Genomic DNA, 281,260 nt, shown 5'->3' with positions numbered 1-281,260 from the left:
TTTATAAGCCTAGCAAGCATAAAGGAATAAAATTATTCTGGCAAAACTGAAAAAATAGCAAATTTTAACTATAATCTTATATGCTTACATATAGACTTATAATCATATCATCTTAAATATATACATATTTATTTTGCTGTTTGATATAACAATGTTGATGTATTAGATGACCAAGTATTTATTATTTTCAAAGACAACTGTGAAACACAAATGTTGCTGTCCAGGATGATTCTTAACAGAGGAAGGAGAGGTAGAGAATATATATATAAACAGTACATGAAGTTGTAAGCAAAAGGAAAATATAAATTTGTACTGGGATGACCATAAGAATGCTAGAATGTAGTTGAACACAGTTGCTCCTCCAGATTCACAGGTTCTATATTTGGCCATCAAACCAACTGTGGATTGAAAATACTAAGAAAAAAGATTGTACCTGTAGAGACCATGTATTTACTTTTAAAAATATTATTTACTAAACAATACAGCATAACTTTTTACATAGATATTAGGTATTATGAAGCACCTTTTAAAAAGCCAATGGGTATTGGGGCCGGCGCTGTGGTGTAGTGGGTTAACGCCCTGGCCTGAAGCGCTGGCATCCCATATAGACACTGGTTCAAGACCCAGCTGCTCCACTTCCAATCCAGCTCTTTGCTATGGCCTGGGAAAGCACTAGAAGATGATCCAAGTCCTTGGGCCCCTGCACCCATGTGGGTGACCCAGAGGAGGCTCAGGGCTCCTGGCTTCAGATCTGCACAACTCCTGCCGTTGCGGCCAATTAGGGAGTGAACCAGCAGATGGAAGACCTCTCTCTCTTTCTCTCTCTCTTCTGCCTCTCCTCTGTGTAACTCTGACTTGCAAATAAATAAATCTTAAAAAAAAAAAAAAAAAGCCAATGGGTAACATGTATTATGAAAAAACTGACTCAACCATATTTGGCAGCAAAATAAACTGACATTTTCATTTCATTTTTCTAAGAGCTTTTTGGATACACTTGTGTAAATAACCTAGAATGGAAATGTATAGGCAAAAGTACACTGTTTATACACAAATATTACTCAATTTGATGTAAGAGATCTGAGCACCTGTGGATTTGGTTATGTGCAGAAGGCCCTCCAGGAGACCTAGGCATAACTGTATTGTAATTTGTGACATCTGTTCAGTAATATTTTATGAGAAAATTGATTTTAAAGATCATAATTTGAGGGGAAGAAGACATGACGATGGCACAATGATACATGTGAAGGTTTATGGGCAGGGAGAGCAAACAATGAAGACATTGAGCAAGTCCTCTTCAGAATTACAGCATTTCCAAGACTCCACGTGGTTCTGTCTGACATTTATTATTCTGTCTCCGTTACTCATTCCTCCACCTACCATAGACATACATTAGATAAAATTCCTGTATTCAAAATGCTCAAAATTAATGTTGGTAGAATTTTTAAGTGACTTAAAGAGAAACTAAATCAATATCAATCTTAAAATGTAGTTATTGTTATGAACAGATATTACATATACATCAATATTAATTTTAAAAATTCAAAATCCTAAAGAACTGCATGACTTCTTTATATACAAATGACAACCTAGAGAGAGAAAATATTCTGTGCTTTGAATTATTATCAGGATACCTAGACCCAAAATTTATAATCCAGTTTTTGTAACATACTTAAAATTAACAGTCCTCACTCTTGGACTAAGATACTTAACACTCTGGTTATGCGAGCATGTTTTCTGTTAATACATTTAAAAAGTCTTGACTGCTCAATATTACAAAGGTCTATTTAGCTTTCCCTGTAAACATAGGCCATTTAAAATTATTTATAAAAATCCTTGGAAATGAGTCTATTAAAATGAATAAAGTTTACTACTTTGAAATGCTTCACAAAACAAAAATCTTGTCTTAAAAATACTCACGTATTTTTACTACAGGCACATAACACAGATTACTTAATTTAGTACCACAGATGACAGACACAAATTATATTTCGTGCCTGGAGTTAAATTGCTAAAGTTAACTTTATGATGCTTTAAAAGCATGGTTATGGTGCCAGCATTGTGGCATAACGGTTTAAGCTGCCTGTGATGCTAGCATCCCACATGGGCCATGGTTTGACTCTCTGCTAATGTGCCTGGGAAAGCAGCAGGACATGGACCAAGAGCTTGGGTACCTGCACCATGTGGGAGATCTAGAAGAAGCTCCTGGCTCTGTCGAGGCCCAGCCCCAGCTGCTGCAGCCATTTGGAGAGTAAACCAGCAGGTGGGAAGGTATTTCTCAGTCTCTCCTTCTCTCTTCTCTCCCTCTGTAATTCAACCTTTCTAAAAAAAAAAAAAAAAAAAAAAAAAAAAAAAAAAAAAAAAAGAATAAACTACCCTTAACATTGTTCTGGTAACGTTAAAAAAAAAAAGCATGGTTACTTTTGACCATCCTTGAATTGCAATATACAAACACACACTCCAATATTAGATTTTTTTTTTTCTACAGGCAGAGTGGACAGTGAGAGAGAGAGAGAGAAAGGTCTTCCTTTTTGCCGTTGGTTCACCCTCCAATGGCCGCCGTGGCTGGTGCGCTGTGGCCAGCGCACCACACTGATCCGATGGCAGGAGCCAGGTGCTTCTCCTGGTCTCCCATGGGGTGCAGGGCCCAAGCACTTGGGCCATCCTCCACTGCACTCCCGGGCCACAGCAGAGAGCTGGCCTGGAAGAGGGGCAACCGGGACAGAATCCGGCGCCCCGACCGGGACTAGAACCCGTTGTGCCGGTGCCACTAGGTGGAGGATTAGCCTAGTGAGCCGTGGCGCCGGCTCTCCAATATTAGATTTGATCAAATAATATTACATGGGTACTATGACTTTCATAGGGGATAACAATCCAGCTTGGTTTGGACTCTGAAAAATCAAGATTTACAATTAATGTTTTAAACTTTCAAGCTTATTTCTCTGTATTCGGTCTAGCAATTGTGAGACTGCCAAATGCCTGTGTACTACACATGTTTACAATGTTAGAATTAGAGAAATAAGGTAACAAATATTAGAAACATACAATTTCCATTTTTTAAATTTTCAATAGTCCCAAGGTACATAAAACTATGAAACTCCTCCATTTTTTCCTTCTGTATGTTTTTGAGAACTCGATACATGGATGAGTATTTGAATAAAGTAAATAAAAAGACTTTTTCATAGCTTGCTATCTCAGAAATGATGAATTAGAATCTCAAATGGTCAGAGCTGAGCTGCGGCTATGAACAAAACGCTGTTTAGAACTGTGGAGGGAATCCTCTTTTAGCAGAGATCACCGGGGAAGAATTCCAGGGCTGAAGAGGCTTCGTCCGAGTCTTGGAAGGCAGTACAAGCTCCCAGGCGGAGCGTGCGAAGAGGAGAAGCAGCAATGAAGGAATTCCAGGCAAAGGGAAAAACACAAGATACGGAAACCACAAATGGCATATTGTGTGTTCAAAGAACACAACTTTATTTACCTTGTAACTAGCAGGGAATTCCTTAGTAAGTTAGATATTCACAATGTGTCTTGGTTTCCTCACCCTTACAAAGAAACACTAGTATCCGTGTTGCACAGTCATTGTGAGGATTAAATAAGAGACTGCATTCAAACATTGAGCACTTGGAAGCAGCAGCAGGCACACAGCAAGCACTCCGGAGGTAAAGCGTGGGGAGTCTGAGGAGTGGGGACTGGACACGCGGGGGCCACTTCTGAGGCTGCACACAGCCTGGAAGGGGCAGGGCTGTGTGCGCAGTGCCGTGGAAGTCGGACTGCTTCCTGCAGGCCATAGAGACTTTGAGCCAGGTCCTCACTGCGTTTTTAGAAACACAGTTCTGGCAACGGCTTGCACAAAGGATTCATTTCCATTTTATACTCTCCCTGACCTGTCATAAGGTGCATTAGTGTACTCTAATCCACCGCAGTGTTATTTAGAGCAGATCTGAAATGTTACAAGTTTCCACTTGTATTTTTTCTTCAAGTCTCATTTCAGTTCTGTTTGTGAATCTCCGAGATCCCATTATAGCATTTCCTTAAGTCTTTCTTCCACACTGGTATCTCCTAGACTATATGTTCTGAGAAAACATTACTTTTCCTCCAGAGAACAATTCGATGGCCTTAACCTATTCGTTTTTATTTGCTACATCTGGTTTGATGCAACGGAACCTGGGCTAAGTTACTGTTAAATATTTGATTGTGTTATCCGTCACTGCAGGCAGAGCCACTCCTGTGTGAAAGAATTTCCATACACGTGTAATTAGCATTCCCCAACAAAATCAGTGCAATACTTCCATTCATTCATTCCATTCATTCAGTTCTAACTCGCAAACTGTTTGCCTTTTTCCTTTCTTGGTAGTGACAAGTAAATGTCAATAAATTAAAACAAATTCCACATTGTACACTACTGAGTTTCAAGGCACTTTTACCATGCTTCTCCTCATCTAGTTATTTTAACCTTTACTTGTATTTTTCTGTTATCATTAACATTTTTTGTGGGTTAGCTCTTGAATTTCATACAGCTCTCTTCAGTTACAAAGGTGTTGTTTTAACAGGAACTTTTCCAAGGCCCGAGTGATATCGCATGGGTGTCCAATTCATTTGGGTCTGTGGGCAATGATCTGTGAAGGTTTCCAAGAGTGCTTTGAGCAAAAGTTAAAAGATCCGGGGAAGGGAAAGGAGTGACTAATATATTCACGGAAAAAATTCCCTTGCACATTCTTGGTTTCTGAAGACATTTCCTAAGTGACAACAGACTTCAAGTAGGCATTGTCTAGTTTAGGTTCTAAAAGTGTTTAAAGCCAATGCGCTCCCCTGCAGTGGGTATGCCGGGGGTTTCCCAATAAACCACTTTTGTGGACAAGTTGGGGAAATGGCATTTAATGTATAGCATTTTAAAGCATCAAGTCACCAAGGCTGAAAAGGTAGGGAAGAGGATCAAGTTCTACCTCGTCTTCAAAAGTACATCTGAACATCTGGAAAAGCCACATGGGAAAAGATTTCATCGAAAAGTAAGATAAAAGCATTGCCACATTCTAGTGGCCTCCAGCAGGCTGATACCTCTGTGATGTGACCTCCTCCTTATCTGTTTCCTACAAAAGCTGTATCAAAAGGAGTGGTAGCATTAGAGGTTCTAAGATTTTCCTTTTTTAAAAATATGAGATTAACTGGGCCAAGTTCAAATGCTTTCATTAAAGGCACAGTAAAGTGAGGCTTCAGGGACACTTAGCCTATCACAAAATTTATTGTTGTACACTGAGAGGGGGAAAAGCAAACCTACATATCAGCTCTCTATACCCAAGAAAATCTGCATATGGTTAATTCCTCCAATTCAAAGATCATGTAGCCACTCTGTACGGCCATGGCTGCCTAATTTTACCACTCTACTCCTACTGAGAAACACCACTCTCAGAGTGCTTGCTTGGTGTCCAACATCAAGTCCTGAAGCTCCATTAACTCCAAAGGTAGTTAGGATTACGGTCATTCCCACTGTAGACAGGACAATGGGCTCACAAGGGTTGAGTGACTTTGCAAAGGATTTAAGCCTGAAGCGTGGAGCTCCATTCTCACCTAGGAAAGGTGGCTTCTAGGTCTATGCTTTCTTTACAAGGGCACAAGTGTACAACCACAACTGGAGAAAATCAAGTTCTGCTAGCTATTTGCAGGACAAAGATAAGTCAGTTTCAAAGGGGAAAAGGAAATGCATACATATGTAAATTATATTTTCTTTTACATGCCTTCACTCAAGGTCTCAAATTTTTAGTGAAATATCTTAGGACTTGAGATACTACAGAGATACTCTTGACACCCCTACTGCTAGTAATTGGTGGTTCTCAGAAGAGAAACAATTTCCCATCTTCACGTTTCAGATCTTCTCTTCTGTCAGTATGTACTATAACATAATGCATTTCAGCAATATCTTTTAGCTTTTTAATAGTTACTTCCAATTATAATTATTTTTAGATTTTTTTTTCTTATGGAAGTGCCATACATGAGTTTAGTTACAGTCATTGGATGGTAAAATAAGAAGATACAGCACTGGTTGAATATAGATACTATTGGTACATAATGCTTTTATATCAACACACTTCTTTTTCAGTTAGACTTCCTTATTAATTACCTAGAATGCCTATGAAGTCCAATAATCTCTTTTTTGGTATCACCAGTGTTCACTCACATTGCTCAGGTCAAAGCCCTAGGTTTCTCCCTTTCCTAACAGTCCAGTTTAGACTTTGTACTTGCACCCTGTAAAATGCATCAACCACCTAACTTTTCCATTGTCCCTATCTTTATTCACATACTCTTTTGCTTGGGTTCCCAGTTCCTTTGCCCACCAGCCTTGCCCATTTACAATTCCTTGTTTATATCCAGCAAAAGGGAAAATTTTGAAACCTAGGTCAGATTGTCATTCTTCTGTATAAGGTGCCCAGTCGTTCCCAACCTTTCTTAAACTCAAAAGCTTAGCCTATCGGATGCCTGCGATCTGAGCCCGGGTTTGTCTCCCAGGTCACTTCCCGTCACCTTTCTCCCTCGTAACTGGAAACAGCACACACCCTCTGCTCCCCTTCTCCTCAGATGCATATGCTCTGTCCTATCTCACAGCCTTCATATGCTTGTGCTCATGCCTGAAGAGCGTTCCCCTACCCTGTCCCACTATGGCTCCTTCCCATCCTTTAGACCTGCCATCTAATTCAACTGCTTTTATAATTGCTTTCTGTGGTAGGCCTTCCATCCCTCCTCAAATACTCCCCAGCACATCACTGTCTCTTTTTCCCAGCCTGCAAATAGTATTTCATTTATTTCTCCCTATCTAACAAATACTTAATGACTTTTATTGAATGAATTAATAACATTTGGGAAAGAACATGGAAACATTTTTTTCACTTGGCCCCAAACCTTTGGTACTGTCCACAGTTCCTTCCAATGTGCTGTAATATAAGGTCATGTATTCATGAATACAGTAATTATAACCCTATGTCAAACGCTATTCTAAGCATTCACATTTATTAAAACAGCTATTTTCAAAACAAAGCCATGAAATGCATAGTACTATTTCCCTCATTTTATAAGCAGAGAAACTAAGGCATAAACAGGCTAAGAACATTGCTCAGAGTTACTGCAGTAGTAGGACCCAGAATCAAATCTAAGTCCGTGGCTGCATGGTCAAGTTCTCAATCACAAGACAATGCTGCCTTCAGACAAGCATGGAGTATTACCAGGAAAAAACCCAGATTGTTCCAAGTTCTGAGGCTAACATTAGATAAAGAACCATGAAAATGTATTTGAAAAGACGCCATCTACTACTGAAATATTCTAATCAGGGAATATTTTATAATAACCCCAACTCATCAAATATCTCTTAAGAATGAGAAGTGTTTGATTCTCCAAGTTTGTGGAATAGTTACCCGCTCACTCACATTGCCATTCATCACTACTGTCATTCCACTGTCATGTGCCATTCCAGCATTAAATTATCCATCTGAAATCTATTAAGTACATTCTTTATTTAAAAAAAGTCACAACTTTACTTGGATCTGATGCAGATTTGATTTGAATGCAGGCCTCCTGGACATCTGTGGGAGCTCTGACTGAAGAATTACACCATCTTCTGCATTTTCAGGTTCAGCATAAACTTTGAGGTGAATTAGTACCTTAGAGAAACAAACGGAAGCATCATTCATGTTAGTGAGCAAGAATATCTCAATTCAAACAATATTTAAAGTAATTTTTACAAATCCTTATGTCACCAAGTTTTGAAAAGGTCTCAATTTTAGATAAAATATATCTTGCAATGATCATGCTAGATTTGTTAAAATGATAGAAAAATCATTACAACTCAAGAGAAAATGGAACTATAATCTCCAAGCATTTGGTAAATTTCATATTTTCAAGGGAACATTCCCATTTTCCATTCTTTTTGACAAATATGTGGAGTCTGAGAAAAATTAAGGATCCCTACCTTTATGTCATTTACATTCTAATATGTGCTAATAGATAACAAATACATATAATAAATATACACATAACATTGTTTTTCTAGTCTCAAAGGTATTAAATTTATTTAGAAATAGAAAATTAGATATTTATCATTCATGATGAATACCACTGGAAAATTTTCTTGATACTCTGCTAATAGCTAAAGATCACAGTTCAGCTTGTCTTCTGCACAATTTATTTTAATACCAAACCTTATGGTTTTTCTATTTTATTTATTTATTTATTTATTTATTTTATTTTTTGACAGGCAGAGTGGACAGTGAGAGAGAGACAGAGAGAAAGGTCTTCCTTTTGCTGTTGGTTCACCCTTCAATGGCCGTCGCGGCTGGCGCACTGCGGCCGGTGCACCGCGCTGATCAGGTACTTATCCTGGTCTCCCATGGGGTGCAGGGCCCAAGCACTTGGGCCATCCTCCACTGCACTCCCTGGCCACAGCAGAGAGCTGGCCTGGAAGAGGGGCAACTGGGACAGAATCCGGCGCCCTGACCAGGACTAGAACCCGGTGTGCCGGCGCCAGTAGGTGGAGGATTAGCCTAGTGAGCCGTGGCGCCGGCCTAAACCTTATGGTTTTTCACCACCATACAAGCTTCTAGGAATTGTAATGCCTTCCTTGTAACTTGCTTGTCCATATGTTTTTCCCAAATTTAAATTTTTTTGTAAAGATTTGAAATGCAGAATATATATATATATATGAGAGAGAGAGAGAGAGAGAAATCCTCCATCTATTGGTTCACTCCCCAAATAGTCAAAGGGACCAGAGTTGGGCAGATCCTAAGCCAGGAGCTTTCTTTGGACCTCCCATGTGGGTGCAGGGTCCCAAGCACTTGGGCCATTTTCTTCTACTTTCCCAGGCACATTAGCAGGAAGCTGGATCAGAAGTGGAGGTTTCAAATCAGTGGCCATATGGGATGACTGTGCCACAGAGATAGCTTTACACACTACACCACAGTGTGGGCCCCTTTCCTGATCTTTTAATAGTTCTCACTATAAAAGTAAATCATCAGTTCAGGTCTCTAAGGATAGTTACAGTTTTAAATAATTTTTAATATTAGTTTTCCTTTCAACAGCAATTAAAGAATTTACCCTATTTTTTAATTATTAGATTTGCAGAAAATAAAATCTCATCTTTCATGTGTTTGGAAGTTCAATTTTTTTTTTTTTTGGCAGGCAGAGTTAGATAGTGAGTGAGAGAGATAGAGAGAAAGGTCTTCCTTTCCATTGGTTCACCCCCAAAATGGCTGCTACTGATCCAAAGCCGCGCCGATCCGAAGCCAGGAGCCAAGTGTCTCCTCCTGGTCTCCCATGGGGTGCAGGGCCCAAGCACTTGGGCCATCCTCCACTGCCTTCCTGGGATACAGCAGAAAGCTGGACTGGAAGAGGAGCAACTGGGACAGAATCCGGCGCCCCAACTGGGACTAGACCCTGGTGTGCCAGTGCTGTAGGCGGAGGATTAGCCAAGTGAGCGGTGGCACCGGCCGTAAGTTCGATTCTTTGACAATACAATGAAACACTGCATTTTTACTTACCAGGCTGGACCTTTAGTCTATTCATCTTCTCTCAGTTCTACAAATCTGCAGCCGGTATTTAAATTGATTATTTATGTAAAATTATCAGAAAATGATAAAATAATCTAGTTAGAACTACCCAGCAAGATCCCCAGGTTAAACAACCTCAGATCTGTATTCTTAAATATTTGCAAAACTTCAAAGCCTACTATCAACATTCACTGCAGTGGCCCAGGAAATGTTGAGTCAGTGCGTCTGCCATCGTCCTGAGATCGTTTACATAAATGTTTGTGCATACTTTTGCATTTTTATAGACAAGACCTAACATTTTCCCCATATTTCAAGAGACTCCATGAGCCTCAAAAGTTAGTTTACTGAATAGAATATACTACCCAAGACATGTTGAGACCATTTGTGTTCAATGCTTAATTTTTCTTTTTTAGAATCTCCCTCTTTGCTCCCCTGTACTCCAACCATGCTACTCTATGTGCAATTTCCTCATGTCCGTATGTTACTAAGTTCACAAAGCTTTCTCTGGCTTTCCCAGCTATGGAGAGATAGAGGCCTCTTCTCTTAACCTCTCTTCCTATGCAGATGGCTGTTTGCTCCACAGGCAGCATTCCTTTGTCTTCCTACTCCCACCCACTGGTAACTCCTACTCTTCCTTTGTGACCTAGCACATCACTCCTCCAAAAAGACTTCTGTGACTCACCCTGTATCCCAACTCTGGGTTATTTGATGTACTTGTATATACTCCCAGAGTACCTACGGCATAACTCCTGTATCAGCAATTGTAAACTTGCATTATCACTGCTGAAATATTTGTCTCATCCATTAGCATTTGTGGCCACTGAGGCTAAGTCTTATTAATAAAGATTTCTGGTGCCTATCACAGTTCCTGATCCTGAAAAAAGTCATTTACTGAGTGAATAATCAACAGAGGGATAAAAGAATACTGCTTCAACCCTAAGAAGTTAAAGAGCCTTGAGTTACTAAATTTCAGATAGTCACTAGTACGTCAATTTATAATCGATATAGAAAGGAAATGATCCAAACTTTAAATTGAAAATGGATGGATTTGTGAAAAATCCTCCTAGTCCACAGGTCAGTTAAAAATGAAAATATATTTCTAAGGTAGCAAGAACCCAACCAAGCATTTGCCAATTCAAGCAGGATTGTGTGAGTTAGGAAACAGAAAACAGTTGTTACCTAGGATCCATTTGACAAAAAATTGTTTCATTAGGATTTGTGAGACTTTCTTCTATTATTATTACTTTTTTCAAAGTATCCCAAGTAATTACCAATAGTTACTAATTCATCTACAGCTATGCACATGCAAGTGTAATATTCCTCTATCTCAACCCCAATGTTTTCCAAGTTTAACTGGTGAAATAGCAATCAAAGAGCATTACACACAAGCATATGAAATACACATGCAAACAACACACAGTACACTCCACAGATATAACAAACTTTACTTTTATGCGTTGTTTCCTAAACATGTTTTACCTTTTCAAAAATATTGCCTTATACTTAGTTAGATGGTACAGTTAGATTAGATGGTACAGTTCTAAATAATCATATTACAGATGATTCAAAATTTTCCTCCTGCTCCTGAGTGTAGAGTGAAACTGCATTTACCAAAAAATCCTCAGCTAAGACTGCCCCCTAGAGGCAAACTCCTCACACTGTGTGAGAAAAGAGCCAAGTTGTTGGAGCTAGTGTTAATAGAGAGAGCTGGATCCATTAATATTCATGACAAATTATCTACTTTACAGTAACTTTATGATGAACTTCTTTCCAGCCAAGAATATAGTAAGGAAGATACCTTCTAGGTATTCTGATAGGAGAAAATGCAGACTGGAATGATGTTTAAAGAGTATATGTAAATTCTAGTGAATTCAACATTTAGAAATCATGCTTAGAATTGTGGTTCAACACTTAAACACAGTTCAAATGTGAGTAATTGTACCCATGAAGAGTAACTCAATTAAATTTCAAGAAAATAGTATTTCGAAATGCACAGTCTATATTTTTTATGAAAAGGCAACATGTCCAATACTTACTTGTCATGGCTGAAATGGATCTTAGAAAGCAATTTAAAGTTCCCGTTGCTGTTCCACTGAATAGAACCATCAGATAAGGATGACAAGATTTGAGGTTTCCAATTGTTTTTGAGTTTTTCCACAAACACCTTTTCTGATTTGCTGTTGTCAACATCTAAAATAATCACAAGATAGTGATGAAAAGACACAGGACCTGGAGAACTCTAGGTTAAAATTATTTATATTGGTGTCGCATGAAAAAACTCTGAAATTATTGGCTGATAGGAGGTCAAGGGTATCAAAAAGTAAACTGTATTAATGAGATGACTTGACACTATGACCTACTTCTCAGAATTTACCACTGTTATTTCAAACGGTCGTAAAAAATAGCATTAAAAGTTTGTCCTACCAGGAGAAGCACCTGGCTCCTGCCATCGGATCAGCCCGGTGCGCCGGCCACAGCGCGCTGGCCGCAGCGGCCATTGGAAGGTGAACCAACGGCACAGGAAGACCTTTCTGTCTCTCTCTGTCCACTCTGTCAAAAAAAAAAAAAAAAAAAAGTTTATCCTAACACAAAAATTTGTGAAATCCATGCACATGAGGATCTTCAAAGAGGTCATGGAAAACACATGTGCCAAACTATGTGTGGATCTCAAAATCTTCTGCTCCAACATAATCTTTTAGTTGCATTTCTCTGCAAACGTTATTTGAAGTAGCCTCCTGCTCTCCTTGGAGACGAAGGGAAAACTGCTCCATCCCTGGCTCTGTCACTTTCCCACTCCATGTTCTGAGCCAATTATTGTCCCTGAGTTTTGGTTTGACTATAAAATAGGAACTGCAGCCATAGACCCCTCACTTAACTTCTGCAAAGACCAAATGAGATGAGCAAGGACTCAGTGTTTGACACTCACTATGCTTACTAAGCCCTATGTCCCTTATTCTCATGGAAGGCATTCAGTGAGCACACATTTCATGTCTACTCCCTCCCTGCCTCCTCAGGCTACAGGCCTCGCATTCACCCTTCATTTCCATTATCATCAGGATGCAGGCACTATCCCTCTTCCAGCAACATTTTCCCACCATAACCCACGTCTTCCAGTGTCAATGATCTTCCTAATTAATGCTTCTAGGTTCTTTTTCTTAAACCGATACCTTGCACCTATCCACCTCAAACCTGTACTTGTTCTCCCACCCCCAACATACACATTCTCCTTGTTCTTTCTTTAGAAGCAACAGCTCCAGAGTTAAAATAAGACCATCTGGGTTCCTGCATAGGTTTGCTACTGAACAAAAAATGTTCCTCTAGCCTGCTTACATAACCTTTATAAAGGTCAATTTTCTCACTTCCATATAGTGATTCCCAGAATTAATTAATGAGATGATGTGTTAAAAGGCATGTGTAAAGTGTAAGGTGAGTATTATAAACTATCATTTTAATGGATTTCTATTGCTTTTAAGGCGAAGTTCAATCATTTGAGAAAGACATTTCTGGCATCTGGCACCACCTACCTTTCAAATGGAGTTTGGAGAAAAGAACTTCCTTGGGAAGAATGCAATCAATCTGCACCATTCTTCTTCCAAATTTTTTCAGCTGTGTGCTTTTGCTCACAGCACATTTCCTTCCTCCAAGTTTGAATAAGTCTCCCTTCCAGGAGTCCATCCCCTGTATGAATTCCAGGACGCATTTACTCAATTCACGACTGGTGAGCGCTTGGTTATTATGTTTTGCTATACAAGTATAGTTTTCTTGGCTTACGATTTTATTCCTTAATATTTTTTCTCCATTGTAAGCCTCATTAAGAGAGGGATGTGTATCTGTTTTACTCCATTTATTAGCATATAAGAAATTCCACAAAAATGCCTGGATTACTTAACCTGCACCAAGTACCAGTCTAGCCAAGATAACACCAATAAATTATCAACTCAAAGAGAATGTTTTAACAGAAACCTAAACACAAAAGATTCTTCAAAATTTTACATTATTAAAGATGTGTATACACACACACACACACACACACTCAGGTATTGTAAGAGGATATCACAAGCAAACATCAATATTTGAAAATTAGGGTTTCAAATGCCTCTTACCTCATGTGTTTTAACTATGAACCCTGGGCTTAAAGTAGATTTTTGTCTCCTATTCATTTACTGAGAACAGTGAAAATTTGTAAAGACAGCCAGGAAATAGTTGTGTAATTGCTTTTTTTGTAGTATTTGGGAGGCATGTGTTCTAAATTTAGTTCTTCCATAGAATCCACATGATATTTAATAATCTGTTGACGTAGATTCGTTCTGAGAGGAGGAGCGTAATGGGGGCAAGAGGCACGGAGTCACCACACAGACCCTGGGGAGCCAGGTGAAAGCAGGCCTGAGGCAAGCAGCCTGCAGACTCATTTATTTCAGTTGTTACAGCAGCTTATATAACCAAGGCAGCCAATCTGGTCAAGGGGCGATCTAGGCCCTAACCAATCACACCCTGTTCCCAGGCAGTTTCTGTTGCCAGTGGCCATCTTGGCATGGCCTTCTCATTCCACAATAATCTTATATCCCAGTATCAGCCACTTATTTATCTCAGCCTTTCAAGTTATTCCAACTAAATATAATTTCTGTTGTTTCAACATTCTCTACATAGGACAAAAAGGTTCCCTGTGGAAGAGAGGCTAAAAAAATAGAAAATGAATTTTAATTAGAAATTATAATGCTATCATAATCATAGCAATAAAAGGATTAATACAAATACATGAATATAATATTGATTAAAATTAATTACATTCATATTCAAATATATGGCAACAGATGACATTAGAAAAATCTTATAAAAATTTTGATCCAGCTGTATTTTGCTATAAAATACAGCAATCTCTTTCATTTTGGAGTAGCATTGAAAAGAGATTTCAGTTTTCTGAAGGTCCAATGATGATCTGTCCATGTGAGATGACCTTCCTTTTACAAGATGATCTAATGAAAGTAGTTAAAAGGACAAGTGTCAAGTGCCGTGTGTTCCACCCCTGAAATTCATATGTGTGTCTGAAGATTTATAACACAGGTGTGGCTACTGAAAAACATTCTAAGACTTTTAAATCCAAGAGTTTAACAGCTAAGTAGATCTCATTTGTGATAAAAGCACTGGGGCCGGAGTTCACTTTCCCTCACTCATTAGCCATGTGTCTTCAGGCACATTGGTGCATTTCACACTCAGTCTCTGGCTTCCTCACCTGTACGATGTGTATAACAGAATCTGTATTATGTGGTTGTTCTGAGGATTATAGAGTCTATGCATTCTTAGGTCTCAACACAAGGTCAGACACAGAACCATTATTATGTGTATGTTACTTTATTTCAAAAATTAAGTAGCATGCATCGAGAGGCTGTTATCTTTCTGCTACAGGATGTTCCTAGGAAAACTCACTAAACGTAATCACAAGGAACAAGCATCTACCCAGCGCCGCAGGTTTCCAAGGCCGTGGTGGAGCCATATAGCTCCATCCTGACCACCCACAGGACCCTGGAACATTCAGACTGTGCCTTCATAGTGGACAACAAAGCCATCTACGACATCTGTCAGTGCAACCTGGACATCGAGCGTCCCACGTACACCAACCTCAACCGCCTGATCGGGCAGGTTGTGTCGTCCATCACGGCCTCCCTGAGATTCAACGGGGCCCTGAACGTGGACTTGACAGAGTTCCAGATCAACCTGGTGCCGTACCCCCGCATCCACTTCCCGCTGGCCACCTCCGCCCCGGTCATCTCGGCGGAGAAGGCCTACCACGAGCAGCTGTCTGTGGCCGAGATCACCAACGCCTGCTTCGAGCCGGCCAATCAGATGGTGAAGTGCGACCCTCGCCATGGCAAGTACATGGCCTGCTGCATGCTGTACAGGGGCGACGTGGTCCCGAAGGACGTCAACGCAGCCATCGCCACCATCGAGACCAAGCGCACCATCCAGTTTGTGGACTGGTGCCCGACTGGCTTTAAGGTGGGCATCAACTACCAGCCCCCCACCGTGGTGCCCAGGGGTGACCTGGCCAAGGTGTAGCGGGCCGTGTGCATGCTGAGCAACACCACGGCCATCGCCGAGGCCTGGGCCCGCCTGGACCACAAGTTCGACCTCATGTACGCCAAGCGGGCCTTCGTGCACTGGTACGTGGGCGAAGGCATGGAGGAAGGGGTTCTCCGAGGCCCGCGAGGACCTGGCTGCCCTGGAGAAGGATTATGAGGAGGTGGGCGTGGACTCCGTGGAGGTGGAGGCGGAGGCCGAGGACGGGGAGGAGTACTGAGGTCTTCCAGGGAGCAGCCAAGCTGAGATGGCGGTTTACAATTAAGGTTTCTGTATAAACTGAAAAACAAAAAAAAAAAAAAAAAAAAAAAAAAAAAAGCTGATAGTTGGAAAAGTGTGTGCTTTGACAAAATACACCTGGATCCTATTCCTATTTCCACCACCTACTATCTGTTCCTGGGCAATTTATAATCTTATAGAAACTACATTTTCTAATCTGTATAAAAGAAATAAGCATGAGAACTTTGCATGGTTATCAATAGGCTTAGAGAGTGTGCATGTAAAACAGTAAGTACATAGGGGTTCCTTAAAACCTAACTGTAATTCTCACAGTGAGCACAATGAACAGACTGTCTACATTGTGATTATCATGTCATTTCGAGCACCAAGCACAGCACAAGTTGTGTCAGTGAGAATTAAAGAGCGCTACTCCTTTTCAGACACGCCAAAGAGATTTTAAAATAATTCATCACAATACTCCCTAACAGAAAGGAGAAATACTATTTCCTCAGTCTGCTTGATTTATATATGGTGCTATAGTTCTGAAAACAGGCAGAGGCCCCCTGGTGGTATGTTCAAGTATTGTTCAGACAGAGGTTCAAGGTTCGGCATAACCATTTTTTAGTTATAAACCCCAGGATCTTTCCAAGATCCAGTTGCCTTCTCTATAAAAATGGAACTAATTGTCGTGCAACTGTCAGTAGACTCCAACTGTAAGGTTGTTGAAAGAAAAACAATGAGACTATTCATCTTTCACGCATTAAGTTGCTGTCCAGTACTGAAGCTAGAAAAGCACCGGCGAGTAAAAGAGCCTTTTCATCCTTCAAATCCAGCAAGAAATTCACTCATTAAGCAGAGACTTCCTGAACGGGGATTAGGACCCAGAGGTGACTTTGCTGTCCACCTCAACAGACCAGCTGAAGACAGTGGTCACAGACTTGAGTGGATAACGACAAACTCTGATCCTGTCTGCCTTCTCCCTGTGCCTCTATTTCCTCCTACCCAATGCAGGTCAAACCCACAGAATGGCACTTAGCATTTAGAAGGCGCCCTTACACTCAGGTATTATCAAAAAGCAGAGTTTTCTAGTTATTTTAACCTTCATTTGCCTCCTAAATTGTTTTTAAGTATCTTGAAAGGAGATAGCACAGAATACGATTTTCATAGCAACCACAAGAATACCTTGTAAACTCTACCTTTGAAAGAAACATGTTAACTATTAGAATACCTTCTAATTTAGATGTTTTAAAAAAATCACATCAACAGTAGCAAACATCTTTAGCTATCATATCTGGGCCACTTGGAAAGAAACTGGCAGCCTGACACGGCAGGAGACGGAAGTCTGAGATGGAGGCTGCTTAGGGCAATCTTTATTAGAACTTCAATCATTGCTCAAGAAAAGATCAATCACAATAAGGCAATGAAAAAATACCAAATATTATCCAGAGATTGCTTTTTCCAAGCTTATACAAAGTTCCATGGTAAAACTTATCAAACTGATAGAATTTCTCAGTCACTACAGATCAGTACAATTCAAGGAAGAGATTTTCTTTGTGTGCCAGGAACTAAAAGTCAATAGGCCAACAAGAAGAACACAGTCTAAAGAGAGATAACAGGGGTAGGACCTGGGTTTTCTACAAAAATAGTTTTCTACTATCTAAAATGAAATTTCATTAGACACCCCGTGCTGTTAACAATGTTGAAGAAACATGTCACAGACACTCCTTATTTCACTGGTATTAAATAAAAATTTCAAATCTTTCTGTATCTTTTAGTAAAATTGTGCTTCATAAGCCTGGAAGTGTAATGGGAAAAGAGTAAGACAGGGAAAACTTCCAGGGCTTGAGGCTTGTGCTGCACGATTCTCAAAGGTGAGGAGGAGGAGCGGCACGGGTTTGGTGAGAGGAAGGGGACAAGTTCAGCCTCAGCAAGGGTGCCGCATCTGTGGGAAATGGCAGAGGGATAACCAAGAAACTTAGATCGTTGTCTGAATTTCTAAGGAGAAAGCCTCAGCATTTACTTAGGTCACCACCTGCACTGATAATTCACAAAGAAATGGCAGGGATTGCCCAAATGAACTACAGATGCAAAGACTAAAATTAAACCCAAGTAGATAAAGAATCAAATGCCTGCAAGAGAGACTGAATTGGAGTGCCTCGGGGGCTAAGAGGATAAACAGTGTTTGGCTTATAGGAAGGACTCACTCACTATTTATTGAATTAATGAAATCAGTAAACAATGAAGAATTAATGAACTTAAACAAAATGATATTTGTCACAATATAGGTTTTTCTTTGTATTTACTGACCTTCTTATTAAAACCAGAGAAAGACTATTATTTGGCTCTTTGATTTGATATGAAAAAATATAAAATGTTTTCCTCTTCATTTTTAATATCCAAGATGTGGAGAATTTAAGGAGAACCTACAAAGTTGGTGAGCCATATTCCATAGCTTATGTTCACTGTGAATCCTTTACCTGTTATTTTTCCAATGCTATCCATCCTCGTGAACCTGAACCTACCAAACGAGAAATGCTTTGCTAAGCATGAATTTAGTAAAATGTTTTATAATTATACTCAACATATAAGAAAGGCATAGTGAAAACTTCAAACTTCAAATGTACATGTGGCCTGTACTGAAGCTGTTTTTAATTAAATAGTAAATTATTATGTGACATTAAGTTAATATTTTTTCTGTCTAGAACTTATTTTCTACATATATGTTCTTACATTTTTAAAAATTTTAGGAAGAGAAAAAAAATAAATGAGAGTATCAGAGCGAGAATCACCTGCTGTTCACTCCCCAGATGACTGTCACAGCCAGAGGTCAAAACTGACCTCTGGAGCCAGGAACTCCATCCAGGTCTCCTGCGAGGAGGGCAGGAACCCCAATTACTCACGCTATTACCACTGCTTCCTAGGGTCTACGTTCTCAGGAAACGAGAGCCAGGAGCCAGAGCCGAGTCCTGAATCTCGACACTCTGCTATGTGACACAGGCATCTTAATTGCTACACCAAATGCTGCCCCAGGTAGATGTTGAGCAGCTGTGAGAACTAGCTATGCATAAATTTTGTCCAATTATAACTACATTACAACAAAAACCACAGATTTTTCTCTTTCAAAAGAAAATCTTATCTTAGGTTGCCTTTCCTATCCCTTACACTGGTAGATACCATTTTAATATATTTCAAGTCTCTTTTTAGAGCACTAGACACAATAATAGCTAACAATTCTGTTCTCTGGCTGGTGCTGTAGTGGGTAAAGCCACTGCCCTGCATTGCCTGCATCCCGTATGGGCGCTGGTTTGAGTCCCAGCTGCTCTTTTGATCCAGCTCTCTGCAGTGGCCGGGGAAAGCAGTGGAAAACGGCTCCAGTCCTTGGGCCCAAACCTGAAGAAGCTCCAGGCTCCAGATCAGTGCAGCTCCTGCGGTTGTGGCCATTTGGGGAGTGAACCAGCAGATGGCAGGCCTTTTTTCTCTGCCTCTGCCTCTCTTTAATTCTGCCTTTCAAATAAAATAAATCTTTAATAACAAAAAACCAAAGACAAAGAAATCTGTTATCAGTCACTTCAGTTCAAAGAGGATCACCCTCCAGAAAAAGCTGGGGTCCCTGCTTAGCTTTGTTCTCCAACATTCTGTACCACACAGACTGCCCCGAGTATCAGCCTGTCCCAGCAGTTACTACACATCAGCAAGTGCTCCTCCTTCACCAGGGCCTTAACCTAACGCATTAGGACTACAGGAAAAGAGCCTTTTGAAGAAACTGCTATACTGGTTTTTCACCGGGAAAAGAAAATGGGAAGAAGGGATGCTTTAATTACCTTATCTTTTTCTTGCTATTTGAATAATTCTATACTCCATGTGTGCATTTATTGTGACTTACTGAGTATTTGTGTAGGGGTTATTAAAATGGAACTTGAAAGCCCTCTCATCTGCCCCCTTTGATTCCGTCCTCTTCCAATATGCCTGTTCCCACGATGTGGAGGACAGACCTGCAACTAGGACGGCCCCCACAGCGGAAGACCTGTGCAGTTTCCCACATTTCGGTGGGCTGATCAGAGAGGAAGCGGGGAAGCTTCAATAGCATGACAGATTGCTGTATTTGTAATAGATCCACATGAACCTCTGTTTAAAACTCTTTTTAAAGATTTATTTCCTTGAGAGGCAGAGTTACAGAGAGGGAGGAGGAGAGACAGAGAAGTCTTCCAACTGCTGGTTCATTCCCAAAATGGCTGCAATGGTCGGAGCCAGGCCACTTCAAAGCCAGGAGCCAGGAGCTTCTGACCAGTACTCAACATGGGTACAGGGGCCAAGTACTTGGGCCATTCTCCAGTGCTTTGCCAGGCCATTAGCAAAAAGCTGGATCAGAAGTAGAGCAGCCGGGACCCGAACTGGTGCCCATATGGGATGCTGGTGCTGCAGGCAGAGGGCTAACCCAGTACTCCACAGCCCTAGTCCCCTACATGAATTTCTTAAATGTGACAATTCATTGATACTTTAATGTTATCCAAAGTTCTATGGAAAACACACACACACACACACACACACACACACACCTCATTACCAGAATTAAGAAAAAGAGAATTCATTGTAATTTTAAAAGAAGTGGTGGCGAGAAAATAAAGCCGCAAAGTTGGCCCTTCCATTTAGCTGCTAAGTCCAATTGGTTTACTAAGTCAAATATATAGTTGGCAAAGGTAACTATGTACATTCATGTACCATCAGTTTGCAGTCATTCATACTTGGCTACTTTCAAAAAGAACAGAACTGCCAGATCATCTACAAATGACATAATAAAGACATTAGCAATGAACTAAAGATTGATATACCCATTTCAACTTCAACATCCAGTCTGAACTATTTTTATGAAATTCGACTGTCTAAATTCAAAAAAGAATTTAAAGTTCCAGTTTTCAAATTATTCCACTCACAACTCATTAGTTTGCATAATTTATGAAGAATTAATAAATATTGATACTACTACCTGTTTTGAAAGAGAGCTCATTCCATTTAAAAGAAACACTTCAACTCGTTGCTGTTTTAATGTTGCTTGTAGATTCCACCTTAAGGAAAAATTAGTGTAAATTCAAATAAGAGTCAATGAAACACAAATGACATTGAACTACACAAGATTCTTCAGTAGGAGAAAACATTAAAATATTTTCCAGACTAAACAGCAGCTTCTTAAACTCTAGAATGACAAAATCGATTACAAATCCACAGCTTTTAGATAATCTAGATTGAATGTAAAATCCCCAGTTTACCTACCAATTCATACAAGTACACATTCAAGTGGCAAAAATGAAAAATCTTACTCTTCCTTAGTTTACAATTATCCCTAAATTTTGTAATTTATATAAATTATAACTAAACTTATTCCGCTGATGTGACTTGAGAACCATTATATATGTATTAGTGTAAAATTCAAATTATCCAGTGATAAAATTTTTTATATCTTATGATTATAAAATATAGTTGACACATACATGTTCTGAAGAGTTCTGAAGTGACTTTTCACCTTTTTACCCATATTTTATGGACTATAAAACAATGTGATAGTATTTTCCTCTAATATATCATTGATTTCTCAAGCTTTTGTGGGTCTGCAAGAATGCTTTTGACTATCTGATTATTCTGCTTAAGAATGTTTTACTGGGGGCCAGCACTGTGGTGCAGCGGGTTAACACCTGGCCTGAAGCGCCAGCATCCCATAAGGGTGCTGGTTCTAGTCCCCACTGCTCCTCTTCTGATCCAGCTCTCTGCTGTGGCCTGAGAAAGCAGTGGAAGAAGGCCCAAGTCCTGCACCCGCATGAGACCCAGAAAAACTCCTAGCTCCTGGCTTCAGATCGGTGCAGCTCCAGCTGCTGTGGCCGTTTGGGGAGTGAACCAGCGGATGGAACACCTCTCTCTGTCTCTACCTCTCTGTAATTCTGTCTTTCAAATAAAATAAATCTGAAAGAATTCTTTATTAAACATTAATAACTACATCAGACACATTAACTTAGAAGTTGGACTTTTGTGTATGTCTTTCCTAAAAAGCAGTTTTTCAATATGGAATGTAGTATTTATTGGCACATAAAATGACATTACTTTAGAAGTGTATACTAAAAGAGTAATTATTTTTTTTGACAGGCAGAGTGGACAGTGAGAGAGACAGACAGAGAGAAAGGTCTTCCTTTGCCATTGATTCACTCCGCAATGGCCGCTGCGGTCAGTGCACCGTGCTGATCAGTAGCCAGGTGTTTCTCCTGGTCTCCCATGCAGTTGCAGGGTCCAAGCACTTGGGCCATCCTCCACTGCACTCCCGGGCCACAGCAGAGAGCTGGACTGGAAGAGGAGAAACTGGGACAGGATCCAGCTCCCCAATTGGGACTAAAACCCTGGGTGCCGGCACCGCAGGTGGAGGATTAGCCTATTGAGCCATAGTGCCGAACGAAAGAGTAATTATTTTAAAACAGAAAAATAGTCATCCCTATGAAAAACTTAAATGAGTTTGATGAACTTATGTAAAATATTTCATAAAATGCTAATTTTAAATACTAAAAATAAACTCTAGGAACTATGAAGTTCCTACTTATGATGTGACACTTCATTACAAATTGACACTTGGCTCAATTTTTTTTTCTTGAACCAAAAAGAGATGCCTTACTTTTTGGAGGAAAATCAATATATTGATTTTTTAACAAATAAAATTCAGGGCTTGCTCCCTTCGTAAATGCATCCCAATCAATAAAAACCACCATTGTTTGTTCATTACTTACTATGTAACGGAAAGTTTATGGTTGCTTTTCTATTTGAGATACAAAAAAGAATCATTGATAAATAAGCTAATTTATAAAAGCTAATCCTAAAATATTCCAAATTGATTTAAAACACACTTCAGCAGTATCAGTTTCTACACATAAATGTCACTTATTTATTACTTTATTAGTCTATCTTGAGGATGACTTAAGAAAAGCAGGGAAATTTGAGATTATGTGTAACTAGAAACAAACAAGAGCCTAGGGTGATTACTGATGCCATAAACAAGAGTGTCAATTTAAGTCAACAACAGGAGTCACTGTGCACTTACTCCTCATGTAGGATCTCTGTCCTTAATGTGCTGTACATTGTGATTTAGTACTCAAACAGTATTTTTCACTTTGTGTTTCTATGTGGGTGCAAACTGTTGAAATCTTTACTTAATATATGCTAAACTGATCTTCTGTATATAAAGAGAATTGAAAATGAATCATGATGTGAATGGAAGGGGAGAGGGAGTGGGAAAGGGGAGGGGAAGCCATTGTAATCCATAAGCTGTACTTTGGAAATTTATATTCATTAAATAAAAGTTAAAAAAAAAAGAAAAGAAGCAGTGTTCCTGGGCTCAGGGAAGATGTCGAGACTCAAAGTCACAGGAAAAACCACTGCCTACACCCACTAAGAGGTCAGCAACAGAACCTGGCAGTGATGTTGAACAGCAATTATTTTCCAGACCTTTGTGATGACACACTTGCAAAAAGTAATCTGAGTGTAGAATGTTTCACTGCCAGTCATTTTAGACCCCGAGTTCATTTACAGGTCATGAAAATGTTAGCAGTTGAAGCAAAAGAGATACAACTATTGGGTCAAAGAAACTTTATATTCTGACAGAAGTTGACTTGAACCCTCAGGAGAAAAATGCACACTCATTCTTCCCTATCCGTGGGTTCCACACTGGTGGAGTCAACCAATCAGAGACAAAAAATATTTGCAAAAATTACGTCTGTACTGAATAAGTATGAACTTTTTTTCCTCATCACTATTCTCTAAATAATACAGTATAACATGGCATTTACATTATATGAGGTATTATAAGTAATTAGATTTTTTAAAATACACAGGAAGAGGTGTATTCGGTTTATTTTTATTTACTTGAAAGGCAGAGGGACAGAGCAAACAGACATCTGCTTGTTCACTTCCCAAATGACCACCACAGCCAGGGCTGAGATGGAAGCCTGGAGCCAGGGACTCCACCCTCTCCTCCCATTTAAGTAGCAGGGACCCAAGTACTTGAGGCATCACCTGCCACCTCCAAGGGTACACAGTGCAGGAAACTGAATCCAAATCAAAGGCGAGACTCCATCCCAGGCATTCCAATATGGGATGCTGGCATCCCCCGCAGTGGCTTACCTCTGCCACAGAATTCACCCCTGCATTTTGGTTTCCAACCACTATGGCATTTTATGTAAGGGATTTGAGGATTTATAGACCTTTTATCCCAAGAGAAGTTCTAGAACCACTCGCACATAAATATCAAGGAAATGCTGTATTTATCAAAAATCTTACCGAAAGAAACTTGAAATGCTTTGGTATACCATGTCTTCTATCAAATTCTGATCTCTCCCCAATTGATTATCCCCATACCTATTGTAAGTAATGCAAACAGATGTCATTTACAAGCAAATATTGGTGCAATACTTATTAATTTTCTTAGGTAATAAATGTGAAATCTAGTGATATTTCCTTTCAATTTATCCCTTTTTCTAAAAAGGACAGACTCAATGAAATCACCTCTGCCCATTAATTATTTCCAACAGGGAGAACACTCAAAAATATCCGACCTTAACAACATCTTGTAACCAGAACAGCAGAATAATTGATTTCTCCCTCTAGAAAGTCAAATGTATTTAGTTCAATTCAACGTGTATATTTCAAGCTTCAAAACTAAACTCTCAGGCATTCTTTAAGTGGTGTGTATATATCATTCAATTCATGTCTTTTCAATTTAGATGAACAGATCTTCCAATTGAATGTCAAGGAAGCAAACGATGGCCGAATAATGTTCTCCACCTAACAATAATGGAAACATTAGGACTAACAGATAGCAAAATAACTTATTTCTAGAAACTGCTTTAAATATAAAGGAGGTTAGAAAGGAGATGAATTATCAGGCAATCAGACAAAATTACATTGCTTGTGATAATCTACTAAGCCTCAATAGATGGAAATATACAACACCTACACACTGCTACTTTCAAATAATTTCTCACATTTTTTTTAACTTTTATTTAATGAATATAAATTTCCAAAGCACAGCTTATGGATTACAATGGCTTCCCCCCATAATGTCCCTCCCACCCGCAACCCTCCCCTTTCCCACTCCCTCTCCCCTTCCGTTCACATCATGATTCATTTTTGATTCTCTTTATATACAGAAGATTAGTTTAGCATATATTAAGTAAAGATTTCAACAGTTTGCTCCCACACAGAAACATAAAGTGAAAAATACTGTTTGAGTACTAGTTATAGCATTAAATCTCAATGTACAGCACACTAAGGACAAAGATCCTACATGAAGAGTAAGTGCACAGTGACTCCTGTTGTTGACTTTACAAATTGACACTCTTGTTTATGGCATCAGTAATCACCCTAGGCTCTTGTCATGAGTTGCCAAGGCTATGGAAGCCCCCTGAGTTCACTGACTCTGATCATATTTAGACAAGGCCATGGTCAAAGTGGAAGTTCTCTCCTCCCTTCAGAGAAAGGTACCTCCTTCTTTGATGACCCGTTCTTTCCACTGGGATCTCACTCATGGAGATCTTTCATTTAGGTTTTTTTTTTTCCCCCAGAGTGTCTTGGCTTTCCATGCCTGAAATTCTCTCATGGGCATTTCAGCCGGATCCGCATGCCTTAAGGGCTGATTCTGAGGCCAGAGTGCTGTTTAGGACATCTGCCATTCTATGGGTCTGCTGTGTATCTCACTTCCCATGTTGGATCATTCTCTCCCTTTTTTATTCTATCAGCTAGTATTTGCAGACACTATTCTTGTTTATGTGATCCCTTTGGTTCTTAGTCCTATCATTATGATCAATTGTGAACAGAAATTGATCACTGGGACTAGTGAGATGGCATTGGTACATGCCACCTCGATGGGATTGAATTCGAATCCCCTGGTATGTTTCTAACTCTACCATTTGGGGAAGTCAGCTTGAGCATGTCCCAAATTGTACATCTCCTCCCTCTCTTATTCCCACTCTTATATTTAACAGGGATCGCTTTTCAGTTACGTTTCAGCACTTAAGAAGAATTGTGTATTGATTACAGTATTCAACCAAAAGTATTAAGTAGAACAAACAAAAAAAAATACTAAGAGGGATAACATATTAAGTTGCTCATCAACAGTCAGGGTGAGGGCTGATCAAGTCACCGTTTCTTCTAGTGTTCATTTCACTTTAACAGGTTTCCTTTTTGGTGCTCAGTTAGTTGTCGCCTATCAAGGAGAACAAGTGGTATTTGTCCCTTTGGGATTGGCTTATTTCACTCAGCATAATGTTTTCCAAATTCCTAACAGGGATCACTTTTCAGTTAAAATTTAAACACCTAAGAATAATTGTGTGTTAATTACAGAGTTCAACCAATGGTACTAGAACAAAAAAAATACTAAAATGGATAAAGTATTACATTGTACATCAACCGTCAGGACAAGAGCTGATCAAGTCACTGTTTCTCATAGTGTCCATTTCACTTCAACAGGTTTCCTTTTTGGTGTTCAGTCAGTTGTCACCGATCAGGGAGAACATATGATATTTGTCCCTTTGGGACTGGCTTAATTCACTCAGCATGATGTTTTCCAAATTCCTCCATCTTGTTGCAAATGACCGGGTTTCGCTGTTTTTGACTGCTGTATAGTATTCTATAGAGTACATGTCCCATAATTTCTTTATCCAGTCTACTGTTGATGGGCATTTGGGTTGGTTCCAGGTTTTAGCTATTGTGAATTGAGCTGCAATAAACATTAATGTGCAGACAGCTTTTTTGTTTGCCAATTTCATTTCCTTTGGTAAATTCCAAGGAGTGGGATGGCTGGGTTGAATGGTAGGGTTATCACACCAGTTATGAAATATACTTGAAGACACTGTTGATTAAATTAAAGTTGAAGAAAATACTCAATGATCATTTCAACTCAAGTTATTTTCAATATATATATAGTCATTGAAAGACCTTGTGTAGCTTTCTTAAGTATCTGGAGTTTCTCCAGACTTAAGACATTTTACAGTCAAAATATAAAAGGGGAAAATGAATACCTCTGTTTATAAACATATAATCAAACATAACATTTGTTATTTACTTATATGCATACATTTAATATACTATTGAAAATGCTATTTGTATCCTAAACTCCCAAGATCGATTTTAACGCTTTCCAGTGCTGTAAGTTCTTCCTACAAAATGGTCTCTGGTTCATATTAAGCAGGTGTTCACCTCAAATAAAACAAACCCAGTTAAAAAGAAACACCTCATCATTAAATCCACAGCCTCTTCCACAAAACTGAGGCTTAAACCTTGCGCATTTTTCCAAGCAATCCTGTGAGAAGACTCCATCCTCCAGCTAGCTTGTCATACTAACCGCTCCACCAACCTTGTAAGTATAAAGGAGAATTTTCAAGGTTGATGTACTGTAATGGCCAAGCCACAGTGGAAAGACAAGAGGGCTCCCAGGTAACGCTCCTCAAGCGCAACTCCCTCCCAACCCCACACACCCCGCTCCAATGCGATTCTGTGGGTGACAGCAGAGAAAAGGTAAAACCAGCTGTTCTGGGTCCTCCCGCGTTGTAAGTCGTCCAAAGGAGCCAGCTTTCTACCGACAGAGGGGCGCAAACAGACCCCGAAGGAAAGGACAGAAGCTCAATGTGTGGTTGGATTAGGGGAAAGGAGGGAAAAGCAGAGACCGAGCAGACACAGCGCCAGGGACGCACAGGTGCGAGGCCTGGAAGCAGACGCCACGGTGCTCTGCCACCTGCCCAGACTCCACGCCAACCCGAGAAGTGAGGAGGTGGTGTGGGGCGCGGCCACCGCCGCCAGGGAGCCCACCTCCGGGCCCGCTCCAGCTGCTCCTGCGGGTGCCCTTGGAGCCGGCGACGCCCCTCCCTGGGCTGGATTAACTAATGGTCTCCATGGAGGCTGGAAACCAGGGGCAGCAGAGGAGTGGAGGGCGAGTCCCGAACCTTGTGTAGCCCGTGGAGAATTGCACCCTGGAGGGAAGAAGCGAGGAAGAGAGGAGGGTGATGAAAGGGAATCCGAGGGGTAACACCGGCACCTCCTGAAAAACAGAAGTCACAGAAGCCGACTAGGACTGGAGCCTAGTTTGGAGCTAAGTTTCTCCACGTAGCTCTGTATGAAGCCCCAGTCTTTGACTGTTAACGGGCTTGGGGTGTGTGTGTGCAGCAGCATTCGACAGCGGCGGCCGAATGCTTAATCTGAGTTCCTCAGTGACCTTCCCCAAACTCACCCTCTCCTGGTTCTTCCATCTGCGCCCTCTGCGAGCTCCAGCTTAACAACTGACTCTGCCTCCGCGCCCTTCTTCAAGCTGGGCTGTTGATTTCATGCACTTTCCCCACATGCAGGATTCCCAATCACTCCGTTTGATGGCGTTCCTCCCGAAGTTCTCAGAGCAGTATTCACAGCTCCCACAGTGGGCACGTCCAACCCGGCTGCTCCCCACAGAGTCGCTTTCCCCGAAATAAATCCACGATCTATCCACTCCCAGCAGGGCCCAAAATCCGCCAACGCAGCACCCTCAGGGGGTTTACCTCACCCTTTAAGGCCCATTTGTCCTCAAGCCCTTTGATTCTCACACGTTTCACACTTCTGTCAGGATGACTACCTCTTCTCTGTTCCCGCTTGTACCAGGCTCCAATGGAAATCTGGAGATGTATACCACGTTTAAGAGTTTGAACCTCTGTTCAGATGCTAGGACTCCATACCCTTGGTGTGCGTCTCTCTGATTGTGAAGAGCAAGCTTGGTTGGGTACAAACACCTGACAGTGTGTGCTTCCAATAAACTGTGATTTGGATTCCATCTCCTTGTTTGATACCCCAGTCTCTCCTGCACAGCCAGGGTGCCCTTTCTGAAATACACGCAGGATACAACACATGCTTACAGAGTGAAGCCTAAATGTGCTGTCTTCAATACGCCACTCACCAAATTTATTTTGCAGCTTGCTCTCTCTGTCCCCTCCTTGGCGCCCTGACTTATACCCTCAATGAAGTAAACAGGCCATAAGCATTAACACTTGTTTTCCATTGGAACTTCATTTATATTGTAACATAAAACTTGTTACCTATTCCTGGCATGGGTAAGGAGTTAAATGATAGAAAGACTATGCCTTAGTTCAAGCAAGGTTATGGATGTGAGACATGTATATTTGTTTTAAATATTCCTGGGAGTCCCGCATATCTTTTTAGCATTTACAAAATGGAAGGTATCGTCCACGTTGATTTTATATCTTAGCTATTGTGAGCTGGGCTGCTGTAAACTTAAAGAGTGCAGGTATCTCTTCCACACACTGATTTCATTTCCTTTGGATATACTCCCCGGGATGGGATAGCTGGGTCATATCCATCAGCTGATGACTGGATAAAGAAAATGTAGTATATATACATACTGGCATATTACTCAGTCATGAAAGGAATGAAATCCTGACATTTGCAGCAAAACTGATACAGCTGGATATCATTGAGCTAAGTGAAATAAGCCAGAGTCAGAGAGACAAATACCACGTTTCCTCGTATTTGCGGAAGTTAGCATATAAAGAGTATAATGCAAACTGTTATGAAACATGTTGTCTAGGGGTCTTATTTATGTATCTGTCATAAAAGGAAACCCATGTATCCACCTGCTGTTTTGATGGGCATGTCTACAGGCCACCTCCCTGGCTGAATGGTGACAAATAAAGGGCTTCTCAAAAACATCATCGAAAATCTGTGTTGTAGAAAAAAAAAAAAAAACTATGCACGGATTTCAGAAATATTGTTTGCACTCAAGTAGATTTCTTTTAATTCTATTTCCCACACACATTTTGAAATTTCCTCATATGCAAGTAAGCACGCTATCTACCTCCTTCTTAACCTTCAATTTCCACTTATTCATTCAGATTACTAATTGATTTTATACCACGGGCTAAGCGCTGAAGATCTTGCAGCTTAAGTGACTGGCTTTTGCCCTCAGGAGGCTGCCATGGCAGTGAGGGCCACTGAGTGTTGCATATTCTAATTGCTCACACGTCTTTGTTCCTGTTACCACCTAAATCCAAGCCCTTCCGTTTTCCTCTAATTACCTGGCTTTTCCTACAATGTGACATTTCTTAACAACATATAGTATTATTTTTCTAGCATGTTCATTTATACATTATTAAACAATAGTTTTTGAAACAGATCTTTTATGAAACAGTATTTAAGCATCCAAATTAACCAAATTAGTTTACTAAGTGAACAGGATATAATCCGTTTAATGAAGTGTTATTGGCTACACTGCAGAAGCAAAGATTAAAATGTGGATTTATCTATACCCATTGGTATGGGCTAAAATGCAAATGTCCTGTTGAGAACTGGGACTTAACAAAAAGGATATTTCACGTCTAGGGTGGGAGTCTGTATGAAGTGATTCAGAGCCACCACGGTCCGTCATGTTTCCAGCTTTTCTGCTTGTGAAGGAGTATGCTAGGGCAAGGGGGACTTAGTTCTAAAACACCAACCATTTCACAGACTTACTTAACGAATTCAGTTCAGTAAAACATTTACTGAGAAATCTTGAAGGAAGTATCCCAGACACAGAGACAGGAAAGGAAAGACAGCATCCTCCTCTTTGCTTGCAAAGATTTTATATCCAGAGGGAAAGATGCATTATTCATTATCCTTCCACTTTGACATGTCAGAAAAAGAAATTGAGAGGGGAGGATGACAGAGCTCTGTGAGCTCACACAGATGAGCAACGACTCTGGCTGCTGCGAGCACAATGCTCTAACCCCTAAGACAGGCAACATTCTAGGATGGCATGCGAGATCCCCAGTCCCTGTGTGTCTCCACTTCGTATAGTCCTCCTCCCTTACAGGGAGCATGGAGCCTTTGAGTATGACTGGACAGTCGCTCCATATCCGTGTCTCTCCTTCTCACAGAGCCTTAGCACATTCTGTTCCCTTTGCTTGGGAATGCTGTACTGGTTGACTCACACTCGTACCTCAGATCTCTGCCTATACATCACTCACGTCAGAGGCCCCACCTGATTTCCCCACCTGATCTAATTGGACGTTCTCAAGTCAGCTTCTACTCTTCCGTTCTTTTCTAAATTTCTTTTTATAAAAGGGAAACAAAGTTCACATATACACAGTTTTAAGAGCATAATCACACTTCCCATCCTACCCCCCTCTTTCCCACTCTCCCTTCTTCTTTTTAATTTTTACAATGATATTCATCGAATTTTCTTTAAAAGCACAGCATACATTCTACTATTTACATAGGTAAATTCCTATTTTCTATTTTATTTAAATCCATAGGTGTATTAAAGTATACATTGAATATTATTCCTATCCCAACACTTTGATCCAACTCTATAATTTATTTATGCTATTTTGTTAGCTCATTGTTTACTTTTCCTTTGTAAATTCAAGTAATATATTTTCTTGTTTTTATCCTTTCTTTATGAGGTCTAGCATCCTACATATACCGTTTTTTGTTTGATTTCATTTAAAACTATATTCTATAGATTGTCCCACACTGACAAATATTTTTCATTCTTTTTTCACAGTTACATAGTATTGTGTGCATTAGGACAGTTTATTGAACTCTTGTTGGTACAGTCTTTTCTGTTATAATTATGCTGCAATTACTAATCTTTCATAGATGCCACCTTGTGTTTGTGCAGTGATTGTCCAGGATGTACTTCCTAGATGGTTTGGTCAAATCAAAATGCACCTCTAAGGTTAGTATATATTGCTATGTGTTCCTTAGGATGTCTGTGATTCCGTATTATCACACATTATCTGTAGTATCATTCATTACCAATGAACCATGCAAATGCTGTCTTCCCAAAGCCTTACAAAGTGAACGTGTCATTAAACTTCTGAATTTCTACCAGTTTAATAGGTGAGGAATTGTATTTCAGTGCAAAATCAATGTGAAATGTCTTTATTCATGCTGGGCTCAGTTATCCTTTTTGTAAAAGGATCCAATAGTGTCCTTTTTCTTTGAACCAGCAGTACCTAGCCCACTTTTCTATTGGTTGTCAGTTTTTTTTTTTTTCCTTTTGTGATTCTTCAGGAACTCTTTAGACACTGGGAAAGCAGCCTATGTCAGTGGTATATTGCCATTATTAAATATTTGGTTTTACATTCTTCTTTTGCCATTTTTTTGTGTGCTGTACAGTTTGTTTATAATTTTCTTGTTAAATTTATTGTCTCATTTGTATTTCCAGACATTGAGTCAGAATTCAAATAGCCTTCCACACTTTAGGGTAATAATGAATTTCTACCCCATTTTGTTTAAGATTGCCTACCTTGTTTTGTTTTTTTCCTTAAACATTTAAATCTCTGATTTGCTTAGCTTTTCCTATCAGTGAATGTATGAGTCTAAATTTCTCTTTGTCCAAGTGACTATCAGTTATCCTAGCACCATTTAAATCCATCTGAGGACTTCAGAGTCACCTTTATCATTCTAGTTCCAGTATCTCTTTCTGGTCTTTCTTGTATGTTTGAATTTTTAATGCCTTGTTTTCTAATTAGACTTTAATTGGCATGAGGTGACTGTGTCAATTTGGTTTTGCTAGTGTTCCTAGAATTTAGAATACTGCCTGGCAATATTTGTTATATTTGGTGAGTGTTTGTAAAATTCTAGGAAAATGTTTACCTTTTACCACGCAAATAAATTTAAATATTATGTAATATTTTAAATTAATAAATATTTTAGAGATACCAGAAATAAAAATGGGCAATAGACAATAAAGAACATTATGTACTTCTGTATGAGGTACATAATATTTTCTCTGAAGCAATATGCTAATATTTTGTAATGGAAACCATTTAATTCAATCTATATGCTAATAGGAATCAAAGAATATGGAAGCATTACATGTAAAAGAGTTACATTCAGCACAAATAAGCTAAATTGATTGTTATGCACAGTAGACACTAGGGCTTTGCATGTGCAATATTTCCTTTACCTAATTCTAAGTAACACTGAAGGTTCAAAATACTTAGTAAGTTGCAATATTTCTGGGAAGCATGATTTGTTAAAGATTTATCTATTTATTTGAAACTGAAAGTTACATACAGAGAGAAGGAGAGGCAGAGAGAGAGGTCCTTCATCTACTGGTTCACTCTCCAACTGGCCACAATGGGCAGAGCAGCACCAATCCAAAGCCAGGAGCCAAGAGCTTCTTCCAGGTGTTCCCACATGGGTGCAGGGACCCAAGGACTTGGGGCATCTTCTACTGCTTTCCCAGGCCACAGCAGAGAGCTGGATCGGAAGTGGAGTAGCTGGAACTCAAACTAGCACCCATATGGGATGCCGGCACTGCAGGCGGTGGCTTTATCTGCTATGCCACAGTGCCGGCCCCAAGATTAATTCTTTTTTAAAGATTTATTTATTTATTTGAAAGGCAGAGTTACAGAGAGGCAGAGAAAGAGAGAGAGAGGGAGGGAGGGAGGGAGGGAGGCAGAGAGGGAGGCAGGGAAAGAGAGATCTTCCATCCACTGGTTCACTCTCCAGATGGCCCAACGGCTGGAGCTGTGCTGATCCAAAGCCAGGAGACTCCTCCAGGTCTCCCAAGAGGGCACAAGGGCCCAAGGACCTGGGCCATCCTCTACTGTTTTCCCAGGCCATAGGAGAGAGCTGGATTAGAAGTGCAGCAGCTGGGACACTAACTGGTGCCCATGTGGGAACTGCAGGTGGCTGCTTTATCCGTTATGCCACAGCGCTGGGCCTCCAAGATTCATTTTTAAAAATTACTTCGGGGGGGGCAGAGCCAAGATGGCAGAATAGTGAGGGCGCACACCGATAGTCCGGGAAATTTTAGTTTAATAAAAGTGGAGTTATGGTAGCCTCAGAAAAAGGATCAGGAAAAAATTGCAGAGGAAACTCTTCCGGATCTAGTGGCTGTGACTCAGAGGACCTACTGGGAGAGCAAGGTCGCCCACCGCGTGGAAGCCAAGCCACGGGAGCCGCAGGGTCTGCGCACCAGTGAGGGAAGGGAAGTGGATGTCACACAGACACCAGCGGGAAGAGCAGGGATGCCCAGGGCTCCGAGTCCACACGTCGACGCTGGAAGGGGAGGTGAGTTCAGTAACCGGAGACATTGGTGGGGAAATGGTGGACAGAATCTAGAGGGAAGTGGGCTTTGAGGCTGGAAAGTTCACCAGACTGACTATAGGAGAGAAGGAAAAAAAAAGAAAAAAAAATGGTGTGGGGGGGTACTGATACAAACAGAATAGGAATTATCGGACTTAGAAGACAGAGCACAGGAAAACATACAGTCAAACCAAAGAAAAGAAGAGGAAATTAGAAATCTAAAAAAGATTGTTGGTAATCTACAGGATACTATTAAAAAAACCCAATATTCAAGTTCTAGGAGTTCCTGAAGGCATGGAGAGAGAGAAAGGATTAGAAGGCCTTTTTAGTGAGATACTAGCAGAGAACTTTCCGGGTTTGGAAAGGACAGAGACATCCTAGTACAGGAAGCTCAGGGATATGGCAAAAGCAGTATTGAGAGGCAAGTTTATAGCAATAGGTGCCTATATCAAGAAGTTGGAAAGGTACCAAATAAATGAGCTTTCAGCGCATCTCAAGGACCTAGAAAAACTGCAGCAAACCAGACCCAAATTTAGTAGGAGAAGAGAAATAATTAAAATCAGAGAAGAAATTAACAGGATTGAATCCAAAAAAAAATTACAAAAAATCAGCCAAGCGAAGAGCTGTTTTTTTGAAAAAATAAACAAAATTGACACCCCGTTGACCCAACTAACTAAAAAAAAAGAAGAGAAAAGACCCAAATCAATAAAATCAGAGATGAAAAAGGAAACGTATCAACAGACACCACAGAAATAAAAAGAATCATCAGAAATTACTACAAGGACTTGTATGCCAGCAAACAGGAAAATCTATCAGAAAAGCCATTGTAATCCATATTCTGTACTTTGGAAATTTATATTCATTAAATAAAAGTTAAAAAAAATGGATAGATTCCTGGACACATGCAATCTACCTAAATTGAACCATGAAGACATAGAAAACCTAAATAGACCCATAACTGAGACATAAATTGAAACAGTAATAAAGGCCCTCCCAACAAAGAAAAGCCCAGGACCAGATGGATTCACTGCTGACTGCTACCAGACATTTAAGGAAGAACTCACTCCAATTCTTCTCAAACGATTCAGAACAATCGAAAAAGAGGGAATCCTCCCAAATTCTTTCTATGAAGCTAGCATCACCTTAATCCCCAAGCCAGGAAAAGATGCAGCATTAAAGAAAATTACAGACCAATATCCCTGATGAACATAGACGCAAAAATCCTCAATAAAATTCTCGCCAATAGAATACAACAACACGTCAGAGAAATCATCCACCCAGACCAAGTGGGATTTATCCCTGGTATGCAGGGACGGTTCAACATTCGCAAATCAATAAATGTGATTCACCACATTAACAGACTGCAGAAGAAAAACCATATGATTATCTCAATAGATGCAGAGAAAGCATTCGATAAAATTCAACACCCTTTCATGATGAAAACTCTAAGCAAATTGGGTATAGAAGGAACATTCCTCAATATAATCAAAGCAATTTATGAAAAACCCACGGCCAGCAACCTATTGAATGGGGAAAAGTTGGAAGCATTTCCACTGAGATCTGGCACCAGACAGGGATGTCCACTCTCACCACTACTTTTGAACATAGTTCTGGAAGTTTTAGCCAGAGCCATCAGACAAGAAAAAGAAATTAAAGGAATACAAATTGAGAAGGAAGAAGTCAAACTATCCCTCTTTGCAGACGATATGATTCTTTACTTCAAGGATCCAAAGAACTCTACTAAGAGACTAATGGAACTCATAGAGGAGTTTGGCAAAGTGGCAGGATATAAAATCAATGCACAAAAATCGACAGCCTTTGTATACACAAGCAATGCCACGGCTGAGAAAGAACTGCTAAGATCAATCCCATTCACAATAGCTACAAAAACAATCAAATTCCTTGGAATAAATTTAACCAAGGACGTTAAAGATCTCTACGATGAAAATTACAAAATCTTAAAGAAAGAAATAGAAGAGGATATCAAAAAATGGAAAAATCTTCCATGCTCATGGATTGGAAGAATCAACATCATCAAAATGTCCACTCTCCCAAAAGCAATTTATAGATTCAATGCAATCCCAATCAAGATACCAAAGACATTCTTCTCTGATCTAAAATAAATGATTCTGAAATTCATATGGAGGCACAAGAGACCTCAAATAGCTAAAGCAATCTTATACAACAAAAACAAAGCCGGAGGCATCACAATACCAGATTTCAGGACATACTACAGGGCAGTTGTAATCAAAACAGCATGGTACTGCTACAGAAACAGATGGATAGACCAATGGAACAGAATTGAAACACCAGAAATCAACCCAAACATCTACAGCCAACTTATATTTGATCAAGGATCTAAAACCAATTCCTAGAGCAAGGACAGTCTATTCAATAAATGGTGCTGGGAAAACTGGATTTCCACGTGCAGAAGCATGAAGGAAGACCCCTACCTTACACCTTACACAAAAATCCACTCAACATGGATTAAAGACTTAAATCTACGACCTGACACCATCAAGTTATTAGAGAACATTGGAGAAACCCTTCAAGATATTGGCACAGGCAAAGAGTTTCTGGAAAAGACCCGGGAGGCACAGGCAGTCAAAGCCAAATCAACTATTGGGATTGCATCAAATTGAGAAGTTTCTGTACTGCAAAAGAAACAGTCAGGAGAGTGAAGAGACAACTGACAGAATGGGAAAAAATATTTGCAAACTATGCAACAGATAAAGGATTATTAACCAGAATCTACAAAGAGATCAAGAAACTCCACAAAAACAAAACAAACAATCCACTTAAGAGATGGGCCAAGGACCTCAATAGACATTTTTCAAAAGAGGAAATCCAAATGGCCAACAGGCACATGAAAAAATGTTCAAGGTCACTAGCAATCAGGGAAATGCAAATCAAAACCACAATGAGGTTTCACCTCACCCCGGTTAGAATGGCTCACATGCAGAAATCTACCAACAACAGATGCTGGCGAGGATGTGGGGAAAAAGGGACACTAACCCACTGTTGGTGGGAATGCAAACTGGTCAAGCCACTATGGAAGTCAGTCTGGAGATTCCTCAGAAACCTGAAGATAACCCTACCATTCAACCCAGCCATCCCACTCCTTGGAATTTACCCAAAGGAATTTAAATTGGCAAACAAAAAAGCGGTCTGCACCCTAATGTTTATTGCAGCTCAATTCACAATAGCCAAGACCTGGATCCAACCTAAATGCCCATCAACGGTAGACTGGATAAAGAAAGTATGGGATATGTACTCTTTAGAATACTATACTGCAGTAAGAAACAATGAAATCCAGTCATTTGCAACAAAATGGAGGAATCTGGAACACATCATGCTGAGTGAAATAAGCCAGTCCCAAAGGGACAAATATCATATGTTCTCCCTGATCGGTGACAACTGACTGAACACCAAAAAGGAAACCTGTTGAAGTGAAATGGACACTATGAGAAACGGTGACTTGATCAGCATAGCCCTGACTGTTAATGAACAACTTAATACATTATCCCTCTTAGTATTTTTTTGTCTATTCTACTTAATACTACTGTTTTAATTCTGTAATTAATACACAGCTATTCTTAAGTGTTAAAATTTAACTGAAATGTGATCCCTGTTAAATATGAGTGGGAATAAGAGAGGGAAGAGATGTACAATTTGGGACATGCTCAAGCTGACTTGCCCCAAATGGTAGAGTTAGAAACATACCAGGGGATTCCAATTCAATCCCATCAAGGTGGCATGTACCAATGCCATCTCACTATTCCAAGTGATCAATTTCAGTTCACAATTGATCATAATGAAAGGACTAAGAGTCAAAGGGAGCACATAAACAAATCTAGTACCTGCTAATACTAACCGATAGAATAAATAAAGGAGAGAGCGATCCAGCATGGGAAGCAAGATACACAGCAGACTCATAGAAAGGCAGATGTCCTAAATAGCACTCTGGCCTCAGAATCAGCCCTAAAGCCATTCGGATCTGGCTGAAAAGCCCATGAGAGTATTTCAGGCATGGAAAGCCAAGACACTCTGGCAAAAAAATAAAAAATAAAAAAACCTAAATGAAAGATCTCTGTGAGTGAGATCCCAGTGGAAAGAACAGGTCTTCAAAGAAGGAGGTACCTTTCTCTGAAGGGAGGAGAGAACTTCCACTTTGACTATGACCTTGTCTAAACAAGATAAGAGTCGGAGAACTCAAGGGGCTTCCATAGCCTTGGAAACTCATGACTGGTGCATAGGGAGATTACTGATGCCATAAACAGGAGTGTCAATTTGTAAAGTCAACAACAGGAGTCACTGTGCACTTACTCTTCATGTAGGATCTCTGTCCTTAATGTGCTGTACATTGAGATTTAATGCTATAACTAGTACTCAAACAGTATTTTTCACTTTATGTTTCTGTGTGGGTGCATTCTGTTGAAATCTTTACTTAATGTATGCTAAACTGATCTTCTGTATATATAGAAAATTGAAAATGAATCTTGATATGAATGGAAGGGGAGAGAGAGCGGGAAAGGGGAGGGTTGCGTGTGGGAGGGAAGTCATCGGGGGGGGGGGGGAGCCAATGTAGTCCATAAGCTCTACTTTGGAAATCTACATTCATTAAATAAAAGTTAAAAAAAATTACTTCATGGGGCCAGCACTGTGGCATAGTAGGCCAACCTTCCACCTGTGGGGTCAGCAGCCCACATGGGCACCGGTTCAAATCCTGGCTGTTCCACCTCTGATCCAGCTCTTGCTATGGCCTGGGAAAGTAGTGAAGATGGCCCAAGTCTCTTCAGCCCCTGCACCTGCATGGGAGACCCAGAAGAAGCCCTATATCTATGTATCCTATAGATATATAGGAAATATATAGGATATATATATAGATAAGCCATATATATACATATGTATATATAAAATCTATATTCATAGATGAATGTTACATAGGACTTGAGTGAGACTGAGGTCAGCAACAACTATATACCTGCTCTTAGAAATACAAACATCAGGGGGCTGGCATTGTGGTGTAGCAGGCGGAGCAATCATCTGGATTGCCAGCATCCCATGTGGGCACCTGTTCCAGTCCCAGCTGTTCCTTTTCTAACCTGGCTCCCTGCTAATGTGCTTGGAGAGCAGTGGAGGATGACCCAAGTGCTTGGGCCTTTGCACCCATGTGAGAGACCTGGATGAAACTCTTGGCTCCTGGCTTCTGCCTGGCCCAGCCCCAAACACTGTGGTCATTTGGGGAGAGCACCAGCAGATCGAGGATCTGTCTCTCTCTCTGTCTCTCCCTCTCTCTATAACTCTGCCTTTCAAATACATAAAAATAAATTTAAAAATTAAAAAACATTGTTCTCATAGATAATGTTAATGTGATCAGAAGAATATTTATTATAATAATGTTAATAGTTTGAGGACACTTGATTTTAAAATAGAAACAGCACCTGGGAATAAGTCACTTACTCAAGCATGAGCCCAGCCTATCAAGGCCCAGCACCTGCTTTTCAGTCCAGATTTGCTGTTCTCTCATTGATCTTTGACATCATTTGAGACCCACAATCACACTAAGAAATGCACTGTCTCTATTTGACTGAAGAGGGAACTCAGACACTTATATACTACAGTTAGCAAAGAATTTGGAGAGATCACAGGAGGTATTAATTGCAAATGTCAATAATCTACTATATTTAAAAAGTACAGCATTCCCTTGTAAAATTTTATTTCATTCTTCACTGGCAAAGCAGCAGCATTAACAGCATTAACATTCAAGTTAAATAGTGTGTAAATACATCTTAAAATCAGATGTCCATTATGTTCTACTTAATATGACTGGTTTAATTCTGTAATTAATACACAGTTATTCTTAAGTGTTAAAAATTAACTGAAATGTGATCCCTGTTAAACATAAGAGTGGGAATAAGAGAGGGAAGAGATGTATAATTTGGGACATGCTCAAGCTGACTTGCCCCAAATGATAGAGTTAAAAACATACCAGGGATTCCAATTCAATCCCATCAAGGTGGCATGTACCAATGCCATCTCACTAGTCCAAGTGATCAATTTCAGTTCACAATTGATCATAATGAAAGGACTAAGAGTCAAAGGGAGCACATAAACAAGTCTAGTACCTGCTAACACTAACCGATGGAATAAATAAAGGGGAGAGTGATCCAACATGGGAAGTGAGATACTCAGCAGACTCATAGAATGGCAGATGTCCTAAATAGCACTCTGGCCTCAGAATCAGCCCTAAAGCCATTCGGATCTGGCTGAAAAGCCCATGAGAGTATTTCAGGCATGGAAAGCCAAGACACTCTGGCAAAAGATCTCTGCGAGTGAGATCCCAGGGGAAAGAACAGGTCTTCAAAGAAGGAGGTACCTTTCTCTGAAGGGAGGAGAGAACTTCCACTTTGACTATGACCTTGTCTAAACAAGATAAGAGTCGGAGAACTCAGAGGGCTTCCATAGCCTTGGAAACTCATGACTGGTGCATAGGGAGATTACTGATGCCATAGACAGGAGTGTCAATTGGTAAAGTCAACAACAGGAGTCACTGTACACTTACTCCTCATGTAGGATCTCTGTCCTTAATGTGCTGTGTATTGAGATTTAATGCTATAACGAGTACTCAAACAATATATTTCACTTTGTGTTTCTATGGGGGTGCAAACTGTTGAAATCTTTACTTAATGTATACTAAACTGATCCTCTGTAAAAAAAAAAAAAAAAAATTCTCAACTCCCAACTTGACTCTCACTGGGATTAAACATGACAATAGGTCTGATCTGATTTCATCATCATTTAAAAAAAATCATCTATTATTTTTCACTTTATGTTTCTGTGTGGGAGCAAACTGTTGAAATCCTTACTTAATGTATACTAAGCTGATCTTCTGTATATTAAGATAATCGAAAATGAATCTTGATGTGAATGGAAGGGGAGAGGGAGTGGGAAAGGGGAGGGTAGTGGGTGGGAGGGACGGTATGTGGGGGAAGCCATTGTAATCCATAAATCGTACTTTGGAAATTTATATTCATTAAATAAAAGTTTAAAAAAAAATCAGATGTCCATTAGTCAGCAACTCACCGTTAAACAGTAACAACATCTTCAATGACAGTTAAAATAGTATAAAAAATAAAACCTCAAGATCTCCCTCCTTTAAATGGTAACTGAAGTTATATTTCCCCATCCTTGTTGTTGGAAAAAGTATTAATGTGTGAGTAGCATTTAAAAAACACATTGGACTTCAAATTGTTAAATCTATCAAATGCAAACTCTTTAAGATGAAAGATTCTGTGATACTTTACTGTGGATTAAAAAAAGGATAGGACTGAGTTTAAAAAAACTTGGAACTTAATCAAACTGAATTCACTGTATTATTACAATGAATTCATCAGTGTAAGTCACACAGTTTCTCTGGTTATCTGGCATATATGTAAGATGAAGGGAATCTGCAATAATATTGCCAATATCCATTCAGATTTTCAATAATCCAAACTCCTGTAATTCTACAATCTGTCTCTAAGCATTCTTTTTGGCTATCTCAATGCTAATTTTAACTAATTATATTTACCATACTAATTAGTAGAGAATAAATAATATCTTAACTTGGATAGTTATGGAAGACTTTGCAAATGAGATAACTATTGAATGAATGAAATTGAAGGAATTCTGAAAAATAACCTAACAGAATATTTCAGATCTGTGCCATGTTGCAATTAAATGTATAAAAGCAGTTTAGCTGAACAGCTGAGGATCAGTTGATTCTTTAAAATAGAGCAAAACAATAAAACTAATTTTGCCACTGAAGTTGTATTTGGTACCAACTGTTGAACAGTCATATCCCAACATCCTTCCTAATACATTGTAGTTAAACAATATTAATCTGCCAAGTGCCTAAATAGTGATGAAAGTGAATTATATTTGACATTATGCAGTCGTTTAGGGTCCTTGGAATGTAGGAGTGTTAATTCCACTGGCATGTACAGTCAATAGGTTCCTGGAGAGTGTACATAATCTCAGTGCCATTTCCTGAGCAATATAGAGGCACAGAAATGTTTCGCACTCCATTTTCACGACAACACTTGCAAAATCTGAGGTGACTTTCCATATTGATGTTATATATGGTAGCTGATGGGCATTTTCCATCACAAGAAGCAATATTGATCTGTAGGGAGAGACAAAGAAGAGAATGTCTTAAATTTTAAAAGCACCCTTTATGGTTGGATTCCGCAAGGCGTCTGAGGGAAGCAAGGCTTTTTCTTCCTCATCACTTCATGTTAGAAAGTTGTGGAAAGTAACAAATGGAAACTTAACTCCAGAGAGAAGTTCACTGGCAATGCCCAACCTAGCAATGCTGATACAACTTAAGGCTTGAAATGTGCACACATAGATAGATGGAATAAATGAACCATAACCTAAAGAAGCTGTTGTCCCCTGTGTTATTCCATGGCTCAAGTAGACTATGGAATTGAAAGGTCATATTAAAGGAGGCGAGTGAGAATTAGAACTATTTTTGCTCAGTAACATTACACAGTTAAGACAATATGTGTTCAAATATAATTTGATCCAATTTCCATCTCTCTGGATTGCAGTTTTCATTCAGAATTGGTTGTTGTACATGCTAAGAATAATTATACTTCTTCACAAATGGAATATTTTAAGACTGGAATGTAGGAATCACTTCAAAGTTAAATATTGTATTTGTTGACATTTTGTTGGCTTATAAAAGTGTTAGTACTGGAACACATATACTTCTGGAAAGATGCATGCTTTGATGTGACAAATGAAATTTTTCTACTTACAGAACTTTGGCTTACACAATCCTGTTTCCTTATGATTGATTTAATGATCACTTTCTGGCATATTTTTTCTTCTCGTTTGCCTGATAAAATATAGAATATTTACTCATCAAAAGGCCTAATTTAAATTGTTAGTTAATTCAAATACATGAATGTGTTTAAATTTTACAACTGATATAGTTATATAAAATTCAGTATTAAAAGATTTTTCAAATTTCAGTCATATATTTTACATATAATATTTACTTGTACTTTCAAAATAGGCTCTATTTCCTAGCATTATACTTATTTGTTCTTACTTTTTATATTTTGTCTTACAATATTATCATAATCACATAAAAAAATCTCCACACCTATATTGTGACATCAATTTGTGTATGGTATATATACATGTGTAAAACAATTTTTGGACTGAGTCACAATAGATGTAACTAAATATATATATAATGAATATATAAAAATACATACATATCAATTTGAAATGAAAACTGATATCAAAAACTGTATTATCTTATTGGATATTGATCTAAATTAGTACAAAAATGTAACTGAATTGCTTACCAACCATATTCAACTGTACAGGTGAAATAGATTTGATTTGATAGCTCTGACATAATCTTTTATAAAAATTAAAAATAAGAACACTTTGCATTCAGCAGTGACATATTAATATGTGTCTTTGTGACAAATTTCCACTTAGTAATTGCACTCCAGAATATACTGAGCCCATTTGCTGTTGTGTGATAACAGTTGTAACTCCTGAATTAGAATGCGAAAGATCAAGTATTTAACCTCACTTTGTATTAATTTTCTTTGTCACTTTAGGAAAATCACAAAATTATTCTCATGAAGTTTCCTTTTTTGCAAATAAGTAGATTATATCACCAATTTTTAAGTGAGTTTAGCCATAAAATCCTTGGTTAAAATAAATGCATATACAAAATCCTAACATGTAAAGTAACTAAAAGTTATGCTACTCTGGTTGAAGGTGGGATGGGTAGCTTAGATTGTCTAAACTTAAATTTTGTCAAGGTCACCCATAACCTCCAAACTGCTGAATTCAAAGGCCATCCCAGGTCTCATCCTAGGGTACCTCACGACAGCATTTGCTCCAGTCTATCACTCTGTCTATTTTAAAACTTATTTCACCTCCTCGGTCTCCTCTGCTGCTTCATTCTTTCTTTCCCATTCAATCATAGCTTAGCTCAAAACAGTGTTCTTGGTGGAGTTCAGGCTGTTTTGTGCCTCTATGGTGCTTCCAACAATTAGCCTGTCTTCTCTCATAAAAGTTTAAGGAAAAGGAATAGTCAAAAAGGAAATTATCTTTACCACCATCGGCACCTCATGCTATTCTACCACTTTCCTCTCTTCACTCCATGTGCTACTGGGGCATGTTGCTATTTCCTCCACTTTCAACACTCTCCACTACTCCAGTGGCTCCCCAGGCTCTTCTCAAATGACACCTCATCATGGACATGTTACCTAGTCCCCCACCTAAATTAACCACCCAGCTCCTCTTGCTTTCATTTGGTACTATTTTTCTTCACAGGGTTCACCACTATCTGACGTTGCTAGTATGCATTTATGTGGCTATTGTTTCTTCTTCCACTTGATAATAAGCACTGTATCATGCAGATATTATCCCCCCCCTTTTTAGCTTTTATCTTTCTTCTTTTTAGAAATTGATTTAAGCTATACAAGTTTCATGTATTTCACAGACACAGATTTAGGAACATGGTGATACTTCCCAGACACTCTTATACTCCCAGTGCCTAAAAGGGTGTCTGTATATATATGCACCCAATAAAAACCTGCTTGATAAGCCACTGGTACAATGAATAAAACTGAGACAGCATCAATTCATTGTTAGTTAGCTGTATTTGTTTGTGCCAAGAGGCACTTCCTTCTCATTCCTGAGAGACTTTGCTACAATATGTTTGGTTTAGCACAACACAACCATCACAATCTCCCCAACATAGCATGGTCTCCCAAAAGAAAGACCACAGTCACGGGTTTTCCAACAATAGATCTGTGTCTATGAACTATTGGTAATCTCTTCTCTTCATACGACTACTAATCATGATAACAAAACAGAAACTATCCTGGACCTTACACATCAGATGAGAGGAATCAAAATGGCTTATTGTTATTCTTCCACATGAAAAAGCATGGCAGAGATAAAAGAGATTGGACACAGACGTTGTACAGTCATCCATTACTGACTAGTGAGATTAACTTCCTCAATCTTCATTTTCTCATCTATGGCAAAAACCATGTCTACTTCCTAGAACTGTTTGGGGGATTACCTGTGGCCTGACTACGATAGTACTAAAAGAGCATCACTGTGTGGCAGGAGGTAAGTGATAGTTCATATAATCAGAGGTCCAATAATTAAAAATGCATATGGAGTATTATACTAACCACAAAGTACCAGCAATATAATTGTAATGGCCTGAATTATGTCTTCCAAAATTCCTATAGGTCCTAGAAGGTGACATTATTTGGACACAGGTTTGTACAGGGGAAACCAAGTGAAACTGAGATCTGTAGAGAGGCCATAATCCAACATGACTGGTGTCCTTATAAAAAGGGGAAATGTAGACAGAAACACGTATAAAGGGATAGATAACATGCAAACTTGAAGAGGGCCACCTACAAGCTACAGAGAAAGACCTTTTCCTCACTGCCCTCAGAAGGAACTAATCCTGCCCTAAAGCTTGTTTTTGGACTCCTAGCCTGCAGAACTGTAACACAATGAGCTTCTGGTATTTAAAAAACTCATTTGGTAGTCCCTTGTTCAAACAACCCAGCAAGCCAATGCAATTACAAATTAGTCATCAGGCCACCATCCATTGGGCCTTTTGCGCTTGTTGTAGGTATGTGAGTGTTGTATTTGGCTTTTCACACATCAAATTAACAGAAACTCAGACTTGTGATCAGCAGAGCTTATCTCTGCCCTCTCCTAAAATTTATTCTGGGTATGTTCTAGAATACCATGGATAGGTAAGAGGCAGGTTTTGAAATTATGCAAGACCACTTACAAGTGGTATAACTTGGATCTGTTACTTAACTTCTCTACACTGAAAATTAGGATATTTTTCAGAACCTACTTCACTGGACTTTTGTGAGGAATAAATAATATGTAGAAAATTAAGGAGATTTTCTGATCTATAAGCTTTTATTATGTTCAATTGTGTATTAACATGTTGTGTCTATATTTAATAAATTTTTAAATATGCTATTCAATATGACTTACAGCTCTAAGTAAATAAGACTACTCTTACAGATTTATTTGATTTACCCTAGTATCAAAGAAGTTTTAAAATCTCATTTGAGAAGTATATTTTGTATCTAAACTTATACCACGGCATTATTAACCTAAACTGTGTTATACTTCTTTTCCTGAAAGTTCACTAAATAAATTTTAAATTACTGTTGATGACAATTTTCCTAAAATTTCTTTTTTATAGTGACATAACTTCATAAACACTTTAAAAAGAAAAATGGTTACATGAATATCCCTCTATTCTGCTTCAGTCCTTAAAATCATCCTTAATCACTATGAAATGAACCTTTTAATTTATGCTAGTACAAAGAATATTATCATATGAATGTAATTATCAGAACTTTAATTGTCAGGATAATTATGAGAACCATCATATACTGGATTTAAATATAATCCACTAAAACAGTATTTTCTAAATGTTTAGCGCAGAAGCATAGGCTTGTTAAATTGAATGGAAAATACTGCATTTTCTAGGTCCTTATTGGAGTCATCATGCCATTTCAAGACACTTAACTTTATGTGCTTTAGCATGTCCTAAACAATGTTGACCATAGGGCACTTCTAAACTTAAAACACATTAAAATCTCATCAAATATCTTTTGAGAGATACCATAATAAGGAAATTTCCAATATTTAAGTTAAAATTGATCTGAATTAAAAGCACTTTACTCACACTCCAGAAGATAAAGTTAAAGTATGAAGTTATCAACTACATAACACAAAAAGATTCAAAAATGCATTTATAAAATTTGTTTACATCCATGCATCACAGGAATTGACTTTTAGAAGGAAAACTGTAATCACCATGAGGAATTAAGTCTAATCTATCAAGTTAATGCATGTAATGTGTTCTCACTTACAGATCTTGCAACAGCCTTTGTTATAAAGCTTTACAATTCCTTCATTCTAGAAAGAGAGGAGAGGAAAGTTTTAAAAATACATGTTAATCCATTTCCTCTTGGACTACAAATAGAAAACTAACCTTCCTCATATTTTTATCAGATATCACAAAGTCTTTGTAGGAAACTGACTGGATTTATTTCTAATAAATATTTGTTTTAAAATTAAAAATAAGTACTTAAAATTACATTATTTCTATATCAACAATATGAAAAATTATGAAAAGATTACTCAACCTAAAAGAACACATTTAAAATACCATGAAATATTTTCCCCAAAACAAAATACTAACAATTATTCTAAATAGACACTATTATATTATTTTTTCTATGATTTGAAATGATCTAAAATACCCTATTTAGGTTGAGATTCTCAACATAATGTAATGTCAAAAGGCCATGTCTTTTGCTTTAATATTTTATTAATGAAAACATCCCTGGAGGCCGGTGCCATGGCGCACTAGGTTAATCCTCTGCCTGCAGCGCCGGCATCCCATGTGGGCGCCTAGTTCTAGTCCCAGTTGTTCCTCTTCCAGTCCAGCTCTCTGCTGTGGCCTGGGATGGCAGTGGAGGATGGCCCAAGTGCTTGGGCCCCTGTACCCGCATGGGAGACCAGGAAGAAGCTCCTGGCTCCTGGCTTTGGATTGGCTCAGTGCCAGCCGTAGCGGCCATTTGTGGGGTGAACCAACGGAAGGAAGACCTTTCTCTCTGTCTCGCTCACTGTCTTTAAACTCTACCTGTCAAATAAATTTTAAAAAAAATTCCTGAACTCAAGATGGTTCTGGTCTAAGGCTAAATTAATACAATTTTATTGAATAGCTTTTGAAATTCTTTTTTCCTTTATTTTATTTATTTGAAAGGCAGAGTTAGAGAGAGAGAGGGAGAAAAGCAGGGAGGGAGGCAGGGAGGGAGGAGAAAGAGAGAGAGAGAAAAAAAATATTTTCTGTCTACTGGTTCACTTCCCAAATGTCTGGAGTGGCTAGGGGCTGGACCAGGCCAAAGTCAAGAGCCAGGAGCTTCATCCTGGTCTCCCACGTGGGTGCAGGAGCCCAAGTGCTTAGGCCATCTTCTGCTGCTTTTCCAGGTACATTAGAGGGAGTTGGATAGGAAGTAGAGCAGCTGGGAATTGAATGGGTACCCATATGAGATGCTGGCATAGCAGGCAGCAGCTTTACCTACTATGCTATAACACCAGCCCCAGGCTTTTGAAATGCTTAAGATAACCGCTAATTGCTTTTAGTAATTTGTTAGTTATAATTCAAATAAAAGAATAATTTACTCCATAAAGCTGAGTCTTTTTTTTTTTTTTTTTTTTTTTTTTTACAGGCAGACTGGACAGTGAGAGAGAGAGACAGAGAGAAAGGTCTTCCTTTTTCCTTTAGTTCACCCCCCCCCCCAAATGGCCACTGCGGCTGGCGCACCGTGCTGATCTGAAGCCAGGAGCCAGGAGCCTTCTCCTGGTCTCCCACGTGGGTGCAGGGCCCAAGGACCTGGGCCAACCTCCACTGCACTCCCGGGCCAGAGCTGGACTGGAAGAGGAACAACCAGGACAGAATCCGGCGCCCCGACCAGGAATAGAACCCAGGGTGCCAGCGCTGCAGGCAGAGGATTAGCCGTGGCGCCGGCTAAAGCTGAGTCTTTGAAATAATTTGATGCCTACATTTCCTACCAGAGTTGAAATTCTATGACTTTACTACATGTTATAACTATATAGATAGCCATCATCATTAAAAGGGCACATCTTGAAAACAAATGAATGAACTATGCTCTCTACACAACTGAATAAAACTCACTGTCCATTAGATTATTATTGCCTAAATAATTAAAATATGAAGAATCTTAGAAATAAAAATTACATCACCATAAAAAATCTACCAGTAGATTCTTTCCTGAGAGTAGGAACTTAGTTGACCAAAACTAAAGGACTGGTAATGCTGTAGACTTGTGCTGAGTTCCCCAGTGGCCTGTCTCAGAGAAGCCATAGCAAATGCTACTATGCTGGCATGCATTAAAAGGTGAATGACATCATAAATATGGCTACTGGTCTAAGAAAGAAAACTGGCCAAACTCTGCTTAACTTATTAATCCGTATAAAGAGGGGGAGGGCTAGGTCTACTGACCAAATGATTTTTCAATAATCTTTGGATCTTTATATAAAAACCCAGATAGAGCAAAGTATCTGTTTAGAGAGAGTCAAATGTGGAACACATGTATAACTCAAAATAACAAACTGAGGATTTATAATAGAGCTTTTAATTACACATGCAAATGAAACATTCACCTAATAAATAAATGACCTTGGAAAACATATTTATGTGTATTTCCTAAATTATATTTAAGTTGCATGTTTTTAGGTATAACCAAGTACAAACCATTTTGCATTCAGTCTCATTAAAAGGGGGGCAGACCATACTGTAGTTCAGAATCATTGCCCCTTCACCAGTCTTAACACATTCATATGTGGTACAATTATAGTGCCAGGTACTCCCTTCCTAAAAATAAAAGAGAAAGGTTACTGTTTCTGCATATCAAAATTGGTTGTATTTCTTAAGTGGAATATTTTCTGTCCTATCTAAGAAATCAAAAGTCAAATCAAGATGCATAGAGCTCATTTTAATATAAAATGTTCCAATTAAAATTATTCCCAAATTTATCTAAAATGATTAAAAATGCATATAGATGTATTGCGTGTTCTTATATGTTAGGTTTCACACTAGAACTGAGATGTTGATGTGAAATAAAGCAACAGAGATGAAAGAAGAAGATAGGAATCTGTTTCCACTTACAAAATTGGTTATGTAATTTGGCCATATGTCAAAGGTCTTGTTCCAATATTTCCTCACTAATTATAAATAACAAATCATCTTACTGATGGACATCCTCTATTGAGATTTTTTATTCTTCCCTGTATTACCTTATCATCAGAAAAATTTTTTACAATATTTGGATGGTGGTCTTACTGACTTATGGTTCTAATTTTGTATATCTTGTAGCTATTTTAAGATCTGTTACTATTCTTTCTTAAAATGTTTAAATATAATAACTGATTTCTTCCTGATTTCAGAATTCCTATTTAAAAATAAAGCCAGCTGAAGTAATTATTACATAATTATTGGGCAGAGATTGTTGATATATATTTTTGTCTTATAATCCATATTTTGAAATAACTCTGGTTTGAAGAGTCTTTGCAGTCAAGTGAAGAATCTCATGAACCTGACTATATTGTTTTTCTTAGACTCTATCTTAATTTATGAACAGTATTGGTTATGCTATGAACCTCAGTTGAAAAAGATTTATATATCCAGTTGTAAAAGAAGGTAAAATGCCCAAATCAGAAAATATAGTATGGCAATATCTAATTTATCTGAAAGAAAAATTAGCTCTTTCTTTGAAAAATTAATTGCTATTTTCCTGTGAAATGACTAGAAATCAGAATTTCCCAAAGCTATTCTTCATATTTGGGGAAAAGGGTAAAGGTATGATAATCATAAAAAAGAAGGTAAACATATTTCTTTACTATAGAAAGTAACAGATAATTTAAAATGTAATAAATGCAACTCTCTCATATATGGAAAATGTATTGTATCTGAGCATGTTTATTGTATGTAAGGAAGGTATGTGTGTGCATGATACATTTTCCAAACTTATTGACTCAAGAGTCTTTTTCGGAAAGTATCACAGAGAGCTACCCTCCAAGGACCACATTTTGAGGAATAAAAGTTTAATACCTCATATATAACTGATGTTCCATTTTCCATTTGAAATTTGCAGGATACATTTTTGCAGGTACCACAACAATCATAATCACTTGTGGATGGGGTATATACCTGGTGCTGCATTTAATGAAAATACATGGAATTAGCCACAGAATATTACCAATATATTTAGTGAATTCGTTCTGGAGGTGCTTCCCACCATAACTATACACCTCTCTGAATAGCTGTGTGCATTTCTAAGGTTGAATTCGAGGAGCTTCCAATAATAATCGACTTTATATAGCTTTGCTGGAAGTAAAGAAGCTGTTAACCTTTGTATCTTAGAGCCAAGATTCATCAAGCAAATGTAACAACCCCAGGGCAATCAGGTTGGCAAGCTGCAGATAATAAAACTCTTAAAGCTCAAGGTCACACACAGTGAAGTATAAGCATGCTGTACATAGATAGATTACAAAATAATAGACTACTGGAAACTATTTAAGTATATGTTTTTAATTCATTGAGTATTTACTACTTCATTTTTTATAGCTGCCATTTTTTTAGTTTCATTAATTCTCAGCAAAATGACTTATAACATCTTATACTTACAACATCACATTCTTTTGAACAATTCACCATTGTAAAATTCAAAGTGTGAAAGCCTGTAAGGTTATCTTTTTCTTCCAGACACTCTATTGTATAACAGAAGTCTCCTTCCAAATACTTTATCATAGATTGTCCAGGATTTAACACCGATACGTCTTGAAACACACACACATCATCCTTTTCTAAGAAAAGAAGTAAGCAAGAAAATAGTCAATGAGAAAATATGATACTGATATTTTGATCAATGGATCTTATATTTAAGTTTATATTGTCACTGTGATGTGCCAAGTTTTCAAAACCAATGAGGATCATCACCTTAATATATCAGTAGTAACCCAAGAGTTTACTTAACAATGACTGTAACACATTTATTCCTTAGCAAATCGATCTATAATCTGACCTTCCACCAAAAAAAAAAAAAAATCTGTAATCTGACCTTCCACCAAAAGTTATATTTGGAAGCAGGTTCCAGATGACGAGATCTCAAGCAAGGGCAATCTACCTGCTGCTCCCTCTTCAAGAGGAAACACATAGCCACCGTTAGGGGTGGAAGTGGGTGGAAGCAAAGACTAATTCTATAGTCCAAGGCCTCTTCGTGAAAAGACTGGGTGACATTTTATGGTTTTTAATGATTGTCTTGAGGGAAATGTTTCAGTTTTCGGTGTTGTAAAATCAACTTTCATGTGAGTCATATTTCACGAGAGGGGTAGCAGGCCTCAGGGCTGGCCTGTTTCCACACAGGAAGTCAGAATAGCTGGGCAGTGACGAAGAACTCAGCGCGGAAGCTCCTGTGCATCCCCAACACTGAACTTCACCTTCTTTCCTTTAAAAATACACAAACTTCAATCTGTTTGAACAGAAATTCTATTTTCTACTAGCCTACTAATACTTAAGATGAAGATGTGTAACTTTGCAGAAAAATAAAATTAATTCTTTATTATATTAACACAAATCATAACAAAACAACAGGCAAAAATATGCTCACGCTTTCAGGCATAATGTTTTTTTTAAATTAAATACAGATATGTTAAAACAGTCAGTATTATCTTTAAAAAAATCTGTGAATCCACTTAAAAAATATTTTTTTGACCAATTATCAAATTTCATAGAACAGTTGAAGATATCACAAAATGGCAAATTGAAAAATAATTGTTATTTTTTAAACACAAATACTGCTGAATGGCTTAATATGTATAATATATATCTCGAATAAAATAATTTTACATTTATTAATAATGAATAATATATACTAATAATATTATTTATCATTTAAAAGTTACAAAACAAACACATAGTTACCACAGAGATACTGTACACATCCACAGTCACTCTGAAAGGTATGGTCTATTGCAGTAAATTCTCCCTATTAGAAAGATATTGTTATTATTATTATATAACTAGTGATAGAGCTTATTCTAATTGTAAAAAAATGCACTTTATAACATCTAATAAGTTCCTTGCCACACAGGTAGACATAGCAAGTGCTTACTAAATATTTCCTGGTGAATAAGTTTGTATTAACCCTGTTGTCATTTAATCAGTAGTCTGCAGAAAACATTCAAATAAATAATGTGGCCACACATCACTCAATTCCTCTACATTTCAACTTCGTTAACTATTAAGTGAGAGAAGGTGCAGAAGGTGATTGCCAGGTCATCCTAACGTAAAAATCATACTGTCTGGACTCTGAGCTCCTAGCAGGCAATTGGAGATAAGAAAACACTTGCTGATCCTGCAAACTTTGCTTGGGAGAAGTGTTCTTGCTCTGCTCTACAGAGGTGGTCCAGGGCTCCGATGTCTGCACCCAAACCAGGGTGCCATCACAGTGCCAGAGCAGAAGGATTTGGCACGGGGGTCAGCAGCAAAGACTCTAGAACAGGGCTGCTTTTGTGTCAGTTCTGGCTCTGCCATTTATTGGTTGTGTGAACTAACGCTTATTACTTAACCAGTTTGTGCCTCACTTCCCTCATGTATAAAGAGGATAATGACATCGCCTTCCCCTTAGGATTGTTGAGAGAAATAAATGGGTCAACAGAAGTAAAGAGCTGACACAGAGAAAGTGCTGGATAAATGAAACCAAGCTTCCAGCCCCTTAATGTCTTTGATGTAGACTTCATCAGACTCCAGTCTCCCTCCCTCGATGTGCAGGTCCTCTTATCTTCTCACCACAAGTCACCCCTTACTAAAGATTAACTCACAAAGTCAAGGGGGTGATACTGAGGTCCTGCTCACCTTAGAACACCCCAGGTCACAAGATTCAGAATTCACCTCTATAGTTAACATCATCAATTCTAGACTCCATTTCGAGTCACTTCGTAGGAACTCTAGGCCTACAAAGGAATAACCGTCCTAGACCTCAGTGGGACTGGAGCTCACTTTGCCATCACGGAATTTTCAGAACATGCCTCCTATTTCTGACCAGACAAGAGAAGGGCAGCAGCACTGTGGACCAGCAGGAGACCTGAACATGAGCTGGACACATACTGCTCAACTGCAGTTTTAATCTGTGATTGACAACCCTTAAACCTTTGGGGAGTTCAGGGATTGAGCAATAGCTGCCTAACTCCTTGCTTTGTACATTGCAAAACAAACTACTTTCTTCCACCCCTCTGGGGTCAGTGATTGGCTTGCCTTGTGTTGGGCAGGCATGGGGTTCTATAATATCACCATAATCTGTTAATAAACTGTTGTCATGGTGATGCCCAAATTTAGCCCCTGGAATGGTATAGAATCCTCATGTGAGTGCAAGATCAAGGTTAAAGTTGCCAGAACTTTACTTTAAACAACTGTTCCTGAGTACATTTAATTTTCTTTTGATATCAGTAATATAATGAATTTGATTATTTTTTTAAAGATTTATTTATTTATTTGAAAGGCAGAGTTACACAGAGAGAGGAGGGACAGAGAGAGAGAGAGAGAGAGAGAGAGAGAGGTCTTCTGTCTGATGGTTCACTCCCAAACTGGCCGCAACGTCCAGCGCTGCGCCGATCTGAAGCCAGGAGCCAGGAGCTTCCTCTGGGTCTCCCATGCAGGTGCAGGGGCCCAAGAACTTGGGCCATCTTCTACTGCTTTCCCAGGCCACAGCAGAGAGCTGGATAGGAAGTGGAGCAGCTGGGTCTTGAACCGGCGCCCATATGGGATGCCGGCACTTCAGGCCAGGGCATTAACCTGCTGCGCCACAGCGTCAGCCCCAGAATTTGATTATTGATACAAAGAAATGCTTCAAATAAATTCAAGGTAACATATAAGAGGTGCTTTTTCTGTAAAGTAATAATATCTGTTTTCTTAGTGCCTTATAAGCTGTAGCTTCATAAAGACAACTCATATGATGTTCTATGTCTTTGGTCAATTCCAACTGAACTGGAAATCAAATGTTCAAATAATGGAGTAAAAAAAACAATAATAAATCATATTTTCCAAGTGCTACTTCAAAGATGGATTATTATTAGGTTTTTATCAACTCTTTTAGGTCACTTACTCAATGATTTTGTAACGGTAATGATTTTGTATATTTTATTTATTTACTTATTTATTTGATAGGCAGAGTTAGACAGAGAGAGAGAGAAAGGTCTTCCTTCCATTGGTTCACCCCCAAAATGGCCGCTACAGCCGGCTTGCTGCACTGGTCCAAAGCCAGGAGACAGGTGCTTCCTCCTGCAGGTGCAGGGCCCAAGCACTTGGGCCATCCTCCACTGCCTCCCTGGGCCACAGCAGAGGGCTGGACTGGAAGAGGAGCAACCGGGACAGAATCCGGCGCCCCAACCGGGACTAGAACCTGGGGTGCCGGCGCCGCAGGCGGAGGATTAGCCTAGTGAGCCATGTGCCGGCCAATGGTAATGATTTTGTAACCACAATGCTCCCCTTTCCTCTCATCTTTAGACTTAAATATTCTATTTTCCCCTTACAGATTGAGGTTTTTCCACATATTTAGTTACCCTTTTAATCTCCTGAATGCCCAATTTCATCTAGAAGAATTATTTCCTTGATTATTCTACAATACTTAGTAATCTGTCAAATATGATGGCATTTTTACTCCCAAGTAAGTAACCCTCTCTTTTAAGATGAGTAGTGAAATCACCTTATGCATTTTACATTTTCTGACTATTATAAATGGTGGTATTATGAACATTTGGGTACAGGTTTTTGTTTGAATATGTTTTCATTACTTTTTTAAAAAAAATTATTTATTTTTGAAAGGTAGAGCCACAGAGAGGCAGAGGCAGAGAGCGGTCTCTCATTTGCTGGGTCACTCCCCAGAGGGCCGCAACGGCCAGAGCTAGGCCGATCTGAAGCCAAGGGCCAGGAGCCCCTTCCAGTCTCCTATGTGAGTACAGGGACCCAAAGACTTGGGCCATCCTCCACTGCCTTACCAGGCCACATCAGAGAGCTGGATGGGAAGCAGAGCAGCAGGGACTTGAACCAGCGCCCACATGGGATTCTGGAACCGCGGGCAGCACCCTACCCATCATGACATAGTGCTGGCTCCTCATTAATTTTTTACAAAATATTTATTTATTTGAAATGCAGGGTTACAGCGAGAGAGGAAGAGAGAAAGAGAGAGATCTTTAATCTTCTGGTTCACTCCCCAAATGGCTACAATGGCCACCGCTGGGCCAGGCTGAAGCCAGGAACCTCATCCAGGTCTCCCACGTGGATGTACGGGCCCAAGCACATGGGCCATCTTCCACTGCTTTCCCAGGCACAGGAGGGAGCAGCCAGGACTTTAACTGGCACCCATTAGGATGCTGGCACTACAGGTGGTGACCTAACCCACTGCCCTGCAACGGCAGCCCTTATGTTTTCATTTCTTGTGGGTATTTACCTGGGTCATATGGTAACTTTATGTTTACCCTTTGTGTAACAGCCAGGTTGTTTTCCGAAGCAACCACACCATTTTACATCACCATCAGCAATATGTAGGGGTTCTAATTTTCCACATCTTTGCCAACATGTTTTATTATCTTTAGTGGGGTGGAAGTGGTATCTCATTATAGTTTTGATTTGCTTTTAACTGATGGTTAGTGATATTAAGAATCTTTATATGCAATTGATCATCTGTGTATCTTATTTGAATACATTTCTGGATACATTTGTACATTCATACAATGGAATATTGTCCAACATTAAAAAGGAATGTAGTAGTGACACATGCTACAACATGGATGAACCTTGAAAACACTGTTAAATGAAAGGAATCAGACACAAAAGAGCACATGTGGGGTAGGTGTGGTGGCACAGCGAGTTAGGCTGCTGCTTGTGCTACCCACATCCCATACTGGAGTGCTAGTTGAGTCCCCGCGATACCACTTCTAATCCAACTTCCTGCAAGCATTCCTGAGAAGACAGTAGACGATGGTCCAAGTACTTGGGTCCCTGCCACCCCGAGGGAGACCCAGATGGAGCTCCTGGCTGTTGCTGGCATTTGGGTAGTGAACCAGCAAGTTCTGTATCTCTTTCTTTCTCCTCTTCTTTTGTCACTTTTTCTTTCAAATAATTAAATAAAATTCTTAAAAAATAACACACATTATGTAGTTTCATTTATATGAAATGTCCAGAATGAACAAATCTTTAGAGACAGAAAGTAGATTAGCGATTTCTGAAGGCTGGAGACTTTCCACAGAAATGAAGAGTAACTCTTAATAGGTAAGGGCTTTCATTCAGGCATTATGGTATCCTAAAATTGGTTGTGTTGATGGTGGCACAATTCTGTAAATAAACTAAAAACCACTGAATTGTGCACATTAAAAGGCTGAATTATATATTTGAATCCTCTCTCGATGAAAGTGTTATTTCTTAAATAAAACTGCAAATAGTTTAGTATACATTCTTTACATTGAAGCATAGTTGTTACCTATGTGAACAAATAATTTGACTTTTAAAATTATATAACCTCGGACATTAAAATAAACACTTAAACATCATTCAAAATGAGCACTCACACACACAAGGGATGAGGTTCATTGCCCATATAAAACCATGAATGTTAAAACTGAATCAATGGGGTGGGCGCTGTGGCATAGTGGGCTAAGCCTCTGCCTGCATACGGGAGCCGGTTCAAGTCCTGGCTGCTCCACTTACCATCCAGCTCTCTGCTGTGGCCTGGGAAAGCAGTGGAAGGCAGCCCAGTGCTTAAGCCCCCACCCCAACATGGGAAACCCAGAAGAAGCTAACAACCTAGCTCTGGCCATTGCGTCCATTTGGGGAGTGCACCAGCGGATACAAGACCTTTCTTTCTGTCTGTCTGTCTCTCTCTCTGTGTGCATGTGTGTGTCTGTAACTCTACCTCTCAAATAAATAAATAAATCTCACAAAAAAAAACACAACTAAACCATTATGTATGGGGAATTTTTGTATATTAATTTTGGATGTTCAACCATATTGAAGCTACTGTTGTGTACCTAGTACTGTGCTAATAAAAGCACCAAATATTCACTGGGAACAATGAGTAATGTCAACTTTGGATTCATAACTGATATTCAGATGTTGAAACTTGATCTGGGAGGGTCAGCACTGTGGTGTAGTGGTAAAGCCACCATGTGCAATGCTAGCATCTCATATGGGTGACAGTTTGTGTCCTGGCTGTTCCACTTCTGATCCAGCTCTCTGCTAATGGTTTGAGAAAAGCAGCAGAAAATAGGCCAAGTACTTAGGGTCCTGCTACCCCTTTGGGAGACCTGGAAAGAGCTCCTGGCTCCTGGATTGTGCCTGGCCCACCCCTGGCATGTTGTGGCCATCTGGGGAGTGAACCAGCAGATGGAAGATATTCTCGCTCTCTCTCACTCCCTCTCCCTCTGTAACTATTTCAAAAAAGTAAATCTTAAAAAAAGAAAACAAATAAGTTGATGTGGAAATAAGCTAGAGAGGCCAGCACCTAGCACAAATGTTCAGAGGAGAAGTGGACAATGGAAGAAATCCAAAAGAAAAAAGCATGGTGCTGGACAGGAGGGGTTGCATTTGGTATAATACTTAGGGAGGTCATGTGGGATGTTCATATCCCATACTGGAGTGCGAGGGTTCAAACCCTGGTTCTGCTGCCAGTCCAGGCTTCTTATTACTGTATACCCTGGGAAGCAGCAGAGGGCACAAGTGTTTGGGCCCCTCTATCCATACTCAGATGGAGTTCTTGGTTCCCGGCTTTGGCCTGGCCCAGTCCTTGTGACTGTAGGCATTTGAGGAGCAGATGAAAGTGTCTCTCTCTCCTCTCTCCTCTCTCCTCTCTCCTCTCTCCTCTCTCCTCTCTCCATCTCTCTCCCTTCCTCCCCATTTCCCTCCATCTATCTATCCTTATCAAATAAATAAATAATGAAAATTTAGAAGTCAGAATAAAGTAACAACCAGACCAAGGTTAGTGAAGGAACAAAGGTTTCAACACAAAGAAGCTTCTAATGGTCAGAACATAGGAAACATAAAATCCCATAGGAGAAAGAGCCAGATTTTGATTATGTTGGAAGTTACTGAAATATCCCCAAGACGCTTTGTTACCTCTTGCTGGTCAGCACAGGACCTCTGAATGAAAATGGCTACAACTGGAATCCCAGGGACCTTGCTCTGAGTTTTCCTGTGGTGATCAGACTGTCCAAAGACCCACCGGTGCACTTGAATTATGGTGTACAAGGCTTATAGCCTGAAAGTGTTGTGTTTTTAGATCTCTCTCGCTCATCATCTCTCTCTGTCTTTGTCGCTGTCTGTCTCTCTCTCTCTCTGTCTCTATCTCTCTCACACACACACTCACACACACTTCCCTTTTTAAATATGCAACAACCTTGGTCTGGTTGTTACTTAATTCTGATTTCTAATTTTTCATTATTTATTTACTTGAGAAGGATAGGTAGATGGAGGTAAATAGGGAGGGAGGGAGAGAGATGGAGAGAGGAGAGAGAGAAAGCGAGAGAGAGCTAGAGAGAGACTTTCAACTGCTCCTGAAATGTCTACAATAGCAAGGACTGGGCCAGGCCAAAGCTGGGAACCAAGAACTTCATCTGAGTTACGGATAAGTTTTAAATATTTGCCATCCTGAAATTCAGTCTCTCCAGTTACATAAACCTCCCTGTCCTCATTCATGAATGGCTGTATCAGTCTGTTTGCTGACCTCCTGCCCATACTGTGCTATGCAGGAATATCCATGTCTTTTCCCTCAAGCACCATTTTGATCTTAAGTCACACCTAAGGTAGAACACTTTCCATCTCCTGTTTTATTAAATTTGAACTGAGGGGCTGGCACTGTGACGTAAGAGGCTAAGCTTCCACCTGTGGTGCTGGCATCCAGTGGACACTGGTTCGTGTCTTGGTTGCCCCACTTCCAATCCAGCTCTCTGCTAGGGCCTGGAAAAGCAGTGGAAGATGGTCCAAATGCTTGGGCCCCTGCAACTGCGTGGGAGATCCAGAAGAAGCTCCTGGCTCTTGCTCCTGGATTTGGATGGGTTCAGCTCCAGCTGTTGCGGCCATTTGAGGAGTGAACAAGGTAGATGGAAGACCTTCTTTCTGACTCTTCCTCTTTCTGACTCTCCCTCTCTTTGTCTGTAGCTCTACCTCTCAAATAAGTAAGTAAAATCTTTATAAAAAAATCTGACCTAAACTCCTCAGGGTAGAGTTGTACTTCTGTATATGTCAGCACAATGAATGCATATATTTGGTCTTCAACAAATGTTGATTGAATGAGTAACTAAAAAAAAAGTGAATAAGATACATCCATATTCCTTGGCCTTGCCACTAATGCCTCCCAGATATGCCAATTTGGGTGAATTTTCATTTCTCATTGTTCCTCCTCCAATTAGCTCTCTCTCAAGGCAAGACAGAGGTCATTCTTCTTCAGCATACTCCTGGATTCACCTATCACCCCTGCATGGACTAGTCCTACTGCTTTCATTCATTATTCTTAGCCTTGTGATCACTTTCTTCTGAACTTTTCTTGATGGTCACCAATGATAGAAAATTCTCTATGATGAACTCCACCTTGTGGCTAAATTTCTGATTATTTTATTTATTTGATAGTAATATAATAACATACACAATAGTTAATGAACCCTTTCTATATGCCATGTGACATCTAAGTATTTAATTTATATTAACTTATTTAATTCCCATGGTTGTTTTTTTTTTTTTTAATTGTGTGTTACAGATGAGGAAAGTGAGACACAACCAAAGAGAGGAGATGCCAGCAATAGCTACAGGCTACAGGCAATGTCATATTTACTTTCATTTTGGCTTCATTTTGGTGTCTTGGTTACACTTTGTAGGGGAAATGTAAGTTTTAAGGCAGAGTAGAAAAAAATGAATGAACACACACACACATACACACACATACACACACATATACATATCAACCCTTGATTTGAATCTTAAATATCTCAATTAATCATTTACTCTCTTGGATCTTAATTTTGATACCTACAAAATGAGCTAATAGAATCCTACTTTGTGAACCATCACTGAGATAATACAGTAAATATGTAAACTGAGAAAGACTTGAGAAATATAGTGTCATAATTCTATGTTTATATAAATCTGTAGGTAGTACATGTACAAAATAACCAAATGAGACAGTTTTTATGAAAGTTATCCGTAAATCTTGAATGCATTGTATAAATCATAGATGATAATTCATCAATGGAACAAATGTTGGATCTGTGCTTGTTAAAATAAAACCGTGGGGCAGGTATTTGGCATAGTGAGTATGGCACTGCTTGGGATGCTTGCATCCCATACTAGAGTGCTGGGGTTTCAGTCCAAGTCCATGTTCAAGTCTAGCTTCCTGTTAATATGCATGTTGGGTACTTAAGGTCCTGCCAACACTGTGGGAGACCTGAATCGAATTCCTGACTCTTGGCTTCAGCTTGGCCCCACCCGTGACTATTGTGGTTATCTGGTGACTGTACCAGTGAATCAAAGACACCTCTGTCTCTTATCAATGAAAAAAAATTAATTAATTAACTAAAAGAAGAGTATCCATTCTGTTACTTTAAAAATCATGTTATTATTCCCCAAAATACAGTGTTGACCTGGAGAATAGAATCTCTGATAACATACACTGCCTGAGGAGGAAATGAAAAGGTCTTCGTGAAACAAAGAATTTCTTCTCAGAAAAACAGTCAGGAATATATATTCCTTCACAAGCTTTGCGGACATATCATGATGATAAATAGCTAAAGTAAACAAAGACTTGGAAAGCACCAGGGGATGTATCCTAAGATTCAAGAAAAGACACCAGGAGGCTGGCATTGTGGCACAGCAGGTTAAGCTACCACTTGGGCCCCAGCATGCATATCAGAGTGCTGATTTCTAATCCACCTCCCTGCTAATGTGCCTGGGAAAGTAGAGCAACACGGCCCGACTGCTTAGACCCCTGGCCATCTATGTGGGAGCCAAGTAGAGTTCAGGGGCCCTGGCTTCAGCCTGGTCTTGGTCCAATGCCAGCTGTTGTGGGCAGCTGGAGAATGAAGCAACAGATGGACCATCAGTCAGTCTCTCTCTCTCTCTCTCTCTCTCTGCCCTTCAAATAAATAAATAAATCCTGAAAACATAAGTAGAGGCACTAGTGCCTTATTATTTCTAGAAATTAAATCCGACATTCCTATAAGCTCCCATGTTCATCAATCACTCTCAGAAAGGTACAGCAGTTTCATGCTTATAGTCCCTCCTCCTTGAAAACAGATACATTATCAGTGTACTTTCTTAAAGAATCATTAGATGTGCTCATATTCTTAAAATTTTACCTATGAAATACATGAAATCTGTTCTCTTTATAGTAACAAAAATTTTTTTAAAAAGAGAAAATGAAAAAGAATCATTAGAAACATCATTCAGTACTAGAATAATAGTTTAAACATTTTTTCTTCACTTAAAGAATACTGAGCCTCAGTAGTAGTAGAAGACTAGTAGATTCAGTCATCAGTTTATAAAAAGACATATTATACTGGTATAATTTAATGCGAAAAAGGCCATTAACTCCAAGAAGGATTCAGAAATGAGGGAGAAAAGTGAGAATAGACAGATTTGAGTAATATGACAAGTCAGTTAAAATGTGTTCTTACCACTTCACAGGTTGGCACAAGAAGCTTTTCACAGTTACATTCTAAAAGGCAAAAATCAACATATTTACATTGATCAAAGTACATTAATTTAGGACGATAAAACTTTGAAATGTGAAATTCATTACCACAATGCCACACTGGACAGCATTGACCAGAAATATTTTCTTTCACAAGAGTCATATCTTCTGCACAGTTGAGTAGTGGTGTGGGACAAAGATTTGGTTCACACACTAAAAAGAAAAAGTACATGGTTAATTTTATATAATTGCCCTTTCTCACTACCTGTCATTTAGTAACTGTCATTACTGATGCAGTGTATGGATTAAATCTCCCAAGTGTTGTCTCTCCCACCACCCAGTTTTCATATGTAGGTGAGGACAGAAGCAAGGACTCACAGCAGGTAGAACGGAAGTGTTAGTACATCTCATGGAGCGAACCTAACAGAAAGGTCTGATGTAACATGCACAGGGCTTTTTAGACCCTGAGCACATGTAAACACTGTAGATTAGCTAAAATGCACTTACCACAGTAATACTGAGGACAACAGAAGTGTGTGGTGTTAAGATCCACTGTGAGAAATTCTCCATCAGAACATTGTGCAATAGGTTCAACACAAGATTCACAAACTAGTGGTGAAACAAAAAGCCAAAAGTCACAGCTGAGCTAAAAACAAATGAATTATTAGCTCAGACTACTATATACAAATAAAATAAAATATGGTATGTTTAATAAAATAGAAAATAAAAAATAACATTTATCTCTTTATTTGGTCATAAAACATAACACTGCCCAAATATATAAATTGATGTTTTCCAAGAACAGTGATAGAATATCACCTTACCAGAAACATAAGGCATTCAGATTTCTAGTATAAGTTGTTCTTATTTGGATCCAAATACCATTGATTTATTTAAGTGTTCTTAATTTATTACTCTTGATTATTCTAATTTACACTATAACAATGCAATAGGCTCTGGCTCTTGTGACTGTTCAAAGTCCCCTTTGACTATCTATCAAAGTTGACAATAGCTATCAGGATGACCTTGAGGAAATGTCCCCCACATACACACACAGTCTCACAGCCTGGTGATACAGGTGTCTCACTCTCCCTAGGACACTGCTGTGGGATGACTCACTTTAGACTACTTAGACTCTCTTCCCATGGAATTTGAATCATAAATAGGGGGACACCAGGACAAGACCTAGGTGGAGCTGGCTCAGTCCTTCGTGATCTCGACCCAGAGCACCCGGTTTCCTTCCTTCCCAGGGCTACCTTGTTCTGCATTATCTTGATCCCATGTTCCATATCAAAATATCTTTCAATAATTGGTTGTGCTTAAGTTAGACAAAATTGATCAGGTTTTTTGTTTGTTTGTTTTGTTGCTGTTGTTGTTATTTATTTATTTTGCCTTATGCAGCCAAGGAGATGTGTTTTGATTTTCATTGGAACAACTGAAGCCTACATTCATCATCAAATAATCTTTGAAATAATAATCATTTGAAGGGGGAAAATAGTGTATTTGTACAATGCATTAGATAGAATATTTAGCTCCAGCTACATCCCTGTCACTCTTTGTTGCATTCTCTTTCAAGATCATCATAGCTCTCCCACAATATTCAAGAGATGAAGTTTTAAGGAGGGCCTATGATATCTTGATATTATAGTTATCAATTATTCAAAAAATAGTGCTAACTTTTTCTACAAAAATATTTTAGGTACTGGCCTGATTACAGGAAAAAATCTTTGACTTTTGGTCTTGGTTATGTTTGGGAAGATATATTTATGAGGGGACTTTAAAAACGTCATTGAAAAATGGAATTAAAAGATATCATGAATTTTCTACCAGTTTTTAAAAAATATTTATTTATTTATTTGAATGGCAGAGATACATAGAGAAAAGGAGAGAGCAAGAGAGAGCTCTTCCATCTGCTGGTTCACTTCACGAATGGCCACAATGGCCAGGGCTGGGCCGGGCTGAAGCCAGGAGCCAAGAGTTTCTTCCAGGTCTCACATGGGGGTGCAGAGACCCGAGCACTTGTGTCATCATCCACTGCTTTACCAGGCGCATCAGCAGTGATCGGAATCAGAAGTGGAGCAGCCAGGACTCGAACTGGCACCCATATGGGATGCCGGCACCACAGGTAGAGGCTTGACCTTCTATGCCACAGTGCTGGCCCCTTGATCAGTTTTTTGAAGCCAGCTCATATATACAGTTTTTCCTGATACAGGAGAGTACTAATTGTAATAAGTCTAGTCATTTAAATTGTACATTTGTTTTTACAATCCTTACTCAGCTGAATGCTTATGAGGATAACATCAGAATATTGGTAACCATCAGTACCATGAAATTCATCAAATAATGAGATTTTCTTGACATTGTTCCTCTTCTTCCAGGAAATTATCTCTACAATACTCACTACAGAAAGGGTAAAAACAGCAAGGTTCTTCCCTTTGAACTTGAATCATGAATTGATCTTCTCTGCATCCTGGTGTTGAAATATTGGGGCATTTGAAGGGGTCACATTCTGCAGAAATACAAAGACACATGAAACTTCCAAGAGTGAGATGATAAATTTAATGACATAGTGTTTAGTTCTATTTCAATTTAGTGTCAAGAACTTAAAGATCTTCATGTTAGTGGAAATATATAATAAACAGCAACTCCACAATCTTTCGCAATTAAGCTATTACCTTGGAGACACAAAGAAGAATCTATTCCACTATTCTGAATGAGCAATAAACTTCACTTTTTTGTCCCAGATGATTTACTTACCACATTTGTACTGTGGGCAGCATGAAAGAGGGCTGTGTCCTATAATCAATTTTTGACTGTCGGTACATGTTGGAATGGTAGTTTCACACAAAGTCATGTCACACCCTAGAAATAAGAAACAGAAGGGTTAAAACATTAGTTAACCTAGCTAAAATCTTGTGCTGCTTACTCGAAGTAAGGGCCTGACTATTACTATGTGAGTGTAAGTTTCTATGTGGCAATTACATCCGTTTAGCACAAGAAATAATTTAGATGCAAAAAGCCACAAGCTTTCAGGTTTCTTTTAATGTCTTTCACTCCTGATGGCCAAAGTAAAAGACTTCCAGATCCAAGGTGCTGTGATACGGTGGGTTAAGCCACCACTCGCAATACAGACAGCACATATGAAGTGCCAGTTCATATCCTGGAAGCTCCAGTTCTGATCGAGCTCCCTGCACACGCCCAGGAAAGCAGTGGAAGAAGGCCGCTGGGTCCCCGCTACCCATGTGGGAGATGTTCAGGTCGGATGGAGTTCCAGACTCCTGGCTTCAGCATGGCCTAGCCTGGCACTTGTGGCTGTTTGACAAGTGAACTAGAGGATGGCTCTCTCTCTTCTTGCCTCTCCTTCTCTGGGTAACTCTTCCTTTCAGATAAATGTTTTTTCAAAATTATTTTAAAAAAGAGTTTTGCAGATCCATTCTCTTGTCATATATGGTTGAATACTATGAATTGCTAATAGTCAGAGTTTTGCATATATATTTACAACTCAACAAAACCATAATGATGCAAAGCTTGCTTTGGAAAACAATGACATTTGTAGTAATACTTCATTGCTACTTCAACTCAGTTTTTTATATCAAGCATCATACATGGCTTATTTTTTTCACAAAAGATATCAACATATTTTGTGGAATTAACTGCCTATACACTTCTGCATACTTACCACAAACTTCCTTTGAACAACAAGTCAACTTATCAGTGATCTTCATGACGACTTCAGCTTCTCGTTGACACACTGGTGAGGGCTCCTCATCACAGTCGGGTTCTATGGGAATAATGCTTCCATTCTCCAAACACTTGTACAGGGCGCACTCGTCAACACCCCCATTCCAAATCTCCCCAGCAGTACGGGGTTGGCCCTCACGATCAGTGCATGCTGAAAAAGATGAACAGTTATAACACTCATAACCTGGATACTAACATAAATTAAGCCATGAGGTTTTGACTTCAGGCCACGACAAGGCCCAGCAACACGGATGACACGTCACCAAACCATCCTTGCCCAGATTCCCCTTCCCGCCCTCAGCTTCTAGCTTATGTTTCGATCAATGAAAGTTTTTACGTAGTCCTCTGGAAATAATTTTCTCTTCCACAACTCTGTAAATTTGTGTGTACTATTCTATAAATAAGATAATCTATTAATTTCTTTTTAGATATTTTATGTCTTATTGATCTAATTTATTTAGCTTGAACAAATTTCAGACATATAAATTTAACTTAGATTTAAAATATTAACTGGATTCCAAACTTTTGTATATAGCTTTAAAGAGGCCCTGATGCAGACTCCATACTGAAAAGGGTAGCTACAAGAGTTATGGATTCCAGGATTTGGATTCTAAGCCTTGTGGTTGCTTAAAAGCCTCTGTAACAGACACTGTGCTGGACAGGGGAGCTGCAAAGGTGTTCCAAGGAATCAGGGAGTTTTTAACAAAAACTCCAACATTAGAAATTCCTGAGCAAGCCATTCGTAAGAAGATCCTCTTCAGATCAGTTTCAGTTTAAATAAAAGGGACCTTAGCAGGTGCTGTTGAACACGACTACTTCTGTGAAATTAGGATTAAACTTCTACCTCTTAAGTCTTCACAGTTGAATGCGAAAGACATTCTTGACTGTTCCTATAGCCAATCAGAAACCTTAGCACTGACTTCTTGGAGTAACTAACTACGCAGGGACACAGACCTTGGCAATGACTGAGACTGCTCCAACCCACAAAGCAAATTTGTTAGACAGGATAGACAGAGACTTACAGACCCTGGATAGGCAGGGCCTGCGCTACACCCCTCATGAACAGGAAGCAGTTACAGAAGAGATGATTTGACGCCATCAACTCCCCTTAGGATTAAGGGGATGGAGTCTCTGAAGGGGGAATGAGTTAGGCAGGTGTACTCTAGTAGGCCAGGCCTACGAGATGAGCCCCTGGAAAATCCAGATGCCGAATGGTTTACTGATGGCAGCAGCTATATGAAGGAAGGAGTTAGAAAGGCAGGCTATGCCGTAGTGGATCTTACTCAGACAATAGAAGCCCAAACACTACCACACAATACTTCAGCCCAAAAGGCGGAGTTTATTGCATTGACTAGGCCTTTACAACTGGGAAAAGGTTAGCGAGTTAATATATATATATATATATAGATCTGTATATATATATTATATATATATTATATATATATAAAGCCCTAGTCAATGCAATACGCAGCAATCTGGAAAGAGAGTGGGCTTACTGACTGCAAAGAATTCCCCTGTTAAATATGGAAGAGAGATACTGGCTCTACTTCAGGCAGTACTGGAGCCTTTAGCAGTGGCCGTCATCCACTGCAAGGGACATCAGAAGGGAGATAATTATATTAACCAGGGAAATTCGTTAGATGGTGGGTGGTGGATGCTAAATCATATAATTATGCTACCAATGGCCACTCAATGGAAAATTATAAAGGAGATACACAACTCTACCCACTTGGGAAGAGATGCCTTAGTACAACTGGTCTCCCAAGCTTTTGGAGGAAAGGGACTAAATACGGTCATAAAGGAAGTGACTCGCTCTTGGCCACTATGTTTACAGAAAAACCCTCACCACGTAAGGCCACCTCCCCTGTTGACTCCTGTGCAGAGGAGGGAAGATAAACAGGTGAAGATTGGCAGGTTGATTTTACCAATATGCTCCCAACAAGCAATTATAGGTACCTTCTAGTCTTTATTGATACTTTTGCAGGATGGATGGAGGCCTTTCTGACCCGAACAGAGAAAGCACTCAAGGTGTTTAAAGCCTTGTTGAAAGACCCCCATGGTCACTCCAGAGTGACAATGGATCTTCATTTATATCTAAAATAACCCAGCAGAACCTAGCAGCTTCTGAGAATAATGATGACACGGAATATGGCAGTGACTGACAGAGCCCCAGCTCGTAAAGCAAACTCATTAAATGAGATAGGCAGAGACTTCCAGACTGAGAACAGGCAGGGTCTGTGCCACTAATAAGCAGGAAGCAGCTACAGAAGATGGTGACTCGACGCCCATCAACATCCCCTTAAGATTAAGGTCTGGAGTCTCTGAGGGGGGAAGGAAGTAGGCAGGCATACAGGCTAAAATTGATCAGATTTGTGAACTGAAAGACCACGCCTTCACCACGCCCCTGTGTGACTTCAAGCCCTACCTGATGCCTTCGCCACACCCCTGTGTGGCCTCATTCCCCTACCTGGCCACACCTGGTGCCCACCAGCCAATCAGGTTAATTAACCACTCCCCTTTGGAAGTGGGTTAAAAGCCGGGACACAGTGTGGCCCGGTAGGCTCTTTTTCCCTGGCCTCTTGTCAGGAGGGGGCTTGCTGTAGCCCCACGCCTCCAGGGCGCATGGCCTTCGGACCATGTGCTCTAGGCTTCCTGGCCCAGATACAGGCCTAGCTGCTCATCCACGTGGCTGGTTCCTGGTGCTTGGTATGAACCCCTATTCACCTCTCTCTCTTAAAGCTCTCACTCTCCTATGTATCTTTCTCACCAAATAAAAGCTTAAAACGTACCATGCTGCCTCGTTTATCTGTGCCAGTATTTAGAATTTTTCTCTAAATATAAGGCAAGAACCCTCTTGGGCTTATTAATATCGGGGATTTAGTAATAAGCCCGTGATGAAATTGTAAGGCACTCCAAATCCAGTAACACATGTGGCACCCCGGATAGCATTTCTAGGAACTTTAAGGGGTCACATTTTAGTGTAAATTTTAGGGGGTCTTTTCCGACTTCATAAAGAATGAGTAGTATTAGAATACAAAGTACTCCCTACCTCACACTAGCATTTACATCATATTAAAATTTTAAATGTTTCTGCTTTAAAATGTAAAATGGGAAGTAGGCAATCAGGCAAAATAGTATTTAGGGCTCTGTTAGCTTTATATAAAAGTTTTATTTTACAATAAATATGGCTCTCAAAGTTCTTTTTTTATTTTATTTTTTTTACAGGCAGAGTGGACAGTGAGAGAGAGAGACAGAGAGATAAAGGTCTTCCTTTTCCGTTGGTTCACCCTCCAATGGCCGTTATGGCCGGCGCTGCGCCAATCCGAAGCCAGGAGCCAGGGGCTTCCTCCTGGTCTCCCATGCGGGTGCAGAGCCCAAGGACTTGGGCCATCCTCCACTGCCTTCCTGGGTCACAGCAGAGAGCTGGACTGGAAGAGGGGCAACCGGGACAGAATTCTGTGCCCCGACCGGGACTAGAACCCGGTGTGCCGGTGCCACAGGCGGAGGATTAGCCTATTGAGCTGCAGCGCTGGCAGCTCTCGAAGTTCTTTTAAGGAATGATAAAGAAAAATGTAGTTCCCAACTAAGTCCTCAACCTCCAATGAACTTCTCTTAAATTATCCTAATTATTAGAAAACCAAACTCATATATTTCCAGACTACAAATATATGCATGCCTGTGTATTCAACATGTCTTATACACACTTTACTCACTGGCAAACACAAGGAATGTTTCCAAAACTATATATTCATTTCACTTGTACTTGTCTTTCCCTTTGATTATAGCAAATTCCCTTTTCTTCTGACCATAATGAGGAGACTTATGACTGTAGAAGTATTCTGGTGCAGTTTTTTCAATGCTGTACTTTTTCCATTTGCCACTATCATGGAGACAACGTGTTAGAATAAAATGGTTTAAAATTGAAAGCAGAAATATTAAATGGTTTCTCCTCAGATAAGAGTATCTGTCATTTCTTGGCATTTGCCCATATTATCAGAGCACTGTGTTAAATACAAAGTGACTTGCACTTGCATTGTTTTATAATCCCTACACTAACTTCGTAGGATAAGCACTATTATTTTCCCCAATTGACAGAGGCATAACTTCACACTCTTACAGGTAAATGTAAACCACGAATATATCAAATAATTGAATTTCTACTCAGTCAACACTCTACTCTCTTAATTCTATATTTTTCATGTTCTTTCCTGGTTACCATAAGCATCAGTAAACATTAAAATGCATCACCACCAAAGCTTCTAATTTTGTTAACTTCAGTAGAGATCATGTTAAAACCAAACTACAAGCAAACTCATTTCCTTTCCAACAGCCAGGCTATCTTTGATCAGTATTTCTCAGCATGTGTTGTTGTTTGGTGGATTCCTAAAATACCATCTTATACTTTGCTTCTTACCACATTCTTCTTCTGGAATGCACCGACTTGAATCTGGCCTGTGAAGAATTGTTCCATTTTTGCACACACAGTCTTCTCTTAAATGCACACATGAGGAGTGTCCATAGAACCATCTGTTCAGACATGTTCGTGCTTCACAGGGTTGCACACAGGGTTGATATTCCTTTTCCTCTGGGCAACTCAGAGCTATGAGTAACAGAGGACAGAATTTGCTAATGTTAAAAGTCATCTACTTGCATTCTAATAAAAGAAAAACATCCAGTTTTTTTCTGAAAGATTAATTTGCCACATTTTGGTCTCTCCCAATTCCATTTTTCATAAATCAGAAATAAGCCACCAATGGATATTTTGGGCATCTTCCAGGTATCCAGTTAGTATTAGATTTTATGGTGGGAAACAGTTATCTGAGTTATGTCAAACAAACATGACCAATAGGCCAAGTCTGGTTCACATATAGTCAACCATTATAAAATTATTGCACTTTTTAGTGAAAGGGAGTACCACAGTCTTCTCAGAATAAACATGGAAATACATTTTAAATATGTAACAAACCCAAGTGATTAAAAACAGGAATACTGCATGCTTAGGTTTAATCTTTCAGTATCAAAAGAAACCATTATTAATAACCACTTTCTGGATGATATTTCAGAAAATTCTTGATGATTTTCACTGATCTTAAAAAAGGCATCCTGTTAAAAAAATGAATAAACAGCTAGAGGGGCTGTAAATCGGTACAACCTCAGCAGAGAACAACACGATAGTGTCTAGTAAGATTAGAGATGGCATGTGCCCCCAGTGAATCAGCAGTGCTGTTCTTGCTGATAATTACTTCAGGGGGAGGACAGAGGAAACATAAGAGAAGGGCCATCCAAACTTTAAGTGTAACTATTTCATTTCTCATGTTGAGTGATGTAACTGATGTTTATGAAATATTATTTTTTATCCATGTATATTATTCTAACTAAATTATTTTGTGATTAAAAATTTGCAAAGAAGGGGCCGGCACTGTAGTAGGTTAAACCTCTGCCTGTGGTGCTGCCATTCCATATGGCGCCAATTCGAGTTGTTCCACTTCCGAACAAGCTCCCTTCTAATGGCCTGGGAAAACAGAGGAAGATGGCCCAAGTGCTTGGGTCCCTGCACCCATGTGGGAGACCTGGAAGAAGCTCCTGGCTCCTGGTTTTGGATCAGCCCAGCTGTGGCCATTGTGGCCATTTGAGGAGTGAACCAGCAGGTAGAAGACCTCACTCTCTATCTCTTCCTCTCTCTGTCTATAAATCTACCTCTCAAATAATCAATAAATCTTTTAAAAATGCAAACAAAAAGAAATGAGTGAATACATAAACAGAGAGTGTTGTTTTTAAATGGAAAATACTATTAATACTTACAGCAATAATCAGGTGTTCTCCACTCAATACAGATGTCAAACTTATTGCACAACGCTACATAGGCAGAAAGTGCATCACACTCATAGTTCCAAAAATAGGTATAATTGATCCACATCTTTTCACAAAAGTCCTTTGGTGAAACCTAGAGATACATTTTGCCTTGGGATAGGTTATGCTGTTTTTGTTTTGTTTATGTTTCTATGAAGACCCTACGCTCAATTAAGGTTGTCTGGAGAATCAAAGAACAAATTATGATAGTTGCTCTAAGACCTTAGATTTTCAAAAATCTAAATGTCAATTCTGAATTTATATTTTTAAGCATGCATTTTAAACATGATGTTTTCTTCATTAACACACATAAATCATTCTTATAACAATAAAAATATACTGAATGTATTAATATTGACTGTCACATATTTTAAATAATATGGCTTGCTTTAATTAATCAGAGACTTTTTCTACAGAATACATTCTATTTTGATTTGGAGACACATCAGAGAGCTGAATAATTTAATGAGAAATTCAACACTGATTCAATTTTTTTCTTCATTCAGCCATTCAGCAAACACATTCTAGGCATCTACATTCAGATGTTAAATTCTGATATAGGTCAAAGTATCAGGTAAAATATTTATTAATTTTGTAACCCATCATTTTTTCATTACATTTTTTCCCTTTTGCTGAATCTCCTTTTTCCAGCCACTTACCTTCACACACTACATCTGCTATAGCCATTAATAGCCTCCTGTTTGTCAAATCTAATGAGTACTGATACTCTAATCTCTCCCCTACTGTTCAGAGGCTTCTGCTCCCGGCACTCCCTGTTTCACTAGATGTTCTCCTTTCCCATCAAAGTCACTGCATGCTGTTGTCTTTGCGCCTACTTGGTCACTGTGTCCCCTTCCTGCCTCTCGTTCTGTCTATAAACCTCATCCTCAACATTCTTGTCTTCTCACAGAAAATGCTCTTCCTAGGCTCACTCATTCCTACAGGTTCCCATCAATGCCTGACGCAGCTTTATTACATGTGAAATAGAGTTAATAAACACATTTGCTACTACCTACAATTGCTGTGAGCATTAAATACATTAATACATGGAAAATGTACAGAACAGATCCTGGCACATCTTGAACTCGTTACTGCTATTCCTAAAACCTCATATGCTGATAGTTCCCCAAAACTGATCTCTCACCGAAACTTTCTCTTCTGAGCTTCCAAATTATACTTTAAGTGTCTTCAGTGTCTTCTGGCTATTTTCACTCTGATGTTCCAATATACCCAAAATGAAAAATCTGGACCTTCTCCACTTAACTCAGCATAAAGACATATTCTTATATATTTTTGATATATCCTTTAGCTATCCACTCATGTATGTGAACTTTCATAATTTATGAAGCACCTATGCATAAGGTACTGTGCTGTACATATGGAATATGAAACTAAATCAAACATACCTGATCTCTGCCTACAGATCGCCTACTTTTTTTTTTTAAAGCCCTTTGTGTAGGATCAAGAGAAGCTACCATATAAAAAATGAGGAAGAAGCAAGTATTCCAAGCAGAGAAAGCCCATTGGCAGGGAAAAAATCTTGGAATATTCTAGTTGTAGCAGACAGGAAGCTAGAATGGTCTGAGCTTACTAAGCAAAATAAATAAATAAATAAAATGTGCTTCAAGAGGCAACTAGAGAAGTAGGTGGACCCACATCTTAGAGGACTTTACAAGGCCTGGTAAGTAGTTTGTAATGTACTCTATGTGTAAGAAAGATATTGAAGGATTTTATAGGTAGAGAAAGGACATAACCCTGTTGATATTTTTAAAAGATCGTTCTGCCTGCAATGTGGACATCTGCAAATTAGGTAAAATTAGAAGTGGGAAGGCCAAATTATGACGTTTTGTCTTCAGACCAGGATAAAGATCAGTTATTTAGATGAGTATGTTGGCATTGGTGACTGGAAGAAAAGTGTGGCTATTCAACATGTATTTAGTAGAATCAGCATGACTTGATGATGGTTAGAATGGGACAGATCAAGAAATAAGAAGGCTCCACCAGGGGCTGGAATTGTGGCATAGCCAGTTGGGCCACCACCTGTGATGCCGGCTTCCCACATGGGTGCTAGTTCGTGTCCTGGTGGCTCTGCTCCCAATCCAGCTTCCTACTAATGGCCTAGAAAAAGAAGCAGAAGATGGCCCAAGTACTTGGCCCCTTGCCACCCATGTGGAGACCAGGATGAAGCTCCTTGCTCCTGGCTTCAGCGTGGCCCAGCCCTAGTTGTTGTGGTCATCAGGGGAGTGAGCCAGTGGATAATAGATACTTATCTCTGTCTGCCTCTCTCTCTCTCTCTAACTCTTTCAAAACAAATAAATATTTTTTTTTAAAAAAGGAAGGTACTGGGATAAACACTGGTGTAGCAGGTGGAGCTGCTGCCTGCAGCACCGGCAACCCATATGGGCTCCGGTTCAAGTCCCAGCTGCTCCACTTCTGATCCAGCTCTCTGCTATGGCCTGGAAAAGCAGCGGAAGATGGCCCAACTCCTTGGGCTCCTGAACCCACATGGGAAACCTGGAAGAAGCTCCTGGCTCCTGGCTTTGGATCAGCCCAGCACCAGCCTGTCAAAAAAATAAATTAATAAATCTTTTTTTTTAAAAAAGGAATGTATCAAGAATTTATTGATCTTGATACATGTTCAATCTAAGTTAGAAAGTTGAAGCTATACACTTTCACTCACCCCTAACACTGACATCTCATCAGTCCTTAAATCCTGCCCATTCTAAGATCCAGTGTCTCCCATATTCATCCCTGGCTTTCTGGACACATAGCTATCCTCACTTGTTTTCCCTTGACCAACACACGTTAATATTTTCTCAAGGCAATATGCTTTAAATTAATTCATTAGGCTTCTGGGTGAGGGCAGGAGTAAATAGTTTAAAAAACGAGTCCGGTTTGTTAATGATTGTTGAATCTAGATGATAGATACATAGAGATCCTTATACTATTCTCTTCACCTTTGTGAATATGTAAACATTGCCATAACAAGTTAAGAAAAAAAATTAACAATCAGTTTCTCTACCAAACCTGCCTAGTTCATCCTCTTCATGCTCTTATATAGATCTACTAAGCACCTCGTATGTCCCTCCCATTTTTACTTAACTTTTTTTCTTACAATAGGACCCCCACTAAAGTAACTTTTAGAAGCAGAAGGTAGAAGAAGGGAAAATTTATCTCTAGGTTGATTAGATTTCATTCCAAAGAAATCACTATCACTCATAATCTCTTGATTTCAAGTATTTTTTGAAGTCATGATAATTTACATTCTGGTTTTTAATACTATTTACCTTTTATTTTTATTTATTTATTTATTTATTTATATTTTTTGACAGGCAGAGTGGACAGTGAGAGAGAGACAGAGAGAAAGGTCTTCCTTTGCCATTGGTTCACCCTCCAATGGCCGCCGCAGCCGGCGCACTGCGCTGATCCGAAGCCAGGAACCAAGTGCTTCTCCTGGTCTCCCATGGGGTGCAGGGCCCAAGCACTTGGGCCATCCTCCACTGCACTCCCTGGCCACAGCAGAGAGCTGGCCTGGAAGAGGGGCAACCGGGACAGAATCCGCTGCCCCGACTGGGACTAGAACCCGGTGTGCCGGCGCCACAGGCAGAGGATTAGCCTAGTGAGCCGTGGTGCTGGCCACTATTTACCTTTTAAATACAATAATGGTTTACTATGTAAGAAACTTATAGAAAAATATACCCTACCTTTCTCACTGACTAATGAGCAACTTGCTATTGAAGTCAGTCCATAAGCAACCACTTAAAAGATTTGTCGTGAATTGAGATTGGGTGACAAATAGCAAGCTCAGAGTGAATTGAGTTAGGGTGCCAAATATCAAGTTCATCACAAAGATATTTTTTCCTTGTTGGCCTTGCAATATGCAAGAACTTACATACTTGTCAATATGTGCATAAAAACACCCTTTCCCCCTATTGTATATACTGTGCCAGAATAATCCCTGAATCATGATGACCAGAATGCAGCTAAAGAGGTTTTCTGACACACTGACTGACTGAACTTTTCTTTAAATATTTATTTATTTGAAAGGCAGAGTGAGAGAGACAGGGAAAGGCAATTTGTATCTGCTGGTTCACTCTCCAGATGGTTGTAAGGGTCAGTGCTGGGCCAGGCTGATGTCGGGGACCAGAAACTCCATCTGGATCTCCTACATCAGAGGCAGGAACTCATAGATTTGAGCCCTCATTTACTGTTTCCTAGGTGCCATAGCAAGCAGCTAAATTGGAAGCAGAGCAGCTGGGACTCAAACTGGGACTCTGATATGGGATAGGGGCATACTAAGTGGCCTTAAGCAGATGCACCAAAACCACTGCCCGGCCAACTGACTTCCGACAATTACCAAGAACACACAATGGAGGAATAAGAGTCTCCCATGAATGATAGTGGGAAGATTGCATTTCTAGATGCAGAAGAATGAAGATGGACTCTTATCACTAAAAGAAAATCAACTCAAAAATGGATTAAAGACTTAAATGAAGACCTGAAACTATAAAACTACTAGAAGAAAACATTAAAAAAAAAAAGAAGAAGAAAACATAAGAGAAAAAGACCATGATAGTGGTCTGGACAATGATTTACTGGATATGGCCCCAAAACCACAGCAATAAGGGCAAAAATACTCATAAATATTTTAAATGTGATTTCATTAGAACAACAAGGGAAACAATCAACAAAGAGACAACATGCAGATGTGGAGAAAATATTTGCAAAACATATATAATAAGGGACTAATATCTAAAATATACACAAAACTCAAACTACTCATAACAAGAAAGTAAATAAAATCGTTTAAATTTGTACGAAAGATCTGAATAGATAACTTCTTGAAAGATACACAATGGCCAAGAAATTATGTGAAAGAAAATGATGAACATGTCTTATCTTCAGAGAAATTCAAGTTAAAGCCATAATGAAATATCACCTTACTGTTAGATTATTTATTATAAAAAGATGAAAGATATTAATAGTAGGTTAGGATATGGAGAAAGAGAAACTCTTCAACTCTGCTACTGGCATTGTAAATTAACAAAAACCATTTGGAAAACAGCATGGGGTTTTTTTAAAAAGTGAGAGAGAGAGAGAGAGAAAGGAAACAAAACCTAAAAATAGAATTACTGTAAGTTTCTACAATTTCAAAGTAACAGATATCAATGTTAAAGAAATGGGCTCAGCATTGTGGAGTGGTGAGTAAACCCATTGCCAGCAATGTCGGCATTCCATATGGGCACCTGCTAGTGTCCTGTCTGCTCCCCTTCTGATCCCGCTCCCTGCTAATGGCCTGGGAAAAGCAGTGGGAAATGATCCAAGTGCTTGGGCCCATGATACCCACGTGGGATACCTGGAAGAGGCTCCAGGCTTCATCCTGGCCCAGCTCTGTCTGTTGCAGCCATCTGGGGAGTGATCCAACAGATGGAAGATCTTTCTCTCTATCTCTCCCTTTCTGTAGCTTTTTTAAATAAATAAATAAAGCTTTTTTTAAAAAAAAAGTGTCTGCACTCCCACGTATATTGGGACAGTGTTAACCATAGTCAAGATATGGAAACAGTGGAAGTGTCCATCAATAGAGAATTGGGCTTTCAGAGTTACATATGTATGCAGCAGAATACTGTTCAGCCTTTACAAAGCACTGAAGTCTCTCATATGTGACAATATGAATGAAACAAAAGAAATTAAGCTAAGTGAAATAAGCTAGGCATGAAGAGACAAACAATGAATATTTGTGAAAGTCATAGAAGAATATGGTAAAATGGTGGTTAGTAGAGGCTGGGGTGGAGGTAGGGAAAACAGATACATTGTTCAAAGAGTACAAAGTTTCAGTCAAATGGATGGAATAAGTTCTGGTGGCCTACAAGGGACCTTCAAAACATTCATGAAAAACACATATAAGTAAAACTAAATAAGTATGGGCTTCAAAAAAGTTCACACCAAAATATACTCATTCAGGTCTGAACAGGATGTAGGCTGAGGTACGGAAAAAGCTAAGGCATCAGCTTGAAAAGAGCCTATATCAGAGCAACTTGAGTTCTGGCAAAATCAAACAAATATCAACCTTACTGTAAAGGTTGGGTACAAGAATGGAGTCACTGGTGCGGTACAGAAAGTTTACGGGGACAATGTCCCAAAGGAATCAGCAGTTTACAAGCGGATAATTCATTTTAAGAAGAGATGAGACAATCATTCACTGGTTCTACTCTCTAAATGGCCACAACATCCAGGGCTGTACCAGGCCAGACCCAAGACCCAGGAACTCCATCCTTGTTTCCCATACGGGTGGCAGGGGCCATATAGTTGAGTCACGTTCAGCTGCCTTCCAGGTGCATTAGCATCGAGCTGGATGGGAAATGAAGCAGCCAGGACTCAAGCTGGCAACAGTTGGCTGCCAGTGTCTCATGCAGCACCTTAATTCACTGCCTATAACACTAATCCCATGGCTGGTATTAGTGTTGGACCTAGTGTTAAGAAATAAATTTTGTATATTTTATTTTTATCTTTTCATTACATTTTTCAAAAAACTTCTTGAGTCCCCTCATACGGGACAGCATAGTGCCTAGAGTTAGCAATACTATATTGCATGTTTTTAAAATTCTAAAAGACAGGCTTTTAAATATTCTCATCACAACAAAACATGATAAATATTCCAGGTGATGGATATGTTAATTAGCCTGATTTGATCATTCCAAACATAAACATGTAACAAACATTACATTGTACCCCATACACTTAATGATTATTTGTCAAGTGAAAATAAATAAAACATAAAAATTACTTCAAAAAATCTTTAAGCCATGATAAGAATCCTCACAAGTTTTAAAATTGGTTTATTTTACTACCTTAAGGAAACAGTGTATAAAAGCTCTGAGTACTTAGAAATCTAAACAAATAGTAGTTCTAAAATTTACTTATTCTTATCTTGTTCTCAAACTTTATTTTCACTGTAGTATTTTTAAATGCTCAGTCTTGAAAAAGAAAACACCTGATAAATTACTCAGTTTTGTTGAGTTATCCTTTACTATGACAGATAAATAATCCATTTTTACTGTATTGGTTCTGATTATTATCATCTTTTTCCATGAGGGAAAAGTATATTTTCAACCCTGATTGTAAAAACATTGTAGCCAGTACCTTCCAGAATTAAATTGATTTATATTTATGTAGCAGATCAAGTAATCAAACTGACTTTTTGTTTGATAACAAATTTGACTATAGAGTTACTAGTCTTTTAAATACTAGACAGTTTAGCTATTTGTGTTTGAGTCTAAATCAAAATATGTATATTTATGTATATCTATGGCCTTGGGCTCCACTTTTTCTTTCTTTTGTCATCAAATTCACCAGAGTATCTTCAGAGGAAGAGAGGTTTATCACAGACTACACAGTATGCTATGGTGGCTCAGCATGTCTTGAACAGTCAACTTAAAAACTTTCCTAACATAATCAATCTTACATGTTTCTGCTTAAAGATATAATTTTCCAGAATCATGATGTTTTGAAAGCAGATTAAAGTGACACCAAAATGCATTAAAAAGTATTTGCTATTTTTTCATTTTTATGTGCATACATTGAAAATTTGCAAACACTTAAAATTTGTTGTTAGCTAAATCCCCATGTAAACTGAAGCTCAAGAAAGATATGCCTTTTTGATTCCACAACTTCAAACTGCATTTTCCCTCAAGGAACCCAGAGGGAGGGCAAGGATGGACTCCACACTTCCCTGCCTAGCACAGATCATCCTCAATGCGCACCCTTCCTGACTTGACAATTCCCTTGCTCTTCTTTCTTTTCCTCTCCAAAAATCTTGCACTAAACTGTTTCAACATTTTCCTTGTAAGGCCTTTTACACCAAATACTGTCTTGTACATATCGTTATATCTGTATAGATCTTTCTTCTTCTCGCTACTTTCCTGGAAAATTCATCCTTCTAAACCATTCAAAGGTCTCAATCTCCACGCAGTCTTCACAAAGCCTAGGATTCCAGGCACCTCCACATTGCATACTGTACCAGATCTGTCCACAGCTTGCCTTCCTTCCAGACTCCCGGGGAGTGGAGCTGCAGGCTCTTATTTCTGTCTCACATTGCTTGGTGTGCACTAGGTACTCAGCAATGTTCAGTTAACTGATTCATGAAATGCAGTATTTGTGTGTCCTTTAACATTTCATTTTTTAGTGACATAGATTATTTAAAATATCTATTCATCACTTAAACTCATAAAGTTAGGAACTAACAAAGACCAATTAAATTGAATATATGTGGCAGATTCTATTACAAGTATACACCTAGGAGGCCAGGATCTTAAAGAATTGACAAAAGCCTCATGGTCTTAATTTTTATTCCAGGTTATCAAGCAACAGTGATCTCTTTTTCCTAGAGGCATTTATTCATAGAACATAATTTCATATTTTTGAAAGCCTTAGATGTAGTTCTAACAAAACACAGAGGAGAAAGTTAATTATCTTTCCTGTCTCTGTAAGTCTAAAAACAGTAAGTGATTCCAAACTCCAAAGCACAATGACAAGGCTTGGAGATAAACTATTCTCAGTAGAAGAACATCATAGCAAAAAACAGGAATGTATTGGCTTTTACCCTCAATATGTCTAACAGGACAGTTCTTATTTATGGCTGCTTTTGACTTACTTTATCATGGCATGGAATGAAAACTCTTCTATTTAATAAATCAATGCAGTGACTGCAATTATACTCAGTACAATTCCTAAAAGGTCTTCTTGTTGTCACTTCAAATGATTTCTCAATTTCCCAGCTCTCAATAAATAATGCTATATCTTCCATGTTCGTAATGATTGTGCCATTTTGCATCCTTATATCATCATCTGGATCATCATTGCAAATTCCTTGAAAGAACAGATGACATTTAGAAAGAAAATGTTCTCACTTACACCAAACTTAGGCAGAACAACTTGATCAGGTTAATCACTGATTTAAACTTAATAAATTATTTACTAAGTAAAGTACAAAATATGACTTTACCCTTAATAGAATTCTTCAGATTATATCTTATTCTTTGATAAAATTATACAGAACTGCCTTTTCCAGATAAGAAAGAAACCGTGGACTTAGAAGTCCAGATATGTGAGGAGATCATAAAAGTTAAGTGACTGATTCTGCTCCTACTCTCTTTCAACATTACCATTATCTCCTAACTTGAGAACTAGCTTTGAAATCTGTAAGGTAATGCCTGGATAGAAGACATTCGGTGATTGACTCCCAGGCTTCCACTCTCCTAGGAAATCTCCTCCTGAAAACATTAAATTCTTCCTTCCAGGACCTATCCTATCCCATCACTTAGTGCCAAACACCACTCCAGGCGAGAGACCCAGTTTGCATAAAGCTAATTCTTAACCCTCTTGTCCTCAGCAACTATTACAGGGAATTCAAGGGATGAACCAGCTTGTTCATAGCAGTCACCTAGATACATGGACTCATCCAACATCAGGACAATCATGGCAAGATCGGAACTTGACCTGAGAATTCTGAGACAAGTACAATCTCTCTTCATTGGAATGACAGTCTGTTAGTGGTTATGGCACCTTGATTTGCTACAGCCTCCAGCTTCCCCAAGGAAGGCCAGGCTGAGGATGATCTTACTCACCATTCAGTGGAATGTAGGACCAACGAAGTACATAGAAATATATCTAAAGCCCTGATCATCACCCAAAACCACCCTACCTTAAGATTATTTTTTCTTAATTCCCAAGATTAGACTTACATTATTTGAATGAAACATTCTCTGGAAGTATAAAATCTGAATAATCAAGCAAATATATCAGGTTGCTATTGCAAATGCCACACCCCTGCATATATACAAGGTACTGAGCACTAATTTTTTAAAATTAGGTTAAATTAATTATACCAAAAAGCCCTACTTTTCCTTTAACCTCAAAACTTTTATAGAAAGGCAACTGCTGGTAAAAACACGTTTTCACTGCAACTCCAGATACTAATGCTTCTGACTTCACAGTGCTATGCAAAATGAGATCTCAAGATAGGCCTTGAATTCTGGTGTCCTTGCTCAGTTTGGATCACACTGTTGTTTACTACAACCTTTTCAGCCAGCAGCCAGTTTAGTGGTCCCAATAGCACCCAGTTGTCCTTTTCACTAACCACCCTTCCCCTACTGTGGAGGTCCTGGAGCACAGAGAGTGACCCTTGGTTAGCCAAAAGGTGATTCCAGCCCTTTCTCTACAGTGCTTGGTTAAAAATCAGTTAGCAGAGTGTCTATACTCTACATGAAGCCAAGATCTGACAGCAGAGGAGGAGAAAAAAATAGGAAAATCATAGGAAAAATATGCAGTCCCAAAGTTTATGAATTATTACTCAATAATAACTATTGATTATATATATTCTCAATAATGTACATATTCAATTACAAGTAGTTCCATAATGAAACCTTTTGTCACCTTGAAATTTGTGCTATGTTTAGCATACTATAAATTGGCAAGGAAATATGCAAACCATTTTAAAAAAACTTTAGACTAGATGTTTGTATTTTTAAAGAAGAAATTTGAGTATTTCATGTAAATTTGTTGAGGACAAGTACATAGTAATTTTTGAGTTGTCAGCCTCAAGAATAGTATAAGACACTCATGAGGGATCCATAAACTTTTACTTAATATTTGCTGAGTTTAAAATAGACACAATTGTTCTAGAATAACATTTGCTCACCGTGTATATTAAACAATGTGATAAGTGGCATACACTAACTTTTGCATCTAGTTTTGGCAAAAATCTTTTTTTAAACTTTTTAACTGATATATAATAATTGTATATATATGACATACAATGCAATGTTTATTTTAATACCTGTATTCAGCACATAAGGATCTTGAAACTAGGTATTACTACACACATTTTAAAGATAAGGAAACATGCTCTCTTAAGAAAACAAAAGTGAGAAGGGGATAGCTGGTATCCAACTGTCCAAATACGAGCCAGTATTCTTTTTTATTTTATTATAAAGATGTTCCCTATTTGTTTCCTTTGACTTATAACTATTTATGTATCATATAACATATTGAAACAGTAGGTATATTGGTACACTTCAACCATATACTTCATAATAAAATTGGGACAAATATTTAGAACATTGTGTTTCTTCAAAATGACTTAATTTTCCTTAATTTTAATTTTTTAAAATACTAAGGAAGAAACAAGTCTTCCACTTGGCTATGCCCCATTCATATCATTTATAAACTGAGGTAATCCTAGTACATGTTTATTAGGGCTTGTTAGAAGTAAGAGAGTTAAAATATGTAAAAGAGTATCTGCCACTTGATTAATGCTTAATAAAAGTGAGCTGGCTTAAATATAAATCCTGTCATAGTAACAATGGTAAGCATACATTTCCATAAAATACCCAAACTGAACTGTTTTTTTCTGGCTTCTCAGCCCATTTATTGAAAACCATTACTTTCTTCATTTTTTACATAAGGAATGTTAACAACACATCTCAATTCTAAAAGTGGGGTAACAGAATCCAAAATGATGTAATGTGAACAGGGAAACATGTTAGAAGAAACCAAGATTTTAAGAACAATGCTCACCACAAAGTCCTTCTGTGTAGGATGACAAATTAAATCGGAAACCAAAATGAATGTCTAGGATTCCTGTAAGATGAGCCCACTTTATGACCAGTCCAGCTGGAGTAGTAATAACGTACATTGTACCAGAATCCTCTATAGACAGATCATGATTTGAAAATGGCAAAGGTACAGCAATAGTATCTACTTCTACCTAAATAATCAAAATATAAAAGGAAAATGATTATTTAAATATATACTCATTAAAATGAGCATATATATTCTTCTATTTTGTTTTGCTTTAATAAAACTTTTTAATTTTTAAGATTCATTTATTTATTTGAAAGGCAGACTGAACAAAGGTGAGACAGAGACACAGGGAGAGGGAGGAAGGTAGGAATGAAGGAAGGTAAGAAGGATGGATGGATTGGATGGATAGATGGAAGGAAGGAAGGAAGAAAGGGAGGGAGGGGAATCCCTTCCACTGGTTCACTTTTCAAATGCATTCAACAGCCAGGAACTCAATGTAGGTTTCCTGCCAAGGTGGCAGAGACTTAAGTGCTTGACTCATTCATCCAGGAGCACTTGCTGCCTCCTAGGATATGCCTTGGCAGGAATTAGGAGTGAAATCAGGGCTTGAGTTCAGACAATCTGTATGGGGATAAACACTCATGTTGATTTTAACAATAATTAGCTGTTAGCTGGATACATGACCAGACAATGGCCAGTGATAAATTAATCTGAGGCCAAAACAAAGTTCTTCTGCCCCAATTCTCAAAATAATCTCACTGACCAGGTTTGAGTTTGTTTCCCACTCACCTCATCAAAATCAAAGGTGCATAAAACACTATCATCCAAAAAATAACTCACTCACATATTTAAAGTTTTACATAATTAAAATGTTTTAATACCTTATTATATTTTAGGCTTATTTTATTATTATTATTTCCATTGATTTAGCTAGCAGGTGGAATTATTTTCAGAAAGTACATAAAATCTCAGCCACTTTAAACAAAAGCTTTACACTTTCTTTTCTTATATTTTAAAGAGAACCCTCTGGATTTGAGTGAAGCATCTAGCTCATAAAAATACTTTTATTTTGTGAACATATATTTCTTGGGATTAGGGTTTTTCCTGGAAAACCAAATGGCTTCTTTCGAATTTTTTTACAATGAATTATTCTTCTTCAGTTTGTCTAAATGAAGCTAAATATTCCTTCATTTTTTTTTCTCATTTTAGCTGTCACATTCACTGAAAAGTTAATGGTGTCAACACACCTAAACCAGTCCTTCCCTCTGATCTTCTCTTACTGGTCTTTTCTTCGTATTCTTGTCTATTACTGTTTTCAATATTATGATCTCTTTTCTTTGTATCATTTCCACTTAATCTGATTTGAAATAAGAATATTAATTCTAGTAGGACAAATCTTGGCCACTCTCATTATCACTCAGCATCATGTTTAATACGGCCTTGGCAGTGAGTCTCTCAGGGAGGAATGTTCACAACATTGGGCGCATTATGAGGGGAAAATCACAATTTTAAGATACATGGGCAAGCATCTGGCCTAACGGCTATGCGTCTAGATGGGATACCTACTTCCTACATTGGGATGCCGGGGTTTCAGTCCTGGTTCTACTCCTAATGCCAGTTTCCTGTTAGCATGTACCAAGGGAGGCAAACGGTGATGCCTGAAGTACCTGTGTCCCTGTCACTCATGTGAGAGACCTGCACTGAGTTCCACAGTCCTGGGTTTGGCTTGGCCCAGCCCTGACTGTTAAATGGGAGTATTTCTCTCTCTCTCTCCCTCTCCTCTCTCCTCTCTCCCCATTCTACTGCTGTCACTCAAATAAGTTTAAAAAATAAAGAATGATCAGGCCTAAGAACAGTGAAACTCTACTGATCTCTTTAACTTTCCCCTTTCGTAAATAATTGTTTTTATAATTTCTTGTTTTCATCTAACATGAGAATAATTATTAACTGCATTCTTACCATTCTTGCTATCCGATTGACAAGTATTTTATGTATAGATGTTGTCACATTTAACTTTTTAAAACAAAGTCCAGAGATTCTTACAGTGGAAGCCTTAATTAAAAAAAAAATTTATGGAGTTAAGCATAATTTTAGTGTTAAACAGAATAAATTTACTAAACGCTTTGCAAATACTCACTAGCTTTTTAAATGAGTTTCCATTCTGAAAAAAAAAAGAGTAAAGAAAGATACTTTTGAAACAAATTCATCAATTGATTTTTTGGAGTAATATGTCTTTTTATTTGCACTTTTATTTTTACCTAAACTCAGAATCCTGTGAAGTATTCCTATTCATCCTTCACCCATGATCTCTAAATGTTAACATTTCATCATTCCCATTTGCTTCATCTTTCTCAATGTATAGTCTTGAGCTTTTCCTTACTCTCTCAGAGTTGTATCCAGATATGTCTCTCTGCCATAAATGTTTCAATGTACATTTTCAAAAATAAAGATACATTTTCTTACATAACTAGATACAACTATCAAAAGCAGGAAATTAATGTTGATATTAAACTCTTATTTACAGAATTTGTTCAGATTTTGCTAGTTATTCCATTGATATCCCTGTTCATATAGTGCACTCAGTTGTCATGGCTTCTTAGTCTCCTAACCCTGGAACAGTTTCTTAGTCTCTATTTGTCTATTAAGACATGGAAGTTTTTGTAGAGGACAGAGCAGTTTTTTGTTGAATATCCCTGATTTGAGCTTGACGTTTCTTCATGATTAGAAACAGGTTCTAAATTTTTGGCAGAGACACCACAGCAGTGATGTGGCGTTCTTCCCAGTAACTCACAGCAGGAGGAATATGGTCACGTGAAGTATTCTGGAGGTACACTAGATATCAGATCCGTCTTGATGAATTCTTGACCCCCTTCCTGTTCTGAGAATCCCTGATGCTGTAACATTCATCAACTACAGACTAACGAAGAAGTGGCTACAACAACGAATTTTGACCTACCTGATTCATGGAACATTTTTCAATATGAGCAACTATAATTTCCCCAGGAATTCTCACTAGGATGTAAGAAGCCATGCTATATAATGCTGCATTGTTCCCATCGAATGTGATAATGCTCAGTTCTGACAACATGGAACATCGACCTAAAATGAAACGAAAGAGATTCTCTTTGACCCATTTAGCTACATATTTATGCTTTTGAAAGATCTGTTAAGTGAGCCTTATTGTGTTTGACAAGAAACCACTCTAAAATTTACATACTTTAACCAAAACTGTAAGTAAATGAGAAAAGCTCAAAAAATAATAACTTGGAGTTGATGAAGTGGTATGTTCCACAAAATAACAATCTCCCAGGATTAAAAAACTGATCACAATGATAAACCTGCAAACCTACAAGGGCATTCCCACTCGGGGCAGCAGATATCACTGTTCACTTGAACAGGCCTTCCTCGGAAACCACAGTCAGGCATCTCCAAGTCCTTTGGGCAATTAAGAGACCAGTTGTAAAACGTCCATTCCATATTAAGGCATATGTATTGGCTGCAATTATAAACTGGATCAAACTGCAGAGGCTGTTAATAAAAAAGAAAGAAAATTAGTGAGTTTTTTCCCATTATTAACCTATTCCAAGTGATTTTTTAAAATTTCGTATTCACAATGGTTATAGTACATATTCCTAACTACAAGAACTTTTAAAAGATAAAGAATGAAAATTTCACTACCACTTTTTGATGTATCCTCTCTATAATATTCAATATGTATTTCATTTAAACTTTATTTTTATTTTGATTTAAGAATTTTTCACATATACTCAAGCATCTGAACAAAATCAAGTCTTCTCCTTAATTCTCTGGATTAGTGTTCTGTAAGCAGATTTTTACAATGGCAACTAACCTTTCATATTATGTTGTATAAAGTTACTAAATAAAAATAACTCCTGTAAGTATCAGCTTAAAAACTTATAACTTAATAAAGTCAAATATCAAAAATCTATATTTGACATCAGTTTGACAGGGCCTTTATATGTCCTCCTAAGTTAATTTTTATATCTAAGTATAGTTTAAAACTTTTAAACAAATAAGAAATAAATGATTAATTTTTCAGTATAAATCATATTATATTTAAATTATGGTAATAAAAAAGCAGACATTGTTTAGCCCATTTTGTGCCCACAACAACCCTTCAAGGTTGGTGCTGTATTTTTCCTATTTTACAGATGAAGATATCAAGAAGGAGGTTAAAGTAACTTCCCAGGCTCTTAGCACTAGTAGATAGTTCACCAGGGAACTCTACATTGTTAAATACAAAGACCAATTCTCAAACTTCATCTTACATGACCTGTTAACATTTTTGGTACAACGTATCACTCCATCTTACTTAAGACACTTTCTTACTTTGGATTCCAGTTCACTGACAACCTCCCATATTTTCTCCTGTTTCACGGTTGATATCCTTTACATGTTTGTCTTCTCCCGACCTACAAAATCTATAGTAATTTTCCTCTCTACTCTTCATTGACTTTGTCTGAAATCTCATCTAGTCTCATAACTTTAAATATGATTTATACTCTAAGAATCTTCAAAATTTTTATGTTAGCTTAAACTCCCTTACACTACATTTATGTCTACCTCATCTTTATATCCACAGCTTTTTTGATATTTCTTTGAAATCTCAAACTTCATGTGGCAAAACTGAAGTGCTGATTATACCTAAACTAGACCTTCCCTTCCCATGATCTCCCCATTCTGATTAAAACCAGTCCTTCAGTCATTCAAAGCAAAAATGCTTGAATCCTTGTTACATCTCTATCATCACACCCCAGAACTAATCCTTCAGCAAATCTATGGCCTCTACTTTCAACTATGTCCAGAACCCAGGCAAATCTTACCATAGGCACTGTTACCATCTGATACAAGCCATGGTTATCTCTTGCTTAAATTCCCAGAATAACTTTCCAATAAGTTCTAATTGTTTTGTCTCCTCAAACCCTACTCTCAACACAGCAACCAAAATGATCTAAAACAAATCAAATCATTCAGTTCCTCAGCTCAAAAATATGTAAGTCTTCCTCTGTCATTAAAAAAAAAAAAAAAAAAAAAAAAAGGTGGGGCTGGAGCTGTGGCATAGTGGGTAAGGCCGCCAGCTGCAGTGCTGGCATCCCATATGGGTGCCCCTTCAAGTCCTGGCTGCTCCACTTCCAATCCAGCACTCTGATATGGCCAGGAGAAGCAGTAGAAGATGGCCCAAGTTCTTGGGCTCCTGCACCTGTGTGGGAGACCCAGAAGAAGTTCCTGGCTCCTGGCTTTGGATCAGTGCAGTTACAGCTGTTGAGGTTTTCTGGGCAGTGAACCAGCAGATGGAAGACTTTCTCTCTCTCTCTCTCTCTCTCTCTCTCTCTGCCTCTGCCTCTGCCTTTTACGTCTACAACACCTTATACAGTTTATATTACTTCCTACTGCCTTGTCCCTTCTTTTTTGAAAGATTTGTTTACTTATTTATTTATTAAATGGGAAATGACAAAGAGAGAGGAAGGAAGGAGAGAGGGAGGCAGCAAGAAAGGGAGAGAAGGAAGGAGGGAGAGAGGGAGGAAGAAAAATACAGAGATCTTCTACCCTCCCAGTTTACTCCCCAAATGTCTACAACAGCCAGGAGACAGGAACTCCATCCAGGTCTCCCAGATGTGTAGCAGGAGCACAAATACTTGGACCATCAGCTGCTACCTTCTATGTATATTAGCAGAATGCTGGATAGGAAGCAGAGTAGATGGAGATTCGAACCAGGCATTCCAATATGGGATCTTCCTTTACTTAATTGTCTTCTTGTTACTCTTTTACTCAGTTAACTGGTTCAGTATGTTCTTGTTTCAGAGTCTTTACTCTTTCTGGTACTTCTGCCTGAAAATGTGTTGCCCTGGTCCTCTGCATTGTTCGCTCTTGCAATTTCTTCAGCTCTTTTCCTCTAAAGTCATATGATCAATAAATATTTTCTTAACATTTTTCTGAAAATTATTTTTCTCTTGAGTAACATTTTCCATAATTTAGCAATTTATTTTGCTTATTGGCTATTTCAGAAACTCCAATAGAATATAGAGCTTCATAGCATGAATTTTCTCCTGCTACTGTGCTTTTTCCTATGGCATCTTAGCGGTGCCTGGCCATAAATGGAATGAAATAAATATTGGTTAAATAAATAAATAGTTTATTGGAACAAGTAGCATTTATTTAAAGCTTTACTGGGGCCGGCACTGCAGTATAGCAGGTAAAGCCACTGCGTGAAGTGCCGGCATCCTACATGGGTGCTAGTTTGAGTTTCAGCTGTTCCATTTCCAATCCAGCTCTCTGCTATGGCATGGGAAAGCAGTGGAGGATGGCCCAAGCCCTTAGGCCCCTGCAACCACATGAGAGACCTGGAAGAAGCTCCTGGCTCCTGGCTTCAGATCGGTGTAACTCTGGCCATTGTGGCCATTTGGGGAGTGAACCAACAGACGGAAGACCTCTCTCTCTCTCTCTCTCTCTCTCTGCCTCTCTGTAACTCTGCCAGAGGTCTTCCATCTGCTCGTTCACTCCTAAAATAGTTGAAACTGCCAGAATTGCACCAATCCAAAGCTAGAGCCAGGAGATTCTTCTGGGTCTCCCATGCAGTTGCAGGGGCACAAGGACTTGGGCCATCTTCCACTACTTTCTCAAGCCATAGCAGAGAGCTAGATTAGAAGTGGAGCAGCCGGGACTGGCACCCATATGGGATGCGGGTACCACAGGCGGCGGCTTTATCTGCTATGCCACGGTGCCAGCCCCAGAACAAGTGGCGTATTTGAACTCAGAAGATAATTGCTCAAGTCTCAGCTGAGAAAACTACTATCTCAGCAGCCAATGATTTTATGTTTTTTGCTTTCCAATTTTTTTTTAATCACCCTGCACAGTGCCTGGCATATAGGAACTACTTAATATTCTATGAGTACCTGTTCTATAATAGTTAACCCTTAATTAAGGAATCATACTTAAGAACTTATTTATATTTTATTCATTTTTCTTAGTGTGATCAAAAGCTAATTAACAGGAAATATGTTAGTTAAGAAAATATAATTGTTGAATGTAACATATATTACTTATTATCTTTTGGCAAAGATAGACCAAATAGCATATCAAAAAAAAAAGCTTAACAGTATTGAATATTGACACAGAAATCTGAGCATCATATGTTATAAGGCTATAACAAATACTTAGAGCTGTAAGAAATTACCCAATCATACCTCACATTCCAAACCTGTTGTTGGTGTCAGCATGTCAAACACGGTAATTTCTGATGGAGTAATCATTTCTGGACATGTAAGAAATAAAGATGGAATGTCCATTAATGGATAGTAGCTATCAAATAAGGAATTCACATGTGACAGAAGCTGTGCTGAGAAATTTTTATGTAAATTTGTTTATTCCTCACAAGAGTCCTATAACATACATATAATTATTGTAATTTTATGGGTATGAAAATTACGTTTTTGAGAAGTATATTTGGTAAGTGGCAGAGGGAGAACTTGAACTCAGGAATTCTGATTCCAGAGCCCTGCTTTTAACCATGATCTTACAAAGCACCCTCACTATCTTGATAGATCAACACAATTATCTAAATAAGTAAAAATATCAATACACTAAGAACCCCTCAAAAGTTACAAATGTTACCATATTTTTAAAACTAGCAGTGCGGTTGATTGCTTGCTCTGGGTGAAGCTCTAGAATGTGTTCACTGAAGACAGAAAAGACAACCACATGGTTCTCCAGTACGTGGGTGTGGTGAAGGGTGACCCGTGGAGAGGGGAAAAGTGATTGCTGCACATACTCATAAGGTATATTCTACAAGGACAGTAACACCTCTCTTCTCAGGTGCTTATATGGATTAAATGAAGCCAAGTGCCTATCCAATGACTGGCACACAAGAAGTACTCAACAAATAGCAGCCAACAAAAGCAGAAGTGTTGTACTTAGGCTATTATTTGGAAGAAGTTGTAAGATTTCTTAAAAACATTCAATTATTCACCACTGCTTTCATAAAAATTTCATTATTTTCTAAATGGACCCTTGTGATCTAGTGCCTGATAATACCTTCTATTGCATCTTTAGGCACAATTCCACACACAATGTGTATTCAAGACATGAAGTCCTTTCATGGGACATGTTCTCTCTCACTCTCACACCTTTGGACAGGCTGTACCTTCTAGTGAGAATGTACTTCTTTCTTCTCCTAACCTACCTAATTCCTATTCTCTGTTAGCCTTTCAAGACCATACCTCCTAAATAAGTATAATGACCCTCCTGTGTGCTGTTGCTGCATACCCATATTGTAATAGAGTTTTCCCTCACCATGTTTAGAGAATTGGTTGCAAGACTCCATCCTTTTGCATACCAAGATCTGCAGATGCTCAAGTCCCTTACATACTATGACATAATATTTGTATATAACCTATGCAATCCTCTTGTATACTTTTAGCTATAGCTGGATCAATTATGATACCTAATACAAGGTAAATGCTATGTAAACAATTTCTATACTGTATTGTTTAGGGAATAGTGACAAGGAAAAAAGTATGTCCATGATCAGTACAACCATAATTATTTTCCAAATGTTTTCCATCTTGGGGTGTTGAATCCACGAATGTTGAACCTATGGACATTCAGGGTTGACTGTATTACAATAACGTCTGCACTATTCAGTTATTTAGGTTAGGGGCTACAGGTTGTTCATCCTATGTTCTCCCTCCACCCATCACTGAGTGTCAGGACAGTGCCTGGCACAGTTGATGCTCAAATAAATTGAAAGAATAAATTAAAGTTTATCAAATAAATTGAAAGAATAAATATCTGAACTTGAACTTCTCTAAACTATAATTTCTGGAAAAGTAATCCATTAAATTTGGCACGTCTCACTGTGAGTGGACTTTGAAGTCTTTTTCTGAGTCAAGTTTCACAGTGTGGGAGGGAACCAGGACAGGAGCCCAGAATGCCTCCTCCAGAGCCTCGGATAGGACACAAACATGGGAATGCAGGCACTGAAGGAAACTCCGCTTTATGTCTGCATCACACTGGGGCTTGCTGGGTCTCTGCAAATTTAAATGGAGTTTCATAACTAAATTCTGAGAAGTGAGGGAAGTCCTAGTCTCCACGCGAACTGAAACGGAGAACGGGGTGAAGCAAACACAGAAGCATTTTGGAGGCTGTGGCACACTGAACCAGTGAACAGCTTCACTGCTCGGCTGGACATTCCTGATACCAGCAGCTGCTCTAGTGCGCTCTAAGTGTGCCAAGGCATAAGCTACATAATGCTAATTTTAGTGGGTGAAACTGTAGCAATAGCTGTCAACAAAGGCATGCGTGGCTTACCTGGCGGCATCAGTGCTGGTTCTGTGGGAATCAGAGGGATGCCTACAAAGAAACAAAGACCTTTTCCTTAATTTGTGTTGACTTAAAGTAAGACCCAGATAATTCACATAGGGCTCTTTAACTCCAAGGAAAATGTTTTGGAAGAGAAAATTCAGATAGAATGTTAGAGGGGAAAATTACATCTATTAGAAAGTAATTAGATATTTTAGGGGCCTGTGCTGTGGCGTAGCGAGTAAAGCTGCTGCCTGCAGCACCGGCATCCCATATGGGTGCTGGTTGGAGTCCCAGCTGCTCCACTTCCAATCCGGCTCTCTGCTATGACCTGGAAAAAGCAGTAGAAGATGGCTCAAGCCCTTGGGCCCCTGCACCCACGTGGGAGACCTGGAAGAAGCTGCTGGCTCCTGGCTCCTGGCTCTGGATCGGCCCAGCTCTGGCCATTGCGGCAAATTGGGAGTGAACCAGTGGATGGAAGACTTCTCTCTCCGTCTCTCTCCCTCTCTCTCTTCTCTCTCTCTCTCTCTCTGTGTGTGTGTGTGTGTGTTTGTGTGTGTAACTCTGACTTTCGAATAAATAAATAAATCATTTTAAAAGAAAGTAATTAGATATTTTAAAACTATGTATGGGATATTGAAGAATTTTGTAAGGGTTTTCTGTCAGTCTAACACTTCTATTTATAACCACTTGTCTCATAAAATATTCAAGAATTTCACTTTTCAGAGTAAAATAAGCAAGATTCACACTTACAGTCTCCTGGATAAACACATTTCAGGGTGACTTCATCAAGGATCATACTTTTAGGGCAGTAGGGTAAGCATCCTTCAACCCTTTACATGAGAAAGAAACCAAAATGAAAAAAGTCTGAAATACACAAAGAACTGATTTTAACACACGCATAAAGTATATTCTTAAGACTCTTCTATCTGATTATAAGCACTAAAGAGTGCTCTATTTGTTGCCATTTTATGAAATCACAAGCTAGTAGATAATAAGGGATACCATTACATGTAAGACAGAACTTGAACACAGAGATTCAGAACATACACTTGAACTTGGCACACACTAAGGCCATATTTTATAAATCAGTGGAAATATGAAAGACTAATTTATTGAGACTTTAATTGTTACATTCTGCGCCCTTACTTTCTACTCCCCTCCTCACATTCAAGCACATTGACATGATCTTTGACTATCTTTGCCTTGAGAATGTTTATAGAACACAAACAGCATCTTCGGTGCCTCTTCTTGGCTATTAAATCCTAAACTCATTGAAAAGACATTAGCGATCTGTGGATGGAAGTAATGGAGACAGGGTATGGTTGTAGTTCTTTGATACTAAGGAAAGGGAGGTCAGAAGCTGCAGTTCTCAAGAGTCTTAGAAACTCTACCCAAATCTGTGGCAGTAACTGTGGAGATGGTTGTATATAAGCCTAAAGAGACTTGGTTTTAAGCCCTAGGACATCTGGACTTAATAAATGCCCCCAAGTTCTTGTATAGCACAGAAACCAAGTGAGAGTCTAAAAATATCAAGAGTTCAAGTGAGACATTGTGGGCCAAAGACAGGAAGGACCACCCAGAATACTTTCTTCTAAAGGAAAAAAAAAAAAAAAACACTGAGATTAAATTTTCCTCGCTTGATTGGAGTTCAGAGTCCAATTTATTCTTACTTAAAGGAAATAAATGTAACACTTTATGTACAACTAAGTCAAATTATTGAAGTCATACATACTACAGAGAAGTAATGCAAATATTGTCATAAAAAGGTTTTCTTACGTCTTCTCCAACATGCTAGCAGGTTACAATAATATTTTAATGTTTTAGAAATATTTATAATTGCCTCAACTGCAAAGAATTTGGATGAAAATCATACAAGACCTCTTTCCATTCAGGATGGCAATGAATTTAGGAATAAGTGTGGCCACCAGAGGGTACTTGAATGGAGGCAAATGCAGGCTACACTAAAAAGGGAGAAAAGCTAATTTTTCTCTTAACTTTAGAGGTTTATAAAGACACATTTATCATATTTTGAATATTTCCTTCTCAGATTTTAACACATAAAAGTTTAGCTTATACTTTTATGACCAGTTATTTATTTTATAAAATGAACTTGGATAATAAAACTATATTATAGTTTATTGTCAGACTTCTATTTCATTCTAAATTTTGTCAAGCAGAAGAAAACAAAAGAAAATGTAGAGTCATTTAATTGCTGGAAAGACCAGAATCATTTGGTTATCATTGTCAACATCAATTTTTTATGCAACTCAATTATTTTGCAATCATTTTATGCAAACCAAAACTGCACGCATACTCTAAAATATTTTCCCAAGATCATAATTTATTTCTTTAAAAAGCCTTCAAAGCTATACATAGCAAGTTCCTCTTTATTTTCTCATACAACTGGTGATCTACTCAACTTCTAACCCACAATGCCTCAGATGCAAAACAGTTCTTATATATAACAGTCTGTTATATAACAAGAATAATTGCATTTACATATGTGCTCTGTGGTATGCTACTTAGCATCTAACTCCGAAAAGCTCTCATTTTCATTAGACATTTTTATTCTTAGCCCATACTCTGTGTCAAAAACTGCAATAATCTTGAATAGGGGTAGAGGTTCTGGGGGACTTGGAGGATGGACACATGAGATTGTTAAATCCCAGATTAATACTTGAGTCTCCCCACCTCCCAGGGCTACAAGTGCTGTTACCTTGTCAATGTGTTCTCCCCTGAATAAAGATATCAATTAACAAATATACACCAGGGCACTTAAAAAGTTCATGGATAGTGGAATTAAAAGGTGTTTATTTTGGCATACACATATAAATTTAATAGGCATCTATTTTAATAGACATATATCTTCTTCATCTTATATCCTAAGCAGCAAAAATTCCTGGTACATCCTTATAGAAGACCCTCAGTAGCCATTTCCTGATTACAATGAAATAAACTCATGAATGAGTATACAACACACACTTTTTTCTTGAGAATAACTGATGTCTAAAAAATTCACTAAGAGCAGAATTAGCTAACAAACACTGGAATTCGTTCACTTTTGTTAAACCTCACTTACGGTGGAAGAAATTTACATGCTAGTGCTTCCGGGTCACTGCAGGTTTTAAAGCAAGGAGTGGCACAAGGTTCATATCTCCATTCACACATTCTCCTGTAAGGCACAGCTGCCTGGATTTCTAGGAAAATCACCAAGTTCAGATTATGTATATTTTTAACACACAGCTTGAAAACATACAACGTATGATATGAACCCTTGTAGGAACTGGCCCTTTGTGACAATAATGCTGTGGAAAATACAGACCTAAGGGGGAAAAGTCATTGTATTTGGGTGTTAATCAAATAATTTCATGTCCAGGTTAAATATATATCTTTAAATATTTTAAAAAGCAAAGGGTTAGAGAAGAGGCTCAGGAAGATCCAAAATTTCCTTTTTCTGTAGTTAGTCAATTTTCATTGCTCTTCAAATCTTAATACCAAACACTTGTTGGAATTACGTTTTTTGCAAAGAGCTTTTATGTCTATTATTCTAATGTATCCTTTGAGCAACTATGCTAAATACTATTTCCAATCTAAAAATGAAAAAATTGAGGCCCACAGTATCACACAGGTAATCAGACATGAGCAATTGGGTTCACAAGACTCTCCCTCAGGGATGAAACAAAGGACCCTGCTCTCCACCAGGACCTCCTCAGGACGGCCCCCTTTGCAGTTTAACTTGCAGTCACAATATCTTGATAAAATGTGAGCTTAGCAAAACCAGAAAAGTCTGGTTTATAGCTAACCACATGCACAAAGACCCCAAAGGAAAGCAACTCCAAATATCAATGACAAATGCTAACATGCACATCATGGCCACATCACCCATCCATGTCCCCCATACTCTAAGGATAAAATTCTCAAACTGGGAAGAAAGGGTACCATGTGCTCTCTCAACTGGCCTCTTCTTCCCTTGGAATGTACTTTAATAAATTTCACTTTACTATCCCTATTTTCATCTCTCTGAACTATAATTCATTACTCCATCTGTGAAAAAAGTCAAGGCAAGCCAGCTGCTGCCAGTGAAAATAGTAACCCAGTGACATGCCAAGTCAAATATCAGGAAAATAGCAAGACCAAACTTACACTACATGACCTCACATCTAGGGAAAATACTCCATCATTTTTCTCCTCCCAGAACTTAGATAATTGTCTTGTAACATAATGTATATCACTTAAATAAAAAAAGAATGGACCTGAATAATTCATGTTTACAGTTGTAAACAAATCCCCCATAATTAAAGATTTTCCTTCTTCAAATATGCTCCTCTTCCTAAATAATAGAGAAATCATTCTATAACAGTTTAAAGCTACCTCGATAGAGAAAAAATTGAGAAAATAGGTACGTGATATGTTTCTTGGACTTTGGACACATAATCAGTTCCAAAGTATGATAAAAAAAAATAAAATGTTTTAGAAAGCATCTATGTATATAAAGAACAGAATAAATAATATTCTTGAGTTCCTAACCCCATGCCCCATGGAAATAGATAGATAGATAGATATAGATATGTAAATAGATATAGATATAGATGTAGATATATAGATATACGTATATAGATATAGATACAGATATAGATATAGTTGTAGATATAGATGTAGATGGATATAAATATAAATAGAGAGAGATAGAAATAGAGATAGAGATAGAGATAGGCCGGCACCACGGTTCACTAGGATAATCCTCCACCTGTGGCACCGGCACCCTGGGTTCTAGTCCCGGTCGGGACGCCGGATTCTGTCTCGGTTGCTCTTCTTCCAGTCCAGCTCTCTGCTGTGGCCCAGCAAGGCAGTGGAGGATGGCCCAAGTGCTTGGGCCCTGCACCCGCACGGGAGACCAGGAGGAAGCACCTGGCTTCTGGCTTCGGATCGGCGCAGCGCACTGGCCGTAGCGGCCATTTGGGGGGTGAACCAACAGAAGGAAGACCTTTCTTTCTGTCTCTCTCTCTCACTGTCTAACTCTGCCTGTCAAAAAAAAGATATAGATATAGATATAGATATAGAATTGGTTCCAAGACTAGATTCCTAGATTGTAGGTTTAAGAAGCCCACAAAGATCAGAGATTCAGAAGATGTCATTCACTGCTGTTTACTAAACGTCCAGTAGGGCATCTAGATCTGTCCTAAAGGAACAGATTTCTAGGAGAGAAGAGAAAATAAAGGCTTGTAAAGTTCATATTTAATTCAAGTGCATATCCACTCTATGGAATGTTACATAGGCATGTTGGTGACTCTTTTTCTCAAGAACAGAGTGCAGGAGACCAGGTCTCCAGATGACTTTGGCTAATCCAGCTCTCCTCCTCCTACTTGCAATTCTCAGAATAACTATAGGGTATCCCAAGGACGCATCATCCTGTGCTAGGAGGAACTGTCTAAAACAGTCCATAATCTTTCCTTGTCCCTCTTAGAACAGAATGCCTGCAAAATTTGTGTTTGGTGTGCCCAGTGTCATCTGAGGAATCAAATAAAGAGTAGAGTGCTTTCTGGGTTCTTTAGCTGGAACATGACATGGGGTAAGCATATATAAGACTCTTTCCACCCTGGACAGCTATTCTGAGCCCTGGGAAACACGCCATGGTTCCTAGGCTTCCAAAGATTCTTGACGCCTATCTGTAGGTAATAAAGGCTTGACTGACTTCCTACGTAAGTATTCAGTCTCATCATATGAGACTTAAGAATGCAAGTGCTAGAAACACTGAGGCTCCTTTTGTGCCATTGAGCCCTTTGATTAAGAAACCGTGCAGAACTCTAACAATCCATTTTGTGCAAAACCTTCTGCCAGACTTAGGAATTGGTACTGAATTGGTACACTTGAAATTTTGAAAGTCAGTTTGAACTTTCTAAAATACAAAAACTAGAGAGGTTCACAGAAACTTATGTACAGGAGAAAATAAAAACAAGTCATTATCTCTGAAAATGCTTTTGGAAGATTGGTTAGGATGAAATAATTTGCTTTAAAGACTCAGACCCGATAGCAAATTCCTGAATTTTGAAAATTCCTGGATTTTGAAAGTAAAGCACAAGTTTTAAGTCTTTTTTTTTTTTTTAATTTGACAGAGAAACAGTGAGAGACAGAGAAAGAGAAAGTTCTTCCTTCTGTTGGTTCACTCCCCAAATGGCCGCCGCTATGGCTGGTGCTGCACTGAACTGAAGCCAGGAGCCAAGTGCTTCCTCCTGGTCTCTCATGTGGGTGCAGGGCCCGAGCACGGCCTTCCCGGGCCACAGCAGAGAGCTGGACTGGAAGAGGAGTAACCGGGACTAGAACCCTGCGCCCATACGGGATGCCAGCATCACAGGCAGAGGATTAACCAAGTGAGCCACGGTGCCAGCCCTTTTTTAAGTCTTTTATATTATTTTTTTTAAAGCACAAGTTTTAAACGTTGCATAACAAAGTAAAGATTTCTTTCCAAAATGGAGAATCTAACAGACTATGGACTTTTAAGACTTTCTAGAAATGAGATCAGGTTTCTGTGAAGGAGGGAAATTTTCCCAAGGTTAATGGAACAAGACACCTTTGTAAGAATCATATTAATCAGAAGTCACCTTCTAGGAAAGAGAAAGCAGGTACAAACACTAGACAACCATGAATCATGAGTGAGTTCTCAGTCCAAACTTCAGATAGCATTGCTAGCAATTATGGGGGTAAGTAAGGCCATTTAGAGTTCTTCTAAGCCATTTACATTCAACATATTTACCAGCCACTGAAGTTTCCTATCACATCCTACCACTTTTATGGGCTTATTCTCAATCAACTCCTGTATGATTTTTTTTTTTTTTTTTTGACAGGCAGAGTGGACAGTGAAAGAGAGAGACAGAGAGAAAGGTCTTCCTTTGCCGTTGGTTCACCCTCCAATGGCTGCCGCGGCCGACGCACTGCGCTGATCCGATGGCAGGAGCCAGCTACTTCTCCTGGTCTCCCATGGGGTGCAGGGCCCAAGCACTTGGGCCATCCTCCACTGCACTCCCTGGCCACAGCAGAGAGCTGGCCTGGAAGAGGGGCAACCGGGACAGAATCCGGTGCCCCGACCGGGACTAGAACCCAGTGTGCGGCGCCACTAGGTGGAGGATTAGCCTAGTGAGCCACGGCGCCAGCCCTACATTCAACATATTTAATACAATAACCTTAAAATACAGGTAGTTCCCCCCCCCCCCTTTTACAGAAAGTAAACTGAAGGATAGAGGGAATAAGAAAAGTAAGGTGCTACAACTTTATCTCCTTAAACAGCGAGAAAGATTTTTAAATGAGAAACTGATAATGTAAATGTAAATTCTTTATTTGGAAGTTTAGGAAATGTACCTTCTATGCTGAAGCTACTTGCATGTTTAAATTCTTCAGAATCATCATATTTTGACACTTTGACGCTAGACTCTGTGAATGCGATGAAAAAGCCTTTCTTGCTGTATAATTCAAAGGCACTGTAGCCAGGAATCCAGAGACCCTGATGGTGGAAGAACGTTGCTCTCCGCTGAAAGGCTGAATTTGCCTCCCACAGTTCCAAACTAAGAGCGTCATTGTCACGGACATAGAGAAAGTAGTTTGGCCTTTCAGCAGATTCCAAGGAAACAAGTGCCAATGCTGTAAGACATAGAGCAGTGTGTTTGACAACTGCCTGGATTCTTGGGAGAAAGTACATCATCAACACTGGCATCAACAAAGGTATTTATAAAGTTGAAAATAGTCTTGCAAAAGTGTCACACATAATTAATGGCAACCTCAAAGATTTCAAAAATCAATCATGAGATGTCTAAAAGAAGAAGCAGCACATTAAATACAATGGATAACAGTAGTAGTTAAATGCAGTGGTGTCTCCCTTCAAAAACAGCCCCGAGTGTGATCTTTTTTTAAAAAATTATATTTGTTAATTTGAAAGAGTTACAGAGCGGGAGAGGAAGCAGCAGAAAGAGAAGGGTTCTTCCACCTGCTTGTTCACTCACTCCCCAAATGGCTACAATGGCCAGGGCAATGTCAGGCTGAAGCCAGGAGCCAGGAGTTTCATCCTGGTCTCCCACATAGGTACAGGGATTCAAACAGTTGGGACATCCTCCCAAGGCCATTAGGTTAGCAGGGAGCTGGATCAGAAGAAGAGCAGCAGGGACTTGAATGGGCACCCATATGGGATGTCAGCACTGCAGGTGGCAGTTTAACCTACTACGCCACAGAAGAGGCCATGAGGTCTACCTTTTTTAAACAATGTATTATATGCCCTTGGAGATGGGGGAGGAATATCATTGAGGACCCTAGTACACACAGATTTTTCACACAAGCAATTGCATGACCTTTTGGACATATATTTGTATTTGCAACCTTTGACATTGTTAGAAATCTATAAACAACTAAATTTTATGATAGAGAACAAAGAAATAGATCGGCTTGGGCATGGAAAAATATTTTTGTATCACTGAGTTCCTAATGAGCAAATGTTCTTGCAAGGGATTTTACAGCATCGAGAAAAGACTACTTAGTCAGCAATATTATTCCCCAAAAGGTGATCAAATTCGCCCTTATTTTTAAATCTCATGATAAATTTTTAAGTAGAGATTTTAGGTTGATTTCCTGTAATAAACACTTCATAGATTTTCCTATTAAAAGCATTAGTTATTACAAGCCATAACATATCTCCAATTCAATATCATTCCAAAGCACTCACTGTGTCCTAAAAACTTATATGTCCTTCTGTTGAATGATGGAAGATACAAAGAAGAATCAAATGAATTTTGATATGAAAAAGAAAAATATATAATCAGCATAAATTAGAATGTCAGACTATGATAGGTGTCTTTAGAACCAAAGGAGTTCTTTGTACAGGGAAGAAAGAATTTCTTTCAACTGGAGAATTGGGAGATTTATCAGAAAACATGAAAGTTAAGTCAGATCCATTTGCTCTGTGAAATTTTCCCAAGTTTAATGACATGCCATGCAGGGTTCTAGGTAGACCACATAGTCACAATGTAGCAAAGCATCAATAGATAAGAAAGGGAGTCTTACACCAGTCACAGTTAGGGCCAGGTAGATACAACCTCTACAGACCTCGTGACACAAACCAGTAAATGCAGGGCTAGGTTCTAGGACATTTCAGTGAACCCGCACAACCAAGGCCCACTAAGGACAAGAGACTGTCTTAGTGCTTGTGTACATTCCTCATTATGCATGTAATGTTTGACTTCTTTGATATCAAATCACAATTTGTTCTTTTACTTTAACCTGGCATTGAATTTCTCAAGCTATTAGAAATCAATGAATTATTTTTCAAAAATTTCAAGTTAAGTTCTGAGGTTAGCATTCTGAAAATTTAAGCTATTTTATTACATTCTGAAAATTCAAACAACCATCGTTCTAACACACGCCAAGAAGTAAAGAAAGAAATTTTACAAACAAAATAGATAGCTGGTCCATGTGCCAATGTAGTATTTTAATTTATATCCTTTGGGACACGTAGAAAATGCCAAAAACATATAAGATCCCTAATTAATGCTTAATGAATGAATGAAAGCAAATATGTAAATGGAAACCAAATCCTTATTTTCAATTATACTTACATGATACCTTCTCTTTGAAAAGACCTGGGGTGATCATAAAATTAAAAACCAAATTTCCATGAATGCTACTTCTTGGCAAAGAGAAAATGCTTCTACTGGTCATATTGGCCCCCATAATAAGGCCAGTCTCTCCATAACTTGCTAGCATGTATGGTCCCTCTCCAAGTCCTAGTGAATACAAATGAGAGAGTTATAAACTTGCATGGGGATTTAAAAAAATTCAATTTGTCATTTCAATAAAGTCATTTTTAAAAATTATTTTGAAAGATAAAGAGAGCAAGAGAGAGAGAGAGAGAGACAGAGAGATACAGAGCATGCTCCTATCTGCTGATTCACACCTCCAGTGCCTGCAATGGTGAGGGCTGGACCAGGGCTGAAGCTCGTAGACAGGAAAGCAATCTATGTCTCCAACATGGCTGCCAGAGATCATCACTGCTGCCTCCCAGGGTCTACACTAATGGGAAGCTGAAGTCAGGAGCTGGAATCAAGAATTAAATCCAGGTACTCTGATGTGGGATACTGGTATTTTAATTTCTAGGTCAAATACCTACTCCCTGAAATAATTTTTTTAAAGATTTATTTATTTATTTGATTGGAAGAGTTAAAGAGAGAGAGAGAGAGAGAGAGAGAGAGAGAGGGAGGGAGGAAAAGACAGGGACAGAGAGAGCATCCATCTACTGGGTCACGCCCAGATAGCTGCAACAGCCAGGGCTGGGTCAAGTCAAAGCCAGGAGCCAGGAGCTTCATCTGGGTCTCCCACATGGGTGGCAGGGGCCCAAGTACTTGGGTCATCTTCCACTGCTTTTCTCAGACCATTAGCAGAGAACTGAATTGGAAGTAGAGCAGCCAGGACTTGAAGCTGTGCCCATATGGGATGCCAGCCTTGCAGGTGGTGGCTTTATCCACTACATTGCTAATCCAACTCCTGAAATAAATTTTAATAACCAAAAAATGCTCTAAAAATGTGGAGTGATAAAAATTTATTACTAATAAAATAACTGAACTATTTTCAAAATAGTAATTTGGCATACATACATATTCTGAATATATACACATACAATTGAGTATATGTATATATGTGTCTATATTTATATATGCATGTCCATGTTTATATACTTTTTATATGTTTATGGATGTATATATATATATGATATATATGTATATAGGTATTTATATAAGTAAAGCAGACCTATATGAAAAACTTGGTCTGGTAGCCTTTCATCTTAAACACTATAAGAAGCTAATCTATCCTCAATAAATATAAGAAGTTTAACTATATCAATGGCAAGAATGAGGCACTTCAAAAGGCTCATAGAAACATGGAATGAAAAGTAGTATAGATTTTCAAAGAACTTTTGGAAGAACACCTTCATGGTATTCTAAAAGCCATCCCTCCTTAGTAAGTTATATTACATGAGAAGAGGATTGACAAATATATTTATACAATATTTTGTTGTTCTGGGAATTATTGAATTTCATGTGTGATACATGTTTATAAAAAAGAAAAAGTACGATAAAGCTGAGCAGAGAAGTCTAAGACCTTTTATCACCCAAATGATTCCCTCTAAGATGCAACATATTTACTACAGTAAAAAGGTAGTCAGCCTAGAACCAAACTTAAATTCCAGAGTAATTTTAAATCTGTAAGTGACAAGTTCATTAACACTGAAAAAAAGTTTTGTTAGAAGTAATGAAAATGAGGTTAATTTACCATCAACACAATCTCTATTCCATTTAAAGTTCTAAATATAACTGAGATATGAATCAACTTTGAGGTTTCTCCTGCATCACAGAAAACTAGATAATATAATCATCATCCAACGGTCTGCAGAAGGAACGCCAGAAAGTACAAAGGCACAGCAGAACTGTGTGAGACAGGAATTTTTTTAAGAGGGGAAGTTATTGGAGCATTTTCTGATTTTGATGTCTGTGTACATTATGTAAAATATGTGATAATAATATGTGGTGATAATAATATGTGGTGATCATTCCTACAGTAAGATGTGTTAACCACACATCTGGCCACATAGCATGGAGCCAAGCTTACTGATTGTGAAGTCGGATGGTTTACAATTCCTGTTTACCACATTATAGCTAAGGGACATTGGCAAAGTTATTTAAACATTCCGTGCTTCAATTTCTTCATCTGTAAAGTGTTAATAATAACAGACTTATGATAATACAATAAAATATGTTTAATTTTAAATTATATAGGAAAGGTAGTTAATACAACAAAAGCTATTATTATTAACATTGTTATTACTGCGTAATCAACTGTATTGTAATCATAGAATCCAAAGGATTGAGATTGTCTCTGTCTCTTTCCCCAGCCTCCCACCCTGCCCCACCTTATATGTGTGTGTGCTTAAAATTTTGGGCAGGAAATATTTTTGGTTATATTTTCTTTAACCATGAGAGTTTTTTCTTAATGTTGAATTTTTCATCCATCAAGTTTCCATAAATGTAACAAAAACAAAATCTAAACACCAATTTTCTTTTTAAATTATCATCTCTAATTCTCTAAAATTATCTAGTCTTTTTTTTTTTTTTTTTTTTGACAGGCAGAGTTAGACAGTAAGAGAGAGAGAGAGACAGAGAGAAAGGTCTTCCTTTTTCTGTTGGTTCACCCTCCAAGTGGCTGCCAAGGCTGGTGCGCTGTGCCAATCTGAAGTCAGGAGCCAGGTGCTTCCTCCTGGTCTCCCATGCGGGCGCAGGGCCCACGGACCTGGGCCATCCTCCACTGCACTCCCGGGTCACAGCAGAGAGCTGGACTGGAAGAGGAGCAACCAGGATAGGACCGGCGCCCCAACCGGGACTAGAACCCGGTGTGCCGGCGCCACAGTGGAGGATTAGCCTAGTGAGCCGCGGCACCAGCCTTATCTAATCTTCTTTATACATTTCCAACTGACCTATTTCTCTCTTGCTGAAGAAGCCACCCCAAGTACTCAGGTTTAGTACAATGGACCCCTCTTTAGATCACTCTTGTCTGAACTGAGTTTCGGTAGCTATGCCTTCCTATCATTAAATAGACTACGATAGGCAGACTCCAGTTCTGCTATCTTCCGGCATTTTCACTGAGGATGTACCTGTAGTTCTCTGTCTCTTCTTGGATCTGTGCCTTAGTTTTAGGCAGCATCTCCTTTCAGACCTTTGACTGCAAATGCAGATGAGTGGAAGGGGTAATATTTTTACTGTTAATAAGTTCCCATTCTTTTCTTTTGCCTTTAATAATGATAAAATAAATTCCTTACATTGTCATCACGTCTATTCTTCTGTTTCTTTGCTTCTTACAACATTGTAAAAACTTGACTAGAGTCACCATGCTGTGCACCAGACCACAAGAACACGTCCTTGCTGTGTCACTGAAACTGTGTTCTGTGATGAACATGGCACCGCTCCCCCACGCAGCCATGGGCAACCATTTCTCTCTACTTCTGTGAGTTCTACTGTTTTCTTTCACACATGTAAGTAAGACCTTCTGGTATTTGTGTGCTTGCCTGATTTCACTTAGCATAGTGTCTTCTGGGCTTATATATTTTGTCACAAATGACATGATTACCTCTTTTTTTTTCAAGTTTGAACAGCTAAAAGAAGGTTTTAGATGTTCTTATCAGAAAGAAATAATAAATATTTGAGGTGATGGATATGCTAATTAGCCTGACTTCAACTTCCTATGATGTATACATTCATCAAGACACATTGTATTCCATTAATACATACAATATTATCAATTAAAAATAAGGGGCCAGCAGCTGTTTTAGGACAGAGGGTTAAGCCACTGATTGCAATGCCAGCATCCCATGTTCGAGTCCTGGCTGCTCTGCTTCCAATCCAGCTCCCTGCTAATGGGCCTGGGAAACCAGAGTATGATGGCCTGAGTGCCTTATCCCCTACCACCCATGTGGGAGACCCAGAGAGTTCTGGGCTCCTAACTTCAGCCTAGTCCAGCCCTGGCTGAAACAGTCAATTGGGGGTGAAACAGTGGATGGAAGATCTCTGGTTCTCCACCTCTCCCTCTTTTACCCTGTCATTCTGCCTTACAAATAAATAAATCTTAAAAAAAATTTAAAAATCTGAACAATGTCCATATTTATATATAATGCTAAGAATTTAAAAATTTTATAGTCATTTTAACAATTTAACAAAAAAGTTTAACAAAAATTTTAACAATTTTTATTGATTAAGGCCCTATTAAATCTGAGAACTTAAGTTACACAGTTTTATTTTTAAGGAAGAAATTTTAACACAAATGCTTAGAGAACTTACAGAAATGAAAGAGCTTTCATGGCATTATGTACCAAGTTATGAAATACTTGTACCTTGTACCCTGAACAAGTTGTTCAAAAACATTTTAATCTGAAAATGCATCTAATAGAATGGTGATATTCTTTATTAAAATGTCACATAGGGGGCAGCAAGTTGGTCTAGTTGTTAGGATACTCACATCTCATACTAGAATACTTCAGTCCAGGTCGCAGCTACACTTCCTATTCCAGTTTCCAGATAATGTGCAACTTGGAAGGCAGCAGGTAATGGACCAAGTGGTCGGGTCCCAGCTGGGAGACTCAGATTAAGTTCCTGGCTCCTATATCTGAACTGACCTAAGCCCTTGCAATTGCAGGCGCATGGAGAGTGAAGCAGGGCATAGAGGATCTCTATCTCATTCTGTTTTTCAAATACACAAATTTAAAAATTATATAAAATGTTACATACCTTCATTGTAATATTCACAGTCAAGTGCTGGAAGAAAAAAAATAAAGTATTTAAGAAGCAAGAGATTATCTGGATATGTACAAGAGATGACTATCTATTCGCCCATAACCACGTGAAAGAACATAGAGTGGCATCACTGTTTATGAACTTTCTCCAGGAAAAGGGGGTTCTGCTAGGTGCCGTGTTGTAATTAACTATCATGGTTGTTTTAAAGGTAAGCAAATATAAATGCTAATTTAGAAAAGTCACCTGAAAATTTTCAATTTGTGAAATATTCAGATAATTTGTCACCTACACAAGTAAAAGAAATATTTAAAGAGCCAAATATGAAAGCAATTTCGAGATGTTTTCTCAAAATACATTTTTGACAATCAGAACAGTGAAGTCTCCCAGGTATAAAAGAGTTGGAGTCATAAACGGCTTCTCCAAAGATGACATATAATTTGTACTTCAAATTGGAATGACAGCATTCAAACACCACAGAAAACTTAGCTCATGTGTTTCTTTTTATAAATACTTTTGATATATTTCAAGCATAATTGTTAAAGGAAGATAGCATTTAGCAGTGGTAAATTAATTCTATCTCCATAAGATTCATGACCATTGTTTCGTGATGCAACAACAAATTAATGGATCTTGTTAAAAGATTCCCACTTTTTTTGTTCTTCTTTTATTTATATAATGTGAACAAATGTATTTCATATATACAGACATAGGAGCACAGCGATGCTTCCCATCCTACCCTCCCTCCCACCCACACACCCACCCTACCCCCTCCTTCCTTTCTTATTTTTTTCTTTTAGTTTTCATAATGATGTACTTTCACTCTATTTTATAATCATAAGATTAACCCTCTACTAAGGAAAGAATTCAAGTCTAAGCAGAGAACTCACAACAGGCAGTAGATGGTCTCCAGTGAATTGACACGCCTTCCTGACAGCACTTGTATGCATATGCTGCTATGCTAGTGCACAAACATTCACAATCCCCACCAAGATTACATTGACACGTATCTTCATGGCAGTTTTTGGCAAAAGATGTAACATCAATCTGAAAAGGGAGTGAAAGATGATTTAATTTTTAAGTCATGATGATTTTCCTTAGTAGGTACTATTATTAAAATTCGCCCTCTAAAAGAAAGCTTTTGGTATTTTTCATAATATGATATTATCAGCTAAACACTGCCATCTAGAGAATTCGCACGATCTCAAAAATCTATACTGTCCATAGGAGGCAGGAAATTCTTAGGTAAATGTCATGTCAAAGAACTAGCAAAGCAAATAATAAGATTAATGAATAAATACAATTTCAACATTGTGATAAATTGATGAATGTTTTTAGAAATTAATTATTTCATTATCAGCATATTCACATGACATTACAAGAAAGCATGTTCTGCTTCAAATTATACTTCATGTAGATTTTGCAGCCTCCTCTTAGGCAATATCCGAGTGATTGAATGGTAATATGTATTCTAATTACACATATTTACTTTATCAGTGTACTTTATTTGCAGTGTACTTGTTAAGTAGCTGACAAAATTTAATATGTTGTTGACAATATGTTAAAAAAAAAGATGGGGGCAGGTGCCATGGCTCACTTGGCTAATCCTCCACCTGTGGCGTCGGCATCCCATATGGGCGCCGGGTTCTGTCCTGGTTGCTCCTCTTCCAGTCCAGCTCTCTGCTGTGACCCGGGAAGGCAGTGGAGATGACCCAAGTGCTTGGGCACCCGCATGGGAGGCCAGGAAGAAGCACCTGGCTCCTGGCTTCGGATCGGCGCAGTACCAGCCATAGCAGCGGCCATTTGGGAAGTGAACCAACGGAAGGAAGACCTTTCTCTCTGTCTCTCTATCTCACTGTCTAAACTCTATGTGTCAAAAAAAAAAAAAAAGAAGAAGAAGAAGAAGGAAGGTTGGGGTGGGCATTTGATGCAGCAATTAAGATACTTCTTGAGACTCCTGCATCCCATTTCAGAGTGCCTTAGTTCTGGTCCTGGTATCACTCCTGATTCCAGCTACTTGCTAATGTGTATCTTGGGAAGCAGCAGATAACATCTCAAGTGGCTGGGTCCCTGTTACCCACTTGGAAGACCAGGATTGAGTTCCAGGCCCCTGGCTTGGGCCTGGCCCAGTTCCAAATGTTGTGGGCATTTGCAATGCCAATGGCGTCAGAGTCTCTCTCTCTCTCTCTCTCTCTCTCTCTCTCTCTCTCTCATTATTTTAGAAAAATCAAAAAAAACAGAGTTTGGTATCCCTCATTTGTGTGTTGTTTCATAGGCCAGTTCCTGTGTTAAGTTTTTAAAAAGATTTATTTAGTTAGTTGAAAGGCAGAGTTACAGAGAGACAGAGAGAGAGAGAGAGAGAGAGAGAGAGGTCTTCCATCTGCTGGTTCACTCCCCAGATGCCCACATTAGCCAGAGCTGGGCTGATCCAAAGCCAGGAGCTAGGAGCTTCTTGGAGGTCTCACACGTGGGTGCAAGAGCCCAAAGACTTGGACCATCTTCCACTGTCTCCCAGGCCTTAGCAGAGAGCTGGATTGGAAGTGGGGCAGCCAGGACTCAAACAGGTACCCATATGGGATGCTGGCACTGCAGGCGGCAGCTTTACCTGCTATGCCACAGCACCAGCCCCCTGTGTTAGTTTTTCTTTTCAAGTGGTTACCAGAAGAACCAAGTAAACTCTATGGCTCTGGACTGCAGAATAGACATGCTATTATGCTATTTTTTCCCAAGTATATGGTTCTTAGAAACTCTGAGAAGTCACAAAAGCAATCCCCCCCCCTTTTTTTTTTTCCAGACAGGTAGAGTTATAGACAGCAGAGAGAGAGAGACAGAGAGAAAAGTCTTCCTTCCGTTGGTTCACCCCCCAAATGGCCGAAGCCAGGAGCCAGGTGCTTCTTCCTGGCCTCCCATGCGGGTGCAGGTGCCCAAGCACTTGGGCCGTCCTCTACTGCCTTCCCAGGTCACAGCAGAGATCTGGACTGGAAGAGGAGCAACGGGGACTAGAACCTGGTGCCCATATGGGATGCCGGCGCCACAGGTGGAGGATTAACCAAGTGAGCTACGGCGCCGGCTCCAGCAATCCTTTTTATCAACAGGTTTCTAGTCTCCTTAATTGCCTCCCTCAAACTTTTTTGTATCGGGACACTTTTAACCCTCTTTGAAATTGCAGAGATCCCCAAAGAGCATCTGTTTACAGGATTATATCTATCAATATTCATTATTCTAGACAATAAAACATAGATTTTCAAAACACCATAAACCCATTACATGGTAATGTAGAAAACATATGATAACATATTTTTAGTGAAAAATATCCCCAAAAAATCTGTGAGAAGAGTCGATGCTTTACATTTTTGTGGAGCTCTTTAATGTCTGGCCTAATAACACAATTGGATTCTTTTTTTTAATTTTTTTTATTTTTTGACAGGCAGAGTGGACAGTGAGAGAGAGAGACAGAGAGAAAGATCTTCCTTTTGCTGTTGGTTCACCCTCCAATGGCCGCCGCAGCAGGCGCACAACGCTGATCCGATGGCAGGAGCCAGGTGCTTCTCCTGGTCTCCCATGGGGTGCAGGGCCCAAGCACTTGGGCCATCCTCCACTGCATTCCCTGGCCACAGCAGAGAGCTGGCCTGGAAGAGGGGCAACCGGGACAGAATCTGGCGCCCCGACCTGGACTAGAACCCGGTGTGCCGGCACCGCAAGGCGGAGGATTAGCCTAGTGAGCCGCGGCGCCGGCCCCACAATTGGATTCTAATAACTATTACTTCATTCTGTTTCTAGCAATGTTTTATTTTTTTGTTTGTTTTTTGTTAAAGTATGTGAAGTCCCACCCTTTCTTATGCATGTAGTAGGAAAGGAAGGAGTGTTTTAATATATTTCTCAGGAAATTCTGATAGTCTTTGACATTATTATCAAACTTCAAATTGTTGCTTCTTCAAAGCACAGGTGCAATTGTGAAATCTGTACTTCTCTATACCAAAACCTTTTAGGTTATCTCACCCTTTACATGGATCTTTTAGTGCTGCATGATTGTACAACATTCTACACTGGCCACTTTGAAAATTTATTGACTTATGCACCTCTCAGCCATACTGATTCTTTTTATTCCATATGGCCATGACAAGTCACATTTACTAACATCACCATCTGTATCATGAAGTTCATTAAATCTCACAAAATTTTAAAGCTCAGTGGTGGGTCTAAGGTTTATAATATTCTAAATTTCAGTTGAAAGTTCAAATTTTATCAAGGACCTTGAATATCATCAGGTACTTTCTTTTCTTTTTTTTTTTTTTTTATTTATTTATTTATTTGAGAGGTAGAGTTAGAGAGAGAGGGAAAGACAGAGAGAAAGGTCTTCCATCTGCTGGTTCACTCCCATATGGCTGCAACAGTCAGAGTTGGGCCAATCTGAAGCCAACAGCCAGGAGCTTCTTGCAGGTCTCCCAGCAGGGTGCAGGGGCCCAAGTGCTTGGGCCATCTTCCATGCTTTCCCAGGACATAGGCAGAGAGCTGGATTGGAAGAAGAGCAGCTGGGACTTGAACAGGAGCCCATATGGGATGCTGGCACCACAGATGGAGACTTAGCCTACTATGCTACAGCGTCAGCCCTGCATCAGATGTTTTCTTTGAAGTCACTCATTTAAAAAAAAAAATCTGTCAAACATCTTCAAATAATCATGTTTGCCTGTCATTTAGCCTGTCAAGTAAAAATGGTGTTCTAAGAAAAGGGCAACCAGCTTAGCTCACAACTCAATCATATGAGTGCCTTTCCTGGACACCACTGGCATTATTTTGGTACGCAGTAGGAGTGTTGTTCGAGTTTTACAACTATATCAAGCTATTTTTCAAAATTCTATTGAGAACTGAAGTTATTATGTGGAGAAAGAGTTTAGAACGATGAATTTTAGAATAAATTATATTCATCTTGAGATGTGCTTCTAAAATTATTTTAGTGGCGTAGTGGGTAAAGCCGCTGCCTGTAACAAAGGTATCCCATACAGGTGCTAGTTTGAGACCCAGCTGTTCCACTTCCAATCCAACTCCCTGCTATGGACACATAAAAGCAGCAGAGGATGGCCCCAGTGCTTGGACCTGTGCACCATGTGGGAGACCTGGAAGAAACTCTGGGCTCCTGGTTCCAGCCTGGCCCAGTTCCAGCGTTGCAGTCATTTTGGGAGTGAACCAGAGGATGGAAGATTTTCTCTCTGTGTGTCTCCTTCTCTCCTATCCCTGCCTTTCTAATAAATAAATGTCTTTTTAAAAAGTCATTTTAAATGTGGGTTAAGAAGAGAAAAGCCAATTTGATGATGTCCTTTGAAGATGGATAAACATTTATGCCCTTGATCATAAAATAATATATAAATAATATATAATATATTATAAAATATATAAATATATTATATATAAATAATATCAGATCATTGCAAATATTATGTTCAAAGGTACACTGTTAAATGAGATGGAATCAGAGAGAAAGTGGATCAAATAAATACATCACTTCTATAGAAAACTAACAAATCTCTGCTCCTAAGTGGTTAGGCAGTATAGTTGAAAGGCTGAAGGACAGTTCCATTAGCTGTCTTGTCTTACCAATATCATCTATACAGTGGTACCCCCTTACGTTTGTGAGTTTAGTAAAGTATTCATTTACCACATTGCGACAAGGAGCAAAAACATCACTGTATAAAATGGAGCATTCTCTCTTGGCATAAGGAAATTTGTTTTGATGTGCCTCACAGGGCCTCATGGTTTCTTCTGGAGTTTCACACTGTTGAAAAAATTGAAAGGAGAAAATATAATTTTTGAAGAAGTGCTTTCTTCAGCTAAAACCAAAGTAACTTACCCAGCTCCAGCCATTATATCTATCATATCCTTGTCCTTTCAGACAAGCATTACCTAAAGCACCTGCTCTCATCCAACTCGATGTTCATAGCGTACATTGTTTTTGAAAGCAAATAAACAGAATATTATAATCATGGCAATACTAGAAATAGAGTGAAGAAAAGTTTTAAATTGTCTTAAGTGAAGCATTTACATGACATTAAAAATTGCATGAGCCTCTGTCCTTGAACTTCTACTTTTTCCATTGTCACAAATCATCTTCTGTTGAGTTCAGTGTTCTCAAGTCTATCAACTCACACCCGTATACTCAGCAGCAAGGTGGGTCTCTGCTTCCCCTCGTCCACCTCCCTGAAATGATCTGAGAAAGGTCATGAATGACCTTTTTATTACTAAATATAATGGCAATGTTTCAGTCTTCATCTTACTTGGCCTTTTGCTACCTTTGCTTCTGTTTAGTTCTTGGCCCTTCTTACACATCTCTCTTCGTTTGGTTTTGACAGCAGTTTTCCACTGGACATTCTCCTACCACGGTAGATATTTGCAAGTCTCCTTCTGCCCTGCTTTGCAAGATTATATTGGGGCTGGCGCTGTGATATAGTGGGTTAAGTCACCATCTTCAGTACTGGCATCCCATATGGGCACTGGTTTGAGTACCGGCTGCTCCACTTCTGATCCAGCTCCCTGCTAATGTGCCTGGAAAAGCAGCAGAAGATGGCCCAGGTGCTTGAGCTCCTGGCCCACGTGGGAGACCAAAACAAAACTCCTGGCTCCTGGCTTCGGCCAGTTTTTCCATCTCTGTTCTTAATTCTGATTTTCAAACAAATAAAAACTAAATCTTAAAAAATGATTACATCCTCAAACCTCTATTTTTCTCATTCTGTACACTTTTTCTGACTTCCACAACTTGAATGCATTAATAATTGCCCAATCTCTATTTCTATCTCAAGTCTCTCTTCCTTGAATTTCAAAACTGGTTATTTCCAGCTAAATATCTCTGATCACTTCTGCCCCAACGCATCACAAACTGTACTAATTTCTACATCATTGTCTTGCCCCCACCACCCCTAGACCTTCTTTCTGCCTTGATGTTCCTCCTTAGGGAGGAACAACTAGCATGCACCCAATAAGCCAGGAAGGTAGGGGATGTTCTTGAATCCTGGTGTTTCTCCTTCCTACCACAGTCTTTCAACAGATGCTAATGATTTGCATCTTAATGTAATCTGAAATTTATGTGATCTTCTAAATCTCCACTGACTTGGCATTTCTAGCTATACTATAAGGGCTTCCGAGCCATCATATTTTGCATTTCTATATTTTGCATTCCAGCCATTCCCTATTTCAATACCTATACCACAACCGCCTTTAAGTTCTTGAAATTCACTTTACGTACCATGCTCTCTCCAAATGCTGACACCCTCTGGATAATTGCCACTGCTTTTTCCTGCTGCATTCTTTCCCATTAACTTCACTTTCTAATCTCCTGTGCATGTTATAGGATTCACTTCTAAGCACCTTTTCCAGGAAACTTCCTTGGACCATCATGACTCCCATTTTGTGTGCATTTCTATCAAAGTACTATATTTGCCACTAAATTATTATTGTAATTTTTCTTTTTTTTAATTTTTTTTTATTTTTTGACAGGCAGAGTGGACAGTGAGAGAGAGAGAGACAGAGAGAAAGGTCTTCCTTTGCCATTGGTTCACCCTCCAATGGCCACCGCGGCCGGCGCGCTGCGGCCGGTGTACCACGCCGATCCGATGGCAGGAGCCAGGTACTTATCCTGGTCTCCCATGGGGTGCAGGGCCCAAGCACTTGGGCCATCCTCCACTGCACTCCCTGGCCACAGCAGAGAGCTGGCCTGGAAGAGGGGCAACCGGAACAGAATCCGGCGCCCCGACCGGGACTAGAACCCGGTGTGCCGGCACCGCAAGGTGGAGGATTAGCCCAGTGAGCCACGGTGCCGGCCTATTATTGTAATTTTTCTACCTCACCTATTAAACTATGTTCTAAACCCCTTAAAGTTAAAGATAGTGTTTTATTCATATTAAGTGCCTGTATATCATAGAAAACATGAAGCATTAATGAGAACATATTAAATGAAAAAGTGATTTGACTTTCAGCTTTGTCTATTAGGTCTGAGTAAGAAAACCCATTTTAGGTGGTTTAACATTATTTAATTACTTCAAATATTTAGTATTACTAGAAATTCTTTTTTTTTTTTTTTTTGACAGGCAGAGTGGACAGTGAGAGAGAGAGACAGAGAGAAAGGTCTTCCTTTTCCATTTGTTCACCCCACAATGGCCGCTGTGGCTGGCGCGCTGATCCAAAGCCAGGAGCCACGCGCCTTCTCCTGGTCTCCCATGCGGTTGCAGGACCCAAGCACCTGGGCCATCCTCCACGGCACTCCCGGGCCACAGCAGAGAGCTGGACAGGAAGAGGAACAACTGAGACAGAATCCGGTGCCCTGACCGGGACTAGAACCCCTGGGTGCCGGCGCCACAGGTGGAGGAGTAGCCTATTGAGTCGCGGCACCGGCCACTAGAAATTCTTATTCCTTAATTTATTTTCACATGGGGGAAAAGTAAAAACTTTCTTCAAAAAGTTCTAAAGGTTGAGAAGACATAAGATAGTCATAATTAAAAGAATGTTGTTCCTCTCAAGTAGTAGATATTTTGCAATTGAAAATATAATCATTGCATATTTAAGTACAGATGACACTAAAATACACTACACAAATTTTGCCAAACAAGATGTTTTACCCAATCCCCTTTTCATTCATTAAAAAAGATTTAGACATATAAACTAAATTAGGTAAAACAGCAACATAACTAGCCAGATAATAACCAATCAGGAAATTGTGTTTTCAAATATGCCTATCAATTAAAAATAAGATAAAAAAGTAAAAGAGATGTAGACTTATGTCTTTGATCCATTTTGAGTGGATTTTTGCATAAGGTGAAGGTAAGGGTGTAGCTTCATGCTTTTGCGTGAGGAGATCCAGTTTTTCCCAGCTCCATTTGTTGAAGAAACTCCTTGCCTCAGGGATTGATTTTAGCTCCTTCTCCTTTGTAAGTTGGTTATAGATGTGTGGATTGACTTCTTGAGTTCCTATTCTGTTGTATCTGCTTTTGTGCTACTGCCAGGCTGTTTTGATTATAAGTGCCATATATATATATATATATATATATATATATCTTGAAATCTGGTATTGTAATGCCTCCGACTGTCGCTCCCCGTCTTCGTGGAGGAACGACACAGGACCCTGCGCTGTTCTTTCGTCTGCTCAGCCCTCCCCGGGTTTGCTGCTGGTTCTTCCCGGGTTGGCTGCTGGTCCTTCCACCTCCGTGGAAGGGCGGTTCCCCCTGCCACATTCCCCACTTCCGCAGGGGAGCGGCACACCGCCGGCCGGCTCTCTCGGGGGCTGCACAGGTGTTCCCCTTAGATGTTCCTGGTGCATGCCGTCTCTCTCCTCCTTTATAGTCCTCCTCCGCCAATCCCAACTCGGCTGCCCACACGCCGAGTACGCTGCTCTCCTCCAATCAGGAGCAGGTCCTGCAGCTTGTCAAGTTGGTGAGAGGCAGCTGGGTAGAAGCTGTTGCCTCCTCTCCCAGCGCCATATTGTGGGAGAGCAGATGCATAGAATAAGTCTTAATTCCAGTAACTCAGTCCAGTCTGGGTTGCTCCCCACATCCGACTTTGTTTTTGTTGTGTAAGATTAGTTTATCTATGCAGGATCTCTTTTGTTTTCACAGAATTTTAGCATCATTTTTTCTGGATGTGAGAAGAATTTCATTGGTATTTGGATTGGGATCACATTGAATTTGTAAATTGCTTTCAGTACTATGAACATTTTGGTGATATTGATTCTTCCAATCCATGAACATGTGTGGGGAGCAACTCGGACTAGACTGAGTTACTGAAATTAAGACTTATTCTATGCATCTGCTCTCCCACAATATGGCGCTGGGAGAGGAGTAAACAGCTTCTATGCAGCTGCCTCTCGCCAACTTGAGTGATGACCTGCAGGAGCTGATCCTGCTCCTGATTGGAGGAGAGCAGTGTACTTGGCGTGTGGGTAGCAGAGTTGGGATTGGTGGAAGAGGACTATAAAGGAGGAGAGAGACAGCATGCACCGGGAACATCTATCTGAAGGAACACCTGTGCAGCCCCCAAGAGAGCCGGCCGGCGGTGTGCTGCTCCCCCGCGGAAGTGGCGAAAGTGGCAGGGGGAACCGCCCTTCCACGGAGGTGGAAGGGTCGGTAGCCAACCCGGGAAGAACCAGCAGCCAACCCGGGAAGAACCAAGCAGACGAAAGAACAGCGCAGGGTCCTGTGTCGTTCCTCCGTGAAGAGGGGGAGCGACAAACATGGAAGATTTTTCCAGTTTTTGATGTCTTCTTCTACTTCATTCTTTAATGTTCTGTAATTTTCATTGTAGAGATTTTTGACATCTTTGGTTAAATTTATTCCAAGGTATTTAATATTTTGTAGCTACTGTGAATTGGATTGATTTTGAAAGTTCTTTTTCATTGTCTCATAGACAATGTATACATTGTACTGATTTTTGTGTGTTGATTTTGTATCTTGCCACTTTACCAAATTCTTTTAAGAGTTCCAGTAGTCTTTCAGTGGAGTCACCTTACACAAAAATTCACTCAAAATGATAAAAGACCTAAATCTATGACCTGAAGCCATCAAATTACTAGAAAACATTAAGGAAACTCTGCAAGACATAGCCATAGGCAAAAACTTCTTGGAAAAGACCCCAGAGGCACAGGCAATCAAAACCAAAATTGGCAAATGGGATTACTTCAAGCTGAGAAGCTTCTACACTACAAAAGAAATACTCAGCAAACTGAAGAGATGGATGACAGAATGGGAGAAGATATTTGCAAACTATGTAACTGATAAAAGATTAATATCCAGAATATATAAAGTGCTTATGAAATTCAACAATAAAACAAACAATCCAGTTAAGAAATGGGCAAAGGATTTGGACAAGCATCTTTCAAGAGAGGAAATTCAAATGGCCAACAGATATCTGAAAAAATGCTCGGGATCACTAGCCATCAGGGAAATGTAAATCAAAACCACAGTGAGGTTTCACCTTACCCCAGTTAGAATGGCTCTCATACGGCAATCAACAAGCAACAAATGCTGGAAAGGACGTGGGGAAAAATATACCCTAATCACTGTTGCTGGGTATATAAACCAGTGCAGTTACTATGGAAGACAGTATGGAGTTACCTCAGAAATCAGATTATAGACCTACCATATCATCCAGCCATCCCACTACTGGGAATTTACGCAAACCAAAGATATCAGCAGGTGAAAGAGTTATCTGTACCTCCATGTTCATTGCAGCTCAATTCAAAATAGCTAAGATGGAATCAACCCAGATGACCATCAACTGTTGACTGGATAAAGAAAGTATGGTATATATACACTAGGGAATACTATTCAGCTGCAAAAAAAAAAATGAAATCCTGTCTTTTGCAACAAAATGGATGCAACTATAAACCATCATAGTTAGTGAAATAAGTCAGTCTCAAAAAGACAGTTAGCATATGTTTTCACTGATCCAAGGTAACTAATAGAGTACCTAAAACGTATTGGAGTGAAATGAATGTTTTGTGATTCAATGATTGTTTACAGCCCTTGTCTCTTCTGTTAAGGAACAGTGGTCTTTTTTTTTCTCTCTTTTCTTCATACTATTTGTTGAACTCTTTTACTTGGTGTAGAGTTTATTTTATGATCACTAAGTTAATTTAAAGTAGATCTTTGTAAAAATTAAGAGTGGGAATGGGAAAGGTAGGAGGAAGAAGGGTTGGAGTGTGGGCAGGAGGGAGGGTAGGGTGGAAAGTATCACTAAGTTCCTAAATCTGTATACATGAAATATGATGGAACTTGTATAACTTAAATAAGATTTTTAAAAAGAACAGAAATGGTAGACCCTTTCTCAAGTTACACTGTTTTCTGAGTTCGCTCAGCAAATTTTTCAGTGTATTCTACAGAGAACAATTTTCTTGACAACTGACAAATAAAAACAAGGGTTCTATGTCAGTAAATTTGTGAAATCCTTCAAACACATCCCATATTTATAGACTTTTAAAGCCTTAAGAAATCTTTCAAAAGAGAAATGTCTAACTGAATTCATCTAACTGATCCCAAAGGTGGCAGACCACGAATCAACCCTACACATAAGCATGTATACACACATACACCTTTATTCTTATGGAACACTAGTAAAACAAGAAACAGTCATGTTCTGAGAATAAACATTAAGAAATTCTGACTTCATTCTTTCATTGCTTTGAGGTGGTGAAAGTTGTATTAGAAATGAATTTACATAGATAAGGCATTATGCTCTAGTGAGGAAAACATGCAAAACAACGAAGGAGTTTGACTATCACCTCTGCCACTATCTGGCTCTATATGTCACAAAAGTCATTTAATTCTCTGAGCTTCAGTTTATTCATCTATAAATTGGAGAACAAAATCTATGTTTACATAATGAGTTGTCCTAAGATTTACATGAGATGATATATATACATATAAAAGTAGTTCATTAACTGTGAACTAATATAAAAACCTTATTAAAAATATTATTACCTAAATAAAATTTCCTGTAAGGATAAAATGATCTAGTGGAAAAAAATTCTAATTTTTTTTGCTTAGTTTTAAATGCAAGTATTTAACTTACCTGTCCTAATGCCCAGCTATCTCCAAACACCTGAGCATTTCTTACTTCCAAATTATTAGATGTGGTCATATCATTTGAAGTACATTTGTCAAAGTTTCCACACAATCCTGATAGTTTGCTCTAAAGTTAAGGAAAATTATCATGACATATTTTATATTTATTTAACTTTTAAAGACTCATACCAATTTAAATTTGAAGTATTATACATATATATTTAGGAATTTCTACATCAACCATTTAGAAAACAAATATTTGAAGAAAGTAAATTCTTATATCTGTTTAATTAAATTTAGTAATCATTTTAAATATTAAAAAATATTTAAACAGCCCCAAACCTTATCCATCTACGCCAATCAACATCTCACCATTGGTACAACTAGCAATATAAATTACTTGTAAATGCATAATTCAAACACTACAGTATATATGTCACACCCATGCACATATACACTTACATGTCTTCATTATTTATGTACACTTATACTTTTTTAATGCTGCAAAATCCATTTGCTGATAAGTTTAAGATTTTTAACACTAAATATATTTAAACAATAGAAATAACTTAGCTTGTAATGAGTTATGAAATGATCGTGACTATAGCCAGATGGACCACTCGTATCAACACTACCCACAGGATTTTCTCAAAATAGTGTGAAAAACTTTACTCTTGGAGAAAGGAGGGAGACTTAAGGACTGGAAGATCTTTCACAAACAATAGCATTCCTCCTTAAACCTTGAATTTAAGCTTGCTGAACTCTCCTTCAATGGGGAAGAACAGAGTGATACAGATAGTGCCCATGTCTCCAGCAATGCTGACACTAGCCCTATAATTACAGCTGTAGTGGCTTCTTATTACCAAGTAGCTTCTACTTTCAGAAACCACATCTCTCCCAATTCAGTGGCCATTTCCACCAGTGGTCATTCAAGAGCTGAGATAGCAGTTAGGGTGATATAAAAAAAATGGTTAACTTTTTATTTAAAAAGTACAGAAGGGTGGGTTCATGAAGAAGAATGGAAAAAAATATTTCAATCAATAATGAGATTCATGAAAGAAATGCAAGATGCAAGTAAAACCAGGATAAGATCTTTGGGCTTTATCCTTATTATGACGAAAAGATTATGACTTCATATATAATCATGTTTTAAATTTACAACATATTAAAATATTTTAATGTATTTTTCCTAAACTTTTGTGAGAAAATATTATTGATTTCACAAGTTTTCTCTAATTTGACATAGATTATATTATCAAGTCTGAATTTAATTTCAGATCAAATAGGTTTTTTCTGATATATCAGTGTTTGAAAAACAACCTTAAAATATAAATTTAAAATGCTTAATCAAATTTTAAACCTTAAACAATAAGAATATTAACAAAATTTAATAAAATATTTAACAGAATAATTTCTTTTTTTTTTTTTTTTTTTTTTGACAGGCAGAGTGGACAGTGAGAGAGAGAGACAGAGAGAAAGGTCTTCCTTTGCCGTTGGTTCGCCCTCCAATGGCTGCCGCGGCCGGCGCGTTGCGCCCGGCGCACCGCGCTGATCCGATGGCAGGAGCCAGGAGCCAGGTGCTTTTCCTGGTCTCCCATGGGGTGCGGGGCCCAAGCACTTGGGCCATCCTCCACTGCACTCCCGGGCCACAGCAGAGGGCTGGCCTGGAAGAGGGGCAACCGGGACAGAATCCGGCGCCCCAACCGGGACTAGAACCCGGTGTGTCGGCGCCGCTAGGCGGAGGATTAGCCTAGTGAGCTGCGGCGCCGGTCTAACAGAATAATTTCTAAAATAATTTAAGTGTAAGTCACCAAAAATTGTACACAAATCTGAATAGTTCTTCAACCATGAATGGATAGACAAACTGAAATATCCACAGAACAGAATGCTACTCATAAGTATAAAGGAGCAAACTATTAATTAATACAATGTGCATTTTTCCAGGTCAAAGAAGTCAGACACCATATTCACAGTAACATGTGGAAAGGACACAACTTAAATAATGGAAAATATATCAGTCACTGTTAGGAGCTTGAGACTAGACGTAGGTATTGACAAAAAAAAAAAAAAGGAAGAATTCATGAGAGAAATTTGCAGATTTGATAGATCTTTTCTATTCAGAATTGTGGTGGCACATGCAATACTTCACACATTTGTCAAAATACCTGGAACTGTATACCTAATTTTTAAAATATTTTATTACAATTTTACTAAATGTAAACTTATAAAAATATCCAGAAAATAGAACAAAATAGAGAATGCAAGTCATAAAGAATGAATCTTGTTGTTTTACAAACTAAGCTGAATGGAGCGAAAAGAAAGGAGCTGATGTAAATAACTTTGGAATGCTGCACACTGTCCCATGAAAACAGAAGGAAATGTACACAAACACTGTACTCTAGTTGATAAAGTTCCTTTTCAAAGGAATATGAATTAGTAATTCTGAAAATTTAACCTGGTACTGAGAGAAAAACATCAGTCACTTTATTTTCAGCACACATCCACAGGTAAATGCAATTTCATTCCTTATATCTCATCTGGAGTTTAAATTGACCCACCTTCCACTGGGGTCCAACTTTGATGTGAATGGTTGTCTTCCTATCCCAAAGAATAGTGATATCTTGGTCTGGAAAGTACACTACTGTGTAGTACCCAGCCTTCCAAAGCTGGTGTGTAGGTTTGCTTTCCAGAAGGAAACCTGATTGTTTCTTTAAAAAGGAAAAAGAAAAACACAACGAACATCATATTTTCTAACTGAGACATATAAAATTAAGTTAATATCTGCCAGTTACTGTCTATGTATTAGCAATTTTGTTTACCCATGTCTTCTCTAAATCCCTTTTGATGAAACAAATTAAGAAAAATGGGAAATACATAAAACTGATAGCAAGACATAAACTAGTAGATGTGCTCAACATGAATAAACGGTCAAAAGAGAAAAGTATTTCTGTCATGGGGACGAATATAAAGAAAGGAATGGACACAGAAGACATTAAAAGATGTCCTTCAAATCAGAATTTCTGCATGAATGATGGAAAAATATGGCTGAAGACTAAAAATGTATGGCCTCGCCTCGCTCATGTTTCTGAGTGGGAAAATGATAGCATATGTATAGTCACTAACTTCATATAATACTCACTGAAAACCAGAATTCCTGAGTTTGATAGGAGACACTGTCTTCTCAACTCAGTAAAATTTCTAAAGTACAGCATTTGATAACTGAAAAAAATTACGATACATGCACACACATGCACACATACATATAAAGATATGCACATATATTACACATAAATGTATTTTACAAGGTTAATGGAAAATGGAAGTAAAAGTTGTTCAGTGCAATACCATTTTGAAATCCATGCATACTAGGGGTTTTCAACAATCATGTAAAAAATGTACATTATGAAAAAAGCATGCATCTCATATAGATATATGCATACATATGAGAGAAAGAGAGTGGGGAGAGGAAGAATTATTATAAATTGGACTTAAGGAGGATTTTTGCAAGAATCGGGATGTGAACTGATCTGAAAGATGTCATACATAGAAAAGTAGAGGGCTGGGAATGAGAATGGAGAAGAAATAATTTCAAACAATTGAAGTGGCTTAAAGAAAGGTCAGACAGGAACATCCAAGATTTTCTCAGCCTTGCAAAGGGCTAGAAAATGTATCATATGACAAAGCCTGGTGAGGTCTTTTACAAACAAGTTTTTTGTACAGGGTAACTATCGCATGTACAAAATGCATTCAATAAAGTTTTGTGGAAATGATGACAGACCATGTCTGTATTTTTTTAAAAAATAAAGAACTAAATTAAGGAAAAATTAGAAATGAAATATTCTGGGAAATTTAAAAGCACTCATAACAGAAAGTGAGAATAGATAATATTCTGCATGAAAAAGGGTTATACCCTAAATATGGTTACACTGAATATGAGTTTGAAATTAACTCAAACAATAGTACTAAAAACACATGACTATGGGGCCAGCGCTGTGGCATAGTGGGTTAAGCCTCTGCCTGTGGCGCCTGCATTCCCTATGTGTGCCTGTTCATGACCCAGCTGCCCCTCTTCTGATCCAGTTCTCTTCCATGGCCTGGGAAAGCAGTGGCTCAAGTGCTTGGGACCCTGCATCTATATGGGAGACCCAGAAGAAGCTGCCAGCTCCTTGCTTCAGATCAGTACATCCCTGGCCTTTGCAGCCATTTGAGGAGTGAACCAGCAGATGGAAGACCTTCCCTCTCTGTCTGTCTCTCCCTCTTTCTGTCTGTAACTCTACCTCTCAAATAAATAAATACATAAAATATTTTTAAAAAATCATGGTTATGTCAAAAAATTAAAATATTTAAAGAAGCAGAATAAAATTGGGAAGGATATATGAAATCCTTTGGTTAGTTTTCATTTCCTAGTAATAATAAAAGAGTATGGTTTGAAAATGCTGTAATACAGTGATCTTTTTAATCAATATGCTTTTTTCAAAGGATAAATGAAATACATCTAGTCATAAAGAGTTTTCAGTCTCTTAGATCATGGCTATATTTTTCATATGTGTGCAATATATCATATGGAATATATTGTGTATAATCATATATGTTATTTACTAGTCCTACCAAACGTTGTATCCTTCTACCCTTCCATCCCCCACCTTCACTGACTAGGATCCAGCTACACTGGCCTTCTTTCTGCTTTTCAAATTTATACAAGCTTGAATTCATCTCAAGTTATATATACTTGATATTTCTCCTGCTAGGAACTCTTTTCTCCCAGATCTTGCATGACTGCCTCATGTCCATCAACTGTAACCTATATCTTCCCTCCTCCACTAGACCTCCCCTGATTCCCTAGCAGCACTCTCATTAACCCAAATGGGATGGGTTGGTGAGTAGTTGGACAGTGAAATACAAAGCCCCAAGCTCAGACGGGAGCCCCTCATGTGTGATTTAATGTTCTGTAGTTGCCATCTTGAAGTTTTTCTAAACATTTTACTTTTGAGTCTGTGCTTTCTAAGTGAAGTCCAATGGGGCAGTGAGCATGTCGGTGAGTCCTGGAGCCTTGATACACAATCCTTCTTTCGCCTGCTGTCACTCCACACCGGCTCTCAGCTGCCTGGTCCCACCAAGGGACTGCTACCAACTCCACCAACAGTGCAGAGATGGGAGTCAGAAGGGCAATACCCCGGACACTGTGGAGATCTGCACTCACCCTGGGAACACATCTGAGTCCACGTAAGCATGACATTAAATAATTTTATGATAAAGAACCTAAGACAGGTGAAATGAGATCAGGAAACAAAGACAACACTTTTTTTTTTCCAGTTTTGAATAAAGAGTCCCAAATTTTTTGGCATCCTCTGGACTCTACAAATTGTGTCGCTCCTCTGCCCCCAAGTCACTCTCAGCCATAGAATCTATGTTTATTATATTCATTGCACTTTTCAGGGCCTTTCTATTAACTGCTGTGTCGTTGATGTTACTGTCTTCCGTCCACAGTGGTTTTTAATCCATTATTCTGATGCAAAGGCACATCTTTTCTACCTGCCTGGAGATAGAAATCTTTTATTTTCATTAAACAGGACACTTGGCTACAGAAACAATCCTCTTTGATCAAAAGGACTTTCCATACTCCTTACTTTTCAGATTAGTAAGTAATGCTTCTCTTTAGAAAAGTGAGGTGCCACACATGTCCAAAATACAGACCTCTGCTTCAAATGAGGATTAAAGCACGTCAGACAAACTCCAGTGATGTCACAAAAGTAAGTTAGAAATGTGAAGAATTAAAACATTAAAAGTTCAACTCAAAGAAATTAATCCAATATATTTTACATTGTTGGTAAAATCAGAAGTGTGCATTTATAAAGACAAAGGGTTTTTTCCTCTTTCCCTGGATGAGCAGTCCATCTGCTATAAAATAAATGGCAGTTATTTTCATGTTTGATGTTTGAGAAAAAAAAAAAAAAACAGCAGGGGATTTGGTAGGGCCAATCTGTTTATATGACTTCTCTTAATCTTACTGCATACTTTATAATCTAAATAAAGGAGATTTATCAACACCTGCAAACAGGTGAAAATTGGAAGTAACAAGTTACAAAGCTATAATTTACCACTTTAAAAAATGGGTCAATCAGGGGCCATCACCATGGCTCACTTGGTTAATCTTCTGCCTGCGGCGCTGGCATCCCATATGGGCACCGGGTTCTAGTCCCGGTTGCTCCTCTTCCAGTCCAGCTCTCTGCTGTGGCCCGGGAAGGCAGTGGAGGATGGCCCAAGTGCTTGGGCCCTGCACACACATGGGAGACCAGGAGGAAGCACCTGGCTCCTGTAGCTCCGGCCGTAGTGGCCATTTGGGGGTTGAACCAGTGGAAGGAAGACCTTTCTCTTTGTATCTCTCTCTGTCTAACTCTATCTGTCAAGTAAATAAATAAAAATTTTTTAAAAAAATGGGTCAGACTCTCTTTACAAGAGCATTTTCTTATTTTTTTCTTTTTTTTAAAAAAATCCCTGCTTTTAGAGAAAATCTTCACCTAAAAATGTACATCCAGCTGATGACATGGCCAAACTGCTGTAACTACTTCAAAAAAACACCATGAGTCTACGTGAGTGCGGAGACTGTTTTGCCTAAAATCTGATGGCTCCCTGATTGATCTTAGTGTTTCTGACTGAGACATAAACTGTCTTCTAAGAAATGATTCTCAAATTTCAGTGTGAACATTTTAAGGTACTATTAAAAGTATCAAATTCATTTTCAACTTTGGCCATTTCAATTACTGAGGGGAAGCCCAGAAACCAACACTTACAATAAATATCCAATATGATTTTAACAAAGGTTTGCAGTCCCAACTTAGAGAAACACTTAGATTTCAGAAAAGAGGTCACGTTGGAAAGGCCACTCGTCAGATCACGCACTTCCCAACTCCAAAACTTCCTGTCTACATAATGAAGCTCAAGTGTCCTGAGCCACTCAAGAGCTTCAGAGTCTAAATCCAGTCCCCTTGTCTATTGCTGTTGTGCTGTAGCCCTGTATTACAGTTGATAGGGAAACTATTCCTTAACTCTCCCTGCCACATCCTCCATGCACAAACCTATGTGCTGCGCTTCAACCAAACTAAACTACCTGCAGATAGTCTTCCAAACATGCCATCTTGTCTTTCAAAACTGCTCCCTTGATATAATTATTCCTCTCCCTACCTTCATCTAGTTAACACCTACTCATCCTTTATGATTTTGTGCAAATCATTTCTACCACAGCACACCTTTCGAACCTTCAAAGATAAGGATGATAGAAAGGAGAAGGATCATTTCTTGAAATTCATTATTTTATATTTTCATTTCAAATCGCATAGGAACTTAAGAAGTAGACTCCATAACAATCCCACATGTATAGTTGAGAAAGCTGCAACTTGGAGAGATTAGGCAAACTCATCAAAGATGTCACTGCTAGCAGTTGCAGAGTTAGTATTGACTGACCCCAAAGTCTATGTCTGTAACCTAAACATCCAAGGTTGCTTAGATGTTGTTCCTAGCAGTTCCCATATTATCCTAGCTAAACTCCTGCCGTGGCATATCACACTTGCACACCTCACCAAGTCTATGTGTTTTCAATGCTGTAGTCCCAATACTTAGCACAAATATTGATACAGAATAGGCATATAATGAATGAGTGAAATTTTTCATTGTTTTTAAATTAGATGGACTCCAAGGACAGGAGAAAAAACAAGGGAGACAGTGGGCCCAATTTTCATGGAATTTAGAGAGAATGGACAAGACAGACAACTGCACAGGTAATTTCTCTGACATATGATGCATGTTCCAACAGGGCAGTTGAAGGCCTACAGAGGAGCTCTCAGGAGGAGCTAAGAAAAACTGCACAGGAACAAGTTTAAAGGAAACATGGATCCAGGCAGGAGCAACGACGTTCATGAAGAATTAGAAATGAGAGACAGAATAGAGAGGCCATGAAGAACTAAATATAGCTTCAACTTCTAAAACATGGGCTTGAAGCAGAAAGACATGAAGTGAGGCAGAAAACACGCACAACAGCCAGACTGGCAAAGCCTTGTAAGGTAACAGGAAGTCATCTGAGAATTCTGAAAAGCAGAGGGACAGGAAACTGGATTTCCAGTTTAGAAACACCACTCTGTACTGTATGAAGGTGGATTAGAAAGGGGGAGGCCCAGTATTGAAGGTCAGGAGTCTGCTTAGGAGGCTAACAAGGTAACACAGTTTCTAGGATTAGAATTGTGACTATGGGGATTTAAAAAAAAAAAAAGAGAAAATAATTGGAATATGGAGAAGTGAAGTACAAACAGAAGAGACAAGTCTAGTACAGTTAACTCAATCCATACCAAGTTACCAAGAAAAAAAAATCTAAATCTTAGAACCACTTAAAGTGAGAAGTACTCTAAACCATTTCCATTCTATTTTCAATATCCTCAGGATAAGTTTAAATGATCCTAGAAGAAATAATTCACTAACCTGTTTGTAAGGCGCATCATTCAAGTAAATTTCAGTATTCCCAACTGAAATCAAAACACTTTTGGAACAAACAATATCATTGTCAAAACATTTCTTATTCTGGGAAATGACAGATATATCTGCATCATCTGTACTCTGAAATGTCAAAAATATTGCATTAATACAAATGCATACAAATACATATGTACACTTTAGTTATTTTAATTACCAAAAGGAAGACCAAGATTTACAATGGCTTGTATTCGAATTAAATGAAAATAACCTCTAAAATAAAAATAAAATATTGTGTTTACTAATGTGAAAAATTTTATAGAATGTAGCAAGGTAGCTAATTCTTTGAAGACTTTTATTATCTGTAAAAATTTTGTTATAGCAAAACTTTATTTCCATTATTGCTATGGCTCAAATTTATCAACCATTATTACTGCTTTACAAATAGATAACCAACAAGACATCACTTAGGGGAATCTCAAAATAAATATTTTTATTTTGGACAACATATCTTTTATATTAAGGAATTTCTGACTGTGTAATTATTTTGTCTACATATTAGAATTCAAGTAGATACAAAGCTTCGGTAGGTGTTAGCAAATGAAATAATGCATACTATTTCAAGGCTTGTTTTGAGTTTTACATGTGGTATCTAATACAAGTGTTAGTATAACTTTTTGAATTAATATTATCTCATTTTACAGATCAACAAACTAAAGTTAAAAGGGATTCATTGATTGGCCAAGGCCACTGAACTAAATAAAATAGAGACAGAGTTCAGAACCCCAATATGTTTTGTCTTGTTTTGTTTTTATATCACTTGTAAAGAAATTGGAAAGTGTCTAGCAACAGTTGATGAACAAATTCTACTTTAGGTGACTGAGAATTGTTGGCTTCAAAGAACTTCAGTTGGTCTCACATACCCTAAATCGAAATTCTATTTAGATGTCTTTCCTTTAACTACTCCCTACTCCACCCATCAAGAATACCCTCTCTAGAATCAGGGTTTCTAAGATGGTATCTGGTTTCATGGGCAGGCTTCTTGTTTCTGCAGTCCCCAGGAATTCATTATGAAATGTTACTTGTGAGGCCAAGCATCATGGCATAGCAGACAAAGCTGCCACTTGGAACATCTGTATCCCATATAGGTGCTCCACTTCAAGTACCACCTCCTTCACTTCCCATCCAGCTCCCTGCTGATACGCCTGGGAAGGCAGCAGAAGAGAGCTGAAATACTTGGGCCTCTTCCACCGAAGTGGGAGACTCAGAGAGAGTTCCTGGTCCTGGCTTCAGCCTAGCCCTGCCTCAGGTATTATGTGCATTAGGAGTGTGAACCAGTACATGGAAGAGCCCTGTCTCTGTCCCTCTGTCTTTTTACATTTCAAATAAGTAAATAAACAATTTTATGTTGTTTATGAGTATCTGTATTTTCAAAATTATAATTGCATATACTTATAGGATACAACGTGATGACATATGTATATAATGTGCAAAGATCAATCAAGCTAATTAACATATCATCTACTTCATAAACATATTTTTTCTAGAAATAAGGCCCATAGTTTTCATCAAATTTTCACAGTCCTTACCCACCCCAAAGTGAACAGCTACTGCTTTAAGGGTCTTTCTGTGTGAGAATATCACCCAAAGAAAAGGAAACAAATGTGACATTTCTCTTTGGACGAAAAGTCCAGTGCTCAAAGGCCACACATGTTTCCTGAATCTTTTTCAATTTTTAGACTTAGAATGATTATTTAATTTTAACAGTCAAAGAAAGTCATGAATTATTTGAAAGTCATATGGCTCTTCATGTGAATTGCCCACACTTAGTTTTTCATAACAATATGCAACATGAACACTAGATAAATACATATCATTGGCCAAATTATTCCTGTCTTATTGGTACTTGGTACAGCAAGAATGCCTAGAGGATAGGTTTTTTTTAAATGAATGGCATTGATGTATTAATTAATGTCTCTCTCTGTGACCAATTTTGCCTTGATAGGTCTTAAGAGATTTTCTGCTTCTCCTTTTTTTTTTTTTTTTTTTTTTTTTTTTTTTTTTTTTTTTTTGACAGGCAGAGTGGACAGTGAGAGAGAGACAGAGAGAGAAAGGTCTTCCTTTTGCCGCTGGTTCACCCTCCAATGGCCGCCGCTGCAGCCGGCGCACCGCGCTGATCCTGGCAGGAGCCAGGAGCCAGGTGCTTTTCCTGGTCTCCCATGGGGTGCAGGGCCCAAGCACCTGGGCCATCCTCCACTGCACTCCCTGGCCATAGCAGAGAGCTGGCCTGGAAGAGGGGCAACCGGGACAGAATCCGGCGCCCCAACCGGGACTAGAACCCGGTGTGCCGGCGCCGCAAGGTGGAGGATTAGCCTATTGAGCCACGGCGCCGGCTTCTGCTTCTCCTTAAACAATCCTTTTGCAAAGCATTGCCTACATTTTGAAAAGGAGAATAATAAGGGTCATTAAGATTATTATGGCATTGTATTACTCAAAAAAATAATGATACAGTTTTATACTTTTATGAGTGATTTTCAAAGAAGAAATATACATATATATAATTCAGGGTTTTGTTTTGCTCTTCCTTTTGCAAAGAGTTATTTAGATTAAGGGAGGTGAAAAGCTGGCTTTTTATTGCTATTACATTTCTATTACTATTAATTAAAGTTCCTCACTGTTAACCTTATTCTTTATTTTATATCAGAAATGTCAAAAAATACACTATATTATATGGTCTGTTTTATAATATCATGTTATGCTGACAGTAATTTGAAACAATAGTGATGTCTAAGAGCAAAGTTCCTACAATTTTCATTTCTAATGTATTTGAAGTTAATAATGGGTTTCAAAATAATGCTACAGAGTTGCTAAGCAACATAGTAATGATTACAAAGCTAAAAAAAAAAAAAGGTCAACATCAATGTGCTACATGCGTTCTTCAAAACTCTTTATTCCTTGTATTCAGAAAGCTTCCAATGCTTCTGAAACATAAACTGTTGGTACTCTCAAAGCAGTATATTATTGTACTTGGCATGTCAGTCTTGGCACCCAACGTAGCCCCACCCTCTTTAAGGGTAACTGTACCACAGAAATCCCTACTGATACAGTAGCTTCAGGCAGCTGTGTTTTATGTCCCACAGATGATGGGACCCAAATATATTCACAGATGGACAAAGGGACTTTAATGCTGGCAGAAAAAAAAAAAAAGATAACTCCAGCCAATTGCATTCTTCTCAAATCAAACCAAAAAATGCTGTTTAAAAAGAAAATGTTAGACCGGTGCCGTGGCTCACTAGGGTAATCCTCCGCCTGCGGCACAGGCACCCCTGGTTCTAGTCCCAGTTGGGGCGCCAGATCCTGTCCCAGTTGCTCCTCTTCCAGTCCAGCTCTCTGTTATGGCCCAGGAAGCAGTAGAGGATGGCCCAGATTCTTGGGCCCTGCACCAGCATGGGAGACCAGGAGGAAGCACCTGGCTCCTGGCTTCAGATCGGCGCAGCACACTGGCCGTAGCAGCCATTTTGGGGGTGAACCAACGGAAAAGAAAGACCTTTCTCTCTGTCTCTCTCTCACTGTCTAACTCTGCCTGTCAAGAAAAGAAAATGTTTTGTAGTAAGATCTGAGGGTGAAGAGTCATAGAAAGGAGATAATATAGATAGAGACTAAAAGGCAAGCACAAGTTGAACTTAATAGGAAGTAGAAATAATGACTGAACTGAAGTAAAGGGTAGACAAGCCCAAGTAAGCAGAGACCACTGCAGCCACAAAGAGATTGTACTAGCTGCACAAACAACATCAAGGCATCCATGAATCTCTGACACATCTTTAAGGCTTTTGTTCCAAAGATTCCTTGAGATATATTTTTCCTGTTATGACTTCACAGGCAAATTTTCACAGTACCCAGCACTGTCCTTACTGTTTGTTTCTTAAAATAGGATGTCATGGAGAACAGAGAGTGCCCTGAACTCTTTCATCACCTAGGAAGGTAACTTGAAGATACACTGATAATAAAGAACAGGGGAATTATAAAAGACCAGGTCAAACACTCACTCCTTAGGGATCCAGTAACAATGCCATCCCTTCCATGAATCTTTCCTGTTCCTTCAGTTAAAATCAGTAAAAAGTGAAACGATGGAAAAAGATACCAATGCTAGCAGAAATTTAAAAAATAAGCCATAGTAGCCATCCTAACATCAGATAAAATAGACTTCAAGAAAAAAACTGTTAAAAGACCAAAGAAGGGCATTATGTGATGATTAAGGGAGCAATTTACCAGAAAGATGTGATGATAGTAAATGTATATGTACCCAATGCCAGGAAAACTGGTTATTTAAAACAAATGTTAATGGGTCTAAAGGGAGACATAGGCTCCAATACAAAAACAGTGATGAACTCCCAAACTCTAATTTAATCAATGGACAGATCAACTAGACAAAAAAATCAACACAGAAACTATAGAGCTAATCTATACTATTGACCAAATGGACCTAACTGATATCTACAGAATGTTTCATCCCACAGCTGCAGAATGTACATTCTTTTATCAATGCGTGGAACTTTCTTTAGGATACATGATATACTATGTGAATTCAAAAAATTGAAATCATACCATGTATTTTTTATGACCATGATAGAATGTAACTGGAAATTAGCAACTTAAGAAACTCTATAAAATACGCAAACACATGGAAACTGAACAATATGCTCCTAAATGAACAGTGGGTTGCAAAATAAATCAGAAATGAAATTAAAAAATCCCTAAAAATAAATGAAGATGACAAAACAACATATCAAAATTTATGGGATACTGCAAAAGCAATGTTAAGAGGAAGTTTTATAGCAATTAGTGCCTAGATCAAGAAATTGGCACCAGAAATACATGATATAACAATGGATCTCAAGGACCTAAAAAAAGAAGAACAAACCAAACCCAAAATTAATAGGAAGAAAGAAAAAATAAAAATTAGAAAAGAAAAAAATTGAAAAAAATGATACAAAGATCAATGAAATGAAGAGCTGGTCTTTTGAAAAAATAAACAAAATTGAGACACCTCTGGTCCAAATAGAGAAAATAAAAACAAAAAAGGAAGGGAAGACCCAAATTAATGAAATAAGAGATGAAAAAGATGTTAGAACAAAAAATACACAGAAACAAAAAGAATCATTAGGAATTACTACAAACAACTATATGCTGACAAATTGGAAAATCTAGAAGAAAGGGATGGATTTCTGGACACATACAATTTACCAAAATTAAGTCATGAAGACCTAGAAAACCTAAATAGAACAATGATCAATATGGAGATTAAATCAGTATTAAAGACCCTTCTAGGCCAGCGCTTTGTTGTAGTAGTTTATTTTTTTTATTTTTAAATTTTATTTCAGATTACAATTTTCATCTATTCAGATTTATTTTTTTCTTTTTTTAACTTTTATTTAGTAAATATAAATTTCCAAAGTACAGTTTATGGATTACAATGGCTTCCCCCCCCGTAATTTCCCTCTCACTCGCATCCCTCCCATCTTCTGCTCCTTCTCCCATTCCATTCACATCAAGATTCATTTTCAATTATCTCTATATACAGAAGATCAATTTAGTATATATTAAGTAAAGATTTCATCAGTTTGCACCCACACAGAAACACAAAGTGTAAAATACTGTTTCAGTACTAGTTATAGCATTACTTCACATTGGACAACACATTAAGGACAGATCCCACATGAGGAGTAAATACACAGTGACTCTTGTTGTTGACTTAACAATTTGACAATCTTGTTTATGGTGTCAGTAATCTCCCTAGGCTCTAGTCATGAGTTGCCAAGGCTATGGAAGCCTTTTGGGTTTGCCAACTTCGATCTTATTCCGACAGGGTCATAGTCAAAGTGGAAGTTCTCTCCTCCCTTCAGAGAAAGGTACCTCCTTCTTTGATGGCCCATTCTTTCTACTGGGATCTCACTCGCAGAGATCTTTCATTTAGGTCTTTTTTTTTGCCACAGTGTCTTGGCTTTCCATGCCTAAAATACTCTCATGGGCTCTTCATCCATATCCAAATGCCTTAAGGGCTGATTCTGAGGCCAGAGTGCTATTTAGGACATCTGCCATTCTTTTTTTTTTTTTTAACTTTTATTTAATGAATATAAATTTCCAAAGTACAGAATATGGATTACAATGGCTTCCCCCCATAACGTCCCTCCCACCCGCAACCCTACCCTTATCCACTCCCTCTCCCCTTCCATTCACATCAAGATTCATTTTCTATTCTCTTTATATGCAGAAGATCAGTTTAGCATACATTAAGTAAAGATTTCAACAGTTTGCTTCCACACAGAAACATAAAGTGAAAAATACTGTTTGAGTACTAGTTATAGCATTAAATCTCAATGTACAGCACACTAAGGACAGAGATCCTACATGAGGAGTAAGTGCACAGTGACTCCTGTTGTTGACTTAACAAATTGACACTCTTGTTTATGGCATCAGTAATCACCCTAGGCTCTTGTCATGAGCAGCCAAGGCTATGGAAGCCCCCTGAGTTCACTGACTCTGATCATATTTAGACAAGGCCATGGTCAAAGTGGAAGTTCTCTCCTCCCTTCAGAGAAAGGTACCTCCTTCTTTGATGACCCATTCTTTCCACTGGGATCTCACTCATGGAGATCTTTCATTTAGGTTTTTTTTTCCCCCAGAGTGTCTTGGCTTTCCATGCCTGAAATACTCTCATGGACATTTCAGCCGGATCCGCATGCCTTAAGGGCTGATTCTGAGGCCAGAGTGCTGTTAAGACATTTGCCATTCTATGGGTCTGCTGTGTATCTCACTTCCCATGTTGGATCATTCTCTCCCTTTTTTATTCTATCAGCTAGTATTTGCAGACACTATTCTTGTTTATGTGATCCCTTTGGTTCTTAGTCCTATCATTACGATCAATTGTGAACAGAAATTGATCACTGGGACTAGTGAGATGGCATTGGTACATGCCACCTCGATGGGATTGAATTCGAATCCCCTGGTATGTTTCTAACTCTACCGTTTGAGGTAAGTCAGCTTGAGCATGCCCCGAATTGCACATCTCTACCCTCTCTTATTCCCACTCTTATATTTAACAGTGATCACTTTTCAGTTAAGTTTCAGCACTTAAGAAGAATTGTGTATTGATTACAGTATTCAACCAAAAGTATTAAGTAGAACAAACAAAAAAAATACTAAGAGGGATAACATATCAAGTTGCTCATCAACAGTCAGGGTGAGGGCTGATCAAGTCACCGTTTCTCCTAGTGTTCATTTCACTTTAACAGGTTTCCTTTTTGGTGCTCAGTTAGTTGTCGCCTATCAAGGAGAACAAGTGGTATTTGTCCCTTTGGGATTGGCTTATTTCACTCAGCATAATGTTTTCCAAATTCCTAACAGGGATCACTTTTCAGTTAAAATTTAAACACCTAAGAATAATTGTGTGTTAATTTCAGAGTTCAACCAATGATACTAGAACAAAAAAAAATACTAAAATGGATAAAGTATTACATTGTACATCAACCATCAGGACAACCACTTTCTGCAATGTCAGCATCCCATATGGGCACCGGTTCCAGTCCCTGCTGCTCCACACATCAGACTCAGAATGACAATGCCCTACAATGCCCTAAACAAAACTCTGACCTCAGAATCAGCCCCGAAGGCATTCGGATCTGACTGAGAATACCATGAGATCATTTCAGGAATGGAAAGCCAAGACAAAGTGGCAAAAACGGTTCTGCATAAAAGATCTCTGTGAGTGAGATCCCAGTGGAAAGAAGGGGCCACCAAAGCATGATGTACTTTTCTCTGAAGGAAGGAGAGAACTTCTACTTTCCGTATGGTCCTGTCTAAAAACCAACAGAGTTTGTGGACTCAAAAGGCTACCATAGCCTTGGAAGCTCATGTCAAGGGCCTCAGGTAATCACTAACATCATAAATAAGAGTTTCAGTTGTTAAATCAACAGCAGGAGTCCTTGTGCACTTGCTCCCCATGTTGGACCTCTGTCCTTAATGAGCTGTTCTATGAGAATTAATGGTAAAACTTGTCTTCAAACTGTACTTTATATTTTGTGTGTCTGTGTGGGTACAAATAGTTGAAATCTCTACTTAGTGTAGAGTTGCTCTTTTGTATATAAAGTCAATTAAAAATGAATCTATGGAAAACGGGATGGGAGAGGGAGTGGGAGGTGGGATGGAAGTGTGGGTGGGAGGGCGGGAATGGAGGGAAGAAACACTATACCTAAAAGCTGTACATGTGAAATTTGTATTCATTAAATAAAAGGCTTCCAAAACAATAAAATAAAAATGTGTTATGTCATGTATTATTAATACTAAAAAGCAAAAAAAGGTTCCGAGGCAATAAAATATCAAAGAATTAAATTTTTTAAGCTGAACAAGAATTTATTCAACAAAATTATGGCCTTACTCTGTACCTAGAACTGTGTTATATTTAAGAAAGCACAATCCAGAGATGAGAAAAAACAACTTCAATATATCTTCAAATGTGAGGGTCAAGTAACATTATGCTTTTAAAATAAAATGAATATTAATTTTTTTTAAATCCTACTGTGAAATAAAGGAAAATTTTAATTCCTTAGGTTACTAGGTTTTCCACAAGGCCCAAAGAAGTTAAAGATAAGTTTCACCCGAAGAAAAGGTATTTCAAATAACAAAGAGAGATTTTTAATCAACAAAAGAAAGCATTTTTTAATCAACAAAAGCAGCAAAGAAAGCCAGCTGACAGGGAAGAAAAAATTAAATCTGCTATTCACAGAGATGACTCCTGACACTGAAAATGCAGCAAGCAGATGAAGAATGCTGGCACCTGTCCTAACTTCTCAAAAGAAATACTGATTCTTCCAGAGAAAGGAAAGCTCTCTTGGCAAATCTTGGCAGATGGAAGCGACAATAACAAAATGCTACTAAAGAGAAATTGAAGCAAAAAAAAGCACAAGCATTGAGAAATTTTATCTGGCATGATCACATTTGAAGACCATGAAAGTTAAGTTGCAATGGTAACTCACTAATTTATCCTTGGTATGCATTAATTGTGTTTCACAACCAAACAAGTTTTGTTTTTTACTTACCAAATATGTTTTGGTCAATCTGTCTTGAAACATTTTTGGGGCCTGATTCTGACTTTTTTTTTAAAGATTTATTTATTTATTTATTTGAAAGGCAGAATTGTACAGAGAGGCAGAGGCAGAGAGAGAGAGAGAAGTCTTCCATCTGCTGGTTCACTCACCAGATGGCCACAATGGTCAGCGCTGGGCTAATCTGAAACAAGGAGCCAGGAGCTTCTTCCAAGTCTCCCACACAGGTGCAGGGACCCAAGGACTTGGGCCATCTTCCACTGCTTTCCCAGGCCATAGCAGAGAGCTGGATCAGAAGTAGAGCAGCTGGGAATTGAACCAGCACCCATATGGGATTCTGACATTGCAGGTGGTGGCTTTATCCACTGCACATTACCCACTACCCACAGTGCTAGCTCCCTGATTATGGTTTAAGGAATTTTAGTAAAATTGGTCACTCTGATATAAAATAAAAATAGTAGTATAATTTTAATTACTAACAGTAAATTCTATTTTCTTCAAATTAACAAATTCAGTAGAAGTTTAGTTCTGTAGTGGACTGTTTGTAAAAAGATCATTTAGAAAGGAACATTATAAAAGAAATGTTAAAAAAAAACTGTCAGAAAAAGTCACATATCATTCCAGAACTTGACAATTCATATTTCTAACAATCTTCTTGTCTTATTCATAGCAAATGAAGAGATAAATATTCAATCAGATATTGAATCAGTAATCCAAACTGCATTGTTACTGAAAGACTAGAAGAATATTACCTGTGATGTGTTTTCTTATGTATAAGCATGCAATCTAATTAAAATTGAAACTGAATATGATGTATTCATTTCAACAGAATGATACTGTAGAAAATTAAAGTGCCTTTAGGGAATCAGGTTATAAGGACTAAGTGCCAGACTGTAAAAGCCCTCACCTGTGAAATCAACTGGCACTGCTATATTGCAGTACCAGGGAAGAAGGATTGCTACAGTTATTCAGCATCAGCAGAGATACTGTACTTAAAATATTCTCTGTGCAATCACTATTTTACAGTAACAGTGGTAAATGCCAAGCTTTCTCTACTGCAAAAAGAAATGATATTTAAGAAAACAACAACAACGAGGGGCCAGCATTGTGGTGTAGCTGATAGAACCATTGCCCGTGATGTTGGCCTACCATATTGGCGCTGTTTCAAGTCCTGGCTGCTCCACTTCTGTTCCAGCTCTCTGCTAATGTACCTGAGAGAGCAGCAAAGGATGTCCCAAGTATTTGGGCCCCCGAACCCATGTGGTTAGATCTGGAGGAACCTCCTGGCTCCTGGCTTTGAATTGGCCCAGCTCCAACTGTCACCACGACTTGGGGAGTGAATCAGTAGATAGAAGATCTCTCTGTCTCTCCCTCTCTCTCTGTCTAAAACTCTGCCTTTCAAATAAATAAATAGAAAAGAAGGAAGGAAGGAAGGAAGGAAGGAAGGAAGGAAGGAAGGAAGGAAGGAAGGAAGGAAGGAGAAAGAAGGGAGGAAGGAGGGAGGAAGGGAGGAAGAGAGGAAGGGAGGAAGGAAGGAAGGAAGGAAAAGAAAAGAAAGAAAAAGTGAGCCAGAACAGAATACCAATAAATTGTTACTATGTTCACCAAATGTCCAGCATTCTATATAATGACTTAGAAAGGCGGGGCGGTGGGGGGAGAGAGAAAGTAATATTAGGGAGCAGATATTTGGTGCAGTAATTGAGATGCTACTCAGGATAATAACATCGCACATGTGAATTCCTGGCTTGAGTCACAGCTATTCTGCTTCTGACTCAGCTTCATGCTGATTTGTACACTGAGAGACAGCAGGTGATCAAATACTCGAGTTTCTGTCATCCATGTGAGTGACCCAAAATGGCACTCTTGGCTCCTGACTTCAAACTTGCCCAGCCCTAGTTGTCATAAAAGTTTTGGGAATGAACCAGCAAGATGATAGATAGCTGACTCTGTGTGGATGTGTTTATGTTCAAGTGTGTGTGTGTCTGTCTAATAAAGTAAAAAATAAAGAATTATTTTGAAAAAAAAATGTGAGTAATGATTCCTATCATCAAAATTTTAGAATTTTCTTGGATAAACCTGTCATAATATAGAGTATCTACAGTAGACATACCTTTATCAGCAGAGATTTAATAGGCCAAAAATTATGTATGAAATTAATGAAATATTAATTTATAAACAAGAATCATCACCACACATGGGGAAATGTTTATAAATATAGTGATGTATGGAAAAGGTTTTAAATTCTTTTGGTAGACACTTGTAATTTTTTTCCATATGCAAAATGAAAATAGTTTGCAAAAATTTTGCCCTTACTTCTGAAAGGGAACATGTCATGTTTGATACATTATTGGTAAATAAATTTCTTTTTTTCTGAATTTGAATTAAGGTTGACTATTCAGAACAAGAGAATTTCAAAAAAAATTAAGAGTTTTTTTTAAAGAAAGAAAATAGCTCCATATTCCTACTACTAAAAACATAATCCATAGACTGAACATTAGCACCGTTTGGTAGCTTCTTAAAAAGTAGAATCTTGGAGCTGGCACTGTGGTGTAGCAGGTAAAGCCACCATCTACAGTGCCAAAATCCCATAAGAGTGCTGGTTTGAATCCCAGCTCTCTGCTATGGCCTGGGAAAACAATGAAAGATGGCCCAGGTCCTTGGGCCCCTGCACACATATGGGAGACCTGGAGGAAGTTCTTGCCTCCTGGCTTTGGACTGGCGCAGCTCCTACCATTGTGGCCAATTGGGAAGTGAACTAGTAGATGGAAGACGGCTCTCTCTCTGCCTCTCCTTTTCTCTCTGTGTAATTCTGACATTCAAATTAACAAATAAATCTTTTTAAAAAAGCAGAATATAAAACCGAGCTATAGTTCTTGAAAACAGAATCCATATTTCACCAATATTCTCAGTTGTTAAGCACACACATTGCAGTTTAAGGAACACTGATACTCACATTTTATGTTGAAGACATCTATGTGCATCTCTCATAATCAACAGGTTGCAACAAACAAAAAAATAAGCTTGTAGTCTCTACTCTCTAGTTGAGAGTAGAGCCATGATTGTGCTTGTCTGTATAAGGAACCCTAAAGAAGTACATGCATTATTCAGACATAAAAAGATAGACATATACATAAAAAGATACAATCTAGTTGGACATTTATAAAATACACAGAATATAGTTAACTGCTTAATTTTGATGTTATGACTATAAATGCAATAGGATATAAGAACAGGAAAGATCAATGTGAGCTGGAAACATCACTTTGAGAGAGCAGAGGAAATGATACACAGAGAATACCCTGAAAAAAAGACATAGAGAAGAGATGCAGCTAATAGAGACCTCTTAAAGACTTGCATAGGAACTTTGCCTTTATGAGGTTGGTCACTAGAAGTCACCAGAGTTCTTTTTTTTAAAATAATTATTTATTGTGCTCATTTGGGCAGCACATACACTAAAATTGGAAAGATACAGAGAAGATTAGCATGGTCCCTGCGCAAGGATGACACACAAATTCATGAAGTGTTCCATATTTTTAAAGCAGAAAAAAAGTGGAGGAAGTACATTCCCAGGGGAGAGCTGGAGAGAAATTCTACAGAAGGAAGAAGGTGTGGACGCATAGCAATGAGTGTGGAAAATATACATGGTCCCTGCAGCTGAGAGCTGGGACATACTTCAGCTTAGGAGAGCAATTTGAGAGCAGATTGGCAGCCTGCGTCACTGGTGATATTGCTGGAGCGAGAGCCTTGCAGATCATGCTTTCTGAGTCTGGCCTGCCACGCTTATGGGGGGCAGGGCAACACATAATCTGGCAAAAGCAAAGCACTTTTTATTCCCCCCATCCCCTGACAAAGGTGCCTGGCAACTGGCAGGGAGAAGGTGCCATTTTGACATCAGTAGCAGTGGTGGCAGCTCATGTACACATATGCGATCTGGGGATTTCATCAGAGGGAAAAATCCATATTCACCATGGAGGTTGAGTCTGGCTGGGAGTGTTGACAGGGGCTGGCCACCCATGTAGACTGTGAGATGCCCCCATCCTCTCAACATTTCACAGGCTTCAGACTCAAACTGTCAAGGCAGAGCAACCACAAGCAGCTGGCTTTGGGAACATCTCTGCTCTCTCCACGAACAGGACAAGCTAGTGGGGCAGAGTGGACCCTCTGCATCTTGTGACTGTGGGAGCCTTGTGTGCTTTGACTGTGGAAACTGTGACTGCACAATAGGGCACAGGGTGTAGCTAAGCCTCTGGGCAATCATTGTGTCTGGTGTCATAGGCTCATGGATCCCTAACTTTCTAGGCTGCGTTATTGCAGAGGGTTCCTTGCTCACATTGAAGATTGCATAGCTCCTTTGTGTGGTTTATGTGGCAACACATGTGAGTGTTGTACCCCAGGCATTGATTATCCTGGAAGAGAGGATGTGACAGTGTGATCCCAATGTCTTAAGGGCTGATTCTGAGGTCAGAGTGCTGTTTAGGGCATTCGATATTCTATGAATTTTCTGTGTGGGCTGCTTCCCGTGTTGGAACAGTCTCTCCTTTTTAATTCTATCTATTGTTATTACCAGACACTTGGTCTTATTTATGTGATCCCTTTGACATTTAATCCTACCTATATGATCAAGTGCACACTTAATTTGATCACTTTAACACATAAGATGGTATTAGTACCACCCAACTTAATAGGATTTAGAGTCTCATGGTAAGTTTTTAGCTTTACCCTTGGGGTAAGTCTGTGGGAATGTGTGCTGAACTATACAGCTCATCCACCTCTTATACCCACTCTTATTTTTCATTTGAATTTATACAAATATGATTAATTCTCGGTTAGTAAAAGTTCAACCAATGGTATTAAGTAGAAAAAATAATGAAAAATAAAATAATAAACTGTTCCTTTCAGTCAAGAAAAGAACTGTTCAAGTCATTGCTTCTCAAAGTGTCAATTTCACTTTTACAGGTTTCCTTTTAGGTGCTCTGTTAGTTGTCACAGATCAGGGAGAACATATGATATTTGTCCCTTTGGGACTGGCTTATTTCACTCAGCATGACGTTTACAGATTCCTCCATTTTGTTGCAAATGACCAGATTTCATTTTTTACTGCTGTGTAGTATTCCATAGAGTACATATCCATAGTTTCCTTATCCAATCTTTGGTTGATGGGCATTTAGGTTGATTCCATGTTTTAGCTATTGTGAATTAAGCTGCAACAAACATGGAGGTGCAGACAAACCCATGGCCAGCATCATATTGAATGGGAAAAAGTTGGAAGCGTTCCCACTGAAATCTGGTACCAGACTGTCACATTGTCACCTCCTCTCTTCCAGGATAATCAATGCCTGGGGTGCAACACTCACGTGTGTTGCCACATAAACCACACAAAGGAGCTATGCAGTCTTCAGTGTGAGCAAGGAACCATCTGCAATAATGCACTCTCACCATTGCTGTTCAATATAGTCCTGGAAATTTTAGCCAAATCCATTATGCAAAAAAAATAATAAAGGGATAAAAATTGGGAAGGAGGAAGTCAAACTCTCCCTATTTGCAGATGACATGATTCTATATATAGGGGATCCAAAAGGCTCCACTAAGAGACTATTGGAACTCATAGAAAGGTTTGGTAAAGTAGCAGGATATAAAGTTAATACACAAAAATCAACAGCATTTGTATACACAGACAGTGCCACTGCTGAGAAAGAACTTCTAAGATCAATCCCATTCACAATAGCTACAAAAAAAATCAAATACCTTGGAATAAATTTAACCAAGGATGTCAAAGATCTCTGTAATAAGAATTACAAAACATTAAAGAAACAAATAGAAGATACAAAAAAGTGGAAAAATCTTCCACGTTCATGGATTGGAACAATCAATATCATCAAAATGTCCATTCTTCCAAAAGCAATTTACAGATTCAATGTGATACCAATTATACGATATTAAATATATGGGAAACAAAAGACTCTACCAAGAGACTATTGGAACTCATAAAAGAGTTTGGTAAAGTAGCAGGATATAAAATTAACACACAAAAATCAATAGTCTTTTTATACACAAACAAGGGCATGATCTCTATGATGAAAATTACAAAACATTAAAGAAAGAAATAGAAAAAAACACAGAAAATGGAAAGATCTTTCATGTTAGTGGATTGGAATAATTAATATAACCAAATATCTATAAGACCAAAAGCAATTTACAGATTCAAAGAAATCCCAATCAAAATACCAACAATATTCTTCTCAGGTCTAGAGAAAACAATACAAAATTCAAATGGAAACCCAAGAGACCCCAAATAGATAAAGCAATCTTAAAGAACAAAAACAAACTGGAAGCATCACAATACCAAATTTCAAGACATACTACAGGGCAGTTATAATCCAAACAGCCTGGTACTATCACAAAAATAGACATGTAGACCAACAGAACAAAATAGAAACTCCAGAAATCAATCCATGTAACTGCAACCAATTAATATTTGACAAAGGAGCTAAGATCAATCCCTGGAGCAAAGATAGTTTCTTCAGCAAATGGTGCTAGGAAAATTGCATCTTCACATGCAGAATTATGAAACAAGAGCCCTTCTTTATACTTTACACAAAAAATCAGCTCAAAATGGATCAAGGATCTAAATTAAAATCTGAAACCATCAAATTAACACAGAACATTGGAGAAACTCTGCAAGACATTGACATAGGCAAAGACATTTTGGAAAATTCCCCAGAAGCACAGGCAATCAAAGCCAAAACAGAAAAATGGGATCATGTCAATCTGAGAAGCTTCTGCACTGCAAAACAAATACTCAGCAAAATGAAGAGGCATCGACAGAATGGGGGAAAATATTTGCAAACTACACAACTGATAAAGGATTAATATCCAAAATCTATAAAGAGCTGAAGAAAATCAACAACAACAAAACAATCCAGTTAAGAAAAGGGCAAAGGACTTGAACAGACATTTTTAAGAGAAAATTCAAATGGCCAATAGACACATGAAAAAATACTCAGGATAACTAGCCAACAGGAATATGCAAATCAAAACTACAATGAGGTTTTGCCTCATCCAATTTAGAATGGCTCTCATACAGAAATCAACAAACAACAAATGCAGGCATGGATGAGGAGGAAAAAGGTACCCTAATCTACTGTTGGTGGGAATGTAAATTAGTACAACCATTGTGGAAGACAGCATGGAGATACCACAGAAAGCTGAAAACAGATGTACTATATCACCTAGCAATCCCACTCCTGAGATTTTGCCCAAATGAAATGAAAGCAGCATAGGAAAGAGTTATCTGAACACTCATGTTTATTGTAGCTCAATACACAATAGCTAGGACATAGAATCAACTCAGATGTCCAACTGATGATGAGATAAAGAAATTATGGTATATGTACACTATTGAATACTATTCAACTGTAAAAAAATGAAATCCTGTATTTTGCAACAAAATGGGTACAACTGAAAACTATTATACTTAGTGAAATAAGCCAGTCTCAAAAAGATAAATACCATATGTGTTCCTTGATCTGTGGTAACCAATAGAGTACCAAAAACATGTAATGTGTAGGAGTGAAATAGACATTTTGAGATTCAGTGATTGTTTACAGCCCTTGTCTTATCTGTTGAGGAACAGCTTTTTTTTTTCTTCTTACTCTTCATTGAAATTAGTGTAGGGTAAATCTTATGAGTATAAAGTAAACTGAAAGTAGATCATTGTAAAAATTGAGAGAGGGAATAAGAAAGGAAGGAGGAGGAAGGGTTGGGAGAATCTGCAGAAGGGAGGGTGGGGTAGGAAATATCACTATGTTCCTAAATCTGTATATATAAAAATAAATGAAATTTGTTTGCCTTAAAAATTTTTAAATAAATAATTTTCAAAAATTCAGTTATTTAATTATTTATTTATTTTAATGTGAGAGGATGGGGGAGAGAGACAGCACCCATCTTCTGGAGTTCACTCTCCAAATGCCCAAAACAACCATGACTGCACTGGGACCAAAAGAAAATCCAAGAACTCAATCTGAGTCTCCCACAGCACAGCAGAACATAAACATTTGAGCCTTCACTACTGCCTCCCAGGCTTCACACCAGCAGGAAACTGGAATCAGGAGCCAGAGTTGAATATGAAACCCAGGCATGTGATGTGGAACATGAACATTTTAACTGGCACATTAACTGCAAAATTAAACACCCTTCCCACAAATGTAGTTCTTTTTTTAAAATTTTTTCTAAGGTATACAAATTTCATGTATTTACTATATACAGATTCAGGAACATAGTGATACTTCTCACCCCCACCTCCCTCCTGCCCATGCTCCCATCCTTCTTCTCCCTCTCCTCTCTGTACTCTTAATTTTTACAAAGATCTATTTTTCAGTTAACTTTATACTCCTAAGATTAACACTATAGTAAGTAAGGAACTCAATAATCATGATGAAGAAAAAACACTGTTCCTCAACAGAAGAGACAAGGGCTGTAAACAATCACTGAATCTCAAAATGTCAATTTCACTACTATACATTACCTTTTAGGTACTCTATTAGTTATCACAGATCAGGGAAAATATATGATATTTGTCTTTTGGGGACAGGCTTATTTCACTAAGTATAATAGTTTCCAGTTGCATCCATTCTGTTGCAAAAGACAACATTTCCTTTTGTTTTTACAGCTTTGTAGTATTCCATAGTGTATATATACCATAACTTCTTTATCCAGTCTTCAGTGTGATTTCTTTCTAAAGGCCTACATTTTTCAGTTAAAAATTTAATTTTAGCATCAATGACATCTAAACAAAATTTAGATAGAGAGGTAATCCAAATGCATTAAACACATGAGAAATGCCAAGAATTTTGTCAATAGTATAAAACCTGGAGCTCACCAAAGTGTTTCATCAAAATTGTATTTCTGAAATTGAGAATAATGTCCTAATGTTACAACCATAAAAATACATAACTCAATGTATGGGTTAATGTGTTATATTTATATTTACCAAACCAAGCTAATATAAAAATATGGTTGACATTTATTGAACACTTACTATATAAGAAACACTATCAAGGCATTTTACATCTCATGTAATCCTCAGGACAACCTTCAGAGCTAGGTATGAATGCTAGCCTCATTATAGAACTTACAAAGGAGTTGAGGAAAATACTTAAATATCAAACCTTTTTATTAATAATACATGAATTTGATTATGGTCTTGGACCAGCACACTTGTACAAATAAAAAGGAGTAACTGTGACCTACCTTGATCAAAAAAACCTGGCAATCACTGATATAGTCATATTCCAGTCCATCAAAAGAATGATAATGCCGGTCCCCATATATTGTGCACACCGCAGGGCATGGATAATATGTGCAATTGAACATTCCTCGTCGACAGACACTATTAGGGAATAATATGAGTTCTTTTACTATGAAACATGGTTCTAATTAGTGCTTTTCAAGCGCTGCATAAGCAGTTAGAAAGTATATATTCAAGAGCATTCACTGAGCCAATAATCCTGACAAATATTGACAGTTGATTCTGATAACACCTATTACATGGACAAATCAGTCATGTCTTTACCACTTTTGCTTAAATAACTCATCAGACAACAAATCAACTCTGGAAACACTGTGCTGGGATCAAACATAAAATAGATGATGAAATGGAAAATTGAATCTAGGTCGGCTGGTAGGCAAAAGAGTTACTACCTTTTCAAATTGTTGTATTTCCCACTTTTCTTCTGGGCTGAGCACATATATACAGAAATAATGGTGTGGTTCCCCTAGAGATAGCTTTCCACCAAATCCTGAATGCCTTTTGCTGTGCAGCAAGAAGCCATGCAACAGTTCCATAAATTCCTTTTCTTTGTAAATTACCCAAACTGTGGTATTCTTTTTTTTAGCAATAGTAAAGAGACTAAGACACCTTTAAAATCTTATTTACTCAGGCTTAACATACATATTGCTGAAGTCAGTCACACTAAGAGAAAACAACAAGTTAACTGAAATCAATACAACTCCCTGTAAACTTTCTTTATGTGTGACCTAAATGACTTTCCTTACCAGGTATAACATGGTGTAGCAATCACTTCTCCAGAGAGATACTCCCAGTCCTTCCAGATACATGGACAGCTCTCAGGAACATAACATTTTCCTTTGTGCTCTGCCATCCTTCCAATTGAAGAAGTAAAATGTTCTTAGTACACTCTAGTAATTTCAGTTTTTTTTTTTAAATCAATAATATACTTGCTTTCAACATTATCTTCTGTGTTTACTATAAGCCAAGGCAAATTCTGTCTAGCCTGTATAGATAAGGCTTGAATCTAGTCTTCCTCCTTGATTTTTTTCCCCACACTGCCATGCATATATCAATCAGTACTAAATAAATTCCAGGCAAATGATTACATGTGATATTTTGACCTTTCTTTTAAACTTTTATTTAGCAAATATAAATTTCCAAAGTACAGTTTATGGATTACAATGGCTTCCCCCCCATAACTTCCCTCCCACTCACACCCCTCCCACCCCCCACTCCCTCTCCCCTTCCATTCACATCAAGATTCATTTTCAATTATCTTTATATACAGAAGATCGATTTAGTATATATTAAGTAAATATTTCATCAGTTTGCACCCACACAGAACATAAAGTGTAAAATACTGTCTCAGTACTAGTTATAGCATTAATTCACATTGGACAACACATTAAGGACAGAGATACTACATGAGGAGTAAGTACACAGTGACTCCTGTTGTTGACTTAACAATTTGACAATCTTGTTTATGGCGTCAGTAATCTCCCTAGGCTCTTGTCATGAGTTGCCAAGGCTATGGAAGCCTTTTGAGTTTGCCAGCTCTGATCTTATTTAGACAAGGTCATAGTCAAAGTGGAAGTTCTCTCCTCCCTTCAGAGAAAGGTACCTCCTTCTTTGATGACCCGTTCTTTCTACTGGGATCTCACTCACAGAGAGTGTTTTGTTTTTTTTTTTTGTTTTTTTTTGTTTTTTGTTTTTTGTTTTTTGTTTTTTGTTTTTTTCCAGAGTGTCTTGGCTTTCCATGCCTAAAATACTCTCATGGGCTTTTCAGCCAGATCCAAATGCCTTAAGGCTGAATGCCTTAAGGCCAGAGTGCTGTTTAGGACATCTGCCATTCTTTTTTTTTTTTTTTTTTTTTTTTTTTTACGTAATTCTATGAGTCTTCTGTGTATCCTGCTTCCCATGTTGGATGGTTCTCTCCCTTTTTGATTCTATCAGTTAGTATTAGCAAACACTAGTCTTGTTTGTGTGATCCCTTTGACTCTTAGACCTATCAGTGTGATCAACTGTGAACTGAAATTGATCACTTGGACTAGTGAGGTGGCATTGGTACATGCCACCTTGATGGGATTGTATTTGGAATCCCTTGGCACATTTCTAACTCTACCATTTGGGGCAAGTCCGATTGAGCATGTCCCAAATTGTACATCTCCTCCCTCTCTTATTCCCACACTTATATTTAACAGGGATCACTTTTCAGTTAAATTTAAACACCTAAGAATAATTGTGTGTTAATTACAGAGTTCAACCAATAGTATTAACTAGAACAAAAAAAAATACTAAAAGGGATAAAGTATTAAATTGTACATCAACAGTCAGGACAAGGGCTGATCAAGTCACTGTTTCCCATAGTGTCCATTTCACTTCAACAGGTTTCCTTTTTGGATATTTTGACCTTTTTAATGTATATAATACAATAAGATGGAGAACAGCTCAAATTTTCACTAAAGTGAGTTACTCTGAAAAGCATTTAAAGAGGACAAAAGAAGTCTCTTTCTTCACTTATAAGACAGTGAGATCCAAAGTTTTTCTGATAAAATAGTAATGGATATGTCAAATAGTAATGGTTATGTAATGGATTACACTGTTGTAGGATATAGAGAGCAATCAAAGTTTCTTTCTGATTACTTAGCAGTAAAAACATGAGAGTTTAGTTTAGGTGTGTTTTGATTTAAAGAACCATTATATCAAGTATTTCACTTTCTTTTTTATTAACATATTGAATTCTGAATGGTAGTTTTCTTTGAAGTGTTATTTCCTTCTTAAAAGATTATATCACGAAGTTAGGTATGTTCTACATTAACTCTACATTACATAGCATCTAAAATAACTATGAATATAAAAATTAAAACATACAAATTTTGTTTTAATATAAAATGTAAACTAAGTTTTAATGTGAAAACCAAAATCATCATCACAGAGAATTAATACCGATATTATCAAAATATTTTGATGAATATCAAATAAATATTATATTTAATTATGTTTAATATAAGCACATATTTATATCCATAGTCTTAAAACCTTATTTCCAAAATATCTTTCAAAATAACTTAGTCATTATAAATAATAAATAATATATAACAATATATAAATACATAGTAATATCAATATAGTAATTTAATACATAATAATTATATTTAAAACAATATAAAATAAATATAATAAAAATATATACTAATATAATAATTACATTTTAAAGCAATTTATTATTTAAATTATTTGTTTTGACTTATTTTATTATTTAAAGTGATAAAACAATAGTTATCAAATAATATAGATAGCTACTACACAAAGTAATTTTCTTTCTGAACCTGCTTTAAATGCAGTAATTCAATGTTCTGATAGATAACATAGAAATTAGGAATCCATTCTTGCCTCTTCTTGAAAATAGAAATAATTATATATGTTCTTTAATGGTCTGCTTTCCATCTCAGAGCTCCTCTTACACAGATTGCAATTCCTTAGTCAGTTTACAAGCTGTACACGAGACTTTAAACTCCAATCAGAAAGAACAGCAATATAATATGTTAATGCCTGTGTCTCAGTGCCTAGCACAAAGACATTCCATTTTTGAGTAAAGGTGATCATATGAATTTATGTTGATTCCTTTCTTTTAGACCAATAAAGCCCTGGATTCCATGATCTCTCACCTCAACCCTCTCAAACATCTAGCTACTCATCCTGGACTTGGCATCTTCTACTTAGAAAATCCATCTTTTCCCATGTTCTACCTGGAAAACATAACCTCATTCCTTAACATTCAACTTAGTATAATCTTTTCAGTGCAATCTTGCATCCCCAACTTCCTCATACCAACCCTGTACTTAGCAATAAGTACAAACCTTTACTGGAGGATCCATCATAATGAACTATTAAGTACTTCATTAAATGTCTTATAGTGATAATAAAACTTAATATTTTTGATTGCTCATGGCTCAGCAATTCGTACAAACTTTGACTGGAAGATTCATCACAATGAATTAAGTGGCTCATTAAATGTCTTATAGTGATAATAAAATTAATATTTTTGACTGGTCATTATGGCCCAGATACCATTCTAACCCCTTCAAATAACTCATAAGAGTTTTATTTTATGATAATCCCTTAAGGCAGGTTCTGTTATTAGCTTCTAGGAGGGGTCTTCAAAAGGTTCCTGGAAAATGTGTATCATGACTGTCAAGAATTTCAAAATTATTTGCACTAAGATAAACTTAACTTTTCATTTCATTTTCCACTAACTTTTTGAAGTATCCTCATATATATTTTAGAATTTTTGCATCCCCCATCCTTCTAGTTTAACACAATGCCCCAAACATTGTTGTTTTATAAACTTTGGCTTCCCAATTTTACAAGTGAGGGATATCGCACCTAAATTTACCATAATCCTTATATTCCTAGCTGAAATAATAGGTTAAGTGGTCATTTTGATGACAACTGATGAGTTTTTACAAATCATGAAAATTAAAGAAGAGAGCTATTGTAACTTACCTGCCTCAGGAAGTTTTAACAGTGAGGTAAGTAAACATTTACTGAGCACCATCCATGCATCTGGTATGTTTCATATACTCAACCATTCATGAAGTAAACACCATTGATGCCCGTTTTAAAAAGAGGAGCTTGAAACTCCAAATGGTTAAGTAACTTGCCCTGAGGTACTTCAGCTAATAAGAATAGCCAATATTTGAAGCCATTTTTATCTGAATCTTTCCACTATATTACTTCCATGTTTGCAATTCATAGTGATTACCAAATTAGAGTGGTATGATCTTTTCATAGTCTATGAACTACTGGCACTATTGGGAACCCCACGAAAACAGGAGATAACAAGCAATCATCCAATGTGAGCCAGATAAAGTCACATGGAAGAAAAGGCAAAGCATATTACCAAAAACAACTTTATAATAGAAATTGTAGCTAAATTATTTGCAAATCATTCACAGGCCCTATAATTCTTCCAATAAAAAGAGAAGATGGGAGAAAAATCTAGGTTTTATAACCCTTTTTGGCCAGTAAATAAATAATTCATTGTTGATACAAAAGTTAGAGGTGACTATAGATAATTTTTAAATGTAGCAAGAAGGACAATGTTTGAAACAAAATTAGGGTATAGTTTTAATTGGCCATGCATCCTTAGGCGCCATGATCATATCAAGCACTGTTGTAAATTTTCATTATTGCATCAGTTTCTCTTGGGCTTTAATTTGCTAAAGCTGTGCACATATGTAAAAAAAAATTAGATTATTTTAGGGGAGATGTAGGTGTAGAATTATTGCTTATGTCATTTCTTAAGCAGTTATGCTCTTAATGCTTAAAAGAAGGCTAGCATTGTTTGCACAAAAAGTTGGTCTTTCCCTCCCCCAAATAGTAATGAAATTACTTCTGTTGAGTAAACTTTTCATGTCATCTTATAATAAAAGCTGAAAAAAACCCTTTGTTTCTATTTATAAAAAAAATGCTTTTCTATATGTACCCTTGGTAACAGATTTTGAAGAAATCATGTAAGATGATAAAAGCATTTGAATGGTACAGTAGATGTAAAAAAAATTTCAGTTTAAAAGAACGTTTGTTTTTACATTAAATGTTTATTTGAAATCAAATGATTTTGTACATAAAGTTCAGTAATATAAAAAAAAATTTCATTATTGCATCACAATAAAGGTTTTATTTTTCTTGTATATTTTACTAAAAATGGTTCCCTTGGTCATCTTCTCTACATCTTTTATCTTCCCATGTGTGGGTACTTGTTCTTTTGTGACCTTCTTTTCGCTGCTTCTATGTTCTTCCTATCTAAAGAGATTGATATCAGTCCTAGTTTACTTGGCTCTTTAGCTTCATCCAGATGGGAGCCTTTTAGACAAATGCATTTCTCCTGGGAAACAAACCACAAGACCTCTCTTTTCTTTGCTCATGGTTTGTAAGAGTCAGTCCCAGGAATCCCTTTGTGGGAACATGTTCATAGAGGAAGAATGGGTGACCTGTCTGCCATAGCTGGCCCTCCCTCTGTACACTGTCTCTATTCAGTAATCAGAGGGCCTTTGTGGCCAGATGATATGTGTGCCTACAAGAGAGCTAAGAGCCACCAGATTCTGTGTTTTCCTTTTAGTGCACCAGGCATTTCCATGACTCAAGGAAATTTATGAAGATAAGAGTAGATGGGGCTGCATTTAAATAGTGATTCCTATTTATTGAATATATACACACACACCCCGCATCTCACAGTACCTAACTTAGGCTTAAAAAGAATTTGCAGAAAAATAACTCAGTTAACTGGCAACACTGGGATTTGAACACTGCTGTTTCTGAAGCCAGAGCTCACACTCTTACCCACTGTTCACGCTGCCTCAATACATCTATAAGATAAAGAAGTTGGCATCACTACTACTATCTAATATCAACAACAGAAACTGCACGACAGAATATGCAAGATATGCACTTGAAGAGTGCTTTAAATGAAGTCACTTTCCCAAAACTCACTTTCGCAAAACTGCAGTTGAAGCAGGCATGAAATTCCATGTTCATCCTGAATGCATTCGCTCCTCAACTCAGTGTATTTACTTTAATAATATCTCACAATATTTTATAAGCATAGCAAAATAACCATAATAACCTTTCAACCATCAAAGTTCATCCTGTCAAAATAACAATTTTGGGTATTTCTGAAAATAATATTTTTAAGAGATTTGCGCTTTCTTCATTATTGAGAAAAGGAGACTCACCCTGGAGCACAAACGCAGCCACTTATACAAGGGGAGGATGGGGCACACGTGAAGTTCATGGCCAGATTTGCACAGGTAGTCTCACAATTTACACCACCAGCTGGTAAGTCAGGGTCAGGAAACCTGCAGTCAAAGTACTGTTTTCCCTCTGGGCAGACATGAACTTCAAAGATAAAGCACAAATGAAATGCTCTTTACTTCAAATTTACTCCACACACAGACAAATAATCTCATATTGAAATATTTAACCCACAGAAAACGTCCCGGGGCCAGCGCTATGGCGCAGCAGGTTAACACCCTGGCCTGAAGCACCTGCATCCCATATGGGCACTGGTTCTATTCCTGGCTGCTCCACTTCTGATCCAGCTCTCTGCTGTGGCCTGGGAAAGCAGTAGAAGATGGCCCAAGTCCTTGGGCCCCTGCACCCGTGTGGGAGACCTGGAAGAAGCTCCTGGCTCCTGGCTTTGGATCGGTGCAGCTACAACCATTGCGGCCATCTGGGGAGTGAACCAGTGGATGGAAGACCTCTCTCTCTCTGCCTCTCCTTCTTTCTGTGTAACTCTGGCTTTCAAGTAAATAAATAAATAAATCTTAAAAAAAAAGAAAAAGAAAAGTATACTCACTTTAAAAAAAAGTCCCATAAAATATTCTATGAGTTCTAATTAGATAAAGTTCTTACTGTGATCTTTCGGTGATGAGCTTATAAGCATTCCCTTTAATCATCAAAAGTTCCAAAACCAATCTTGAATTTGAAACTATAAGTTGCCTTTCATAAGGCAGGAACTAAATAACTAGTAAATAACTTTATGGGGGTATTTTATAGTTTTATTAATATTAACTTTTGATGATTAAAAATAACATATATTTTTAGACTTTCACAAAGCCTGAATGAACACATGATACTTTTAGACCTAGCTTCATCTCTGTGTCATTATTTACATCAGTCCTCACCCTACTGTAAAGTAGCAGCAATTTAAGTCTAGGCAAGACAGAGGGGACATACTACTCCAGAAAGCTTTTGGGCTTGCATGGGGTCAAGGTGATGGATCGAATGATGTAAATCCTCCTGTGAGAGTGCTGGGCACCTGGTGTCCCCTGCCTTAAGAATAAGTAACCCTGCAGCCAATGGGACAAGGCAGTGGTGCTCATAGCTACTGCTATGTGTGTGATTCGTGAACACACCCTCTAAAGAAGCCCTAAATTAGCTTGACTCTTCATAAAGTAAATCCAGGACAAATGATCTAAAGTTAATTTAATAATATGTACTTCATCATTCAAATAGTAACCAAGCACTAGCTCAAAATTGTTTTTACCAGCCTAACTCTTCCAGTCCAGTAAAATGAATGAAAGGAAATGATTTTTATCATTTCCCTAGAATTCCATCTGAGTCCCTGAGAATTTCAGGCTCTTCCTTTCCATGACAAAAACACATACTATTTTAGGTCCCCTAATTTATAGGATTGTCAGGAAAGATATTCAAGCAAAATATGACATCCTAAAGAGAGATGGTATTAGATGTCATTTTACATGCGATTTTTAATTGATTGCTTCTAGTCTCAGGGCCTTGCTCCTCATAATGTAGCCCAGGAGCCAGCAGTATTGACATCATTTTGGCCATCAGTAGAAATATAGGATTTCATGCAGTGTTCTCAAGCTACTCAGTCAGAATCTGCATCATCACAAGATCTCCAGGTGACCATGTATCCATTAAAATGTACTGATCTCGAAGTGGGCTATTGGGCACAGTGGTTAAGTCACCAGTTGGGATGTCCATATCCCATATTGGGTTCCCTGGGTTCAAATGCAGCTCCACTTCAGATCCAGCTTTCTGTTAATGAGCACCCTGGGAGTCGGCAGGTGACAGCTCAAGAAGGTGGGTCTCTGCTACCCACATGGGACACTCAGATTAAGCTCCCAGCTCCTCGCCTCAGCGTAGCAGAGTCCCAGCTGTTGTAGGCATTTGAGGAAGGAACCAGTAGATGGAAGATCTCTCTCTCTCTCTTTCTCTCATTCTCACTCTCTCCCTTTCAAATAAATAAAACAATTTTTAAAAACAGCAAATGTGCTGATCCAGAGTAGAGTTTCCTAATTTATGATACACAAATGATTGACAACAGGTATCTCCATGTGCCTTTGGAGAATCTGAGGCAGTCCTGGGAGGTAGACAGCATCCCTGAGCTGATGGGCTCTGCACCTAGGCTACAACTCGTGTTCATATCCTAGTCACAACCTGTCACAAGTTAGAAGGCACCAGAGCACCATGCAGAGAAACATCCCCAACATTTTATCTATATACATTGGCAGAGGGCGCTGTGAGGCATTCAGGACTCCAACAGAGGGTTGGCAGCAGTGTCACAGCTGCTTTCCAAAGGAAAAGATTCACCCGGAACTTACCAGGAGAGGGCGTTGCTAATTCATCACATTCTATGGTTCCATTTGAACACTGGCTAGAAGTAAAGAAAGAGTTAATTTGTGTGCACCAATCTCATTTTTTTCTATATTTCAACAATAACCTAATGTGAAAGAATTGATTGAATATATATACACGTGCTATTTTTTTCACTGAATGTTTTACAAACATTGGTCCAATTACAAACATAGCTCCAATTTAAAAACAGCTATTTCAGTTCAACATGTTTTGATCAAACATCTATGTGTGTAAAGTATTGTGATAAGCATGGGGATACAAAGACCAAAATTAATAGGCTTTACCCCAGTGCTTATATTCTAGTAGAAATAAATAATTTATTTATGAAGTGTGATACATACAACATAGAAATATATTTAAAAGAAATAAAACAAAGAAGGGCAGGCATTTGGCACACTGGTGAGGACACTGCTTGAAATGCCTGTATTTCACATTAGAGTGCTTTGGTTTGAGTCTTGGCCTCACTGTCCATGCCAGATTCCTGTTAACGTGCACCCTGGGAGACAGCAGGTGATGGCTGAAGCACTTGGGTCTGTGTCTCCCATATAGAAGACTAAGATTGAAATCCAGGCCCCAGCTCTGGCCAAGCTCTAGCCATTGCAAGCATTTGGAGAGTAAACAAGTGAACAGAACATGTTTGTCTGTCTGTCTCTCTCTCTCTCTCTCATTCTCATTGTCTTCCCATCCCTCCCCTTCTCCCCTTTCTGCCTTTCAAATAAACAAAAATGAATACATGTTTTCTATAAAAGAAAAACAATATTAAATTGGTTTCTAACAGCCAGCTTGGAAGTCAAAGATGGTAGAGAAAGGATGGAGATTATGCTACAGGTAAGGTGGAAAGGTCATGCTGCCCGTCAGTTCCTGATGAATGTTTTCCAACGGCCCCTGAAGACTTTAAACACAGAAGTGACAGGTGTGGTTTGAATTCAGAAAAATCATCCAGGCAGCAGTGCTGAAGACAGAGTCAACACCTTCCTTGAAATCCAGGTTTTAAAGGCAGGGTATAAGGCAGAAATCACATACAGGCATATTAACACTGAAAAATGTCACAGGATAACAATGACAGGGAGCAACACATCACTTCTCAACAACTCCAACACTTTTTCCTTCAATTTGGAGTAGAACGTGAGTTCAGATGAAGAAGCTGACTCATCTATAAAGGCCTCAACACATGCAAACTTAGCCTATGCATCATTTACCATAAGACTGACACTTAAAGGTGTGAGTTTCTCATAGAGGACCAGAAATAGACAGGTCTCAGAGCACACAGCCAGGTCTTCTATAGCATATATATTCTGGGACATAGGCTTGTTTGAAAAGAATGGCAGGTGACATCATTCATTTAATTTAATTTTCCCACCAAAGAAGGGAAGTTGCTTTGGTTTTGTTAAGTTTATTTAATTATATTAAACTCAAAAGAGATAGAATACCTTGGCAGAATGAAGGCAATTAAGACTAGAGGCAAGAAGACTGGTTAGAAATGTCCAGGGAAGAGACAGTGAGAGACAGTGAAAAGGCATTTGTCATGGATAGGGAGCACTGGATTTTAACTATATGTAGAAAGGGAAAGCCAGGTCGAGGATTTCTTGGCTAGCAATGTTGGAAGCAGGAGAAAGGAATCAGACCTGACTCCCAGATTTCCGGCTTTGGAAACTGTGGAAAGTAGTATGATCTGCTAGAAAAACATCCAAGAGATGGTTGGCTTTGTCTTGTTGGGGTTGGGGCAGGAACAGAAAGAAGGGTAACAATAAATTAAGCATAAACAATACACTGCTGTGAATACAAAATAAGCTGAAGGGCAAAGCTGGCCATACAGCAAGCTCTGCAGAGCCAAATTACCTGGGATTAAATTCCACCAGCTTTATTGTCAAGTTGCTTAGCCAAATGTGCCTCATTTTTTCACATGTGAAGTGTGATAAAGCAAAGCTTATCTCTTGGGTTATAGTATGAGTATTTTTATAATACATATAAAACACAATGATGGCAGAACAATAGAAGGTGCGCAGTAATGACTAGATATCATCCTTGTCACTACTATTATCGAGTATTATTATCTGAAGGCACCTATAGTGCAATGAAAATAAGGAGGTTAGGAGTTCTCTACAGATAAATGCAGACTACCTCACAGATATACTCCATTTTTAACAAGCAGATTATCCCAGAATGAGGGTTAGCCCATGAATAAATGCTTTCTTTGCTGAAATCTGTTTTGGAATTGCTTTTTTTTGATTCAGGAGATGAACCACAAAAACTAAAACTGCAGTAACCCACTTTACCCCTCATTTCTAAGCACCATAACCAACCCAAGGACTTCCATTTCACTGTACAACACTAAAATTCATAATTTTTCTGGAGTTATGAATATAAGACTCAGGCAATTTATGTTTAAATAACATAATGCAGTTATAGCCTATTTAAAGGTTATATTATCTTTCTTTTTTTCACTGCACAAGTCATGGTAGGCCTCTGCTATAGCAATTAAGATGAAACTTGGGATGTGCCTGAGCTTGAGTCCCATCTCTGCTGCTGACTCCAGCTTCCTGTTAGTGTGCACCTTGGTAGGCCCTCAGTAGGTGGATCCCTGACACTCACGTGGGAGACGTGAACTGAGTTTTCATCACAGCTTTGTCCTGGCTCAGCCCCAGCCATTACAGATGTGCAATGAATGAACTACAGATGAGTCTTCTCTCTGTCTTTATCTTTCTGTCTCTGTCTCTTTCTATTTCTATCTTCCGGCCTTTCAAATACATAAGTAAAGAAATCCTTACAGAAGTCAGGTTTCCCTTACTGCTTTGTTTAAGAAATTACGCCAGCATGTGTGTCATCTTTCAAGTACAGTTCCCTTCATCAAACCTACCATAAGCCAGTGGGGGTTGGGATGAGCTCTCCAGGTTGATAAACACTGCCCCTGTAGTGGCACCTGCAGTGATATCTGCAAGGGGGAATAAAAGATTCAGTTAATAAAATAGGATGTAAAATTCTCAAAAACCACTAAAATCCCAGTAAACTCTATGCTCTGTAATGGCTGTGGGGACACACTCCACAATTGCGCTATTCTGTGAGTCCGCATGCAGTCGTGTTATACAAATAGCAGAAACGGTTTCAGTGGGAATTCCTGTGTAGCTTCAGATTTCCTTTCCTAAAATACAACTCACAAGCTGTTTAGTCACAAGAAAAGTCACTGGATGCACTTCAGACAAACACACCTGATCCATCCTTTAGCCCTTTGTGTAAGACAACAACAGTCTCATTGCCTCATTGGAAAACTGAGAAATTTCTGAGTGCTGACAGACATTACAATCCAGCTAATAAAATTTAGCTCATGACAGTAAAATAGACCTCATTACTGATACGGCTATGGTCAAAACAAGTGGGAATGAAGTTCAGTATTAACCATAAAAACAAGTAAAGATTATGAGAAATATTAAAGAAACTAGCATGAAGGCTCATTGAACCGATAGGAAGAAAACAAGATAAACCTTAGACACTGTCATTCCCTCCCTGTGACTTACATAGGCACACAGAAGTTAAGCGTGTCTTCATAGAATTTGCCTTCAGGACAGTTACAGCCTTCAGCACAGTCGTCATTACACTGCTCTGGCAAAGAGAGAGAAGTGCAGGAACGGCGGCAAAAGGAGGAACAGAGATGGTACAGCATCCCCTTCTGGCACACCACGGCTAAGGACAAAGGAGCACCCATTGAGAATGGCGCCACAACAGGATGTGTCTGCTGAGAGGTCTTTGTCAAGCATACATCATGGGACAAAAGACATCAACATCCCTAAACAGAACATTACACAATTTTATAACCAACAATAAGAAAATGAGTCCATCAGTTCCAGCTTCAGGAGAAGGATGACAAAAGAATAAATTTATATTTTGAAATATTTTAAAATACAGCATCCCATAACATTGTAATAGCCTATACCATATGTATGTTAGTATATGAGGTCCTTTAGATGTCCAAAGAAGTTTCCTATCTACTATGGCTTGAATAAGATTCGGCTCCTGAACTCCTGCAGATGTTTAAAACCCATTAGTTATAAGTTAATGGAATTAAGAAGGTGGAAAATTACTCCAATTAGGGTGTTTAGAATGTGGACCTAGCAGGTGGTCCCTCCAAGGTAATTCTGCCAGGAAGACTGGTTCACAAAGCCTGAGACAGACCCAGCCACTCCTTCTCTGCTTCCTGGCTCACCATGTGATCACGTCTCCACACACACTTTGCCACTGCCATCCTGAGGCCCCACCAGACTGCTGAAACAATAGGGCCTGACCAATCTTGGGCTGTGAAACTTCAAAACCATTAAGCTAAATAAACTGCTTTCCTTCAAAATTTAACCCTCTGAGGTATTGTAGTGATGGAAAGCTAATAAATACAGGAAGGTGGTACTGAGAGTGAGATCATTTTCACAAGTACACCTAAAACTGGGGACACAGCTTTAGAATGGGTTAACCGTTCAATATGGAAAGAGTTTGGAGGATCAGGCTAGGGAAAACATAAAATGTTGTAAGCAGAGTGATATGAGTGATTCTGGTGACGGCTCAGAAGACCAGTAACCTAGGAAAGAGCTAGAAGGCCTTAGAGATTGGTTAAGCAGTTGTGACCAGAAAGCTGATAGAAATGTTGACAGGAATGGCCATGGTTGCGAAGTTTCAGGCTGAATTGTGGGAGGCTGAATTTTAAAACGGTGTACAAATTTGTTTGTCAGAGGAGACTTCGTGGCAGCAAAGCATTCAGGCTGCAGAGTGAATGTTACTGGCTTCTGTTAGTTAAGTATTACACTGAAAATCAAGAGATAAAAAGAGTAGAAGAGAAAGATTTGGAAAATGCATGGCCTTTCCAGAGAAGGGAGGGAGAACTTGATCAGGAGAGCAAAGTGAAGGGAAGAAAGCATTGCTAAACAGATAGTACAGGTAAAGGGAGCCATGTGCAAACAGGTCACGCAATGGGAGAAAGACCTCAAAGACATTTCAGAGATCTTCAGTGCTGCCCCTCCCAACACAGGCCCAGCGTCTTGGAGGGGCAGAGCACTTTCTGAGAGTTCACTCAAAACTGCTTCAGGATTTGTCTCCTTGTGTTCAGGTGGCAAAGCACTCTGGGGCTGCAGCTGAGGATCAGAGCACCCCAAATGTGGCTTACATGGGCAACAGGCATTGGCATCATCCACTGATGCTGCTTTTTTGGATGAGTAGAACATAAAACTTATGGGGTTATGACAGCTTCCACTAATATTTCAATGGAAGACCCAGGAGGCCAGAGTTATTCAGGGTTGAAGCCCCTGATGGAGTAGTGCCTAGTGAAGTCATGGGACTGAAGCCACAGTAGAGACCTCAGAAAGGTGGAAGTACCAGCAGTATGAACTGCCAACTGTGGAAAGCTGCAAGGAAGATGCCAGGGAACCCTGGAAAGCCATAGACATCAGTGTGCATCTTCAGAGAACACAGACTAACAAAGTTATTGAGGCCTAGAGGTCTCCACCTAGATTTCAAACAACCTGTGGCTTAGTCTAGCAGTATTATAGAGGTAAAATCACTGCAGAGAGCACCCACTAGGGTAATATCGAGGTGAAATGCGGGGTTGGAGCTGCCAGAGAGCCTCTGTGACAGCATCTAATAAAGCTAGAGATGAAACTCCAAACTGTGAGAACCTAAGCAAAGGCTTTGACGAGCAAAATAGCATGGCAGGGCAGCCCAAATGCTTAGCGGCTCACCTACTACAGCGTGCCCAGGATACTGGAAAAGGAGCTTTAGGGTTTGATGCTTTTTTGCTTGCCTTTGTTCTTGCTTTGCCTGTCCCATTGTTGTATCTTGGAAATAAATAATTTTGATTTTACAGGCTCACAGCTGGAAGATTTTTTTGCCTTAAGTCCTCTACAAATAAGGCAAAGTTCAATTTTATTGATCCATACTCATAGTTGTTATTTTTTGCCTTCTAAGTCATATTTATACTTTTTTCCAAACCTTTTGGACTTCCTTTTAGACCAAACTGAACTGATTATGATTGGCAAATTAAATAATTTAAAAATATATTTGTACAAACACCTGGAAAAATCAAAAGACTTTAGCTTTGCAGGTTGTACAATATCTATCACAACTACTCAACTCTGCCCTTGTTGCATAAAACCAGCTAAAAACAACATATCAACAAGTGAGCACAACTATATTCTAATACATTTTATTTACAAAACACAGGAGGCCCCAAGAGTTACGGCTTGTCAACTCCTAGACCAGAAGAAATGTGCTTGAAGTTGGCAGGAAAGCTGTTTTACCTACCAAATCTGAGATAAACAATGTTAAATCTAGAAAAGAAATCCTAGATTCTGTAAAAAATTTAGTATATGAAATTACATTACTTTATGTCACATTTTTTTTTCTTAAAACATCAAAGCAGAGCAATTAATTTTATCAACACTGGCCAGTGATACACCTGAAATAACTGGAAAATGTTTTGTGAAACCACTGGGGGAATAGTCAGGTACAGAAATTGGGGCCCCCAAAACCTAGGTCACAAAAGATCTTAATGGGAGAGGAGGTATCCTGTTAAAAATTAACTGTTCAAACAATTATAAAACACACAAGGAAACAATGTAGCAGGAATAAGACATCATAACCACGAAGATTTTTTCCGTAAGAATTTGAGATAATAATTGCGTGGGACTTTATGTATCTATTGAATTACAAATGAACTGTGTCACATAATGTGTTTCAATAGTTTCCAGTATTTAGATATGACATTTCCATAAGAATTTAAGTTTAAGCATGAATATTTCCATTGCATATTTCAGAATATATAATTACACTCTAATTTTGCTTATAACAAAAATAGTCAAAGGTTATTGGTTCTGACCCAAAATATTACTAATTTTAAAAACTAAATACTCACTTGTTTTCCACATTTGTACATTATAAGGATATTTCAAGTAATTTACATGCAATATTGACTTTTCATTTAAAAATAAAAGCAGTAATAATGCAAACACAAAAATCTCTAAAGTGTTATCTGATAGTTTTAATTTATGCCATCATACTCACCACAGAATGAAATTTGAGCTCTAAAATCGATGGGAATACCACGCTGGCCACAGAGGTAGGCATAATGAGAAAGGGCATTGCATAGGCAGGCACTTCCACACTTGCATGCATCATGGCGGCATAGCTGATAGTACAGTCCAGGGCTAATGTAGACATGGCAAGGAGCAAAGAGTTCCTGGTGGATGACATCACAATGTGCTGCATACCCAACTAATAGACAAAGAAGCCCATTAGCATCTCACTTACCAGTCCAGGTATTAATGCCCTAAGTATCAAGTTCTAGAACTTTTAAGTATCCTGCTTTCCCAGACATGTACTATATTGCATATCACTTTATATAAGAGCCAGTATTTTCAGCTTACAGAATTTTTGATTGTTTGTATTTTTAAATAATACAATGATACATAATCCATTTTATGCAAAAAAAAAAAAACAACAAAAAGTATATTGTACCTGAATAACATGACTAACAGATGCCACATAGTCATTGTGCTCAACACCTACACAATGCATAACTGTCTGGCAGATATTGGGAGAACTATGTTTGATAAGTGGATCTATGAATGCAAGGATAAATGAATAATGAGTAGAAGTTAGGGAATGGAACATATGCTGAAGGCCATGAAATATAACTCTCATATCATTTGGGGGATACACTGTTTCACTTCATTTCCTGATTTTGCCAAGAGAACGACCAATCAGATATAATCCTTCAGAGGACTAATAAGACGAATCTGTAAAACAATCTAGATCCCATCATTCCTTGAAGTAGAAGACCTAGATTATATTGGTTTCCCCACAAAATTCATCAATCTTTGCATTTTCATTATCTTTGAAAGACTAGATTAGTTGTTAGAAACCAGAGGATTTTTTTACTACCTAGGAATTATACTGATTTCTTTTTTGCATTATATATGTACATAATTGGTAAGGAAATGCAATAATCATGAGAGTAAATATATGTTTGTATTTGGTTTACAAATGACTTAGACTGTAGCAGTATACTGTTGACATATACATTCTCAACCCCAAGGATCCTGAAAGAGTAAAGTAATATGCTAATGAGACCTTTACTATGTCCCTTAAAGATTTGTAGAACTCTATGGATATTAAATAAAAGGTGATTCAAGAAGATCTTTGTAAAAATTATCCTTCAAGGTCCTGATTGGTTACTGGCTGTTGTCTGTTTTTATTCCTTTCTTTGGGGATGTTTTTCATTTACTCATTTGAAATTTTTTAAAGTAACAATTCATGGCAAAGGTAAGGATAATATCCAGAATATATATCATAGAGATAGGACATGGGATGAAAAGAGGTGCAAAATGGCATATGACAAAAAGTTAACTACAAAACATATAGTTACACAATAATTTAGCTAATAACAAAAATAGTCAAAGATTATTGGTCTTACTCAACCTATTGCTAATTTTAAAAACTAAATACTCACTTAAACTAAGGTCAAATATTCTGGGGCTATAACAGCAGTATTAGAGTATTTCTAGAGATTTTTCCTTCAGCATTTGAAGAGTCTGATATCTCTAGAATGCTAGCACATATTTGAAAAGAAAGCATTTCTAAATACCTAAAGTAAATTTATGAATACAAAGTAGTGGTTTTTTAATAAACTGATCAAAGGCATAATAGCAAACAAAATATATTAGAAATAGCATTGAATTTATCATAAAGAAGAAAATCAGAATCATTACATAATTTTACAAAATTTTATTAACACATAGAACTTCTTCCCAAGTTCATATACAGAAAGATAGACTTACTGTTTTGTTGATTAATGTTACAGGGGTCTACCATAGGGACATGCACAGGTGCAAAACAGGTGGTGGAAACTCTCCATGCATTTGCATGAAGTTGTGGGGTTCCTTCTATCATGCCAAAAGGAGAGCTAGAAAGCAAAGACAATGCTCATCTTACTATCTCTCATTCACTTCATTTGTTCACTCTTCAAATATTAAAATAAGATGATAATATTTTTCTTGATGTTCAAAGAGATCTTCAAGCTTGAAATTTTCTACTAGTTTTCAAAAATACAATGGTACTAGCTTTATTTTACTGAGACTTAACAGTTTGCCAATTTGTAGACCTATATTATTGCATTTAAGTAAGGGAGGGTACTTCATATTATTCTTTACAAGCTAAATATCCCAAATAATGATAGTCTATATTTTGGGTTCAATCTTTCAATTTCCATTTTGAGGCTTAAAATACTGAGCTTCCCTCAGAAACAAGAAAACAAACAGACAAAAACAATTAAATACTGAAGTTCCATCAGAAGGTGCCCCCACACATATGGTTTTAAGGAAAATTGAGAGAAAATTGTAAAAAGGGACCCTTCATCCAGGTTTTCTCAGCTTCTTCTGGGGCTGGTTTAGCCAGCAAACCAAAATGGAAGAGAAGCAACTACCTTTCTGAAGTCAGACTCATAAACCACAATATTGTTTGGTGATCACTGTAATTTTTCCTCCAGCAGACATTAAGTTTTGTCATTCTGAGGAGGGCATGTGGTGTAGCAGGTTAGGCTGCTGCCTGGGATGCCTGCACTTCATATAAGAGTACTGGTTCAAGTCCCGGCCATTCAATGCTTCTTTTTTTTTTTTTTTTTTTTTTTTTTTTTTTTTTTTTTTTTTTTTTTGACAGGCAGAGTGGACAGTGAGAGAGAGAGAGACAGAGAGAGAAAGGTCTTCCTTTGCCATTGGTTCACCCTCCAATGGCCGCCGCGGCCGGCGCGCTGCGGCCTGCGCACCGCGCTGATCCGATGGCAGGAGCCAGGTACTTATCCTGGTCTCCCATGGGGTGCAGGGCCCAAGTACTTGGTCCATCCTCCACTGCCTTCCGGGGCCACAGCAGAGAGCTGGCCTGGAAGAGGGGCAACCGGGACAAAATCCGGCGCCCCAACCGGGACTAGAACCCGGTGTGCTGGCGCCGCTAGGCGAAGGATTAGCCTAGTGAGCCGCGGCGCCGGCTCAATGCTTCTGATATAGCTTCCTGCTAATGTGCCTGGGATGCAGTCTATGATGACCCAAGTGCTTAGGAGACCCAGATGGAGTTTCTGGCTCCAACTTTTCTCCTTTTCTCTCTCTCTCTCTCCCTCTCCCTCTTTCTCTGTCACTCTGCTTTTCAAATAAACAAATCTTTTTTTTTTTAAATATTTTATTTATTTATTATTCTGAGAGGTAGAGTTACATACAAAGAAAGGTAGAGACAGAGAGAAAGGTCTTCCATCCACTTGTTCACTCCCCATATGGCCACAGCTGCTGGAGCTGGGCTGATCTGAAGCCAGGAGCCTGGAGCTTTTATTGGGGTCTCCCATGCAGGTGCAGGGGCCCAAGGACTTGGGCCATCTTTCACTGTTTCCCAGGCCATTAAGCAGAGAGCTGGATTGAAAGAGGAGCAGCTGGGACATGAACTAGTGCCCATATAGGACGCTAGCACCACAGGCAGAGGCTTAGCCTACTATGCCACAGCGCCAATCCTGATAAACAAATCTTTTAGAAAGAGATGTATTAGTCTATCAGCCAACATTTATAAAGTGACAATCTTTGCTGGACAGTGTGCAAGACAATGTCAAAAACCTGATGGACTCAAGTAAGACTATGTCTCCTGTGGGAGACTTAATCCACAGTGCAAGCCCAGACTGTGTTAATTGCTACACCATGGCCAGGTGCTGGAGTAAGCTTTCTCTTAGCTCTCTAAAGTGCCCAAATATTTCAACTTCTTTGGTTACCATTTAGATCAGTCAGCTTCAACTGTACACAGTTTCTCAACTCCAGGACTGAGAAAAGAGAACAAACAGAACCTGCACAATCCATTTCACAAACCTTATCCTTCCCTCCCCCTTTTTCCTTCTATTCCTCAATATCAAACCATCTATGAACTGTAAATAATTATAACAAACACCTAATACAAAAATGTCATTTTGTTCAAATGAGAAAACTGAGACTCAAAGAAATTTCATGACTTGCAAAACCTCTTTCTTTTCATTCTTTTCCTTTCCTTTCCTTTCCCCCTTTCCAAAGAAGAATAAAATAGATCAGAGAGCTTAAGTATAGTCAACGTTCCCAGTAGGAATTGTCATAGAGCTTAACTCTCAATTCATTTAGTTCACTTAAAAGAATAAATATCCCCCAAAATAGAACAAAAATGTAGTTCTACTTATTTACTTGTATCTCATTTTATGAAATAACCTTTCAGCTTACTATGATTAATATAATAGAGCATACAAAATAAATTCTCAGGTAATTCATACTTTGCATTACAATATGTTGGCAAATTCACATTAGCCTTTGTGAAGTAAAGAATTTTTAATGATTTAAGTTGGAAAGCTAAGCAATGTTTGAAAGTTATCTCTGACTCTGAAATATTATCCTCCACTCTTATCACGACTGAGTGTTTATTCATGGAAGAGAGGGCTGCCTTAGGAAGTGGCAGACAGATCTGCCATCTGTGAAACATTGACTGCTAACCCACTAGGACACATAAGGAAGGGAAAAGAAGCTTCATGTGTTTCCTGAACATCTTAGTTTAGCTAAGTTTCTGTTTCTAAACGTGATATTAATCACATTGGAAATAAAGTAAATTCTATAAAATTTTTAAATTTTTAAATTTTAAATTTTAAATGCCAGTTCTCTTTGCCCATCTGAATTCTCCTCTTGATACCCCCACTAAAAATTCAGCTCAGTTAAATTTCACTGCCCATTCTATAGATGGTTCTACGCTAACTCTGAAGAATACAAGGACCAAAGCCATTAGCTTAATTCTCAAATCCCTTGCAGTTTTGTGTAGATATAAATAATGGATTTTCATAGATAACACAGAGTTAAAATTTTCTTTATATAAACTAGCTTTCCGAATCAACTGATTGCTGAGGTTGACCAATAAATGAGATTTAGCCAGAGTGGTTAACAGAAGGGAAGATTTGTAATCACAAGGAAGAGTATCTGCAGAGGAGAAAAAAGAAGCATTGTACTTGGAAAATCCATTTTCCATGAAATGCCCTCTTTGCCCTGCCCACAGCCATCTCTGAATTCCTGCTGTGCTTCTAGTCATGACTGCAAACCTTAACAATCAATTTTTTGACATTATCTCAGTATTTTTAAATGTACCATTGATTGATACCTTACATAGCAATACATTTTTTTTAATTTTGAAATTATAGTTGAAAACTAATGGTATACAACATGATATTTTGCTACATGTATCTATTGTCATGTGGTTACATCAAGCTAATGAATATATGCATTGTTTGACATTCTTATCATTTTCCTGGTTGTGAAAACATTTACTATGTACAGCAATTTTCAAGTGTACAACACATTAACTATACTCATCATGCCACACAATTAGATCTGACCTTGGTCATCTTGTGTAACTGAAATTTTGTACCACTCAGTCAACATCTCCAATCCATCTACTCCCACACCTAGTCCCTGGAAACCACCATTCTACCCTCTGCTTCTATGATTTTGACTTTTTTTTAGATTCTACAGATTTCTTTAAAGTCTTTATCCCCTTCTGATGTGCATTTCAATGTTTTTGTGAGTGAGGATTTATCATAGTGTTTAAATTTCATTTGCTTTACTTTCAGCATAATAGCTAGTGTTTCTTTTACCACTCTTATTCAATATAGTACTAGAAGTATTAGCAAGAGCAATTAGGGAACAGAAAGAAATAAACATTTCAAACTGGAAAAGAGTAAGTCAAAATATCAATGTTTGCAGATGACACGATGGTGTACATGGAAAAACCCAAGCACTCCACCAAAAAGTTGTTACAAGTGATCAACCAATTAATTCAGTGAAATTACAGGTAACAAAGTAAGCACACAGGGGCTCATGCTGTGGCATAGCGGGTAAGGTAACACTGGCAGCCCCTATGGGCACCAATTGTGTCCCAGCTGGTTCACTTCCTATCTGGGTCCCTTTTAATGGCCTGGGAAAACAACAAAAGGTAGTCCAAGAGGTTGGGCCCTGCCACTCTCATGGGACAGCTGGATGAAGCTCCCAGCTCCTGGTCTCAGCCTACCCCAGACCTGGCCATTGCAGCCATCTGGGGAGTGAAATAGAAGATGGAAGATCTCTCTCTGTGTCTCTCCCTATCTCTTTGTAATGCTGACTTTCAAGTAAATAAATCTTTTTTTTTTAAAGAAAACAAAACAAACATATAAAAATAGCTTTTTTATATGCCAATGATGAATTTACTGAAAGAGAAATCAAGAAAGGAATCCCATTCACGACAGCCACAAATAAAAAAATCAAATATTTAAGAATAAATTTAACCAAAGAAGTAAAAGATCTCCCTGGGGCCAGCGCTGTGGCGGAGCGGATAAAGCCGCCACCTGCAGTGCTGGCATCCCATATGGGCACCTGTTTGGGTCCCGACTGCTCCACTTCTGATCCAGCTCTCTGCTATGGCCTGGGAGAGCAGTGGAAGATGGCCCAGGTCCTTGGGCCCCTGCACTCATGTGGGAGACCTGGAGGAAGCTCCTGTCTCCTGGCTTTGGTTTGGCACAGCTCCAGCCACTGCAGCCATCTGGTGAATGAACCAGTGATGGAGGACCCCCCCTACCTCTCGTTCTCTCTCCATGAATTTCAAGTAAATAAACAAATCTTTAAAAAAATAAGATGTAAAATATCTCTACAACTAAAATTCATAAAACATTGATGAAAGAAATCAGCAAAAACATGGAAAATGGAAATATTCCTTGCTCATGGATTAGAAAAATTAATATAATTAAAATGTCTATACTATCTAAAGCAGTCTATAGATTCAAAACAACCCCTATGAAAATACCAACAACATTCTTTACAGAATCAGGAAACATAATGCTAAAATTCATATAGAATCAGAAAAGACCCAGAATAGTCAAAGTGATCCTGAGCAAAAAAAAAAAATTAATTAATTAAATAAAATAAAATAAACCTGGAGGCATCACAATATCATACTTTGAAGAATACTATAAAGCTATAATAATTAAAACAGCATGATACTGGCATAAAAACCAATACATAAAAACCAGTATAGATCAATGGGACAGAATGGAGCCCAGAAATCAACCCATGTGCATACAGCCAATTGATTGTTAACAAAAGGACTCAGCCCATACGTGGGAGTTAGAAAAATTTCTTCAACAAACAGTGCTGGTAAAACTAGATTGTATATGTTAAAGAATGAAATTAGATTCATACTTTTCACCTTATACAAAAATCTATACAAAATGGATCAAAGACCTAAATTTAAGACTTGAGATTATAAAGTTGCTATAGGGAAAACACTATAGAACATTGATATAGGTGACAACTTCTTGGAAAAGACCCCCAAAGCACAGGTAACAACAAAAAGAAAAATATATAGTATTACATCAAACTCAGAAGTTCTGCACAACAAAGGAAATGATCAATAGAATGAAGAGACATCCAAAAGAATGGAAAAAATATTCGAAAGCTACTTAATCAACAAAGGATTAATATCCAGAATATATTAGTAAGTTAAAAATATTAAAAAACAACTAATCCAGTTAATCAAGCCAAACCAAATACACACCAAAATCAAAATGAGCTATCACTTTATCTCTGTCAGAATGGTTATTATCTAAAAGACAGGGAGTAACATGCTGGCAAGTATGTGGAGAACACTTATACACTGATAGTAGGAATGTAAATTAGTGCAGCCACTGTGGAAAATAGTATTAAAGTATTGAGATTTCTGCAAAAAACTAGAAACACACTTGCTATATGATCTCACAATCCCATACTGGGTATATACCCAAAAGACATGAACACATAGTATCAAAGATATACTGCACTACCATGTTTATAGCAGTACTGTCCACAATAGCCAAAATATGGAATCAACCAAGGTATTCATCATTAGATCAACAAATAAAGAATATATATATCACATTTTCTTTATATATATACACACATTATGGAATATTATTCTTCTATAAAAGAGAATGAAATTCTACCATTTGCATCACAATGGATACAACTGGAGGTGTTATCAGGTTGAGTGAAATAGGCCAGACACAGAAAGACCACTACTGTGTGTTCTCCCTTACATGTGGGAGCTAAAATTAAAAAAAAAAAAAAAAATTGAAAAACAAAGAAATGCCTATGTGTATCAGCATTGCTGCAAATACAGTTTTTTCAAACTTTGCTTAAACCTTGTCAAATGAATTGTTAAGAATGATATGTTACTACACTTCAAAATTTACTGCATATAGGTTAAGTGGTCATCTTTCAATTTGACTATAATTTATCGACTATTGTTTATATTCCCACTAAACTTAACCTATCAAGTTCTTTATTTGGTGAACAATTAAGTCTTGACTGTAATGTAAATTAAAAATATTATTTCAAAAACTAAAAGAAATAATGAAAGAAAAAGAGAGAAGAGAGGGAGAGAGGAAAGAAGGAAGGGAAAATCATTACATTCTTAGAATTGTATCTATGAATTATATTGAATCTGTTAAAAAGTAAAAATAAATAAAAATAAATTTTTAAAAATAGCAAGTTCTCAAAATATTTACATTAAATTATATTCTGCATTTTTCCCATGTAGGTAAGAAGTGCTTTCTAACACATTGGGTACAAATGTATTTCTTAGTTTTCTTCCAATAAAATCTCAACTATAACAAAATCCAATTAACTTAGATACAAAAATATTGCTTAAGGGTGTCATTGATATCATATGATATTAATATTTTAAAGTATAATTTACAGCAACTAATGCAAAATAGTAGCAAAAAAAAAAGTTTTTAAAGCCACAAGTTGCGGCCGGCTCTGTGGGGTAGCAAGTAAAGCCGCCACCTACACTGCCAGCATCCCATATGGGCTCTGGTTGGAGTCCTGTCTGCTCCACTTCCAATCCAGCTCTCTGCTATGGTCTGGAAAAGCAATAGAATATGGCCCAATTCATTGGGTCCCTGCACCCATGTGAGAGACCGGGAAGGAAGCTCCTGGCTCTTGGCTTCAGATTGCCCAGCTCTAGCCATTGTAGGCATCTGAGGAGTGAACCACCAGATGAAAGAATCTCTCTCTCTCTCTCTGCCTATGTAACCCTGCCTTTCAAATAAATAAATAAATAAATAAATAAAAATAAAGCCAAGTTTTGGGGCCGGTGTTGAGACACAGCAGATTGAACCACTGTGTGCAATGTCAGCATCCCACATTGGCTCTGATTTGTGTCTCAGCTGTTCCACATCCAATCCCTGCTAATGTAACTGTGAGAGCAGCAGAGTGCTCAAGTACTTGGGTTCCTGTGACCCACATGGGAGACCTGGATGGAGTTATAGTCTCCTGGCTTTAGCATGGCCCCGTCCCTGCCATTTGGTCAATTGGGGAGTGAAGCAGCAAATGGAAGGTTGATCTCTCTCTCCTTCTTACTCTCCATCTCTCATTCTCTTTCTCTTTTGTCCTAACCCTGTCTTTCAAATAAGTAAATAAGCAGTTTTTAAAAAGCTGCAAGTTTTCAGAAGGAAAATACTATTCAGTTTATTTAGAGACAGAGAAAATAACAGGTAGCAGTTGACCCACATGCTGAGTCATACTACCTAAATTCAACACCTAGCTCTACGATATGGGAGTTAACTGACCTTCAATGAATTATCTGACATTTCAGGCCTTGGTTACTTTCCTTGCCTATAAAACAGATACTAATTAAGGGACTGCTACACAATTTAAGTATGATGACTGACCCCCTGAGGCTCTTGGAACAGTGACTGCTAAGCTATTTGTAGTTAAGTAAACATTTTTAATTAATTTATATCCTCTAAATTATTTCATTAAATTTAGTTAGCTATACAGAAATCATACTTACAGAAAATCATCCCTTATGTTCCCATTAAAAGTGCCACACAGACCCAATGTTCTCCTTTTCCATGCACTAGTGAGCTGAATATAAATTCTTTCCCCATCTATAGCAAACAGAATCTTTAAACCAAATGTGGTTTTTAGAAGAATAAATAAGGATGACAGAGTTTGAATTTCAACAATTCCTGTAGGAAAAGAACGTACATAAATCAGCTTTGCAGTTCATAGGCAGTGACCTGAAACATTAGCATACCACACCAGGACTCTTTCTCCAAGACACTGGGATGTCTGGGAAAGCAGGTTCATAGTCCACAGCTCCAGGCCCAAATTTTGCCACTGCATGGCTGTTCTATTTTTTCCCATTCCTTTTGTCTCCCTCTTTCCTGGGTATTCAGGAGCCAATTTTATTAAGTTGTCAAGTCAAACTCTCAATTGGCAAGCACCTCATAAAGAAGGGGACAGTCCCTGACCATTTAAAATCTATTTTTCTTGTACATGGGAGAGTTTGTGTGTAACTATATGTATAAATTTTAGCCAAAACTATCATAATTCAAAAGGAATTAACATTTTTCTCAAAAACTCTCCATTTCCTTGAGAGTGTCAGCAAAATGGAGAACCACAGCACTGGATGAATATCATTCATAAGACACTTGTAGATACAAGAAATTTGTGTTCAAAACTGAGTTAACCGGAACTGGAGCTATGATGAAAGGGGCTAAGCTCCCTCTTTCAATGCCCACATCTCATAGCGAAACACAGGTATGCAGACAAAGACTCAAGTGCTTTGGTTCCTGTCACCCTTGTGGGAGACCTAGATGGGACTCCTGGCTCTTGGAACTTGTGATGTGAACCAGTGGAAAAAGACTTCTCTCTTTCTTACTCTCTCATTTTCTCCCTCCCCTTCTGTCTCCCTCCTTCCCTACCTCTCTGATACTTTGCCTTTCAAATAGTTTTTAATTGAATTAACATTTTTTCCACCATAAGAGTTGCTCTTTATTTGCTCCTGTTTCCTTAGCCCAATCTCTGCCATGAATATGGTCACCAAAGCCAGAAATCTGAGAATAACCCTTGATAATTCCTTTCCCTTAATAGCCCATTCTTAATCAACCCCAACCCAATCTATCATCAAGGTCAGGCCGCCTTTTTTCTAGTTACTTTTCCAATCTGTTTTCCTCCTTCCAGGTTCACTATCACAGTTCAGATCAGCTCCTCTTCCTTCCTTGCATGCCCTACTTTATAACATCTGAATTACTGTCCATGTTTCTTGTCTAGTACCTCTCAAAGTCACATCTACACTGTTAGAGTAATCTACAAAAAAAAGTCACATTCTTAAAATTCATCATTTATTTAGTTGAGCTATATGAGATTGTCATCTTTATATACAAACTGGTCAAATAATGACAATTTCATATTCAATTTCATATCAAGTTCACTTTCCTTAGCATGATATTTGTTTAGCATAGGCAAGTCATCTGTAATAAAAATCAGAGCACTTCTGAAAGAAAGTGTTATTAACAACTCTGCTGGAATGCAGGCATAAACAGGCCTGTCGCAGGAGATTACTAGGTCTGATGTCCCATTTATTAGGCTTCCCCTGTCTCATCCCCACCAACTTCCCTAGCTCATCCCTAGATATTCTCCACTTACGCACTTCATGCTATAGCAATGTCAAACTAGGTATAGTACCCTAGAGATAGTGTACAGTTCTACACCTCCCTGACCTGCCTGGAACACTGAGCCTATCTCCTTCACTCTAGATATTGTTCGGTTTCAAATGTTCAATGACACATCACCTGCTTCATATTTGCTGCTGTTGTTGCTAATGTAAAGAAAGTGCATCATTAGCGTTGCTTCTTACCATTCAGATTGAAGCCTTGGTTAGGACTGGTGAGGATTTGTCCTCCCCTACTGAGAGTCACTTGCTTGTTAAAATCATCCTCCAGAATTAGAGTTATAGACTGAAGGCAGATCAAGCCAAGATTCTGCATAAAAATCAAATTGTCAGTGAAAGGAATGAGAGATAGAGACATGGAATCAGATACAAAAGATGGGGGAGGAGAGAAAGGAATGAAGAAAGGAGAAAGAAAGTGCATGTAAGTATGGATTTCTTGTTTACAGAAGATTTGAGCATAGGTTATGTAATACAATACCTGCTACATACTGTTTTATGTAACCCATTTCTAATAAAACATATCTCCCTATAGTTTGTATGCTATTTCATACACAGATTTCACATACAGCATTAAATAATTAGGTTCTAGTAATTGCTTTTTCTGAGGCACATAGTTAAAATAGCTCTCCAAATTAATCTAAAAAAATTCAATAAAGAGAAGAACCAAGAGAATTAGGAATCTACATAAAAGGCTAATTTATATTATGATATATTATAAAACAAACTGGAAAGTAAACAGAGTACTTCAGAATTTTTACTGTAAATAATTAGTTTATATCAAAGTAAAACTTAAAGATTATGGCAGGAGTTTGAGTGCCTAATTTAGGTAGACACAGATAAATGAATGATCTATGTTTAATTATTCACAAATCATTGATGTTTATTATTTTGAGACAAAATTCAAAGTTAAAACTTCAACATGTTAAGAAATTGATCACATCTGTATAATATAATACCTATTTATTATTGTCAGAAGTTATCTTTCTGGATATGGCATTGTGGTACAATGGGTTAAGTCACCACCTACAACACTAGCATCCCATATGGACATGGGTTCAAGTCTCTACTGCTTCACTTCCTATCCAGCTCCATGGTAATGCAAACAGGAAATCAGTGGATGATAGCCTAAGTGCATGGGCCCCTGTTCCCCATGTGGGAGACCCTGATGGAGTTTCAGGCTCCTGGCCTTGGCCTGGCCTATCCCTGGTCATTGTGGCCATTTGGGGGAGTGGATTAGCAAATGGAAGATCTGTGTGTGTGTGTGTGTGTGTTTATCTGTCTATAACTCTGCCTTTTAAATAAGTAGATAAATTAATATTTTTGAAAAAAGTCATATTTTTAAAATATCTGGTTTTGAAGTAAACAAAAACTTAGATTAGTTCAAATGTACAATCATGGATGAAACCTTCAAAAACTATAAATAGAAATACCATTTCTAAATAAATAAAATACAATTAAATATATAGTACTTTATTCAGTCTAAGACATATATGTTTTCATATTTTAATTTCTCTGAAAGCAAGATGCAGCATGTAAGCAAAAATACATAGAAAAAATGGCCAACACCGGGCTCAATAGGCTAATCCTCCGCCTGTGGCGCCAGCACATGGGGTTCTAGTCCCAGTCAGGGCGCCAGATTCTGTCCCGGTTGCCCCTCTTCCAGGCCAGCTCTCTGCTGTGGCCCAGCAGTGCAGTGGAGGATGGCCCAAGTGCTTGGGCCCTGCACCCCATGGGAGACCAGGAGAAGCACCTGGCTCCTGGCTTCGGATCAGCGCAATGCGCCAGCCGCAGCGAGCAGGCCACAGCAGCCATTGGAGGGTGAAGCAACGGCAAAGGAAGACCTTTCTCTCTCTCTCTCTCTCACTGTCCACTCTGCCTGTCAAAAAAAAAATACATAGAAAAAATGATTTATCTTAATTATCAATGTTGGTTTAGTTGTGAGGAAACTAATTACATCAATTCATGATACAACTCTTAATTTGGATATGAAGTTTAAGTTTGAAAAGGTGAATATTGCTCTGGTCATTCTGAGATGTTGTCCTTACCTGCTCACAGGGAGCTTTCTGTAACGTGATCGTGAATTTATCTTTTCCAGTTCCTTTCACAAGGATGTACTGGCACATGCCAATAAAAGAATAATGTCGACCATCAAAAGTTGTAAAGTGAGAATCACCCACAACAGAGCATTGAACTATCAAAAAAAAAAAAAAAAAAAAGAAGAAGAAGAAGAGGAGGAGAAATAAGTGAAGGAGGAGGTGGAGAAGTAGAGGAGAGGAGAAGAAGAAAAAGAGATGGATATGGAGAAGGATAAGGTAGAGGAATAAAGTATATTAATTCTTAAAAGGCAGGAGGTCAATTCTAGTAAATAACCCAAAGAACAACAGAAAGAATATCTAAAACATTTAAAATTTATTTTCTTGACAAACTTATGATACTTAATTATATTAGTCAATTTGATTTAAAATTTATAAAATAACTCTTTCACATACTATTTGAGTTTTATAATATTTATGCTATTTTAATACATTTTAACAACAGTTGCCTGCTCAAAGCTATCATTTATTCAATTTTTCATTTATCTGCCAAATACCTACACTTATAGGTATTTCACCCCATGATATCTGTGAAATATCTTTAAAAATCAATGCTATGTTCCTCCCCAATTTAAAGGACACAGAAATATTTTCTTCAAAATCATTTAAAGGATTACCTGGACAATCATGTTCAGTGCAGTTCCAAACTCCACCAACACATACACTAAATGAAATCATAGAAATATTAAATTCACTAGCCTAGAGAAACTGTATTAATGTTTGTATCAGTGTATTGATTGACATGCCAAATATATCATATTTACAGGTTCAGAAAAATTTGACTTTAAAATATCACTACAAAAGTCTGATTGAAATACAAATTTGAGTTGCTGACTGGCACCCTATTATTATCTACTACACGCCACACTTAAAAACCACTAAAGATAATGAGGATCATCAGACATTAAAAGAGAGATGTCCTCTATATAGACAAATGCTACCTTCTACCTTGACAGACATAAGAGCTTTACAGAACACAAACAGAATCCCTTTTAAGGCAGGAACTGAAATCATCAGCTAAGAATATGGTTAGTTATCTGATTGCATTTTACAAAACATATTGAGACAAAAGGGAAAAGAGTTTAATGATATTTGGACCTCTGTTTCTGTTTAGGACTGTTGTGGAGGTGTTGCATATTTGCCGACATACTTAATTTAGAAGGGAATTCTAAATATTTCTATACATGGTTAAAAAATACTAATATGGAGAGTCACTTTTTAAAGTACTCAATATAGAAGGCTGGAAATACAAGTACTAAGACTAAAAGCAAAGTAATGATTATGAATAATAAGAAAATACAACAGATTCATCATTGGTTATAAGATTTTATGGAACTACCATGAGAAGCAATAAGAATTACAAAGTCAAAGTAGCTATCCCTCCACAGATATCAAATAAAGTACAAACCTTGTCTCATAATTTTTAAAAGAAAATAAATAGGAAATATATTCCTAAAAACATCTGCCATGGTAAAGTTGCTAACCAACCATAAGCAAAGAAATAATTAACTATACAGCGATCACATACCATTCAGTACATTCTTGTTCAATTTTTGAACCAACTGAATAAGCTAATCCATGAAAAGTACACGGACAATTTTCCAAGGAGATGCAAGTTCCATTTTCCATTATGAGGCCTATTTAAGAAAAATGTGTAATAATTTCTCAATAGAAATAATAAAGATTGTATCCTTTGAAATATAAAAATTCACTCAATTTTTGTTAAATACTTGCTTTTGCTAAGCACTAGAAATTTAAATTCCTTTACTTTTAAGAAAATTGCTGACAGCACAGTCAACAGCTATGTGATATCGGTCTACTTCAGTAGTTTTAAACATTTTTATCCCACGACTTTCCATCAAAAACTCAAGGTTCACCCTACAGAATAAGGAAAAGTCAACTGAGAGAAAGAATATTGTTGGTTTTATATCTGTTCACTCCAAAATGACAGAGATTTATGCTATCAACACACAGGCAACAGTGCTGCAGGGCACTCAACAGGCCAAAACGATAGGATTGTGTTCATTACTTCTTTCTGACAAGTGAAGGAAGTTTAACCAGAACCTAAATCAACCTTGTCACTCAACACACTGGTTCATTCAGCTGACCTTCTTTTATAGAAAGACATTGTAGAAAAAAGCATTGATTTATATTGTGGTGCATGGATTCATAGTCTGTGGGGAGCAACTGGGACTAGACTGTTACTGGAATTAAGACTTATTCTATGCATCTGCTCTCCCACAATATGGCGCTGGGAGAGGAGCAAACAGCTTCTACCCAGCTGCCTCTCACCAACTTGACAAGCTGCAGGAGCTGCTCCTGATTGGAGGAGAGCAGCGTGCTCAGCGTGTGGGTAGCAGAGCACGGATTGGTGGAGAGGACTACATAGGAGGAGAGAGACGGCATGGTGGTGTGGGTTGGTTGGAGAGTGCGTTGGAGAGTTTGCGGGGAAGTTCGTTGCTTCGTTCTTTCTCATTTCTCTCTACTCATTCTTGCTTTGGGAGTTCGCTGTTTACTTATTCTTACTTTACTATAGAAAGGACTTGTAAAAAAAGGGAACAACAAGCATCCGGTCCGGTGCGGCTCCTCCGCGTGCGGAGGAGCAACAAATGGTGCCGTGACTCGGATATGAAGCCTAGGCAGGGTTTTGTGCCGTTCCTCCACGAAGAGGGGGAGCGACATAATGGTGCCGTGACTCGGATATGAAGCCTAGGCAGGGTTTTGTGTCGTTCCTCCACGAAGAGGGGGAGCGACATAATGGTGCCGTGACTCGGATATGAAGCCTAGGCAGGGTTTTGTGTCGTTCCTCCACGAAGAGGGGGAGCGACAATAGTCTAGTGCAAACTTTTTATCTTGTTATTGACTGTTAACAAAGCATTCAAGACTAGTACAGTTTTGCTACAATGACACAGAACAATACACTGAGATCAAAAGATTTGGTTCCAAATAAGCCAAATAAGCTTCATTCATATTAACTATATGACTCATTAAGTATGTGTCTTAACATCTCTGGAATTCTATTCTTTTTAATCTGTAAAAATCAAAGTGTTTAAGTAAGTTCGCAGTATTCTTTATAAATGTAATCAGTGTAGCAGAGTCGTTTCTAATTTTAAATCTCCCTTAATTCCATAATATGCTATTTTCATTGCAATCTTGTACTAGAAAATGTGAATTTTTTTTCAAATTTGCTTTCATCCTTTTACAAAAAAGAAATATGCAAATAATTAAATATAAGGAATCAAAGAATTGCCTTTGATAACTCCAGAACTATAGCAAAACCAAGACACAATCCTCAGATCACTGAGTGCTAGTATCCATCAGTTCAGCCATGCTTTTTATAAACCACTTACCATCTGGGCAGTAACATCCGTCGAGACAATGGAGATTGCTCCCAAGACATTGTTTATCAAATGTGCAGGTGGGTGGGCAACAACTGATACAATCCCGATGGACAAAACTATCATCACATTTATCAACTGAAACGGGAAAATCGGAGCTATAAGTCAATTGTATTCATCTGTCTTTCAAAAAGTTAGTGTTACTAAAAGTATGCAAGTGTACAAATATAATCATATCAGTAAAAATATTCTTGCAAATCATTACTTTAAGTACTGGGGTAACTGTTGAGTTCCAAGACAAGGTTAAAATCAATGCAAACAGAACTTGCAAAAAAACAAAACATACTGCATGCTGGAAAGTCATCTCTCCAGTCCTGAATAGGATAGCCAGCATGTGAACAGGCTCTGGCATATTCAGTGGCTGCCCGACAATAGGTTTCATCATCATCAGTTCTGGAAAGTGAGAAGATGGAGCCAGAATCACATAGCAAAGACTGACACAAACTCTGCCTTTGAGCTTCTGATTCCTAAGAATGCTGACTGTATGGTGAATATTCCAGTATTAAGTTAATTCAGAATATATGTCTCTCATGATATATAATAGTAGGGAAAACAATGCAAAAAAGTACATAAACATGGGAACCAAGCCTATCAGACCTAGATAAACTGTCTTCATCAATATCTCTCAATAATTTTGTCATGGGTCTTTTGAGTTAAGAGACAGCTATACTGAAAAATACTTCTAAATTATGAAATACTTCCCCAGATCCTTTCATGTACTTTTTGCTTATATTCATAGTATCTCAGACCTTTTAGAAAACAATCCATTCCATGAAAACAGAAAAAATTATATTCCAACAAAAACATCAAATATGAGAACTGATTCCGTGATAGCACACTCTTCTTGCCCACATGTCGGACTAAAACCAATGTCAAAACTCTGTAGCACTCGGAATTATTTTGATGATTCCTCAACAGTGCTTATAATAAGATTTCAAAACATTTTTGAATGACAGAATAAATAGCATTTAAGATTTAGAACAAGATTTTGAAACTTTTCAAGCTTCACTAAAGCCAGTTAGTTTTTTAACATTGCCAAGAGTAAATAAATAATCTCTAATTATTTTTCTTATAATCACCTGAGAAGCTCCTACAAACAATAGTTGCTTATGTGAATGCCAATTCCAAAAGCAGATTACCTAGTCATTGATAAAATAAACAGGATTATAATAAGGCAATGGACTTGTTTTTTGATCCAATCCAAGCTCAAAATTGAATTGTGAAATATCCTACAGGAGAACACCCTAAGAATGTTGTGTTTTGCAAGCCTTACCATTGCAAAAGCAATTTATTGTAAAAGCTGCCATCTCTATTAGAAAAGCTACCATACCAAATTGCATTTATCCTCTGCCTCTGTAACTGGAGTCGTGCAGTTTATCTAGATCAATTAACTGATCATAAGAAGGAAAAAAGGACTGAGAATACTCATACAAACTTCAGAATTCAGAGAACTTTCTAAACCTTTGAAGAACAGTCTCTGGAAAACAGTGTAGAACAAAAATTGTTGGATTATTGGAAAGACATTAAGCTTATGATTCACCTTAAAACATGTACATGCTTTCCTATAATTCATGGTGGTTTTGAAGGTTAACAAAGTGACTATTGGTTTTCCAAATCAATATTAAAATACTTTATAGTAAATGTTTATTTTGCTATAGGCACATTAACTCATGGCACCATGAAAAAAATGCAGTAGAATTCGGCAAGAAAGTAATAAGTATCCTAATTTACTAAACAGGAGTTTGATTTCTTTATTTTGGATGATAACTTTAAAAAGGGAATTGAGCATTAAAAAGTAGTATTTTCTTAATCTATGCTTTGGTAAAATTAAAATTACTTCCCTGATGATAAATTTGACATTCCTTGATGCAGAGATAGGAGGGCATAATATCAAAGACTGGCATTGCATCCCTCTTCAATTCCAACTCAAAAGTTCTCTTCACTGTGGAGCCTTTGTAGGCTGTCACTGATAAAGCTAGTAGTTTCCTCCTCCCAGTCCATAGCAATTTGCATTTAGAGGATTGTGTCTCTGCTGGAGACCTGATTCTCTGCCCAATTAGAACATGAATTACTAGAACAGAGGCCATGCCTAAGTTGATTCCGTTTCTCCAAGGTACACCACAATGCTCAGCTCAGAACCGATGCTCAAAATGCGTGTACTGAATTGAATTCAATAAACTATTATAATCCCAGTAGGAAATTATTTTTTTCAGCCAATTCATATTTTCCTTCTTATGATAGGATCCCTGTGATGTCATTCCCTAATACAGTAAATTAAGGCAATCATTCATTTCCTATAGAATGGAAGAAAGAAGATAGGTCTATTCCTGAGTGAAATACCAAAGAAAAAGATTAACTCTGGCAGCTTCTCACTTGAGCAATAATATGTCTTTTCTTGTATGAAATGCCTGCTTTGACCACAAACCTAGCATAGCTACCCTCAACATATCTCTTAAGATATTACCTTATTTCTGTCCTGCTCTTTTTTTTATTTGCCCTGGAGAAAGCATCAAAATTCCAAATGCCAAAGCCTAAATATATTGTATTTCAAAAGACAAAAATGCTGGTTTGCTGCAGTTAACGCCTCCACCTGCAATGCTGCCATCCCATATGGGCACCAGTTTTTGTCCCAGTTGCTCCACTTCCCACCCAGCTCCCTGCTAATGTGCCTGGGAAAGCCACAGAAGTTGGCTCAAATCCTTGGGCCCCTGCAACCTCGTAAGAGATCCTAAAGAAGCTCCTGGCTGCTGGTTTCAACTTGGCCCAGCCTTAGTTGTTTCTGACATTTGGAGATTAAACCAGTGGAAGGAAGATTCTCTCATTCTCTCTCTCTCTCTCTCTCTCTCTTTCTCTCTCTCTCTCTTTCTCTCTTTCTCCCCGTCTCTCTGTAACTCTGTTATTCAAATAAATAAAATAAATCTTTTAAAAATGTTAACTCCTAAATGATTAAACTTAAAATGAAGTGGGTGGGGCAGAACTGCTTTTCTCCCTTCTTTTCAGTATTAGAACTCTTTTAAGATTTTGTTGGGCACTATTTCACTTCTGAAGCGGCTTCCTTCTAATGTGGTTGGGAGGCATCAGATGATAGCTCAAGTACTTAATGTTGAGAAACCCAGAGGGAGTTCCTGGTTTCAGCCTGTATGTATGGGCATTTGGAGAGTGAATCAGCAGATGGAAGATCTATGTCTCTCCCTGTCACTCTGCCTTTCAAGTAAATAATAAGTAATTTTTAATGTAAAAAAAAAAAAAGATTTTGCTGGGCATATAATTGGCCACCAAAAGACAACATTTCTGACCTCAATTGCATCTCACTGTGACCATGTTACTAAGGTCTGGCCAAAGGGTTAAAAATGGGAGGTTTGTGAACTTTCCACTTCAGATGATACTAACCTCTACTTCCTGTCTCCCTTTCTAAGAGCTAAAATGTGGGCATGGTGGTAGTGACCCAGTTTTTGCCAGGAAATTGAGACTAATGCTCCAGGCCAAGAGGGTTATGTAGCAGCAATGCCGCTGAGTCACAGAAAAACTAAGGGAGGATCCAGATCACTTATCAATCCAAGATCACTTGTTAATTTGGATTTTTCTATGACAGAAATATAAACATTAAGTTTAATTTGAGCCATTGTTACCTTGGCTGTTGAAGCAGCCAAAAAATATCCTAAGCTAGTAAATGAAGACTGACTTTCATGAGCCTACCAAATGATATTTCATTTCCCTGCTTGAAAAATGGAGAGCATAGATGCTAATGATAACACAGTTGAAAACACTCCTGGAGAATACTCCAAGAATAAATCACTATGGAATAAGAACAAATTTTTAAATTTCATACATATGTCAAAATAAGAACCATGGCCTACCTACAGGTCTCAAAACAGAAACAAAGAACAAATAGATGTAACAGGTATCTTTTTCAAATAGATAAAATAAGGAAAGAATTTTTAAAAATATATAGTAAGATGACTACCCAATATTTTAAGGTTGGGAATCTATCAAATTTAGAGACAATACATACAAATCAAGGTATAACTGCATTCTACCCAAAATTAATAGATGTCACAAGTAAACTTAATACTTGGAAAATATTATATTGATTACTCTTGTAATAATCTAAATTTAACTACAGAGAAATAGTTCTTAGATAACATAATCTTATACTATCACAACTTTTCCTCTTTGTTATCATCTTTGGTAAACCTGAGCCTTTTAACAAGTCACCCAAGATGTCATTTAGGTAGTTTTAGTCAACCAAAAACAAGTCTGATACTACCAAAAGAGTTCCATGTATCATTAACTTCTTGTAATATATAAAATATGTAAAAAATACTAAGTTCCTTGAGGTAATCTTAAACATTCAAGGTGGTTTGCCGCATACGGTTAGTAATTGTTTAAAAAAAATAAACAGACCACAAATCAACAACAGGTAATCTACAATTAGTTCTACAGTGATGAACAGAGTATGATAGTTTCATTGAACATAGTGACTGAAAAAACACCTATTCTGGTTGTCTTTTGCCTGGAATAAAATAAGAGAATCTGTGACCTTGGATAGGAAAATTACCATGTTCACTTTTAGTAATCTCCAATTGAAACTTAATATTTCCTGCTTTCAATTACACACATTACCAAAAACACATCACAACATTGTTGGCACTATTGACTGTCACCAACATGTATCAAAGCTCTTTTTTTTTTTCACAGTTTATTTCCCATTAAAATTTTTGGAGCTATCACAAAATATTTCTTACATTTTTCACTATGTCAAATTGTAGTAATTGTTATATTTGAAGAGTATATAAATCACCAATTTATCAAAAATTCATTTTTTTTACTATTTTATAGTTTGACTTGTAACCCTATTGCTTAATTTTATGCATTTCACACATTATTTTGAAAAAAAGAGCTACAGAGCGCTTCCAAAAGGGGTCAATGACACAAAAATATTTAAGAACTGATGTATTCTGTTCACGGTGCTTAAGTAAAACATTTAGACTGTAAATCGTTTATAATTTATAGATACTAATAGCTGATAGCTAAATTTTGTACCCTGTTATATTTTGGAAACTATAAAATGGTTATGTTACAGAAGTGGCTTTCACTGTCCTTTTGCCTTAAAAAATTTGTTTTGCAAATACTCATCATTTCACTTACTTGCAAAGATCATTAACACAGCTGGCAATATATAAGTATGGATCAATATATTCATGGCAGCTCAGAAAAGGGAATTGCAACAGTATCTGGCACTTGAAGAAGATTGCCTATTTGAAAAAAAAAATATAGATACCTGTACTCCAGAACATGCCATAATGATATATGTATTATCTCTCTCTCTCTCTCTGTACTATTTGTAAAGCTCTCTTCTTACCAGGTAAGAGAAGGTAATTCATACTAACAAATTTTGACCACCAATTTTCTAACTACATATTTTCATGTTAAGTACCAATGATGAAACTCATTACATTCACTATTTTTTAAATAATGTTAGAGTTATTCCCTACTGCAATTGTATTTCCTGGATTTAATACTTTTAGATATATTTGCCCTAAAAATGCTTAATGCTAAAGATATAAATAATGCATGTATTATATCTAACAGATCCAAATCTTTCACATCAAATTTACCTCAAATGCTGGCATTCCACTAGAGCATGGATTTGGAAAATCTGATGGTGTGGGTATACATTTAGTGTCATCTGGCGTTTGCACTGACCAACTATTCGCAAACGTAGCAATGTCTTCTGTATAGTCCTCTATTTCACACAAACACAACACAAATAAAAGAAGTATAACTTATTTTCTGGAAATACAAACAGTTTTTCAATATAAATTTCTTGGTTTAAATGTTAAACTCAATAACATTGTAATATTAGACAATGTGATATTAGACAATAACATTATTTTAGCATAATAAATTGAACAAAGTGGAAGTACCAAATAAAAGCCAGTACTATCGCAGAAAAAAGAAAACTATATTGAAACCACATGCGAAGGGCTGAAAGTGAGCTGGTACAACACACAGTACAACAGCAAAGTGTTAAATAGTCAACACTCAGTTTGTGCTATGGAGAGGATGAAAAGATGTACAAAACTAACAGACACATTAATTCTGAATAGTCTCACTTATTTGAAAGTATGGAAATTTTCAGACAGCTCTCATGATATTTGGCATTAGTCAGAATCCTACTAAAATTCTATTTCTATTTTTTGAGTGTCTGCAATAATTACAAAGACATTTCAGAAGACATGTATATAGATAATGAAAGACTGGAAAAGACATCTAAAGAAGAGAAAGCTAAATTAATCCATTTCATCTAAACATGAACAGTATTTCTAAACACGTTCAGGAAAAAGCCCATTGCTGAAAATCCTGAAATAATGCCAGAATTATTTGCAGGTAAGATTTAGCAACTCTGACATTTGGACGTGAGCACTCCAGACTCTAAGTTCCAAATCAGGTTTAAACTGTCTTATTACCTGATGTGCATACAAGCTCAGGGCCTGATAAGGACACTGATCCTGACCCATATTAAGACAAAGGTTGCATCTCAAATTTCAAGAACTTGGCAGAACCACGCAAGGATCCATCTAGGACAGGTGGACTTCAGAATTCAGCTCCAGATTCTCTACCACTCAGATTCCCACGGTCATAGGGCTGCCACTGATGGTAATCTGCTACTCCACTAGCATCAAAAATCTCATGCCTAATGTCCCATCATTCTGTCAGATCATCTTCAGGACAAGAATGTAATGTCTGTGTGCTACTACCCAAAGTTGAATAGATTGTGGACATTGATTTGCTTTGCTCTTTAAGTGCAAAACCCCAAACTTCACCATAGCCTGGAAGACTTCACATGACCTGGAACCTGCATTCCCCCACTCGCCACCTCTCTCCACCCCACTACAATATACATGACATGAAGTGAGAGAGCTTGTCTTCACTGTTCTATTGCAGTGCCTTTGTTTTGTTATCTGGCATACAGAAGGCACTCAAAATACATTTGCTAAATAGTGAGCAAATAAATATGGGAGAATTTACAATACAGTCATGTATCTCTTAATGAATTGATAAATTCTGAGAGATGTTCACTCATGAATATCACATAGTGAACTTAGATAAACTAAGATAGCCTGAACTAAGATTATACCACATCACTAAGTGGTATAAACTTATAGGGCCACCTTCATATATATGATGCACAATTAACTAAAAGTTCATCATGTAGTTTATGGCTCCATTTATTAAGTAGATTATTAGAATTCTAAAGCTTTAAAATTTCTCTGGTCAACTTCATTATCTATGACATTGATAAATATATTACTCACAGAACAAAGCATGGGTCTGGTCTAAAATAGTTACATAAAAATGGGAAAATTGATGTCTTTTTAAAGTAAATGTGTAGTCACATTTCTTTTCAAAGCATCATTTGTAAAAATCTTAATAATCTAAAATACTTCCTCGAGGCCTATTTATTTCAATATTTATGTATAAATTTTAATGCAACTAAATAACCTGAGCAATCCTTTAGAGTTAATTTTCATTTCAGATTTGGCAACATATATTTAGCTATTTTTACTATGTTGAATTAATATGAAAGTCATAGAAATTATTTATTGCGAGACTTCAAATCCATATCTATTTGTGGCCTGGGACCCTGCTGAACTAAACTTAAAATATTCTGTATAAAATATGTTCTAAGTGTAATTTTTTGTCTATATTGGGACATGTTTAGGAGTGAAAGAGAAGCACTGTCAACTATTAGGCTGGGAAAAATGAAAGTAAATCAGGACTTCCTTGTTGGTTCACAGTGAGAGGCAGACTTGAATTACGGGAACAGAATTTCAAATAAACAGCAAATTAAAATCTTCCCATGCACATAGAAATTCCAAATAGTCTCATTTCTTTATGAAGTAATCTATGAAGGACTAGTAGGAATACAGAAAGGCAATTTTAATCACTGTTTAAAAACTATGCATGCAGTACCATTCAATCAAACAGTTAACTTTCTAAAGATTTAGCTAATCAGCAAAGTTCCAGTTGAGTTTCAAGAAAACAAGTATCTTAAATAAAGCTAACAGTAGTACAGCTCATCTGAACATAACCTGCATTAATACGGTATCAAAGGAAATGCAAAAGGATTTCAAAAACTTCACAGAAATTAAGATAGCTTTATTTTGGTTCAAGAAATAAAATTCATGCAATTTTTTCAAAATACTCATTTTCCATTAACTTTTTGGAAACACCTTGTAGAAGAGCAGTTTCTTGTCATGTGGCTACAAACTGTTTAAGTTCAGTTTTTTAAATTACTTTGCTTAACACAAATACACAAAATAAAGTTGTGAAGAAGTTGAAATCTCCCTGTAGGCTCCTCCTATGAACTTTCAAGGGTTCCTCTTGATTTCTGCCAATTTAGTCAAAATTTGGTTTAGTTGTTTTCTCCAGTCTTCCCCCACTTCTAATCCACTAACTGGGCTGCCCCAGATATCTCACTGTAAACAATTACTTTTTATTCCAGGTTATCAAAGTCAGCCTGGCCATTAACTCCTGTTTGGAGCCTCCTTGCTTCTCACAAAAGCAGATACTCTTTTCTACCTTAACATCTATACCATGTTCCCTGGATGTCCCAGAGGAAGTTGCCCAAGGCAATACCTTCCAACTCCAAGAACTGAAGATGAATATTATTATTTTTCTATGGAATTCTGGCACAGAGGAAAAATAAATCAACAATTGCCATCTGACTGGTTCTTCCTGACTCCCAAAACCTATTTCCTAACTCAGTCTCAAGATTCCAAATTTGTGAACCCTCTCATTTCAAATACCCAGTTGTATTCAAAATCTTATTTCATGATGATCCCAACATGCTAAGTCTGTACTTTGCCTACTGTCTTTTGAGCACTTTGACTTATTAGATATTCATGGGCTAGGAAGTCTCTGGGTCATTATTATTATCTCCATTTTATATATGAGGAAATTGCTTTCTTGGAGCCCTGCTTTCTACCTCTAGCTACCAGTAAACTAACCCTGATGGTGCACTCTTTATTCATCATGGGAAAAAATATTTGCATGCTAATAAGTCTTCTCAAACCTATGTAAGGACATTTGTAAATGTTTTTATTTAATTTCCACTGTGAGCTTAATGAAGAATACTTGGAGATAATTACAAATTAAATAATTTATATTAATAACTGTGTATCAGGTGCTACAACAAAAATTTTACATGGATTATCTTTGTAATTCTATAAAATACAAGGGAACTTCAAAAACTTCTTGGAAATATGATATTAAAAGATAAGTTTATTTTGGTTTAAAAAATTTTGAAGTATGTGCATTTTTTCATAATATGCATTTTCAAGACCCCTTTTATACTATTTTTGCATCATTAAACTTCTTAAATTTAATATGAAGCATTGCAGAAGTTGAACCTCACACTCTGACTTCAGAGCCCACACTCTAAGTAGACATTTTATCATCCCTTAAACATAATATGTGGGCAACTTGTCTCTGTTAATTTGATAATACAAACAAAAAATATCATATAGAATTTTGTAGTTTCCAAGCAATTGTCTATGCCCCAACATAAGCACCAGATTGGGAGCCAGTTGGATCTGTAACACAACCCTGACAGTATCACTTACAAACTGCAACATTTAACCCATTACCTTGCATTCCCATTATAAAAATGAGAAAACATTACGCACTTTACAGAATATTCAGAGGATTGGGAATAACATAGCTATATGTTCATATTATCTATAATCATAAATAGTATAAAAATATATTGTTTTTTACTGACTACTCTGTGAGTTCAGAATTATTCATATTCCTGTTTCACAGCTGAAGAAACTGAGCATCGGAAACATTAGATGATCAAATCACAAAACTTGTATGAGTTGGAACAAGCTTCAAAGCCAGGTCTGCTGGTGGTGAGAACAGTATTCGTTATTGTACCTCTATGTATGGACCTAAACCATGACCAGGGCTTGTTATTCTCTTATTCTGTTGTCACCACACACTAGGAACTGAAATGAAACAAAAGCTTTTTCTAACAATTCGCTGGGTTTTGTTTCTTGACTTGCTTAAAAAATGATAGGTAGGTATTTAAAACCTAGTCACTGAACTTATTTTGATCCTGTTCACACCTCATTATCGTTGAAAACTATTATTTGTCAGTTATTTAATTTCTTTCTATTGAGATTTGGATGGACAATAGCTCTCGTCTTAAAGTGCACATGTATCACTCAAATACATTTGAATCACTAGAATATAAACCCCAAGAAGGAAGGTGTTTCTTTGTTCATGGGTGTATCCCACGCTCCTACAAACAGTAGATAATTCAGAGGTATCCCAAGCTCTCGACACAAAGTAAATGTTCAATGAATATTTCTCATGTGAGTAAGTGTAGCTTGGCAATTTTATACTTGCTCATCAGTTTCAAAATAATATAAAAAAAGTTTTTTCGTTCAATCTTCACTTAAAATAACTAAAGCAGGCAAATGAAAAAATGAAGTTTTCCCAAACCTTTGGAAAAGTCCTGAGTACTAAGAGATCGATCAGTGAAGGAAAAAGACCAGAGACAGCACCCACACATTTCTACTGTCCCACTTACTTACCTTGTAGGATTATGAAATCATCAGATTGAATGTCATTGTAGTTCCCACACAGGCCACATGGTTTCCCCTTATGCTCCCCAGACAACTTGAGGTAAATTCCAGATATCCCATCCCAAGCCAATGAAAAGCCAAAGGTTGTTTTCACTAAAATGTAGTCAGCTAGTTTCTCAATGACAACTTGTCCAAATGTCTGAGGCAATGTTAAACTTAAAAAAAAAAGAACAAAAGTAATTGACAAATTATGATGAAGGATCAATTAAACATGATTTTATTCTGGAAGTGGATGAGACAATTAAAAGAGAATTGTTATTTGAAATTATAGAATAACCTATGCAGTGAGATGGACAGAGAGAATGTTCACTTAATATTTTCTCTATAGGAAATCTTGAGAACCTCAATAATGAAACCAAAATACAATAAAAATGATAGCTTCCCCTTGCTGATTTTAAACATATAGTTGGATGCTTTTTGGTCAACAAAAACACATATTTGCTAAGTGTCAATAATTTTGAAAAATGCATAACTTATTTAGAAAACTGAGGGCTTACATGTATAGATTTTATCTCTAGAAAATTAAAGATAATGTAAAAATGCTGCTCCACAACTCTGAGATAAGGGCAAAACAATGATCAAAATGTGCAAATATGTTGCACATGTTCTGATTTTGCTTAATATTATTTTTAATGCCGTTATAATGAAGTAGTTTCTATCCCCAATATGTCACTTTGTCGTTAGTCATTGTTTTCTAAAAGGAAAAAATGTCTAGAGATGATTAATTATGGCTTATATTTTTAATGTTACAAAGTGCATTAAAAGGGATACAATACATTTCATCATACAGTATTGCAATGAAGTAACAGCTGTAAATTCTTTTTTTTTAAGATTTATTTATTTATTTGAAATGCAGAGTAGGCAGAGAGAGAGACAGAGAGCCTTTCCATCCACTGGTTCGCTCCCCAAACGGCCACAACGACCTGAGCTGAGCCGATCTGAAGCAGGAGCCAGGAGCTTCTTCTGGGTCTGCCATGCAGGTGCAGGGCCCAAGGACTTGGGCCATCCTCCACTGCTTTCCCAGGCCACAGCAGAGAGCTGAATCAGAAGTGAAGCAGCCAGGACTCAAATTGGCACCCAGAAGGGATGCCGGCAATGCATGGGGCGGCTTTACCCATTAAGCCACAGCGCTGGCCCCTACAGCCATAACTTCTAAATGGAACACAATGTGGTCCATTTCAACAATGGTCACTTATAATACTGAAGTTCGTGATTCAATGCCTGCTTTCTAATTTTCACAAGCATGCACACATACAAAGGAAGTAGAAGACAAAAGGGAGCAAAGAAACCTAAGCAGTTGGACACTTTAAAACACACTGAGTCAGGGGCTGGCACTGTGGTGTAGCAGGTAAAGCCGACGCCTGTAGTGCCGGCAGCCCATATGGGCACGGGTTCAAGTCCCAGCTGTTCTACTTCTGATCCAGCTCTCTGCTGTGGCCTGGGAAAGCAGTGAAAAATGGCCGCAGGCCTTGGACCACTGCACCCACATGGGAGACCCAGAAGAAGCTCCTGCTTCAGATCAGCACAGCTCCAGTCGTTGCAGCCAAGTGGAGAGTGAACCAGCAGATGGAAGACTTCTCTGACCTCTCCTTCTCTCTGTGTAGCTCTGACTTTCAAATAAATAAATAAATCTTTAAAAAAAGCACAGTGAGGCCGGTGCCACGGCTCAGTAGGCTAATCCTCCGCCTGCGGCACCAGCATTCCGGGTTCTAGTCCTGGTCGGGGCGCCGGTTCTGTCCCGGTTGCTCCTCTTCCAGTTCAGCTCTCTGCTGTGGCCTGGGAAGGCAGTGGAGGATGGCCCAGGTCCTTGGGCCCTGCACCCGCATGGGAGACCAGGAGAAGCACCTGGCTCCTGGCTTTGGATCGGCGCAGTGCGCCAGCCGCAGCATGCCGACCATAGCGGACACTTGGGGGGTGAACCAATGGAAAAAAGAAGACCTTTCTCTCTGTTTCTCTCTCTGTCACTGTCTAACTCTGCCTTTCAAAAAAATTTTAAAAAAGGCACAGTGAGTCAGAGAAAATATTTTTGAAAGAACATCGTTCCCCTTCTTCCACCCTTCAGTGTTGCAGAAAAAATCAGATACCAGTAACTAAAGAAATGGGGAACAAATGCATTTCTATTAAGGTATCACTGGAAAACAAAAATTAAATCATGTGAACAAGACAGGTGGTCAGAAGGTATAGTCATATATTTCTATCAAAAATTAGTGAGTTCCTTTTCAGAAACAGCATGACTATAGAGAAGGAAAATCATAAAACTAAACTTATTGGCTAGCAAAGGGATAACCCTCAAAGAAACAATTAAAAATATCTGTAATCATTTCCACAAAATGTTTTACATAAAAAAATTTATGGAAAATTAGTTATAAAAATGAGAAATTAACCACAATTTTGAGCTAGAGAATAGACTCTAGCTAACTAGTACCACAATATATTATCAAAAATTACAAATATGAAAATGAAGAATTCATAGTAAAAGTTTGTGTGAAATGGCATGAAGAAATATACTTGTTTTGTGTTTCCAAACTTGTAAAAGCTATAGTTGAAAAAGTGGATCATGCTTTACAACTATATTTCATATAGTAGGATGCTAATTGAATGGAAGTATAATCATTGTTATAGGTGAGGTTTTATTAGTTATTTGTCTCTTGGTCATTTGTTTCCTCCATGTTGAAGTAAATACACTTTTTAAAAAAAGATGGGTAATTCTGATTATCTTGAACCTTATAATAAAGGATACCAGAGAAGATGAAAACTAGATAATCTCCAATAAATCAAAGATAACCTAGACAGGAAACCTAGACAGGAAATATTAAAATGTAAAAATAAATGAACAGATTAATGCTGAAAAATAGTCAGAGGTCTGTTTGTACCAAACTCCTTATTTCACAGTTGAAAGAACTGAAATTCAGATAGGTAAGGCTTCATGTGCTTACCACACACATTTGATTTTATTTTGGTGAGTGTTTCTCTAGTACTAGCTGAGTTAGGCTCTAGTCCAGAAGCAGTATTACTAAAAGTAACATTGCTGAATAGTAAGAAAGTCAGTTTTTCTATCATACAAACAGAAATTCTCATAGAAATGTTATCTCTGAATTAAAATTAAATATCATGCCCTCAACAATGGGTTAAGATTTTTGAAAATCTATCTTTGTTTTACAAAGCTTAAGAATTTTTAAAAGTCCCCATTGTATTAACCAAAATTCTGTGTGAACAATATAAAATTATTATACAAATTTGGTGCTAGGAAATATACATGTAAATGCATTATCTTTCCCTTAAAATGCTTGAGCTTTCTTTTATAAGAAAATGAGAAATACAGAACTCAACTGATTAAGAAAAGAAGCCCAAGAGGGGCTGCTCAGGGCTGCCAGATTGTGACAAAGCTCCTCTAGTGCTGTGTCCTACACACTTTCAGATACCGCCTGCTACCTCTGGTGGAATACAAACTGAGAAAAATAATCACAGGTCAGTAAGGTCATTGCACTGGAAATAATCCCCATGATTCAAACACATCTGATATTGAGTTCTGAATGATGGATAGAATTCTTCAATCCCAAGTTTTACTTCTTCTGGCATAATTCAACCAGTAAATATTTAAAATTGAGTGTTTCTATAATGATTTATATTGTAATGATGAGTATTACACAATATTTCTACTTTAAAATGTATAAAACATTCTGCCAATTATATAAACATCCTCTTCCCTAAAACTCTGAGGTCATACACTTGGCAGACAGGAAGCTGACACGGCTCCTCTATGATGCAGTAAAAGCCAATCATTGTCAAAACTTCAATGGAAAATCTCAAGCGACACCCAACCCTTATTCACACAGACTTGGAAAGGACTTCTAGAATCCTTTCCAAAGTATATAATATAATTTTAAATGTGTTGCGGAAGAAAAAAAATCTTTTCTTCCCTAACCCCTACAATTCTAGTATGAGATACTTAGAAATTCTTTTAGTCTGTGATGTTCCATTTTTTATTGTACCATTTATTATCTCTTACCTGATTCCATCTTTTTTTATTTCGTGACCATAAATTCGTATTTCCTCTTGGTTTGAAAAGAACAAGCTGATTGACCGATAGCAAGAATACACTGAACCAAGGCATTTAGGGCTATTATGAACCTTAAAGGGAGAAAAAGGAAAAGAACACTTAGGAACGACCACAGATAGAGTCCATCTGAGTTACTAAGTCTACAACACATACTAAAGTTTTATAGCATCATTAGTGTGTCACACTTTACAACATTATAACTATATTTAGGATTTGGGGTACAAAAACAGATATTTACCTCAAAAATTGGACAACAGAATTAACTTGTTAAAATTTAGCCCAGCAAATTTTTAAAATGATCTGAATCTTTTCACATGTTGGGTGTTAATATTGCAAAGCAGGAGGCATCACAATTCTTCAGGGCAGAAATAATCAAAACAGCCTGGGACTGGCACAAAAATAGACATGTAGACCAATGGAACAAAATAGAAACCCCCAAAACTGACCCACACAGCTATAACCAACTACCTTTGACAAATAGTCAAAGGAGAAAGGTCCTTGGAGAAAGGACCGTGTCTTCAACAAATGGTGCTACACACACAGAAGTATGAAACAAGAAACTTACCTTACACATTATACAAAAAAGTCAACTCACAATAGACCCATTATCTAAATCTATGATCTGACACCATAAAATTACCAGAGGAAAACATTGGGAAAACTCTGCAAGACATTGGCATAGGCAAAGCCTTCTTGTAAAAGACCCCAGAAGCACAGGCAATCAAAGCGAAAATAGACAAACGGGATTATATCAAGGTAAGAAGCTTCTGCACTGCAAAGAAAACACTCAAAAATGAAGAGACAACTGACAGAACAGGAGAAAATATTTGTAAGCATACAACTGATAAAGGATTAATATCCAGGATCTATAAAGTGCTCAAGAAACTCAACAACAACAACAACAACAAAATCCAGTTATGAAAAGGGCAAAGGACTTGAGCAGGCATTTTTCAAGAAAGGAAATTAAAATAGCCAACAGTTACATGAAAAAATGGCTCAGGATCACTAGTCATCAGGGAAATGCAAATCAAAACCACAATGAGGTATCACCTAACCCCAGTTAGGTTATCATATAAAAATGAAAAAACAATAAATGCTGTTAAGGATGTGGGGAAAAAGATACCCTAATACACTGTTGGTAGGAATGTTAACAAGTTCAACCATTATGGAAAACAGTATGGAGAATCCTCAGAGATCAGAAAATGTATCTACCATATGACCCAGCCATTCTATTCCTTGTAATTGCCAAAATAAAATGAAATCAACATATGAAAGAGTTATCTGTAACCCCCAAGTTTATTGAAGCTCAATTCACAATAGCTAAGACATGGAATCAACCCAGATGCCAATCAACTGATGACTGGATAAACACAATGTGGTATATACACACTATAGAATACTACTCAGCCATATAAAAGAATGAAATCCTGTCTTTTGCAACAAAATGAATACAACTGGAAACCATTATGTTTAATGAAATAAGTTGGTCCCAAAAAGACAAATATAATATGTTTCCTCTTATATGTAGCATTTGATATAGAATAAAAAAGTATAGGAATGTAACAGACATTTTGTGATCTGATTGCTGTTTTTAGCCCTTGTTTATACTCCTGTGCAACTGTGGTCTTTATACTTTTTACTTGTATAGTGTGGTTTGTGGTGCATTAAGCCTGTGAGTATAGAGTGGACTGAAATGTTTTTGCAAAAATTAAAGAAAAAAAGGAAGGAAGGAAGCTAGGAAGGGAGGAAGGAAGGAAGAAAAGAAGGAAGAAGGGAGATTGAGGGAGGAAGGGACTGTGGGAGGAAGTATGGTTATCTTCTCAGAATTGTACCTACAAAATACATGAAACCTATTCTCTTTATACTAATAAAAACTTTTAGAAAGAAAAAAATGTTTTAAGAAAGCTCTTCAGTAAGTTGAGAAAAAAGCTACATGGCAAGTATTGGAAAAAATAGCTCTGATGAGAAAACTATAGAGTGCTATAAAGAAACAAATTTATAATTTTTAATGTCCTTATCTTTGACCTGTTAGACATCCATGAAATAAGAGCTTCAAATGGAGTACAAAACAAAGCAATAGCTTAAGGTTGGAAAGTGACCATGACCTCTCTAAAAACACAAGTGACAATTTATTTTTCCTTAAATGGTTTAAGAAAAAGAATGTTTCTCAAAGATTTGCTGAGAAGTGAGATTCTGGCAATGTCAAGAGTAATAGACATCTAAGAGAAGAGCATTCTAGGCATAGAGAACAGCAAGAACGAAAGCCTGAGATAAGAATATTCCTGGGATCAGTGCTGAGGAACAGCAAGTTAAGCTGCCATTTGTAACACCAGCATCCCATGTCAAAGCACCGGTTCCACCCCCAGCTGTTCTATTTCTGATCCAGATCCCTGTTAATAAACCTTGGGAAGCAACAGAAGATGGCCCAAATACTGGGATCCCTGCTATCCATATGGGAAATCAGGATGGAGTTCCAGACTCCTGGCTTTGGCCTTGCCCCAGTCTTTGTGGCCATCTGGGGACTAAACAGGTGGAAGATCATTTCTCTCTCTCTCTCTCTCTCTCTCTCACTCTCTTTTGCATCCTATCTTTCAAATAAGTTGATATATTTTTAAAAAAGAATATTAAAAAAAGGCTTTCAATATTCTGGAATTCAGGTTTCTGATCCCAGACAGTATGATAAGAGTATTCTCTTTTATGGAAATAAAATGGAAAAAGGACACACAGATCCTAATATTTATGAACTTTTCTAATGAAACAAGAGGATCGCTGCTCAATCTCACACTAGCCAAACAAGCACTCATCCATATTTCTGAGTTTCCAATTTAGCATTTAGAATCTTATTTTCAAAGATAAACAAATGTTCAGGAACATTTGAATAAAGTCTAAAATAAACAAAGAAATGAAATTGAATAAATCAAAAACAATTCAGAAAAATAAACTGTTAAATATCCATAGTTAATATCCTTAGCAAGATTGAATATATGTCATCCATGAAACCAGAATAAAAGGCATTAAAAATGAAGTTAAAATAATAACAATAAATAATTGCATGTTGAAAACATGATACAATAAATGTGTTGTTAAAGTAAGAAAGGTTAGATGATAAACATGTAAGAGTTGGAAAGGAATATCCCAAAATGTTGAACAACAACAAGAAAGGTGGAAAATAGACAAGGATCAATGAGAAAATTAAGGGAAAATTCACTTCAGGACCTCTAACATATAAATAGAGAAATTTCTGAAAGAGAGAAAAGAAAGAAATATTATTCCAAAACCGAAGGACACTGAAAGCCTATTCAGTGTCCAGTATGAATAACAGGATATATATATATATATAATGTAATATATATAAACTATAAAATATAATATACATGTATATATACACACATATACAAATATATGTAAATGTGTATATATATATAAAGTATCATGAAATCTCAGAACTTTGGTGATAAAGAGAAGATGTAAAAACTTCTGGGCAGAGAAGGAAGGTCATATGCAAAATGATTAGAAATTAGAGTGAACTGAACTTCAAAATTCTAAAAGTGCTTTCCAAGTTATAATCGAAGTTTCACAACACTTTCTTCCTGAAAGAAATCTGAAAATAATACACGGCCAACTAAAATGAGTTAATAAAGGGAGAAATCACCACTACAAAAAAAAATACTGGCCATATATGTAGAGCATCCAAGAGGCCTTTTAGAGCCTATCTCTCAAGTATAAATAAGGTTGAATGATCACTACTCATTTGCTGGGATACATGAAACAGGAAAACCAATCTAGAGAAGAGAAGGAAATTCTCCAGGAGACTGGTGAGAAGAGTTTCCAAGTGCTAGTAGTACAGTAGGCCTGGAAAGTAACCCCCTTGATTGGAGCAGAAAATAAAAAACTGAGGGAGGAAAGTCTCCAAGAGGGAAAAGAGAAACTCACAGTCTAATGCAACAGACCATATGAAGAAGAGTTTTACAGAGAGAGTTTGGAAGAAAAAAAGCAATGACTGGAGTTAAGAAAATGCAGCAAACAAAAAATGGGGAAACTGTTTCCCCTAGGAAAGGAGATATAGCAAAAAAGAAATAAAAGTCATCATAATCTATTGGGCTCAGCTCTAAACAATAATAACATAGAGACCGAAATGTAAAAAATACATCTTAATTTAACCAAATATTGTGATATAACTCTGTTGAGGGTGTATGTGTGTGTTAAGTGCAGGAATAATGGTAAAACTAAAATACTTCCTCATTCTCTATACTATAAAGTGAAAAAACAGAGCCTAACTTTGAAAAACAAATAAATAGTGGCCTATTTTTGACATATTAGATGAAATCCATAAGAAATCACTTGAAAAGTTGAAGTAATTGCCTTTAGGGAGTGAGACTTTGGCTGGAGTGGAGAGTGACAGAAGGTAGGAACTATTATTTTACTACATTTGTCTTGATGAAATCTTTTTTTTAACTTTTATTTAATAAATATAAATTTCCAAAGTACAGCTTTTGGATTACAGTGGCTTTCGCCCCCCATAATTTCCCTCCCACCCACAACCCTCCCATCTCCTGCTCCCTCTCCCATGATGAAATCTTTTAAACTATAAACATACATCATAAATAAATAAAACTGAATTTTAAGTAGAAAATAATCAAGAGTATAAAACATACACACCTAAAGATGTTTATCAATATATCTTCTAATATATTGATTTTTTATTCTAAATTTCCAAAATAGGATATAGTTAATAATTTGAGTATTTCCTAAATTGAAATAAATATAGCTAATAAAATCTGTGTCTATTGAGATTATTTGATATGGAAAGTTTTTGATATAATAATAAGTGATAATGTAGGACAGAAAATTATAGACAGTATGATTTCAGTTTTATAAATATGCATAAAACTCAGAGAAAAAAGTTTAGAAGGGAATATATGAAGTTGTCAGCAGAGGTTAATTCTTTTTTAAAAATATTAATTTACTTGTAAGGCAGAGAGAGAACTCTAATCCATTCCTCAAATGTGAAGAACTCAGTCTTTACTGGAGCCCTCATTGCTGCCTCCCCAGCATCTGCATTATCAGCAAGCAGCTGGAGTTAGAAGCCAGAGCCAGAGATCAAACACAAGCATTCCAGCATGGTATATGAGCATCATAACCACTAGGTCAACAACTGCCCCTAATGGGAACTCTGGACTACTAATCATTTTTTACATTCTTCTAAAGATTTACGTATTTATTTGAAAAGCAGAGTTACAGACAATAAGGGAAAGAGAGAAAGACAGAGAGAGAGAGGGAGAGGGAGAGAGAGAAAGAGATCTTCCATCTGCTGGTTCACTCTCCAGATGTCCACAACAGTCTGGCTAGCCAAAGCCAGGGGCCTGGAACTTCGTCCAGTCTGGGGACAGGGGCCCAAGCACGAACTGGGGACAGGGGCTTTTCCACTGCTTCTCCAGGCACATTAGCAGGGAGCTGGATCAGAAGCAGAGCAACACTCATATGAGAATCTGGCATTGCAGGTGATGGAGTAACCCATTGAATCACCATGCCATAGCCATCCACTAATAATTCTAATATTATTTTTTAGACTTCTGTGAATTTCCTACAAAAGAAGTGAACTTCTTGTATAAACAGGACAAACATAACAATTTTAATAAATGATTTAATTGTTTAAAATAAAATTCCACCAACTGAAAACAAGCCAAGTAGAAACAATACCTGCTAACTCTAAAGGCACAGTTCAACATTGTGTGTTATCATCAAAAAGATCCATTATCTAGTGGACATCTTAGTTCTTGAAAGTCTGAGACTCTGGACAGGAACATTTCAGTGAGAGTCAAAAGGTGTCTGAGTGACCAATCTAACGAGTGAGTGGGGGTTAGGGAGAGAAAGGGAACTGAGAAGAGCAGTCTGGAGCTAAGGAAGCATCCTATTGACTTTCCTATCTAGAGAAACCTCTAGGTGTGCACCCTTAATGCCCCACAATATCATTCAATAAATCTCTCTTTCTGGGTACATGCAGATCTCTGAAAATGGTTTCAGGGCCTTCTTTTAATATTTACATAATTAAAATAGGAAGAGAATCTAGATAATGCCAACATAGCAAAAATGGAAACATTTTTGCTGTGGAGAGCCTTAGTTTTTCAATGGCACAACACAGCAGTTCTCTGGTCACCCTTAGAGTTATCTAGAAAATCAGGGGAGGTTGGTGAGTAAGGAAACAGGGTCTTGACTTCCTTGGCAAGAGCCTCTCTAAAACTTGAAATGTCTCCTAAGAATTTGAATCAAGTATTCTGCAACTGAGAACCAAGTCCTTGGATTCAAACAAAATTGATCTATCCAGCAATTAGCAACCTATCTCCACATGCTGTAGCTTGTGCTTGTGTAATCTGTGTACTGTATTTCATAAATGTCAGCCTCCAGTTTATACAGAGGGTACAATTTTTAAAAATTAAACTAGGTGGGCATCTCACTGGAACCATCAAAAAGAAAATGAGTAATACAGTTGATGTATGATCCTATCCCCTCTTCTGAATGATCAAATAAAATCTGAAGAACAGGCATATTGACTGGGGTTCATAATATGGTATCCAAAAATTCTTTAAAAACAAAACAAAAAAAGGGGGGCCGGCCCCATGGTGCAATGGGTTAGTCCTCCACCTCTGGCACCAGCATCCCATATGGGCGCCAGTTCTAGTCCTGGCTGCTCCTCTCCTAATCCAGCTCTCTGCTATGGCCTGGGAAAGCAGTAGAAGATGGCCCAAGTGCTTGGGCCGCTGCACCTGCATGGGAGACAGCAAGAAGCACCTGGCTCCTGCCTTCGGATCAGCGCAGCTCCGGCCGTTGTGGCCATCTGGGGAGTGAACCAACGGAAGGAAGACCTTTCTCTCTGTTTCTCGCTCTCACTGTCTGTAACTCTACCTCTCAAATAAATAAATAAATCTTTAAAAAATAATATGGTATCCAGGACAGAGACAATTCTGTATTGTCTTCAAATCCCTCCTGCGTGGATCCAAACTCTTTTATTTCTCCCAGCCCTAGACCTCAATCTCAATAGAGTTATACTCAATATACTCAAAATCTGGTCTACCCCCCTTTTCATTTATTTGATAGGTAGAGTTATAGACGGTGAGAGAGACAGAGAGAAAGGTTTTCATTCTGTTGGTTCACTCCCCAAATGGCCACTCTGGCCAGCGCTGCGCCAATCCAAAGTCAGGAGCCAGGTGCTTCCTCCTGGTCCCCATGCGGGTGCAGGGCCCAAGGAATTGGGCCATTCTCCACTGCCCTCCCGCGCCACAGCAGAGAGCTGGGCTGGAAGAGGAGCAACCAGGACTAAAACGGCACCCATATGGGATGCTGGCGCCGCAGGCGGAGGATTAACCAAGTGAGCCACAGCGCCGGCCCCCGGTCTACCCCTTTAAGAATGAAGAGCTCTCTTTCCTCAGACAGAACCCTAAGTATTGTTCTATTATTTTTATATATTTCCCATCATTTGTCCAGTACTTTTAAAATACACACTTTCGGGGCAGGCACTGTGGCATAGAGGGTTAAGCCTCCATCTGCAGTGCCAGCATCCCATGTGGGCACCAGCTGTGTACAAGCTGTTCTGCTTCTGAACCTGCTTCCTGTTAATGCTCCGGGAAGAGCAGCAGAAGATGGCCCAGGTGCCTGGTCCCCTGCTGTCATGTGGGAGACCCAGCAGAAGCTACTGGCTGTAGGGGCCAGCCTGGCCCAGGGCCGGTCATTGTGACCATTTGGGGAGCAAACCAAGGGATAGAAGATTCTCTCTCTCTCTCTCTCTTTCTCTCTTGGCCCACCCAGTCACTCTGCCTTTCAAATAAATAAATAAACTTAATAAAATACACATTTTTGCAAAAATGATGGGTTAATTACATCATAGATCACCTACCCAGACAGTATATTGAGGCTCCAAATTTCCACAGTCTTTTGCAAAAATATAAGAACAGTTTCCTGGAAAGTAGTAGTAGATGCCATCAAATGTTTCAAAATGGTACTGTCCCCAGGTTTTGCAAATCCCATCTCTGCCACTGCCCATGTTTGGGACTGAAAGGAAATAGGATAATGTTTAGTAGCATAAAATCAGTTACATCTCTTCCTAGCATTGTTCCTAGCATGATTACTGATTCTAATTAGGATAAATATTTTCTTCCTTGATGGTCTGTATCATAGGAATAAATAAGTAACATAAAGTTACCAGTAGCTCTTAAAACTATCAATCCACCTGGAGTGGGGTGGGGGCAGGGGTGGGAAAAGAGAGAATCTCCAACTTGTTTAGAAAAAAGGATTTGTGTTAGAAACTTCCTTTATTTTTCTTTCTGAAAGAAGATTCTAGGGAAGAAAAGGAAGAGTATGCAAAACAACAAGTAAAAGAAGTTGACGGTGCTAAAGCAGGTAAAGTGGCACAGAAGAGAAAGCAATGTCACCACTGAGTGTCTTATAAATCAGCATGGAAAGAGTAAGTTCCACAGATCTTTCAAAAAGTATCGTTATGGTGTCCAGACAGAAAAACAACAGCTGATTCTTAAAGGTCATGTTTTATATGAGACCTGGGCATGGAGAGCATCAGTCATTCAATGCATGCTGGAATTTAGGAATTCTTCACTTCAAACTGGCTGGATCTCATGTTCATCTTAAACCACGTCATCTCCTACTCTTGCCATGCCTACCTCCTTCCTTACCCTTCAGACCAGCTTGCACTCAATCTTTCATCTTCTCAGCCCACCCCCCCTTGGAAGAATACAGATATCAATGGTGTTTACTGAAAACTCGGCATCTATAAAATGCTTTGATACACTCTACACACAGCATAAATATTAAGGGACAATATTTTTGTCTTTTCTCTTGGTAATTTTTATCTAAATTTATTGGATAAATTTTGACCAATATTGGGCTTTTTCAGGGAAACACATACTGATTCATTATTCAGGGAGCCTTTCCTGACAATACACCTTATCTCTGTTGCATATTTTCATAGAATCTCATATTTCTTTTATATTACATATCACAAGGTTAATTATCATGTTTCTGCTGTGTGCTGGCCCCCTGCTCTAAACTCTGGGAGAGCAGTAATATTTCTGTTATTCACCATTCAACATTTCTATTCCCAGTACCTGACCTGGGATCTAGTAGATGGTCAATACATATTTATTAAACAAATGAATATGTATTGATTATTATTGATGTGGTATCATATATTAGGCACTACGGATTAAAGGGATTTTGTTTTGTTTTTTAAAGATTGATTTATTTATTTGAAAGCGTTACTGAGACAGAGAGGTCTTCTATCTGATGGGTCGCTCCCCATGGCCAGAGCTACGCCTATCTGAAGCCAGGAGCCAGAAGTTTCTTCCGGGTCTCCCACAAGGGTGCAGGGACCCAAGATCTTGGGCCATCTTCTACTGCTTTCCCAGGCCATAGCAGAGAGCTAGATCAGAAGTGGAGCAGCCAGGTCTTGAACCAATGCCCATATGGGATGCCGGTGCTTCAGGCCAGGGCATTAACCCGCTGTGCCACAGCACCAGCCCCTAAAAAGGGTTTTTAAAAAGTCTTCTGTTTGGGGCCAGTGCCATGGTACATTAGCTTAATCCTCCGCCTGCAGTGCCGGCATCCCATATGGGTGCCGGGTTCTAGTCCTGGCTGCTCCTCTTCCAATCCAGCTCTTTGCTGTGGCCTGGGATGGCAGTGGAGGATGGCCTGAGTCCTTGGGCCCTTGCACTCGCATGGGAGACCAGGAGGAGTTTCCTGGCTCCTGGCTTCAGATTGGTGTAGCTCTGGCCGTGGCAGCCACTTGGAGAGTGAACCAATGGAAGGAAGACATTTCTCTCTGTCTCTCTCTCTCACACAATCTGTAAACTTTATCTGTCAAATAAATTTTAAAAAAAGTCTTCTATTCTTGAAGAATTCTCCATACTACCACATTCTTATATACGGAACATCCAATTAATTCAAAGTCAAAAAGAATATGTGGCTTCAAACAAAGAGTCTAATTTGTAAAACAAAAAAGAGAAATGAATGAAAATCTCATCTTAAGGGGCTGGTAATATATAAAATGGAAATATCACTTGAGGAAAATAGAGAGATCAGTGAGAAGAGAAAGCCAGACTATCTATTTTCTTTCTCATTGGTTCTTAATAGCATCAAATTACTGAAAATGAATTGTGGGCTATCTAGTTGAAATGTAAAATGATTTCCCTAACTCCTAGTGCAGGAACACTACTATAGTAAATTATGCTTTGATGTTCTCTTTGGTATTTCATAATTCTCATCTGAATATCCTTAAAACTTACCAATCTGGCACCTTGTCCCAAGAGCCTGAAATATTTGACAATCACATGTACCAGTCTTAGAACAGAAAGCTCCGTTAAGGCATTCATGAGGACAAGAACCTGAGAGGGAAAGCGTAAGTTATTTTCTGGCACGCATCAGTTCTCATAAACAAAGGATGTCAACATCTAGCTTGAACTAACTGTAACTGCTATTAACTTAAACAGAACCCTGGGCCTCTTGCGTTGATGAGCTAAGGAATTAAACCCATCAAGGCTCTATCTAGTTAATTTCATTATGTGTGCTGTGAAGCAAAAAAGACAGGCTTTCACATCTCAAACTACTCAGAGAGCAAAGGTTAGGCTCCTTCAAGCAACTTAAAGGTCAAGTTCCCATGTAAGGAATCTCCGTCCCAGATGACAAGAACCAGAAGCACACAGCTGCAGATGAGGCCCTGGGTGGAGTCTGTCACTAGCTGTCCCCTCCCCAGGAGCAAGCACTGTGTTAAAGAAGTGTGTCCATCATTAACTTCAGGGATCAGGCAAAGTATAAAACTCAGAAGAAAACTCTCACTTTTAAATAAAATGACTAAATATTTCGTTTGACATTTACAAATTAATCCCCAGGTTTAATTACCAATGACTCATCCTTTAGAACCCATGGTTAATTTTTCTGAGGCAGAAGCCAAAGTCACTTCTTGCTGTCATCAAAAATATTCTTTCATAGAAAAAAAATTATACCCATAGATTATGTTAAAAGGAAGAAGCAAGTAAATATGAAATCTAACTAACTCCTCCTGAGTTTTTAAAATGCAAATGAATCACTGAAAAATTTCCCTTTGTTAAGGAGAGGGGAAGAGGCAACTGGCAAAACTCAAGTAGGAAGAAAAGTAAGACAGGAGGAGACCTAGAGAACATCTGTGAGTCACCATAAAGCATTACTAAAGGAGCTGGGACTCTGGAAGATGTCAACTTCATGAAAGATACTTATTTAACTGCAGTAATTTATCTGCAGTTCTACCATAGGCAAGAATTAGAAATCCCTGTTATTCCTTTCCACTTTAAGATCCATCGGTTGAAAATGTCTTTTCACATTTAAAAACATACGAATCTCTAATCTTGTGAGAAAAAAGTAAGCTGTCTTAACCTGGACCATTATTATCGGTGAAAATGATGATGTTTTATAAACCTAAATGTAGTTTTTATCCTTAGGAAGCACATCTGTCTTTAAAGTTCATCTTAGATCATTGTCCGTATTTTTCCAGCGAATAGATAACTGAATATTTAGATAAACAATGTATCAGCTTCAAAAATGTATTTATAGTCCTGTATTTCTCTTGAAAACAAATATCAGACCAAAACTGGTGAGGATTATTAGCATTTTTAGCAGAACAATAATTATATCTATTTCCTAGTTACCACCCAAACTAAATTTTAAACTACCCTCAGCATCCTGGAATTGGGAAACCGATATGTGAAAATAGGAATGCCAAGGAATCAAGGAGCATCCTTGATTATGAGCTCTGTCTAAATGTTTAGCCATGCTTATTTCCAAAAATAGTCCAATTTTTCATAGGATGTGAACTTAAATGATTAGGCTTACTACCACTCTGGCTCAGTTCCCTCCATGCAGTATAAGGAAGCAATAAGAGTTGATTTCAAAAATTCCCATAAAGGGATCTTTTGAGAAAATAAATAACAAAACCATAGTACAAGCACTGACCTTTTATTTTGCTCTCACCCCAATGAATAGCATCATGGAAAAAATACCTTGGAGAACTTGCTTCAAACTTTGAAAGAAATAAAGAAGAGTTCAAGATGGTTAAATTATTTAATTCAAGTCAGTCAAACATGCAAATTTGAAAGCAGCTACAAACACAGAGATTTAAGATGCTGACTTTATATTCCCTTAGGTTATTATGTTGATGAGGCGGCGAGAGTCATCCAGGGTTGTGGGATGTGATGTCAAGCCTTGGTTTTGCCCCCTAAACGACTGTGACAGGTCATATACCTTTCTTTGCTCCTTGCCTTCCTTTCCTTCCTCCTTCTTCACCCTTCATCTCTCTCGTGGGTCTTGGAACCTCTAACTTCAAGCACTGGCTTCTCTCTGTCTCTGCCTGAGGGCAGCACCCAAGCAGGGCAGAACAGAGCAGGGGACTTAAGCCCTCCACCAGACAGGACTTGCTCTCCACCAATGAGAACCAGGAATTCGTGGATAAATGCTGCAACTTTCCCCGTCCCTTGTACAGGTGATTTTTGGACACAGTGTATCAACGTCTCAAAGGGTCCCTAAAAAGAGGAAGCCCCAGATGCTCAGAGCAGGAAGCGCCTCATTAACACACAATGCATTGGATTTTCTCCCTTCCTCATCTCACAGTCCTCAGTCCTTCTCAGAATAATGACCTGCTCCCGACTCTATGTCTCGGGCCTTTTTTTAGGAGAAAAAAATTTTGAAATGTAACGCAAATAACAGCAGCATATTCACATAAGTGATAGAAGAAGAGAGCCCAATCTTTCTCTTCACTGATTTCACCTCCACAGGTGAATGAGAAGCACAGGTAAATGCAATCTTTAGATGGAAATTAACTGAGGTCCACAGTACACCTTGGATAGACGTCTGAGCTGACCCTTTCTTTGCTCACCTCTCTGCCAACGTCCTTGAGAATCCTTCCAATTACCTACCATCAGGCCCTATTTTTTCTGGAGCAGGAGAGTGAATCTGTAGGCAAGATCAGCCTTTAAACACATGTCATTCCCATCCAAACAGTGCACTGCGTGATTATGACCCCTCACCCTTCTTTAACATTGCTTCACTTAAAATTTGTTTGGAAATCAGAGAACCCTGATGCATCTTCTTCAGCTCCAGGAAACAGAGGTGCAGGTCTCCCAGAGAGGGAAATCAACGCAAGGCAAGTGTATTCTTCGCTTATTAAAAAAGGAAGGTATTAGCCTATCTCTGTGGGGGTAAATAATATAAATTCTGAAAACAAGAAAATAGACAGTAATATAACTTCACCCTTAGGGCACTTTTTGGGAAATATATATGTTCTTCAACCTCGTGGGTTCACCAGAATGGAATTTTCCTCAAAGGCAGATTTTCTACTGAGTTATATAGATATCCTTTAGTGGGTTTGCAAAGGGAAACATATACTTAAAATTTCTCAGAGAAAATGCATTTTAACAACTTCATATTACACATAAGTACTTAAGTACACAAGACACACTTTTTAAGAAAAAAATAGGGTCTCTGGGGGCTGGTGCTGTGGCGTAAAGGCTTTTAAAGCTGCTGCCTGCGGTGCCAACATCCCATAAGGGTGCCTGTTGGAGTTCCAGCTGCTCCACTTCCGATCCAGCTCTCTGCTATGGCCTAGGAAAGCAGTAGAAGGTGGCCCAAGTGCTTAGGCCCCTGCACCCATGTGGGAGACCTGGAAGAAGCTGTAGGCTCCTATCTTTGGATGGGCCCAGCTCTGGTCATTGCGGCCATTTGGGAAGTGAACCAGCAGATGGAATAACTCTCTCTCTCTCTCTCTCTCCTTCCTTCCCTCCCTCCCTCCCTCCCTTCCTTCCTTCCTCCCCCCCCACCTCTCTGTAACCCTGCCTTTCAAATAAATAAATAAATAAAACTTTTTAAAGAAAAGTAGTGTTCAATACCAGAGAAAATCTTCGCATTTTGGTACAAAAATGATCTACATTCTTAATAAGAATAAATTAGTCAGGGCAAGGGCAAGCATCTTGGTGTAACAAAGCTGTCTCCCGCGAAGCTGACATCCCATATGGCCACGGTTCAAGATTCCACTGCTCTACTTCCAATCCAGCTCCTCGCTCATGTACCTGAGAAAGCAGCGGAAAATGGCCAACTGCTTGGGTCCCTGCAGCTACGTGGGAGACCTGGAAGAAGTGTCTGGCTCCTGGTGTCAGGCTTTGGCCTGACCCAGCCCCGGCTGTTGTGGCCACTTGGGCAGTGAACCAATGAATAGAACACCTCTAACTCTGTGTCTCCTTCTCTTTCTGTAACTCTGCTTTTCAAATAAATAAAATAAATCTTTAAAAAAATCAATTAGTTCTGCCTTTTAAACTGTCATAACAGCATATCAAATCTGTCTTCCATGCATCTACTGATTCTTTTTAGTTGACACTACAAAATAAACATTCAGACATCCATCAGAAAGTACAAGTTAAAATTATTTGCAATTCAGCTTTGACAAAGTCTTCCTTGAAGACTTAAGTAGCTTGCTATATCAATATTCAAATCATATTACTTTGCCAAGAAATATATTTATTAAGTTAGGATTCTCTATTTTACCACTCATCTTTTATAGAGGAATTTTTTTTTAAAAAATTCATCTGCGGTAGAGGCCTCCCCAAGCTCAGACAGAGAAAAAGAAACTTACCCTGGAAATGGCATGTGGTCACTATCTGCTTGCTTCTTAATGCTTCAACTGTAGTTACTCTCTGCTTATATGTAACCATTTCAGGTTCTGCTTGCCAGTACACAGCAATTGTGTTAACCCTTGCCAGTGGTACAGCTCAGTATGTGTGTGTAAAAAACATCATCAGGGGCCGGCGCCGCGGCTCACTAGGCTAATCCTCTGCCTTGCAGCACTGGCACACCAGATTCTAGTCCCGGTTGGGGCGCCAGATTCTGTCCCGGTTGCCCCTCTTCCAGGCCAGCTCTCTGCTGTGGCCAGGGAGTGCAGTGGAGGATGGCCCAAGTGCTTGGGCCCTGCACCCCATGGGAGACCAGGAGAAGTACCTGGCTCCTGCCATCGGATCAGCGCGGTGCGCCGGCCGCAGTGCACCGGCCGTGGCGGCCATTGGAGGGTGAACCAACGGCAAAGGAAGACCTTTCTCACTGTTTCTCTCTCTCTCTCACTGTCCACTCTGCCTGTCAAAATAAATAAATAAATAAATAAACAAAGCAAAAAAAAAAAAAATCAATAGGGAGCCGCCACTGTGGTGCAGTGGGTTAAAGCCCTGGACTGAAGTGCTGGCATCCCATATGGTCACTGGTTTGAGACCTGGCTGCTTCACTTCCGATCCAGCTCTCTGCTGTGGCCTGGGAAAGCAGTACAAGATGGCCCAAGTCCTTGGGCCCCTGCACCTGTGTGGGAGACCGGGAAGAAGCTCTTGGCTCCTGGCTCCAGATCACTGCAGCTCTAGCTGTTGCGGCCAATTGGGGAGTGAACCATCGGATGGAAGACCTCTCTCTCTCTCTCTCTCTCTCTCTCTCTCTGCCTCTCCTCTCTGTGTAACTCTTTCAAGTAAATAAAATAAATCTTTTAAAAAAATCATCAGTAACTATGCACAATATTGTATCAATTCCTGCAGCCACCATGTAACATTAGAATATCCAATCAAATGTATGCATGTAGCCATGTGAGGGAGACAAAGAAGCTAAAACCATATTTAGGGATATATTCCTCTTTGTTCCAGCCTCAGTCTTTTAAAATATGAATCCAACTGAGTCTTATGCTGTCACAATAAACTGTGACTGCTTTATGGCCTTGGTGTCTCCTCTCTGTTTATGAATCCTGCTACACATCCATTCCAGCTACAGTTTGAAGATATTGCAAGTATTCTATGCAATATCATTATATAAAGGGACTTAAACAAAAATGTCTCCTCACATTCAGTGCCACCCTTTCCCTTGGGAGAAAAATTATTTCTCACCGAGAGAAGACCATAATTTAGATTTATCAGACAATGTAAAAGCTGTCAGGACACCAAGATATAGTTGATGTCTCTTTGCAATGTTTATCTCACATCATTTTCACATTTCTCTGCCCCTTTTGTGTGCATGTGTACTATTGTTATCATTCTGATATTGTGCTTAATTTTTAAACCAATCCTGTTTTTAGGAAAGTAGATGGGATTAAATCTTCCATAAGTGCTTCAGGCTTATCAAAACAATGAAGAAAAGAATGTCACTTGGAACAAGCCAATATGAACTGAACATGAATTTGAGGGTCCCCGAAAGGCAGGAGAGAAGTTACTTTGCCTCTTCCTTCTCCTTCCTGTCTTGTTAGTGCTTTATTGCCCTCCACAAAGGTTTCATTGTTCAAATGACAGCCTGGTCCAAGGCAGGATGGATTATTTCTCAGCCTGCCTCTCCATCTGAGGCAGAACCTACCTGTGCTGCTAAAAGAGCTCTTTTCTGTTGATTTTCATTAAACCCGTTTCTGGAAGAAAACAAAAAGAACTTGTATAGTCAAAGGCCCCTAGGCAACCTGAACAAGCCTTTCCCAAGAGACAGCTGGTGTTTTCCTCTTGATTTCCATCACGTTATCAAAGAGGTCTTTCTTGATTTAACATTTAAAAGGCCTCCCTCCCCTTTTTGGAGGGGTTAGATTTGGGTGGTGGCGCTGTCTCATTTTACAGAATTCAGCAGTGTCCTGGAATCTCTCCGGTCTCTGATGTAAACTGAATTTTCGGAAAGAACTTTGAGATGGAGAAATAAACAAAATAGTGTAACATTGTAGCACTGACCAGCAAAATATTTTCTCCACATGACTTCATAAATCTAGTTAGGTGAGCATTTGCCAAGAGTAAGTTTGCATTCGTCCAGCACAATGCTTCATTCTCTCTTACTCCAAATCATAAAGGGCAGACTAACATTAAAGTAAAAGCATCACATCGTTAGTTATCAAAATCAATTTTTAATTCACTAAGGTGTACATTTGCTTCATGGTGTTTTCTGTTATATTTTTCAATAAAAATTTTTATTTAAGAAGTGGTGAATAAATTTCTACTTTTCTTTAAGCAGATCACCTTAGACCAAAAAGGGATTTTCATTATTTATTACTAGAACCAGTTTATTCTTTTTATCATTAAAAATTGTTTTACTCTATGATAAGATGCAACACATTTGTAATCAATAATATGAATGAATAATAATAAGACAAAGCAGTGCAATACTGCATGTAACTTACTTACAAATCTTTGAAGAGAAAATAGTATGTCTTTAGAGCCTACAGTCAGTGGACATCATCAAGAACTCCTCTTTGTAAATAAGAAAATATTTTTGCATTATCAATATGGAAATGAATTTTTGGTCACTGTTAATTTGTGGGACTATTTTAAAGAACTATATCGTGTGTAATCTTTTTGTAAAATATTTCACTTATCTTTTCCTGCTGGGTTTTGTCATTCCCATTAAGTTTATGCTTTAGAAGACATAAAGAACAAGAAATACTCACTGTGATGTTCTTGTCAAGATAACTGATGCACGAATATATCCTGCCAGAGACAAAGATATAAATAAGAAAGGAAAATTTTATCCAAATGGCTTGGCCATATGTTCTGGTTATTTAATAGATCATTTTAACCTAAATTCTACAACTAGTTTGAGTTTACCTATTAGCTATTTTGCATTTTTTCAGAGGATTTTAATTAGAAAATTCCTTATGAGACATCGGAATGACAGATAATCAAAAAAGAATGGGCAATGTACATCGATTGACATACAGATATAATACAATTGAACAAGCAGTAGACACAGAGCCAAAGGTCAAGTTTTAATTTTGGTCCTATCATTTAGTATTTTACTATGTTAGGCAAGATATCAACACATCACAAAATGATGATATTGGACTAGTAAATCTCCAACATTGCCCCAGCTCCCAATATTCTATGACATCTTTCTCCTTGGGGTTTCAGTCACTACTAGGATGAGAAGGTAATGTTTTTGAGTCCCCTAGTCTTTTATATTTCAGCAATTTCTTCCATTTTCCTCAAAAACTAAAAAAAAATCCATGGTGGGGGTGGGGAGGTGTTTAAAAACTAACAACTGAATGTAAATAAATGTTTTCCCCATAACACTGTTTTAAAAAATTAATTTATAAATAAAATTTCCATAAAATAATTAGAAATCAAGTATTAGCACCAAGTGATAAAGTCATTTTAAAAATACCTTTTTATCACTTTGGTTGGTATTATGTTAGAATTATTCAATTTCTCTTTATTTATTATTAAAAAGTTTAAAGTTTAAATTATTCATAGACAACTTTTTATAGTCACCTTTTAGGAGAGAAAAAGAATCAGTTTCTTCCAATAAACAGTAATCCTGTTTATTTGAAAAAAAAACTCAAAAAATAAAAACTTAAAGCTCCAAATTATCTACTTGATTAAGAATTTTCCAAAAGGATGACCTCAGTGTCATTTAGCACATATCTGTTATAATGAATTCAAAATGCTTCACGGTATAAGGAAACCAATCATTCCACAGCAAGATAAACTAAAATACTAAGTATAATAAGGTATACATTTATGTCCTTACCTTGTAATGAAAACAGCAGTATGCGAAGTAAGAATATATTCCAAGGTATCATTAATTTGAGTTTTCTCACAATGTTCATTTCAGTGTAGCCTTTCTCCCTAAAATATAACCAAATTGTTGGTCTTTACTAAGATGTCATCTTAGAAATAAGCGTATTTGTAGTGCACTCAAATTCTAGTAAAGATAGTTAAGTAATAAAGTAGTTCAAAAAGGAACTCTAGGGTTTCTAACAACAGCACCTGAAGCTTTAGAACTTGCAAGCCTTTGCCTGAGACTCTCATTAGTGATGCATGGCAGCTTCTTACCTGAGCCGTATTAGTTACACCCCACCCCAACCCTGCACATCATACATCTTTTTAGCCTATATTAGCCTTCTATATCTTCTAAAGCCAGTAACTTAAAAAACTAATGTCTCATGATACCTCTCAATGTCATAAGGTATAATCATTATGCCTAATTGATGATCTATTCTCTAAGAATGTTATTCATAAAATAATTACTGTCCTCTGAAAGAGATGAAATAAAATCCTATTAATCTTTCCTAGAATATTTATATGGTTTCATAAATCTTTAAGAACTGAATAGCAGGGCAGGCATTGTGGTACAGCGGTATAAGCTGTTGTTTGGGACACCCACATCCCACATCAGAGTGCCCAGGATCAAGTCCTGGCTCCATTTCCAAACCAGCTTCCTGCTAATGCATGCTCTGGGAGGCAACAGATGATGGCCCAAGTACTTGGGTCCCTGCTACACATGTTCAGGCCCAGATGGAGTTCCTGGCTCCTGGCTTCAGTCTGGCCCAACCCTGGCTAGTGCCAGCATTTGCAGAATGAACCAGCAAGTGGAAACCTCTCTCTTTTTCTTTCTCTTTCTCTCTTTCTGCTTTTCAAATAAATAAATAAGATAAACTTTAAAAACTGAAAAGTACATTAATGCTATGTGCATACATTTTCAACTCAAGTCCCATTATAACGTAGTACAAGTTGACATGTTCATGTGCCCATATTTTTCCTAAACATTCTGCAGCAAAGGGGCACTTTTTTAAAATGAAATTCTAACACATGATTTTAAAAAGAAAATAAAATAACTTCCTAGCCATGAAAACTTCCCCTTCACATCCCATTTTTCCGTCCTCTACAACAAGCACCTAATTTGAAAACAAAGAAAGGCTTCTTATTCCGATTGTAGGAGCACTCTTCTCTGGAACTAACAGACGGCCTAGAATGGCATCAGAGAAAAGCTCTAATAGTTCATAATGAACTCCCAAGGGATGATGTAAGTCTCACAAATGAGTGAAAGCCATACTAATATAATGGGTGCACAATTCCTCTAACATATCCTCTGAGTTACTTGGACTGGTGTTGGACTCATTTGACAGAGGAGGGTATAATGGCAGGGAATGTCTAACTACAGAGGAGCTAGCTTGTGAAACAGAGAGGAAGAAGGAAGCACAGCAGTTCATACCATCATTGATGCCTCTTCTACAATGACTTCTGAATCTTCTGTGAAATACCACTGACACCCTAACATGCCGCGTGGCCCAATATCTATTTTATATACAGCCCCCTATTCATGTCCCAAATTCAATGATCATTACTCTTACTTTATATGATCTTCATTCCTTTCCACTGCCTAAAGAATAACTAATTCCATGAGAAAACAGAAAATGTTTCCACAAAAAGGAAAAAAGGATAAGCATGGAAACAAATGAATTTCACTAAAATTACAATGTCTTTCTATAAAAACACAAATATGTGCACACATGCACACCCACTCATTTTGAATTTTTATTGCATAGGCTTGAACAATTTAGGTATAATACATGTTTAATAACATTTATTGAAAGGTTACTAGTTTGTTACTCTTGAATTAATCAGACAATCATATAACATATAATCATGTAACAACCATGCAAGTGGATAATTAACTTAATTATTTACAGTTGTGTTCTAAATACTGATCCAAAAACACACACCTACTCAGCTATGACCAAAATTAGAAAATATTCTACATTCTTAAGGAGATACAAATACAAAATAAATTTAAAACTTAAGATTTAAATCTGTTTAGAGCACAATGATTTTCTTCCAAATAGTTTTTTTGAATTAAGAAAAGCAATTTTGTTCATGTAGAATGGTTTTTAACTCTTTTTGAACAAGATGGAATTACACATAACTAACATACTCTATCAATTTTCCTTCTCAGTTGACAATGGTTTCTCTTGACTTTGTCATTTCCCATGTATTCATCAATAATGTGAAGGACTTACAAATCATAGTTTAAGATTTTTTTTGTAATCTTGGAGTTGGTGCTTTGGTGTAGAGGGTAAAGCTGCCACCTGCAAAACCGGCATCCCACATGGCAGCGGTTCATTTCCTTGAATGCTCCACTTTTGATCCAGCTCCCTGTCAATGGCATGGTAAAGCATCAGTAGATGGCCCAAGTGTTGGGCCCCTGCTATCCACATATGAGACTTGGATGTAGCTCCTGATGCTTGACGTCAGCCTAGCTGGGCCCTGTCTGTTGCAACCTTCTGAGGAGTAAACCAGCAGGTGAAAAAAAAATCTCTCTTTCTCCTCTTCCTTTCAAATAAATAAATACATATTAACTTATTTATTTCTATAAGGTGAACAAACGTCATGCATTTCATATATACAGATTTAGGAGCGTACTGATACCTCCCATCTTACCCTCCCTCTCACTCATGCTCCCACCCTCAGTCCTTGTTCCTTTCTTACTCTCTTTTAATTTTTACAATGACATACTTTCGTTTATTTTATAATCATAAGTTTAACATTCCACTAAGTAAAGAATTCAACAAATAGACCAAGAAACAAAAAAAAATGTTGTTCCTCAACAGTAGAGACAAGGGCTGTAAACAATAATCAAATACCAAGATGTCAATTTCTCTCATACACATTTTTGTATTATGTTAGTGATCATAGATCAGGGAAAAGATATGCTATTTGTCTTTTGGGAACTAGCTTATTTCACTAAGTAGAATGGTTTCCTGTTGCATACATTGTGTTGCAAAAGGCGAGATTTCATTCTTTTTATGGCTGAGTAGCATTCCATGGTGTATGTATATCATAATTTCTTCATCAGATGATGGACATCTCGGTTTACTCCTTATCTTAGCTAGTGTGAATTGAGCTGCAATAAACATGGGGGGTACAAATAATTCTTTCACATGCTGATTTCATTTCAAGTAGGATGGCTGGGTCACAAGGCAGATCCTTTCAGATTTCTGAGGAATCTCCATACTGTCTTCCATGATGGCTATACTAGTTTATATTCCCACCAACAGTGGATTATGATACCTTTCCCCCACATCTTCACCAACATTTATATTTTTTTATTTCTGTATAACATCCATTCTAACTGGGATGAGATGAAACTCACTGCGGTTTTTACTTGCATTTCCCTGATGGTTAGTGATCCTGAGCATTTTTTTTTCATGTGGCTATTGGCCATTTGAATTTCATTCTTTGAGAAATGCTTGTTCAAGTCCTTTGCCTATTTCTTAACTGGATCATTTGTTTTGTTATTGTTGAGTTTCTTGTAGTCTTTATAGATAATGGGTATTAATCTCTTATCAGCTTCAAAGTTTGCAATATTTTCTCTTCATTCTATCCATTGCCTCTTCACTTTGTTAAATGTCTTCTTTGCAATGCAGAAGCTGCTTAGCTTGATGTAATTCCATTTGTCTACTTTCACTTTTTTTTCCTGTTCTTCTAGGGTTTTTTTGAAGAAGTCTTTGCCTATGCCAGTATCTTGTAGAATTACCTCAATGTTTTCCTCTAGTTTGATGGTATCAGGTAGTGGTCTTATTTCATACTTTGCATGCAAAGATGCAACTTTCCAAGTATAATTTGTTGAAAAGACTATCCTTTCTCCAGGAATTGATTTCAGCTTGTTTGTCAAGGTTTATTTGATTAGATGTGTGGATTGATTTCTGGGGTTTCTATTCTATACGATTGGTCTATATGCCTACTTCTGTAACAGTACCGGGCTGTTTTGATGATAAATGCAATGTAGCATGTCTTCAAATCTGGTATTGTGATGCCTCCAGCTATGTTTTTGTTGTTTACAATTCCTGTAGATATTTGAGCTCTCTTATGTTTCCATATGAACTTTAGCATCCTTTCTTCAGATCTGAGAAGAATGCCATTGCTGTTTGATTGGGATCACAATGAACCCATAAACTGCTTTGGGTAGTATGGAATTTTGATGATATTAATTCTTCCAATCCATGAACATGGAAGATTCTCCCATTTATTGTGTGTCTTCTTTTATTACTTTAATGTTTTATAATTTTCACTGTAGAGATTTCTCACTTCCTTGGTCAAATTTATTCCAAGGTATTTCAGTGTTTTTGTAGCTATCATGAATGTGACTGATCTTACAAGTTCTTTCTCAGGCATCACATTGTCTGTGTACATAAAGGCTATTGATATTGATTTTATATCCTGCAATTTTACCAAACTCTCTCATGAGTTCCAATAGTCTCTTAGTAGAGTCTTTTTGTTCCCTTATTAATCATGTCATCTGCAAACAGGAATAATTTGACTTCCTTCTTTCCAATGTTTACTCCTTTGATTTCTTTTTTCTTGCCTAATGTCTCTGGCTAAAACTTCTAGGACTACATTGAATATCAGTGGTGACAGTGGACATTCTTGGGTTCTGGATCTTAGTGTAAATGCTTCCAACTTTTCCCCATTCAATATGATGCTGGCTGAGGGTCTGCCATTTATTGCCTTGATTGTGTTGAATGTTCCTTCTATATCCAATTTGTTTAAGGTTTTTGCCAAGAAAGCATGTTGTGTTATATCAAATGCTTTCTCTGCATATATTGAAATAATCATATAGTTTTTATTCCTCAATGTTGTCATGTGATGCATCACATTTATTGATTTATATATGTTGAGCATATTGTTGAATTTACCCCTTCATACTAGGGATAAATTCCAATTGGTCATGGTGAATGATTTTTCTGATGTGTTGTTGGATACAATTCATTAATATTTTGTTGAGGATTTTTGCATCTATGTTCATCAGGGATATTGGACTGTAGTTCTCTTTCTTTGTTGTACCTTTTTCTTGTTTTGGAATTAAGGTGATGCTAGCCTCATAGAAGGAGTTTTAGAGAATTTCCTCTCTTTTAATTGTTTTGAATAGCTTGAGAAGAATTCAAATTAGTACTCTTTAAAAAGTTTAGTAGAATTCAGCAGTGAAGCCATCTGGACCTGGGCTTTTCTTTTGGAAGGGTCGTTATTACTTGATTCAATCTCCAACATGATTATAGGCCTATTTAGGTTTCTTATGTCTTCATGACTCAATTATGGTAGATTGTATGTGTCCAGAAATCTATCCATTTCTTACAGATTTTCCAATTTGTTGATACATAGCTATTTGTAGCAATTCTTTATGAGTCTTTTTATTTCTGTGGTATCCATTATAACATTCCTTTTGCATCTTTGATTTTATTAATTTGGGTCTTCTCCCTTTTTTTAAGTTAGTTATGCCAATAGTGTATCAATTTCATATATGTTTTCAAAAAACTAGCTCTTCATTTCACTGATCTTTTATATAATTTTTGGTCTTAATTTTGTTTATTACTTCTCTAAATTTAATTATTTCTTTCCCCTCACTAATTTGGGGTTTGGATTATTCTTGATTTTCTAGATCTTTGAGATGCATTCTTTGATCATTTATTTGATGCCTTTCCGATTTTGATGTAGGCATTGATTGCTATAAACTTCCCTTTTAACACTGCTTTTGCTGTATTTCATAGGGTTTGATATGTTTTGTTGTTAAATTCACTTATTTTCAGGAACTTTTTATTTCCCTTTTGATTCTCCTATGATCCACTGTTCATTCAGGAGTGTGTTGTTCAATCTCCATTATTTGCGTATTTTCTGGAGCTTCTTAAATTGTTTATTTCCAGCTTTATTCTATTGTCAGAGAAGATACATGGTATGATTTCAATTTTTTTGAAACTTGTTGAGACTTGGTTTATGGCCTAGCATATGGTTTATCCCAGAGAAAGTGCCAGGCACTGATGAAAAAAAAAAATATACTCTTCTACTGTGGGATGAAACATTCTGTAGATATCAATTAGGTCTATTTGGTCCATAGTATAGATTAGCTCTGTTGTTTCTTTATTAATTTTCTTATCTAGTTGAGCCATCCACTAATGAAAGTGTGGTGTTGAAGTCTCCCTTATTAGTGTATTGAAGTCTATCTCTCCCTTTAGATCCATTAACATTGCTTTTAAATAGTCAGGTGCACTGGTATTGGGTGCATATACACTTACTATGGTCACATCTTCCTGTTGAAATGATTCCTTAATCACTACATAATGCCCTCCTTTGCCTCTTTTAAGTTTTTTTGTTAAAGTCTATTTTGTCTGTTATCAAGATGACTACTCCTGCTCTTTTGGCTTTACACTACCATGGAATAAATATCTTTTTTCACATTCAAAATCTTTTCTCTAACTTTTTGAAATGTACAGTATATTATCATTATCTATAATTACTCTGTTGTGCAATAAACACACGAACTTTTTTGTCCTAACTGTAACTTGGTGTTCATTGACTATTTTTCCCTGTCCCTCCCTCTTTTCTACTCTCTCCAGTCTGTAGTAACCACTGTTCTATGCTCAACTCTTGGTAATTATTCTAACAGTCCTAAAACTTTGTGAGAAAAGAACAATAAACAGCAATACAAAGCCATGAGAAAAGTATGTGTTTATCATTCAAAAACTGTGAGCTTTGTCTAACAAGTAAAATAGTAGAAATTCTAAGAGGAAAGCTTGGCAAGGCCATTGTTTTTTTGAAACAGAGGTTTAGAATATGCCTTCTCTCTGCTGCTCCTCCATCCAGGCTCACAGCAGGAAGGGGTTAGAAAAAGAAAAAGAACAATGGCAAAGAAAGCAAGAACAAAAATCCCAAGTTCTTTTTCAACTAACTACATTATATACTCATTACTTGAAATGGTAGTCAGCATGAAAATAAGCGAAACAGACTTCCATGAATAGCTACAATAGAACAGAGAGCTTAGATGAAAGATTAGACCCAGAGCGACAGAAAAAAAAAAAAGGAATTGCTGGCTGTTGCTACGTGGAATTATTACTGTCAAATTTTAGTTGACAGCTTTTATATTTTATTCTACCCTGGCAAAGGAAGTTTGGCAAAAAAGCAAGTCAGCCACCAGTTTGTGAAAAGATATTACGTTCATAAGAAGTCAGAGGCAACTACATAATGCAAGCAATAAACAGTTCCCTGTCTGCTACAAAGGCACTGCACATTTTCCCACATGGAATATGATCTGTAGAAAGTTGACACATTGACAGCCTATTGGCCTCAGCACACTACATTAAAAACAAGAAAATTATAGCATATATCTCCATGATAATAAAGAGATATGTTTAATCAAGTTCATCATCTTCAAGAAAGGTTCATTTCTTTCGTGATTTATATAACACTAATTTTTCATTACTTGAGATCAAATCTAAAGCAGAAAACATTTGACTCCCATAATTGCACATTCTACTGTTGAAATGCAATTATCCTTCACTTGTTTTACTAAACCTAACACATTTCAGGTTCAGTGAATTTATCCAGAGTTTATGCCATCATTGAGCCAACAAAAGGAATTCTATACCTTAGAGATGATTTTTAAGCACTCTGAATTTGACTGTCTTATTATGAGACAGCTTGCTGTATTCTATTTATGCATTCAGGATGTGGGTTGCTTGTCCGGGATGTTCATGCAATTTAATTTAGCAGTGGCACCTCTGTTAGCTCTTCTGAATAAGGACATGATTATCATGAGCAATATCTGACTTCATCATTATTTCAATGTAAAACTTGTCCCCAGAAATTAATGTGTTAAATTTATAGGGATGTTTGTTTTTCAAGTTGCTACGGTGCCATTGACTTGTATTATATAATGAACATATTGAAAGAAGTAATGTTCCTCCAACTAACGCTTCTACTTGTCAAGATTTTAACATCAACTTCAATGTTTAATACTAACACTTTCTGCAGCTCCCTTGCTTGTCAGAACGACTATATTACTTTGCATCTGTACTATACAGTAAAATGTAAGCGCACAGTGTACTATAGAGAAACATCAATGAAGCTGATTTCTCATGTTTTTTTTAAAGTCCAGTCTGTCTCTTCATCATTTTTTGTATTTATTTTAGAATTGGTTAGTAAGAATGCTATTTTAATTTCTCAAGGGATTGGGAGGTTGGTTTCAGTCCTGCTAAGTTGATTGTATTTGCTGTTTTTCACTTAAGGTGGATTACCTTATCATGTTGAATTTTGGGACCATTCGGACAGGGCCTTTTGTACGGACATCATTTACCACCAGGTTTGAGAATGTGACTCTTTAAAAAAGATTTTTATATTTACTTATGCCAAGTGCTCTAAGGAATGTCATTTTCTGTTGGAGAGTTCCCAGGCCACATCCAAAACCTAAAGTAAAGGAAAGTCAAGTCCAGAGTTTGCTTTGTTTTTGCCTCTGGTGATACCACTTTATCCTTGTGAACTTGTTGAACCATTTACATGGTTAACTGTTCTGGTCAGCATTTCCAAATATTTTAGAACTGGCAAATATTTAGATCATGCAATCTGCCAAATTACCACAAACAAACTACCAGCCATCAAAAATTACATCCTTTATTTCTAGGTACTTCATATATTTTCTTTCTTACTTTTTCAGTTTAAATTTATTTTCTAAGCTTAATTACAAAAAAGCTGTTCAAAACAACTGTGAATTTATAAAGAAAGCATATAAAACATTTCAGTCTTAGATCAAATTATTTTAATTAAAAAGCTAAACATGACAAATCCCTCTGTATCATGATTGGATGGTTTCATACAACTCCAAGATTTTCAATTCAGACTTTTAACAAACTGATTCATGAAAATAACCACTGCAACTGAAGTTTCAAACATTACCTCATCATTTTCTACTTCCCTTGAGTTGAAAGATTACATATAAAGAACTGCCTTTGGAGATACAGTATTATCATGATTTTCAGCAGAGTACAAATCAGTATGAAAACATAACTTAGAAGAAACTAAGCCTTCCATTGTGATTTGAAAGTCAAATAAAGGTTAATCAGCCTCAAAAAGTGCCCTCTTATCTTGGCATGACCTCTTCCCCTGCTCCCAGCCTGATTCAGAGTCTTACTGAGTTACACGCAAAATTGGTATCATTATCTCCTGAAAGCTGCAGTGGAAATACCCTAGTTTCCCAGGAAGGCTTTCTTCAGTCTTCTCTTCTAACAAGGTAAGTTTATCAGCTTACTTAGAATACAGTTGGCGTTCTCAAAGTTCAGTATGTGCAAGAACTGCCTAGGGAACATATTAAAAGCACAGATTCCCAAACCCACATGCACTACATCTCGTGTTTTCTGATCAAATCTTAGGCATTCGGCATGTGTATTTTGATTAGCAGAGAATATAGCTCTGAGAAAATTAAATACAAAGCTAATTCTAGTAGGAAAAAGGAGTGCTGACAAGTTACCATTATAGAAGCTGTCAGAGATTCACTGGAAGGGAAGGAAACACGACAGGAAAATTAAGTGGAGTTTGGTAGTCAGTCTCACTACCGACAGGGGTGCAGCTTAATGTTTTGGAAGATGAAACAGACATATTATTTAATTTTCCTATTCTTTCTATATTCTTTATGCAAAGAAGTTCCTCCCACTAACAGCCTCTGCTGCACTGGCAACACATCTTCATGACCTACACTAGGACAGGTAGATAATGTACTTCCCTCCATGTCCCATCCACCCTCCTACAAAAATGTCCATATCCTAATTCCCAGAACCTTTAACTTGTACCTTATATGGCAAAACAGGCCTTGCAGATTTGATTAAGGATTTCAAGATAGGGAGATTATCCCTGATTATACACATGGACCCAGTGGAATCTCAAGGGTTCGTATAAGGTGAAAATAGGATGTAGAAAAACCAAAGAGTGAATGAAAAACTTGAAGATGGAAGAAGCAGAGATAAGCAGGAAGCTTCTGGAAGCAGAGAGGGACAAAGCTATGGATTCTTCTCTAGATCTTCCAAAAGGAATGCAGTCCTGCTCATGTCTTAATATTAATCCAGGAAAACAAACTTCAGCCCTCTGATATCCAAAACTGTTGCATACATTTCCACTGTTTTAAGGCACTAAATTTATAGTCATTTGTTACAGCAGGAATAGGAAATCAATGCATTCATGTTCTCTGACAAGTAGAAACAGGTGCTTGACTTTAAGCAAAATAATGTACTGGTGATCCTAGAACTGATTCAGTACTCTTTCTTGGGTACCAAAATACAAACTACAAGACAAAAGTCATGTGCTGTCAAGGTTGTGGGACTTGGGGCTTTGTGGCCAGACAGAATTGGAGATAACCACTTTTTTTCAGTTGTGTGTATGCTGTTAAATAAGAAAAAAAAAAAAAAAAGCAATTCTTCACAGAGAAGTAGGAGAACAGAGCAGATGTTCAGAAGGAAGCAAGGAAACCAGTGATGGTTTCTATGACTACATCTATTCAGTAACTTTCCTTTTATGTGAGGTAACTTGGATAGGATTGATGGAATAAGGACATAAGCCTCAGCCATTCTCCCTCATTCCCCAAAAGAGATAAACATTGGAATGCATTCTTTGCCCTTGAAACTCAACTGGGTCTCACACCCTATTGCCTTCATATCCCACCCCTTGCAGCCACCTGAGAGACCAGTTGCTCTGAACACCTGAAAGACCAGTTCCAGGAATTTCCCTCTGCCTGCTGCCCCCTCCCCCACCTCCATCTCCAGCCCTCCTAAACTATAAAAAGGTCCAACCTCTGGGGCTTGGGGCCTTCTGCCACATGTCCCATCATTGTGCACGTGGGTAGTTGGTCACGCACCTCTGTGGATTTATTTTCTCTGAATAAATTCAGTCTGGCTGTAAATTTGTACCCTGCCTCCTCTCTATTCTGTGTCTTTTCCTAATATTTTGGTGTCCCATGTGAGGAAGCACCAATCTGCAACTCTTTTCCTAACAGGGATTTTATTCCCTGAAAACAGTGATTCCTGACTAGAGAAGTTTGGAAGTGAAGGATGGTTGTGATAGTTAATTGTGTGAATCAATTTAATTGGGCTACAAGGTGCCCAGATATACGGTTGAACACTATTTTGAGAGCATCTTTGAGGGTCTTTGTATTTCTGGCTTAGATTAACAGTAGGCTGAGTAAAGCAGAATGCCCCTTTTAACGTGGATGGACTTCACCCAATCTACTGAAGACACAAATAGGACAAAAAGCTGGGAGAAAGGGGAAATTTATGTTTTTTGTCTGGCTAATCCTAAAGCTTGAACAAAGGTTTTCTCTTGCCTTCAGATAGATCTAGTCTCAAACTGGAAATGTACCCTCATCTCTCTTGGGTCTTCAGCTCACCAATTATCTCCAGCAGTGTAGAGAACCATCCTGCTAACAGATATGACTTCATCCATTTTTTACTGTTATAAGGTACCCTATGAAGAGGTTTATCTAGCTAAGTTTTAAGACTGAAGGCCCGGCCGATGCCGCTGCTCACTAGGCTAATCCTCCGCCTGCAGTGCCAGCACTCCAGGTTCTAGTCCAGGTCGGGGTGCCGGTTCTGTCCGGTTGCTCCTCTTCCAGTTCAGCTCTCTGCTGTGGCCCAGGAGTGCAGTGGAGGATGGCCCAAGTGTTTGGGCCCTGCACCCACATGGGAGACCAGGATGAAGCGCCTGGCTCCTGGCTTCAGATTGGCACAGTGCACCAGCCATGGCGGCCATTTGTGGGGTGAACCAACGGAAGGAAGACCTTTCTCTCTGTCTCTCTCCCTCACTGTCTAACTCTGTCTGTCAAAAAAAAAAAAAAAAAAAAAGACTGAAGGCCCAAGATTGGATGGCTGCATCTGGTTTGACTCTGGAGAAGGTTTCATGGTGGATGTCTTTAGAGTGATAGGAGCACACACACAGAAGGGATGAAAATGAAAATGAAAGCCAGAAAATGAAAATGAGCACACACACAGAAGGGACAGCACAATAAAATGAAAGCCAGACAGATTCAGAAAACAGCCTTGCTCTTTTGTAACATGCTCTTGGGTGAACCAACCAGGGTTCCAGAAAAACTACATTACCCCTCCCCAAAGCAGTGTCCCCAGCGACCTAGTCACATTTTACTAGACTCTACCTCTTGAGCTTCCACCACCTCTCAACACAGCGCCACTGAGGAGCAAGTTTCCAGTACATGAACATCTGGGGGATGCCCAAAACTGGCATCCAGACCATGGTAGGGTACTTTGAATTAGATGGGAGTGTACTCGAATCACAAAGAAAAATGGGAGCATGGGAATGTATGCATATAAGATGTTATATTTTTCCCAGAAAAACCTTCATGAGGGGTACTAGATAAGGGAAAGATAAAAACTATGAGGATCTCAACAGAAATAGAAAGGAGATCCTGTGACTTTGTCTTAGTACCACTGAACGATCTTTTGAGTCCAGCTCACTCTTCTGCTATCAGGATTCAGAAGCAGGGGAACCTGTAGGTGGGAATTCTATTATAGTACTCCAATGGTGGGAGTCAGGGGAATGTGAGGAACACAAGGAATTTGTCACACGCTCTGAGATATGTCAGACTCTCTCTGGCACTGAGTGGATTGTGGGGGAAGGCTTTCATCTAAGAATCAGGTGGTGGGATTCAGACTATAGCTGGCAGGGGTTCCTCAGATAGATTAGATTATTGCACTCTTTAGTCACTGCCTCCCTGATATAAAATTAAATGCCTTTCCTTTTCTATGTGCTTTTGCAACACCTCCCATTACAGTAGAACTGCATTTCCATTCCCCCACTGATGCCTGAATCAATCAAGTGACTCTCTGGACAGTATAATGTTAGCAGACATAAATCAAGCAGAGGCTTCAAGGGCTTAAGAGTTTTGGAATGTTCACTTGTACTTCTGCAGTCCACGAGAAGGAGATGTCCTGGGTAGTTGCTAGTCTAAAAAAATTAACAGGAAACACATGGAGAGAACCCCAATTTGAAACAACCTTAAAGAGCTGATTCATATGGTAAGAAACTTGAGTGTGTGGCATGAGGCTGAGAGTCAGTAAACTCAGGGCTTCCACGGATGGAGCCGTTAGGGGTGGTGATTGGCAGTGGGGAGGGCTCTTGCCTCAGAGTGGTTTTTACTGGGCCTAGAGGACAGCATCCAATCCAGTTTTCCTTAACAGATTTCCAAAGTGCATCTACCTCTGGGAAAACCGATGGGAGAAGACAGGATTGTGGCAATTCACAAAGCGGAACAAAAAGGGAATACATAATTTCCACTCTGTTTTTCTGTCATAGCTAAGATAATTCTTGCTTCATTTCAGAAGCAAGTATTTCTGGCTTATTTCTTGTTTATAATTTATGTATTTATTTATTTGACAGGCAAAGAGACAAAGAGAAAGAGGGACAAATAGAGAAAGCCCTTATCTGCTGGTTCACTCTCCAAATGCTTATAATGTGCAAGACTGGGCAAGGGTTGGGAACTCCATCCAAGTCTTCCCCATGGGTAGTGTGGGGAGCAACTCGAACTAGACTAAGTTACTGGAATTAAGACTTATTCTATGCATCTGCTCTCCCACAATATGGTGCTGAGAAGGGAGTAACAGCTTCTACGCAGCTGCCTCTCACCAACTTGAGTGATGACCTGCAGGAGCTGATCCTGCTCCTGATTGGAGAAGAACAGCGTACTCGGTGTGTGGGTAGCAGAGTTGGGATTGGTGGAAGAGGACTATAAAGGAGGAGAGAGACGGCATGCACCAGGAACATCTAAGGGGAACATCTGAAGGAACACCTGTGCAGCCCCCGAGAGAGCCGGCCGGCGGTGTGCCGCTCCCCCGCGGAAGTGGGGAAAGTGGCAGGGGGAACTGCCCTTCCACGGAGGTGGAAGGGTCGGTAGCCAACCCGGGAAGAACCAGCAGCAAACCCGGGGAGGGCCGAGCAGACGAAAGAACAGCGCAGGGTCCTGTGTCGTTCCTCCACGAAGACGGGGAGCGACAGGTAGCAGGAAGTCAATTACTTGAACCATCACTGCTGCCTTCTCAGAGTCTGCATTTGCAGTAACTTGAGCCGGGCATCAAATCCAGGCACTCTGATGAGGGACGCAGGTGTCTTAACAGGCATCCTAACTGCTAGGCCAAATGCCCACCCCTCTTGATTTGAATTGAATTATTTTCATTTTCATACAAGAAAGAATAGAAACTCCTAGAAGCTGACAAAGGAAAAAGCCAATAAAAATATCTTGAAAATTAAAAATAATTATTCATACAAGTTCTAGAGAAGTTACTATAAGTAAAACATGATGTTAGATGGTATGAAGCTTTTAAAAACAAAACATGTACGAATCAACTACGAAACTCATTCAGGGGCCAGAGCTGCAGCATCACTTGGGACACACGTGCCATATGAGAGTGCCAGGTTCCAGTGCCACCGACTGTTTCCAATCCAAGTTCCTGCTAAGGAGATCCTGGAGGCAGCAAGTGATGGCTCAAGTGCTTGGGTCCCTGCCACCCATGTTGGAGACCCTGATGCAGCTCCAAGCTCCTGACTTCAGCCTGTCCAAGTCGTGACTGTTGCAGGCATTTGAGGAGTGAATCAGAGGAAGGAAAAGTGTCTGTCTCTCTGTCTGTCTGTCTGTCTCTCTCTCTCTCTTTCTCTCTCCCTCTTCTTCTCACTCTTTTTCTCTCTCCCTCCTCCCCCTGCCTCTCAGATAAACTTGCACACAACTAGTTTAATGGATACTATATTTTTCTAAACATAAGAAATAAAGAAATAAATAAGATGGCATTCCCCTTCAATGGTTACAATTCAGTGAGAGAAACAATAGAAATCATTATTAAAGAAAGCTAGAAAATGCACTGAAAGAGTGTCACAAAAAAGCAGGAAGATCTGCAAGGTCTTCTAAGAAAGGTTATTTTTAAATTGAGAACCGGTTATCCAAGATTTTACCAAGAAGAGAAAACTGCTTACATAGCTCTCTTAAGAAGGAAGAAGCTGGTAGATTCGAGGAAATAAAAGACCTAGTGAGGTGGGAACAGTGTAAGTTAGGGGAAGAAGGGGGAAATAATGCAAGACAGTGAGATAGGTACATAAAATGAAGTCGTTCAAGAGCTCTGGACAAATGTAAGAACAGAACAGAAGCCAACATAGCGTTACAGGCAAAGGAACAGCATAAACAGGATTGCATGCGTGCATTTGTAGACATTTTCAAATGCATACACAAACATAGTTTAAGTTGAAGAAAACTCTATTCAGAGGGAATGAAAGTCAATGGAGCGGCCGGTGCCGCGGCTCACTAGGCTAATCCTCCACCTTGCGGCGCCAGCACACCGGGTTCTAGTCCCGGTCGGGGCGCCGGATTCTGTCCCGGTTGCCCCTCTTCCAGGCCAGCTCTCTGCTGTGGCCAGGGAGTGCAGTGGAGGATGGCCCAAGTGCTTGGGCCCCGCACCCCATGGGAGACCAGGAGAAGTACCTGGCTCCTGCCATGGGATCAGCGCAGTGCACTGGCCGCAGTGGCCATTGGAGGGTGAACCAACGGCAAAAGAAGACCTTTTTCTCTGTCTCTCTCTCTCACTGTCCACTCTGCCTGTCAGAAAAAAAAAAAAAGTCAATGGAGCAAACAGCTATAGGAAATCACTGTGCTCCATAAGACTACATAGATTTCCAATTTGGTCTAGGATAGGTGTGCAGTTGAGAAAAGAGACCCACTCAGGAGCTATTTTGGAAGCAGAGTAGCCAAATCTGCTAGGTAACCAGACATGGGTATGAGAGGAATGCAGATATGAAGGATGAAGTTTTCTGGCATCATTAGCCGAGTGGAAGGCGATGTCATTTACTGAGATTGGAAACCTCAGAGGAAAGGCAGGTTAGGACAGATGTGAAGTCCACAGGGAGTTGTTTTGTTTATGTGGAGGGATGTGGGTGGTTATTTAAATGCTGCCAGGAACGATGCCACACAGAAGGAGATTTTGAAGACACAGATAGGTAAGTGGATATTCAAAGTGAAGAGCCGTCTTTCTGGGAGCTTCTAACACAGGAGTTGAGTGAAGAAGGTGCGCACGAACAACAAGGAGGATGGTGTAAGTATATTAACAGGGTTTGTTCTCTTTTGCAATTTTATATGTGTGCCTTGGAGAATTCTGATTTTTCAGCCAGACAACACAGAGAAAAGAAGGAAACAACAATAGACTGCTTCAAACATGCAACATGGGAATTTTTTATCTACAAAAAAAGTTTGAAAGCAAAGCTTTTCCAAGAAAGAGAGGAATTTTCTATACTATTTGTATCCCCTTTTACATATTAAGAAGCAACAGTGAAGGGTTGGACCTTAGAGTTTTATACAATGGAGTTCTCAGTGAGGCAAGAGAGAAGAGGGAGTTCATGCCCATCACTCACAGCCAGAAGGTCTGTGGGAAGGAGGACCCAGAGGTGAGAAAGATGGCTTCACGGAGTGTGGAAGAAACAAACTATGGATAAGCAAAGAGAAGACCTGAGTTCGGTTCTCCTGGGCAGCCCTCAGGTGCCCCTAAACAGATGAAATCACAGACCTCCAAGAGAATGATGAGGCAGGGAGCAGTCTGGCTTCGAGTGCCACAAGAGGCCTCTACCATAACAGATGCCTTGGCAGCAGAAGTGTGCAGGCTGCAGTGGTTAAAGACACATTCACTGTCAGACTTCAGGGGGTTCCAAAAAGCCAGTGAGAACTAATATAAGCCCCATGGTATCAGAAAATAACCAGAAGAACAAAACGGAAGTTATAGTGGCTTCCACTGCAGCAGAAGACAGCAGTGGAGGACCAGGGAAAATATGGATTGAATACCAGGGGTCCCCAGCCCAAGGAGGAACCCAGAACAGCCTCTGGCAGCAGATCCTACCATGCCTGCAGCGAATGCCATGCAGACCTAAAAGCCAGTCTTCCAAAGATGCAAAAAGACAAGGAAGCTGTCCTCCACACCCCACAACTAGGTTCCGGCAGGGAAGAGGACTGGAATCCTGCAAGACGTTCACCAAAATCATCCACACACAGTCAGGATGTTAGTCACCATGTCAGCTACCGAAAAAAACTAAAAACATCATTTTCCTTGTATACCTGAGAGTGATGTTAACAAATCTGATGCCTAACTGCATTTATAAATAACAATACTTGGGGTGGATGTTTGGTCTAGCAGTTAAGATGCCTGCAATCCATATCAGAGAGCCTGGACTCAGTTTCAGCTCCACTCTTGATTTCAGTTTCCTGCAAAGGCACAGCCTTGTAGACAGCAGTGATAGCTCAGATAATTGAGTTCCTTGCAACCCATGTGAGACACAAGACTGGAACTGAGTTCTCAGCTCCTGTCTTCAGCCAGGCTCAGCACTTGCAGGCAGGTGGGGGAGTAACTGCAGATAGAAACTAGCTGTCTGTGTCTGTGTCTCACTCTCTTTCTCTCTTGCTTTCTGTTCTCTGCCTCTCAACTAATAAGCAAGTAATTAACAATACTACTATATTGACAATGATGGCTGCTGTGTGAAGTGTGTAGTTGAAAAACTAGGCATTTTAGTAGAACTGAGACACATATTAACCATTTCTGGGAAATGTGCCTTTACCACATCCTGTGAAAGGTCAGAAGGGATGAAATAAGCAGCAAGCAAGGGGAGAGGGGCTGCGACTCAATTCTCACAGACACATCCAGGCTCTCCATACCATTCCCACACCTCCCCCTGTACACCGACACCAATGGCCCCAGAGTTCACCTCCAGAAACCACCCCCAGCTATTCCTGGAGGAAGAGCCAGTAGGAGTTCCCAGTGTCTGAAGGACTGAAACCAAATCTTCAAGGATGCGTTTATGCAAACTCAGCTAGACTGGACAGGGAAGACACGAATGGGCATGATGATGTATTCTTACTGTTACATGGCTGGTAACAATCTGTTCTGGGGAAAGGGAGAATCCTCATTTGTAACATTTTCAGATTTGCACCATAGAATTATCCTACCATGGACAATTTCGAGATACCAAATTGATTTCAATGGTTTCATGAAATTCCTGAAAATTTAATCATTGGCTTTGATAATTAGGAGCTGGTTCCAGTACAACACTGGCTAAAGAGACAGGATATGGCATTCTTATATCAAAATCTCATGTGAGTGGGCCCCACAAAGCGGCTACTTTTATTTTCTCCCGAATGCCAGGTCAAAGCCAGGAACCTGGAACTCAATCCAGGTATCCCATGTGGGTAGAAGGGACCTAATTACCTGAATGATCATCTGATGCATCTTAGGGTACATGTGAGTAGGAAGCTGGACTCGAGTGGAGCCAGGATTTGACCCCAGGCAGTCTGATATGGAATGTGGGCATAACAAGTAGCTTCTTAACCACTGTGCCAATCACCTGTTCCCATCTGCACCTCTAGCTAGTGATACACATTGTAATTACCAAAACGATGGTATACTTAATAATCAAGTATTAAGCTGAATTAAATCAAATAAACTTCTTCCTGCTGGCCAGCTTTCCTATTTTATTTTATTTAAGCTAGCTTGTGTCTAGGGAACTGATTCCCTTTTTAACTTGAGCCTATACTTTATAAGGTAATTTTTCTTCGGTTGCGCCAGGAATGTGCCATGAACAAGCCACTTACTGCAAATACATAAAAGCCCTCTGCTGGCTCACTTTTGAAAATGAAAGTGTGCATGCTGTCTGCCTGCTGAACATTTTTTTTCCCCTGTCTGACCATGCTGAGCCAAACTACAAATTCTGTCTTAAAATGCCATTAAGATAAGAATGGCCTAACTGTTTCTAGTAGATTTCATTGTTAATACATGAGACTTGTCAGTTTATAAATCACCTAATCCTGCATTATTCCAAAGATTAGTTTTAATAGCCTAAAGAAACGTTTATAAACATTAAGCTTATTTTGAAAAATTATATTGAGATATAAAGTGGGGATGGGAAGTGGAGGAAGGGTGCACCCTTGCTGGATACATTAAGCGGAATTACTTTAAAAAGAAAAATGAGGTTTTGGTAACACATTTTCTAAACAGCAGGGTTAAACCAGATACTTTGGAGAATGGATCTGAAAGAAGAATAAAATGTAAAGGCCTAACGATTTCACTGTTGTTGGAGTCAGAGACATCATAGATTCCTATGGCTTATTCCTTGTACTGTTGAGCCAGTTTGGAATTTATTTGCTTGGTTTTATTTTTTTCCCTTTCATTTCTATTACTAAAACAAATACAAATTGGAGAAAAAGCTTAAACATGTTTAAGACTTAGGGGAAAATCAGGTTAAAAAAATCAGCATTAATTTTATAATCAGAAGAAAAATGTAAATGCTATATTAAAATATAATTGTAGGGACTGGCATTGTGGCATGGCCGGTAAAGCTGCTGCTTGCATGCCAGCATCCTATAGGGGTGCCAGTTCATGTCCTGGATGCTGTATTTCCAATCCAGCTTACTGCTAATGGCCTGGGAAAAGCAGCAGATGACCCAAGTGTTTGAGCCCCTGCTACTCACGTGGGAGACCCAGATGGAACTCTGGGCTCCTGGCCTTGGCCCCTCCTAGCCCTGGCAATTTTAGCCATCCAGGGAGTGAACCAACAGATAAAAGATCTCTCTCTCCCTCTATCTCCTCTCTCTCTCTCCCTCCCTCTATCTCTCTTTCTGTGACTCTGACTTTTAAATAAATAAAAAGCTTTAAATATCTATATTATATGTATAATTTTAGAGTACTCTCTGGTACAGTGCTATATAACAGAAAATGTCTTCATGTGGTCAATAAATATTTATTGCAGTTTTATTGTCAAATTATTCTGCCCACAATTTAAAAGGTATAGATAATATTTCTACCATATGTTTCTGAATGGGGCAATTAGAAAAGAATGCTCTTATTTTTCCTGTATGAGTCAGTTTTAAATTAACCTGGGTGACTTACTGTGACTGTGTTGGGTGATATAAATCCTCAGTAAGAAGATCTTACTTCATTGTTGGGGTCAATAGTAGTTGCTGGAATTACTTAAGGTTCTTTAATTGCAAGTATCAGAAACTAACTCTCACATCTTAAGCAAAAATGGGAATTATCAGAAGATTTGTAGAGAGTCCAAAGAACACATAGGTAAGTGTAAGAGTCACACTTCGATAAATTCACATTCAGTGATTACCTAAGGTAAATGATTCCAAATGTTTCCAATTTCCTTACAAAAACTCTGCTGAAGATGTGGTCACTCAAGGGACTGAATGGGTCACATGCCGAACCTTTGGCCGTACAGAAGGAGTTTCTAGGGATCTTTCAATTTCTTTTCCTAACTTTCCAAGATCTAGCACACTATTGGGCATGGGGTGGGGCATGGATATAATTCCCAAAAGAAAATCAGTGTTGTTAGCAAGAGGAAGCTAAAATCACAAAGGTTATTCACATTGCTTGCTCCATTTTATACTGGGCCTTCAGTAACTCCTCAATGTCAGAGAATGACAGCTGCCTCTCTCTCTCTCTCTCTCTCTCTCTCTCTCTCTCTTTCTCTCTCTTCTTTTGAAAAATGAGAGGGAGCTATTGGATGACTTCCAGCTTCCTTTATTGTACATTCACAATTACAGTTTAGGCAAACAGGGAAGCAACCTTTGGAAAATGCTCCCAGCTCCCAGCTCCACACAGGGGCCTTTCCTAACCCTTTGATTCCCAGTCTCCACCACATGTCCCTCTCAGTCACACTCAAGTCTCTGAGGAATATCCCTCGTTCTCCTGGCTCCTGCAGATGCCACAGCAAGACCGGAAAACTCAAAGGATCTCAGCTGGGAACTTCGAAGTCAACTATATTTTACTCCCAGAGATGTAAAGAGAACCTATGTTGTCTGAAATATAATATGCAAGAGTAGATCCTCCTGGTAATATGTGCCAGAATTCAGAATAAGATTTTTCAAATTAATTTCTGTTTAAAATGAAGTTCTGAGGTTCCCTACACAAAAATAAGGATTATTTCTCTTAATAGAGAAAAGGCCTGGTGCTCCATCTAGAGGACATTTTATATTTTTCAGCTCATGAGGCTTAGGGAGCCTGTAAGAGATGCCCAGTCCTCCAAACCCTGGTACAATAATTCTACCAACAATTTTCTAACACTCAATTGATTTGCTTCCAAAAATATTTTGAATAAGCCCACACTGTGTAAGAAGGAAGACTGTATTCCTCTTATCTCCCACCCTCAACTATTGTCTATATAATAACTATTTGTGAAATATTTGGGTACAAACTTTAATGCTTACTGTAATTACTTCTTGGAGTTTTATTATTAAAAAATCAAATATTATTTTTAACAACCGCTTACGAGTTTTTACCATTTTATCAATGATCAAAAGTTTTTCCTTTTAATTTGACAGAATATTTGATATCAAACAAAAATATGCATGTTCTTTTTCACATAGAAGTACCCAGGATTTTCCTTCCAAATGACCTGCCTGTTAAGATAGGGTACTGTATTTATTTTTAGGAATCAAAGTTGCAGCTTAGTTAGGCTTCACAGTATCTTGTAGAAACTTCTTTTTTATGTAAGATCCAGGTCTAGGACCTTATTTTAGTGAAAGCAACATTTCTATCATGGAAAACCTCATTTAATCAAGTGGAACACACACACACACACACACACACACACACACAGCCTCTATTTCCCCACAAAGTTCTGTAAGAAAGTAAGTTGTATTGTGAAAGCAAAGAAAGAACTGGGAGAGAATTTCGTGAGGAGAGAGTGGGTCTCTCTGGCTGATCTTGGCCGGCAGCCCTGTCAGCCAAGGCAGGGACTGAACAGCGGGTGGGGGCCTGCCCCTACTGCTTCGGTTTTGTCACAGGTAGAAAACCAACAGCACACCGAGCAAAGGTTGTGAGCATGAAAACAATTGCTGAGCACAGAGTGGAGCTCTGGTGTCTGCCTTTTGACTAAGTCTCATCAAGAAGTTTATGCTGGGACCTTTGCGGATCCAACACCAACAGCATCCTGTATCCAAACTTCCAAGATACATGAGCCAGGGAAATGGATATTCCCACAGAAGGAAAGAGCAAGGGGGAGGTGGGAGGGGGGGAAAGGTGGTCAGGATCAGTCTGCACACCTCCTTCACAAACACTTTGCTACATACCACAATCTTGAGAAGAAAGTGTGCTTCTTTCAAGGGATGGCTGATGCAGTACCTTGTGTGTGGATTTCCTCAAAGCAAATCTAATAAGAAAGTGAGCCTTCAGATTGCTAAGTAATATTTTGTAGGCCATGGATTTGAACAGGGTACACTCATTGGGCTCAAGTAAAGCCAATATAGTTTAGTCACAGAACCGGAGCAGTGGTTGGATGCAGAAGGCTCTGGTTGCAGTATACTGGTTAGGCTATAACCAATTAACTAGTTAAGCTGTTACTGATTTGTTGGTGGGCCAGGTTTTACCCAATTAAGTTGCTTTTTGTGTCTCATTTCTATTTCGTGGTAAAGAGAGGTTACTGTTAAGTTGCTTTCTGTGCCTCACTTTTTGTTTCTAGGGAAAACATTACTGACAGTGCTCCAATTAGGGTGTTACCCAAATGGCTCACAGTTTACTTTGTTCAAATAAACTCTATATAATTCGTTCTTAAAGTAAGCAGATCTAAATGGAATTTCACTTAGAATTGATTAATCAGTTGAAAATTTTCTTGATTGTACTCCTGTAGTTAACACTGGTACAGCAGTTCCTACCCCATTCCTTGACATGTGCACAAAGATCAAGATAAGTTGTCCAAAGTCACAGAACCAGGGAGTAGCAAAGCTGCTTTTGGAACTCCCATTTTCAGATCCCGTGCTGTCACTCTTTCTACTATGACATAATCATTACACAGCTAGTTTAGCATCAAAGATTTTACAGAATTCTTTATTCATAAAATCTCAATATCCTGTCTCAGTAAGTGCTTGGAATTTAAATTCTCATTTTGAAGGACAAATAACAAACAGAACAAAGCTTTATAAAATGTCACCATATTTGGTTCTTTTGAGTAAATGGGAATATATTAAGAAACATATTAAGTGGTTTTTTAGAACTCACTTAGCTCTTGTTCCAAAATAGTATCTGGACAGTATCCAACAATTTTAAAGTCACAATACAAAAACAAACTTGAGGATGTATTATGACCAGGTTTGATCTATCCTAGAAGGTAAAACATAGTGGTCCAAGTTCTATGAAATACACTCCTTTGTCTCTTCCCAGCCCATTCCCCTACAATAACAGAAAGCCTGCCCAGAAAGAAGCTGGCGGCCCCTGCTAGCAAGAACCTTACCAAGGCTCTTATGCACCAGCCTGGGAAAAGCATGAACTACAAAGTAAAGGAAGAACTATTTTTAAAAAGGAAACACTAAGAATACTACTAACACTAAACAAAACTTGGATTCACTCTCAAACAGATGGGAGGGTTTGCTTTGCCTGCGGTTTTGGCGAAAGATCAAGTCATGAATTCATTCTTCCCAAACTGCAAATGTTAATTGACACTAGTGATACCTTTATGTCCAGAAGAAAATGTCCACATCAGCTTCAAACTTTTGCGTACTTATGTGAATTTCTTCTCACCTGTAAGCGTTAAAAATTGTCTAAGAGGGTCTCAAATGTTGGTGGGAAAAATGGAGTTAAAAGACAAAGTGAGAGTCAGGCATCATGGCACAGCAGCCTGAGCTGCCACTTCGGATGCCCACATCCTATGACAGGGCCTGGGATCAAGTGCTGCCTCTGCTTCCAATCCGACTTCCTGCAAACATGCCTGGGAGGCAGTAGATGGTGGCCTGAGTGTGTGGGTTTTTGCCACCCACGTGGGAAACCAGGACTGAGTTTCTGGCTCCGGGTTTCAGCCTGGCCCAGTCTTAGCTGATGCTGGCATCTGGGGGAAGGAACCAGCAGATGAAAGATCTTTCTCTGCCTCTGTCTCTTTGCCCTTCAAATAAATAAAAGTAAACTTTTTATAAGAGATAATGTGAATTTTTTCCATTAACTTTTTGAAGCCTGGCTATACCAGTTGAAACCTGCATGTTGCCGGCCTGGGAAGGCTCTTTCTTATACGTCAGCTAAGATGCAGGGCACATCCTGTTCCCAAACAAATGACTCAGCAAATGTCAGTGCATGCATATAGCAGCCTAACAAGTCACATCAAATATAATTTCAGGGAAGATAATCACTATAAATGCTATTATGTGTCAAAATAAATCATAAAAAGAACAGTGTTGCTATATGTCCAAGTTAAAAAAGCAGAATTTATAATATTTCAGCCAGTTGCAAAAAATGGTGCCAGAGATATACTATGGCCAGCTCTGATGGGAGCCAGAATCAGGAGACTGTGTCAATCCAGGTCACCAACTTACAAATCACTGGAGCTACACTGGTGGTCCAGTCAAGCCTCAGGAAGAAGGGGCAATCAGATGTTGTTCTTTCCATTACATCCAGCTGCTTTCTACCGTCCAGTGCTTCCTCCCACATTGCTGTCTGATTCCTTCGTGTCACTTCGTATTAATCCTGAGCAAACAAGCTACTCCAGAAGAAAGGTCCCATCCCTGTGAATGATGTGCTACGAGGGCATCAAGTAATGGTTTTGAAATTTAGCCTGACCATTAAGAATCATCTTGGAGAACTCCATTATCAGTTTGTACTTTTAGGGTACTGGACCTAGACCTCAGTATTTTGTTTTTTAAGCTCCCCCAAAGTGATTCTAATGTAGCTTTGTATTTGAAGATACTCTTTGGTCAACACTGTCTGATTTGAGCTTTGCAATCAAGCCCTCTTGGTCTTGCATACAAATAAATCCCAGTTTCAGAAGCCTCCTAAAAATTCACTTCTTCCAAGGGATGAATTAATACTAAACAATTTTTGCCAACTGGGACAGAAGAGGTTAAAAAAAGAACTATAACTTCATTCTTAGAAGACTTAACCAACTTCCCAGCTGCTAAGTCTCGAGTGGTCAACTGGTCAAAGACTGGATTCCCTTTGTTTTAATCAGAGGCATGCTTGTTTTCCATGCTTGAAAGAAAATAAACATTAAGTTAAAGACAGTGTTGAGTAAAAAAATTATTCAACTGGGATTTACAAAATCTGGATCATGTTTAGCAGCTAATAGTTGTGGGACATAGGACCTTGAACTTGTAACTCTGTGTCTTATTTTCCCATCAGAAAAAAATGGAATAATATACTTCCTTCTTTCCAAACTCTATTAATACATCTGAGATATCTACATTTGCATTAACAAAATACCTTAAAGGATATAGCGGTTTTTTCTCACATCACCAAAAATGGAGGGGTAGGCTTTTCCTCTATGTACTCACACAAAGATGTTAGATTAAAAGAAAAAATTATAAAATCCTTAGAAGAGTATAAACAGATAAAATAATTAAGACAGTGCTGTGGGAAAACTGTACTCAAACTAAAATACTGAAAGGTCTTTGGAGGATCGATTGTTTATGATCCTGTTCTCTGGAGGCTGGAATTCTTTGGAGACACCAGATGGTTTTATTTATATAGCAAAAGTTCAGCTCAAGTGAGGTGCTGCTTGCAAATTCACACACAAATAAAAGAAACTGCTTCTATATATGTGTACCCACCCTTGCTCACACAAGGGATTTTCCATGGTTTCTTAAGAGATTTTGAATAAAATTTTTATTTATAATATTAAGAAGGTCACCCTTTTATAAAAGGAAGAGCAGCCTCCCAATACAGCAAAAGTAATCCACAGATCCTAAAATTTAACACAGGATAGTTTCAGACTTTTTGGATCACTTCGTTCCAATGGCATGACAAATCTCATTGAATCCAGTCTTTGATGTTCATATACAATGCTCCTCATATAGCATTATCAAAATTAAAAAGAAACCCAACCCTCTCCTCAACTGAATATTTCAAGCTGCATCCTGTGTCAACTCCTGGCACAGAGTCAGCCTTGTCAACCCAATTTAGAGTACATGGCAGTGATCCAATTCATTGTGGCTGTTTGTGGTCCCCAGATCAGGTTTCAAAAAAGAAGGGGCAGCAATCCGGTGACCTTCTCAAGATAGTAGAGAACAACTCTACTCATGACTGACATCTGATCTTCTGCTAACATTAGCTCCTAATCAAAGATGGTGCCAAGGTTGCATCAGACCCCAGCCTACAACCCTCCTGCAAGAGGTGTGGAACATCCTGTCGCCCCTGAGTTTCAGTTTTTGGATGCCTTTCCCTTTCAGATCCAAGGAAGTTTGGTTTTATTGACATTTGAGATAAAGCTCAAAACCTGTCTTATTAAGCTTTCCTGTTATTTTTAGAGCATGCATATTTACTCATCATTGTCTTTATAGCCAATGAGTTTCCATGTGATTCATAACAAAAACATGATTAGAAAGTTCTAAAATTAATTATCCTAGAGCACTCATATCACATGAAAGAACTTTACCTGAGATATTCTTCCTGTGTATTCTTTCTTTAAAATGTGAACATTGGGATGGTGTTGGGTGTAGTGGGTTAAGTTGCCACCTTCGACACTGGCATCCTGTATGGGCACTGGTTCATGTCCCAGCTAGTCCACTCCCTGTTAATGGCCAGAGAAAAGCAGCAGAAGATGGCCCCAATTACTTAGCCCCCTGCCACTCACGTGGGAGACCCTGCTGAAGCTTCTGGGTTATAATTTTGGGCCTGGCCCCCACCCTTGGCCATTGAAGCCACCAGCAGATAGAAGACCTCACTCTGTCTCTACCTTTTTTCTGTAACTCTTTCAAATAAGTAATAAGTAAATATTTTTTAAAAAAATAGATGTGAGCATCATTCTTCCAGGGCTCCATCTCATCCTTCCTTTCTACTTTTACTGAATCTTTAAGACTGGTTCAGGCAAAGATGCAAACTGGGAATCCAGCAAGGTTTACGGAAATACTCTCTATCCTCTAGGCCATGCTCTACTTTTTCTTAACTTTGTCAAATACTAAGCATCAGTATGAAAAAAAAAAAAAAAAAAAAAAAAAAAGCCCTTGCCACTTTCCTCAGTAATTCCCATGTCAGAAAACTGTTTGTCTGGAAAAGGCCTTTAGGAACTCTGTTTTTTGTTCATTCCCTACCTTTTACATAAAGTCCACATGGAGGCCTGAAGATTCTTGGAGCTCTGGGTGTGTTCAAAATAACCATTGGCTTTCCACCAGCTTTGAGTTTACACATAATATATGATTTGAATCAGCAGAGCTCCAAGCTTTCTATACAGAATGTTATCATCTTTCTATCTCCCTAAACAAACAATCTTTGAAGCTAGATAAAATGAAAAAAGAGAATGGAATTATTTCACCCTGCCTTGTTTGTTTCCATGAGGGTTCTAACCCAAAGGAAAAGATGAGTCACTCCGCATCATTCCTTATTTGGTGGTTAAGGACGCTGGGCCACTGCAACCAAGAGAGGGCAGCACTCTATGGGTTTTGATTTCACAGGAAGCAAAACTCTTCAAACAGTTTTTAATTGAACTCCTTCGAAAAACAAGGCACAGTACTCTGTTGCACAGGCTATGGAGATGAATAAGACATGACTATAAACATACAGGAATCAGGAAAAAACACTGGGGGATGGCAGACAGAACATTGCTAGGCATGTAGAATCTGAAAATAAAAGACTGAGAGTTCTTTGATTATCAGGCAATTATTTTTTATCTGAAATGTAGTGGGAGACAGTAAAGTTTTTGAGCAAGCGAGTAATATGATTGGAACTCTATATCTGATAGGATTACATTGGACAGATTGAAACAGGGTAAGAACAGAGGGCAGAGGGAAAAATCAGGAGCAAAATAATACAAAAGACATCTGAGAAGTGACAAAGATCCAAACCAGGAGGCTATCAGCGAAAATGAACGGGTGGGGACTACTGAGTGAGACACTGGGAAGTAGGAAAGATAGCTTTATTGGAGCAGATAGAGGGAGGAAGAGACTAAGATAAGCCCAAAGTTTAGGTCAGAGAGTTGGGGACATGGTAGAGCCTTTAACCAAAATTAGTAGGACAGGAGAAAAGAACTCTTTTGGAAGCAATGCTAGTGGATTTGACTTTGATAATATTTTCCTTCTGCTAGTGAGACATTGCTATGCTGTCAAGTTATAAGAGGTGCAGCATACAAATATAGGAAATATATGACTATAAGGACTGTCTTGCAAAGAAGTAGTTATAGGGCTGGCGCTGAGGCACAGTGGGTTAATGCCCTGACCAGAAGCGCCGGCATCCTATATGGGCACCAGTTCTAGTCCCGGCTGTTCCTCTTCTAATCCAGCTGACTGCTATGGCCTAGGAAAACAGTAGAAGATGGCCCAAGTCCTTGGGCCCCTGCACCCTTGTGGGAGACCAGGAAGAAGCTTCTGGCTCCTGGCTTCGGATTGGCACAGTGCTAGCTGCTGCAGCCAATTGGAGAGTGAACCATTGGAGGAAGATCTCTTTCTCTCTCTGCCTCTGCCTCTCCTCTCTCTGTGTAACTCTGACTTTCAAATAAATAAATAAATCTTAAAAAAAAAGAAGTAGCCATAAATATATGCTCCACTTTCTTTTCTGTGTTCACCTAGAACCAGAGGAGAATATATGACCCCATCAGAGAGTGGGCCTTGATGGCCCGCTTCTACATCCCATTGGCTTTTTCTGAGTCTCCTTATTTGTCCTTTTTTTCTAATTCTTTATACAATTATGTGCCACATTATGACAGTCGACAATAGATCATATTTTCTATGGTGGTTCCATATGATTATGTCACTGAGTGATGTCGTAGCTGTTTTAGTTTGTTTAAGTACATTCTGAAGTTTACACAATGAAGAGATCATCAGACAATATAACTCCAGAATATCTCGTTGCTGACTGACACAAGATTATACGTGGGTCTTATAATAGCACTACTTCAAATCTTTTTGTGAATAAATTAGATTAAGTATCAATTAATCAATCCCAATAATTATACTTTTCTATATAAACTTTTTTAAAAGAATCCTAGCATCTGTTTTTAAAATATATATTTATTTATTTGAAAGAGCAAGTAGGAGAGACAGAGAGAAAGACAGAGACCATCCATCTGCTGGTTCACTCCTCCTAATGGATACAAGAACCAGGGATAGGCCAGGGCAAAGCTAGGAGCCAGGAACTCCAGGGTCTCCCACGTGAGTGGCAGGGGACCAAGCACTTGGGCCATCACCTGCTGCCTTACAGGGCACATTAGCAGGGAGCTGGACTGGAAGTAGAGCAGCCACAACTCAAACCAGTGCTCCAATATGGGATTCCTGCATCACGATGGCTACTTAATACACTGTGCCACAGTCTTTAGAACAGAGTCATCTGAAGAAAACATATAGGCTCCTAAAGTAAAATACATATCACTAACATTTACAGAAAATTAATGTGCTGTGTACTAACTAAAAGCTTTATACATATTATTCCCTTTAATCCTATAATAAAATATTATAAGGTCATTCCATTATTGTCCCATTATACAAATGAGAAAATTGAGACCCAACGAGATTATTGTTAACTTGTAATATAGCAGAGCTTACATTCTAACCCAGTCTGACCTCAGAGTCCATAGACCTAATCAATATACCTATTTCCTCTCTGTGCAGATTCTCCTTTTCATTGCATCATTAAATCTCTTGGTTCTTCTCTATGCATTCCTTGTTCTACTTTAGAGTGTCATTTTATCATGTGGAAGGAACACTGGCCTCCAGAGGCACTATCTTGAATCAGGAAGTCATATTGCCTCTGTACAGAGAATGAATTAGCAGGTTTAGGAAAAAGCACACTACTTTGTAAATCTGTCTCTGAGCCTCTACAGGTCAGATGCATGAGTGACAGACCACTTGTCCTTTGGGTAACTTCATTCCTCCTTTCATGAATTCATGTAAAAAACCCCTAGATTTACGGGATACCACAATAAGTGTGAAGAAGAACAATGACCCCAGTCCACTTTTGGTTCTTTGTGATATCCTCGTTACTTGTAATTAAGTGCTGTGTACTCACTAAAAGCTCAAGAGGGCTCCTCACTGATGTTCTTTCCTCTGATCATTAACCCAACCAGTGAGGTCCTCAACTGTGATTCAGTTGGAACCTGGGGTTCAGTGCTCCTGGCACTATGGGCAACAGGCCCACTTGGATTATCTCAATTTCAGGAATTCTCATTACTCACTCCCCCAATAGGGCCACTTCTCCCTCCTCCAACCCTTAAGGCTCTGGAAAGTCTAGCTCCAGACTTTAGAAAACAAACTACTGCTTGCTATTAGATTTTCTCTGAGGCCAGGAACATCCCAGGTCTCAGACATAAACTCTTCTTGCTACAGGGGGAAAATAATACCTATTACTCTATCAACTCCTTTACATTAGCCAGAATGAAAACTATTAGGATATCTATTATTCTGCCACTTAAGAGTGGCAAAGGAAAAATTAACGTAATGAATTAATACTAAAGTGTTTTATCTTCTCATAGACACAAAATTTTAGTCTGGAGTGGCAAGTGTATTTCATCTAGCCGGATGACTCATTGCTTAGTAGAACTTGCCTGAAGTAGAGCTTTGAAAAATCCTTCAAGGCCATGACTAGGTACAGCAGGAAAAGGATATCTATCTGTTCTCATCCTTCCAAGCAACCAGTTGAAGATCTTCAACCCACACATAACCGCACATATCCTGGGCTTCTCCAAACTTACCTGAGTGTGGTGTCCAGAATCACTCTTTATGCTCTAAAGCATATTCCCATGTCTTTTCAAGTATCAGTATGTTGGTTTCTACAAAGTCTATGGATTTAGTCCATTCTCTTTTCTTGATCTTGAGACCAATATTTATAACTGCCTATAGCAGAGTCCATAAATACTACAAATTTAGCATGTCTAAAACTAGACTGAACTCACCATTTCCTATCACACACACTTCCCTTCTCTCTTATTCATTTTTGTGGATAACATAATTATCCATCCAGTTTCCCGAAATACAATAAAAAAAAACCTCAGAGCCATCTGAGTGATCTTGGATCACCAAGTCCTTGGCTTACTGCTGCTATTTGCCTTTAGGTAAGTGCAGAGAGAGAGAGAGAGAGAGAGAGAGAGAGAGAGAGGCTGACATGGCTTTTCCCATGGCAATGTAAATTTGTACAAATAATAATTCTATATAATATCTCATTAAGAAGGAGAGAGAGGAAGAGAGAGGTATGTATATATAGACATATGAGATGACATCAAAAACTTGGTGAAAAATTAAAAAATTAAGAGATAATGCATATTGCCCATGAATTTTTTGAAGAACGCTCAGTTATGCCTATGTTACCTTAGCAGGACTGTCATCTCCAACCTGAGCCACAGCACTAATTACTTCATTGGTCTCCAAAGGTCATTATTATTGTTCTTGACATTATTGAAAAGACATGATTTATATCCTAGGTATTGTATATTTACATATTTTACAAAATATTTTCTCACTTTGCAGTGAGATGTCTGTTGCAAGTAACATGAAATGTCTGTTATCAACGGCATATTTTCCAATAAATAAAGTTCCTTCAGAAAGAATATTCTTTTCTAATTTGCACAAAAGTTACACACAAGCTAACATCACCCTTGGATCGCCCTGGTTTTGGACTGTCCCTCTAAACCATTCACGGTTCACACATTGCTGCCACAGGGATCTCTCCATATGCAAACTCTGTCATGGATTTCCATCAATGGAGGGCAAAATGCTGCATATATGCGTTAGCCTACCTGCCAGTGTGAACAATGTGCATCAATTATCCTGAGCTTCTTACAATTACTTAAGTGCATTTCTGCACTACTTCCTGTATGCAATTCTCTCTCCACTCTACCACCACTGCATTCTGCCTGGAAAACTGTTCTTTCTTCCAGACCAACTGGAGTGTCTCCTTCTCTTTGAAGCCTTCTATATTCCCTCTTTCTCCCTTTGAAAAGCTGATTGCTTTCTCTTGTGCCTCCAGTCTATCTCTGTGTCAACTGTTTGCATTATAATTCAATTTTTTTATTTTTATACTGATTTCTTATGTTACAAGAGGAGTTGCTTTATTTAGTATAACCATGCACTATTTAAATTTGTTCCTCATTACGGAGATGCAAATTTGTATAAATACCACAGAGGGGGTTGGAGTTCCTGGCTCCTGGCTTTGGCCTGTACTAGCCCAGCTACTGTGGACATTTGGAGAGTCAGAAAGTTCTCTCTCCCTCTCTCTAGCTCCCTCCCTCCCTCCCTCCCTCCATCAGTCACTCTACATTTGAAATAAATTTTTACAAAAAAAGACTTATATGAAGTTCCAAAATGGCAGGGTATGGAGGGAGCTTACTGCTCTACTCTAGGAGAAGGTAGTTTTAAAAAAGTGTAGACAGTGCAGTCTCAGGGAAAAGTTAGAGAGAAAATGTCAGAGGAACTCTATGGAAATTAGGAGGACATGATGAACCTACATGGAGGGTTTGGATGCCCACAACTCAGGACTCCAGCAGCAGAGAGACTATGTACCAGTGTTGGAAAGTGAGGTGAGACCAGACTGCAGCAGACCAAGCCACTGGTGATAAAGCTGCAGGATGAGCCTAGAGGGAACCTGGCTTAGACCCCATGGGGGATAGTGTATCTGCCATACTAGAGGAGAAAAAAAAATTTTTAAAGGGACATGTTTCTCTCTCCTTGATCACTTTACAATGGCATCCTGTAACAAGTCAATAGTCAATAGAGCAGGCACCATTTTGCACAGACATAATAGCTGTGCCAGCTTGTGTTCATGCCCAGCAACCAGCTGAGTGGAGACTCTTGACTCTGGTGGGGAGAATTAAGAGGGGGCTGGGAGCTCATGACAATGGGAGGTTTGTGTGCCAGGACTGTGAAAAAGACTGAAGCTGTGTGGGAGGACTCACAATGTGGCTAGGACTTTGGGCAGTCACTGTGGGATACTCCACATGCTCAGGGTTTCCTGCTTACCTGGTGAGGGACATTGCTGGGGAATCTGAACTTACACTGGGGATTGCACAGATCCTTTGTGTGGTCCTTGGGGCAGGGTGGAAGAATATTATACCCACTGGAGCTAGCGCTCAGGCACTGGTCTCCTATGAGGAGAGGAGCTCAGCTAAGCAAAATAAACTTCCCCTCTGATTAAAAAAAAATAAAAAAAGATTTATTAAACCAAACCTGGTTGTGTCACCTTAGACATGCCCTTTATACTGGAGAAGTGAACAGAGCTCACTGGCCACACCTACTACAAGCCTCTAGATATTCACTGAAAGTAGACACTCCACTTATCTACAGAGGAATAGTGCAAAGACAAAAGCTAACACAGCAGAAAAAAAATAAAAAAGAAACCAACAAGTATCTCTACAAATGCTGAATACCAAATGTACCAATTCAAGAAACAAGAACACAGATGATAACATGACATGCCCAAAATAATATACCACGTCAATACTAGATTGTGAAGATGGAAGATAGAAGAAATGCAGGAAATGGAATTCAAAAAATTGAGCACAAGATTATATAGAAGTAATCAGAAGCAAATGCATAAACTACTGAAATCCATACAGGACATGAAATAAAATTTCTCCCAGGAAATTAAGATCTTAAAGAGAAATCAAAATTATCTAAAGAATTCAATATAACACATTAAAAAATGCAGTGGAAAGCCTTAACAACAGGATTCGTAAAACAGAAGAAAGAATACATAGAAGACAAAGCACAAGATATTATACAGTCAAACCAAACACAAGAAGAGGAAATTAGAAAACTAAAAAACATTGTTGGGAATCTCCAGGATACTATCAAATGATATAACATATGGGTTCTAGGAGTTCCTGAAGACATGGAAAGAGAAAGGATTAGAAGGCCTTTTTAGTGAAATAATAATAGAAAAGTTCCCTAATTTGGAGAAAGAAAGGGACATCCAAGTACACAAAGCACATAGAACTCCTAATAGACATGAACAGAAAAGATCTTCACCATGACACATTATGAAACATTATAATCAAACTACCCACAGTAAAACATAAAGAAAAGATTCTGAAATGTGCAAGAGAGAAATGCAAGATTACTTTACAAGGATCTCCAATTAGACTCACAGCAGACTTCTCATCAGAAACCCTATAGGCTAGAAGAAAATGGTAAGATATATTCCAAGTCTTAAGAGAAAAAACCTGTCAACCTAGAATACTATACCCTCCAAAGCTCTCATTTATGAATGAAGGTGAAATAAGACCTTCCATAACAAATAGAAATTGAAAGAATTTGTAAAGATGCTTAAGGGTGTGCTACACACAGAAATGTAGAAACATGGTCATCACTACGAAAGAAGGTAAAGGATGAAAATCTCTCAGTAAAAGTTCAAAGGAAATTTAAAGTAAAAAATAGGAATGTTTTTGGAAAAATGGCTTGGCAAAGTCATTGCTTATCAATAGTCACCTTCAATGTAAATGGTCTCAACTCTCCAGTTAAAAGAAACAGACTGGCTGAATGGATTGAAAAAACAAAACCCATCTATTTGCTGTCTACAAGAAGCACATATTACCAACAAAGATGCACACAGACTAAAGTGAAAGGATGGAAAAAGATATTCCACACCGACAGAAACCAAAAAACAGCTGGTATAGCCATACTAATATCAGACAAAATATACTTTAACACAAAAACTGTTAAAAGAGACAAAGAAGGACACTAGGTAATGATTAAGGGATCAATTTGACAGGAAGATGTCACTATTATAAACATATATGCACCTAATTACAGGGCACCTGGCTATTTGAAATAAATGTTAAGGGATCTAAAGGGAGACATAGACTCCAGTACAATAGTAATGTGGAACTTCAATACCCAACTTTCTTTTTTTTTTTTTCCGAAGTCACCTTTATTTCAATTCACAATACATGAATATATTTTTATAACTGTTAACATTTTACATCAGAAATACATCACTCTAAAAAAACCCAAATCTCATGAATCCCAAAAATCTTTAAAATGTGCTGTTTTTAAAAGAAATTCTTTACCAACTCTTGCTAAATAAAGGAGCTGATGCCCAGAAGTGTGGCTCCTCTTCTCTCCTGAAAAGCAACAAACATAGCATCAGACTCTCAAACACCTCATTTCAATGTGAAATTTCAGCATGCTGAGACTGTACCCAACTTTCAGCAATGGACAGATTAGCTAGACAGAAAACCAGCAAGGAAACAGCAGATTTAATCAACACTACAGGCCAAATGGACCTAACAGATATCTACAGAACTTCTTTCATCCTACCATTGCAGAATACGCATTCTTCTCAGCAGTGCATGGAGCTTTTTCTAAGATTGACCACAGGCAATGTCACAAAGCAACTCTCAGGAAATTAAAAAAAATCAGACTCATTTCATGCAGCTTCTCTGACCATAATGCAGTGAAGCTGGAAATCAGCAACTCAGGAATCTCTAGAACATATGAAAACACATGGAGACTGAATAACACACTCCTGAATAAGCAGCGAGTCATAGAAGAAATCAAAAGAGAAATCAAAAAATTTCTGGAAACAAATGAAGATGACAACACAACATATCAAAATTTATGGGATACAGCAAAAGCGGTGTTAAGAGGAAAGTTTATAGCAGTTGGAGCCTACATCAAGAAATTAGAAAGGCACCAAATAAACAAGCCATCAATGCATCTCAAGGATCTAGAAAAACAACAGCAAACCAAACCACAAACTAGTAGGAGAAAAGAAATAATTAAAACTAGATAACAAAATTGAATCCAAAAAAAAGATACAAAAGATCAGCAAAACAAATAACTGGTTTTTGGAAAAAATAAACAAAATTGATATACCATTGGCTCAACTAACCAAAAACAGGAGAGAGAAGACCCAACTCAATAAAATTAGAGATGAAAAAGGAAATGTAACAACAGACACCACAGAAATAAAAGGAATCATCAGAAATTACTACAAAGAAAAAAATGATATCTGGTCATTTGCATCTAAATGGATGACTCTGGAAAACATCATACTTAGTGAAATAAGCCAGTCCCAAAGGGAAAAGTAACATATGTGACAACTAACTGAGCACTTAAAAATAGGGTGGGAAGGTGGGTATTGGAGGAAGAACCACTATATTCCTAATGCTGTATCTATGAAATTTATATTTATTAAATAAAAGCTTTATTAAAAAAAGAAATTACTACAAAGTTCTGTATGCCAACAAACTGGGAAATCTAGAAAAAATGGATAGATTCCTGGACACATACAACCAACCTAAACTGGGCCATGAAGACACAGAAAACCTAAACAGAACCATAACCCAAGATGGAAATTGAATCAGTAATAAAGGCCCTCCTCACAAAGAAAAGCCCAGGATTGGATAGCTTCACTGGTGAATTCTACCAGACATTTAAAGAACTAACTCCATTTCTTCTCAAGTTATTCAAAACAATTGAGAGGGAAGGAATCCTCTCAAATTCCTTCTATGAAGCCAGCATCACCTTAATTCCTAAACCTGAAAAAGATGCAACAGAGAAAGAGAATTACAGACCAAGTTCTCTGATGAACATAGTTGCAAAAATCTTCAACAAAATACTAGACAATCAAATCCAACAATACATCAGAAAGATCATCCACCCAGACCACGTGGGATTTATCCCTACTATGTAGGGTGGTTCAACATTTGCAAATCAATCAATATGATATATCACATTAACAAACCACTGAACAAAAATTATATGATTATCTCAATAGATGCAGAGAAAGCATTTGATAAAATACAACATCCTTTCATGATGAAAACCCTAAGCAAATTGGGTATAGAAGGAATATTCTTTGACACAATCAAGGCAATTTATGATAAACTCATGGCCAGCATCTTATTGAATGGGGAAAAGTTGGAAGCATTCCCATTGAGATTCAGTACCAGACAAGGATGCCCACTTTCAACACTGTTATTCAATATCGTCCTGGAAGATTTAGCCAGAGCCATAAGGAAAGAAAAAAAAATAAAAGGGATATAAACTGGGAAGGAGGAAGCCAAACTATCCCTATTTGCAGATGACATAATTCTATACATAGGGGATCCGAAAGACTCCAATAAGAGACTATTGGAACTCATAGAAAAGTTTGGTAAAGTAGCAGGATATAAAGTCAATACACAAAAATCAACAGCCTTTGTATACACAGACAATGCAAAAGCTCAGATTGGGCTTCTAAAATCAATCCCATTCACAATCGTGGAATAAATTTAACCAAAGATGTCAGAGATCTTTACAATGAGAACTAAAAACATTAAAGGAAAAAAAAGGAAGATATGATGAGAACTTAAAAACATTAAAGAAAGAAATAGAAGAAGGTGCATGTTCATGGATTGAAACAAATAATATCATCAAAATGTCCATTCTTCCAAAAGCAATTTACAGATTCAATGCAATACCAATCAAAACACCAAAGACATTCTTCTCAGATATATAAAAAATGATGCTGAAATTCATATCAAAAGACAGAGAGCTTGAATAGCTAAAGCAATCTTTTATGACAAAAACAAAGCCGGAGGCATCACAAAACCAGATTTCAAGATATACTATAAGGCAGTTATAATCAAAACAGCCGGATACTGGTACAAAAACAGATGGGTAGACCAATGGAACAGATTATAACACTAGAAATCAATCCAAACACCTACAACCAACTTATATTTGATTAAGGCGCTAAAACCAATTCCTGGAGCAAGGACAATCTCTTCAACAAATGGTGCTGGGAAAACTGGATTTCCATATGCAGAAGTATGAAGCAAGACCCCTACCTTACACCTTATACAAAAATGCACTCAACATGGATTCAAGGTCTACATCTACAACCCAACAATATCAAATTTTTAGAGAACATTGGGGAAACCCTGCAAGACATTGGCACAGGCACAGAGTTCTTGGAAAAGATCCCAGAGGCACATTAGGTCAAAGTCAAAATAAAAAAAAAAATGGGATTACAACAAATTGAGAAGTTTCTGTGTAGGAAAATAAACAGTCAGGAAAGTGAAGAGACAACCAACAGAATGGGAGAAGATATTAGCAAATTATACAACAGATAAAGGATTAATAACCAGAATATACAAAGAGATCAAGAAACTCCACAACAACAAAACAAACAACCCAGTTAAGAGATGGGCAAAGGACTTAAACAGATATTTTTCAAAAGAGGAAATCCAAATGGCCAACAGACACATGAAAAAATGTTCAAGATCACTAGCTATCAAGGAAATGCAAATCAAAACCACAATGAGGTTTCCTCACCTTATTTAGAATGGCTTTCATACAGAAATAAAAACCAACAAAAGCTGGTGAGGATGTGAGGAAATATCCACTATTGGTGTGAATGTAAACTCGTAAAGCCACTATGGAAGACAGCTTGGAGATACCTCAAAAATTTGAATATATACCTACCATATGACCCAGCCTTCCCACTCCTGAGAATTTACCCAAGGGAAATGAAATCAGTAAACAAAAGAGTTATCTGCACTTGCGTGTTTCTTGAAGCTCAATTTATAACAGCTAAGACATGGAATCAACCTAAATGCCCTTCAACCAATGACTGGAAAAAGAAATTATGGGATATGTACACTGTGGAATACTACACAGCAGTAAAAAATGAAATCTGGTAATTTGCAACAAAATGGATGAATCTGGAAAACATCATAGTTAGTGAAATAAGCCAGTCCCAAAGGGACAAATACCATATGCTCTCCCTGATCTGTGAGAACTAACAGCACACCTAAAATGAAATCTTTAGAAGTGAAATTGACATTTTGAGAAGGGATGACTTCAGCTGCCCTTGTATTGACTGTCAAGGAATAGTCTCATTTTTTTGTTTTGTTTTGTTTTTTCTTCCTTCATACTATTTGTTGAATTCTTAATATAGGGTTAATCATATGTGTATGAAGTGAATTGAAAAATAGATCTTAGTAAAAAATAAGAGTGGGAATAAGAGAGGGAGGAGGAAGTTTTTCACTGTAAATCTGTATTGTTCTGTATACACTATGGACTGAATTCTAAGGGTACAGTTTAAAAACTTCATGGGACTCAAAATCCTATTGAGCTTGGTGGTAAAAATACCATCTTAAGTGTTAAAATGATCATATTAAGTGTTAAAGTGGACATATAAATAGGGTTAAGTGTCTGGTAATAATAATAGATAGAATTAAAAAGGAGAGAATGTTCCTACATGAGAAGCAGTCCACACAGCAGATTCATAGAATTACAATTGCTTTAAGTAACACTCTGACCTCAGAATCAGCCCTTAAGGCTTCCTGGTCTGGCTGAAAAGCCTGAGAGAGCATTTCTAGCATGGACAGCCAAGACACTGTGGCAAAAAATGTTCTACATAAAGGATCTCTGTGAGTGAGACTCCAGTGGAAAGAAATGGCCATCGAAGAAAGATGTACTTTTCTCTAAAGGGAGGAGAGAACTTACATTTTGCTTATGGCCCTATCCAAATACTGACAGAGTTTGGGGACTCAAAAAGCTTACATAGCCTAAGAATCTTGTGTCAAGAGCCTAAGGTTGTCATTGACAATCATATATAAGAGTGTTAATTGGTAAATTAACAACAGCAGTCACTGTTCACTAGCTCCCCATGCAGGACCTCTGCCCTCAATGAGTTGTATTATGAGAGTTAAGTGTAAAATTAGTTCTCAAACAGTTTGTGTGTGTGTGTGTGTGTGTTTGTATGAAAATTGTTGAAATTTTTACTTAGTATAAAGTTGGTCTTCTGTGTACAAAGTTAATTGAAAATGAATCTTAATGGAAAATTGGACTGACAAGGAGAGTGAGAGAGGAGAAGGAGGGGTAGGTGTATGAGTGGGAGGGCAGGTATGGTGGGAAGAATAGCTATATTCCTAAAGTTGTACTTATGAATTTGTGTTCCTTAAAAGATAAATTAAAAAAAAATAACACAAAGGGAATTTACTGAATCAAACAAATGGGTAACTGGCTCTATTGCCTGCTGCTTAGCATGTTCTTTGAATTATGTTTCCGCCTGATAAAAGCTTGAACTTCGAGCTATCATACTTTTACTACATCTGCTGACCCACAATACTTCTGTAATAGAACTTTCATAAGTAGGATATCTGGATGACTGACATTTAGAAACAGGAGTACATGACCAACCAGGTCCCTACTTAAAGTGTGCTTAAAGTGTATGTTTCAATGGGACATTAGTCTCAATTCTGTAGCATGCTCAGAAGAAAGACTGATGACCTGTAGAATATAAAGGCCTGTTTATGTTGTATAGAAGCAAGTTAGGTTTGGTCAGTGGAAGAGTAGTCACCCTGTGGCATGCTGAAGCCACACTCTTGAAGCACATAGCTCATAGGAACCTAAAACAGTGTATTTGAGGATGTTGTTGCCTGTGAATTTACTGCTAAAATAATCCTGATTCAAGGTGACATAGAAAACACCAGTGACACTCCCATTGTACAGAGGTTAATTCAAACCCCACTTTAACCAGTGTTCCTAACCCTGTCAGGCAAACACTACAGTAGAATAGACTCCTAATTCAAATGACACTGATTGGAGATTCTCTGGAGAAGAGACTTACAATATATGCAGTGTAAAAAAGAAAATCTACTTCAATCAAAGTATGGTCAATATCCCTAAAAGTTGCTTTAAGAGAGAGATAAACAGAAAATTTTAAAAACCGAATATGGAAGAAACATATGTACAATCTGACTCAACTAGAAATCCAAAACCAAAACCTAAAAAACTTATATGATAAATAAAACATATGATATCTGTCTTTGGGAGACTGGTTTATTTCACTAAGTATACTGGTTTCCAGTTGCATCCATTTTGTTGCAAAAGGAAGGACTTCAATTTTCTTACAGTTGAGTAGTACTCCATAGTGTATATATACCATAATCTCTTTTTTCAGTCATCAGTTGATAGACATCTGGGTTGATTCCATATCTTGCCTATTATGAATTCAGCTGCTATAAACATAGGTGTACAGATGTAATGTATTGGGGTAAAATCAACATCTTGAGATTCAATGATTGTTTACATCCCTTGTCTCTACTGTTGAGGAACAGTGTTTTTTTCTTCATACTATTTTTGAATTCTTATTGTAGGGTTAACCTTATGATTATAAAGTAAACTGAAAATAGATCTTTGTAAAAATTAATAGTAATAGGAGGAGGAAGAAGAAGGGTTGGAGCATGGACAGGAGGGAGGGTGGGGTGGGTAGTATCACTATGTTCCTAAATCTGTATATGTGAAATACTTGAAACTTATATACCTTAAGTAAATTTTTTTAAAAAGACCAAAAAAGATCATTAAAAACAAAAATAAAAGTAGGTACTGATTGGCTCTTGTATTTTCACAACATAGAATGTAAATTAACTTTATCATCTACTGAAATGCACTGATTGGTAAAACTTCATTATCTTAATCAATACTGAAACTCAAATTACTGATTCCTGGGGGTCCTATGAAATCTGAACAAGATAAACCACTGTGTTATGGGAGAAGTGACTTAACACAGTTTAGAGGAAAAACTCATACGCCTTAGTCTACTCATCAAAATTATTGCCTTGCCTCAATTCTGCATAGTCACAGCACAGTGATGGAATCCTCCTCCAAGGAAACTCATTTGTCACCCTCAGAGTGGATAGATCCATGGCCCAGTCATTGTATGAGATCATGACATTTTGCTTAAGTCTACAAAAACTATTTGGTAGAGCCAGGGCTGTGGCATAATAGGTATTGGTAAGCCAGGGGCAACTATATCCCTAATGTTATCAAGAAATAGTGACTCTCTAGTACTAACAATATTAAAATAAGATGAATATTTTTAAACCCTTTTTACATTTGAAACCAACATATTCTCCATGTTAAATTTTCACTTACAACCACTTATCCTATTTCTTGCAGATTGATCCACCTCGGATGGGGATCCCACAGCAACAATTGTAGTCCAAATTGCAAAATAATAACATTTTTCATAGTGTTCCCTCAGATATTTCTTCACCAAAAAGGCTTTTGAAAACTCTGCTCACGCCTGTGGGAACCTATGGACCACCCAAGATGTTTATAATTTGCCCAGGGATTTCTAGCATATAAACTGCCCACCTCAGCTACACACTAAATACCATTCGAGGGTAATCACTTGGCTGCATACTAAGCCATCTAAGGACAAGAGCTTGGGACCCCTCACACTCAGGTCCCCATTATCCCTGAGGATATGGAAGTGAAAGTCCTAGGGCTCAGCATGGCTACCAAGGCCTCCATGCTAAAATAGAAATACTGCTCACAAGATAAATCCAAACTTGAAAAGAGCCAACCTGGAGAGCTCTGCCATATCCCACTGGAGGATGCCTGTCTTCAGTCCTTTGCTGGATTACGTAGCTCTGGAGGGTGTATCCTCCTCTTACAGAATGCTTAGCTCCCTAAGGGTCCTCTTGGGAATAGCTGAGTAAACAGGTAGAGTGGGTTGTATGTTTCGCGTACAGCAGCACCACCAATACATGATGCTTGCTCACTGGAGCACTGCTGCTTCAACCGAGATGTCTCTGTCAAAGACAGGACTCAAAGCCTGGCAAAATTAACCAAGCGTCCTGCAATCACAGAAAAACACTGGATGCCCTGGCCATACTTTCACAGACTCTTGAGCCAATGCCAATGTATGTCCATCTAGACTAGTAATAATTTCTTATTCCTATGTTGCTTTACATTCCAAAATATAAATGAAGGTCTTGCATGTCTCTGCACATACTAAGGCCACAATACAAGTCTGCATCCCTAAATCTCTCCAAAGGGCTAAACATTATTGATAGTGACCAAGGCACTTATTTCATTTTCCAAAACACACAGTGCTAGATTTTGACAAAAGGCATATAATGAAACTTTCCCCTTTCTTGCTGATCTCAGGCTGTGGATCTTATAAAGTGTCATAATGACTTTACTTCAACATATTCAATTCAACTAAGTGAAAGGTGGCCCATTTCCATCATCAGTGAAAGATCAGGGGTAGGTTGTAATTAAGTGTCTCCCTTCATTTTTGATGTTAGACTCCTGCGAGTCTTAAAACCTTACCTCTTAGGCTTCTCCTTCAGTCCCACACGTGGGTTCAGTGATCAGAGGTATCTTCCAGTGCTATATCATTGGCCCCAAGAAGGAAGTTCAGGCCGGCACCACGGCTCACTAGGCTAATCCTCCGCCTTGCGGCGCCGGCACACCGGGTTCTAGTCCCGGTTGGGGCACCGGATTCTGTCCCAGTTGCCCCTCTTCCAGGCTAGCTCTCTGCTGTGGCCCGGGAGTGCAGTGGAGGATGGCCCAAGTACTTGGGCCCTGCATCCCATGGGAGACCAGGAGAAGTACCTGGCTCCTGCCATCAGATCAGCACCGTGCATTGGCCGCAGCGTGCCAGCCACAGCGGCCATTGGAGGGTGAACCAATGGCAAAATGAAGACCTTTCTCTCTGTCTCTCTCTCTCACTGTCCACTCTGCCTGTCAAAAAAATAAAAATAAAAAATAAAAAAAGAAGGAAGTTCAAACCATGTAAGACTGCAAGACTGCTCCAGTGAGTTGTTTCTTTACTCTAGCCCATCTCCTAATCACAAAAAAGCCAAGCCAATCTCCTGCTCCTAGCTCCTTCACGCTATTTTCAGACTTGCCTGGGAGCCTTCCTTGTTTTCCTTAGAAAGCCTCATTTTGTGAATAATAATTTTTTCATATTCATCACAATTTCAATATTGTATTTCAGTTCTCTACCGAGGTAGATGTCTTACCTGAAACTTCTACCTCAAAAGCAATAGTTAAAAAAAGGAAAACAAAAAAGCAATAGTTAAAATAAAAAGTCACCCTACATAGGGTGAAATACCTTTTCAAAACACAAAGGTATGAATGCAAAAAGTTAAGGATAAAAGGAAGACTTATAAAGCATTACTCCTGCTTCTTCCTCTAGCAAAATTAGAGAACAAGAGACTAGATTTACCAAATTAATGATACAAATGAAAGTCCATACAAAATATATGAAACAATGTCTTCCTGATATTGGATTCCAGGTCACATGGGACAATAATAACAGAAAGGAAAAATACTGAGGGAAGTATCTGAGTTGCCTAAACTTTCTATTTTGTATGAAAGGAAAAACCAGGGGTAGTCCAGTAATCTTTGTAAGTTGAGGAGACAGGGCTGAGAGACAGGAGAAGCTGAGGCAGGTAGAGTTCATGAGGCAGACTACTGAAAGATGGGGTGCTACACAGAAAGAACTCCACCGCCCTGCAGGTCCTTCTTGAGTATCCAGTCGAGTACTGACCAGTGCATACATGTAAGGATAAACTGAAAAAACAGAACACAGAAAAAAAACTGGGAGTACAATCTCCAAAACTCACAAAAAGGTAAAAATAATTCATGTTCCTTTGGGACTGGCTTATTTCACTCAGCATGATGTGTTCCAGATTCCTCCATTTTGTTGCAAATGACTGGATTTCGTTGTTTCTGACTGCGGTATAGTATTCTAAAGAGTACATATCCCATAATTTCTTTATCCAGTCTACCGTTGATGGGCATTTGGGTTGGTTCCAGGTCTTGGCTACTGTGAATTGTGCTGCAATAAACATTATGGTGCAGACAGCTTTTTTGTTTGCCAATTTAAATTCCTTTGGGTAAATTCCAAGGAGTGGGATCGCTGGGTTATATGGTAGGGTTATATTCAGGTTTCTGAAGAATCTCCAGACTGACTTCCATAGTGGCTTGACCAGTTTGCATTCCCACCAACAGTGGGTTAGTGTCCCTTTTTCCCCACATCCTCGCCAGCATCTGTGTTGGTAGATTTCTGTATGTGAGCCATTCTAACCGGGGTGAGGTGAGACCTCATTGTGGTTTTGATTTGCATTTCCCTGATTGCTAGTGACCTTGAGCATTTTTTCATGTGCCTGTTGGCCATTTGGATTTCCTCTTTTGAACAATGTCTATTGAGGTCCTTGGCCCATCTCTTAAGTGGGTTGTTTGTTTTGTTTTTGTGGAGTTTCTTGATCTCTTTGTAGATTCTGGTTATTAACCCTTTATCTGTTACATAGTTTGCAAATATTTTTTCCCATTCTGTCGGTTGTCTCTTCACTCTCCTGACTGTTTCTTTTGCAGTACAGAAACTTCTCAATCTGATGCAATCCCAATAGTTCATTTTGGCTTTGACTGCCTGTGCCTCCCGGGTCTTTTCCAGAAATTCTTTGCCTGTGCCAATATCTTGAAGGGTTTCTCCAATGTTCTCTAATAACTTGATGGTGTCAGGTCATAGATTTAGGTCTTTAATCCATGTTGAGTGGATTTTATATGTTCTCCCTGATCGATGACAACTGACTGAACACCAAAAAGGAAACCTGTTGAAGTGAAATTAACACTATGAGAAACGGTGACTTGATCAGCATAGCCCTGACTGTTAATGAACAACTTAATACATTATCCCTCTTAGTAGTTTTTTTGTCTGTTCTTAATATGACTGGTTTAATTCTGTAATTAATACACAGTTATTCATAAGTGTTGAAAATTAACTGAAATGTGATCCCTGTTAAACATAAGAGTGGGAATAAGAGAGGGAAGAGATGTGTAATTTGGGACATGCTCAAGCTGACTTACCCCAAATGGTAGAGTTAGAAACATACCAGGGGATTCCAATTTAATCCCATCAAGGTGGCATGTACCAATGCCATCTCACTAGTCCAAGAGATCAATTTGAGTTCACAATTGATCATAATGAAAGGACTAAGAGTCAATGGGAGCACATAAACAAGTCTAGTACCTGCTAATACTAACCGATAGAATAAATAAAGGGAAGAGTGATCCAACATGGGAAGCGAGATACTCAGCAGACTCAAAGAATGGCGGATGTCCTAAACAGCACTCTGGCCTCAGAATCAGCCCTTAAGGCATGCGGATCCAGCTGAAAAGCCCATGAGAGTATTTCAGGCATGGAAAGCCAAGACACTCTGGCAAAAAAAAAAAAAAAAAAAACCTAAATGAAAGTTCTCTGTGAGTGAGATCCCAGTGGAAAGAACAGGTCTTCAAAGAAGGAGGTACCTTTCTCTGAAGGGAGGAGAGAACCTCCACTTTGACTAGGACCTTGTCTAAACAAGATAAGAGTCAGAGAACTCAAGTGTCGCTCCCCCTCTTCGTGGAGGAACGACACAAGACCCTGCGCTGTTCTTTTGTCTGCTCGGCCCTCCCCGGGTTTTCTGCTGGTTCTTCCCGGGTTGGCTACTGTCCCTTCCACCTCCGTGGAAGGGCGGTTCCCCCTGCCACATTCCCCACTTCCGCAGGGGAGCGGCACACCGCCGGCCGGCTCGTCTCGGGGGCTGCACAGGTGTTCCCCAGGTGTTCCCTCAGATGTTCCCCTTAGATGTTCCTCGTGCATGCCGTCTCTCTCCTCCTTTATAGTCCTCCTCCGCCAATCCCAACTCGGCTGCCCACACGCCGAGTACGCTGCTCTCCTCCAATCAGTAGCAAGTCCTACAGTTTATTGGTTGAACTGGAGGCAGCTGTGCGGAAGCTGTTTACTTCTCTCCCAGCGCCATATTGTGGGAGAGCAGATGCATAGAATAAGTCTTAATTCCAGTAACTCAGTCTAGTCCGAATTGCTCCCCACACTCAAGGGGCTTCCATAGCCTTGGAAACTCATGACTGGTGCATAGGGAGATTACTGATGCCATAAACAGAAGTGTCAATTTGTAAAGTCAACAACAGGAGTCACTGTGCACTTACTCCTCATGTAGGATCTCTGTCCTTAATGTGCTGTACATTGAGACTTAATGCTATAATGAGTACTCAAACAGTATATTTCACTTTGTGTTTCTATGGGGGTGCAAACTGTTGAAATCTTTACTTAATGTATACTAAACTGATCATCTGTAAAAAAAAAAAAAAAAAGAAGAAATTATCAATTCCCAACTAGACTTTCACTGGGATTAAACATGACAATAGGTCTGATCTGATTTCATCATCATTTTAAAAATCATCTATTATTTTTCACTTTATGTTTCTGTGTGGGATCAAACTGTTGAAATCTTTACTTAATGTATGCTAAACTGATCTTCTGTATATAAAGAGAATCGAAAATGAATCTTGATGTGAATGGAAGGGGAGAGGGAGTGGGAAAGGGGAGGGTGCGGGTGGGAGGGACATTATGGGGGGGAAGCCATTGTAATCCATAAGCCGTACTTTGGAAATTTATATTCATTAAATAAAAGTTTTAAAAAAAAGAAAGTTAAAAAAAAATTCATGTTCCCATAGGACACAAGGTGAAATTTGTAATATGTGTGGCATTGGCTAGAGTATAATGAAGCAAAATTAGCCCTAGACTAAAGGCTGCCCTGCCTCATCTTAACAAAGCTTAAAAGCAACCTCAAAGGGACAAATACAATATTCGTTCAGATCAGTACACAAAAACCTTCAAAACACTGATGTAAAAAATTAAATAATACCTAAATAAACAGAGATATATACCATATTTATGGATCAGAAGACTTAATATTATTTAGATATAATGCCTCAACTCCTCAAATTGATGCATAGACAAAATTCAATCCCAAACAAAATACCAACAGGCTGTTTTGTAGAAATTCAAAGAATATAGATTCATCAAAATAAACTGATAATAAAGAATGAAATTTTAAGACTTACCCTTCTGATTTCAAAATTTATTATTGATTTACAGTAATAATAGCTTATTATTAATTTATAATAATTTATAGTAGTGGTTTAAAGACCAGCAATGAGATAAGTAAAAAGGGAATCCCTCTAATACATATGAGTACATGATCAACAGCCCCAACATAGCTACAATGTAGCCTCCAAAAATGTTTTAGTTAAAGAAAATTATATAAATTATATAAATTGTTAAAAAGTTAAAGATTCACTGATTCATAGACCCAATAATTCCAGTCCCAGGAGAAATGAAAGCATCTATCCCACACATAACCTTATACATTAATGTTTACAGAAGCTTAATTTGGAATAGCCAGAAACTGAAAACATCTCAATATCCATAAATATATGACTCAATCAACAAATGAGACATATTTATATGATAGAATACTACTCAGCAATGAAAGGAAAAATAATTGATACACACAAGAACATAGATAGATCTCAAAAAAGTGTATGCTGAGTGAAAGAAGTTAGAACAAAAAAAAGAGAACATGCTGTATATTTTTATAAAATCCTAGAAAATGAAACCAACTATAGTGACATAAATCAATTCACTGGTTCCCTAAGGAGGGTGAAGGATTATATAAACAGGGTGGGAGGACGGATTACAAAAAGGTACAAGAAACATTTGGGGATGATGAAAGTGTTCATCTTTTTGTTTGTGGTGAAGGGCTGTAAGGTTTACACATATGTTTACATTTACCAAATTGGACATTCAAAATATGTACAGTCTAGCATGTCAATTATATCTCAATAAGTATCTAAAATAATACAAGAGTTTTGAAGAGGATATTGTACATGAGAAATTGGGCTTCAATAAACACAGCGAAGTCTGTGTTTAAATGCTTTAAATGTATTTAAATGCTACTTGGAAGATGACAATTTGCCATTCAACTCTGGGCAAAAACTGCAGCAGAGAGAAAACTGGAACTTCTACTTCTTTGCCAATCAGCCATAAATGTTTAGAATTTCCTCTAAAGCATGGTTAGTTAACTGTAGATGTTATATTCACTTACAATTCATCTTTAAATCATTGAAAGCTTTCTTTTTTATATTCACATCAACCTTAATTCTTCCAAAGTCTTACTTTAAAGAGCTTCATTCAGTGATTGTTCAAACATATATCTAAATATTAGTAGTCATATCAAAATATGTCTTCATCTTGGTATAGACAAGGGCTATTCTTGACTGAAATGGGCTAGATGCCAGTCACTCTAATACTGGTACCAACACTAGCTTCCAAACAAGGACCACACCTGCAGTGGAGTTGCCAAGCCACTCAGTATGGAACAGGTTACAAAAAAGAGTAACAAGAGTTCAATGTGGGAAAAGCTTACAAGTAGAACCTGAAGATGCATGAACAGATGAATTTTCTTTTGTAAATGAAGGAACATCCCCCACATAAAAATGTGAATCATGCTTTTTCCTTCCTGTTCTTTAATCTCTCTAAAGAGCCTTACTCACAAAGTGCCTAATAAAACCAGGTGATGTGGCAGGAGACTTTGTTTAGTCCACTTAGACCAACATTGATTAACAAGTAGAAAAACAAGACAACACAATAATTTAAAATGTATGGGATACAGCAAAAGCAGTGTTCAGAGTAAAGTTTATATCAATTGGTGCCTACATAAAGAAATTGGAAAGGTATCAAATAATTGAGCTAACAATGCATCTCAAGGACCTAGAAAAACAACAACAAAACAAATCCAAAATTAGTAGGAGGAAAGAAATAACTAAAAATTAGAGAAAAACAAAATTGAAACAAAAAAGATACAAAAAACAGTGAAATGAACAACTCTTTTGTTTTTGTTTTTGTTTTTGTTTTGACAGGCAGAGTTAGACAGTGAGAGAGAGAGAGACAGAGAGAAAGGTCTTCCTTCCATTGGTTCACCCCCCAGATAGCTGCTACAGCCGGTGCACAGTGCCGATCCGAGGCCAGGAGCCAGGTTCTTCTTCCTGGTCTCCTGTACGGGTGCAGGGACCCAAGCACTTGGGCTATCCTCCACTGCACTCCCGGGCCACAGCAGAGAGCTGGACTGGAAGAGGAGCAACAGGGACAGAACTGGCGCCCTAACCGGGACTAGAACTCGGAGTGCCAGTACCGCAGGCAGAGGATTAGCCCAGTGAGCCGCGGTGCTGACCTCAATATACTATTTTCATCATGTATTTATCAGAGTGCTTCAGCCTAAGGATGAGAAATTTGTATCTAACACTTTGATGATAAGTGTCTCTTGAAAAGATTTATTTTCATAAATAGATATTAAATTAGGAACTATATATTAATATAAATATTACTTAATTCTACATGAGTGACTCAGTCACTTCCTTGTATTTATTTCCACTGAGACTATATTTAGAGAATATAAAGTAGACTTACCAACTTTCTGGAAAATGGTACTGTTGTTTTTTTATCTGTTCTATGCACCTATAGCCAAATTTGTTCTTTTTAAATTTTTTTTTCTAAGATTAACTTACCCGTTTGAAAGGCAGAGTTACAGAGAAAGAGGGGGAGACAAAGAGAGAGAAAGAGATGTCTTCTATCAGCTGGTTCACTCCCCAAATGGTCGCAGCAGCCAGGGCTTGGCCAGGCTGAAGACAGGAGCCAAGAGCTTCTTTCAGGTCTCCCACATAGGTATTGGGGCCCAAGCACTTGGACCATCTTCTGCTACTTTCCCAGCCACATTAGCAGGGAGCTGGATTAGAAATGGAGCAACCAGGAATCTAACTTGTGCCCAGTGGGTTGCCAGCATTGCAGGCCATGGCTTAACCCACTATAGCACAATGTCAGCCTCTCTTTTAAAATTGTATTTATTAACTTGAGAGATAGAGAAACAGAGGTAGAGCTCCCATCCACTGGTTCCGTCCCCTAACTGACCACAGTGGTCAAGACTGAGCTGGGGTCAAAGCTGGGAGCCAAGTTCTTCCACATAGATGGCAAGAACCCTATTACCCCACCACTGCTGCCTTTCAGGCTCTGCATTATTTTTTTGAGATTTAATTATTTGAAAGACAGAGTTACACAGAGAGGTAGAGAGAGAGAGAGAAAGCAGTCTTCCATCTGCTCCACTTCCGATCCAGGGTCTGCATTAGCAAGAAACTGGAGTTAAGAGTGGAGCCTCATATCAAACCGAGACACCCTCATACAGGCTGCAGCATCTTAACATTAAGCCAAACATATGCCTCCAGTTTGAATTTTTAATAAGTTATTATTCTGCATTCTTTGCCTCAATACATTGGCAAATATTAATTAAATATTTTTCAACTTGAAAACTATTCCATGTATTCTACTTGCCTTTTTTTTTTAATCATGTCTTCATTTCATTCATTCATGGCATTTATTGAGAATAAATAAATGTTCAACATCGTGGTAAATGATGACAAGTGATCAACACATGGGAACCAGAGATTAACTAATCATATAAGGTAATTATCAATAACACTTGAATCTGAACAGTGCAAACTGACTGACTTTTAAAAGACTTAGGGAACATAGAGAAAAAAAGATAGGACAAGAAAGTAAGCTACATTAGTTTGTTTTTTACTACTATAATAAAAAACTTGAGACACAATGCTTTATAAAGAAAAGAGGTTTATTTTGGCTTATAGTTCTAGGGTGCAAGATCTAAAGGCCTCATCTGATGGTGGCAAGAGTTTTGAGGAAAAACAGAGCATCACATGGCAAGAGATGGGGCAGTGGGGTGGTGGGGGTGGGGAAGGAATTGTGGCACTGTGGGTTAAGCCACTGCCTGTGATGCTGGCATCCATATGAGCACCAGTTTGGTCCTAGTTTCTCCACTTACACTCTAGCTCTCTGCTAACGCACCTAAAGGAAAGAAACAAAAGATGACCCAAGTACTTGGGCCACTGTCACCCACTTGAGAGGCCCAGAGGGAATCCCAGGCTCCTGGCTTCAGCCCGGCACAGCCACAGCCTGTATAGCTATTTGTGGAATAAACCAGCAGACAGAAAATTGATTCTGCCTTTCAAATATAGAAATAAATCTTAAAAGAGAGAAACAGAAGGGGTGTGTGTCTGGGTCTGTCTGTGCTCTCTCTCTCTTGTAAAGCTAGAGGATTCTTCAATTGTGACAGTTCTAATCTGAATCACTGCCCAAGGACCCCACCCCTACACACCATAGTTTAAGTTTCTACTCTCTTGCATCAAAATACCAGATTCAAAACAAACTACAAGGCTGTTACAAATAGCTTTGTGCTGGCATAAAAATAAACAGGTAGACCAATGGAACAGAATAGAAACTCCAGAAATTAATCTATGCATCTACAACCAACTTTGTGATCTTTGACACATGAGATAAAATTATTCCCTGGAGAAGGGACAGTCTCTTTAACAAATGGTGTTGGGAAAACTGGATTATCACATGCAGAAGTACCCTATATGAATATCAACTCAAAAGGGATCAAATATTAAACTTATGACTGAGATAATCAAACAGCTAGAGAAAAACACAGGGAACACACTGCATGACATTTGCCGAGGCAAAGACTTCCTGGGTAAGACCCCAGAGGCATGCCTAATAAAATAAATAAAAATAGACAAATGGAATGACATCAAGCTAAGAAGCTTCTTCACAACAAAGGAAACAATTAACTAAATGAAGAGGTAACCAACAGAATGGAAGAAAATATTTGCAAGCTATACATCTGAAAAAGGATTAATACCCAGAATATATAAGGAGCTCAAGAAATTCAACAACAAAAAAGCAATCCACTTGATAAATAGCAAATGGCAAATTATATGAACAGGATGAGATACAAGTGGCCAACAGACACATGAAAAAATGTTCAGGATTAGTAGTCATCAGGGAAATGCAAATAAAAACCACAGTGGGGCATTACCTCACTCCAGTTAGAAGGGCTACTATCCAAAGATCAAAATTAACAAATGCTGGTGAGGTTATAGAGAAGATACTTCAATACATCGCCAGTGAGAATGCAAATTGGTGTAACCCTTATGGAAAACAGCATGGACAATCCTCAGAAACCTAAAAATAGGTTTACCATATGACCCAGCTGTTCCACTCCTAGGAAGCTGTCCAAAGGAAATAAAATCAGCATATGAAAGTGATGCCTATGCCCCAGGTTTACAGCAGCTCAATTCAGAATAGCAAAGATATGGGATCAATCTAAATGTCTGTCGCTGATGACTAGTTAAAGAAATATAAATATTATGAAATATTAGTGGAATACAACTCAGCCATAAAAAAGAATGAAATCCTGTCTGTTGCAACAAAATGAATGGAACTGGAGATAATTGTGCCAAGTAAAATAAGCCACAGCCAGAAAGACAAATATCACATGTTTTCTCTTGCATTAGTTAATATGTATATTGTTTTCCCACATTATGATCACTGTCATAAATCCTTCAGTTTATGATGTTGATATCTCTGTTTCAAGAAAAAATAGTACATGTGTGTATGTATTTGAAGTGGCAAAATGTTAATAAATGGTTAAGTTTTAAAACTAAAAAAATAATAATTTTTTTTACATTTCAACCCTCTTAATGCCTCACAATCATTGTTAAGTTTCAACATATGCAGCCCTGATGGGCACTCAAACCACGGTACAAGCAATCCCGTGTCCTTACAGCCCCTCTCCTGAATGCAGGATTTTCGACTCCCACCTCGCCAAGGCCAGCCTGTGAGAACACCAGTGACTCACATTACCAAGCTTTACCTTACGTCTTGTAAAACATGAGAAAAGGCAAGGATCTTAACTTCTGGAGAAAAGACTGTGACTTGGGGTAGGAGAGAAAACAGAGTTGGATCTAAAACAAGAGAAGGGACAAAAGACAAAAGGAGAAGAGTTGGAGGGAATGGCAATGGGAGAGGAAAAAAGAGAAGGAAGAAACTGGAGGAAAGAAGACAGATTCTTATCTGTCAATATTCTTATCTGTCAATTATCTGTTCACTATTCAGCTATAAATTGTACTCTTGCTATATTTTCATTTTAACATCTAAAACCTTTTAAATTTTTAAAATCTAAAAACTCTTGGTAGCAGCATTTATTGCTTGAAAACACAAATTTTGTTATTGGTTTTCAGTGTCGGAATCATTTGACTACTAAAGTCGTTGATGTTCTTATCTTACATCTGATGCAATGAGCTCTCAGAGCCATTCTTTCAAATACAGATAATGGGGAAAAAAAGATCCTTTTCTATCTCCAGTCCTTTCCCTCTGGAGAACAAATTTTTCTGTAGATTTAATGAAATCCCAATCAAAAACCCTGAAGTGTGGTAGATATAAACAAACTGATTCTAAAATTCATAAGGAAAAGCAATTCAAAGACAAAGAGAGATTACATTTAGAGGACATACAGTACCTGACTTTTCAGACTTAGTATGATGTTACTGTTATCAAAACAGTAGGATATTAGAGAAAGGAGAAAGAACAAGGGAACTGAAAAATAAATCCAAAAGAACATAAACATATTCAATTAATATTTGGCAATGGTGCAAAATCAACTCAATGAAGAAAAGATTTATCTTCAATAAAAGTGCTAAAATAGTTAAATTTCCACATACAAACAGTAACTGACCATAACTTACACATATGCTTTAGACAAAAAAAAAACTCAAACTAAATCATGAACCTAATGTATAGATTATAGATCTAATATATAGAAAAAACTATAACACTTGTAAAAGAAAACAAAAGGAAAAGGTTAATACACTTGAATTAAGCAAAGAAATCTGAGTTATGCCACTAAATATGCGACCCATCAGAGAGAAATTAATAACTAGGCTTCATCAAAATTAAAATATTTTGTTCCATGAAACACACTGTTCAGAGAATAAAAGGATAAACTATAGCAGAGAGCAAAACGTACATATCTGACAAAGACCTTGTACACAGAATGTAAAAGAAAATTTCAAAACTCAATAGTTAATAAAGAACCCAATGAACTATGGGCAGAAGATATGAACAGACCCATCAACAAAAAGACACACTTATGGAAAGATTTGGGGACAGTATTTGAAACTTTGGAGAAGGACAACTGGCCAAGTTAGCAGAACATAAAGGAAGAGTAGAAACAGAAGGGCAGGAGGGAAGGGAACGATGACAACAGAAACACAACCAACTTACACATACATATGCATTTCCTAATTACTTATGGAAGGTTCTATTCACCAAACTAGAGACAGGCTGTGGGTGATCCTGTACCTGGCGGGGAGTCTGCCTGCCCTGCCCATGCAGGAGGTTTAGTGGGCAAAGAACACCATGCCTCCTGGGAAGGACCCCACAACCTGACTTTTGGCAGGAGGTGGGAGCCCCAGGCACATTTCCCCCACCTCCATCTTCTATTGAAGAGCCAGTCAGGTAAACTGCTCCCGGATGTGGCCCAGGACCATCAGGAAAGATACCATAGCCTACGTGACCTTCAAGCTGATTGGAGAAGCATAGCAGCACCAATATCAGCTTCATCCTATAGAATTAGTATTGCCTTGAATTAGTTACACCCCCTCTGCCAGCCCTTTAAAAGGTATGCTTGGTCATTAATGAAGCGGACATGTTCACTGACACTTGTCTCGGGTGCTTCTTGTCAAAGAACACCATGGTCCCACCATGCTGACAGTGCAGGAGCCTCACAGGTCGAAGACACAACAGGCTTCTTAACTATCCTTTCTCTGTCCACTGAAATCCACAACAAGGCACATTGTCATGATAAAGTTCATAAAGAAGATGCCCTATTAGGAAAACACACAGAAAAATCTAGTAAACAATAATCTCCACGTTGGCCAGGAGTCATTGCCAAAATGAAATTACTTATTACTTTCCAAAGTAACTTGTATCTTTTCAGGACAAACTTGCTATGGCCTTTGCTTTATTCTTTTCAACTTCATACTTTTACAGCTATGACTCTTGCTAAAGACACAGTGCAAACTGATTGGGAACATTAAATGCCATCAGTATTTTGACCTTTCTCATTCTCATATCTTTAATTCCTACAAGAGGAACTCTGAGACCTTCACCACAACATTAACATGACATAAATAATGAAAGATGGCATAACCCTGTTTGACCTATACTTGTACAAATTGTCGTTCAAGGATGATTACTTCATTATGTAAATCAACATTTTACTCCTTATATTTTATAATTAAAAAAAAAACCTTTCATGGAGTCGAAGGCTGTTGCTAAGCCAACAAATGAGAAAACTACGTTAGAAAGAATTGGACATTCACGTTTGCAGAGGAACTTTCTCCTTTTTAGGGATGGAAGGAATTTGTAAAGGATATGAGGGACAATTCCTGAGTGACTCGGATCTACTTTCAATTGCTCAGGCTTTTTGAAGTTATTTTGTCTTTCTTTTTTTTTTGACTATATGGTGAGATGCTAAATGAAATCAACTCTGAGGCTTCCTGCAGTGTCATCAGATAAGACACTGGGGTAGAGATGTAAAGTTAGCTTCATCCTCACTTTATAGTTTAACTGGAGAAACAAGTATTTAAAAGTAGATCAGAAGACGGATGATACTCAGAGTAATTCTTGGCCAAATAAGAATTCTTTAAAGAAAAAAATATCATCTATAATTAGCAAAAAAAATTTTAAAACCTATTTACAAGATTGTATTATCCCAAATAACTTAATGCAATGGATTCTTGTTTATTGCCCTGCTGCAAGTGTTGCTGCCAATTACTCAGTCCTCTCAAAAGGGATTTCCAAAAATCAAATCTGAAATGCTCTCAAAAACTAAAAACCAGAAGCGGGCATATAGTCTAGTGGTTACAATGTCAGTGTTCCACATCTGAGTGCCTGGGTTCCAATTCAGGCTCTGGCCCTGGTCCCAGCTTCCTAAGGCAGATCCTGCGATGTAGCAGTTGATGGCTATGAGTATTTGGGTTGCTGTCACTCTTGTGGGAGACCTGGATTGTTGCAGGCATTTGGAGAAGGAACCAGCAGATGAGAGGTGTGTATGACGGTGAGCAAGTGTGTGTATGTGTTTGTGTGTGTGTGTCTGTCAAATAAAATAAATTAAAAAACACACACACAAGTTTTAGCCTGTTACACATCACTTCACAATACAATGTGTGCCATCTTTGAACCATCTTCATTCGATCAACACTCCCCCAGAATCACAACCTTTACTTTATCAAGGTTTATTTATACTCACCACTTCCTGGTAATTCTAGTTATTTTCCAAATTTGTGATTATTATCAGGAATTAAGCTATGGTTATAAGGGCAAGGCATTCATTGTAGGTATAATATCTCAAGAGATGCAGCAATCAAGATAAATATGAATATGGTAATGCAAAATCTTTAATAATCAAAATCAATGCCAAACATTCATGAAAAGCAAAATACACTGCCATAGTGGTACAGTGAGTTAAGTTACTGCCTACAAAACCAGCATTCCATATAAGCACTGGCTCAAGTCCCAGCTGTTCCACTTCCTATTCAGGTCCTTGCTACTGTGCATGGGAAAGCAGCAGAAGATGGCCCAAGTGCTTGAATTTCAGCCACCCATGTGGGAGAACCTGATGAAGCTCCAGGCTCCTAGCTTCAGCCTGGTCCAGCCCTGGCCATGGCAGTCATCTGAGGAGTGAACTAGCAGAAGAAAGCTTCTCTCTCTCTCTCTCTCTCTTAGTCTCTCTCTCTCAAATGCCTTTCAAATAATAAATAAATCTTAAGGAAAAAAAGAAAATACCAAATTATAAATAAAGACAGAATTGCTTCACTTGGGAAAGGCTTACTTTTACTCAAAGATTACAGGTTACATTTTGAGAAGCCCTTCCTGCCATCCCAGGGCATGGCATGTTTCTCTGCCTTAGGACTCCGCTAATGTTTGACTCCTCTCCAATTTGTGTCATACACATAACTCTCCAGGTGCTCACCTTCTCTGAACTCTAAGACCTTTTAAATCAGTTCTGCAAAGGAAGACCTTTCTCTCTGTCTCTCTCTCTCACTGTCCACTCTGCCTGTCAAAAAAAAAAAAATCAGTTCTGCAGCCCAGGGATTAAAGTTTTAGGAATTCCACAAATATCTGCTGTATGAATAAGTACATGGGTCATGGTAAGGAGTGAGTGAGACACTGAGTTTGAAATCAGAAACGAAAATTTCAATTCTAACTCAACAACTCAAATATTTATCAATTTGATGTGATGAGTAAATTTCTAGAAGGGAAAAACCTTACTTCCACAGAGCTTTAGGAAGCCATGTATTTATCAAATTTTTTAGAGAGGTCAAAGACAGTATACATTTATTCATTGATCTGAAGTGAAGAAAGAGAAAAAAGAAAATGTGGCTTACACAACAAAAAGTACTCATCTTTGTAAACAAAGGCGGGAAAAGGATTAACTGAACGGACAGGAATTTCAAGTGGTTCAGAATGGCTTCACATAAACTGATAAACTGGGGCTGACCATTAGAGGATGAGACAGGAAATAAAGTAGGCAGAGCGTAGGACAAGAATCTTGTCTGATGTGGCTGGCACTGTGGCACAGTGGGTTAAAGCCCTGGCCTGCAGCACCAGCATCCCATACGGGCACTGGTTAGAGCCCTGGCTGCTCCACTGCGGTTCCAGCTCCCTGCTAAGGCACCTGGGAAAGAAGTGTAGAATGGCCAAGTCCTTGGGCCCCTGCACCTATGCATAAGACCAGGAAGAAGCTCTTGGCTCCTGGCTTCGGATCAGCTCATCTCTAGCCAATTTGGGTCATGAACCAGCATATAAAAGATCTCTCTCTCTCTCTCTCTCTCTCTCCCTCCCTACCTCTCTCTGTAACTCTGTCTTTCAAATAAATAAAATAACTTTAAAAAAATCTTCTCTGATACTCCATCTAAGAGTCTCAACTCCATGTAGGAATATATGATCAAATGAGTTAACTTTGACTTAACAGGAATGATTTTCTGCCTAAAATTATAAATGGGTTCATGAGCTAAGTTGAGGTTGGTTGTGGAGGGAAAAAAAGGGAATTAAGCTATCATACATTCAAATTTGTGAACTATCGTCTATTTAAACGATACCATAGAATAACACTTTAGTTGAAATTATAGTGATGATTGAAAGAAATAGAGAAATTGATAGAAAGATAGAGAAATTGAATACATAAGATTTAGCAACAGGGCCAGCGCCGCGGCTCAATAGGCTAATCCTCCGCCTAGCGGCGCCGGCACACCGGGTTCTAGTCCCGGTCGGGGCGCCGGATTCTGTCCCGGTTGCCCCTCTTCCAGGCCAGCCCTCTGCTGTGGCCAGGGAGTGCAGTGGAGGATGGCCCAGGTGCTTGGGCCCTGCACCCCATGGGAGACCAGGAAAAGCACCTGGCTCCTGGCTCCTGCCATCGGATCAGCGCGGTGCGCCGGCCGCAGCGCGCCAGCCGCGGCGGCCATTGGAGGGTGAACCAATGGCAAAGGAAGACCTTTCTCTCTGTCTCTCTCTCTCACTGTCCACTCTGCCTGTCCAAAAAAAAAAAAAAAAAAAAAAAAAAAAAAAAGATTTAGCAACAGACTCAAAGGAAAAGTAAGATCATTGATGGTGAGGCATTTAGATAAGAAGTATAAGGCATGATGGAGCAAGCATTTAGACTAGCAACTGAGAAGCCTGTGCCCCACAGTGGAGTGCCCGGGTTTGACTTCCTAGTTCAGCACCTGACTCTAGCATCCTGCTAATGCAAAACCCAGACAGAACACAGATGGGATAATGAGGAGTAACTGGAGGTTTAGTGAAGGGACTGTCTACAAAAGTATGAGTAAGATTCAGGAAAAGCAACAAGCACTGATGAAGCACCTCGAGATTTCTAGCAATGGAACGCTATTATGGCCTCTAGTCCTCAAGGGGCAAGGGAGGAAGAAGTTACTGGAGCTCAAAGGAGGCTGTAACTGTAGGCCTAGCTTCAGGAAAGGGCTGCCTCTGCTGCAAGGGAATTGTGACTTTTAGGAAAGTAACTGCTGCCAATCCTTCCTGAAGAGCAGGAACCAAACTCTCCTCCTAGTCTCTGACTTCCTGCTGGGGTACCCCACTGACTAAACTCAAATGGAAAGGCAACAGAGCTCACTTGACTCTGAAGCTAGAGGTCAGCCTGAGAAAAAGAGCAGAGGAGACAGCGCAGTGGAGAAGAGAGCAAATCCAGACCATCCAGTTCCATGATCTCAGAAACCCTTCGTATACATGTCCAACCACCACCCTGTCTGCTCACCTCAGACATACTGCTTTGCACATAGCTGACCCTCAATAAATGCTAGTGAATGAAGGAAAGACGAGTACATATTTTCTTAGCAAAGACTAAAATAAACAGGAAAATTCACAAGAAAGGAGAAGAAAATTCACAAGAAACAAAACACCTCTAATCTCAACTTCTTGGGTCCCCTTACCAGTTTTACAATTCTGTAAAGAATCCTAGGAGAAGAAAAGGTACTAGATGAAAGTAAAGAGAGATATCTGTCACATTCTTCAAGAACCTACATGGGACAGACCCTTTTCTCTAGTCTGTGACACAGCACCACCAAGAAATGATTTTCCAAATTTATTCCTTTCAACATTATGTCCACTGGTCATTTAATGCCAGCCCCCTCTACCCTTGGAATACACTCTCCATTCCTCTTCACTAATTCTTGTGAATATCCTATTCTTGCCAAGAAAAAATGTTTCCTTGTTTCATTTCTCCTTTATATGAATGCACAATGTCAATATTTATTTATTTTATTTTTGTTTTATAACAATCTTTTTGTTTTCCAAGTGTGTTCAGCCTGGAATAGTACCCTGAAGGAGAAGAGGGGAGGGATATAACATATTCAAAATAAATTACATGATAGGTGTTTTATAAATGTCATCTCTTACCTCTTTTTCTTCACAATTATCTGCAATTCAGATTCTGTTAATCTCTGTTCATAGAGGAGGAAACTGAAGACAGCTGATTTTCATGAAGCTACACAGTGAAGACAAAAGAACATGTACCTTATTTTGGGGATGTGGGACAAACACATTTCACAAGAGCCACCTTCTAGCTCCCAGCCCCATCTTTCATCATTTCTGGTAGATCAATGGCCCCAACTCTTTTCAACCACTCTCCACATCCATGGCTCAACTCCTTAACTTTACCAATGAATATTACCAACATAACATAATCAAAAGTTTGGAACGTCCTTGCAACAGTTGGGCTTATCTTTTCCACCCTTTGTTATTTCATGAGACCTCTATCCAAGATGGCCCACTGATCCCAGAAAGAGAATGAGACACAAAGAACAAAGCCAAATCATCGCAGTCAATCCCAACTGACTCCAGACACATGAGTGAGTCAATCTCAACAGAGTCACTCGTTCTAGCCTTGCTGAGATCAGTCAACCCTCTGCTGACCTGTAGATCCATGACTACTCTTTCAAAAGCAGCAACAACAGAACTCCTTTCTGGGCCGGCACTGTGGCATAGCAAGTAAAGCCACTGCCTGAGATGCCATCCCATGTGGATGCCGGCTGGAGTCCCAGTTGCTAACTTCCAATCCAGCTCCTTGCTAATACAACTGAGAAAGCATCAGGAAAATGGCTCAAGAGCTTGGGCTTCTACACCCACTTGGGAGACTGGGAAGAAAATCCTGGCTCCTAGCTTTAGCCTGGCCCAGACTCTGCCATTGTGGCCATTTGGGAGGTGAACCAATGGATGGAAGACCTCTTTCTCTCTCTGTCTCTGTAACTCTGCCATTCAAATAAATAAATCATTTAAAAAATTTAAAAACTCTCATTTCAGCATGTCTGCTCTTTTCCGCTATGCCATATTATTCCTGGGTGTGATACTAATTTGTGCTCTGAGCTCAGAAACATTGACCTCTTTGAACCTTAATTCTCCATACTAAAAGGAGGGACGAAATTTCTTACACTGGTCCCCCAAATCTTTAAGTTCTAATATTCTACTGTTTTGTTTTAATGCTAGTTAGGGAAGTGTATGTAATACCATTATTTGTGTTTTCTTTCCTATTCTCCCCAAATGATAATGCAATGGTACAGAATAGAATATCATACACAATTTGTTAATTAGCTCATTCATTAAACAAACTTACTATAAGTTGGCCATTGGACCAAGCCTTATCATCAGAAATTTATAATTTATAAATTTATAATTAAGAAAATTAAAAGTTAATTAGGGGTGCTGGCATTGCAGCATAGTGTTGCCAGCAAGGCTGGCATCCCATAATATCACTGGTTCAAGCCTTGAGTGCTCCACTTCCAATCCAGCTTCCTGCTAAAAGCACCCGGGAAGACAGCCGAGGATGGCCCAAGTACTTGGGCCCCTGCCACCCATGTGAAGACCCAAATGGATTTCTAGGCTCATGGCTTCAGCCTGGTCTAGCTCCAGGCATTGCAGCCATTTGGGGAGTGAACCAGTAGATGGAATATTGACCATCTCTCTCTTCCTCCCTCCCTCCCTCTCTCTCTCTCTCTCTTTCTCTCTCTGTAACTCTACCTTTCAAATCATAAAATTAAAAAGCTTATAAAAAATAAAAAGTTAAAAGTTAATTATGATAAGTAAAATAAAAGCAGTCTCTCATAAAATTTCTGTAACCAAGTGATAGCTTTTACTCAGGTAGAAATTAGAATGTATCCAGGGGGCCAACACTGTGGTATGGTGAGTTAAGCTGCCACCTGCAATGCTGGCATCCCATATTGGCTCTGGTTCATGTCCCAGAGGCTCCACTTCCAATCCAGCTCTCTGCTAATGGCCTGGGAAAGCAGTGGAAGATGTTGCAAGTGTTTGTGCCCCTGCCACCCATGTGGGAGATGCAGATGAAGCTCCTGGCCCTTGGCTTCCACCTGGCTCAGCACTGGATATTGTAGCCATCTGGGAAGTGACCTGGCAGATGAAAGATCTCTGACTTTCAAAATTAATCAATAAATCTTTTTTTAAAAAAAGGATGTTTCCAGGCTTTTTTTTTTTTTGGAGAGAATTTTTTATTGCAACAATAAAGAGAATTTAGTGAACAAATAATCACCTTTCAATTACATATCAATTTTACTTCCTGAAAGAACAGTCTGTGCCAGCCTTCCACCCAAGGAGTTCCTTCACATGTGCTCTGTAGATCTATTGAGTTCCCAAAACACCCAATAGTCTTTCTCCAAGTTGGAGTGGGGCCTACGGTGCAGAAGTCACACAGACACACCCCATAATAATGGGCTATTATTATGAGTTGAACTGTATCCCCCGAATAAGAGATAAGTTGGAGTCCTAACCCCAGGAAGCTCAGAATGTTGCCCTATTTGGAATAAGATATTTCCAGAGGGTGGTAAGTTAAAATGAGACCATAAGGAAGGGCTCTAATACAATATTACTGGTATCTTTATAAAAGGGGAAATTTGGGCACAGAGACAGAAATGCCAGAGGGAAGAAGAAGGGAAGAGACCTGGGCCGAAGGCCGCTACCTACAAACCAAGAGAGGTGTGGAACAGAACTTGCCCCAGCCCTCGGAGGAAACCCTGCTGACACTTTGATCCCAACTTGTAGCCTCCAAAACTGAGACAATAAATTCCCGTTGTTGAAGCCACTCAAGTTCTTGTTATAGCAGCCCTCCCAGACTAATACAGGGGTCTCACGTCCACTTATCGGAGCCCCACGAAATCGCATTTCATAAATGAACCAGTTGTAAATGCATAAATTGTCTGTGCCTAACAGTAAGACACTGTGTCTATAATCAAGGAAGGGCACATGTTTCAATAAGAGTGCAGTTTCAGTAGTACTTGAACAATGATTTAAAAATATGATTGTGGTTTTGTGATTGACATTGCACAAAGGAAGGCAATAAATGTCAAGTCAGTGGTCTACTTTTGAAGGATAAGAATTTTCATGTCACCTTAGAAGGGTAATTCTCAACTCACAAGAAGTCAAAACCACAAAACCACTTTGAAATTTCTTCTTCTAATTGTATATTCATTCAATTTGTAATTCTGAAACTGTGGCATATGTGCTGGGGAAGTGAATTGCTAATATGAAAATAGGAATTGCTGTTCTTGAGCAATTCATTTAAATTCTAGCATTGGCAAGACTTTTGTTTTAAAGAGCTTTATCAAAACAAACCCATCAGTTCTGAAATCAGATTTCAGATTGCTAATTTAAATGAAGATCATGTTTGAAATTACTTTCTTCACAACCTCATGAATCCATAAATAATACAGCAAAGCAGATATTTTCTTGCCATCCTCATAACCATTCCATCATTTTCAAATGACTTTAATAATTTGGGCCCTTACTATGTCTTAACTTAAATGCACAGTCTTACTCCAAAAGTTGCTCCTCCCATGGCTTTGCATATTTCTGCTAATGGTAGCACTATTCTTCCAGTTGCCCAGAAGATAACTTAATTATCAAAAATATTCTTCTCTTCCCCCATGTATAGATTTGATATTTGTACATTGACTGGCATGCCACTACTTCCTTTCATTTTCATTTGCCTGTCTCTTACAGCAATCTGCTCAATGTATCCCATTTCCAAAGTTTTCCTCTTCGAGCCAGCCACTTAACTTAATGTTCTTTTTTAGTAAAATGCCATTTAAGCTACTCGCCTACTCAAAATTCGCAAAAGGTTCTCCATTTCTTAATAAAAATATTCAACATTTTATTATTTGAATGGTTATATTTGCCCTTCATTACCCCCTTTTGTTATTTTCTGTTTTCCACATGTACTTAATTTTTCCTTTTTCCACATTTTTCTTCATAATTTTTTTACTTACAATGCCCTTACCTCCTGCCTCTGCCAATCTACCAACTCCGCAAGCCTCACTTCAAAGATAACTTTTTCTTTTTCTGAAATCTGATATAACAACACAATCCACTCCCTCAGCCTTTGAGAACAATGTATTTCTGAATTCAGAATCTTTTTGAGTTTGCAGGTGCACATTCCTTCTTTATTACATAACTTCTCCAGTGATATTGGGTCAATCTCCAAAAAATAAACACATTCGTTTTTCTGTAATAAAATGCATAAATAAAATCACACTAAGTGGGATATAACAAAGTATATAAATGGAACTAAAAATAAAAATTCAGGTGGGCACTTACTGATTAAAACATCCTTGCAACACCCATGTTCCATGTCAGAGTATCTAGGTTTGAGTCCTGGCTTAGCTTCCAATTCCACCTTCCTACTACCACTCACCTTTGGAGATTGTAAGTGATGGTTCAAGTACTTAGGTCCCTGTCATCCACATTGGAAACTTGAACTGCAAACCTGTTTCCTGGTTTCTGCCCGACCTAGCCCTGACTATTGCAGGCATTTGATTTGGGGAATGAACCAGCAGATGGAAGATCTCTCTCTCTCTCTCCCTCTCTCTCTCTCTCTCTCTCTGCATGTGTGTGTGTGTGTGTGTGTATGTGTATTTTCCTTTCAAATAAATAAATCAATTATTAGAGATGAGTTTGTTTTGCTGCAAATAAACTGAAATCAATGCATAGGTTTTTTTGTGATATGCATTTGCCATTAACTCTTTGAAGACTCCTCATATAAATACTATAGATACCTTTATGTCAATTCAAGTCAAAAATTCCAGTCAAATGAGTTGCTCATAAACTTACTATTAAAACTCATTTGGAGGGCCAGTGTTGTTTCATAGTGTGCAAAGATTCCATCTGTGGCACTGGCATCTCATTTGGGTGCTGGTTTTGATCCTGGCAGCTCCACTTCCAATCCAGCTCCTTGTTAATGACCTGTGAAAGCAACAGAAGATGGCTCAAGTGGTTGGGCCCCTGTCACCCACATGGGAGATCCAGTTGAGGCTCCTGGTTCCTGGCTTCAGTCTGGCTCAGCCCTGGCCATTGAGGAAATATAGGGAGTAAATCAGTAGACAGAAGATCTCTCTTTGCGTGTGTGTGTGTGTGTGTGTGTGTGATTTTCAAATCAATAAATAAATCTTACTTCACAAAACTCATTTGGAAGAGCTTTACAGACTTTTCAATTGTGTTTGTAAGACTGTGTTTTTTTTAAAAAAAAGATTTAACTCATTTATTTGAGAGGTAGAGTTACATACAAAGAGAGGGAGAGACAGAAAGGTCCTCCATCTGCCGGTACACTCCTTAAATGGCTACAATGGCCTGAACTGGGCCAATGCGAAGCCAGGAGCCAGGAACCTGGAACCTCCTCTGGGTCTCCCACATGGGTACAGGGGCCCAATCACTTGAGTCATCCTACACTGCCCTCACAGGCCACAGCAGAGAGCTGGATCAGAAGAGGAGCAGCTGGGACATGAACAAACACCCACATGGGATGCCAGTGCTGCAGGCAAAGGCCCAAACCACCATGACACAGTACTGCCCCCAGACTGTGGTATTTTTTGCATACTTAAAATATTTACAGATTTACCAATTTCTACTTGGTTTATATTTGTCTATATGTATTATATAAAAAGAAATTATAATGGGTCCTATACTGTTTTTTTTTTTTTTTTTTTTTTTTTTTTGACAGGCAGAGTGGACAGTGAGAGACAGAGAGAAAGGTCTTCCTTTGCTGTTGGTTCACCCTCCAATGGCCGGCGCATCGCGCTGATCCGAAGCCAGGAGCCAGGTACTTCTCCTGGTCTCCCATGCGGGTGCAGGGCCCAAGGACTTGGGCCATCCTCCACTGCACTCCCGGGCCATAGCAGAGAGCTGGCCTGGAAGAGGGGCAACCGGGACAGAATCTGGCGCCCCGACCGGGACTAGAACCCGGTGTGTTGGCGCCGCAAGGCGGAGGATTAGCTTAGTGAGCCGCAGCGCCAGCCCTGTACTATTCTAAATGTCTTGTATCCATGCATCAATAAGAAACATATGAGGGAAATAGAAACCATTTCAAGAATTTACAACAGAAAAAATAATTCAGAGAATTGATTATTGACTCGATTAATGGATCATTTATGGGAAGAACCAAGAGCTGAAATGGGAAGAGTGAGGTAAGCCTGAGAAGCAGATACAAATGGGCCAGGTGATTTGTAGGAGGCCAGGGGCTAGGGAACCTGAGGGAAGCAAGAAATTTGTGAGCCTGTCCAACAATATGTGTCAGTACCTCAGGTCTTCCCAAGATTTACTACAATCTCACCCAGATCCCAGCAAGTCATTTCATGGATACAGATGAATGGATTTTAAAGTTTATATGTAGAAGCAGAAGATCCATAATAACCAACACAAGATTAAAAGAGAAGAACAAAGTTGGAGGATTGACGCTACCTGACTTCAAGACTTAATCATAAAGCTACAAGAATCAAGATAGTGTCTTCAATAAGTGTTACTAGAACAAATGGACAGTCACATGCAAAAAAAAAAAAATGTAAAACAGATCTTCACAAAATTAACTCAAAATGGATGATAGATCTAAATGTAAAAATGTAAAAACTCCTGGTAGATAATACGGGAGAAAACCTAGATGATCTTGGGTATGGCAATGACTTTTTTACATACAACAGCAAAGACGTAATCCATGAAAGAAAGAACTGATACACTGGATATCATTAAGATTATAAACTTCTTCTCTGTTAAACACAATGCCCAAAAAAAATGGGAAGACAAGTCGCAGACTAAAGGAAAATATTTGCAAGACATATTTGATAAAGGACTATTATCCAAAATATACAAAGAACATTTAATACTCAACAATAAGAAAACAATCCAATGTAAAAATGAGCCAGATACCTTAATAGACATCTGAACAAATAAGATATATAAATGGTGTATCAGTGTATGAAAAGATATGCCATTTCATACTCATCAGGAAAATGCAGATTAAAGCAATATTGTGATACCAATATATATTCCATTTGAATGACCAAAACCCAGAACACTGACAACACCAACTTCTGGCAAGGGTGTAGAGTAACAGGAGCTTGCATTTACTGCTGGTAGTAATATAAGAAAAGTACAGCCATGTTGCAAGACAGTTGGGCAGACTTTTTATAAAACTAAACGCACTTTTAACATTGGATCCAGCAATCACATTCCTTAGTAAAATGTATCCACACAAAAATATGCACATGAATGTTTATAGCAACCTTATTCATAATTGGAAGGAGTCAAGATGTCCTTCAGTTGGTTCATGGATTAATAAACTGTAGTATATAGCCAGGCAATAAATGTATTCAATACTGATAAAAGATAACTCAAGCTGTAACAAAATTTGTTAAAGAGTTAATTTGAGCACACAATGATTCATGAATTGAACAGCTCCAGAATGAGAAACATAAGGTAAAGATTTTATAGCACAAATATGGAAGTAAAACAGAGAAAATATTTTACTGGTTCCAGCTATCCAATAGCCTTATTTGGTCTATTCTGCTGGGAGCTCCTGGTTATAAATTATTCGGTGGTTTCTCAATGGTTGAACTTAAGTTTTATTTTTCTTTATATAGGCATTTACAAGAAATAACCAAGTGAAATTTCACCTAAGTTTGTAAAACAATCAAATTCAAGGTTATTTGTGAAGTCTAATGGGTTTTTTATCTGCTTAGGTATTCTTCAAGCCTGGTCTCTGTTCTAACTTACTTTAGCAACAACCAAAGGAAATGATCTATCAAGCCATGAAAAGACATGGAAGAAACAAGTTTCCAAAGTGAGAGATGCTAATGTGAAAAGTCTATGCTCTGCGTGATTCTAACTATGTGACATTTTGGAAAAGACAAAACTGTATTTGGAAGAAGTTGGGAGAGAGAAGAGGTAAATAGAGCACAAAGAATTTTCAGGATGTGAAAATGGTCTATGATGTCATAATGGTGAACACATACTATCATACTGTTTATAAGCCCATAAAATGTTCAACATCAAGAGTAAATGCTAAACTATGGAATTTGTGTGATA

At 38.3% G+C, this 281,260-nt stretch overlaps 2 protein-coding genes, 1 non-coding gene and 1 pseudogene across 6 annotated transcripts; 2 read left to right on the top strand and 2 right to left on the bottom strand.

Moving 5' to 3' along the window:
* Nucleotides 1-7,506: 7,506 nt before the first annotated feature.
* Nucleotides 7,507-28,612, bottom strand: LOC149123550 (uncharacterized). The gene is made up of 7 exons (XM_089309057.1): nucleotides 28,069-28,612; nucleotides 24,126-24,203; nucleotides 20,803-20,881; nucleotides 13,049-13,202; nucleotides 11,949-12,074; nucleotides 11,561-11,714; nucleotides 7,507-7,643 (listed from the first exon to the last, which is right to left on the bottom strand). The coding sequence occupies exons 2-7, from the start codon at nucleotides 24,155-24,157 to the stop codon at nucleotides 7,637-7,639; spliced, it is 552 nt and encodes a 183-aa protein (XP_089165183.1). The 5' UTR covers nucleotides 24,158-24,203; nucleotides 28,069-28,612; the 3' UTR covers nucleotides 7,507-7,636.
* Nucleotides 14,958-15,875, top strand: LOC100359121 (tubulin alpha-3 chain-like; annotated as a pseudogene).
* Nucleotides 28,613-40,501: 11,889 nt separating the features above from the next.
* OTOGL (otogelin like) lies at nucleotides 40,502-212,941 on the bottom strand. Of its 4 annotated transcripts, none has more exons than XM_089309054.1 (58): nucleotides 212,863-212,941; nucleotides 211,784-211,823; nucleotides 210,718-210,766; nucleotides 206,311-206,377; nucleotides 204,612-204,710; nucleotides 202,214-202,368; nucleotides 194,272-194,393; nucleotides 190,212-190,417; nucleotides 185,226-185,353; nucleotides 184,756-184,862; nucleotides 179,894-180,000; nucleotides 179,560-179,685; nucleotides 177,738-177,846; nucleotides 176,827-176,873; nucleotides 176,162-176,307; nucleotides 174,303-174,426; nucleotides 172,452-172,629; nucleotides 164,396-164,520; nucleotides 162,621-162,830; nucleotides 159,098-159,263; nucleotides 158,443-158,517; nucleotides 155,552-155,604; nucleotides 153,158-153,320; nucleotides 147,188-147,295; nucleotides 146,384-146,522; nucleotides 128,043-128,177; nucleotides 122,132-122,281; nucleotides 119,581-119,700; nucleotides 112,688-112,804; nucleotides 107,925-108,081; nucleotides 107,032-107,058; nucleotides 102,319-102,486; nucleotides 100,079-100,357; nucleotides 95,805-95,922; nucleotides 93,476-93,555; nucleotides 92,711-92,773; nucleotides 90,610-90,689; nucleotides 86,755-86,932; nucleotides 86,361-86,503; nucleotides 85,542-85,565; nucleotides 85,364-85,456; nucleotides 83,399-83,588; nucleotides 80,475-80,689; nucleotides 71,777-71,918; nucleotides 70,389-70,574; nucleotides 65,913-66,125; nucleotides 64,991-65,095; nucleotides 64,635-64,742; nucleotides 62,741-62,842; nucleotides 62,342-62,446; nucleotides 62,217-62,257; nucleotides 52,486-52,549; nucleotides 51,190-51,368; nucleotides 50,614-50,718; nucleotides 49,258-49,377; nucleotides 46,847-46,892; nucleotides 42,704-42,783; nucleotides 40,502-42,066 (listed from the first exon to the last, which is right to left on the bottom strand). In XM_089309054.1, exons 1-58 carry the CDS (start codon nucleotides 212,939-212,941, stop codon nucleotides 41,866-41,868), a joined length of 7,062 nt encoding a protein of 2,353 aa, XP_089165180.1. In that variant the 3' UTR covers nucleotides 40,502-41,865. The 4 variants fall into 4 exon arrangements, with proteins under 4 accessions (XP_089165180.1, XP_089165181.1, XP_089165182.1 ...); XM_089309055.1 differs by having other exon boundaries at nucleotides 90,610-90,659; nucleotides 92,732-92,773; nucleotides 212,863-212,914; XM_089309056.1 differs by lacking the exon at nucleotides 128,043-128,177.
* Nucleotides 140,563-140,669, top strand: LOC127491278 (U6 spliceosomal RNA). The gene has a single exon (XR_007919849.2). It is a non-coding gene; the product is annotated as a U6 spliceosomal RNA (small nuclear RNA).
* Nucleotides 212,942-281,260: the final 68,319 nt, after the last annotated feature.

The sequence above is a fragment of the Oryctolagus cuniculus genome, chromosome 11 (assembly GCF_051225735.1).
Source record: "Oryctolagus cuniculus isolate XC-2025 breed Fujian yellow rabbit chromosome 11, ASM5122573v1, whole genome shotgun sequence".
Taxonomy (NCBI): Eukaryota; Metazoa; Chordata; class Mammalia; order Lagomorpha; family Leporidae; genus Oryctolagus; species Oryctolagus cuniculus.
Note: the sequence above shows the minus strand (reverse complement) of the source record. Positions and strands in the feature narration are given on the sequence as shown.

Coding starts and splice junctions, on each gene's coding strand:
- LOC149123550 (XM_089309057.1), bottom strand. CDS start 24,157: ATGGTATACCAAAGCATTTCAAGTTTCTTTCG. Junction 13,203..20,802: donor TGAGCTCTCTTTCAAAACAG/GTAGTAGTATCA, acceptor GAATTCATACAG/GGGATGGACTCCTGGAAGGG. Junction 12,075..13,048: donor CTCCAAACTCCATTTGAAAG/GTAGGTGGTGCC, acceptor TTTTTTTGACAG/AGTGGACAGAGAGAGACAGA.
- OTOGL (XM_089309054.1), bottom strand. CDS start 212,941: ATGAACATTGTGAGAAAACTCAAATTAATGATACCTTGGAATATATTC. Junction 194,394..202,213: donor AGCCTCAATATACTGTCTGG/GTAGGTGATCTA, acceptor TCTCCCTTTAAG/GTTCATAATAGCCCTAAATG. Junction 119,701..122,131: donor AAGTTGGACCCCAGTGGAAG/GTGGGTCAATTT, acceptor CCTTAACTTTAG/AGCAAACTATCAGGATTGTG.